A 273,226-nucleotide genomic window follows, 5' to 3' on the forward strand; every position below is an offset into this window, starting at 1 on the left:
GTCAGCTATAATAATAATTTCATCTCTGTTTTGATTATTATTGGAAGTCAAATGAATTTGTATTTCTTGTGGTAATTTACGAATCCACAATTTAAAGAGTAATTCTTGGCTAACTATGGAGTCAGAACCTATAAGTGATTTCCTAAATCTGAATAATTCAGATGGTGAACGATCACCAAGTTCAGTTTTTGAATATAATTGTTCTAATCGTTTTTCTTCGCTAAGAGAAAATCTTTCACATAGAATTTTTTTGATTGTATCATATTTATTAAAAAGAGGAGGAGGGTTAATAACATCTAAAATTTTAGATATAGTATCTCGTTGTAGAGTAATTAGAACATTTTGAAATTTTAAATTATCATCATTGATATTGTTAATTTCAAATTGTCCTTCAACAAGCAAAAACCAGGCATCAGGACAATCTTGCCAAAATTGTGGTAATTTAATAGATTTAGTAGAAGGAAAATTTGTAAAGTTATCTTGTGTTGAAGTATTTTGTGTTGTATTAGAGATGTTGTTTTGTGTTGTATTAATGTTAGAATTTTGAGTTGTATTGTGAATCATGATGTTATTTGTATGGTTGATATTTCGATTTTCTGAAAAAAATATTACGAGTTCGTATTGGTGAACGTAGAACCATATGAAAAGAAATTTAAATGAAAAATTTGTTAAATAAGAAAATATTTAAGAATTTTTTGGAAAGGGAGTTAACAATTTAAATACAATATTTAATTTTATATAAAAAACAAGTAAATTTAAATAACTTATATTAAAATTTTTAAGATATAAAAATAATCTTAAAATAAATTTGAAATTTTAATTTAATATTAAAATAAAAATTGTATTTAGAAAAAGTTAAAATTATTTAAAATTTATATTTACGATTTATTACTATGGAAGAGTTGATTGATAAATTTAAATATGCAATGGCTTTAAAATATAATGATGCTCTTATTTGTGTAGAGGACGTACAAGATCATGAATGGTTCCAATAAACGGTACACTATATGACGATGTTGCTTGTTGAATGTTAAAATACTTGGATATACGAATGAAATGTGGGGAGAGGTTAGTGACACTATTTTGTAGATGAACCTTCCTGAGTAATGCTGGATCAATTTTCCACAGCTGTGGTAGTATTTGAAACAGTGGCAGTATTGTTTTGATCTGGCATTTATTTTTAAAAATGAGTTTTAGCGTATTTACACTTCTCGTTTTAAGTGTTTTATATTGCGTAACTTAAAGATATGTTGCAATGTGTTGCGAAAAATCACTCAAAAATTTAATTTTTTTAATTATTTCACAATTTTTTTTGTTGCATTTTTAACTATTTTATTATTTCTATCAAAGTTTTAACAATTAATTAAGTTATTTTTGTTTAGTTCCAGCGGCTGTTGTTTTAACAAAATTAGGTGTACTGTTAAACACTCTGCGACAATGGTACATCCTTTATTGGTTGTCTTCTAATGTTTTATCACAATTAATTTAACAGGTTTTTTAAACTTTTGTTATGAGCTTTCGTATATATATATATATAATTAAGCGCGAAAGTTCGGTTTAATTATTCATTTCGCTCATGTATTAAATGTTCTAGTTCACAAACTACACTGGTTTGTCTTCATTTTTCTTCATATATTTTTAAATTCTGTTTAGCAATTCATAATGACTTGAACCAAATATGTCTTTTATATTTTAGTTTTGCATTTAATATTGACAAGGCGACTGTTGAAGATATATTGAAACTTCTTATTAGCTTCTTTTAGAAGCTACTTTCAGTTAGATGGGAAAAATTGGTTGCGCGGAAGAATTACACCAGTTTTGTCAAAAAAGATAAAATATATTGTTCATGAAATTATTGCTATTTAATTGGTTCGGTTGAGGATCGCCAATATATCAACATTCAAGTTGATATTTTAAAAAACTCTTTTATTTTGGTTTGCAATATAAAATTTATTTTTGTTTATTTTTGAGTTTAAATATTTTCCAACTAATTAGAATTTTCTTTTTTTGAAGTTATTCAAAATTTTAAGTTAACACGAAAACTCAATTAAAATTATTTTAAAAATTAAAGTAAAGAGTACAAAGTAGTTAACACTATAACCTCCATCCTTGCGCCAACTGGCGGCGATTTTTTTACATATGTCGTTTTCTTATCGGAATTTTTTCTTATTATTGCATTGTCACCGCGTTCTGAACTATATTCCAAGTTTCAAGCTTGTAGCTTATCGCGAAGTTACTTAAATTTCAATTACAAAATTCGTAACGCTCGCTACACAGAGTCAAGCTAAATAAAACCGTTTAAAAATAGGTAGGCAGTTTGTGTGAGGATGCAAAATTTTTTGTGGTCTGCATGAAGTAGCTATGACAATGAATCACTTATCTCAACAATGTATACCGAAAACGTAAGTATTTCATGTAATTTGAAGCTTCTAGTTGTTCGAATGGTGTAGAAATTGCGAAAAGTTTCTTATCTGAACAATCGGTTGTAGGGGACAATGCTATATATACAACCGATCTCTTCGCATTTTTCAGACAACAAAATTTGCTATACACGAAAGCATATGGTGAAAGTTCTAGCTGTTAAAAGGTGGCAGAAATTATGAAAAGTTTCTTATCTGAACAATCGGTTGTATGAGATATATACCACCGATCCATAAAATTTTTCCAGAGAACAATGAATGCTCTATACGTAAGCATTCGCTGAAATTAGAAGCCTCTAGCTGTTAGTTGAATTCAACCAGTTCGGACGTGTATCTAATTACCTCCATGTGATATTTGTAAATAAATTAAATTTAATGGTTTATGTCCAGTAGTAAAACAATATTTTAATTTTACTTGGACACTATAATACATGCGGGCAAGCAATGAATTGTTTTTTAATTCAAATAAACACGAAAGCTCAAAGATAAAAATGTCGTGTGATAAGTGCAAATTAGCAATTAACAGAGAAACTGGAATACGGTGCGATGGTGTTTGTGGGAAGATTTTTCACCTAGAAACGAAGTGTTGTGGCCTAGATGAACATGCATCAACTGTGCTAAACCAAAATAAATTCTTAAGATTTATGTGTGACGACTGCGTTACATATATATATATTAGGCCGGGTCGATTTGTGGGGAGGAAAAAAATCGCCCATTGCTCTGTGAAAATCATATTCTAGGGATCAAAATAAGAAACTTTGCCGAAGGAAACATACCTCTAAAACGAATTCTGATGTCCCCGAATTTGGGTCGAACTTTTGGGTAGGGGCAAATTTTGAAAAATTCCACTTTGACCCATTTAGAGTGCTCCAATCGAGTCCAAATGTATGACCGACCCCCACTAACTTTGGAGGCCCGACCCACCGATGCCAGTGGCACACCCCCTGGAACCCCCCTGGGGGTTCACCATACAAATGTCTCATAACCTTTTGATATCGAGGATGAACTTTAAAAATTCAGATGAAAAATAATAGAAATGTTAAAAAAAAAAAAAAAAAATACAAACAAATACAAAATACTTACATTGCGGATAGAAATCGGAACATTTTAAAACAGTGCGAGACAAAAAAGCTCAATGTAACATACTACAATTCAATAATCGAAGCAGATCCGGAAACGTTTCAAAAGACTATTGCCTCCGAAAAAGTAAATATAGGTTGGAAAAAATGTAGTTTTGATGGCCTTGAGGTACAACAGTGTTATAAATGTGGAGGATTCAACCACAAAGACGCACAACGATGAAGAAATTTGTGTGAAATGTTTAGAAAACATAGTTCAAGGGATTGCAACCGAGAATCAACAAATAAAAGTATTAACTGCATACGTGCGAAAGAAAGACTAAATATCGATGTGGACATTAATCATGTTACATCTAGTAAATGCTATCCACCATATGTGAATAAACTGGAAGCTAAAAGGAGAAAAAATGGTTACTAGCAATCAAAGTCAATAATACTTTTTTATGTAAATATACAAGGACTTATAAATAACAAAGCGGAGTTAGAGCACATTATAGAAGATTATTAATACGATAATTCTATCGGAAACTCATGTAACTGAAGACATAGAACTTAGTAAAATAAAACTACGAAATTTCAATAGTTTTCAGTGTGTATCAAGCTCTCGAAGAACAGAAGGCATGATTATATACACGCGTAAAGAAATTAAAGCAAATATTGTAGACTATCTAGTCAGTGATTTGAAAATATGGACATTAACAATAAAATGCATCGTTGATAACAATGAGCTGTACATTATGGGGCTTTATAGATCGCCAAATAGCTCGGAACGTGAATTTTGCAATACATTTCAAGATAAACTGGAAACAATAACGTAAATAAGTAAATATATTATAGTAGCAGGCGACTTTTAACATTGACTGGCCAAAATACGGTTTGTACAAGCGGGAATTAGAAAAAATAAAAAATGATAACGGTCTAATGCAGAAAATGAACGAGAGTACTAGAATAACAAGAAACTCTAAAACCTTGATCGATTATGTTTTAACGAATATACACAATCTAAATGTAACACTGCAAAATTCTCTAGAAATATAAGATCATGAGTCAATAGTTATAGAAAAACCTAGTCGCGAAAGTGTAATAAAATCTAAGAACGAAGTAATTGAGCAATTCCACTACAACCAGCGTGAATTTAATAGAATTGTTATAAATAATAACCTAAAACACAGTAACGTATATGATGTAAATCAAAACACTGTTATTCTAGAAAAGTTCATACAAGATTTGGTGGTAGCTAATACGAGAAGTAAACGATTATAAATGGCTCGTCGCAACAAATGGTTTAGCACAACGTTAAGGAAGCTAAAACTAAATAAAATTAGAGCATACCAAGCTGCAAGAGTAATGGACGAGAGCAATTCATGGCACATTTATAAAAGTACATGTAAAACTTACAAACAAGAGATAGTAAAGTCAAATAAATAAGTACTTTAAGCTAAAAATCAATAGCCCAACAAATCAAAGAGAAATGTGGATAATACTAAAAAAATTTAATACTTAGCAAAGATGTAAACGAAATAGGCTCTATAATTTATAAAAACGAAGAAATAAGTGATGAAAATGAAATAGCTGATAAGATCAATAAATACTTCATTGAAAGCATAGAACTAATAGATCATTCAATTGAAAAAGAAATATATATTAACAATATTGATCATCGTCATGAAACTTTTCATTTTAAATAAAATTAAAAAAAAAATTTAAGTTAAACGGTTTTACTGAAACAATACTTACATGAAGTAATAATAATAATAAAAGCTAGAAAATAATTAAGTAGGTCCTAGGTACTAGTCATCACACTCCTCATCAATCTAGGGCGTTGATCAGACAATTAAATTAAAGCGTTGGGCGCATTTCTAAAAATGTGAGGCGTAGCATAACCTGATTAAGGTTCAGTTGGTCCTACTTATGACTATCAATAGAAATTTTACGCGTTGAACGCTTTTATTTAATTGTCTGATAAACGCCCTAGGTTGATGGGGAGTGTGATGACTAGTACCTAGGACCTACGTAATTATTTTCTATCCGTCGTATCGCTAAACTGTTGAATAAATAACTCCAATATTGAATAATGGAAAAATGGCCTTTATTAAAGTACTTCACAATAACACTTATACCTTGCAACGAATAGCTTGCTTAATAACCAAACTGATTGATAGTTCAAATGAAACTCTACTATTGCCCGACAGATTGCGTGCTTAATCAATAACTGCTTGATAGCTCAAATCAAACTGAATTTCAGCGCCTCTACATTTGCTGCCTTTTATACTCTCTGATTTCAACGTTCGCATATTCTAGGCGCTTCCATTTCCAGAATCTACTAGTTGCCATCAGCTCTCAAATTTCTCAGCTGTAACTACAATTGCACGATTTTATAGCTTCTCTCATTGCATACTTTCAGGAGTATCTTAGATATATGCATGTGTTTGTGCATTGATTCTCCGCTGCTCGTATACGTACATATGTGTAGACGCAATTATTGTTTCGTTTATGTAATATTCGTAACACTGCCCTCCACCTAAGTCTGATCGTCCTGATCAGACAAATCTCCCGATCTAAACGCCGCTAGCATCTCCAAATGTACCACTCTTCTAATCCGTGGTTTCCCAGTGGTTTGTATGCGGTAGATGGTATCACTGATCTTCTTCACAACTTTGTACGGGCCTTCCCAACTGCACCGAAATTTGGCTGGAACATCTTTCCGCCGGTGAGGGTTGTTTAACAGTACTCCAAGAAACCTTCCGAATTTTTGTTCTCATTGTACCTGCGTTTCATCTTACTACTCATTAGTCTTGATCGTTCCCTCGCACTCTGTTGTTTGGCCAATGAACTTCTTCGCAGAGCTTGCACTTGATGGATTGACTTTGCATCATCATTATCGTCTGAAAGTTTCACAACAGTAGTGTGCGCTGGCTTGAAACCACCCTTGCATTCTTTCTGAAAAATTCTTTCAGTCATTTTAGTGCGTCCATTAGGGTGTGTCGATGCCGGTCTTTTTCTCGCAGGTACTTTTAAATTCGCTTTATTTGGCCCATTCGATCCATCAACCTTTTCTTTTGACTTTCGTGGCCTTTGTCGAGTCTTCTCCACCATTACTCGATTACTACTGAACCCTTTCTCCAACTTGAAGTTAAGTGGTATATCCTGGTTCTTATAACGCATCACCCTTCTCTTCCAATATGACTTCTTCAACGATCTTCGCCACAACGAATTTGTGTAGAACCGTGACCTTTCCAATTAAGAGTTCACATATCACTTCTCCCTGGACTTGGTTATACTCGCCTGTGACCGTACGCAACCTTGCTCCAGGTAACGGTTTTACTCTCCTGTTGACTAAATCAGATCGAATCAAGGCATGAGATGCGCCCGTATCTACAGTCAGTACACGCTCCTTGCCATCCACATTCCCTCTGACAGTAAGACTGCTTGATTTCCTTCCAATTTGCGACACAGGTATCACAGGACATTCAATATCTGGAGCTAGCTCTCGATTTTTCCATCTGGCACGCTCTTGCTCATCTCCTCCAGCTTTGCGTTTACGGCCACCGAAGTCGGAACTACCAGGACCAAGATCGCAATGACGTGCAATGTGACCGGGCTTTCCGCATTTGAAACATTTGATAATTTTTCACTCCGCTTTTGCGATCCTTTCAGCGCCTCCAATATTGCGTCTACCCACTCTGGCCTTTCTACCTCCACACGGCGTGCTTTGAAAACTGGCTAACACAGAGGCAATGCTGTTTCTTGAGTCAGTGCATGGGATACCGTTTCTGCGAATGTGGGTTTTGGGTTTGCATATGTCGCTCGCTTCGTTTCTACGTCCCGTATGCCATTCATAAAACTCTGGATTTTTACCCTCTCGGTATACTCCACGGGTGCGTCCGCATTTGCCAAATGTGCCAACCTTTCAACATCCGAGGCAAACTCCTGCAAAGTCTCATTCGCTCTTTGGTGACGGTTTTGCAACTCAATTGGGAATATCTGTTTTCTATGCTCGCTTCCATAACGTCTCTCGACAGCGGCCATCAATGCTTCATAGCTGTTCCGTTCGTACTCTGGAATAGTCTGTAAGATTTCGGCAGCTGGTCCTTTCAATGCTACGAAGAGTGCAGCAACTTTATCTTCAGCATTCCAGTTGTTCACTGTTGGGGTCGTCTCAAATTGTAGCTTAAAGACCTGGAAAGGAACAGAACCGTCAAAGAATGGTGTTTTTACCTTTGGATTACTCGCTGAAACTGCTGGACGATTTAGTTGTAACTGCTCGATACGTCCTCTCAAAGCATCCACCTCGGCCTCGATTTTATCCTGTCGACCACTGAAGCCTTCATGAAACTGGGTTAGTTTTTCTTCCATATGCGCTTCCAGTTTAGATGATATACGAACTTCCTGCTCTTCTAGTTGTGTGGAGATCTGAGATGATATCTGTGCTGAAATTTGTGCCGACATTTCCGAAATACGCGTTTCTTGTGCTTCAATCTTTGATGTTATACGTGTCTCTTGGGATTCCATCTGTGATGACATATACGTTTTCTGTTCTTCAAGTGGACTTTCCATCTTAGATGTAATCTGTGTCGACATTTCTGACATACGCGTTTCTTGTGCTTCAATCTTCGATGTTATTTCTGACGATTGTGCTTCAATCTTTGATGTTATACGTGTCTCTTGGGATTCCATCTGTGATGACATATACGTTTTGTTCTTCCAGCTGACTTTCCATCTTGGATGTAATCTGTGTCGACATTTCTGACATACGCGTTTCTTGTGCTTCAATCTTCGATGTTATTTCTGACGACATTTCTGACATTTGCGACGACATTGATGTTACTGTCGATGTTTGTGCAGATATTGCAGCCAAAATCATGTACAAGTCTGTGCTGGTAACTGTCTGCGATGTTTCGTTTTTCTCTTCAATTTTTGTTGTTGTTTCGTCGCCATCGAGATGAAAGTCATATTCTTCCACGTTAATTCCTTCTGCTTCCATTGCCTCTCGTAGTCTTGCCTGAAGTTCGAGTTTATTGCCACGGGCTTCCTTTTTCAGTTGCTGGATCCTTAATTCACTTAACTTCGCCATGTCCTCGTTGTGCTCTGCAACTTTGCAATTTATTCAACAACTCCTCTTCTGACACCAATTGTAACGATTTTACTGCAATTCCCCTTATTTGCAATCTTCTACTAAGGTTCGAATCACTAAACTGTTGAATAAATAACTCCAATATTGAATAATGGAAAAATGGCCCTTATTAAAGTACTTCACAATAACACTTATACTTTGCAACGAATAGCTTGCTTAATAACCAAACTGATTGATAGCTCAAATGAAACTCTACTATTGCCCGACAGATCGCGTGCTTAATCAATAACTGCTTGATAGCTCAAATCAAACTGAATTTCAGCGCCTCTACATTTGCTGCCTTTTATACTCTCTGATTTCAACGTTCGCATCTTCTAGGCGCTTCCATTTCCAGAATCTACTAGTTGCCATCAGCTCTCAAACTTCTCAGCTGTAAATACAATTGCACGATTTTATAGCTTCTCTCATTGCATACTTTTAGGAGTATCTCAGATATATGCATGTGTTTGTGCACTGATTCTCCGCTGGTCGTATACGTACATGGTACATATGTGTAGACGCAATTATTGTTTCGTTTATGTAGATACATAATGATTGATCTATGGATGTGCATGATATCACTGTTTAGCATCGGCTTAGAGATAGCAGCACCCCTTAGTTTTGCTAATATTCGTAACAGTATTATTATTACTTCATGTAAGTATTGTTTTCAGTAAAACTGTTTAACTAAATTTTTTTTTTTAATTATTTTATTTTCAAGTTTTTAGTCTTTATTTAATTGCCTATTATTTCTCATTCTATTTAGTTCATTTAGTGACTCATTATTACAAGGACTCTTTCCTGACAATTTGTTACAATCTAAGTCCTCAATACATAATCCTTCCAAAGACTTTACTCGACTCTGCGCCACGTATGCCTGTCCCTCCTCCAACTCCAAAATATTTTGATGTCACATCTACCGGACTGTATGTAATATTTGTTCCAAATATGAGCCAAATCTGACATGATAGGTTGCTTTCTATTCATGTATATATTACGTGTTCCAAATATGGACCAAATCGGACCACAAATACGACTTTTTTGAATATCTCGTTCTTTGTGCCACCTAGCGGCGATTTTTTCATAGGTCGCTTTCTATTCTTGTATATATCTTGTGTTCCAAATATGAGCCAAATCGGACCACAAATACGATTTTTGTGAATATCTCGATCCCCGCGCCACCTAGCACCGATTTTTTCATAGGACGCTTTCTATTCTTGTATGTATTATGTGTTCCAAATATGAGCAAAATCGGACCACAAATAAGATTTTTGTGAATAACTCGATCCTTGCGCCACCTAGCGGCGGATTTTTTTCATAGGTCGCTTTCTATTCTTATACGTACTATGTGTTTCAAATATGAGCCAAACCGGACTACAAATACGATTTTTGTAAATATCTCGATCCGTGCGCCACCTAGCGGAGATTTTTTTCATAGGTCGCTTTCTATTCTTGTATGTATTATGTATTCCAAATATGAGCCAAATCGGAAATCAAATACGATTTTTGTGAATGTTTCGATCCGGCGATTTTTTTCTTATTATTGCATTGTCGTTGGGTTCTGAACTATATTCCAAGTTTCAAGCTTGTAGCTTATCGGGAAGTTACTTAAATTTCAATTACAAAATTCGTTCACAACGGCCGTGCAGCCGTGTAGCTCCTCAAGTCAACCTAAATAAAACCGTTTAATAATAAATACAAATTTCCGAGATAAATGCAATTTGTAAACGACTTAAAAATAAAAAAGATTGGAATAATGTGAGCCCAAAGATTATTTTGTAGAACTGGAATGTGCTTGGGCCTTTCTTAACAAAGTTAATAAATCATTAATTAATGAGCGGAGCATTTCCCAAATGAATGGAAGGTCTCCATTAGTAGTGCCGGTTGAAAAAATCGCTAAAACAAAAAAATTTGAAGAGTTTCGTCCAATAAATACTCTTAAGATATTTGAAAAAATTATGGAAAGCGTTGTGAAAAATCAACTACAAACGTACCTTGAAACTAATAATATACTGTCTCTAAACCAGTCCGGATTTCGTAAAAATCATTCATGCGAAAGTTCAATAAATTTCGTTGTAAGTGAGTGGAAGAATCGTCCGCGAAAAACAATAATATTTCTTGATTTTAAAAGAGCATTTGAAACAATGGACAGCAATTGGAAAAAAGCTGTATATGTATGGTATAAGAGGAAAAGAGCTACTTTGGTTTAAAGACTACCTTACAAATCGTAGACAACAAACAAAAATAAAATCAACAAAATCAAGTTTTTCATATGTGAATACAGGGGTTCCACAAGGATCGATTCTGTTTATAATTTACATAAATGATATAGAAAAAGTGATATCAAAATCCAAAGTGGTAATGTATGCCGACGATACATTCGTATATACATAAGCAGAAACAGTGGAAGAATGTAAACAAAAGTTAGAATGTGATATAGATGAATTTATGAAATGACTTAAAATGAATAGGCTCAAATTGAATGAACAGAAAACAAAAGTTATGCTGATGAATACAAATAGCGAAATAAATTGAATGATAAATAATACTATTATTGAAGAAGTAACCAATATGAAATACTTAGGTGTAATAATAGATAGACAATGAGCTCAAATTTAACAATCACATGGATTTTTTGTGTAAAAAAGCTGCAAAAAAATTATTTCTTTAGAAGGATACGAAATAAATTAGACACTGTAACAGCAATAAAAATCTGCAATACAATCATAAATACAATTCTGTACACATCTTGTAACCAATCACAAATAGGAAGAATCCAGGGGATTCAAGGGGTTGTGTAGCGCAATATATAGCTTCTCCAACCCAATTGTCAACCTCACCTTCGAGCGGCGAATCCCGTTTCACTAACAGACGAGACTCTGGCGACCCCAAGCTCCTCATGGAACTTGGGGGTGGGGAGGGAGGGATGGCCTGAAGGTTCAATGTGGCCATATAAATCGTTCCCGAGATGGTCGGGCCAGCACCTTCATGGTGCTGTGTTACCGGAGCGTATCGGATCTGTATCCGACAAAGGACCATCACATCGATAACACTCCCCAAAGCCTTCGGGGAGTAACCTAATCGCTACAACAACAACAACAACAGGAAGAATCCAGAAATTACAAAACAAATGCATGAGATCCATAAGAAAATGCAACAATAAGTCTCATGCTTGAAACATTGAAATGGCTAAATATTGAGCAAAAACTGATGCTCAATACACTAATAATGATTTTTAAAATTAAACACAACATGGCGCCCAGGTATTTAACAAATTGCATTTAGTATGTTAGAGATACACACAAATATACGGCCGGAATGCGAATGACTTTCGACTAGGATTACAGCGGACTACTGCAGCCCAAAACACCGTATTATATAAGGGCCTTAACATATTTAACTCGTTACCTGATTTTATCAAATGAGAGAATAATATTTTGAATTTTAAACGGCTATGCATATATTTTATTCGAGCCAAAACTACTTTTTAATACTTTTTTATTACTTGATATATATATACATATTAGGGTGGATCGATTTGTTTGGACGAAAGTTAACCAATATTGCGCCATCGATTTTTCGATATGATTTGGGCTCGGGAAAAAAAGTTCCAATACGCTTACCCAAAAAAATAATTTTCTAGCCTAAGAAATTTCATTTTTTTTTTTACTTTTTTCCGACTTTGATTTTTAAGGTTTTTTTCATGACCTATTAAAAAATTTTCATTTGATTTTAAAATTTTCATGTATACCCTGTCCGACCCAAAAATGTCCGCTAAAAGCATTGTCGATAACAGTTTTTTGAAAAAAAATTTTTTAGCTGACATTTTTGAAAATTTTAAAATTATATGAAAATATTCATGTCATGTCATGAAAAAAACCTTAAAAATCAAAGTCGAAAAAAAGTAAAAAAAATGAAATTTCTTAGGCTAGAAAATTATTTTTTTTGGGTAAGCGTAGTGGAACTTTTTTTCCTGAGCCCAAATCATATCGAAAAATCGATGGCACGATATCGGTTAATAAATCGAACCAGTCTAATACATATACATATATATCATACACGTCTGCGAAATGAAAATGACTTTGTGATATTTTAAATTTATTGTGAAGTCAAAAAATATGTTGTCATCTTAGTAATAAATATGAATCTAATCTAATATATCTAATCTAAAATGGGGCAGTAATTACGAAAAGCTTCTTATCTGAACAATCGGTTGTGGGGGATATATGCTATATATACGACCGATCTATACAATTCAAAAGAACATGTGCAATATACGAAAGCATGTGGTGAAGTTTGAAGCTTCAATATGATAAATTGAGGAAGATATGAATGTCAAAAATATCGGCGCGGCGGCGTCCGGCGCGGTACTATATTTGCTACTCATTTAAGACTGTCTAGGCCATTTATTTTTCATGTCGAAAATTGGACGGATATGGTCGAAAAGTGTATCAACGGATGCGCATCACTGCCAGTTATAAGAATTCAAAACACTAAAAGAAAAATTACATATATAAAAAATTTAAATGCTCACTTTGCATAATTTAAAAAAAAAATTAAGAAGGAACAATGAATTCAAAGAAAATGACCCAAGTCGAACTTGTTTTCAAATTGTCCTTAAGTTGTTAAGAAAGCAAGTTACCCGAAAAAATGCTGATTTTTTCAAAAATTTTATATTCCGATTGGCGTAAATAATAAGCGAAATTAGTTATGCAAAATCTATTAGTAGGTTGACATTTCCTAAAGTTGGCGGCCCTATCCAAAACTAGTCCCTTGGAGTGAATCACAGTGATTATAGCCTATCCACCAAGTTTAAATATCACCTACACTTTTCGGCTCCTGTTACATATGTGAATACGTAGGCACATATATTTACCAGGTGAGGCTTTGTTCTTCGCAAGAACACTAAAAGTGGTGAAGCAAAAGTTTTGAACTGTTTGAACTGAGCGTATAACCTTAACATCTTAAAATCAGTCGATTTTCATTCTAAAATATCGTTTTGGTTTAGCGAAGACTATTGAAATCAATGTTTCGAACACAAACGTCTGCAAATTTTGGTCTACATTTAAAAAAAAGGTATCCAGGGTCCTTGTAAAATTTAAATTATGTAGGATTATACTATTTTCACCCATGAGTTCACAATAATATCCACTTGGACTGCTTATGATTTCGAGGGCGGCATCCTTGGCAGAACGTTTCAAGGTGTTTCTCTGGTAGTGCTCGGCAGTATATAGCGCGACAAAAAAATCAGTTAGAGAGTCTTCGGAGCTATACATAGAGCTTCTAGTGATGTTCACGAAGGTATGACTTCAAAGTCGCAGTCCTATAGCTTCTGTGCTGGCATGTTGTATGAGGGCCAGGAGGCGTGAGCGACTGGTAGTGGACAGGATTGCTACTACTCGCATTTCGGGAATATATCTCTTAAAACAACCGAAAAAACTATATGCCCCCTTCGGCGCGATTAACAATAGGCCAGCGTTGGTGCTCATCGTTAAAACTGTGCCATGAGTATTAAAAGACCATTAATAGCAACCGTAAGTCGCCTTTGTGCGTGACCAGCAAGGGGTCACAAATAATTTAAAGAAATTGTGTCGATAACAAGCATTAGAAGTTAGACCAGAACATCTCCTTCGGTGAAACTACGCTTTGTAAGAGACATACAGACAAAAGTGTGACCATTTTAAGTACCACTCGCCAAGACCGAGGTTAGGTTCGAAGCCTCCCTGGAGTAAGTGAATGAAGGACAGTCCCTCCGTAAGGAGCTGCTCTTGAAATTTTTTGAACGATCCGCGAGACTATGGGGCAAACACCTCGGATCTTTCCGAAGTCGCCAAAACGTTGATTCCCTTAAATACATACAAACAAAACCTTTCCTAAATAATATTTTTTAAATAGAAAAAAGCTTCTTAAAGCAAGAACACTGGCATACACCGGCGCGCCGCCCACGCCGCCGCCGCCGGTATATAATAGTGCCTACGCCGGCGTCGCCGATATAGTGATCGGCGTAAACCTCTAATATATGCTATAGTGGTCGATCCGGCCGTGTCCGACAAATGTCTAATCGGACACCTAATAATTACCGATGAAGTCGGTAGAGACCATCGAGAAAATCGATAGATTTTTTTGCCGATTGTTTTTTTTTTTTTTTGTTAGTCTCTATACTTAAAAGTTTTCTGATTTAAGAAAGGTATGCGGCGTTGCAATTTCGATAACAGTGCCCTACAATTTACTCTATGTTAATACTTTCATTTTCAACACTTGCTGGTTTAATTTAGCTTCTATTTCCATTAAGGCTTTGATATTTCGCTCACGCGTCTCTGGATCTTCGTCTTTATGCGTAGTTGAGTGTAACCGTAATTCCGAAGCAAAACGAAAAGCTAAAGGACAAAACTTACATCTATGTATATTATCACCCAGATGTACACGTAAATGCGTATTCAGATGGTGTTTTATCATAAAACACCGTTCGCAGTATTTGCATTTATATGGTTTTTCACCGGTATGAGTACGTATATGCCGGGTTAGGGTCTCAGAGCGCAAAAATCTATTTAATAGAGGCAGAAAATATGGTTAGAAAAAATTTGGTGAAATATATTAAGACGAGGATTTTTATGATAACTTACCGCTTTTCACAAAAATCACATTTATGGGGCTTTTCGCCGCTATGAATTCGTTTATGTCTTTTTAAGACCACTTTTGTTATAAAATGTTTGCCACAAACATCGCACGGGTATTGGTATTGTTCGTTCTTGTCACGTATGTTTTTGTATCTGAAAAAAAAAAACAACAGGTAATGAAGACAATCAAACAAACGAGTTTATTTTTTGATATTAAAAGGAAGTGAGAATTTGAATTTTGTAACTAAATTGAAATTCGGCTACTAAAAAGTCGAGTATGTTCAAATTTAAACACGGTCTTAAAACTTTTTAGTATTTTTAGGCCACTTAGAACTTAACTTGCCGTTCTGCAAAAGAGCCTTAAAGAACATCTTCGGCTCATATCCAAACCCTCTCTCAGCAAAAACACAGTTTTTCAAACCGTTTCGACAGCTATATTGTGAATTGCTAAAAATATGAAGTACAGCAGTGACTGATGAAAAATCGCTTTGTTTATACAAATAAGTTGTGTGGTTTATACAAACTTTAATATAGTTTATAAGTCAGATTGATCTTCTTAAATTGAGCTTTTTGTTATTTGAATTGAAATTATTTTCTTAAAAAAATATTGTTGATAAAAATTTTTGCAGAGCAAAGAAAACATTAGTTTTAGGACGTATCATTTATTTCCAATCATGTTTTGAACACGACGCCTTGTAAAACTGCGTAACGTTTCCTTTCCTTTCTTTTCTTTTCTTTTTTTCTTTTCACTTCCCGTCTTTTCTCTCTATTTTCTTTTCTTTCTTAATTTTCCTTCGTTTCGTTTCCTTTTCTTTTTCCTTCTCCTTCTCCTCTCTTCTCTCTATTTTCTTTTCCTCTCTTTTCTTTCTCAATTTTTCCTCCTTCCGTTTTCTTTCCGTCCTTTCCCTTCTCTCTTTTTCCTTTATTTTTTAAAATTTTATTTTACTTTATTTCATTTTGTTTTAGTTGTTGATGTTAGGAAAAAAAAATAATAAAAGGAATTGTGTAAAGCAAATGAGTCTGTCTCGCTAGTTAAAAACATATTATTTTATTTTACTTAATTTTATTTTATACATTTGTAAATTTTAGTGGATTATAGTTTTTTTTATTAAATTATTATGTTAAGTTGATTTCCCATCGGACATAAAATCGCTCTTAGCTAAGGGTCCAAAATTCGCGCTACCAATTGAAAACAAGAGTTTTCCTATATTTAAATATATCGCGGATGGGGAAGAGCTCATACAAACACACAAAACCAAAGAGCAGCAAGAAGAAGCTCGCACAAAGTTTTCCCTATTAATAAAAGAATATAGAGCAAAAAGCAAACCAAGTGCAATAGATCGTGCAATAGTGGACACAGTGGAACAAACACGTAAATTTCTTAGGCAAAATGACAATATTAGAATTCTAACATCTGACAAAGGCAATAAAACAGTAGCAATGGAAATTGACGATTACAACAATAAAATGAACGATATACTTAATAACTTGACCATGTACAGAGTACAAAGGCAAGATCCTACGTCTAGACTTCAAACTAAAAATAATCTTTTAGTTGACGGATTGTTTAAAATGGGACTTATTTCAAAGCCTGAGAGGAACAAGATGATCACAACAACGGCATTACCACCGAGGATTTACGGGCTACCTAAAATTCATAAAGAAGGTACACCTCTCAGGCCCATATGTTCAACTATAACATCGCCATCCTACGGCCTTTGTACATATATTTCAAACATTTTAAAGAAATTAACATTAAATTCGAACTACAACGTAAAAAATACTATTGATTTTAAAGAAAAGATAAACAATACATTTATTTGTGACGATGAAAAACTTATTTCTTTCGATGTTGTATCACTGTTCCCTAGCATACCCACACAACTTGCACTTGACGTAATAAGAGAAAAATGGACAATAATAGAAGAGTACACTAAAATACCTAGAAAAATGTTTATGGAAATAGTAAAGTTCTGCATTGAGGAAAATAGATATTTTAAATTTAATGACAAGATATATACTCAACTCCAAGGATTACCAATGGGATCACCGACCTCACCTATCATAGCAGACATATTAATGGAAAAGTTGTTCGAAAATAGCATTGAAAAACGAATACAAAAGCCAAGATCTGTAGCAAAATATGTTGATGACATTTTTGCGATAGTAAAAGAAACCGAGGTACAAAACACACTTGACGTATTAAACTCCTTTGATCGACATATAAAATTTACTACGGAATTCGAAGAAGATGGAAAATTACCCTACCCGGACTCACTTGTAATAAGAGAAGGCAATAAAATTAAATTGAAGTGGTATAAGAAATCAATATCATCAGGACGCATCATCAACTTTAACTCCAAACACCCAAAGACGATGATTATCAATACAGCAACGGGCTGTATAAGACGAATGCTACAAATATCGGACGACACTTACCACAAAGAAACTATAGAAGAATTAAATTACTATTAAGAGATAATGATTTTCCAGAGAATATTGTAAAAAGTTTAATAAGAAGAACGGGATCAACAAACCGAGATATTATACCAAAAACCCCAAAAACATTTAAATCTGTTATTTACGTACCTGGTTTATCAGAGCGACTTGCCAAATCAGATTGCTATAATAGCGAAGAAACAAAAATTGCCCATAAACCAATAAACACTCTAAAACATATTTTCAATAAAACAAAATCAAAAATACCAAACACCGAAAAAAGCGATGTTGTATATAAAATTCCTTGCAAAGGTAATGATAAAGAATCGTGCAATAAGATTTATGTGGGCACAACCAAAGCAAAATTAAAAACTCGACTGTCACAACACAAATCTGATTACAAACAATGTTATTCTACTAACAACCATAAAACAGCTCTCATGGCCCACTGTTCCAGCAGTTATCACAGTCCGAACTTCGACGACGCTTCAGTTATTGAGAAAGAAGAGAAATGGAAGAAGAGGTACACATTAGAAATGTTACATATCGTTAACACACCTTCAAACATACGAATTAACTACAAAACAGATATTGATAATACTGCACAGTCGTACAGACACTTGTTGACAAAAAATAAACAGTATAAACTCCACGTCAGACAGTGAAAAGTGAAATAAATGTATGCAATTAGAAAAATTATTGTTATTTGTGATATATTGTTTGATTATAATTTTCATGTTGTTTTTTATTGTTAATAGTTACCCTGAGGACGATTACCGAAGGTAATCGAAATATATCGGTTATACAAGAACTTCTTGTGTTTTATTACACCTGACCTCGAGCCAGCTTAACTCACAGATTAAATTATTATGCTTCATTATGACAAAAAAACTCAACAAAATTAAACATAGCAGCTGTCATTAGACCTATTCCTAAACCGCCAAAGATTTCATCAGGAAAGTGGGATGATCTACATAATTTATGTATACTGACAATCGCTTTACTGCCCTCCCTATCCCGACTGATGCCCGTCAAGGGGAGCGTGCTTTCCGCAAGGTCACTGAATCCGCTTCGGCTCGTTTTATTCCCGCCGGATGACCCCCGGATATCCGGCCACATTTTCCGGCGGAGGCCGTGACCTTATAAGACAGCACGACCCCGGCGACCCCAATAAGTAGCCAAGACACTTGAAACCATTCTGCTCCCCCATTTCAGTGCAAATTTGCGTCTTGCCAATCATCAGCATGGCTTTCCAAAATTACATAGCACTACCACCGCGCTAAACGCCATTAACATACACATAAATTGCGGAGTAAATCAAAACCCTCACCATAGGACAGTACTCGTTGCGTTATACCTGTCAAAAGCTTTTGACACGGTCAACCACGGCACGTTACTGCAAGACCTGGAAGGGTCCTCCCTACCACAAGTCCCAAAGGGTGGACCGAAAATTATCTGTCTGGTCGGCAAGCGTCGGTGAAGTTCAGGAAAATAATATCCAAACAAAGAAGAATTAAACAAGGGGTACCGCTACCTTCACCACCAGAAGGAGTCACTATCGTTTCCTACGCCGATGACTGCATAATAATGGCCACAGACCCAGGCCCACACATCGATGAGCTTTGTAATAAAATAAACAGCTATCTTCCTGATCTCTCCAGTTTCTTCGCCGCGCCAAACCTGACATTATCACCGACCAAATCATCGGAGACCTTATTTAGAACATGAACGCGCCAAATGTCAACCATATTGAACATCCACGTCGATGGCATTGATCAGGATCTACATTTCGGAGAGCATACAACCGCAATTGTTCCTAAAATCCAGAGCCGTAATAAAATCCTCAAATCTCTTGCCGGCAGCACTTGGGTAAGAAACGATTACTACTTACAAAGCAATTGGCCTGCCGATTGCATGCTGCCCGTCTCCGATATGGTCGCCAAGCCTAAAGGTTACTCATTGGAAGAAAATGCAGGCCCGCCAAAATACTGCCCTCAGAACCGCTACCGAATGTCTTATGTCCCCAGAACACAATGAGGCGAGAGTACTCTCAATTAGGGGGAGAAATGAAATACTGGACAAACAGTTTCTGTTGAATACCCAGAAATCTGGGCATCCCAACAGACACTTGATTGATGAGGCTACCCCTTCTAGGAGCTTAACTGATATCCCCAGTAATATCCACAAAAAGGCGTTGGACCTCTAGGTCGGGAATTGCCCAGTTTTTAAAGATAAATATAAACAACGCCAATAACACGGGAAAGTTATTTCAGTTTCTGATGGTTCACTTTTCCACTAAAAGGTTGATTTTGGTTGTGTTTTTATGCACAAAATTTTCAAACTAAAAACTGAATTTTTATTTGTCAGAAACAATAAAGAAAAAACGGCCGAAAGTCTAAAACCCCTATCGAAATACAAATTAGCTAGTTTGTTTTTAATGAACTAGATCCTGGTGGAATAACACATACACATATGTAGTCATCAGCTAAGAGCAGAAGTAGATAGTTACTCACACATACACACGCATATAGCTAGAAGAAAAACATAAACTACAGACAAAGCTAAATAACCAAGCATTAGATACAAATGTTCCAGAAGGCATGTTCATGAAAAGTCTAGACCTTAAGAGAAATAGGTGAACGAGGCTCACTGAGAGTAGAAAAGCAGCGCGGTGCAAGCCATAATCAGTCAGTTTGATTTTAACACGCTATTAGTGAGGTACGCGACTACAGTAAAGTTGTAAATAAAGGAGATTTATTCGACAGTTCAGCGATTCGAACGATAGAAGAAGGTGCAAAACAATCAGAATTTCCCAAAATTCGTTACAGTATTTAGAAGAATATTTTTTTTAGAAAATAGAGAAAAATAGTATATTGCTATTACAATTTGCAAAATCTACAAACCAGTATAGATACAGTATTCGGTCATATACCGCTAAGAAGAATGCATGAAGGAACTTGTACTAAGAGCTTTTATAATGAATTGCCTTTTCTTCAATTGTTTAATCACCAATTGAAGACGTACAAATGTAGGTTAGTACTTTTCCATGCAAGCATAAATGGTACATTGGCAACACTTATTTAGAACGATGACAATTTTCGGAACAAGGATGTTGAAATATTTGTTATTTGCTTTTTTTATTATTAAATTTTTCGAAAAATTTCAATAAAAATATTTTTCCAGTTAACTTCCTTGTACTTTATTACCATTTAAATAACGAAAAAACTGGTCAAAACGGCCAATAATTAAATTGGTATTGATATTTTAGAATGGCTTTAATTAAATGCAGCCGTGTGATATTTGAGCGGGTTTTGTGCATGTACATTTTTCATAATTGATTGGTACTAGAAAAGTGTGTGCACACTCAGCAAAGGCATAGTGGAATAACCAGGTGGAGTAAGCCGTCAATTGTCTCGCTCTAAATTCTTCTTTGTTCTGTCATTCGGCTATCTGAAAATTTTTCACTTGGGTATCTTTGGTGTTGACTTCCATAAGTAAGGCTGTGTTAAATATTTTTGATATTTCCATTATATATGTTTAATTTGTTCCCAAAAAAATGAAACAGGTCTTTGTTAAAACAAATTATTTGCATTCACGTCATATTCAACCAAGGATCTTTCCCTGTACAGTGCTTATGAAGACTTTCGAAGACTGCTCTTCTCATTTCTACAAGAACACCAAAATTTTCGTGTTACACCTTATTTATGAAAATACTTCGCTAAAATAATGACATTCTAAATATACAAAAAATTTTAACTCACTGTGGCTGTTTTGCCCTAAAAATCAGACCACTAAGATGAGAGGAATGTTGCACTAAAGAATTGTAATTTAGAATATATTGTAACGATTTTAGTGCAATTCCGCTTATTTGCAACCTTCTAATAACGTTGGAATTACTAAACTGTTGAATAAGTAACTCCACTATTCAATAATGCAAAAGGGCCTTTATTAAAGTACTTCACTTCTACTACACGACAGATAGCGTGCCTCAGTCAAACTGATTATGATTGCTCAGATTGCGCTCTTTTATACTCTTCGATTTCCTCGTTCCATACTTCTAGGCGTTTCCAGAATTTACTTCGTTACCAGCTATAAAATTATAACTACAGATGCACGTGTATAGCTTCTCATATGCGTGTGTATATGTGAGTGATACTTGCACAAATAATTGCCTACTTTTGGGAGTATCTCAGATATATGCATGCGATTGTGCGTTGCTCTCCGCTGCTTGTATGGACATATGTGTAAACATAATGATTAATTTGGTTATGTGCATACAAGTCACTGCTCAGTATCGGCTTAGAGATGATAGTATCCCTTAGTGTTGCTAATATTCATCACAATATGAATCCAGCTCTCTTCGGATCAACATCTTTTGGTTCTATGCCGACTGCCGCTAGGCTAGTCTATGCCCTGACATATTTTGGTAAATAATAACTTGGTAACATTGTAAATACATCACGAATTCGACTGTCAAGAGTTTTTGGGGGATATTCTGATTAACTTTGTTATTATATGTTAGTAGGGCATATGTTAAATGACCCTCAACCACAAATCAACAAAGCAAAGTGTATAACGATCCCTTCCAAGTATGACTGTAAAACTTTTCATCGAATCCGAACCCCATTTAAGTTCCGCAAAAGGCAGAAAAGTTCAAAAAATAATTGAAGTACATACGTACTATATATGAATAACACATCTTTCTTTTATGTCCGGGTTTTCAATGAAAGTTCCAACTGCAGTTGAAATTGAAGTCACTTTACTTTGGCCGCATCCATTGAATTTTACTGCTCATCACAGTTTAAGTGGCCAAATTGAATTTTTTTAATAAGGCTTTGAAGAGATTTACAAGGTATAATCGAAATAGCTGTCGCCTTGTCCGTCCTGTTGTCGCGTTGTTTAATTTTTTCCCAAATTATTAAATAAATTAAAAATTGCTTCAAATAAATGTTTTCATACATTTAAAGCAATAAGGGTAATCCCCGCTTAAAAACTCATATGCATTTTTTATTCGATCCTAAAAGTAATGTAAACTCGTACTGGTCCTTTATATTCCATTATTATTATTATTTTTCTATTTTTTGAAAGCGGGTAAAAACGTTATCCTCTTCTGACCGTCGAAAATACATCCCTACCGTATCAGATAGCGTACATCTTCTGTCTTTCCTTTTTTCCTTCACCTGGTGATTCCACCATGAGCAAAGGCTGCATTCATTTGAAAACATTTTTGTGTTTCATTCAATTACTTCATTCTTTCTTCGAATGAGTTCAGGAGTGCAGTCTTTTCTTCCACTACTGAACGAAGACTTGGTTAACTTTTAAGCCTAATTCCTTAACAAGGAATGAATGAATGAATGAAGAAACAGATTTTTAAATCAATGATTTAAAGTTTCAGATGATTGCACAGTTTTACAGCTCTGATATAATTTGAGTAAATCTAAAAACTAAAAACAAAGCTGGAAAAATTTAAAATTTTTTTTAAAATGTTGATATATGTATAAAGAGATTATTATTATTAGGCCTGGAAGCACTGCGACCTTTGTGCAGATCTATTGCGCATGACTTTTCAGCCTAAATTTGTATGTGGAGGCTTTTGCTGTATCTAAGTACCTCTCCAGGATTTTTACTCCATATCGCATAGGGATTAAGAGTCACACCACCTAGATGGGAGAGTCTCTGCCTTGCCAGAGCGACGCATTCGCAGAGAATGTGTACCAGTATTTCATCCTCCAGCTCCCAGAAACAACAAATTTGAGTATCGGATAGATTTAACTTACTTAGGTGATATGTTGTTGTTGTTGTAGCGATAAGGACACTCCCCGAAGGCCTTGGGGAGTGTTATCGATGTTGATGGTCCTTCGCCGGATGCAGATCCGACACGTTCCGTTACCAAGCCCGACCATCTCGGGAAAGATTTGTTATGACCCATGCGACCTTCTAGGCCATCCCGCCCTTCCACCCCTAGATTCATGAGGAGTTCGGGGTCGCCAAAGCCTCCGTTATTAATGAAGTAGGATTCGCCACGGATAAGCGAGGTTTGCAATTGGGTTGGAAAAGCTATATATTGCGCTGGCAACCCTTGAGAGGGTTGCGCTACACAACCCCTTGAATCCATTTGGTATTTTAGTCGCCTCTTACGACAGGCATACCTACCGCGGGTATATTCTAACCCCCTAACCCGCTGGGGTACTTAGGTGATATCGTAGACCCACAGTGTCCCGTATAGTACCCAGTGAGATGTCGTAGCAGGGAGAAATACTTAGATTAATCAGTTTGGCTGTTACTTTCGTTGCCGGAAGTATAAACAGTTTGGCCTGTCATTGCCCTGGGCAGTCAATCCAGTGACGTCTGAATTGTTTTGTTTCCCAGTTACTTATGGTTTCCCTGGTGTGTGCTTTTGTGAGTTCACAGAAGGGTTGTGGACCATATAATGCTGCTATAGCGCCCTGCTTTGCTAGCTAATCTGCATGTTCATTACCTTCATGTCCCTGATGTCCGGGAACCCACCCTAACAAAACCTTGTTTTTGGCTCCCTGGTCATTAAGGATTTCAGTGCAGTCATTCGCTAGTTTAGATGTAACTGTGTAGGATTGTAAGGAACGTAGGGCCGCCTGGCTGTCCGATATAATGTTTGTAAACTTTGCAATTTTTCTCTAATATCAATAACAAAACAATTGTGTAAAGCAATATGAGCATTAAATACCGATGATAAAATTGATATAATAGTGGACAGCGGAAGCACTGTTAATATGTATAAAGAGAGTCACGATTTGGTAATGTAGTCAATTTAAATTTGTTTTTTCCCTTTTATAAGTTCCGTTTACAGGTTGACCGCAAATTTCAGTACAAAAGTGCGCAATCTTGCAATCTGTTTTTGAGTAGCTCCCTGTGAAGCTAAAGTCTTGAAAGTTGGAACATACATAAAAAGTGCGAACGTCAAGCTGTGAAGTTGTGTTTTGATTTCTACTGTGCCTTATTTTATCTTGGATCAATAAATTTGTTTGTTTAAATAATTATTGTGCTAAAAATAAGTGTAAACACGTTGTGTACTGCATTCAGCAATTTAAAGTTCTGCTTTTCTTTACTAAAATAAATTGTATCTTAAAAATAATTGATAAAGTGTGTACATCCATACATACATACATATTTGCCGAGTCACTTTGCATATTTGTTGTTGCATTTGATTGGCATTTATTTATTTTCAGTTTTCAATTGTTATTTGCTCGTGCACATTTACTTCATTTTCTTTTCACTGCCACAGCTGTTTGCATTGTGTGTTGTTAAGCGTCAGTTAATAGCGATCTTAAACTGCTCATACAGTGATCTTCAAACTGCTCAAACAGTGATTTTCTTACTGTGATCTCCAAACTACTTTGACTGCCTCCGTCTGTTTAATCAATTTTATTTTAACTTACAATGTCTTGCAATTTTGTTAACTGCCAATTGAAAGGTGATACCGAGCGTTTCGTGTCGTGCTGGCTTTGTGATGAGCTTGCTCATATGAAGTGCGCTAGTTTGACAGCAAGGGTGTGTGATGCGATCAACGATAACAAGGGTGTGCGTTGGTCGTGCCTGAAATGCAGATCCACGGAAGTGGATCTTTTTAAGCTTTCAAACATACCCGAAACGCATTCTCCGAAATCGGTAAGGAACTTTCTACATTAGGGGATAAATTCAAGTATTATGAAAACTTGTTTAGAACTTTCAAATGTATTACCGATTCAGCTGCTAATGCTAACAGCGACAGTCGTGACAGCAAACGAAAACGAACTGATGTCTCGGGTGGCTTACTGACCCTACACCCCGTTCAAAACATCCAGAACCCAATCGTTCCTACACCCAGCACGATAGAATTAATAAACTTAGCATCTCCAAGTCCTCTTACAGTAGAGCCTTCAACATCAAAGGCACCTCCAACAAAACTAGCAGCTAGAAAAAATATTGAACCTGCAAACCGTTCTCAGGCAACTGAGCCTGGAACTAGGAAGTTGGTTGTAGTCCCTCCTAAAAAATCGATATTCGTGTCAAGATTCGAGAGGGATACTACTGAGGAGGATCTGAAATCGTATATCTTCTCAAAAAGGAAAACCCATGACGTAACAATTCGGAAATTTAATTTTAGTTATGAAAGAAACGTATCTTCCTTTAGATTAGATGTACCTATTGACCATTTTGACACTATCTTGAGTAACGATTTTTGGCCATCTGGGGCACTTGTGCGGGAATTTGAATATAGGCGGAATAAAAGTGTTCCAAACTTAGCAAAGATCCCTGTTAATAACACTGAGTCAAAAAACTGAATGAAAAAACTGCTTTAGATATACTTTACCAAAATGTTAGAGGCTTAAACACCAAGTTAACAGAACTGTTTTTAAAGTCATTTAACTCAAGCTACGATATAATTGCTTTAACCGAAACCTGGCTGAAACCTCACGTTTTTAACTCAGAGATCCTCTGTAATGACTACCAGATATATCGAAATGACCGCCTGAACAGGGTTGGAGGTGGAGTTCTGCTTGCTGTACACTCTTCAATACCATCTGAAGAGATTTGCGTAACCGCCACCGATACAACTGAGTTCTTGTGCATACGCACACAACTAGCAAATTTCCACATTTATTTGGCCATCTGTTATATCCCGCCATCTTCTGAACTGTCCGTTTATATGCATCACATTTCCTTGCTAAGAACTGTTAATTCGATGCTAAAGCCTTCCGATTCCATTATTGTCTTGGGTGACTTCAATATGCCACACATATCATGGTGCATCTCTGACTTTAAAATCGTACCAGTTTCGTCAAAGTCTTCCAACAATGAATTTCTAGACGGAATGTCTGAGCTGTGCCTTCAACAAATCAACATCCAATCGAATAAATTCGGAAGAGTGTTAGATTTAGCCTTTGTGGATGATGATTCTAAATATTCCATTAGTCGATGCGAACCCATTATTGAACCTGAAGATGCTTACCACCCTTCCCTCAAAATAGTTTACGAAGTTGTTAATTATGCTTGTAACAGCGGAAATAAACGATACAACTCCAGTTATCGATTCGACTTTGCGAAGGCCAATTTTAAAAAATTAAATCGTGATCTATCTCGAATAGTGTGGCCAATATTTAATGCTGATGTGGAGCAAAGCGTTTCTCACTTTTACAATACCATTTACTGTCTTTTTGAAAAATACGTACCTAAGCGGATTTGTGTACATTCCGATACAAGCCAAGTATGGTTCACTAAAGAGCTGAAAATTTTAAAGAATAAAGTCTCGATCTTTCAAGTTGTTCAAAAAGACGGGTTTACATAACCATTATTTACAGTACTCGATTCTACGCAGCAAGTATTTTCAATTGAAAAAAGTGTTACAAAGCTTATCTTTGTAAAATGAAAAGAAATATAACTTGCAACCCGAAGGCATTTTACGGATTCGTAAACTCTAAACGCAGGGTGAAAGGGTTTCCATCATCCATGAAATTCCAAGATAATATTTCCAGCGATGATCAAGAGATCGCCGACTTCTTTGCGGAATTTTTCAAATCAAATTACTCTATTGAGACCAACGTTTCACCTAATGAATACCCATACCATATTGATTCATGTTATTCAATCAGAGCTCCATTTATATCTTCAGAAGATGTATTATCTTATTTAAAAACTTTAAAAGTATCATATTCATACGGCCCCGACAGGATCCCGACACACTTTCTTAAAAAATGTGCTGCAAACATCTATGAGCCGCTAACAGATTTATTTAATTTCTCTTTAATTTATGGCGTTTTCCCAACAATATGGAAGGAATCTTTTCTTATTCCGCTTCATAAAAATGGAAGCAGGTCTTCAATAGAAAACTACCGGGGCATAGCAAAGTTATCCGCTATCCCAAAGTTATTTGAGGCTATTGTTACCCACCACCTAACATTCTCTATTTCCCCCATAATTGCAAGCTCGCAGCATGGGTTCTGTAAGGGCAAATCACCTATCACCAATTTACTAGAATTTACCACCCACGTTTCTAATGGATTTAGAAAAGGCCTTCACACTGATGTAATTTAAACCGATTTCAGTAAAGCTTTCGACAAAGTATCACACCCATTACTTATTCATAAGCTCAGTCAACTCGGTTTTCAACCCCGTCTTATATGTTTGATTTCTTCGTATCTTGGTTATCGTACGCAAAAAGTAATCTTTAAAAATACACTTTCTGGGGTCATCAATGTTTCTTCTGGTGTTCCTCAGGGCAGCCATCTTGGTCCGATTCTGTTCTTGTTGTTCATAAACGATATATCTGGTACAATTAAATACTCAAAAATCTTGATGTACGCAGACGATGTAAAACTTTTCAAATCATGTGCCTCGGTTGAGGAACATTCCTTGCTTCAAATGGATTTAAATCACTTGGTTACCTGGTGCAATGTAAATTATATGCCGCTCAATCTCAAAAAATGTAAATTCATGTGTTTTTCTCGGAGAGTTTCGCCACCAGCTTCATATACAATTAACAACTATAGTCTAGAAACTGTAAATAATTTTATTGACTTGGGAGTCATGATGGATTCCAAACTTAGTTTCAATCTTCATATTAATGCTACAGTGAATAAAGGCAAAGGTGTTTTTGCATTTGTTAAGTGGTGGTCAAAAGAATTTAACGACCCTTACATAACTAAAGCACTTTTTACAACATTAGTTAGGCCAATATTAGAATACGGCTCGATAATTTGGAATCCGCGTTATCAAGTCCATGCAGACAGTCTCGAATCAATACAAAAACAATTTTTACTATTTGCCTTAAGAAATTTCCAATGGGACTCTTTAACTAATCTTCCACCTTATACTAATCGATTAAAGCTTATCAATCTTCCAACTCTTGCTAGTCGAAGGGAAATGCTTGGTGTAATATTTATGACAAAACTTTTAAATGGATCAATTTCGAGCCCATTCCTTCTGAATGAAGTGAACTTTAGCGTTCCCTCTCGTACATCGAGACACTTTAAACCTCTTCTGCTGAAACAATGTAGAACGAATTTCGAACAAAATGAACCTTTTCGGCGTTTATGCCAAGATTATAACACTCACTCAAACACATTTGATATCTCGGACTCCCTTTTTTCTCACCTCTCTAAATTAATGTATAATACGTTTGCTTCTGTTCTCTTTAAGTATTACGCTTGGCTGAAGAAATTTCTTCTGTAGCTGAGCAGTCTCAGATCGTGACGCTTGACAAACCGCTGCCCATCAAATACTCGGCAAAATAAAAAAAAAAAAAAGTTATTATATATATATATAAATCGATCGCGTGAACAGGATTAGCCTGGTTTCATTGGGCCACTTGAGGGCAGCGCGCTGCCACAACGTCCATGCTACATTACTCAGGGGTTTTTTTTTTGCTTATGCTCCGGCTCTGAACATAAACAGAGCATAGAGCAGAGGCGTATCATAAAAAGCGATAGCATTTCTTATACTCTGATTCGAGCTAGAAAAAATTATAAATGCGTTTGTAACACTTCAACCATCGTAGGAGTGCGGGTTCAAATCCCACTCGCGGGAGAAAAGGCTTTGAAGAGATTTACAAGGTACAATCGAAACAGCTGACGCCTTGTCCGTCCTGATGTCACGTTGTTTAAAATTATTAAATAAATTATAAAATTAAAGGCTGCTTGAAATAAATGTTTTCATACATTTAAAGCAATAAGGGTAATCCCCGCTTAAACTCATACAAAATTATAACACTTTCACACAATAGTTGTGCACCAAAACGACAAATATTCATCTAAGAAAAAGCTTAACCGGAACATGGCGAGCATAAAAATTTAATTTTTGTGCACTTGACTAAAAATCGATTTAACTATAAATTCGTACCAGTATATCGCACAGCAAGTAGTTATTCAGTATATGTAAATATTTGGTATTTTTGGAAGGGAAAATAAAACATAAAATTCTTCACTCTATCACCGATATCTAATAATACGCTCACAAAAAGCGGTCATATTTGAAACTTGTTGACTACCACTACATTACGGTGATCAAATATTCAGTTAGTGCCACGTTATTTTCTTACCCTCCAGGTTTTCCCTCCAAAGGTTGCTGCTTTAACTTAGCCTCTTCTTCCTTTAAAGCTGTCATATTTCGTTCACGAGTCTCCGGATCTTCGTTTTTATGAGACGTTAAGTGTAATCGTAGGTCCGAAGCTAAAGGAAAAGCCAATGGACAAAACTTGCATCTATAAATATTTACACCACCCAGATGTATATAAGTGCGCATATGGGTGTGTACATATGAGGCGCGAGCAAAGCTATTTTAAAGACAGAATGAAAAGTTGTAATAATGACGATGTTTTTAATACTACATTTACACTAGCTCCAAATACGTACCAAAAATGAGTTGAGGTTACCCTCTTTATTACCAAAATCAAAATCCCTATAATCAGAATACCCAACACGAAATTCCTATTCCCTGTCTGAAATACATTCACATTCGCACAGAAAATTGGAAACTTTGATGGAGGCGACTAAATACCCAAATGAAGACAACTTAATAACCAAATGATTCATTGGGTTGCGGAGCGCAACCCTCTCAAGGGATGGCTACCCAACCCAATTATAAACCTCACTTACCCGTGGCGAATTGTGTTTCTTTAGCAGGCGAGGGCCTTGCGATCCCAAGTTCTTCATGGAACTCGGGGATGGGGGCGGGATGGCCTACAAGGGGCAATGTGGTCTTATTAAATCGTTCCCGAGATGGTCGGGCTTGTATCTTAATGGTACTTCTCACCGGAACGTACCGGGTCTAAATCCGGAAAGGACCATCAACATCGATTACAATCCCAAAACCCTTCGGGAAGTGTCGCTACAACAACATTATAGTGTGTAGTCTGTGCGCTCAGTAAAGGAGCGGTCTGCCAACTCGGAAACAGCACTAATGTTGGGACGAAGCGATACATGGAGTTTAGGAGAATTTTCTCACAATACCGGGCAGCATTAAGAATTATGCAGCGCTTGACTGCAGTGATCGACCCAACCGACCGCGAAATCGAGCGTGGATGAATGTCGAAGACAGTTCACTCACATCACTGACTCTGGCACTGAGCACTATACCAAAGGCACATGTTTGAATATCACGTGTGGTGAAGTCGGAGGATACGCTAAATATGTTGCAGCGTCAAAACCCGAATATACCAATACCTGAAAGTAGCGAAAAATGACGAAGGCCTGCTTATGCTTGTCTGGATAAACGGTTGTATTGGCAAGTGCCGGATATCGTCATAGTGCTTATGGAGATGTTGCCTTAACCCCCGTGGGGGAGGAGCTAGATCAAGCAGTTGTTTGCTAGGATGTCTTGATTTGTGGCAATTTAACAAAAACCGCCGGTTCAGCATTTCGTTGTGCTCTTTAATCTTGAGCTCTTTCGCCTCACTATACAGGTGGTGTTCGGGGGTCATAAAAAGACACCCGGTGGCAGTCATGATAGCAGCATTTTGACAGGCCTGCAGCCTTTTCCAGTATGTGTTTTTAAGACCAGGCGACAAAACTGGTGACGCGCAGCTCATGAGCGGCCGGCCAATTGCTTTGTACGTGGTTACCAACGTTTCTTTATCCCTTCCCCCGGTCCTGCCGGCAAGCGACTTGAGGATTTTGTTGCGGCTTTGTAGTTTAGATACAATTTCGGTGGCATGCGTCTTGAAGGTCAGAGTATTATCGAACGTTATCCCTAAAATCTTTGGGCGACTGACAGTGACTCTGAAATTATCGACGTCAACTACTAATATTTGCGACATCTGTTCCTTCCACGTCGTAAACAGGGGTTTTAAAAAAATTCAATAATCGAGAAGTATCAAAATTTGCAGGAAAGTCTCGAAGTATGCAGTTTTGTAGTCCACTTAATTTTAGTCTATCAAAGTAGAAGAATGAGTCTCCCAAAAGGAGCAACTTTTTCTTACATTTTCATAGAATATTTTCTACGTCGAATACACTCCAATTCGAGCATTTTCCGAGAGGCATTCAAGGGGTTGTGTAGCGCAATATATAGATTCTCCAACCCAATTGTCAACCTCACCTTCTAGCGGCGAATCCCGTTTCACTAACAGACGAGACTCTGGCGACCCCAAGCTCCTCATGGAACTTGAGGGTGGGGAGGGAGGGATGGCCTGAAGGTATAATGTGGCCATATATAAATCGTTCCCGAGATGGTCGGGATAGTACCTTAGTGGTGGTGTGTGACGGGAGCGTACCGGATCTGTATCCGGCAAAGGACCATCACATCGATAACACTCCCCAAAACCTTCGGGGAGTAACCTTATCGCTACAAACAACAACAACAACATTGTGACTCCTTCTGGTGGGAAAGGGAGTTTTGATATGTAAAAATTAAACAGAAGCGGGGACAGGACACCACCCCGTGGGACCTCCTGTTTAATTTTTCTTGTTTTAGAAATTTCGTTCCTAAATTCAACTGACGCCTGCCCACCACTCAGGTAATTAGCGGTTCATCTTTTTAGACAAGCAGGAAGGTGTGAGCGTTCTACGTCTTGGAGTAGCGTGCCGTGGTTGACTGTGTCAAAAGGTTTTTTTAGCTGGGAATTTCGTGTTTGGAGATTTAGTGTTAGTCCCCATTTCAAAGCTTTTACATTGGCGTCATTCGCATTTTCTTTAACCTTTCGCACTCGACTTCCAGGACATCAATGCATCGCAAGAAAATGCACTAGCTTACGCTTTTGGTCCAGTGTAAATGTTACATAAGAAAACTTACCGCTTTTCACAAATATCACATTTGTAAGGCTTTTCGCCGCTATGAAGTCGTTTATGATGCCTTAAATAACTTTTTTGACTAAAACATTTACCACAAATATCGCACTCGAATTCGTTGCCTTGATGTTTAAGTTGTTTGCCATTTTCAAGATTTTCTTTGCATCTGAATAAATAAAAAACAGAGATAATCAAAGAAACGAAGTTGTTTTAAGATATAAGAATAGGTTAGATGCATATTATCATGATAGAGTTTATTAAAATATGACGTCCAATACAAAAAAATAAAAATAAATATAAGGCGCCATAACCTCCGAAGAGATTTTAGGCCGAGCTTCCTTTTCCTACAAATTGGCGGGACAGGACCTACTTCTTTTATGCCCATTCCGAACGGCTTCTGCAAAGCAGATGAGTATTCACTGAGAGCTTTTCGTGGCAGAAATGCTCTCGGAGTGCTGGCCAAACATTGCCGATGGCGACCCCGCTCAGAAAAAAAATTTCTTCTAATTGAAAAAGCTTTTTTCTAAAATTTTGATGTTGCTTTTCCCGGGGTGTGAACCCAGGATCTTCGGTGTGGATGGCGGAGCACGCTACCATCACACCACGGTGACCAATAACGTCAATTCATAATTTAATTATTATATAATACTAGTAGACCCGCCAGACGTTGTCCTGCCCTAAATTTGGCCAATCTGCATACATTTTAATAAGCTTTTTCCATCTGACTCTGCCCTCCCCCCCCCCCCCCCCCCCTCTTCAATTTTTCCTAATCCTTTTATTCACTCCTCCTTTCGCCTTTTTCGCTTCATCTACCTCCATCTTCGTCTCATTCTATCTCTTTCTCAATCGCCTTCTCCTTCTCTCTTTTCTCTTTTCTCTTCTCTCAATTTCTTCTTATTCTTCTGCATCCCTTATTGCCTGTCCCAGAAGTTGGTATGTATTTTATTCCAGTCCCAGTCCCACTCCGAGTCTCAGTCCCAGTCCTAGTCCTAATCCCAGTCCGTCTCTGGATAATATATTACTCTGTACTAAAGCACTCATCAACAGCTTTCATTCGATATTCATATTGTATAAACACTGTCTAGGCATTCACTGGCCCACGTTTTGGCCTATATCTCGAGACCCTAGTCACCCAGGGGTATGAAAATTACCCTCTGCTAAAGCACTCATCCACAGCTTTCATTTCATATCCATATTCTATAAACAAATTCCAGGGGTACCCGGGTCCACGTTTTGGCCTATATCTCCAGACCCTAGTCACCCAGGGGTATGAAAATTACCCTCTACTAAAGCACTCATCAACAGCTTTCATTTGATATCAATATTCTATAAACACATTCTAGGGGTACCCAAGTCCACGTTTTGGCCTATATCTAGAGACCCTAGTCACCCAGGGGTATGAAAATTACCCTCTACTTAAGCACTCATCAACAGCTTTCATTTGATATCCATATTCTATACACACATTCTAGGGGTACCCAGGTCCACGTTTTGGCCTATATCTAGAGACCCTAGTCACCCAGGGGTATGAAAATTACCCTCTACTAAAGCACTCATCAACAGCTTTCATTTGATATCCATATTCTATACACACACTCTAGGGGTACCCAGGTCCACGTTTTGGCCTATATCTAGAGACCCTAGTCACCCAGGGGTATGAAAATTACCCTCTACTAAAGCACTCATCAACAGCTTTCATTTGATATCCATATTCTATAGACACACTCCAGGGGTACCCGGGTCCACGTTTTGGCCTATATCTCGAGACCCAGTCACCCAGGAGTATGAAAATTACCCTCCACTAAAGCACTCATCAACAGCTTTCATTTGATATCCATATTCTATAAACACACTCTAGGGGTACCCGGGTCCACGTTTTGGCCTATATCTCGAGACCCTAGTCACCCAGTCACTTATCCTATATTTCAAGTTAGATCAAACTACACACGGGGTGCAAAACAAATTCAAAATCGGTGCAGTAGTTAGGAGTCCATTGGCCTCAATTGTGTGACATGTGTTTTTTATATATTAAGATATAATTTTCTTTTAGCCATTAGTTCATAAATTAATGAGCAATATGAAATACCACCTGATGTTGCAACCCCCAGCGGTAGGTATGCCTGTCATAAGAGGCGACTAAAATACCAGATTCAAGGGGTTGTGTAGCGCAACCTTTTCAGGTTGCCAGCGCAATACATAACTTCTCCAAACCCAACTGTCAACTTCACCTATTCATGGCGAATCCTGTTTCATTAACAGCCGAGGCCCTGGCGACCCCGAACTCCTCATGGATCTAGGGGTTGGAGGGCGGGATGGCCTAGAAGGTTGTTATTGTTGTAGCAGTGCTTCGCCCTATCTAATAGGCGCGACCGATCAAAAATTGTCATCAATATTCTCTAACGGTAGTCCAAGGAAACTTGCTGTTTCAACAGGGGGGACCATAATGAGAGGGGTGTTAGAGGCGTTGGTTCCACATTACAAATGAAGAGATGGTTGGTGTAATGTGGGACACATTGCAAGCAGCGCATACATTTTGTATGTCGGATGTGATTCTGGATAGGTAAGAGTTTAACCTGTTACAGTATCCAGATCGCAGTTGAGCTAGAGTGACTCAAGTTTCCCTGGGGAGTGTGCGGTCCTCTTCTGCGTGTTTTGGGTATTATTCTTTGAGTACTGGATTCACCGGGCAATTCCTGGCATAAAGGTCCGAGGCCTGTTTGTGGAGTTCACTGCGGACCTGCTTATGTTTTTTGGCTTCATACGGCTGTGTTCTCAGATGGCGTATTTCCTCATAATGCTTACGGAGATTACTCCTTAAGCCCCTGGGCGAGCTCGAAAAAACGATAAAAAACAATGAGGAGGAAATGAAAAAAATGCCGGAAGCTATTGAGGCAAGGTATACCGAATGGGTAAAAGCAATGATAATTGCCCAAAACTCCTGTGAAAAAAGTGTGAACGAAATGAGAAGTCTATCCAAAATAACTGAAAGTTTCAAGCCACAAAGCGAAAAGATATGCGAAGAACTTACAAAGAATATTAAAGAAACTGAGAAAGTGTGTGGGGAAGTCAAAAAAATAGTGGGCAATAAACAATGCTGCCAAGTGTCTTTCTCAGAAGTCGTAAAAACCAAAGTCTTGCCAGATGTGAAAAAAACTGCACCAATTATTATAAGGCCAAAAGCGACCCAAAAAATTGACAAAACAAAAGTGGGTCTAAATAAAAGAATTGACCCAAAAAATTTAAAAATCTCAAACATAGAGAGCAAGCGAAACGGTATTGTGGTGATTGAAAGTGAAAATAGTGAAGAACAAAGCAAAATAAAAAAAAATTGGAAAACAAAATTGGCAACTACTATGAAATAAGAATGCCCAAGACGATTAATCCAAGCTTTTTTATATCGAGAATAAACTTCAAGCAAGAAGAAAAGGAGTTGTTGGAAAAACTAAGAATGCAGAAATTTTTGAAAAAAGGCACCTAAATTTATCTATAAATCTTATAAAATAAAGTCGCTAAATGCCATGTATGCACATAACTTCACACAGAAAGCTCCGATTTTAAAACGGTTTTTTGCATTTGAAAGCTTAGCTACGTGAGATGGTACAGTTAATATAATTTGAAGGTATATATAATAGGGGCGTGGCAAATTGCCAAAATGTAGTAAAAAATCATAAAATTTTTGTTTACACAGCTATAACTCATAAACGGATGGATGGATTTAAAAAATTCTACTTTTCAGTAAAACTTTGAAATATTTACCTTCGATCTGCATCAAAAAAATACTTGATTCCTTCCTTATATCAGCGAAATTGTTTAAACAAAAGTAACACTTTTATCAAAAAATGCGTATGTGCGTTTGTTCGCTGTGAACTGTCCGCGCTAATTGTTTTTGAGTGAGGCTTGATGCGACACATACATACGTACATATATGTAGCATTCGCTGCGTTATTTAACTTCGGACGTATGTTTATAGGTATGTATGGATGTAAATCACTACATAGTATAAAACAAAGTCACTTTTTCTGTCCCTATGTCCCTTTGAATGCTTAAACTTTTAAAAATACGCAACAGATTTTGATGCGCTTTTTTTTATTTAATAGATAAAGAGTGATTGAAGAGGAAGTAACGGATGAATATATTTGGCTGAAAATTGGTGAAGGGGGAGCTTAGAACCAGGAGACAGACATAGGCTAATTGTTATCCCGTTCTGGATAGGGTCTTGAGATCAAAACGTGGGCTTGGGTAATACTGGGATATGTTTATAAAATATGGGTATCGAATGTAAGCTGTTTATGAGTACTTTGATACGGGGTATTTTTCGTAACCGCGGATAACTAGGGTCTCGAGATATAAGCGAAAACGTGGACGCGGGTACCCCTAGAATGTGTTTATAGAATATGGATAACGAATGAAAGCTGTGTGGTAGTCGTTAAATATACCACTATTTAATTGTACACACACTATTTTATTTTTTATAAAAATATCTTTATTTAACAACTCCTAAATGTATGTTACAATACATTTATAAAATTCATAACAGAATGAAAATTTTTGAAAGAATAATTTCGAAAATTGAAATATAAAAAATTAACAAGACAAAAATTCAATTTATTTAAAGTAGGTAAATTTAAAGTTGAATATAAATATAACCCTACAATACTCCCCCTTCCGGAGATTTAACGTTAAATAAATTAAAAGTAACTTTCTTTTTTGTTTTTGTATTAGGTATCTGTATTTTATCAACCATTGCTGGTTTTAAACGATCAATAGGAGTAGATTTAACTTCATTATTTATCTAAATTTTAAAGTTTTTAATATCGTTTTCAACAACTCTATAAGGACCCTCATACGGATGCTGCAAGGAATGTTTGTTTATTACACGTACAAAAACAAAATGACAATCTTTTAAATCTTTTGGAACAAAAATACCGCTAGAATTTTGATGATGTTCCAAATTTGATTTAAAATTTTTAAAATGTTCACGCAAACTACTTAAAACATCCGCTGAAGTTACATTCTCTGTAGTTGAAACAAATAATTCACCAGGTAATCTTAAATTTTGGCCATAAACCATTTCAGCTGGTGTTGCCGAAATATCTTCCTTAAAAATCGATCGCAAACCCATAAGCACTATTGGTAACTCTTCATACCAATCTCTGGACCCATTCCTAGCCATTATTGAAGATTTAAGCTGTCTATGGAAACGTTCTATCGTTCCATTAGCTTGGGGATGATAGGAAGAAGTCGTTATTTGATGACTTCCAAGAAGTTTCGTTAATTCTGAAAACAAGTTCGAAGTAAACTGAGATCCCTGATCCGTTGTTATTTCCAATGGAACCCCAAACCGTGAAATACATTCCTTAAAAAATTTATTTACAACCGTAACTGCAGAAATATCTCTTAGTGCGAATGCCTCTGGCCAACGTGTAAATCTATCAATTATAGTTAATATGTAACGATATCCCTTTGAAACAGGCAAGGGTCCGACAATATCTAGGTGAATGTGTTCAAATCTAGCTTTTGGAATTGGAATTTTCACAACTGGAGATTTTGTATGACGATGTACTTTCGATTTTTGACAACTTTCTTCTTTCTTCTGTCTTTATTCATTATTGGCCAAAAATATTTCTTAACTATCAAACGACGTGTAGCTCTACTACCAGGATGTGAAATCCCATGTAACATATCAAATATTATTTTTCTTAAATTGTTTGGAATGAATGGTCTAGGATTTTCTCCTGACACTTCGCACCATATATTACAGTTAAGAACAGGAATTTTTATCAGTTTCAAATTTAAAAATGTTTGCTCTGAGGTAAGTTTGCCTAATTCACTATCTTGTTGTTCACTTTGTGAGCGACGGCAACTTTGCCAATACCACACCAACTGGCAACGCTACCCCAACTGTCAAACAGATGGATACATAAACGAAAGAAGAAGAAAAAAGTTAATACTTGGACAACGAACGTGTGATACACCACGCCTTCAATACATTTATTTTATTTTATTAAATTTATATCTATATTCATGTAAATTACAAAACCTTAATCAATAAACTTAATTTTTGATATCACACAAACAATTGTGTGCCTACAGTTTCAGAGTGGGATCAGAATCCACTTGCTTCGAATAACAAAATCAAAAGCGTATGATTTGATGTGGCAGCGCATGTGAGTACATGCAAAACGGCAAGTCACCTTTATTTTCTTGCAACGAAATACGAAATGTGCAGCGACTGCGCATAGTAACTGCGACGCAGCAGTGACGGAACGACGAATAAGTACCACTTAATAACGTAAAGCAGTGGACTTAAAACGAAATCGCTCAGCAGCAGCGACAACGAAAACGACTACAAGCAAGTAGGCAACGATACAACGGCTAGCAAGCATCGCTCAGCAACGTCAAAACGAACGAAAAGGAATTTGCAACGTAAAAACGAAAAATCATTGGTTTATACATAAAAATGGTGAAAATAAACGAACTTAAAGTAGAGCAATTGAAGAAATTGCTACGCGAACGAGATTTGGCAACGACGGGTACAAGGGATCAATTATTACAGCGTCTCGGTGCACACGAGGAATCCGATGAAGTGGACATAAAGGACGGGAATGTTCAGGAAGAATCATCTCAAATGTTAACGATATCCCAGCTACAGCAAGAAATGAAGCAACTTCGTGAAATGATGGCGCAGTTTTTGCAAACGCAGAACGCCAACGCTAGTGACAACACGTCAAAGGTAGCAGAGCAGCGCGCAGAAAAAGACAGCACGGTAGCAGGCGACGAAAATGCAAACGTAAAAAGTGTTGCATGTAAAAAAAAGGTATTTGTGGAGGAACACGAATGCTCCACGAGTCTATGGTCATAGACATAATCATCGATACAGCTGTCATAAGAGCTGAAGTTTACATCGCTGACGACGATCTACTGCAGGAAGAAATACTTTTAGGACAAGACGTCATTGTCAACGCCAACGTTACAATGAAGATTGAGGATGGTCGAACTATTTTCGGGAATAAACGAGCTACAGCAGATTTGGTAATATCCGAATGTAAAATTGTCAAACTTTTGTCTAATTTCAGAGTTCCAACTGAGCAAGTTAAAATGCAAAATCTTTTGACGAGTTATGAAGATGTTTTCTCTAACGGGTTAAGCGGCATCGGCAGAACCGATGTGGTCCAAGCGAGTATCGAACTGGAGAACGGTCAGATTGTATCCCAACCTCCATATCGCATTCCAGAGCCGAAAAGAGGCATCGTCAATAGTATGATCGACGAGCTATTAGAACATGACATCATCACGAAATCCACATCCGAGTATGCTAGCCCAGTCGCACTCGTGAAAAAGAAAAATGGAAGTGATCGATTATGTATCGATTACCGACGCATCAACAAGTTAACGAAAAAAGGAGAACTTTCCGGTCCCAAATATAGAAGAAAGGCTGCAAGAAGCCAAACGTTTTCGTTATTTTTCGTCGCTCGATCTGAATAGTGGCTACTACCAAATCGCAATGGCACCCGATAGTCAAAAATTCGCCGCATTTATTACCACCGACGGATTGTACGAGTTCAAACGTATGCCGTTTGGGCTTAAGAACGCACCAGCAGTTTTTAATCGACTCATGGCCGAAATACAAAAACGAGTGAAGAAAGGCGACATGCTTCACTACATGGACGACATTCTGATTGGCAGCAACTCTTTCGAAGAAATGTACGATAAACTTTCCCGAATATTATCGGCTAATTTAACTAATTCACTTATTTTAGTCGAATTCGAACTAGCAAGGATAATACTTAAATTTTTTGGCAACTTCCTTATCCAAAGCTTTTTAAGAATTTCCTTGCTAAAATTGTTTCCAGAGAGTAGCACTAGAGACCGATAAAATTCAGAAGGTTTACGATCTCCCATTTCTGAATCGGATAACACTCGATCTAACTTGGCATTCTCACTTAATGAATGCCGTTCAATTAAAATTTTCTTTAATGCAGAAAATTTGTCATCTTCAGGGGGATTTTGAATATAATCAAGAATTGTCATAATTACTTCCTGCGGAAGTGCAGTTATGACACATTCATATTTTGTCCCTTCCTGAGTAATGTTCTTTCGACTAAATTGCATTTCAGCATGGATGAACCATGCTTCAGGGCAATTAGTCCAAAATTGGGGAAGTTTTACCCATGTAGCAAAAATTTCGTTATTTTGATTCGCATATGGATTTGGTAAATCATTTTGATGATTTTCATTATTCAAATCAATAAGTGAAACGTTTACTTGATTTCGTGGTGTAGATGTACGCGTATTATTTGATGGTGAATGAAACATTGTTAATAAAAATAATTACAAAAATTATATTATAGGAAGAAATAAAAATGTCCGGAAAGGAGCGTTTACAAAACAAAAATGTTTAATCTATTTTGATACATATACATATAAATAATATAAATTTAAATAAACTAAATGTTAGATACAGCTCACCAAATCCCTTTATTTGTTGTTGATAGTTGTCGCAATTGTATATTTTTTACTGATTTTGAAATAAGGTGTTTGTCCAGAAGACCCAAAACTTCGTAATAAATTTCCTAAGTTCCTTCTCCACACGTTCTCTGTACTCACGGGCGAGCTGTTGTTTCTATTACATTTGTTGTTGTTGTTGTTGTGTGCTTTCTATTGTAGTTGTTGTAGTTCACCTCTTTATTTGAAATGAATTCTTTAGTTAAATTTAGATTGTAGTTTGGAGTTATTGTAATTGGATACAGGATGTTATAATAAAAATAAATCGCACTGCTTATTGCGTGTATCCAATACTTGTCTTTTAATACAATTTTGGCTTAAAATGCACAAGGATTACGCACTCTACTCAATATGTATTGTTCGGCTCCAACTATTTTGTTTTACTGTTATTTGATATCATATAAAAAATGCAAATTGTGTATGGACCAACGTTATAGCTATAGCTGAGATATTTTGTCTTCTTTTAATTGTTGCTCTAGCAATTTACATCAACGAGGAGCGTTTTTTTCTTCTTGCTATTGTTGTTAAAATTCAATTTATTTAAAGTAGGTACATTTAAAGTTGAATATAAATATAACCCTACAATGAGTGCTTTAGTACAGGGTAGATTTTATACCTATTGGCGAAGGGTCTCGAGATATAGGCCAAAACGTGCATCAGTGTAACACTAGGATATGTTTTTACATAATGGGTATCAAATTGAAGCTGTTGATGAGTGCTTTAGTACAGAGTAATTTTTATACCGCTGGGTGACACAAACTCCATGTAGTTTGTTTTTGTAATTCGTTGGTGGTAATCTCAAAAATACTCTCAGAAATGTTCGTACTGCCAAAATTCATGAGAAAAGTTGCAATCAGCTTGGCTAATGCTTTCACCTTTAATGACTCCGCCATCAATCAGCTTTGCCAGCATAGTATGAAATTAATAATCAACATAAACGAGTTAGACGGAAAAAGCTTATTAAAATGTATGGAGATAGACCAAATTTAAGGCAGAACAACGTCTGACGGTTCTGCTAGTTAAATATATATGAGGTGAACAGAAATGGCAGAAGTTTTTATAATGCTACTATTGAAACCGACGGTGAAACATTTCCAAAAGTACTAGCATGTGATAAAATAAATATTGGATGGGACAGATGCAAGGTGTACGACGGAGTAAGTGTGTTATGCTGCTATAGATGCAAAGGCTTTAACCACAAAGCGACCGAGTGTAAAAATGAAGAGGTCCGTGTAAATTGTCTGGGAAAACACTATAATGTAAGGGTACGGCTTCGCTAGCCAACCCATTCAATTCACCTAGGTTAGGTTACCTGCTTCTTCGCCCCGTTTTACCATGTGGCGTCACCTTGCTGTTCTTATACGGTTTTCCATTATCTTGGAGGGCGCCGCCTCCATATCGACGCCATGTCACGTTTATATTAATCACGTGGCGGTCTTCTCCGCCAGAAACTCATTGATTTAAAGAAAGGAAAAACTTTTAGATTTTAACAATACTTTATTTAAATGACCAATTCTAAAAACGTCCAATTCACTGAGGAGCCGAAATTATATTGATGGCGGTGAAACATGAAAAATGCCGATGTCACTCTTGGCACTCGTCATTTTCATGTTTTACCCCACATATATCGTATTCTCTCTTACATGCTATATTTCAATGCTCATGTCATATCATTGTGAGTAACAATGTTGAGATGTTGCCAGATGATTATTAAAAAGTTAATTTGGGGGATTTTATCCTTACATCACCCTTTTTTGGGAAAAGAAGAATTGACAAAGTGATCAATTTTGTCACATTCTTCTTTTGCCATAACATATAAAAATTGTTGCGAACAAACGAATATATATTTATATTAGGGTGTTCCTCCCCTTTTTAATTCGTTGGTTCGGAACCATTTTTATTAATAATTGAAAAAAGCTTTTATACATCGAATAGTTAAACTTTGTTTGTTGTTTTTTTTTTTTGCCTTCGTGGCTGCTTAAATGCTAATAAGTAAATTTTGGATTTGTTTTTTTTTTTCAAATTTAAGGTTTAGTGAGAGTATTAAAGTAATGTTAATTTACTTTACTTAGGCGATTTTTTTCTTTGTTTTTTACTTCATCGAAAATAGTTATGTTAGGTTCGTTAATTTTAGTAATGATGAACGGACCTTGATAAATATTTTCGTGTTTATGATGTGGTTCTTTTTGTAAAAGTAGTCTATCTCCGATTTTTACAATTAAAGGTCGTGCCGTTTTATCGTAAAGATTTTTACTTTGTAATTTATTTTTATTAATTAGATTTTGTGCCATTTTGTGCGTTTTCTGCATCCTAAACTTAACTTCTTTGGCATAGTTTTCGACATTATAGATCGGGTAAAATTTTTCTTTTGTTAATTCATTAGGCAAAGTTGCCTTTTTCCCAAAAACTAACTCGTAAGGCGAAAATTGATTGTTGAAAACTGTGCTACTCGTAGTGTTGTGTAGGAAGGTAAAATATTTTAGATAAACATCCCAATCAGAAAAATTGTCTTTTAAATATGCACGCAAGTATTCATTAAAAACTCCATGATTACGTTCAATCATGCCAACAGTTTCATGATGGTATGCAGTTGAAAAATTATGTTGGATATTTAAAAGTTTAGTTAATTCTTCAAATAATTCGTCTTTAAATTCAGTACCTAAATCTGATTTTATGGCATTCATTGTGCCGTATGTTAAAATGAATCCTTCAGAAATAGCTGAAGCGATTGTTTTTGCCGATTTGTCTGGTACAGCGACTGTTACCAGATATTTAGTCATGTCGCAAATCATGGTAAGTGCGAACTTGTTACCATATTTGGACTCAGGTCGGGGTCCTATTGTGTCAATTACTAATATATCAAATGGTTTACAAGGAGTTGGTGTTAAAACAAGTTTTTCTTTTGTTTTAGGTTTAACCTTGTTTAAAAGACAATCCTTACAATTTTTGATATATTTCGATATATCACGAGTCATGTTCTTCCAATAAAATTTTGTTCGCAATTTTGCGTAAAGCCTTTTCATTCCGCAATGTCCACCGGAAATGGGATCATTATGGTAAATTTTCATAAGTTTTAATTTTGTATCTTCGTCTGTTACTGTCTCCACTGGATCTGTTAGTATAATTTCTAAAGATTTTAAAATTTTATTTCCAATATTTTTGAAATTCGTAATAGTATAATGTTCGAACATAATATCGTTTTTAGGCCATTCAATCTGCTTAATTTTGCGTTTGCCGGCTTCTGATTCAAGCCTCGAAAGTAATTTCTCTAAAGTCATTATTTCGTTAACAAGCTCAAAACTAAGTAACTCGAGTTTCTTATGTTTAATATGCGCAAAGATTCTTAAATTTGTTGTTTTATTATTTTTATCGTACGTAATTGCAGATCTTATTCGTGGGACTTTTTTCGAAAAATTAAATGAAAATTTGTCATAGACATGTAAAGTAAGTTGTTTTTCGTCGGTTTTGTCTGTTTTTCTATGTAAATTTTTGTCGATTGCCTTTTTCGTCATTGCTCTTGTCTGTACTGCCAAAATTTGTTTGTTCGATTCTTTAATCTCATCGATTGTAATACGCGATAGTGCATCGGCACAAACGTTTGATTTACCTTTTATATATACAATAGTAAAGTTATATTCAGATAGTTCCAGTCTTATTCTTGAAAGTTTTGAAGATGGGTCTTTCATGTTGAATAAGTATACTAGAGGTCTATGGTCTGATTTTACAATGAAATGGGTACCATACACATATGGTCGAAATTGCTTGATTGCAAAGTAAATAGCTAAAAGCTCTAATTCTATAATGGGCTTTTTCTGTTCAGCTTTATTAAATGCTTTAGAAGCGAAACAAATTGGTAAATCACTACCTTGTTGTTCTTGACTCAAAATAGCGCCACATCCAGTTGTGGAAGCATCAACTGTAATAATGAATTGTTTAGTAAAATCTGGATATTGAAGTAATTTTGGTGAAAGTAACGCTGCTTTCAAAGATAAAAATGCTCTTTCGCACTCAACATCCCATACAAATTCAACTCTTTTTCTGCTTAATCGATTTAGAGGCGCTGCCAGAGACGCAAAATTAGGTTGTTGTTGTTGTTGTAGCAATGCTCGCCCCACCTAATAGCCGCGACCGATCACAAATTGTCATCAATATCCTCTAACAGGAGTCCAAGGAAACTTGCCGTTTCAATAGGGGTGGACCATAAGGAAAGGGGTGTTAGAGGCGTTGGTTCCACATTACAATTAAAGAGATGGTTGGTGTCATGTGGGGACACATTGCAAGCAGGGCATACATTTTGTATGTCGGGGTTGATTCTGGATAGGTAAGAGTTTAACCTGTTACAGTATCCAGAACGAAGTTGAGCAAGAGTGACACGCGTTTCCCTGGGGAGTATGCGTTCCTCTTCTGCGAGTTCTGGATATTTTTCTTCAAGTACTGGATTCACCGGGCAATTCCCGACATAAAGGTCCGACGCCTGTCTATGGAGTTCACCAAGGACCTGCTTGTGTTTTTCCGCTTCATACGACTGGGTTCTCAGGTGCCGTATTTCCTCAAAATGCTTACGGAGATGACCCCTTAGGCCCCTAGGCGGTGCTGGTTCGTCAATCAGATGTCTGTTGGGATGCCCAGGTTTCTGGGTATTCAACAGAAACTGTTTGGTCAGCATCTCATTTCTCTTCCTGATGGGTAGTATTCTCGCCTCATTATGCAGATGGTGTTCTGGGGACATAAGAAGACAGCCCGTGGCGATTCTGAGAGCAGTGGGTGGTTTTTAGGCTTGGCGACCATATGGGTGACGCGTAGCACGTAAATTAGGTATAAACCGTCTGTAATAGTTTGCAAACGCGACGAATCGTCGTACCGCGTCTTTGTCAGTCGGTTTTGTATATTTTTTAATTGCGTTTATCTTAGAGTCGTCTGGCAACAAACCTTTGGCTGAGCATTTATGACCTAAAAATGTAACTTCTGGTCGTAAAAAGTTGCATTTATTTGGGTTAAGTTTGAGATTAAAAGATCTACAAGTATCGAAGACTTTTGAAAGATTTTTAATGTGGTGTGCTTCGCTACACCCTATGACGATAATATCGTCGACGTACAAAAATGCGACATTGGGTGGCATACCCGAAAAAGCTATGGTCATCATTCGCGAGAATGAATTAGGTGCTATATTTAAGCCGAATGGAAGCACTTTCCATCTAAATGCGCCACGGTCAGTGCTGAAAGACGTAATGTCACGAGAATCAGGATGCAAGGGGTAGCACGAAAATTAGGTATAAACCGTCTGTAATAGTTTGCAAACGCGACGAATCGTCGTACCGCGTCTTTGTCAGTCGGTTTTGTATATTTTTTAATTGCGTTTATCTTAGAGTCGTCTGGCAACAAACCTTTGGCTGAGCATTTATGACCTAAAAATTTAACTTCTGGTCGTAAAAAGTTGCATTTATTTGGGTTAAGTTTGAGATTAAAAGATCTACAAGTATCGAAGACTTTTGAAAGATTTTTAATGTGGTGTGCTTCGCTACACCCTATGACGATAATATCGTCGACGTACAAAAATGCGACATTGGGTGGTATACCCGAAAAAGCTATGGCCATCATTCGCGAGAATGAATTAGGTGCTATATTTAAGCCGAATGGAAGCACTTTCCATCTAAATGCGCCACGGTCAGTGCTGAAAGACGTAATGTCACGAGAATCAGGATGCAAGGGGATTTGATGAAATCCTGAAAAAAGATCTAATGTGGAAAAATATTTTGCTCTACCGACATTGTCTAAAATATCGTCAACTATAGCTAGTGGGAATTTATCAGCAATGAGTTTTTTGTTTACCGCGCGAAAATCTACGCACATACGATATGCTTTTTGACCATTAGTATCTTTCTTTGGGACTACAATCAAAGGACTATTGTAATTCGAATAACTGGGTTCAATCAAATCATTGTCTAATAATTTATTTACTTGGCGATTTATTTCTTCGCGTTGAGAGTATGGCAATCTATAGTTTTTAACATATACCGGATCGTTGTCTGTCAATCTTAGTTTTTGCTCGTAAAAATTATTTAAAGTCATCTTGTCCGTGTCAAGAGCGAAAATGTTGGCATATCTATGCAAAGGTCAATTAATTTACTATGAGCATGTTGAGGTATTTGATTTTTTAAAATCGAAGTTAGTTTTTTCGTACGTTTGTCTTCTGTTTCTGTCTTGTTAATTGTATAAACATTGTAGTTTGAAAGTTTTTCTGTTCGAATACTTTTCCTTTTGACATACTTTATATCATCCGTGGTATTTATAACTTTAATAATTGGGTTACTGGAATTAACAATGCACCTAGCTGTGAAAACACCTTTTTCGATTTCCTGCGAGTCCACGAAAAGTGGCTCGGGTGAATCTCCTAAATCAAAAAGTCTGAATATTTCGCATCTTGGTGGAATGATACAACTGTCGCTTTCTGTTCCGTGCAGGATTGGTATCGCGACTTTTTCATTACCTACCCAAAAGGAAATACTATTTCTTTCATAATTAATTATGCATTTGTTAATTTTCAGAAAATCTTTAACCAGTATGCCATCGGATGGAATATTAAAGTCTTCATTTACTACGTGTAAAGTATGTTTAGTAGAAAAGTTTGAAAAATTTAAATTTGCTGTAATTTTACCTAAAGTGAAAACTGAATTAGAAGTGACACCGGTTATGTTAATAATGTCGTTCGTATTTAATGAAATGTTACTGTCTAGACATGATATTTTTATTAAGGAAATGTCGGCTTGAGTGTCTAATAGGAAAGAACAAAATTTTTGTGACTCGTTTAGTTGTAATTCTATAATATCAGAGTAATTTAAATTTAAACAATAGATGCCTATTGGTGAGGGAAGTTCGCTTACTGGCTTAGTTCGTCCTCCCTCAGTATTCGCTCCTGAGGGGCGCTGGCGTTTAAAGCGCGAACGTTTGCGTTTCGACCTCTACCGTTTGAGGATCTTGAATTGTTGTTTCTATTGTTACTATTGTTTGGATTAGGGTTGGTATTTGGACGCGTATTATTATTGTGATTATTCTGATATCTATTTCCGTTATAATTCCTATATCTTTGATTATTGTTACCGTTATAGTTAAATACATTACATTACATTACATTACATTGTATGAAAATGAATTATTGTTTCTATAACCAGTATAGCCACGGTTTGGGTAAAAACCTCGATAAATACCACGTGAATTTCTAAATGTACTGTTACCACGTGATCGAAAAGCTAAATTCTGACGCTCAGTTACTTCATTGTTTTGTTCTACAATTAATTTTGCTACTACGTCTTTCGGATCAGTGAATGCCGTTGAGGCTAAAATGGTTTTTACTAAATTGGATTTTGCGTTTAAACGACACACGTTAACAGTTTGTTCGACTGCCATTTCATGAGCTTTCGTTTGAGTGATCCCTTCAATAATAAGAGACCGCTCAAGTGAGTCAGCTAAATCTTCAACTTTTTTGGCAAAATCTGTTTAGTTGTTACCGCTAACATGCAACGCTGCAATTCTCCCTGCTACAACTTTCGAGTTGTCTGGTTTGATCCTATTACGTAGAGCTGTTTTAATTTCGTTGACTGAAGCTACTTGTGTTGGTATTGCTTCACGAGCTTTACCCTCTAATTTTGATTTTAAGAACGCTATAAAAGTATCGGTTAAATCTGCAGTGGCGAATTGTTCGAGTAAGGCAATTTTGTCTATAAAAAAATCAAGTGCTAGTGGATCACCACTGTAGTTTTCTCTAATAGAATTAGCACATGTGTTAATAAAAATTCTTTTATCCTCTGGTGTTGCCATGATTTGATCGTTAAGATCTGGAGCTGAATTAGAAGAAGATGAGGCCACGTTTGTACTATTTGGATCGTTATGATCTGATTTTAGAGTAGAAGTTAAAATTTCACTATTTGAATCGTTAAGATTTGAAACTAAATTAGAAGTTGAATTTTTAATGGAAGAATTTTCGAAGCCTGGAAAATCTGTTGATAAAGAGAATCTATTTTCCTGGTTTGTGACTTTTTCGGTCGAAGATGAAGCTAAACTTTCGTAGCTTGAGCCTGATTTATCTGAATCGGATTCTGAATCTGAAGTTTTTTGCACTTGTCTACCACTTCTAAGGTTGTACATAAGAAATTACTAAAGCACTTGTTTGAATGTTGAATTTATATTCGAAGTTAAATTGTTGAGGAAAAAGAGCGAAGGAAAAATTTAAAGAAATATTTAACGATTTATTATAAGAATTAATTGAAACTGCAGTAAATTTTTATGAAAAATTTGTAAAAAGTAACTGAATTCAAAATGGCTCAAGTGTAAGTTTTAATTGGTAAAAGTCTTAAAATGTACTCACGGACGCACCGCTTTATTCAAAAAAAATCTCAATTTGGTTTTTCACGGAACCACCGCATGTAATAAAAAAAAATTTGGTTTTTAACGGAACCACCGCATGCACCGAAAAATTGATTGGTTTTTCCGAAAACCGCCGTATCTATCAAAAAAAAAATTGATTTGTTTTTCTAACAAACCACCGTTTATCAAAATCCAAAATTTATATTGAATGCGAAATTAATTTAATTGGAATACGGAGACACCAAATTTAATATGAAATTTTAATTTTTAATATACATACATATATAATTTTAAAGAAAAAGTACCCGTGGGCAAAAGAAATGTTTAATACATATATGTATACTTATATTTGGTCACTGCTGCTGCTGCGCTGGCAGACCTGAATCGCTGCTGGTATTGTTGCTGCTGGTGTTGTTGCTGCTGCTGGTATGTGTCTTCGATGTTGTTGTTTTACGTCTTAAAGTTGGTGGTGGAAAATGTTGGGTGCCGTTAATTTCGCCGTTATGCGTGGCGTGGTGCGAGTGCCGTTATATAAAATTTATGGAATTTATAAAATTTTTCGTTAGATTTTATTTATTAAATTGTATTTTAGTTTTGTTGAATTTGATTAATAGAATTGTCTTTGCGGTTTATTAAACTCAATGTAGAAAATTTGTATTGTCGTTTTTAAATTTAATTTATGAAATTGAATTGTAGAATTGTTTAAAGTTGTATTTAGAAAAACATATTTTAGGTTTATTAAATTTTCCAAGAAATTATATCGTAGTTTAGTAGAATTTATGTAGAAAATTATGTATTGTACTTTTATTGTTAAATTTTAATGTAGGAAATTATATCGTAGTTTAGTAGAATTTTATTTTAGAAAATTGTATGTTGAGGTTTTGTTGAATTTTAATTAGAAAATTGTGTTGTAGTTTATTGAAAATTTATTTAGAAGAAATTTAGTTGAATTTATTTAGAAAATTACGCCATAGGTTAGAATTTTAATTAGCAATTTAAGTATTGAAATTTATTAGAAAATTGTATTGTTAAATTTTGCACATTTTCGCACCACACTCACTTTTCCTTTTTTTTTTTTGTCCACTTGAAAAAAATTTTCCCACTCACCGCTGTTACAAAAGACGTCCGGTTCGTTCCGATGCAAAAAATAAAAGCCAGCAAAGACCGGGCTCCAGCCTCACGGTCGCCATATAATGTAAGGGTACGGCTTCGCTAGCCAACCCATTCAATTCACCTAGGTTAGGTTACCTGCTTCTTCGCCCCGTTTTACCATGTGGCGTCACCTTGCTGTTCTTATACGGTTTTCCATTATCTTGGAGGGCGCCGCCTCCATATCGACGCCATGTCACGTTTATATTAATCACGTGGCGGTCTTCTCCGCCAGAAACTCATTGATTTAAAGAAAGGAAAAACTTTTAGATTTTAACAATACTTTATTTAAATGCCCAATTCTAAAAACGTCCAATTCACTGAGTAGCCGAAATTATATTGATGGCGGTGAAACATGAAAAATGCCGATGTCACTCTTGGCACTCGTCATTTTCATGTTTTACCCCACATATATCGTATTCTCTCTTACATGCTATATTTCAATGCTCATGTCATATCATTGTGTATTCGGTTCTTTCTATTTGTAATATTCACAATTAAATATCATTGTGAGTAACAATGTTGAGATGTTGCCAGATGATTATTAAAAAGTTAATTTGGGTGATTTTATCCTTACACCACAAAACAAAAGAATGTAACAAAGATTCCGTAAATAAGTGCATAAACTGTATTCGAGTGAACAATAAGTTAAAATTGGGTGTAGATGAAAACCACGCAACAACCAGTAAGGATTGTCCGGTATACCTACATAAATTAAGATTAAAAAAGAAAGACCCAGCAAAGGCATGGTGGAATAACCAGGTGAAGTAAGCCGTAAATTGTCTCGCTCTAAATTCTTCTTTGTTCTGTCGTTCGGCTATCTGAAAATTTTTCACTTGGGTATCTTTGATGTTGGCTTCCATAAGTAAGGCTGTGTTAAACTAATACGTCCATATTTTTGATATTTCCATTATATATTGTGACGAATATTAGCAATACTAAGGGATACTATCATCTCTAAGCCGATACTAAACAGTCACTTGTATATACATAAACAAATCAATCATTATGTCTACACATATGTACATACAAGCAGCGAAGAGATACGCACAAACACATGCATATATCTGAGATACTCACAAAAGTATGCAATTATCATTACTCACATATACACGCGCATATGGCTATGCCACAGACTATAAACTACAGATACACACGCGACGCGTATAGCTGGTAAACAAGTAGAAAATTCTAGCAGAAGAAACGCCTAGAAGTATGCGAACGAGACAGCAGAGAGTATAAAAGGAGCGAAAGCTGAGTAGGCAGTAATCAGTTTGATTTAAGCACGCTATTGGTTGTCAAGTTAAGTGTATTGTGAAGTACTTTCAAGTAGTCTAATAAAGACCATTTTTGCATTATTGAATAGTGGAGTTATTTAATCAACAGTTTAACGATTCGAACGTTATCAGAAGATTTGGAATAAGCGGAATTTCCCTTAAATTCGTTACAATATGTTTAATTTGTTCCCAAAAAAAAAATGAAACAGGTCTTTGTTAAAACAAATTATTTGCATTCACGTCATATTCAACCAAGGATCTTTCCCTGTACAGTGCTACTGAAGACTTTCGAAGAATGTTTTTCACATTCCTACAAGAACACCAAAATTTTCGTGTTACACCTTATTTATGAAAATACTTCGCTAAAATAATGGCATTCTAAATATACAAACAATTTTAACTCACTGCTGCTGTTTTGCGCTAAAAATCAGACCACTAAGATGAGAGGAATGTTACACTAAAGAATTCTAATTTAGAATATATGAAACAAGCTCTCTTCGGATCAACATCTTCTTGTTTTATGCCGACTGCCGCTAGGCTAGTCTATGCCCTGACATATTTTGGTAAATAATAACTTGGTAACATTAGAAATACATCATGAATTCGACTGTCAAGCGTTTCTGGGGATATTCTGATTAACTTTGTTATTTTAAATTAGAAGGACATATGTTGAATGACCCTCAACCACAAATCAACAAAGCAGATGAACATTTCAATGAAATTTTAGAGATGGAACCACATTTAAGAGTATAACGATCACTTCCAAGTGTGACTGTACAACTTTTCATCGAATCCGAAACCCATTTAAGTTCCGCAAAAGGCAGAAAAGTTAAAAAAAAATAATAATTGACGTACATACATACGTACTATATATGAATAACACAAATTTCTTTTATGTTCGGGTTTTCAATGAAAGTTTCAACTGCAGTTGAAATTGAGGTCACTTTAATTTGGCCGCATCCATTGAATTTTACTGCTCATCACAGTTTAAGTGGCCAAATTGAATTTTGTTTTTTAATAATTTGAGAAAAATTTTAACAACGTGACATCAGGATCCCACTCCCGGGAGAAAAGGTTTTGAAGAGATTTACAAGGTATATTCGAGACAGCTGTCGCCTTGTCCGTCCTGAAATATAAATTAAATAAATTATGAATTAAAAATTGCTTCAAATAAATATTTTCATACATTTAAAGCAACAAGGGTAATCCCCGCATAAAAACTGATATGAATTTTTTTTTTTTATCCGATCCTAAAAGTAGTGTAAACTCGCACTGGTCCTTTATATTCCTTTTTGAATATGCGTTAGGTGGCACTGATATGCTGCAAAAAGCAAATTTCTGTAATGGCTTTCTTATTTGCCACCTTCTGCTATCGTTCGTATCGCTAAACTGCTGAATAAAATAACTCCACTATTCACTAATGCAAAATGGTCTTTAATAAAGTACTTCACAATAACACTTATACTTCGCAACCAATAGCGTGCTTAAATCAAACTGATTGCTCATGCCTCAGCGGGTGTTGCTTTTATACTCCTAGGTTTCCTCGTTCGCATACTTCTAGGCGTTTCATCTTCTAGAATTTACTACTTGTTTACCAGCTATAAACTACAGATGCACGATTATAGCTTCTCGCATAGCCATATACGCGTGTATATGTGAGTGATACTCCCACCGATAATTGCATACTTTTGTGAGTAGCTCAGATATATGCATGTGTTTGTGCGTTTCTCTCCGCTTCTTGTACGTAGATATGTGTAGACATTATGATTGATTTGTTTATGTAGATACAAGTGACTGCTTAGTATCGGCTTAGAGATGATAGTATGCCTTAGTGTTGCTAATATTTGTCACACTGCCCTCCACCTAAGTCTGATTGTCCCTATCAGACAATCTCTCGATCTAAACGCTGCTAGCCTCTCCAAATGAACCACCCTTCTATTTCGTGGTTTCCCAATGGTTTGTATGCGGTAGATGGTATCACTGATCTTCTTCACAACTTTGTACGAGCCTTCCCAACTGCACCGAAATTTGGATGGAAAACCTTTCCGCCGGTGAGGATTGTATAACAGTACCAAATCTCCCTCCAAGAAGCCTTCCGAATTTTTGTTCTCATCGTACCTGTGTTTCATCTTACTACTCATTACCCTGGGCCGTTCCCTCAAAATCTGTTCTTTGGCCAGTGAAGAACTACTTCGCAGAGCTTGATCTTGACGGATTGACTTTGCATCATCAGTATCTTATTGACTTTTCATAACAGTAGTGCACGCTGGCTTGAAACGACCCTTGCATTCTTTCTGGGAAATTCTTTCGTTCGTTTTAGTGCATCCATTAGGGTTTGTCAATGCCAGTGTTTTTCTTGCGGGTACCTTGGGTTTTGATTTGCTTGGCCCATTCATTCCATCAACCTTTGCCCGCTTTACTTTCTTTGACTTTTGTGGTCTCTGTTGAATCTCCTCCACCAGCACTCACTTACTGCTGAACCCTTTCTCCAAACTGAAGTTAAGTGGTATATCCTGGTTCTTATAGCGCATAATCCTTCTCTGCATATCGATCCTGATATCATGGTTAACTAAGAAGTCCACTCCCAATATGACTTCCATCAACAATCTCCGCCACAACGAATTTGTGTAGAACCATGACCTTCCCAATTAACGCTTCACATATCACTTCTCCCTGGACTTGGTTATACTCGCCAGTAACCGTACGTACATAACCTTGCTCCAGGTAATGGCTTTACTCTCCTGTTGGCCAAATCAGACTGGATTAAGGAATGAGAAGCAGTCAGTACACGCTCCTTGCCATCCATATTTCCTTCGACGGTAAGACTGCTCGGGTTTCTTCCAATTTGCGAGATAGATATCACAGGACATTCAAAAGCTGGGGCAAGTTTTAGATCTTCACATCTGACTCGTTCTTACTTATCTCCTCCAGCTTTACGTTTATGACCAGCCAAGTTGGAACTACCAGGACCGGTGCTGCAATGACGTGCAATGTGCCCAGGCTTTCCACACTTAAAACATTTGATTGCATCATTATTCTTCTGTTGCGTTCCTTTTAAAGCTTTCAAAATTGCGTCTACCCACTCTGGCCTTTCTACTTCCACACGTCGTGCTTTGAAAACTGGCTTACACCGAAACGACGCTGTTTCCTGAATCAGAGCATGTGATACCGTTTCTGCGAATGTAAGTTTTGGGTTTGCGTATGTCGCTCGCTTCATTTCGACATCCCGTGTTCCATTAATAAAGCTCTGGATTTTTACCTTTTCGGTGTATTCCACGGGTGCGTCCGCATTCGCTAAATGTGCCAGCCTTTCAACATCCGACGCAAACTCTTGCAATGTTTCACCAGCCCTCTGGAAGCGGTTCAGTAACTCCATTTGGTATATCTGTCTCCTATGCTCGGTTCGGTATCGTCTCTCTAGAGCGCCCGTCAATGCTTCATAACAGTTCCGTTCGCCTTCTGGAATGGTTTGTAAGATCTCAGCTGCAGGCCCTTTCAATGCCATGAACAGTGCAGCAACTCTATCTTCAGCATTCCAGTGGTTCACTGTTGGATGTTTTCTCAAACTGTAGCTTAAATACCTGGAAAGGAACAGAACCATCAAACGTTGGGGATTTCACCTTCAGAGTAGACGTTGAAGTGATTGGACGGTTCAATTGTAACTCCTGAATACGATCTTTAAAAGCATCTATCTCGGCCTCCATTTTATCTTGTCGACCACTGAACCTTTCCTTAAACTGCGTTAGTTTCTCTTCCATACGCGCTTCCAGTTGTGCAAAGATCTGCGATGATACCTGTGCTGAAATTTGTGCCGACATTTCTGATATACGTGCCTCAATTTTAGATGTTATTTCTGACGACATCTCTGAGATACGTGTCTCTTGTGATTCCAGTTGGGATGATATTTGCGACGACATTTCTGAAATACGCGTTTCTTGTGCTTCAATCTTGGATGTTATACGGTTCTCCTGCGAGTCTAGTTGTGTTTCCATCTTGGATGTTATGCGTGTCTCCTGTGATTCCAGTTGGGATGCCATATATGTCTTCTGTTCTGCCAGTTGAAATGACACTGTCGATGTTTGAGCAGATATTGCAGCCAAAATCGTGTTCAAGTCTGTGCTCGTAACTGTCTGCGATGTTTCGTTTTTCTCTTCAATTTTTGTTGCTGTCTCGTCGCCATCAAGATGAAAGACATACTCTTCCAAGTTAATTCCTTCTGCTTCCATTGCCTCCCGTAGTCGTGCCTGAAGTACGAGTTTATTGCCGGTTGTATTCAATCCATGGCTCTCCAACTCCTTCTTCAGTTGCTGGATCTTCAATTCACTCCACTTTGCCATGTCCTTCTTGTACACGACATCTTCGGAATTTATTCAACAATTCCTCTTCTGACATCAATTGTAACGAATTTAGTGAACTCCGCTTATTTTACACCTTCTACTAACGTTCGTATCGCTAAACTGTTGAATAAAACAACTCCTCTATAATGCAAAATGGTCTTCTTCACAATAACACTTATACTTCGCAACCAATAGCGTGCTTAAATCAACCTGATTGCTCATGCCTCAGCTGGTGCTGCTTTTATACTCTTCACTTTCCTCGTTCGCATACTTCTAGGCGTTTCTTCTTCTAGAATTTACTACTTGTTTACCAGCTATAAACTCACCAGCTGTAAACTACAGATGCACGGTTATAGTTTCTCTAATAGCCATATACGCGTGTATATGAGAGTTATACTCCCACTTTTGTGAGTAGCTCAGATATATGCATGTGTTTGTGCGTTTCTCTCCGCTGATTGTACGTATATATGTGTAGACATAATGATTGATTTGTATATGTAGATATAAGTGACTGCTTAGTATCGGCTTAAAGATGATAGTATGCCTTATTGTTGCTAATATTCGTCACAGTATTTATTTTTCTACTCCTATTTTTTCAAAGCGGGAAAAACTTTATCCTCTTCTGACCGTCGAAAATACATCCCTACCGTTTCAGATAGCGTACATCTTCTGTCTTTTTTTATTTACTTCACCTGGTGATTCCACCATGAGCAAAGGCTGCATTCATTTGAAAACATTTTTGTGTTTCATTCAATTACTTCATTCTTTCTTCGAATGAGTCTTTTCTTCCACTACTGAATGAAGACTTTGTTAACTTTTAAGCCTAATTCCTTAACAAGGAATGAATGAATGAAGAAACAGCATTCTTAAATCAATGATTTAAAGTTTCAGCTGATTGCACAGTTTTACAGCTCTGCTATAATTTGAGTAAATCTAAAAACTAAAAACAAAACTGGAAAAATTTTATAAAATGTTGATATATGTATGTATAAAGAGATTATTATTATTAGGCCTGGAAGCACTGTGACGTTTGTGCAGATCTATTGCGTACATACATCATAAAGTTTAAATAAAAAGTACCTACGGCGAAAACTTTTATTAAACACATATTAGTGATATATTTCTCTATTGTTTGGTGGCTGCGGTGCTTCGAGTGGGTTTTTTGGAACAATTATAAGCATGAAGCAATTTGACAAAATTACAAAGAGACACTGTGGGTAATTATTACAATATACATAACCACATTGTTTCACAATTGCCATAGCGACGCATTCGCAGTGAATGTGTACCGGCGTTTCATCCTCCAGCTCCCAGAAACAACAAATTTGAGTATCGGATAGATTTAACTTACATGGTGATATGTTGTTGTTGTAGCGATAAGGACACTCCCCGAAGGCCTAGGGGAGTGTTATTGATGTTGATGGTCCTTCGCCGGATGCAGATCCGGCACGTTCCGGTACCAAGCCCGACCATCTTGGGAACGGTTTGTTATGACCCATGCGACTTTCTAGGCCATCCCGCTCTTCCACCCCCTAGATCCATGAGGAGTTCGGGGTCGGCAGAGCCTCCGTTGCTAATGAAACAGGATTCGTCATGGATAAGTGAGGTTGGCAATTGGGTTGGAGAAGCTATATATTGCGCTGGCAACCCTTGAGAGGGTTGCGCTACACAACCCCTTGAATCCATTTGGTATTTTAGTCGCCTCTTACGACAGGCATACCTACGGCGGGTATATTCTACCCCCTTAACCCGCTGGGGTACTTGGGGGATATCGTAGACCCACAGTGTCCCGTATAGTACCCAGTGAGAGTTCGTAGCAGGGAGGACTACTTAGATTAATGATTTTGGATATTACTTTCGTTGCCGTTGGCCTGTCATTGCCCTGGGCAGTCAATCCAGTGACGTCTGAATTGTTTTGTTTCCCAGTTACTTATGGCTTCCCTGGTGTGTGCTTTTGAGAGTTCACAGAAGGGTTGTGGACCATAGAATGCTGCTATAGCGCCCTGCTTTTCTAGCTTATCTGCATGTTCATTACCTTCATGTCCCTGATGTCCGGGAACCCATCCTAACAAAACCTTGTTTTTGGCTGCCTGGTCATTAAGGATTTAAGTGCAGTCATTCACCAGCTTAGATGTAACTGTGTAGGATTGTAAGGAATGTAAGGCCGCCTGGCTGTCCGATATAATGTTTGTAAACTTTGAAATTTTTCTCTAATATCAATAACAAAATTTCTCTAATATCAATAACAAAACAATTGTATAAAGCAATATGAGCATGCTCGCTACCCCCAGCGGGTAAGGGGGTCAGAATATACCCGCGGTAGGTATGCCTGTCGTAAGAGGCGACTAAAATACCAGATTCAAGGGGTGTGTAGCGCAACCCTTCAGGTTGCCAGCGCAATATATAGCTTCTCCAAACCCAATTGTCAACCTCACCTGTCCGGGGCGAATCCTGTTTCACTAACAGACGAGGCTCTGGCGACCCCAAGCTCCTCATGGAACTTGGGGGTGGGGAGGGAGGGGATGGCCTGAAGGTTTAATGTGGCCACATAAATCGTTCCCGAGATGGTCGGGCTAGCACCTTAATGGTGCTGTGGTACCGGAGCGTACCGGATCTGTATCCGGCAAAGGACCATCACACCGATAACACTCCCCAAAGCCTTCGGGGAGCAACCTTATCGCTACAACAACAACAACAACAACAACAGCATGCTCGCTAATTAAATACCGATGATAGAATTGATATAATAGTGAACAGCGGAAGTACTGTTAATATGTATAAAGAGAGTCACGATTTGGTAATGTAGTCAATTTAAAATCGTTTTTTCCCTTTTATAAGTTCCGTTTAAAGGTTGACCGCAAATTTCAGTACAAGAGTGCGCAATCTTGCAATCTGTTTTTGAGTAGCTCCCTGTGAAGCTAAAGTCTTGAAGGTTGGAACATACTTCAGAACCCGATGATAACGCGACGCAAGGAAAAGAAATTTCACTTGGTGACGCAGGAAATTAAGGAATTTTAAAATCTCCAATTTTGAATATTTTGTGGTCAAGTTATAAGTCAATTCCCGGTGAGCCAGGGACTTGAAATTTCGAACATAGTTTAAAGTTTTATTGAACTTAAATACTTGAGATGTACATATTTTTCAGGCAGTGATTGAACATGCTACATTACTCGGGGTTTTTTTTTTTTGCTAATGCTCCGACTCTGAACATAAACAGAGCATAGAGCAGAGGCGTATCATAAAAAGCGATGGCATTTCTTATACTCTGATTCGAGCTAGAAAAAATTATATATGCGTTTGTAACACTTCAACCATCGTAGGCGTGTGGGTTCAAATCCCACTCCCGGGAGAAAAGGCTTTGAAGAGATTTACAAGCTACAATCGAAACAGCTGTCGACTTGTCCGTCCTGATGTCACGTTGTTTAAAATTATTAAATAAATTATAAAATTAAAGTTTGCTTGAAATAAATGTTTTCATACATTTAAAGCAATAAGGGTAATCCCCGCTTAAACTCATGCAAAATTATAAAACTTTCACACAATGGTTGTGCACCAAAACGACAAATATTCATCTAGAAAAAGCTTAACCGGAACATTGCGAGCATAAAAATTTAATTTTTGTGCACTTAACTAAAAATCGATTTAACTATAAATTCGTACCAGTATATCGCACAGCAAGTAGTTATTCAGTATATGTAAATATTTGGTATTTTTGGAAGGGAGAATAAAACATAAAGTTCTTCACTCTATTTTTGTCCGATATCTAATAATACGCTCGCAAAAGCGGTCATATTTGAAACTGTTTGACTACCACTACATTGCGGTGATCAAATATTCTGTTAATGCCACATTATTTTCTTACCCTCCAAGTTTTGCCTCCAATATTTGCTGCTTTAATTTAGCCTCTTCTTCCTTTAAAGCTGTCATATTTCGTTCACGAGTCTCCGGATCTTCGTTTTTATGAGACGTTAAGTGTAATCGTAGCTCCGAAGCTACAGGAAACGCCAATGGACAAAACTTGCATCTATAAATATTTACACCCAGATGTATATGAGTGCGCATATGGGTGTGTACATATGAGACGCGAGCAAAGCTATTTTAAAGACAGAATGAAAAGTTATAATAATGACGATGTTTTTAATACTACATTTACACTAGCTCCAAATACGTACCAAAAATGAGTTGATGTTACCCTCTTTATCACTAAAATCAAAATCCCGATAATCAGTATACCCAACACGAAATCCCTATTCCCTGTCTGAAATACATTCACATTCACACAGAAAATTGGAAACTTTGATGGAGGCGACTAAATACCCAAATGAAGACGACTAAATAACCAAATGATTCCAACCTAATTATAAACCTCACTTACCCGTGGCGAATCGTCTTTCTTTAGCAGGCGAGGCCCTTGCGACCCCAAGTTCTTCATGGAACTCGGGGATGGGGCGGGATGGCCCACAAGGTGTAATGTGGTCATATTAAATCTTTCCCGAGATGGTCGGCCTTGTATCTTAATGGTACTTGTCATCGGAACGTACCGGGTCTATATCCGGAAAGGACCATCAACATCGATTACAATCGCAAAACCCTTCGAGAAGTGTCGCTACAACACCATGATAGTGTGTAGTCTGTGCGCTCGGTAAAGGAGCGGTCTGCCAACTCGGAAACAGCACTAATGTTGGGACGGAAGCGATACATGGAGTTTAGGAGAACCCTCTCACAATACCGGACAGCATTAAGAATTATGCAGCGCTTGACTGCAGTGATCGACCCAACCGACCGCGAAATCGAGCGTGGAAGAATGTCGAAGACAGTTCACTCACAGACTTTGCTATAAGCAATTCTCAACTTTGCAGCCTGATTTTAAGAGACAGAAGAGGAAGGGTAAACAGGAACCACACCTCCAAATCTGCAAAGCAGAGCGAAGCGGGAAGTCTAAGTACTTAAATACCACATACCTAAAAAGCTGCAATGCATAAATAGGAGGGCTGGCAATAAAGGTAAAGACGAAAATACTAGTTAGCTAACGGGTGATGCAGCTTAATCGGGATCCAACGCTGAGACATCGATTATCACCGAGAAGAAGATGAATGAAGGTGGTGAATACAGCACTGATACTGGCACTGAGCACTATACCAAAGGCCCATGTTTGAATATCACGTGTGGTGAAGTCGGAGGATACGCTAAATATGTTGCAGCGTCAAAACCCGAATATATCAATACCTGAAACTAGCGACAAATGACGAAGGCCTGCTTATGCTTGTCTGGTTCAAACGGTTGTGTTGGCAGATGCCGGATATCGTCATAGTGCTTATGGAGATGTTCCCTTAACCCCCGTGGAGGCGGGGCTAGATCAAGCAGTCGTTTGCTAGGATGTCTTGGTTTGTGGCAATTTAACAAAAACTGCCGGTTTAGCATTTCGTTGTGCTCTTTAATGTTGAGCTCTTTCGCCTCACTATACAGGTGGTGTTCGGGGGTCATAAGAAGACACCCGGTGGCAGTTCTGATAGCAGCATTTTGACAGGCATGCAGCCTTTTCCAGTGTGTGTTTTTAAGAACAGGCGACCAAACTGGTGACGCGCAGCTCATGAGCGGCCGGCCAATTGCTTTGTACGTGGTTACCAAAGTTTCATTATCCTTTCCCCAGGTGCTGCCGGTAAGCGACTTGAGGATTTTTTAGCGGCTTTGTAGTTTAGATACAATTTCGGTGGCATGCGTCTTGAAGGTCAGTGTATTATCGAACGTTATTCCTAAGATCTTTGGGTGACTGACAGTCGGTAGTGAGACAATAGTCTCACATGTACAAATTTATTAATAAACTTTGAAACTATCGACGTGAACTACAAATATTTACGACATCTGTTCCTTCCACGTCGTAAACAGGGTGGCCGCGGAGTTTGTCGGTGATAATGCCAGGTTGCGCGAGGTGAAGAAACTATAACTATCGGGGAGATAGCTGTTTACTTTAGAAAGTAATTCATCAATTTAGGGGCCAGGTCATGTTGCCATAAGCGTGCAGTCGTCAGCATAGGAAATGATCGTAACTCCTTTTGATGGGGGAGGGAGTTTTGACATGTAGAAATTAAATAGAAGCTGAGAAAGGACACCACCCTGTGGTACCCCCTGTTTGATTTTCCTAGGCTTTGAGATTTCGCTCCTAAATTGAACCGACGCTTGCCGACCATTCAGATAATTTGCGGTCCATATTTTTAGACAAGGGGGGAAGGTGTGAGCCTTCTATATCTTGCAGTAGCGTGCCGTGGTTGACTGTGTCAGAAGCTTTTGACAGGTCAAGTGCCACGAGCAATGTCCTATGATGGAGTCTTTCCTGATTTAGTCCGTAATTAATCTGGGTGTTTACGGCATTTAGCGCGGTGGTGGTGCTGTGCATTTTGCGGAAGCCATGTTGGTGCGTGGCTAGGGGAAGATTTGCCGTGAAATGAGGGAGCAAAACGGTTTCCAATGTCTTCGCTACTGGCGAAAGGAGTGATATCGGTCGACATGACTCGCCTTCGTTATTAAAAGGGTAAAAGAGAGCAGGGCTCGACTGTTTATACTCGTTGCGGGAGAGGAGCCAAAAGACGCGCATTGACCTCGACAACAATATTCTGAAGGCAGAAAAGAATGAGATATTTGCAGTTAAAGGTGGCTATTTTCATATGGTTTTTGTAATATTGTTGTACACAGAAAACAATTGTTTGTACAAAGGGGTTTTGCACCGAAGGCAGCCTATATATAAAATAATTTGAAACTCACCCCCCGGAGATACATACATATATATACTTGCACAATTCCTCATATGACAGGTAATTTTATTTATTTATATAACATTTTGTGGACTTTGTGGTTGCGAGTTTATGACATTGCCCAATAAATGTGCGCAGTTTTCGTGTTGGGGTTGATGATTTTAGGTTTTTTTAGCTGGGAATTTTGTGTTTGGGGATTTAGTGTTAGTCCCCCTTTTCAAAGCTTTTACATTGGCGTCATTCGCATTTTCTTTCACCTTTCGCACTCGACTGCCAGGACATCAATGCATCGCAAGAAAATGCACTAGCTTACGCTTTTGGTCCAGTGTAAATGTTACATAAGAAAACTTACCGCTTTTCACAAATATCACATTTATAAGGCTTTTCGCCGCTATGAAGCCGTTTATGATGCCTTAAATAACTTTTTTGACTAAAACATTTACCACAAATATCGCACTCGAGTTCGTTGCCTTGATGTTTAAGTTGTTTGCCATCTTCAAGATTTTCTTTGCATCTGAATAAATAAAAAAACACAGTTAATCAAAGAAGCGAAGTTGTTTTAAGATATAAGAATAGGTTAGATGCATATTATCATGATAGAGTTTATTAAAATATGACGTCCAATATAAAAAAATAAAAATAAATATAAGGCGCCATAACCTCGGAAGAGATTTTAGGCCGAGCTTCCTTTTCCTACAAATTGGCGTGACAGGACCTACTTGTGTTATGCCCATTCCGAACGGCTTCTGCAAAGCAGATGAATATTCACCGAGAGCTTTTCATGGCAGAAATGCTCTCGGAGTGCTGGCCAAACATTGCCGATGGCGACCCCGCTCAGAAAAAAAATTTCTTCTAATTGAAAAAGCTTTTTTCTAAAATTTTGATGTTTTTCCCGGGATGTGAACCCAAGATCTTCGGTGTGGATGGCGGAGCACGCTACCATCACACCACGGCGACCAATAACGTCAATTCATAATTAGTTACTATATAATATATAATTTTCTTGTAGCCATTAGTTCATAAATTAATGAGCAACATGAAATATCACCTGGTGTTGCAACCCCCAGCGGGTTAGGGGGTTAGAATATATAAGAGGCGACTAAAATACCAGATTCAAGCGAAACCTTTTCAGCTTGCCAGCGCAATGCATAGCTTCTCCAGACCGAGGCCCTGGCGACCCCGAACTCCTCATGGATCTAGGGGTTGGAGGGCGGGATGGCCTAGAAGGTTGTTGTTGTTGTAGCAGTGCTTCGCCCCATCCAATAGGTGCGACCGATCACAAATTGTCATCGCTCTCCAAAGTGTTCGAAAAGCTGTTGTCTGAGCAAATACTTGAGCATATTGGTAAACGGCAACTGCTGTCCCCGTTTCAGTCAGGCTTTAGAGCAAAACATAGCTGCTCCACTGCCGTATTAAAAATACTGGATGCCATTAGAATTTCTTTTGACAAAAACCAACTGACACTTTTGTGTCTCTTAGATTTTTCTAAAGCTTTGGACTCGGTAAACAATGACTTACTCTGCATGAAGCTAACAAGTTATTTTGGTTTTGGTGTTTCCGCAACGCATCCTATGCGGAGTTATTTAGGGGGTAGAACTCAACGTGTCAAAACTGGCTCACAATTGTTTAGCCTTAAACCACTGCTGACTGGTGTCCTACAGGGATCTATTCTAGGTCCTTTATTGTTTAGTCTTTTCATAAATGATATCTTCTATATCTGTCAGCATGCCAATATGCACGCTTACGCTGATGACATTCAATTATATCTATCTGGAAGGTATGAGGATACCAACCATCTTTGTGAAAGGTTCAATAATGACCTAGCATCCATTTCGGGTTGGGCCTCGAGAAATTATTTGTGCCTTAATACTGATAAGCCTTACATCCTCCCGATATCTAAAAAAGCTATACCTTTCTCTAATATTCCCCCTTTATATATTGCTGGTAACGTCCTAAAACTGGTGCCAAAAGTGACCAATCTTGGGTTTATCATCAACATCAGCTTGACACGCGATGATCATGTAAACTGTATTGTCTGCAAAGTGTACTATATATTAAGGAACCTTCGAACGTCAGCAGCGTTTACCCCTCTCCATGTTAGGAGAAAACTTGCAATACAGCTAATTTTGCCGGTTATATGCTACCCCGAACTGGTATACAGCAAGCTCAGCTCGCGTTCTGCCCATAAGATTGATGTAGCTTTCGACCACGTTACGCGCTATGTATTCGGGTTAGACAAATTTGACCATATTTCGAATTGGAGAACACGATTACTAGGGTGTGAAATAGCTGACTATCTGAAGGCCAGAAATTGTATTTTTCTCTGCAGGCTTATAACATGTAAGGAACCTAGGTATCTTTATGATAAGCTAATTTTCCCCGGTCATCTCGGACTCATGATCTGATTGTACCAATCTTATCTTTGTCAATGCCATTCGTACTTGGAACTCGATACCAATGTCCATTCGCAGTAGTATTACTAAAAGCAATTTTAAGGCAGCTTTATACGCTTACTACCGATGAAATACATGAATACTCTCAAGTTGATTTGTTCACAAGTTTCGCTATCTAAATAATGTTATCTGTGATTATTGACTTCATGATATAGAAAATATCTGTATTTTTTTTCTTTTGTTATGATCATACCTAGATTTAAGAATTATATGTATTTTTGCTGTCCATAATATGGAGGTCCTGAGGGCAGTATACTATACTGTTGTACTATAAGAGATCAAAGATCTCATTGTACTAATGTGACTTATCAATAAAATGAAATGAAATGAAAAATGAAAATATCCTCTAACGAGAGTCCAAGGAAACTTGCTGTTTCAACAGGGGTGGACCATAATGAGAGGGGTGTTAGAGGCGTTGGTTCCACATTACAATTGAAGAGATGGTTGGTGTCAAGTGAGGACACATTGCAAGCAGGGCATACATTTTGTATGTCGGGGTTGATTCTGGATAGGTAAGAGTTTAACCTGTTACAGTATCCAGATCGAAGTTGAGCTCGAGTGACTCACGTTTCCCTGGGGAGTGTGCGTTCCTCTTCTGCAAGTTTTGGGTATTGTTCTTTGAGTACTGGATTCACCGGGCAATTCCCGGCACAAAGGTCCGACGCCTGTTTGTGGAGTTCACCAAAGACCTGATTGTGTTTTTTGGCTTCATACGGCTGGGTTCTCAGGTGCCGTATTTCCTCAAAATGCTTACGGAGATGACTCCTTAGGCCCCTAGGCGGTGTTGGCTCATCAATCAGATGTCTGTTTGGATGCCCAGGTTTCTGGGTATTCAACAGGAACTGTTTGGTTAGCATCTCATTTCTCTTCCTGATGGGCAGTATTCTCGCCTCATTATGTAGATGGTTTTCTGGGGACATAAGAAGACAGCCCGTGGCGATTCTGAGAGAAGTATTTTGGCAGGCCTGTAGCTTCTTCCAGTGGGTAATTTTTAGGCTTTGCGACCATATGGGTGACGCGTAGCACGTAAACTGCTGGCCAATTGCTTTGTATGTGGTAATGAGCGTTTCTTTATCTTTTCCCCAGGTACTGCCAGCAAAGGATTTTAGGATTTTATTACGGCTCTGGATTTTCGGAACAATTGCGGCTGCGTGCTCACCAAAATGTAGATCCTGATCAAACGTCACATCCAAGATTTTGGGGTGTATGACAGTCGTAGCGTAGTGCCATCGACGTGGATGTTCAAAATGGTCGACATTTGGGACGTCCGTGTTGTAAATAAGGTCGCGGAAGATTTAGTCGGTGATAATGCCAGGTTTCGCGAGGCGAAAAAACTGGAGAGATCAGGGAGGTAGCCGTTTATTCTGTTGCAGAGCTCATCGATCTGTGGGCCTGGGCCTGTGGCCATTATTGTGCAGTCATCGGCGTATGAAACGATAGTGAGTCCTTCTGGTGGTGAAGGTAGCTTAGATATGTAGAAATTAAACAAAATTGGGGATAGGACACCACCCTGTGGCACCCCTTTTTTAATTCTTCTTGGTTTTGATGTTTCGTTTCTAAATTGCACCGATGCCTGCCGACCACCCAGATAATTTGCGGTCCACCTTTTAAGACATGGGGGAAGGGTAGACCCTTCCAGGTCTTGCAGTAACGTGCCATGGTTGACCGTATCAAAAGCTTTTGATAGGTCTAGCGCTACGAGTACTGTTCTATGGTGGGGGTTTTGACTTAAACCGCAATTTATCTGGGTGCTGATGGCATTTAGCGCGGTGGTGGTGCTATGGAGTTTTCTGAAGCCATGCAGATGACAGGCTAGCTGCAAATTTGCTTGGAAGTAGGGGAGCAAAATGGCTTCAAGCGTCTTTGCTACTGGCGATAGGAGAGATATCGGACGATACGACTCTCCTATGTTAGCTGGTTTCCCAGGATTTAGTAGCGGGACCACCTTGGCCATTTTCCATTTTTCGGGTATGACAAAGGTGGAAAGAGACAGGTTGAAGACACGTGCTAAGTATTTGAAACCCTTTTTCCCTAGGCTTTTAAGCATCGGCATGGCTATGCCGTCTGGGCCCACTGCTTTTGATGGTTTAGCGTGACCAATGGCATCTTCAACCTCTCTGGCGAATTTATGTTTATGTGCGTGTCTGTTGGCCCTCCGTCTATCTTTGTCGACCGTAGAATGCATTACATATTGAAGTATCGCCAAGGCGATGGAAACTTTGTCATTGTGCTTAGACGGATTCGATAGGGAATTTACGGTGGACCAAAGTTTACCCACACCGGCAGAGAGGTTACAACCTCTTAGATGCTCCTCCCATTTCGCCCGCTTGTGTTCATCCACAAGCAATCTGATGCTTTGGTTTATATCCCTTATTTGGGGGTCGCCTGGGTCGAGCTGTCTTATAAGGTCACGTCCTCTCGCTAAATTTGCGGCCTCCGCCGGGAAGTGGGGCCGAATTTCGGAAATTCTACCGGCGGGAATGAAACGTGCCGAGGCGGATTGAATGACCTTGCGGAAAGCACGCTCCCCTTGGCGGCCATCAGTCTGGATAGGGAGGGCAGCAAAGAGGTTGTCTGTAAAAGATTTCTATTCGTCCCACTTTCCTTTTTTAAAGTTTATGAAAAGGCGTTTTTCTGTAACCATGAAGTCGGCGGTACGCTCAAACGAAATAAGTATAGGCAGGTGGTCGGATGCCAATGTTACCATCGGCTGCCAGTTGACGCAGTTTACGAGTTCTGCGGTCACGATTGAGATATCCGGCGAACTGTGACAGTTTCCTACCATACGTGTGGGGGCGTCTCCGTTTATTGTGCAGAACGTCGTTTCTTCTATTTGATCCGCCAACATCTCACTGTCCGCCCGGAAGTTTGAATGCCATAGATCGTGATGGGCATTAAAGTCGCCTAAGATAATGCGATTGTTGACAGTGAGTAAGGTGCTAACATTAGGGCGGTATCCACTGGGGAAGCAGGTGGCAAGAGGGATGTAGATGTTGATGATTTCTAGGTTTGCATCGCCTGACCGGACAGATAGGCCTTGACGTTATAAGACATTGTCCCTGCGGTCGATGCCAGGATCAAATATATGATATTACACAGAGTGGTGTATGATAAACGCGAGGCCGCCTCCATTTCCGCTCATGCGATCTTTTCTGTGGACATTATACCCAGAACAGGTTTGCAGTGCAGATCTTGCTGTGAGTTTAGTCTCTTGAACCGCAGCAATGCGGATGTTGTGCCGCTTCATGAAATCGACTATCTCCGTGATCTTCCCAGTTAGTCCATTCCAGTTTAACTGCAGAATTCTGAAGTGCATAGGGAGAGACGTCGCCACTCTGGGAGTAAGTGACGGGTCACTACGCCTGGGTTGAGGAAGGCCAGGACGCAACTGCTGTTGTGGCCCTGGGACTGGGCGTCCTTGTGCAAGCATTGGGGTACCCGGTAGATTGGGGTTTTCGACCTGGCAACATGGCGCAATGAAACCCGTCGGGGGGGTTGCCGTCGCGGAGACCAGAACATCTAGGAAAGTGGCACCGCCCAAGGCAGGAGCTGCATTGGGCGGATGTCGCAAACATATATATTCTGTGCTGGCAAACGGTGCAAACGGGGTTAGGGACTAAGAGTCTGTTTCCCTGACCTACACGATTGCTGCCGGAAAAGAGGGGGGAGAAGACGGGGGCAGGGGCTGATGCTCAGCATTGCTACCGACTCTACTACGGAGATAGTAGCAGCTGGGCTGCTTAAAGGTAGTGGGGGGCGCTAAGGCGTCGACGCCTTTGGACGTGAAAGGCAAGGAGCCACAAAAGATTTATAAAAGTTACGTGGACGTCGGGTTTTGGGATCAAGCCCAGAACAACCTGTCCGATGCAACCATCCCTTACACGAGACACACTGAAGAGAGTATAAAAAAAAAAAAAAAATGTAAGGCGCGATAACCTCCGAAGAGATCTAAGGCCGAGCTTCTCTTCCAATTTGCGTCGTGCTCCTCTTGATTTTCCCTACAAATTGGCCGGACGGGACCTACATGTTTTATGCCGACTCCGAACGGCATCTGCAAGGCAGATGAGTTTTCACTGAGAGCTTTTCATGGCAGAAATACACCCGGAGCGCTTGCCAAACACTGCCGCTTAGAAAAATTTTCTTCTAATTGAAAAACCTTATTTCTAAAATTTTGATGTTGCTTTGCCCGGGAGTTGAACCCGATGCATACGGTGTGATAGGCGGAGCAGAGAGAAGAGAGTATGGCCGTCCTAAAAAGATTCTTTTCCGGCAGATGCAGCAAAACCATTTCTCAGGACCGGGGTCAGGAGACGGACCCGGATTGGATTCGATACCTTCCCGGAGCAAGAGAATATGGTGCAGTCCCGCTGCAAGGAGCTGCTGGGAGGATGACAATTTGTGGGAGGGACGCAACAAATTAAATGGGGTTACACTGAAATGACAGTCCTTGGTCGGGAAAAATCCCGTCGCTCCGGTACATAGAACCGACTGCCTTGGGAAGCCCAACTTTGTCGTTGTGTTTGGTAGGATTAGACAAGGATTTGACGGTTGACCACAATTTACCAACACCCGCAGAGAGGTTGCAGTTCTTTAGATACTCCTCCCATTTGGTACGTTTATGTTCGTTTACCAGTCGCATGATATCCAAATTAAGGCTCCTAATAAGGGGGTCTGAGGTGTCTCGCAAGGTCACGCTCTCTTGCTAAATGATTTCAGGTATTCTACCTGGCGGGATGAAGCGTGTTGAAGCTGAAGCGATGACCTTGCGGAACGCACGCTCGCCCTGGGAAGAGCAGCAAAAGATTGGTTTGTGAAGGTTGTGTAATCTTCCCAGTTGGCTTTTTTAAAATTAATGAAAGTCCGCTTTTCAGAGGTGATAGAATTGGCAGGTCGCTCAATTGAAAGGAGTATGTGCAGGTGATCAGAAGCTAGAGTAAGGATCGGTTGCCATTCAACGCAATTTATGAGCCCTGCGCTGACGATTGAGATGTCAAGTGAGCTGTGGCAATTACCTGCAATTTTGGTGTGGGCATCGCAGTTTATCGTGCAGAAAGTTGTATTTTTTATTTGTTCTGCTAACTGCCTGCCTCTGCTGTCGGCTGGCAAGCTGGAATGCCAGAGATCGTGGTGAGCGTTGAAATCGCCAAGGATAAGACGGTTTTCGCCACAGAGCAGCGTACTGATATCAGGGTGATAGCCACTTGGGACTGCAGGTGGCAGGGGGAATGTAGATGTTAATTATTTCAAGGTCAACATCGCCTGACCGGATGGTTATGCCTTAACTTTCCAGGTATTAGCCCTGCGGCTGATGTTAGGTTGAAATAGACTATATTGCACGGAGGGATGAAGGCAAGGCCACCACCATATCTCCTTGTGCGATATTGCCTATGAATGTTGTAGCCATCGCAAGTTCGGAGATCCGATCTGGCAGTTAGCTTTGTTTCTTGAATTGCGGCAATACAGATATTATTTTTATTCATGTAGTCAGATATTTCTGCGATCTTGCCAGTTAAACCATTTATACTAATTTCACACAGACGGCTTATTGAATAATAAAGGCAATTTTCTACATTAAGACGCTTATTGAGCTCAATCTTCCCTACAAAATTCGAATCTATTATTATTTCATTAGTAGCTAATCGAATGCCTAATGAAGTCAAAAGCACAATGCAACTCTGTTGGCAGCGTTCCGCTTCCGTTTCTTAGTTTTCAAAGCAAATGTCATTGTCTGCATGGCGGAACGATACAAGGTGGCCGCATCGAACAGCTGATTATATATAACCTTTTTTATTTGATTTGATACATCAACTACCGGCGCAGTACGATTTTGACATTTGTCCATCGAATTTACAAGTACATGGAATTTTTTTTGTTTGTAGGTATGTCACCATGCTCCCACCTTGTATCCTTCCGCCATGATTGTCTGTCTCATCCTTCATACTAATCGAGCAGTTACTTCTGTGTGAAAGCAAAAAATTTACGATTTCATTAGCAGGTGAAATGAGATCATTAAGTTTCTGTGTGAAAACAGTATAAAATTAAGTTGCAGAATTTTGAAGTGCATAGGGGGGCAGTCATCATTCTGGGAGTCAGAGATTGATGAGGGCGCCTTGAAAGATGTAGGCTTTGTCGAGTGTGCTGTTCGATTGATGCTGGTGTACCTGGTGTCGGTGAGTTGGTACTTATGGTTTTTTGGCAGCAAGGTGCAACGAATGTGTCGGTCGGACGATTTCCGTTTGTAAGCCCAGAGCATCTATGAAGGTGGCATAGGCCAAGGCCTGAACTGCAGTGGACCGATGCCGCCATTGTTAACACCCTGAGTTGGCATACGGAACACACGGTGTGAGGGACAAGGAGTTGATGACTCCTTCTTACACGAGTACGAATGTCGGAAATTGAGGGGAGGGACGGGGGTAAAAGCTGGTGCTCGGCATTGCTACTATCCACGCTACGTTGATTGTAGTGATGGGTTGTAGCGGGCGAATAAGCCGGAAGCGCCGTTTGGCGCAAGCAACAGCGGATGGTTGATGTGGATTGCTGAGCAGCGACGCTGCTAGAAGGTGGCGGAGATATGTTTGAGAGTGAACCGCGGGACGTCCTTGGACGTGAACAGCAGGGAGCCACAAAAGTTTCATAGACGTTTCGGGGGCGACGAACGTTGGGTTCTAACCCAGAGCAGCCCGAACGATGCAACCATCTTTTACACAAGACACACTGAAAAGAGTATGACCGTCAAAGGTAAATCCTTTTCCGACATATGCAGCAGAACCACAACCTGGGACCAGGGTTAGGGGGATTCAAGGGGTTGTGTAGCGCAATATATAGCTTCTCCAACCCAATTGTCAACCTCACCTTCTAGCGGCGAATCCCGTTTCACTAACAGACGAGGCTCTGGCGACCCCAAGCTCCTCATGGAACTTGGGAGTGGGGAGGGAGGGATGGCCTGAAGGTTCAATGTGGCCATATAAATCGTTCCCGAGATGGTCGGGCCAGCACCTTAATGGTGCTGTGTTACCAGAGCGTATCGGATCTGTATCCGACAAAGGACCATCACATCGATAACTCCCCAAAGCCTTCGGGGAGCAACCTAATCGCTACAACAACAACAACAACCAGGGTTAGGTTCAATACCTCCCCGGAGCTAGAGGCTATGGAGCAGTCCAGCTGCTAGGAGCTGCTCCAAGGATGACAATTTCTGGGAGGGACGCAACAAATTAAATGGGGTTACACTGAAATGACAGCCCTTGGTTGGGAAAAAAAATCCCGAGTCGCTCCGGTACGTAGAAAGGACAAATGTATAATCGGAAACCTAATAATTATCGATGAAGTCGGTGGAGGCTATCGAAAAATTGGGTAGATTTATTTGCGGTTTGTTTTTTTTGGTTAGTCTCTATACTTGGGTAGTCTCTATACTCGTAAGTTCAGACATTTAAGAAAGGTATGCGGCGTTGCAATTTCGATAACATTACCCTACAATTAACGCTATGTTAATACTTTCCTTTTCAACGTTTGTTGCTTTAATTTTGCTTCTATTTCCATTAAGGCCTTCATATTTCGCTCACGCATCTCTTGATCTTCGTCTTTATGCGTAGTTGAGTGTATTCGTAGCTCCGAAGCCACACGAAAAGCTAAGGGACAAAACTTACATCTATAAGTATTATCACCCATATGAATACGTAAATGCTTATGCAATAGTTTTTTTGTCGTAAAGCACCGGTCGCAGTATTTGCATTTATATGGTTTTTCACCGGTATGAGTACGCATATGCTGGTTTAGGTACGCAGCTTGTACAAATCTATTTAATACAGGCAGAAAATAAAGTTAGCAAAAATTTGGTCAAATATATAACGATGAGGATTTTTATAATAACTTACCGCATTTCACAAAAGTCACATTTATGGGGCTTTTCGTCGCTATGAATTCGTTTATGTCTTTTTAAGAGCAATTTTGTTTTAAAACGTTTGCCACAAATATCGCATCTGAAAAAAAAACACAGGTAATCAAGACAATTAAAAAAAAAAAAAGAATTTATTGTTTGATATTAAAAGGAAGCGGGGATTTGAATTTTCTAACTAGTCGAGTAACTCGTTTCTAACTAGTTTAGTATTTTACACCCACTTGCAGAACGGCTTTTTTGAAAGCTATATTGTGAATTGCTAAAAATATGAAGTACAGCAGTGACTGATGAAAAATCGCTTTGTTTATACAAATAAGTTGTGTGGTTTAAACTCAGTTTAATATAGTTTATAAGTCAGATATAGCTTTTTGTTATTAGAATTAAAATTATTTATTTTATTGTTCTGGTCTTAAGCTCGAATCGAACCTTGAATCCTTTATCAATAGGCCGATAGAACAAAAACAATTGTTGATAAACCATCAATCAATGTCAAACAAAGTAATTGACAATAAACAAATCCAGCATTATCAGTGATTTGCAACTGATGGCACAACGCTGATTAAATATAGTTGGTAAAGAGGAATAGAAATAGCAATTTATCAGTCAAACAAACACCTCTGTATAGCTAAATGGTTAGCGCAGCGTTCCTTAAGCGTACTGATGTGAATGCTTAGCACCATTCGAAAAGGATCTATCAGCGCAGCTATGGCAGGTTGTCCGGAAAATTGTCTACTTACTATTCCAAAAACTAAATATAATTTTTCAATTATAGAAAAATTAAAAAAAACAATAATTATCATTAATAAAAAAATGATTGTTCCGGCCTTCAGCTCGAATCGAACCTTGAATCCTAAAATTAGTTTCTTAAAAAATTATTGTTTATAAAAAGTTTTTGCAGAGCAAAGAAAATCTTGGATTTTTGGACGTATCGTTTATTTCCAATTTCTTTTCTTCCTTAATTTTCTTTCGTTTCGTTTCCTTTTCTTTTTCATTCTCCTTCTCTTCTCTCTATTTTCTTTTCTTTTTTTTCTTTCTTAAGTTCCCCTCTTTCGGTTTTCTTTCCGTCCTTTCCTTTCATTTCTTCCATTCATTTATTTTCAATGACATTCATTTCCTATCCTTTCTTTCTTTTTCCTTTATTTTTTTTTATTTTCTTTTAATTTATTTTCTTTTACTTTATTTCATTTTGTTTTAACTATTGATGTTAAAAAAAATAAATAAAAGGAATTGTGTAACGCAAATGAGTCTGTCTCGCTAGTTAAAAATATTTTATTTTATTTTACTTTGTTTTATTTTATACATTTGTAAATTTTAGTAAGTTTTAGTTTTTTTATTAAATTTATATGCTTTATTATGACAGAAAAACTCAACAAAATTAAACATACCAGTTGTCATTAGACCTATTCCTAAACCGCCAAAGATTTCATCAGATGTCTTTGTATTTTCAAAATTAGAAATTTGATTCTCCCCTTGCTGAGATTCGATTTCTAGTTGTATTTTTAATCCCGCAGCCCAGCCATTTAATAAAAAAAATTATTGCTAATGTATAAGATCCAAGATCTGTTTAAGTTTCATCAATATTCTCTAACGGGAAATCTTGCAGTTTCAACAGGGGGGACAAGAGTGAGAGGGGTGTTAGAGGCCTTGGTTCCACATTGCATACCACTCGTATGGTAGGAAGCTGTCACAGTTCGCCAGATTTATCTATCGTGAGCTCAGGTCTAGTAACCTGCGTCAACTGACAATCAATGGTAACAGTAGCATTTGACCACCTACCCATACTCCTTTCGTTCGAGCGATATGCCGACTTCATCACCACCGAAAAACGCACTTTCAACAATTTTAATAAAGGAAAGTGGGATGATTACACATTTTATACTGACAATCACTTTGCTTTCCTCCCTATCCCGACTGATGCCCGTCAAGGGGAGCGTTCTTTTCGCAAGGTCATTGAATCCGCTTCGGCTAGTTTTATTCCCGCCGGAATAATTCCGGAAATCCGACCACATTTTCCGGCGGAGAACTTGACCTTATAAGACAGCACGACCCCGGCAACCCCCAAATAAGGGATTTAAACCAACGCACCAGATTGCTTGTGGAGGAACACAAGCGGGCGAAATGGGAAGAGCACTTAAAGAATTGTAACATCTCTGCCGGTGTAGGTAAGTTATGGTCCACCTTAAAGTCCCTATCGAACACAATGACAAAATTTCCATCGCCTTTGGCGATAAAGTGCTGTCGGATGCGAAAAAATGCGTGGACGCTTTTTGCCGACAATATGTACCGAATTCTACGGTTGACAAAGTTAGACGGCGGGCCAACAGACGCAAACACAAGCATAAATACAGCGTGTGCAATTACCATCACCGCCAGAGGTTGAAGACGCATAGCCATGCCGATGCTTAAAAACCTAGGCAAAGAGGGATTTAATTATCTAACGCATGCCTTCAAGTTGTCCCTGCCCACCTTCGTCATCCCCGCAAACTGGAAAATGGCCCGGGTGGTTTCGGTATTAAAGTAGGGGAAACCAGCTAACATGGGAGATTCGTATCGGACGATATCGCTCCTATCGCCAGTAACCAAGACACTTGAAACCATTCTGCTTCCCTATTTCACTGCAAATTTGCGACTTTGCAATCATCATCCAAAATTACATAGCACTACCACCGCGCTAAACGCCATTAACACAGAAATAAATTGCGGATTAAATCAAACCCCCAACCATAGGACAGTACTCGATGCGTTAGACCTTTCAAAAGCTTCTGACACGGTCAAGCACGATACGTTACTGCAAGAACTGGAAGGGTCCTCCCTTCACCTTCACGTCTCAAAAGGAGGATCGCAAATTATCTGTCTGGTCGACAAGCATCGGTGAAATTCAGGGACATAACATCCAAACTAAGAAGAATTAAACAAGTGGTACCGCTACCTTCACCACCAGAAGGAGTCACTATCGTTTCCTACGCCGATGACTGCACAATAATGGCCACCGGCCTAGGCCCACACATCGATGAGATTTGTAATAAAATAAGCAGCTATCTCCTTGATCTCTCCAATTTCTTCGCCTCGTGAAACCTGACATTGTCACCGAACAAATCGTCAGCGACCTTATTTACAACATGGACGCGCCAAATGTCCATAAATAAATGTCGACCATGTTGAACATCCACGTCGATGGCATTACGCTACCGACTGTCTAACACCCAAAAATCTACTCCTTCCACTACTTTGGAACCATGTGTAGATGTATCGCCTCGTCCGCTTTGCACCAAACAAGATCTCCATAGTATAGAATAAGGCTTACAATCGCTTTAAAAAGCCCACGTACACCCCAGCATTCTTTTACATGCATAAAGTGCCGTTGAGGCCTTCTTCACCCTCTCCACGTTGAGCTTCCATGACAGTTTACTGTCTAGGATGATTCCTATTATTTTGTGCATGGTTTCTCCTGTAGGGTTACCCCTCCTAACTTAGGCCTGGTTCAATTTGGGACCTTGTATCTCTATGTAAACAAGACCATATCCGTCTTCTCCGCGTTGGCTGTCAACAAGAGATTAGATGCCCAGGCATGAATATCCCGAAGCGCCCGATCCATCAAAGAAGTTGGAAGGCACTTTCCACTTATGAAAATTGCAACGTCATCTGCGTAAGACGTGAGTATTACGGGTCCCTCATAGAATCGCCTGAGCAGTTGGTCGATGACCAGCATATAAATCCCTATTGTGATGTACTCTTCCTGCAATTTAACATGCAGCCGATCCATCTGGTTAAGGCTGGATGTACTATAATGTAATTAAGAGCATCCATAATCGCCCATTTAGAAATATTGTTGAAAGCCCCGGCAATGTCTAAGAAGACTGCTAGAGCATATTCCTTATATTCCAGGGCTTTCTCTATGCTTATTAGCACCAATGTCTACCGACTTGCCTTTGGTGTACGCATGTTATGTTGTGGAGAGCAACTCTTCATCCACGTTTTGTTAAGATTAAAACTGTAAGCCCTTTTTTTTAAGTAGTCGAGGTCTTTAATATCAGCTTAATTTCTAAGTTTAGATTCCTAGTGTAAAGGGTTATCTCGCTAACTCACGTTCTCTTTCTGGGTTTGAAGCTTCGGCCGGGAAGTGTGGTTTGATTTCAGGTATTCGGCCGGCCGGAATAAATAGTGTCGAAGCTGAATTGATGGCTTTCTTTAACAAGAACTTAGCATAGCATGATATACATATATATATACATAGGCTGCTAAATTGTATTTTTAAATTGGTTTACAAATCATAGCACGTTCGACGAAGACGACCTCGTGAATTGCCTAGACTTAAAAAATAAAATTTAAACTACCTCCAGTGCTTCTTCTTTATGATTTTTTTAATATAAAAAAATTATCCGTCAAATAAACTTCAATTGGATGCAGTGTAGGTCAAAGTTGAAATTAAATAAATCTCGAAATTTAAAGCTTGACATGGAGACGTAGTGAAAATGATATTGCATATTTGATTAGGTTTACCTAAATTTTGTCAGTATAAAGAGTTACCCACTTTAAATAAAAATACCAATAGGACAATAATTATTCTTGGGATTTTATAGTTAAGAGCGGCATCCAGATCATAATGCACAAAAACTCAATCTTTAACGAAATTTTGTGAAGAAAATGGTAAATAAAAAAAAACCAAATTGATATTTTTAAATAAAATTACTTCAAGCCATGCTGATCTTATGATCTGGGTCCGTATCGTGTAATACGATCACGTATCGAAAAACGCTTTCACTCAAACAAGCTTTTCGTAAAAATTAACATAAATTGTTATTAGTACACCTAGCCACTACCATTTAAGAGATATTGCTATGCAAAGAATTGTTTTCGATCACGGATCATATAACACAATATCGGCCCTGGATTCCGCGCTTTACGGAGAAATTAGCCTTAATATAAGATGACAGTCTACGGAGTTTATGAATGCCATTTTACCTGTTAACTTTTAATTTAGCCTCTTCTTCCCTTAAAGCTGCCATATTTCGCTCACGCGTATCTGGATCTTCGTCTTTATGCGTAGTAGAGTGGAACCGTAGCTCCGAAAACAAACGAAAAGCTAAGGGACAAAACTTACATCTGTGTATATTATCACCCAGATGATGTACACGTAAATGCGTATTCAATACACTTGTTGTAGTAAAGCACCGTTCGCAGTATTTGCATTTATATGGTTTTTCACCGGTATGAGTACGCATATGATAGTTTAAGAACGCAGCTTTTATAAATCTATTTAACACAGGCAGAAATAAAGTGAGAAAAAATTTGGCCGACGTTTTTATGATAACTTACCGCTTTTCACAAAGATCACATTTATGGGGCTTATCGTCGCTATGATATAGTTTATGTCTTTTTAAGTCCCGTGTTGTTTTAAAATTTTTGCCACAAACACCGCACGGGTATTGGTATTGTTCGTTCTTGTCACGTATGTTTTTGTATCTGAAAAAAAAAAATATCACACAGGTAATATGGGCAAACAAAAAAATAACAAGTTTATATTTTGATATTAGAAGGAAGCAAGGATTTGAATTTTGTAACTAAACTAACAATTTTTTCGCTACTAAAAAGTCGAGTATGATCAAATTTAAACACGGTCTTAAAACTTTTTAGTATTTTGAACCCACTTGCAGAACTTGTCGTTTTTTAGCTCAGAGCTAATTTCAAAAATGTGTCAAAAACGACCTCTCTGAAGTTGGCCTGACAACTTTTACGTGGAAAAAAATTACCTATTGGGAAAATTGCCGTGAATTTGCCGTAATTTATCCGTGAAACAAAAAAATTTGCCGCGGCCATATTTTGGAAAACATAGGGTGGCACGCCTACTTCACGTGAAGTTAGCGTGCCACCCTCAGAAAACCACTTTAGCGATCAGCGAGGAAAATAATTCTTGCACACGAATTTGCCGTAGATAAGTGGTATATTTTATAATTTCGAAACAAAAAAATATTACATGTTTTTCTACGTAAAAGTTTTCTTGCCAACTTCAGAGGGGTTCAAAAATGTATGAGTTTAACTCCTCTTGTTAGGTTAAGTCTGAGTTAAAAAACTTACCTTGCCGTTCTGCAAAAGAGCCTTAAAGAACACCTTCGGCTTATATTCTCTCTCTCAGCAAAAACAAAATTTTTCAAGAGCAAAAAAACTGTTTTGACAACTATATTGTGAATTGCTAAAAATATGAAGTACAGCAGTGAGTGATGAAAAATCGCTTTGTGTGTTCAAATAAGTTGTGTGGTTTAAACTCAGTTTAAAATAGTGTGGCGAAAGTTGACATCACTAGGCTGTTAGTAAATAATCACGCAACAACAAAAAAAGCATGAAGCAAGCCGCATTTGTGTACATGAATACATTAGTCATCATTTACACACATACATACATACAAGGCAACGAAGAGATATTTCACACACATACATGTGGTCATAAGCCGAAGTAGTTACTCACGCATATGGCTATGCGAGAGGCATGGACTACAGATATACATGTATATGTGGGATTGCAACTCTGACCTAAGCGACCCTGATAAAAAGTGACTCTGAGACTCAACGAAAACTTGACCAACGCTTAATAACTAACGGAGGAATGGCCGATCAAAAAATACCGAAAGGACAGTTGAATTAAAGCACTCGAAACAGACGGACGCGTTCAACATGCGCACGGCTACTTAGCCTTGAAAATAACTATTGTTTAATAACTAAAGTTGATTAAAATATTGAACGTTTGTCTAAAAATAAAACCTACAACTATGTTTGAACTTACATGCTATTCTGAAATCTAAGCAAGAATTACAACTATTACTATTCTAAAACTACACTTAATCTACAACTATGTGTAAAAACTAAACCTAATTAACAATTAATAAACATTCTTGATAAACACAATAAATATTGAACTACAAATTGAGGGCTCAACCAAAGTCAGATGCTCCGCTAGTTTGTGAAAAGGCTGGAAAAATTCGCCATCATGCGAAAATTGTGAAACAGCAAATTTTTTATGTCAACTCTACGCAGAGGAGAGACGCTAGCAATTTCAAGGCAAGTGCGTCAGCAGATCAAAGGAAGAATCCAACAACAACAACAAATTCGCAAAAATTCTTAAGTGGAAGAAGCATATCAAAGTAGAGCGGAGTACAAGAAGTTGCAGCTAAGTGAACGTTGTATTTTAGTAGAAATAGTAGTAGTAGAAATGAAATTTTTATAAATAAACGTTTAGATGAAATTGTTAAGTTTAAAAGATTTAAGTTGTGAGAAAAGAAGCTCATTAAAGCAGCGAATTAAAGTAGCGAGTTTCTAAATCAAAATTAAAAAGTGGAAAAGTTGAAAAGGGAAATATACAGGTATCAATTTGAGTAGAGAAACCGAGAAAAGTAAAAACAAAATTCTTATTAGAATTCAAACAGATATTTAACATTGCCTTAAATTTCGCTTAACCAAACACTGTAGTTTAGTAAGATCGATAAGATAGTAAAAAATAACAATAATTTAAGTATTTTTAAAAAATAATTTTTTTTTCTCCATTCACATCTATCTTGGGCGCAACTGACACTATGGACGTACAAACGATTACATCATTAACAGTGGACGGACTGAAGGAAAAGTTGACAGAGTTAGGGTTGAGTACAACGCGACGAAATGTTGAATTACAAACCAGGTTGCTCCAGCATTTCAATTTGTATAACGACGGGGCATCCGGCTCAGAAAATGGTTTTTTTATGGAGATACAACCGGTGTTCCCCAACAACTATCGACTGTTCAGCCATCACACTTTACATTGCGTGATATGGAGGACTCGATGGGCCATTTTACGGGGGTATATAATCCGAGTATAGGTCAATGGGTGAGGGATTTTGAAGATAATGCGTTCACTCTTGGTTGGAACGAACTGCAAAAATTTGTTTATGCAAGGCAGTTGTTAAAGGGAGATGCCAGAGCTTTTGTTAGAAGCCAGTCTAACATCGGCGACTGGAAATCGTTGAAAGAAGCACTAAATCTAGAATTCGGTAAAAAATTGTCAGCTGTCGAAGTCCATAAGATGTTGAAAAATCGGAGGAAGAAACCATCGGAAACCTTGCGAGAGTATTTGTATTGTCTAATGGAGATAGGGAATGCTATTAGCCTTGATGAGGAGAGTTTAGTCGAATATTTTGTTGAGGGTATCCCGGATTCTTGGCAGAGCAAGTCAATCCTGTATCAGGCACAGACAGTCGAAGGACTTAAGGTTAATTTAAAAGTGTACGAAAAAATGAAAAATTCTAAGACGCAGACTTATTCGAAGGCAGGCCATCAAACCTCTGTAGTGGGTGGTAAAGCACAGGAAACCAAGCAAACAAGCGACTCTTCATGTTTTAAATGTGGTGCAAAAGGGCATTTGGCTAAGACCTGCGAGTTGAAGGGTTTTAAGTGTTTTAAATGTAATCAGATTGGTCATCGCGCAGTCGATTGTAAGAATAAAAAACCAGAAGATACTAAAAAGGAAGCTTCACAGAAAGATAAGGATAGTTTGCACATGACTTCTGAATATGAAGTATTGACATTAACTCCATCGGGTAACCGAGATTTCAAGGAATTGACCATTAACAATGTTACCATATCTGCTATAATCGATACAGGAAGTGACATCAGTGCTATACGTTATGATACGCTATTGATGTTAGATGGTATCGAACTGACCAACGAGGTCAAAAAGTTTACAGGAATCGGTGGCGCAACAATAACCACAATAGGTAGCTTCGAAAGAAAAGTCAAAATCGACGGAATTGACCTTAAAATTAAGTTTCACGTCGCGAGAGAAAGAGATATTTTATATAGTGCAGTTCTCGGAAATGACATTATAAAACGGGTTAATGTGTTTATAGGGGATGAAGGAGCTAAATTCCAGCTGAAAGAGAATTTGAAACGCCAGTCTGGAGAACAAAAAACCACTTGCGAAAGCGGTGAAGTTAGAAAAGGCACGTCAGTTAGGAATTCCGCAGATAAAAAGTGTCAGGGCATCGGGGAACTAGTACAAGAGTTTGGTGAAATCTGTTTATCTAACATTATCGAAGAGGTGAATAAGAAGGACCATGACTTAGACCATTTGAATGTTGAATGCCAGTCAGAATTGAATAACCTCATCGAAGGATATAGGCCGAAGAAAACTCAGACTTCTCCCGTGGTAATGAAGATTGTTCTAAAGGATGAAGTTTCTGTATAGAGTCGTCCCAGACGACTACCTATTTCTGATCAGGCAATAGTAGATAGGCAGGTGAAAGACTGGCTAGATGAGGGGGTTATCCGTCCAAGCACTTCCGAATACGCGTCACCTATAGTATTAGCAGCGAAGAAAGACGGTTCGAAGAGACTATGCTGCGCCTATAGGAGATTAAATGAAAAAGTGGTAAGAGACAATTTTCCAATGATACTGATAGACGATGTCCTACAGAGGTTAGAAAAGGCTAAGGTTTTCACAGCCCTGGACCTAAAAGATGGCTTTTTCCACGTACCATTGGAATCGGAGTCCAAGAAATTTACGGCATTTGTCACTCATAACGGCCAATATGAATTCAATTTTACGAGAGGGTACTGTAGTTATCTACATGGATGACCTCATAGTCCCATCCAAAGACGAACGTGAAGGAATTGAAAATTTGAAAAGGGTCCTAACTGTAGCCGAATCATACGGTCTCAGAATAAAGTGGAACAAATGTCAATTTCTGAAAAGGGAAGTGAGTTTCTTAGGTGCCAAATGACAAGAAGTCACTTCAGCGCTATCTGGGGCTCACTTCTTACTTCCGCCGTTTCATCCCTAATTACGCAACAGTTGCAAGGCCATTATTGACGGATCTGCTGAAGAAAAATTCAAAGTTCGCAATGGGAAATGAGCAAGTAGCTGCGGTACAACAGCTAAAGAACGCTTTGACGAGTGCTCCCGTACTGAAAATTTATGATCCCACAGCATTAACTGAGGTTAACAACAAAAAATTCCATTCATACGAACTAGAAGTGCTCGCCATCATCGAAGCCTTAAAAAAGTGGCGAGTTTATATTTTGGGAACCAAATTCAGAATAGTGACAGACTGCAACGCTTTCGCAATGACGATGCGAAAAGATGATGTTCCCTTAAGGGTGTCTAGGTGGGCAATGTTTATGCAGGAATTTGATTATACCATAGAGCACCGTTCAGGGCCTAAGATGAAGCACGTTGACGCGTTAAGTCGAGTAATTTGCTTAACAGTTGGAGATACTTTACGGCATCGTATCAAAGAAGCGCAGTTGAAAGATGAGTGAACTCGTGCTGTTAGGGTTGCCTTAGGGGAAAATAGCTACGAAGATTATTATTTAAAGTATGACCTTTTATATAAAGATTCGACGAAAGAGTTACTAGTGGTACCAGCGATTATGGAGCAGGAAATAATCAAAATCGCGCATCAACAAGGTCACTTTGGCGCGAAACGCAAGATATAGTAGAAAAAGATTTTTATATCCCTGATTTAAGTGCAAAAGTAAAAAAGTGTAGTAAAAGGGTGCATTGAATGCATCATTATAGACGCAAAGGCAGGGAAAAAAGAAGGCATGCTTAACCCCATAGATAAGGCGGATATACCACTCAAAACCCTCCACATTGACCATGTAGAACCCATGGAGCAAACACAAAAGCGGTACAATCATATACTCGTTATAGTAGACGCATTCTCGAAATTCGTCTGGCTTTATCCAACGAAGAGTACAGGTGCAGCAGAAGTAGTGGATAGGTTGCAGAAACTCGCGTCTATTTTCGGGAACCCAGAGCGAATCATTACAGATAGGGGTACGGCATTTACGGCGAGAGTGTTCGAGGAGTATTGTAAACAAGAGATGATTCAACATCTTATTGCTACTTATACCGCGCGGTAACGGACAGGTCGAACGAATTCATAAAATTGTTGTCCCAATGCTAGCCAAGTTATGTACAGGGGATCCCAAGGTATGGTACAAGCACGTCGAACGGGTACAGCAAACGATAAATAACACACCCCCACGCAGCACAAAACACTCTCCGTTTAGGATATTAACAGGCGTAGAAATGCGCACAAACGATAATGCAGATATCCGAGCAGATATCCGAGCACATCTTGAAGAGGAAAATTTTCGGGTTTTAGATGAAGAACGGGATGAGATTCGAGAAGAGGCAAAACAAAATATAAAAAGGATTCAGGAGGAAAATAGGAAATCTTTCAACAAAAAGAGAGTACCTGAAACAGAATACGCACCAGGGGAACTAGTGGCCATGAAAAGGACACAATTCGGGTCGGGATTAAAACTCAAGCCTAAGTTCTTGGGGCCGTATAAGGTAGTCGAGAAACTCATCACGGACGGTATTCAGTCGAGAAAGTAGGGAACTCGGAGGGGCCAGCCAAAAGCTATTCTGTGGTGGAGAATATGAAGAAATGGGACCCAGCATTCGAGTCGAATGCCCTGTCAGTATAGCCGAATGTGGGATTGCAACTCTGACCTAAGCGACCCTGATAAAAAGTGACTCTGAGACTCAACGAAAACTTGACCAACGCTTAATAACTAACGGACGAATGGACGATCAAAAAATACCGAAAGGACAGTTGAATTAAAGCACTCGAAACGGACGAACGCGTTTAACAAGCGCACGGCTACTTAGCCTTGAAAATAACTATTGTTTAATAACTAAAGTTGATTAAAATATTGAACGTTTGTCTAAAAATAAAACCTACAACTATGTTTGAACTTACATGCGAAATTAAAATCTAAGCAACAATTACAACTAAAACTATGTTTGAACTTACATGCTATTCTAAAATCTAAGCAACAATTACAACTATTACTATTCTAAAACTACACTTAATCTACAACTATGTGTAAAAACTAAACCTAATTAACAATTAATAAACATTCTTAATAAACACAATAAATATTGAACTACATATATAGCTGTTAACCAAGAAGGAGATACAATTGTTCTGGAACACATTTGCGCGAAACCACTAGACCTTAGGAGAAATGGATGAATGAGAAACCCGAGAGATAAAAGCAGCGCAATCTGAGTAATAACTAATCAATTTGATTTAAACACGCGAAGTGCAGTATAATTGTACTACACCTAAAGTAGTCTAATAAAGACCATTTTACAAAAAGAATATTGCAGTTATTTATTCCGACAGTTCAGCGATTCGAACGTTAGCAGAGGGTTTCAAATAAGCGGAATTTCCCTAAATTCGTTACAATAGTTTATAAGTCAAATTTAGCCTTTTGTTATTCGAATTAAAATTATTTTCCTAAAAAATATTGTTGATAAAAGTTTTTGCAAGGCAAAGAAAATATTAGTTTTTGGACGTATCGTTTATTATCAATCGTGTTTTGAACATGGCGCCATGTAAAAGGGCGTAAAATTTCCTTTCCTTTCTTCCTTTTCTTTTCATTTTTTCTTTTCTCTCCCCTTCACCTCTAATTTCTTCTCTTCTCTCTATTCTCTTTGCTTTCTTAATTGTAGTAATAGTAATTGTGTAGACCTGGTAGCAAAGAACATAGCGTTAACAACTGCATCGAGGCTCAGTGCTTCGGGGCAGCTTGAGCGCCGACTATAGCCATAGTAGTATAACGTCATCAATTACAGGACGAACTGACTACCTGATTCCCTATCTGCGTTTCGAAGGGGCTCTTAAAGCCACAATAGATGTGGATGGTAGGCGAAAGGGTAGCCAAGTGGGACGAGGCAATACATGTGTACACTGATGGTTCCAAAGTAGAGGAAGGAGAAGGGTCTGCGGTATACTGTGCTGATTCGGAAATAAACAAATCCTACAAGCTGCCAGGTCACTGTAGTGTTTTTCAGGCGGAAGTATTAGCCGTAACCAAAGCAGTAGAAACACTGGAAGAAAATTGCTTAAACTGCAGCGGTGTCAACTTTTATAACCGTATAATTAAAAAAATTTCTAATTTTCATGTGATTGTTGTAATTTTGTTGATTTTTTGCACCCGCAAAAAAATATACGAAGAAGGGTTTTTCCGTATATAGTTTCGATCTCCAAACCTGCGTTGGACTCACTCAGGGTAATTTTTTATGTGTGGTCGAACACCGCCAATGCAGAATGGTGTTCCGCGCAAAAATACTTCGCATCCCACCCTCCCTTTCCGAGTGATACGGTCCATTTTTCGTTTTATTTGAAAGAAATACAATTTTTAATTTTCGCTTTCGGATTCGTGGTTTTAGCTTTCGCGGAGAAAAATGAATTGCTCCTACAGTTACCCTAAACCGGAAGTTGTCATTGTAAATAATTTCCCGCGGATATTTTTTTTTAATGTTTGGCAAAAAAGCAACACAAACAGAAACTGCAAAAACAGTATTGTAATAAATCCAACAAAAAACGAAATGACAAATAGCGAAAATAGTAAGAAAGATAATAGCCATTATCCCGCGCAAAGAGCCTGAGCCAGATAAACAATTTTGCATGTAAAAAAATTATTGGTTTGAAAATTTTTTCCAATGAAAATATCCGGACCAATAAAGCAACCACAAAAAGGCAGAAAAAAATCTCGACTTTTCAGAGGTATAAAGACACCCAATTTTTAAAATCTGAATCGGATTCAAGGAGTTGATAAGCGCAATACAAAGCTTTACAGCTTCAAAGCTTCCGCTACCCAATTGTCAACCTCACCTACGTGAGAGGAATCCTGTTAGAAATATGAATGTATCATACACATATTTAGCAGGCGAGGCTCTGGCGACCCCAAGTTCCTCATGGAACTAGGAGGTGGTGGCGATATGGCCTAGAAGGTTTAATGTGGTGAAATTAGTCGTTCCAGAGTTGGTCGGGCTAGCACCTAAATGGAGCTAACCGAATCTATATCCGGCAAAGGACCATCAACATCGATAACACTACCCAAAACCTTCGGGGAGTGTCTTTAACGTTAATACAACAACAATAACAACAAGTGGGTTAGGGAGTAAAGGAGTGGTATGACTCGCCTTCATTTGTAAAAGGGTAAAAGTCTAGAAAAGGAGTCGACTGCTAATACTCGTTTCGGGAAAGGAGTCAAACGACGCGTATTGACCTCGACAGCAATAATGTGAAGGCGGAAAAGAAATGAGATATTTGCAGTTAAAGTTGGCAATTTTCATGTGTTTTTGTAATATTGTTTGTACAAAGGGGTTTTGCACGGAAGGCCGCCAAAGAAGAAAAGTGTTCTGCACAAAAATACTATGAATCGCACCCCCCGTTTCAGAGGGACCCAGTTTTCGGTTTTTCGTTAATATCTTATGAAGCACTCAACATTTTCCGTTTTCGGATTACACTGTGCTACAGTGATTTTGTTTAAGTACGACGTTTATTATAAACAAGAAAATTAAACTCCCACCATGAAGTCGATGTCGTGCCACTTCAGGATCGTGGATATGATTTCAGTATAGAACTACCACAGAATTTATCATAATTATTGTTCGAGAGTGTCTTTGTATTATTTATTTTGTAAATAATTCGTCATAATAATTTATCTGAAATAGTTTTTCGTGATATTTTAAACCATGTTGGGAGTAGTTATATAAAGAAAAAGGAATAATTGACTTTGAATACAAATAGTGATAATATAGTTATATTTCAAGTTCTTATTACAGCCAAATTTTGATTGTTGTGAATTTTTAAAAATGTTTGCTTGATCTCCTACGGTTATAGACTGCATCTTCAGTTTCGCGTTTGAGCAACCAGCAGTAGGTAGCCAGCATTCTGATCTGATTCTTGCCAACAAAACGTGTTTGAATCGCTGATATTTCCTGGTGAAATCGTTCTCCTTGTTCATCACTGAGTTTTCCAAGATTTTCGGGGAAGAAATCCAGATGGATATGTAATAAATGGATTTTGATTAACATTCTGCATCCCATTTCTTCATAAGTCTTTAAAAACTCATTTACTACTTCAAAATAGTCATCATTCCTGTTGTTTCCAAGAAAGTTTTCACACAAAGAAATAAAGCTCTTTTACGATCTTTGTTCGATTGACTTAAATTTTTTGTCAGAAAAAAATTTTCGTATTTCCGGACCAACAAACACACCAAAATTTCTGTCTGCATCCAAGACAATCCTAAATCACGCACAAGGTCACGAAAATCTTCTTTTGAGACTGCACGACGTTCCGTTGTTAGAACCCCAGTTGGAAGAAATTCCGTGTCAATTTGTGAACCGTCAGAATTTTATTCTTCAGATTCCAATGCATGTTTCCATTCAAGATTTGCCCCAAGAATATTCGTTTTTTCTTCCTTTTTGGGCGAGATACGGTTACTACCTGAGCATATTTTATGCGGTCAGGGGTTTTATAGTGGCGACCAATGGTGTTTGTTTGGCAGAAATAGCAATCTTCTTCCTTATGGAAAATTTGACCATGCCAAACCATTGGGGTTGAAAATGGTAAAGGTCGCTTGTTGCATTTTTCAGTTTTCCATTTTTTGAGTGCACTGGAGTACGTTGCTGTTGTTGTTGTAGGAGTGCTTCGCCCCACCCAATAGGTGCGACCGATCACAAATTGTCACCAATATCCTCTAACGGGAGTCCTAGGAAACTTGCTGTTTCAACAGGGGTGGACCATAATGAAAGGGGTGTTAGAGGCGTTGGGTCCACATTACAATTAAAGAGATGGTTGGTGTCATGTGGGGACACATTGCAAGCGGGGCATACATTTTGTATGTCGTGGTTGATTCTGGATAGGTAAGAGTTTAGCCTGTTACAGTATCCAGAACGAAGTTGAGCTAGAGTGACTCGCGTTTCCCTGGGGAGTATGTGTTCCTCTTCCGCAAGTTTTGGGTACTGTTCTTTGAGTACTGCATTCACCGGGCAATTCCTGGCATAAAGGTCCGACGACTGTTTGTGGGGCTCACTGAGGACCTGCTTGTGTTTTTTGCTTCATACGGCTGAGTTCTCAGGTGCCGTATTTCCTCAAAATGCTTACGGAGATGACTAATTAAGCCCCTAGGCGGTGGAACGCGTATTCTGGTTCATAGCAAAACACTTTTGTCATACGCGCGGTCGAAGGAATTGTAAAAAGCTTCTTTAACGGCTTAATTCGTCTCTAATTTTACGCGCTGTTGCTTGTCAACGACTAATGTAATTGTGCTAAAACCGCACGACACGACATTGACTTCATGGTGGGAGTTCAATTTTCTTGATTACAATAAGCATCGTAACTTAACCATTTATCAACCGATTTTGATAAACCATTGCTTTTCTTACTCGGGATAAATAGTATTTTTTTAATGATATGTTACATAAAAAACTCAAAACTGTCTGGCATAGAAACCTTAAAATCGCCAACTGGCTTATCTACAGTGAGGAGCTTCAAAAGAGGCTGTTGTTGTTGTTGTAGCAATGCTCGCCCCACCTAATAGCCGCGACTGATCACAAATTGTCATCAATATCCTCTAACGGGAGTCCAAGGAAACTTGCCGTTTCAACAGGGGTGGACCATAAGGAAAGGGGTGTTAGAGGCGTTGGTTCCACATTACAATTCAAGAGATGGTTGGTGTCATGTGGGGACACATTGCAAGCGGGGCATACATTTTGTATGTCGGGGTTGATTCTGGATAGGTAAGAGTTTAACCTGTTACAGTATCCAGAACGAAGTTGAGCAAGAGTGACACGCGTTCCCCTGGGGAGTATGCGTTCCTCTTCCGCAAGTTTTGGATAATTTTCGTTAAGCACTGGATTCACCGGGCAATTCCCGGCATAAAGGTCCGACGCCTGTTTATGGAGTTCACCAAGGACCTGCTTGTGTTTTTTCACTTCATACGGCTGGGTTCTCAGGTGCCGTATTTCCTCAAAATGCCTACGGAGATGACTCCTTAAGCCCCTAGGCGGTGCTGGTTCATTAATCAGATGTCTGTTGGGATGCCCAGGTTTCTGGGTATTCAACAGGAACTGTTTGGTCAGCATCTCATTTCTCTCCCTGATGGGGAGTATTCTCGCCTCATTATGCAGATGGTGTTCTGGGGACATAAGAAGACAGCCCGTGGCGATTCTGAGAGCAGTATTTTGTCAGGCCTGTAGTTTCTGCCAGTGGGTGATTTTTAGGCTTGGCGACCATATGGGTGACGCGTAGCACGTAATCGGCTGGCTAATTGCTTTGTATGTAGTCATGAGCGTTTCTTTATCTTTTCCCCAAGTACTGCCAGCGAGGGATTTGAGGATTTTGTTACGGCTCTGAATTCTCGGAACAATTGCGGCTGCGTGCTCACCAAAATGTAGATCCTGATCAAACGTCACACCCAAGATTTTGGGGTGTAGGACAGTCGGTAGCGTAGTGCCATCGACGTGGATGTTCAAAATGGTCGACATTTGGGGCGTCCATGTTGTAAATAAGGTCGCCGAAGATTTAGTCGGTGATAATGCCAGGTCTCGCGAGGCGAAAAAACTGGAGAGATCAAGGAGGTAGCCGTTTATTTTATTGCATAGCGCATCGATCTTTGGGCCTGGGCCTGTGGCCATTATTGTGCAGTCATCGGCGTAGGAAACGATTGTGACTCCTTCCGGTGGTGAAGGTAGCTTAGATATGTAGAAATTAAACAAAAGTGGGGATAGGACACCACCCTGTGGCCTTCTCCTTGTTTAATTCTCCTTGGTTTTGATGTTTCGTTTCTAAATTGCACCGATGCCTGCCGACCACCCAGATAATTTGCGGTCCACCTTTTAAGACATGGGGGAAGGGTAGACCCTTCCAGGTCCTGCAGTAACGAGCCATGGTTGACCGTATCAAAAGCTTTTGATAGGTCTAGCGCTACGAGTACTGTTCTATGGTGGGGGTATTGATTTAAACCGCAATTTATCTGGGTGCTAATGGCATTTAGCGCGGTGGTAGTGCTATGGAGTTTTCTGAAGCCATGCTGATGAGTGGCTAGCTGCAAATTTGCTTGGAAATAAGGGAGCAAAATGGCTTCAAGCGTCTTTGCCACTGGCGATAGGAGAGATATCGGACGATACGACTCACCTATGTTAGCTGGTTTCCCAGGCTTTAGTAGCGGGACCACTTTGGCCATTTTCCATTTCTCAGGTATGACAAATGTGGAAAGAGACAGATTGAAGACATGCGCTAAATATTTGAAACCCTCTTTCCCTAGGCTTTTAAGCATCGGCATGGCTATGCCGTCTGGGCCCACTGCTTTGGATGGTTTAGCACGACCAATGGCGTCCTCAACCTCTTTAGCGGTGATGGTGATTGGTGACGCGCTGAATTTGTGTTTTTGTGCGTGTCTATTGGCTCTCTGTCTATCTTTGTCGACCGTAGGATGCATTATATATTGTCGGCAGAAAGCGCTCGCGCATTTCTTCGTGTCCGACAGCACTTTGTCGCCAAAGGCGATGGAAAATTTGTTGTTGTTGTTGTTGTTGTTGTAGCGATTAGGTTACTCCCCGAAGGCTTTGGGGAGTGTTATCGATGTGATGGTCCTTTGTCGGATACAGATCCGATACGCTCCGGTAACACAGCACCATTAAGGTGCTGGCCCGACCATCTCGGGAACGATTTATATGGCCACATTGAACCTTTAGGCCATCCCTCCCTCCCCACCCCCAAGTTCCATGAGGAGCTTGGGGTCGCCAGAGCCTCGTCTGTTAGTGAAACGGGATTCGCCGCTCGAAGGTGAGGTTGACAGTTGGGTTGGAGAAGCTATATATTGCGCTACACAACCCCTTGAATCCTTGGAAAATTTGTCTTTGTGCTTAGTCGGATTCGATAGGGACTTTACGGTGGACCAAAGTTTACCCACACCGGTAGAGAGGTTACAACCTCTTAGGTGCTCCTCCCATTTCGCCCGCTTGTGTTCATCCACAAGCAATCTGGTGCGTTGGTTTATATCCCTTATTTGGGGGTCGCCTGGATCAAGCTGTCTTATAAGGTCACGTTCTCTCGCTAAGTTTGCGCCTCCGCCGGGAAGTGGGGCCGGATTTCGGGAATTCTCCCGGCGGGAATGAAATGTGCCGAGGCGGATTTAATGACCTTACGGAAGGCACGCTCCCCTTGGCGGGCATCAGTCGGGATAGGGAGGGCAGCTAAGTGGCTGTCTGTAAAGGATTTATATTCTTCCCACTTTCCTTTTTTGAAGTTTATGAAAGTGCGTTTTTCAGTGACGATGAAGTCGGCGGTACGCTCAAGCGAAATAAGTATGGGCAGGTGGTCGGATGCCAATGTTACCATCGGCTGCCAGTTAACGCAGTTTACGAGTTCTGCGCTCACGATTGAGATATCTGGCGAGCTGTGACAGCTTCCTACCATACGTGTGGGAGCGTCTCCGTTTATTGTGCAGAACGTCGTTTCTTCTATTTGATCCGCCAACATCTCACCCCTACTGTCCGCCCGCAAGTTTGAATGCCATAGATCATGATGGGCATTGAAATCGCCTAAGATAATGCGATTATTGCCAGTGAGTAAGGCCCTGATATTAGGGCGGTATCCACTGGGGCAACAGGTGGCAGGAGGGATGTAGATGTTGATGATTTCTAGGTTTGCATCGCCTGACCGGACAGATAGGCCTTGACGTTCTAAGACATTGTCCCTGCGGTCGATGCCAGGATCAAATATATAATATTGCACAGAGTGGTGTATGATAAACGCGAGACCGCCTCCATTTCCGCTCTCGCGGTCTTTCCTGTGGACGTTATACCCAGAGCAGGTCTGCAATGCAGATCTTGCTGTGAGTTTAGTCTCTTGAATCGCAGCAATGCGGATGTTGTGCCGCTTCATGAAATCAACTATCTCCGTAATCTTCCCAGTTAGTCCATTACAGTTTAACTGCAGAATTCTGAAGTGCATAAGGAGAGACGTCGCCACTCTGGGGGTAAGTGACGGGTGACTACGCCTGGGTTGTGGAAGGCCAGGACGCAATTGCTGTTGTGGCCCTGGGACTGGGCGTCCTTGGGCAAGCATTGGGGTACCCGGATGATTTGGGTTTGCGACCTGACAACATAGCGCGATGAAACCCGTCGGGGGGTTGCCGTCGCGGAGACCAGAACATCTAGGAAAGTGGCACCACCCAAGGCAGGAGCTGCATTGGGCGGATGTCGCAAGCCTATATATTCTGTGCTGGCAGACGGTGCAAACGGAGGTAGGGACTAAGAGTCTGTTTCCCTGACCTGCACGATTGCTGCCGGAAAAGAGGGGGGAGAAGACGGGGGCAGGGGCTGATGCTCAGCATTGCTACCAACTCTACTACGAAGGTAGTAGTTATGAGTGGTATCAGCTGTTTGAGTTGTTGGCGCCGTGGGGCGCGAGCAGCAGCGGGTACTTGTTGTGGCTTGCTGAGCAGCGGGGCTGCTGGAAGGTAGTGTGGGGGGGGGGGGGGGGGGGCGCTTAGACGTAGACTACGGGACGCCCTTGGGCGTGAACAGCAAGGAGCCACAAAATATTTATAAAAGTTACGTGGACGTCGGGTTTTGGGATCAAGCCCAGAACAATCTGTCCGATGCAACCATCCCTTGCACGAGACACACTGAACAGAGTATGACCGTCCTAAAAAGATTCTTTTCCGGCAGATGCAGCAAAACCATTTCTCAGGACCGGGGTCAGGAGACGGACCCGGATTGGATTCGATGCCTTCCCGGAGTAAGAGAATATGGAGCAGTCCTGCTGCAAGGAGCTGCTGGGAGGATGACAATTTGTGGGAGGGACGAAACAAATTAGATGGGGTCACACTGAAATGACAGTCCTTGGTCGGGAAAAATCCCGAGTCGCTCCGATACATAGAACCGAATGCCTTGGGAAGCGAAAGAGGCTCTCAGGATTCAGTGTTCATATACCCTAGAACTCCGCAGAGCTGGATAATATGGTTCACTCGTTCAAGAAGGCATGCGGGGATGCTCTTGATAAGGCCTGTCCCAGGAAGAAATGTAGGGGTAAGACCAAACCACCATGGTGGAACAGGGACCTAGATAATCTACGCAAGGCATGTCGGAAAGCTTTCAATCTTGCTAAAGCTTTCAGGGAGGTTGAAAAATGGGATGCATACAAGATAATCATAGGGGATTATAAGAAACTGCTAAGGTCGTCAAAGAGAACCTCCTGGCTAAAGTTTTGTAGCGAAATGGAGACGGTGTCTGATTGAGCTAGGCTCAGAAAAGTGCTATCTGGTGCTCCAAAATGTGTCCCGGTATGCCTGCAAAGATCTGATGGGACATGGACGGATTCGGCAGAGAGCACCCTTTGCCTGCTCCTGAGTACGCACTTTCCGGGCGCTAGTGATGAAATAATGAACTGGAGGGATACTTACACTGATGAGCCGTATGAGGAGAAGTTCATTACTATGGGTAAAATTAAATGGGCTCTAACGTCGTTCGAGCCTTTCAAATCACCAGGGCTGGATGGGTTGGCTCCGGTACAACTCGAGCAAACAATTGAACTGAGATCTTGTGGTTGTAAAATATTTTCAAAGGAGTTTGTGCTCTTAGCCATATTCCACGGGGTTGGAACGATTCAAGAGTCACCTTTATACCAAAAGCTGGAAGGACGTGTCACGTGACCCCTAAAGACTTCAGACCGATTTGTCTGACATCTTTCCAGCTGAAGACACTCGAGAGGTTATTGGACTATTCACTAAGGGAGTCCTTGGAGGGGAAGTTATCGACATACCAGCATGCGTATATGAAAGGGAAGTCCACGGAGGCGCTGGACACTATTTTTAATGTGTTGCCAATAGATGTAATGGCCAAGCTATGTGCGGCCTTTTCTGCTCTGCGGCTGCGACAGTTATCCGGATGGAGAGACAATGTGGATGGCCATGCAGCCATCCTTAAGTATCTGTATTCGCCTTCGTCGGACTATTGTGCCCCGACTGTATTTTTCAATATGAAACACGAGGTTATCATCCCCGTTAGGGATTATTGGTTGAAGGAGCCGCCGGACCTGAGCGATAGGATGCAGATATATACTGACGGCTCCAAACTGGATAATAAGATGGGTAGCGGTGTCCTTGCACCTCAACTAGGGTGGAATCTATCATTTAGCCTACCCGGTCATTGCAGCGTATTTCAGGCGGAGGTGGCTGCTATAAATGAGGCCGCTGATCACCTGGGAAAAGCTGCTCATGGCTATAACCAAATTTGTATTTACTCTGGCCAGGCTTCACTAATAGCACTTGGGTCGGTCACACGTTAGTCCAGGACAGTAGAGAAGTGCCGCCAATCTATTAACGAGTTCGCTGAGCAATCATCCCTCAGTCTGGTGCCACTCGGATATACCGGGAAATGAGATGGCTGACAAACTTGCAAGAGGGGGCACAGCCGTTCCGTTTTCGTCGTCCTGGAAGGGATTAAGCATGCCGCTCCTTACCTGAAAGCTCACTTTGAAAGGCATTTTCCTACGGAAGCGGGTGTGAGATGGAAATTCTGCTACCACACCAAGCTCGTGTGGCCTGAATGGGATGCGAGACGCACAAAAAGTCTCCTTCTTCTTGGTAAGGGGGAGGGGGGGTGGGGGCATATCTCTGGTGGTTGGACTTATAACCGGCCACATAGCAATCGGGAGGCACACCAAACGACTGGGTGCTCCCTATAATGTCTACTGCCGGAGCTGCAAAGACGAAGAGGAGATAGAAAGAGTCAAACATTTTCTGTGCGATTGTTCCGCGCTTTGGCACAAGAGTAAGAAATCTCTGAGATCTCGCTTCATTGACGATCTTTGTGATCTGGCTAAGTTGGAACCTAAGAAACTCCTGACGTCTGCTTTATCGACCTGTTGCATTGAGTAGGGGAGAGATCCACGTGGTATCACAATGGTATTGTATAAAGTATAAAGAAATATGTATATATCACCTTAAAGCTTAAATATTCTTGTATTAACGCTAAAGACATTCCCCCAAGGCTTTGGAGAGTGTTATCCATGTTAATAGTCATTTGCCGAATATAGATCCCGTATGTTCCGGTAACCAAAAACCATTAACATAATAGTGCGACCATATCGGAAACGATTAACATGACCACATTAAACCTTCTAGGCGTATCATAAGCTTATATTTTAAAATTTTACAAATCTTTCAAACGAAATGGTAAAAAGGTTTGCCCCAAATCGACAAATTTTCCTTTGAATAAGGTTTAACGGATAAATTGTAAACAGATGTAATTCAAAATTTTATTTTGTTGGGAAAACGCAGTTTTATTTTTTCATAGACCTCCATTATAGAATTGAGATTCAAAGGCATATATGTATGTCCGCTATTTTGGTCTTTCTGAGTATTCTATAAATGTCAGCATAATCTTCTTAGTTGGTTTGGTTGGTATATCGAAAAATCTAAAAAAGGCAAAATTTTGAGTTTAATCAGTTTACAACTAATCGTACGATATAGTGGGGCTTCGATGGACTGTCGGTTTCTACCACAAACAGAAATTCAAACATAATATTGTCGAGCCCTTTTGGCGTTTATTGCTCAATTATTAGCCCAGACTACGCGAACCAAAAAAAAAGTTTTCGAAAAATTTCAATAATCGAGAAGTATCAATATTCTATCAAAGTATAAGTAACGAGTATCTCAAGAGTGAGCACTTTTTTCTTACATTTTCAAAGAATATTTTCTACGTCGAATACGCTCCAATTCGAGCATCTTCCGAGCCACCCTAAAATGACGCGTGCATTGAGCTGGGTATCCTAACGCTGCTCCTTATGGTATCCTATGTTAGCTGGAGACGCGCCAATAGGCGCGATATACATACATAAAACAAAAAGTTAGCAATATAATCCTTATTATACTTACGGCACAATGACTTTTTGCTCTTCCGTTGTAAATTCTTCTTTGGCCACAAAGGTTGTTGAATGAACTGTGTCGCTATATTCAGTATTTTCTTCATCATCTTCAACGGGCTCGTTTTTGATAAATTCGCTTAACTCGCCTTGCGCTTGAATTGTGTCGCTATATTCAGTATTTTCTTCATCTTCAATGGGATCGTTTTTGATAAATTCGTTTAACTCGCCTTGCGAATTTTCACAAAAATCCAGTAATTGATCGTTTTTTAGTAAATGCTCAGCTGTACTCCATTGCGCTGATTCCAACTCAATTGCTTCCTGTCTGCCTTCAAGAGCCGTTTCGGTTTCTGGAAGAAGTGAGTTTTGAGGAGTGCATTTGGGCTGGCAACTGCTCAACGGGTATGAATCTGCGTCGTTTGGTAATACTTCATCTTCAACTGCTGTCTCCATCATCGACATGTTTAAATCATCCCATTTTTTAGAAACCATTTCTCGCATCTTATGGTCGGATTGCACGCACAATTTTTGGAACCGATACAGAATTATCAATTGGTGCAAGCATTTACAACAAATTTTTTTTGGTAGTTCGTCACTTAGCTGCACTTCCACTATTTGGGGTATTGTGCTGGATAACAAGTCAGCTATTCGTAATTCGTCGCATTCCTCAATAGTTTCAAAGATAGATTGGTGTTGTGGTTCAGTGCTGCCTTCAGACGTTAAGGCGTCCAGTTTAATCATACAGGTCCGACACAGGTAATCTATATATAGACCACTTGTATCCATTTGAGCGAGTGTATCTGCTTCAGTCAAAATTATAAAAACACCAGAGTAAAACACAAAGGGCGACTTAGGGATGAAACTATGGATGAAACGATACTAGCAAATACAATTGAGTATTCAAATTTTTGACCCGATACCAAGAAAATTTGTAGTCCAAACTTTTGCATAGAGTACTCGGTACTTTTGGATCGACTACTCAATTATCGGAGAAAAGTAGTTATATCGACAAACACCCGATACGCTCGTATCAATTAATTTGATTATTACTTACTTTTTTGGAATTGTTGGCGCCCGCCTCTCTTCGAAGGTTATCGGGCCTACATTTATTTATTTATTTTAATATTTTTTTTCCCAAATTCCACCCGCTAAGGTGATATGATATTTTTTTAAACTAGAATCTCAAAATGCTATAAAAGGATGACGGGTTAGGATTTACAGGGCGGTGCACTGCAAATCTTTTAGTATCGGAAATTGTAAATGGTGGTTTAAAAAGATAAGTTTTATGTCAATATCAATATTCGAATGGCAGAAATAAAAAAAATTACCGCGGACTGCCTTAAAACCCCGGTCACCCTATAAAAGGTAACCCGTCTACACGATCCATAGAACACCTTTCTGAATATATGCATGTGTATTGTAGGATTAACATAGAACGTTTTGGGGAATTTCTATGCCTGCCAGGTGTGTTCAATGTATGGCCACAAATACAATGCAAAAATTGTTGGATTACGTGTCCCATTTTCTTCATGTTGTAGTACTCTAACAATACTCCTTTGCAATGCGTTTGCGGACCACCATCAGCCGATAATTGCTCGTTTTTAACAATCGTGATCACGACACGCTGGCGATCGAACAGAGTTGCCAAAAGTAAAATATTGCATGCAAATAACTGCCCTGCAAAAATTGTTGGATTACGTGTTCCATTTTCTTCTTGTTGGAGTACTCTAACAATACTCCTTTGCAATGCGTTTGCGGACCACCATCAGCCGATCATTGCTCGTTTTTTAACGACTGTGATCACAACACGATGACGATCGAACAGAGTTGCCAAAAGTAAAATATTGCATACAAATAACTGATAATAAAATTTTACTTTGGCAACTCTGATAAAATGCAACAGCGCACTGGTTTTATGTATAAATACTATAGTATAGAGAAATATTAGTTTCTTTATTCACGCAAATGCTAAATAACATAAGAATATTCGTAGTATAAAATATAAAAGTTGTATTGCCTCTCTTCATTTACTTTCATTTTAAATTAAATTCACTCCGATAATTCTTTCCGACAACACAATTCCTCTTTAGTACTTTGGCATATGATCCTCTGTGGGTGCTCCATGGAGTACTACAGTGAAAGTACTTTGGAATGTACTCTCACGTACATATGTAAATAAATAAAAAAATAAATGTAAGGCGCGATAACCTCCGAAGAGATCTAAGGCCGAGCTTCTCTTCCAATTTGCGTCGTGCTCCTCTTGAGTTTCCCTACAAATTGGCCGGACGGGACCTACATGCTTAATGCCGACTCCGAACGGCATCTGCAAGGCAGATGAGATTTCACTGAGAGCTTTTCATGGCAGAAATACACCCGGAGCGCTTGCCAAACACTGCCGAGGGGCGACCCCGCTTAGAAAAATTTTCTTCTAATTGAAAAACCTTATTTCTAAAATTTTGATGTTGCTTTGCCCAGGGGTGTGAACCCAGCGCATACGGTGTGGTAGGCGGAGCACGCTACCATCACACCACGGTGGCCGCTCTCACGTGTGTACTCTATGGAATACTCACAAACAAAGCGAGAGTGGGATCACCTACTACTCTCCTAGTACATCGCAATGTTAATTGGATCACATTTTGTGTATGAATACAGATTAGATTTGGACAGTCCTATACTCCCAAAGGAGTATTCCTTACATTATTTATAGAGTACTCGCGTTTTGAAGGGTGATAATAAAATTTTACTATGGCAACTCTGATAAAATGCAACCGCGCCCCTACAAGACGAAGGTAACCAGTTCACTCACACATTCAAAGCTTTTTTCGCTCTCCACTAACACCACATCAGTGACTAACACATCGACGTTGCATGCTGTCATCATTCTTGCCACCAATTGCAATTTTTTGTTTTTTTTTTTTTTGAAGATTCGATTTCCAAAACCAAAAAAGGTAACGTTTTACAAGACAGAGCACAACCTAATTTTTATCAAAGGTGGTAACAAAATACGCATTTCGAGCTCCGTTTTTAGAATCTGAAAACGGGAATTAAAAATTGTATTGCACAGGACATCTTTCTGCGTTGGCGGCCTTCGCTCATTAAAGAAAAACCGGCAAAACTTCTCGTTTATTATAAATTTCTCAAACAGTACGACCATCTTTGTCTTTAGCTGCAATTCAATAAAATTTTCGCAAGACGGTGGAAAAGCATCATCCAGTAACATGTAAGTAGTTTTACAAAAATTGATGCCTTAATAAAGCCAATATTTTCTTTGTTTTATTACAGCCAATTCAGTTCAATAATAAGACTGTGGAACAGCATCATCCTTCTCAGCAAATCAGCTAGTAGCAAGAAGCGAGTAACATGTAAGTTTTTTTTAACGTTGTTTACCCGTTCAAAAGATATTAACGAAAAACCGAAAAAAGACCCGGGGTGGGATCCATAGTATTTTTGCGCAGAACACCTTACTGCGTTGGCGGCCTTCGGCCGCGCTTATAGAAAATAACCCTGGGCTACGCCACGCCAAGTCCGGGTGTGTGGTATAACCGTGGCTACCGCCACGGTGATGCACAATTTTTTTTGTGGGTACGACACAACAACAACCACATGAAAATCGCCAATTTCAACTGCAAATATCTCCGGACAGAGTTATCATTTTTCTTTTCCGCCGTCAGATTATTGTTCTCGAGATTAATCCGCGTCTTTTGATACCTCACACGAAAATCTTGGCCCAACTTTAGGGTGGGGCCCATAAACTGCACTACTACCGCCTATTATTTTATTTATTTAGCAGAGGAAAAGAAGTGTTGGTAATAGTCTAGTTGAGGGGTCGACTGCTAATACGCTACCAAAAATATCGAGAGAGGTGTCAAACGACGCGTCTTGACATCAGTATTGATAATCCGAAGGCGGAAAATAAAAATTTTAACTCGTTCAAAATATATTGAGGAAAAACCGAAAAAAGACCCGCGGGTACCTCCGAAACCGGGGGTGGGATCCATAGTATTTTTGCGCAGAACACCTTTCTGCGTTGGCGGCCTTCGGCCGCGCTTATAGAAAATGATCCTGTGCTACGCCATGCCAAGTCCGGGTGTGTGGTATAACCGTGGCTACCGCCACGGTGATGCACAATTTTTTTGTGGGTACAAACACAACAACAACCACATGAAAATCGCCAACTTCAACTGCAAATATCTCCGGACAGAGATACAATTTTTCTTTTCCTCCTTGGGATTATTGCTCTCGAGATTATTACGCGTCTTTTGACACTTCTCTCGATATTTTTTGACGCGTATTAGCAGTCGACCCCTCAACTAGACTATTACCGAAGTGTTAATAATGATCTTCGGGTTGAGGGTGCGCGGGTTTGATCCAGGTAACAGCATTTTTGTGACCAAAGGGAAGTGGTCACTTCCATGGAGTTGGGATAGGGTTGAGCAATTTAGTTTTGGACGCATGTCAGCGGAGCATATGCATACATTAATGTGTGTAAATATGTATCTGGTGTGTTGTGAAATGGGTCGGTGGCATGTCGTTTAAAACTTTTAGGCTCTTGGATAGCAGAAAGTCTTCAACTATTTTACCTTTTTGATTGGTGGTTTCTGAACCCCATGCATTCAGATCTCCTATGAGTAACAAATCTGAGTTTGCACTAGCTTTTATGTCGAATATGTCGAATGTTTTTTGTCGTAAGTCCATTGTTGCTGGGGTGGACTACTTCAGCGAAGGAGAGTCGGGATGAAGCTGTAGGAAATAAGTTTTTCCTTCTGGAAGGAACCGGCCATTTATTCGAAATAGATGGGTGTTGTTTATCGGAGTTGGCGCATTTTGTACGCAAACATGGATTTTGGTGGGGTGGAAGGCTGCATGTTTGACACAGTGGGTAAAAAAAAAATATCAGCATTTCATTGTGCTCTTTAATATTGAGCTCTTTGGCCTCACTATGTAGGTGGTGTTCCGGGGTCATTAGGAGACATCCGGTGGCAGTTCTGATTGCAGAATTTTGGTAGTCCTGTAGCGTTTTCCAGTATGTGTTTTTAAGACCAGGCGACCAAAGTGGTGACGCGTAGCTCACGAGCAGCCAGCCAATTGCTTTTTACGTGGTTAGCAACTTTTCTTTATCTTTTCCCCAGGTACTGCCGGCAAGCGACTTGAGGATTTTGTTGCGACTTTGTACTTTAGATACAATTTTGGTGGCATTGGCCTTGAAGGTCAGTATTATCGAACGTTATCCCTAATATCTTTGGGTGACGGACAGTTGGTAGTGTGACACCATCGACATGAGCGTCCAATATTTGCGACATCTGTTCCTCCCACGTCGTAAACAGAGTGGCCGTTGTTGTTGTAGAAATGTTTCTGAGAGCAGTATTTTGGCAGGTCTGTAGCCAGTGAGTAGTTTTTAGGCTTGGCGACCATATAGGGGACGCGTGGCATGCAATCGGATGGCCAATTGCTTTGTAAGTGGTAATGAGCGTTTCTTTGTCTTTTCCCCAAGTACTGCCAGCAAGGGATTTGGGGATTTTATTACGGCTCTGGATTTTCGGTACAATTGCGGCTGCATGCTCACCAAAATGTAGATCCTGATCAAAAAAACGTCACACCCAAGATTTTGGGGTGTAGGACAGTCGGTAGCGTAGTGCCATCGACGTGGATGTTCAAAATGGTCGACATTTGGGACGCATTTAGTCGGTGATAATGCCAGGTATCGCGAGGCGAAAAAACTGGAGAGGTCAGGGAGGTAGCCGTTTATTTTGTTGCAAAGCTCATCGATCAGTGGGCCTGGGCCTGTGGCCATTATTGTGCAGTCATCGACGTAGGAAACGATAGTAATTCCTTCTGGTGGCGAAGGTAGCTTTGATATGTAGAAGTTAAACAAAAGTGGGAATAGGACACCACCCTGTGGCACCCCTTGCTAATTCTTCTTGGTTTTGATGTTTCGTTTCTAAATTGCACCGATTCCTGCCGACCACCCATATAATTTGCGGTCCACCTTTTAAGACATGGGGGAAGGGAAGACCCTTCCAGTTCTTGCAGTAACGTGCCATGGTTGACCGTATCAAAAGCTTTTGATAGGTCTAGCGCAACGAGTACTGTTCTATGGTGGGGCTTCTGATTTAAACCACAATTTATCTGGGTGCTAATGGCATTTAGCGCGGTGGTGGTGCTATGGAGTTTTCTAAAGCCATGCTGATGACAGGCTAGCTGCAAATTTGCTTTGAAGTAGGGGAGAAAAATGGCTTCAAGCGTCTTGGCTACTGGCGATAGGAGAGATATCGGGCTATATGACTCTCCTATGTTAGCTGGTTTCCCAGGCTTTAGTAGCGGGACCACCTTGGCCATTTTCCATTTTTGGGCTGTTAAAAGAGAATTTTGTTTCTATGTTACAATAAAATAGTATAATAGTAAATATTCTGTGTTAATTTTGTTGTCAGCTCTTAGTCCAGAAGTAATTTAGTTGATGTGGCAAACATTTTTTTTTTATGTAATCCATCAATAATGATTCATGAATGAGACGTCATTAATTCAAGTTAATCAAATGTGTTAGTGGATTTTTTATAGCGCGGCCCGTAAATTCTTTAGTCCCGGCCCGGAATTTCTGTCTACGGCGCTACCTGCTGCTTCTAAAGGCAGTCGGTTCTATGTACCGGAGCGACTCGGGATTTTTCCCGACCAAGGACTGTCATTTCAGTGTGACCCCATTTAATTTGTTTCGTCCCTCCCACAAATTGTCATCCTCCCAGCAGCTCCTTGCAGCAGGACTGCTACATATTCTCTTACTCCGGGAAGGTATCGAACCCAATCCGGGTCCGTCTCCTAACCCCGGTCCTGAGAAATGGTTTTGCTGCATTTGCCAGAAAAGAATCTTTTTAGGACGGTCATACTCTGTTCAGTGTGTCTCGTGCAAGGGATGGTTGCATCGGACAGGTTGTTCTGGGCTTGATCCCAAAACCCGACGTCCACGTAACTTTTATAAATCTTTTGTGGCTCCTTGCTGCTCACGCCCAAGGGCGTCCCGTAGTCTACGCCTAAGCGTATCCCCACTACCTTCCAGCAGCTTCGCTGCTCAGCAAGCCACAACAAGTACCCGCTGCTGCTCGCGCCCCACGGCGCCAACAACTCAAACAGCTGATACCACTCATAACTACTACCTTCGTAGTAGAGCTGGTAGCAATGCTGAGCATCAGCCCCTGCCCCCGTCTTCTTCTCCCCCCCTCTTTTCTGGCAGCAATCTTGCAGGTCAGGGAAACAGACTCTTAGTCCCTGCCTCCGTTTGCACCGTCTGCCAGCACAGAATATATAGGTTTGCGACATCCGCTCAATGCAGCTCCTGCCTTGGGTGGTGCCACTTTCCTAGATGTTCTGGTCTCCGCGACGGCAACCCCTCGACGGGTTTCATCGCGCCATGTTGCCAGGTCGCAAACCCAAATCATCCGGGTACCCCAATGCTTGCCCAAGGGCGCCCAGTCCCAAGGCCACAACAGCAATTGCGTCCTGGCCTTCCACAACCTAGGCGTAGTCACCCGTCACTTACCCCTAGAGTGGCGGCGTCACCCCTCATGCACTTCAGAATTCTGCAGTTCAACTGTAATGGACTAACTGGGAAGATTACGGAGATAGTTGATTTCATGAAGCGGCACAACATCCGCATTGCTGCGATTCAAGAGACTAAACTCACAGCAAGATCTGCATTGCAGACCTGCTCTGGTTATAATGTCCACAGGAAAGACCGCGAGTGCGGAAATGGAGGCGGCCTCGCGTTTATTATACACCACTCTGTGCAATATCATATATTTGATCCTGGCATCGACCGCAGGGACAATGTCTTAGAACGTCAAGGCCTATCTGTCCGGTCAGGCGATGCAAATCTAGAAATCATCAACATTTACATCCCTCCTGTCACCTGTTGTCCCAGTGGATACCGCCCTAATATCGAGGCCTTACTCACTGGCAACAATCGCATTATCTTAGGCGATTTCAATGCCCATCACGACCTATGGCATTCAAACTTGCGGGCGGACAGTAGGGGTGAGATGTTGGCGGATCAAATAGACGAAACGACGTTCTGCACAATAAACGGAGACGCCCCCACACGTATAGTAGGAAGCTGTCATAGCTCGGCAGATATCTCAATCGTGAGCGCAGAACTCGTAAACTGCGTCAACTGGCAGCCGATGGTAACATTGGCATCCGACCACCTGCCCATACTTATTTCGTTCGAGCGTACCGCCGACTTCATCGTCACCGAAAAACGCACTTTAATAAACTTCAAAAAAGGAAAGTGGGAAGAATATAAATCCGCAACAGACAGCAGCTTTGCTGCCCTCCCTATCCCGACTGATGCCCGCCAAGGGGAGCGTGCCTTCCGTAAGGTCATTGAATCCGCCTCGGCACATTTCATTCCCGCCGGGAGAATTCCCGAAATCCGGCTCCACTTCCCGGCGGAGGCCGCGAGCTTAGCGAGGGAACGCGACCTTATAAGACAGCTTGATCCAGGCGACCCCCAAATAAGGGATATAAACCAACGCATCAGATTGCTTGTGGACGAACACAAGCGGGCGAAATGGGAAGAGCACCTAAGAGGTTGTAACCTCTCTACCGGTGTAGGTAAACTTTGGTCCACCGTAAAGTCCCTATCCAATCCGACTAAGCACAAAGACAAAGTTTCCATCGCCTTTGGCGATAAGGTGCTGTCGGATGCGAAAAAATGCGCGAGAGCTTTCTGCCGACAATATATAATGCATCCTACGGTCGACAAAGATAGACGGAGAGCCAATAGACACGCACATAAACACAAACTCAGCGCGTCACCAATTACCATCACCGCCAGAGAGGTTGAGGACGCCATTGGTCGCGCTAAACCATCCAAAGCAGTGGGCCCAGACGGCATAGCCATGCCGATGCTTAAAAACCTAGGGAAAGAGGGTTTCAAATATTTAGCGCATGTCTTCAACCTGTCTCTTTCCACCTTTGTCATACCCGAGAAATGGAAAATGGCCAAGGTGGTCCCGCTACTAAAGCCTGGGAAACCAGCTAACGTAGGTGAGTCATATCGTCCGATATCTCTCCTATCGCCAGTGGCAAAGACGCTTGAAGCCATTTTGCTCCCTTATTTCCAAGCACATTTGCAGCTAGCCCCTCATCAGCATGGCTTCAGAAAACTCCATAGCACTACCTCCGCGCTAAATGTCATTAGCACCCAGATAAATTGCGGTTTGAATCAATATCCCCACCATAGAACAGTACTCGTAGCGTTAGACCTATCAAAAGCTTTTGATACGGTCAACCATGGCTCGTTACTGCAAGACCTGGAAGGGTCTACCCTTCCCCCATGTCTTAAAAGGTGGACCGCAAATTATCTGGGTGGTCGGCAGGCATCGGTGCAATTCAGAAACGAAACATCAAAACAAAGGAGAATTAAACAAGGGGTGCCACAGGGTGGTGTCCTATCCCCGCTTTTGTTTAATTTCTACATATCTAAGCTACCTTCACCACCGGAAGGAGTCACAATCGTTTCCTACGCTGATGACTGCACAATAATGGCCACAGGCCCAGGCCCAGAGATCGATGAGCTATGCAATAAAATAAACGGCTATCTTCCTGATCTCTCCAGTTTTTTCGCCTCGCGAAACCTGGCATTGTCACCGACTAAATCTTCCGCGACCTTATTTACAACATGGACGCCCCAAATGTCGACCATATTGAACATCCACGTCGATGGCACTACGCTACCGACTGTCCTACACCCCAAAATCTTGGGTGTGACGTTTGATCAGGATCTACATTTTGGTGCGCACGCAACCGCAATTGTTCCAAGAATTCAGAGCCGTAATAAAATCCTCAAATCCCTTGCTGGCAGTACCTGGGGAAAAGATAAAGAAACGCTCTTGACCACATACAAAGCAATTAGCCAGCCGATTACGTGCTACGCGTCACCCATATGGTCGCCAAGCCTAAAAACCACCCACTGGAACAAACTACAGGCCTGCCAAAATACTGCTCTCAGAATCGCCACGGGCTGTCTTCTTATGTCCCCAGAACACCATCTGCATAATGAGGCGAGAATACTCCCCATCAGGGAGAGAAATGAGATGCTGACCAGACAGTTTCTGTTGAATACCCAGAAACCTGGGCATCCCAACAGACATCTGATTGACGAACCAGCACCGCCTAGGGGCCTAAGGAGTCATCTCCGTAAGCATTTTGAGGAAATACGGCACCTGAGAACCCAGCCGTATGAAGCGGAAAAACACAAGCAGGTCCTTGGTGAACTCCATAGACAGGCGTCGGACCTTTATGTCGGGAATTGCCCGGTGAATCCAGTACTTGAAGAAAAATATCCAGAACTCGCAGAAGAGGAACGCATACTCCCCAGGGAAACGCGTGTCACTCTTGCTCAACTTCGTTCTGGATACTGTAACAGGTTAAACTCTTACCTATCCAGAATCAACCCCGACATACAAAATGTATGCCCTGCTTGCAATGTGTCCCCACATGACACCAACCATCTCTTTAATTGTAATGTGGAACCAACGCCTCTAACACCCCTTTCCTTATGGTCCACCCCTGTTGAAACGGCAAGTTTCCTTGGACTCCCGTTAGAGGATATTGATGACAATTTGTGATCGGTCGCGGCTATTAGGTGGGGCGAGCATTGCTACAACAACAACAACAACCTGCTGCTTCTATTTGAATCGTTTGTTTGCTGATTGCTTTTAAGTTCTTAAATTTTGAAGGTTTTACCCGGTAACTGTTTTACGTGGACGCTCTATGGCATTCATATCGCGCCTTACATTTATTTATTATTTTAATGGCGTTTTTTTTTGTCCCTTCAAGTATTTTGTATATGTGATCATAATCTCACTAGCAGACTATTTGCGGCATCTGCTTACATTAAAACATGCGATATATCTAAGTAAACTTCTTCTGTTTGGCAGATATATTAAATTGCAAACAAATCATAACCTTTTTATTTTAGTTTCTGCGGTGGAAAATAATTTTAATACCTGGTCCTTTATATAAAAAGATAAGTTTTAAAAATGAGTAAAAAAACAATGTCAAACCTCTTAAGTTTGGAAAAGGCGAAGTTTGAAGCATCCATAGCGAAATTCCGCAGATTAAATAATCCTCCTCAAGAAGATGAAAGAAATGAAATCCGTGGAGTGAATAGAGTAGATTTAAGTATTTCTTCGAAATTGATTATTTTTTCGAAGATTCAGATCATGATTGCGACGAGGACGAAATTGAGCCACAAAATATTGATAATTTCAAATGTACTGAAATGAAAAGGTGGGCAGTTGAACTTCATACCATGCGAAAAATTGGTTATGATGGGCTGCCATTGTGTGCAAAAACTCTCTTAGGTACAAATCGGGATAAAGTGGAACTTGATGTTTTAGGAGAGGGAACTTTTATGTATATAGGTATCGAAAATAATTTGTGTCGTAGAGATTTCGATTTCCTTCAAAGTAGTAATAATGTGACATTGGATGTTGGGATTGATGGCTTACAGCTTACAAGGTCCTCGAAAACTTGTCTTTGGCCCATTTTGGGGGCATTAGTTGATCATCCTAAAGTTGGCCCATTTTTGATTGCCTGTTTCCAAGGGAACAGTAAGCCACCAAACCCTGATGATTTTTTAATGAGTTTCTGCAACGAGGTAACTAACTTAAGAGAAAATGGTATTAAAGTTGGAAGTAATGAGGTAATTAAACAGTTTAGAGTCCGTTCGTTCAACTGAGATTCACCAGCACGTGCTTTTGTCTCATTCTGCAAAAAACGCTTGTCCAAAATGTATCTGCACAAGTGAAAAACATAGCTTCCCTGTTAGTGTTGGAATAGCACAAACCGATGAATCATTTAAGAATCGGCAAGATATAAGCCATCATAGATTAGAATATAAAAATAAGGAAACGGTGTTAGAGTCTGCAAATTTCGGCATGGTCTCTCAGTTTCCTTTGGATGCAATGCATTTGGTCGATTAGGGTGTAATGAAAAAATTATTAAATTTGCTAATTTCTAAAACTAATTTGTCTGTCATGAATAAAAATCTTCAGTTTCTATCCAAATTTGTACCTTCGGAGTTCAGCAGAGTGGCTCGCGATTTTAATGAATTAAGCAATTGGAAATCAACGGAATTTCGGCCATTTTTATTATATACCGGAATATTTGTATTAAAAGGCTGCAGCAGTGAAGATCGGTATTATCACTTTCTTTTACTTCATACCGGTATTCGGCTGCTTTGTATTGAGAGATCTAATAATATCGGAATAAATATAGCTGACCAAATTTTGCAAGAGTTTGTTAAACTCTTTTCTACACTATACATTAATGAACGAATTAATTTTAACCTGCATGGAATTTTGCACATTGCAGACTGTGTCAGACAATTCGGTCCTTTAGATAATTTTTCCGCAAAGTCGTGGGTTTGAGTTTACTAATAAATTACATCATATATTTCACTCTGTTTATTTGAATAATAAATTTTAATATTTAAATAATAAAGAAGAAAATATGGGCTTAGGTATGCACTTAATTTTTATTTGGTATAAAAACCCTTCTAAATGCGTGTTTTTGTCAAACTTACAGGCATTCATTTATCAAGTTTATCAGTGTTTCAAGCTGGTGCTTGGCCCTAGGTGGTTGCGGAAGTTTCGTACTTTATCTGTTTAAAACACAGCTAGTGCACAAAATAACAAATAGGCGAAAGAGGGCTCAACGTGGCCGTATTAAATTGTTTCCGATCTTATCCTAATCTTTCGGGGAGTGTCGTTAACTACAAGTGTAAGAAGATAATTATTATTAACCCAAAGTTAACGTATGTCTTAACAGAAGTCATCAAAAAAATATCGGTTGGTACCAAAGTAGTCTCTACACAGATGCATTCGGAAACATTGCAACAACTTGTTACTTCTCGAATTACCTTCAAGATGCTTTGTTGTCTGGCTATTTTCATTAACTTATCATTTTTTTTTTCGCGCATTCCTTTGTGATGACCTTTGTATTATTTGCGTCAAGATCACAATTGATGTACTTAATGAATCGAAACACTTTTGCTAAATACTTTGCGTCTTTTTTTATTTATTGTAGAAATCAAAATTCAAAGTGAAAATGACACCAACCTCCAAATGCAAACCCCGTCAAAGAGAATGAGCACACCAATCATGGCCATTGTTATACGCACTTATATACTCCATACACGAAGGAGAATACTAGTAGTAATGCTTCCAGTGTTGGCGGCGGTAAGAACTCCAGCGCAAAATCAAAAGGGTTGGAAATATTAGATTTTCAAGAATTATGGGTGGAGGAAGTTGAATTATATAAAGACAAGTTGTATGTGCAAACGAATATTTTACTCTCATATCATAATCACGCTCACACCCCGCATGGTTGTCAAATTGATGCACCCAGTCATTATGTCAGCACGAATAATAAAAATATAATGCAACACCTGGTCATCATAAGACAAATGAGCACACTAATAATGGTCCTAATTTGGTAGTGAAGCGGCAAAGCAGTGGTCCAATCATTGATTCCTCGATAAAAAAAAATCCATCACACAACAAATCAAATCGGGTTAGTATGCATTGCAATACTGCTGCGCCATTATTATCATCTCCTGAGGCAAATATAGCAATGACTGGAGTGCAAGTATGTTGTATGAATTATAATAATTAATTAATTGTTTTTAAAAATTTAATAATGAAATTTGATTCTAACAGTTTCTATGATTTTAATTAACTTGCCTTGAATCGATTTGGAAGTTAGGAGCTCCTCCGCTAGAACCTGGTGCAAATCAAGCTGGACCAATTTATGTAAATGATGGTACTGGTAATGTTAATCTGCACGGTTGAGCACATCCAGTACCTACGTTTATACAAGGTGGAACACCACACTACTTTCATAGGATGTAGCCGCCGATCACGTTGTTGTAAGAGCTTACTTTAAACATGTTATTCATAAACACTGATTCTAATATTTTGTTTTGGTTTTTACTTTAGAGTCAACCGGTTATGTAAGCGATGTCAACTATGCCTGTAACTTAAGGGCCTTCAAATGTAATACTTACCGCGGACGCGGCCGTGGGAGTAGTTCACTACGTGGAGATTACACTAATCAACGACTTTCAATATCGGAAGGCTTTCCAGAACCATAATAACAACATGTGCAAGCACCCGAATAAATTGTACAACAGACGTTAACACCACATCAGCAGCCAGCAGCAACAACAGGAATCGCAACAAGTTGAAACTTCTAATCAATTAACCCATTAGTGCATAAAGTTTATCCATATACTTATAATAAGTTTCAGTGAAAATTACGGGTTGTGGAGATCACATTTATCAAGTAGTGAGAGAAAAATTACACATTTGTCTGTAGTTTGTTGTGAACGAACCGTCCGATTTATCGAACGCTATGCACACCGACACCTTAAGCTACCTCATGAGAAATAAAAAAGTGTTAAGGCTTCTAGCAAAATTTATTTAAAATATTACTGAAAATAAGGAAATATAAATACAAGACTGTTATATAAACATATATTTATTTATTGGGCGCTACATGATACTCCATGAGACACTTCGGATGGAGACCTACTTCATATTGGAGGCACTTGTATTTCAACTTCCCTTCACACTTATTTGCACGCCGGCGTTCTGAATCTATTGGAACAATCCAATGGTTCAGGCAATCAAAACGTGTAGTGGATAATGGTGTAGCTGGTTTTCGTATTTGATGTGGTGCAGTTCCGCGCGTCACAAGCAGAGTTCGAGCTACATGCCTCCTAAATGCAAACAAGGAGTCCGTGTCTTTATTGCCTCGGTAGCCTCGGTCTTCTCCTTTAAGCATTTTTACGTATTTCAGAGGACAATTTTCTGTGCGATTAGCTCGTAAAGTACCAGTTGCATAAAATCCTATTTCTCGGAGGTGCTTCATCAAACTTAGAGATGTAAAGAAATTGTCAAAGTATATTTTTATCCCATTATCAGATGGTAACTTTACTTCTCAACACTTCTTCCCCTTATAAATTGTTTAGCGTAGTGCTTTCATCGAATCTGTAATGTTCCTCTATGCCGTGGGGCTTTTGGAAAGAATTCCCTAGGCTATCTAGTAATGGACGCAATTTATACAGTCTGTCAGAAGATGAGCCTATTTGGCTATTGTCATTGAGGTGTAAGTTTTGGAGTATTGATTCGAACCTGTTATATCTTATATTTTCGGAAAGCCGTTTTGGAACATCGTTGTCTCTGGAAAAATAAAGTCGTTTATTTGGTAACTTGGCGTATCCTGATAGTAGCATTCCTCCCAAAATGACACAAAATTTCATCTTCAGTAATCATTAGCTGTTTATTCCTCTGCCCGGCGTAAATATTGGTTTGCTCCACAATTTGTTTGATCAAATCCTCTTCTGATGATGTTTGTGGGCTGAATTCTGTATAAGTAAAATTTGGAATATCTTTGTTCCATAAGTCAACCCTTCTTTCCTTGGCTGGCTGTAGCCATTTCTTCAAGGTCGAGAGTGGTTCATCATACTCGCATTCGCTACTCGAGGAGGCCTCGTGCGAACGCTGATCTTGATTAGATCTGTTATTTGTACAAAAAGGACGGAGTTCGCAATAATTTATGTCCTAAGTGGTTCAAATTACCGTTGTGCTCTTCATCCGATTTGTCACTGTCTTCATCTGTGGCTTGACCTTCAAGTTCGATTGGTGGCTCTACATAAATAATGTTTCCATTTTCAGAATTTCATCATCGCTCCAAAAGGCTCAAAATTTCGTCTACTGTCAATCTAAAAAAAGCAACAGACCAATAAACTTAGAGCCTGCTATGCATAACGTTCGATATATCGGACGTCACAACTAAATACTTCAGAAAATGTTTCCTAATAACGCAAACTTCGTAATTTTTCATGTTTTGCTTAGTCACTAATAAAAACTTGTAACTAAAAAATTTTTCTGAAAATATACCAAAAAAATGTAACAAAATAGTTTACCCTTTGCGTGAAAATTTCTGCTTGCAATCCGCTAAACTGTAAAATGTAAAATAACGGAAACTTTTTATGACGGATCGATAAACGAAGGTTTGCCATTTTTGAAGAAATAATTTCCTTTCGACTACACCATTTAAGCCTCCACACATCACAAACTTGATGCATACAAATTTAATTTTATTAACGTCCGATATATCGAACGTTATGCTGTAATGGGTTAATGACTAGTGAACCACTATCCTGCACTCCAGGATGTAGCCGCCGATCACGTTTTTGTAAGAGCTTACTTTAAGGCCCGATTAATGGTGACTTATAACCATAAAACCATAACCAGATAAAACAGCTGATCGGACCTACCTTATGGAAATCAATGTAATCGATTAATGGTGCCATACCATAACGATAACGCCATAACCATACCATAGCCAACCAATTGCATTTTGGTTTTCTGCCATATCCACAAACAGCTGATTGTTCATTCGCCTATTTTTTTTTTTGCCATTTTGTGTATGTACGCTATGCACACCGACACCTTAAGCTACCTCATGAGAAATAAAAAAGTGTTAAGGCTTCTAGCAAAATTTATTCAAAATATTACTGAAAATAAGGAAATATAAATACAAGACTGTTATATAAACATATATTTATTTATTGGGCGCTACATGATACTCCATGAGACACTTCGGATGGAGACCTACTTCATATTGGAGGCACTTGTATTTCAATTTCCCTTCACACTTATTTGCACGCCGGCGTTCTGAATCTATTGGAACAATCCAATGGTTCAGGCAATCAAAACGTGTAGTGGATAATGGTGTAGCTGGTTTTCGTATTTGATGTGGTGCAGTTCCGCGCGTCACAAGCAGAGTTCGAGCTACATGCCTCCTAAATGCAAACAAGGAGTCCGTGTCTTTATTGCCTCGGTAGCCTCGGTCTTCTCCTTTAAGCATTTTTACATATTTCAGAGGACAATTTTCTGTGCGATTAGCTCGTAAAGTACCAGTTGCATAAAATCCTATTTCTCGGAGGTGCTTCATCAAACTTAGAGATGTAAAGAAATTGTCAAAGTATATTTTTATCCCATTATCAGATGGTAACTTTACTTCTCAACACTTCTTCCCCTTATAAATTGTTTAGCGTAGTGCTTTCATCGAATCTGTAATGTTCCTCTATGCCGTGGGGCTTTTGGAAAGAATTCCCTAGGCTATCTAGTAATGGACGCAATTTATACAGTCTGTCAGAAGATGAGCCTATTTGGCTATTGTCATTGAGGTGTAAGTTTTGGAGTATTGATTCGAACCTGTTATATCTTATATTTTCGGAAAGCCGTTTTGGAACATCGTTGTCTCTGGAAAAATAAAGTCGTTTATTTGGTAACTTGGCGTATCCTGATAGTAGCATTCCTCCCAAAATGACACAAAATTTCATCTTCAGTAATCATTAGCTGTTTATTCCTCTGCCCGGCGTAAATATTGGTTTGCTCCACAATTTGTTTGATCAAATCCTCTTCTGATGATGTTTGTGGGCTGAATTCTGTATAAGTAAAATTTGGAATATCTTTGTTCCATAAGTCAACCCTTCTTTCCTTGGCTGGCTGTAGCCATTTCTTCAAGGTCGAGAGTGGTTCATCATACTCGCATTCGCTACTCGAGGAGGCCTCGTGCGAACGCTGATCTTGATTAGATCTTTTATTTGTACAAAAAGGACGGAGTTCGCAATAATTTATGTCCTAAGTGGTTCAAATTACCGTTGTGCTCTTCATCCGATTTGTCACTGTCTTCATCTGTGGCTTGACCTTCAAGTTCGATTGGAGGCTCTACATAAATAATGTTTCCATTTTCAGAATTTCATCATCGCTCCAAAAGGCTCAAAATTTCGTCTACTGCCAATCTAAAAAAAGCAACAGACCAATAAACTTAGAGCCTGCTATGCATAACGTTCGATATATCGGACGTCACAACTAAATACTTCAGAAAATGTTTCCTAATAACGCAAACTTCGTAATTTTTCATGTTTTGCTTAGTCACTAATAAAAACTTGTAACTAAAAAATTTTTCTGAAAATATACCAAAAAAATGTAACAAAATAGTTTACCCTTTGCGTGAAAATTTCTGCTTGCAATCCGCTAAACTGTAAAATGTAAAATAACGGAAACTTTTTATGACGGATCGATAAACGAAGGTTTGCCATTTTTGAAGAAATAATTTCCTTTCGACTACACCATTTAAGCCTCCACACATCACAAACTTGATGCATACAAATTTAATTTTATTAACGTCCGATATATCGAACGTTATGCTGTAATGGGTTAATGACTAGTGAACCACTATCCTGCACTCCAGAATGTAGCCGCCGATCACGTTTTTGTAAGAGCTTACTTTATTAAGGCCCGATTAATGGTGACTTATAACCATAAAACCATAACCAGATAAAACAGCTGATCGGACCTACCTTATGGAAATCAATGTAATCGATTAATGGTGCCATACCATAACGATAACGCCATAACCATACCATAGCCAACCAATTGAATTTTGGTTTTCTGCCATATCCACAAACAGCTGATTGTTCATTCGCCTATTTTTTTTTGCCATTTTGTGTATGTGTGTATAATTTTTTTGTTTGTGTAATTAAAAATTCTATTGTTTCGTTTATTTGAAAGACAAATTAATTTCGTTTATTGTTTATGCAGATCATAATGGATGACTGCAAATTAATTGAATTTGTACGCGATTTCCCATGCCTTTATGACAAGGCAAACCGGGATTTTAAGGACGCAAATAAAAAAGTGCCGCTTGGAAGGATATAGCAGAGAATTTAGGTGTGGATTGTACGTAAAAATGAATAATCTTATAATATGTGCGTACATAGGTATGATTATTCCCAATAGTGGCAGTAGCAGTAAGGCGATGGGGGAATTTACGAGAGCGTTTTAGTAAAGAGATAAGGAGCAGTAAAAACACTTCAGGAAGTGGCGCGTCTGATGGAAGGCAGTGGGTTTTCTTAGAGAGTCTTCAGTTCTTAAGAGCCCACATTATACCCCGACCGTAAGTATAATGGAATTACTTAACATGTTTGATTATGAACAAATTTTCTATTACAACAGAATGCGGCATAGCTCTCAAAATATAACCAGAAGTGTTGAAGGTGGCAAAAATACACCCACTTTTAGGGATGAATGTGCGTGTAGAGCTCGCCGCGAGAATTACAGTGCTGATATAAGTCCGTCATATCAAGTTTGAAGAAGAAAAATCAGGCGGTGGTGACAACGGTGCACTGAGATAGTCATGCAAGCTCAGATTGAGGAGAACAACGAAGCAGATATTGTGGAATACTTGTATGACAACCAGTAGGGTGATTGCCATTTTTGTAATTTTAAAACTAAAAGGCTGGCACTACAAATGGGTAATTGTTTACTTTAGCTCACAATCACTAAAACACGTCCAAAATGTCGGGAGGGATGTCAAAAGGCGGGCCTTGACCGCGGGATCAATACGAAGGCGAAAAAAACATTTTGCTTCTATCAAAAGGTGTTCAGAAACAAACAAACAACCCCCCGGTTGAGCCAAAATCGAGAGTCTGATCCAACGCCGGGTACGCGATCTAAATTATTTCTGCGTAATTGTTGTCTACAACAAAATCATCAAAAATACAACCACATGAAAATTTGAAACCGGTTTTTGAAAATATCTATTGCCTGAAATAAACTTTTTATTTTCGCCTTGGATTATTTATACCGAGGTCAAAACCCGTCACCCGACACCTCTGCCAACATTTCTGGATGTGTTTTATCAGTTTGGAGCTAAAGTAAACAATTACCAAAAAAGGCAGGCATACAAATATATGTAAGTAAGAAGTTTTTGTGTATCCACTTTTTATACATATTTGTATGTCTGCCTCTTTACGCTTTTTAACGCCAGCCTTTCAATAGCAAAACCTATCTTCTTAGTTTATAAAGAAATTGACTGATTTTTCTATTTAATTTCCTTTTAAATTGTAATGAAATCTGAATACATCCCGTGATATATTTAATATGTCAATATGAATGCGACTGCAAATATGCCACGGGATGTTTAGTTGAGATTCCTAATGAAAGTACAAACTGTATGTATAAATGGATGTACAGTTTTGTTCAAAAAAGCAGTACTAAAAATTATTGCAACATTTTATTGGTTATTTGTTTCTTTAATTTAATTTTATTAATTTTAGAAAAAACTTGAATGTATTGTATAACGAAAACTAGATAAACCATTTTCAAAGACGTTTTCAAACAAATTAGAAAATTCCAGAAGTTTTTGTAAATCTTCATAAAAATTTCAAACTTTTTACTTGGATATTTTAGAACATTTTTTAGTATGGAGTTTTGTAGGTTGATGAATTTTAGTCTAACAAAGTGCAATTTTGAAGTCTTCCAAAATTCCCATTGACTTTTGACACACTTCAAAATTGCACTTTGTTGGACTAAAATTTATTAACCTACTAAACTCCATACTCAACATTTTTTTTAAATTCCAAGTAAAAATTTTTAATTTTTATGAAGATTTTCAAAAACTTATTGAATTTTCTAATTTGTTTGAAAACTTTTTTGAAATTGGTTTACATAGTTTTCGTTATACAATACATTCAAATTTTTTCTAAAATTAATAAAATTAAATAAAAGAAACAAATAACTGATAAAATGTTGCAATAATTTTTGTATGTAGATATATTTGAAATTCCTAAGAAAGTACAAAATGTAGATTGAAAATCGAATTGTGATACATTAATTTCTTTATTTATTAATATATTATATGTTGTGTTGCATGTAACATGAAAGTTGACCTATCCTAATATAATAATACGTTAATTCGAGTATAAAAAAATATGGTGACTATTGAATTGTGATAATGTAACAAAGAAACACACATAACTTAAATTTTTATAATAGTAGATATGTAAACACCTGCGCATATTAATAGTGAAAATAGTTTTATTCGTAACATATATTGATGTACAGTTGCGAGCACTAAAACAGCAGTGAAAATCACTGATGTATTTATCAGTTATTTTCTCCTTTTATTTATTTTCGTTAATGGTAGAAATAGCTTCAATGAATTGTATAACCAAACAAATGTAAATTTATTTCGCAAACATTTTCGGGAAAACGCGAAAATTCGAAATGTGTTAAAAAATCTTCATGCAAATTTCAAACTTTTATTTAGAGTTTTCAGATTTTTCTTTAGTATGAAGTTTTGTAGTCCAATCAATTTTAGTATAACAAAGTGCATGTTTGAAGTCTCTCAAAAATCGCATTGATTTTTCCCAATGTTTTTTTAATAGTGTTTTAGATTTGGTTCCAAACAAAGAGTAAATATTTATATGGAAGGAAATCTAAAACACTCTTTAAAAAAAAATTGGCAAAAATTAATGCGATTTTTGAGAGACCTACTAAAATTGATTGGATTACAAAAGTTCATACTAAAAAAAATTCTGAAAACTTTAATGAAATTTGCATGAAGATTTTTTAACACCTTTCGAATTTTCGCATTTTCCCGAAAATGTTTTCGAAATTAGTTTGCATGTGTTTGGTTATACAATTCATTGAAGTTATTTCTAAAATTAACGAAAATAAATAAAAGGAAAAAATAGCATTTATAATTCAGACTGCTATTGTCGTATTCACAGCTGTATATGTTATTATTGATATTCATTTAAAATATAGCATAATCTATAACAAAAATCTAATACGTATATAAAAGTTTAAAAGTTTACACATTGCCAGAATTGATTTTTAGGTAATCTTTGAGTATGCAGCTTTGTTGCCCATTGGTTAGTAATAGCTCAAACGTAAATTTTTGTTCATGCATTAGGGGATGAAAATTTAACACTTTCTAACTTGCACATTATTATAACAAAATTGAATAAGAAACAAAGTTGCATACAAGAGATTTTTTAAAAGTTCTGCTCAAAAAGTTTCAAAGTTCGTGACGGGTTTTTAAAGTTATTTATATGAACTAAATTTGCGTATTTATGAAAGTGCAGAAATTTTTTTCATTTTCCTTCAAAATTTTGAATTCAATTTTTCGTTTTCCGGCAAAATATTTAAATTGAATTTTGCACTTTCCATTTTATACTAAATATTAATATGCGTAAACACTAAAGTGCATAAATATAATAAGATTGCAAAATACAAACTTTGTGGTATTATATTATGCTCTATTAAATATACACGAAGCAGAATTGCAATTTTTACCAATTTTTTATTTAGTGAAATTATTTGAACTAACTTTATATATAAAAAACCATAATATATGTTTTAAAAATATATGAAGTATTGTTTCAATATCGTTCTTTACTGTATGTATACAGAAAAAAATGAAATAAATTATATTATTCTATGTTAAAATAATTTGAGAAGCTTGTGATTTTGTAGCAGCATTGTGTTTGTGCAGCAGCAATTGTTGTTGCTTTGTTTTGTTGTGTATCGCCTTCCGCCGAAATGATCTATAAGGAGGTAGTCAAAATGTGAAATAACTTCTAGACAAGTGTATATAAGTTGCGTTCTTACCTCCTGAAATATATTACTCGATGTGATTTTGAAATGCTACTGCACCATCGGTCATAAAGTAGTTGGTAAGGTATTCCCAATACTCGTATGTACTATTTCGGCCCCTTCTTCGAAATGAGTGTACTGCCCGCAGCGGACCTCCACAAGTTCTTAGTTCGTTCCTCCATTCTGCACCCGCCCCTTCTCCGCAAGTGTCGTTTTCTGGGCAATACCACCGACTAGTATCGTGGAACATAATGAAATTATGCAGCACTAAACATGCGAAACGATTTTTTCTGCATTTTCAGGATAAAACTCCATTTTGGCTTTCAATACTCTCCATCGCGCAGTCAAAATTCCAAATGCGTTTTCTATAACGCGGCGGGCCCGCGACAGTCTGTGATTAAAAACTCGCTGTTACCTTGTCGTATTCTTTCCCGGATATGGTTTCATTAGATTGTTTTTTAAGCGAAATGCACAATCTCCAACGAAGAAATGCGGAAAGGGTTGTGGCGATAATGGAAGAGGAGTATCTGGTGGAAGTGGTAATCGATTTTCCAACAGATCTTCTCCAAACCTTAATGCATGAAAAATGCCTCCATCTCTTTGACTTCCATAAGCTCCTACGCTTACAGCGGTAAACTGGTATTTAGCATCGCATGCTGCCAACAAGACGATGCTGAAAAACTTTTTATAATTGAAAAACAGTGATCCTGACTTCGGAGGGCATTTTATAGCAACGTGATTTCCATCAATAGCACCTACACGATTTGGCATATTCCACTTTTGGGAAAGTCAGTTGTTATATCTTTTTATTGCTGCTCTGTGGGTTCACTTAAATATATTGGGGAAAGCGTTTTCCACATAGCCTCGCAAGTCTCCAACACAATCATCCTCACAGTGCTCTTTCCAATTTTGTGGCTCAAAGCTATTTTTTGAAAGGAATACCATGTGCCAAGTACCTAAAAATCATACTAATTAATACAATATACGATGCTAATATCTGAAAATTTTTTACTGAAGTGTAATGGATAAACGTTCTTCCACACCAAGAAAATTAGGTAATAGTCTAGTTGAGGGGTCGACTGCTAATACGCTACCAAAAATATCGAGAGAGGTGTCAAACGACGCGTCTTGACATCAGTATTAATAATCCGAAGGCGGAAAAAATATTAACTCGTTCAAAAGATATTAACGAAAAACCGAAAAAAGACCCGCGGGTACCTCCGAAACCGGGGGTGGGATCCATATTATTTTGCGCAGAACACCTTTCTGCGTTGGCGGTCTTCGGCCACGCTTATAAAAAATAACCCTGGGCTACGCCATGCCAAGTCCGGGTGTGTGGTATAACCGTGGCTACCGCCACGGTGATGCACAATTTTTCTTGTGTGTACAAACACAACAACAAACACATGGAAATCGCCATCTTCAACTGCAAATATCTCCGGACAGAGATACAATTTTTCTTTTCCGCCTTCGGATTATTGTTCTCGAGATTAATACGCGTCTTTTGACACCTCACTCGAAATTTTTGGTAGCGTATTAGCAGTCGACCCCTCAACTAGACTTTTACCAAAAATCATTGCTCTCAATGCCGAGATCAAGCAATTGGTCGACCAACAGACCAAAAGGTAAGAGCACCTCAGGATATGCAACCGCTTTGCTGGTTTTGGTATATATGGTCAACCGTCAATCCCTAACAGACCCTACCAAATATAACGACAGAGTATTAATGCACTTCCCACGGCAGCCGGTTCTAAGCACCAAAAGGTTTTGTGTGTCAGTTTCCGTGTTTTATTTGAAGATAATTACTGTTAAGTTCACGTCCTTGCACTCAAATATATATAAATCTTCACCTATATGTAGTGCTATATTTAATTAAATCTGTAAGAATACCGAAATCCTTATTAATTTGTTTAACTTGTAATATGTGAACAGCTCACATTGAGATACGTGTAGATATGGGGCTTTATTCACCACCTAATTGTTTCACTATGTAGATATGCACCCAATTTGTTGCAATATTAATAAAAATACTATTAAAAATGTTTCTTTTACTTTATTTTGATTAAAAATTACCAAATTTTGCAATCACTTTGCACAATCACTTTTTATAAACAAAACATTCGCAGCTCGTGACAGCAATGGTCAGCTGTTTACGGTTATCGCACCATTAATCGATCACAATAGAGATGGTTATGGATATGGGTATGGTTACGACTATGGCGTTAGGGTTAAGGAAGTTTAATTTGGATTTTAAACATGGTATTCATAAACACTGATTCTAATATTCTGTTTTGGTTTTTACTTTAGAGTCAAAAGGTTATGTAAGCACCATAACAACACCAACAATAAATTTTGTACAACAGACGTTAACACCACATCAGCAGCCAGCAAAAACAAGAATCGCAACAAGTTGAAATTTCTAATCAATTAATGACTAGTGAACCACCAACATATTCGCAATATGCGCATCCATCAACAGCAACATATGTCGCCTACCTTGCAACACAAAATCCAATGCTTCATCCAGCGTCAGCTGCATAAAAAGCCACTGGTACATCGTTATATGTTTCACATATGCAACATATATATGCGAATGCACATTAGGTGTGCAATTATAAGTGGTCCATTTGTTTATTCGCCCGAATATCAATATATACCAGGTGAAGATAGCCAACGCCATTCTGCTTTATGCATCGTCTAGAGAAGCTAGAACATTTACAATTTAAAAGTTGTGGGATTTTCAAACAGCTACACCAAGCTTCAACAAATTATTGGACCATGAGATTTCTCATATGCCCAATAGTCATTATTTAAAATGTAAATTATGCCATTGGAAGACTAAAACACATTCAAGTATGAATTTTAATTTACATGCACAACACGCTGAAACAATTGATGTAACAACGAAAAGTCTAGAATTAACTGTGTGTCCATAATCAAGAACTTGCATCACAATGGTACCTACGCAAACACAGGAACAAGAGAAAACAATGGATGAAAGAACATCTTTTCTATGTTTCGAATGTGGTGAAGAATTTAGAACAAATACAAGTTTACGTGTGCATGTTTATGAAAAGTTTGCTCATTGTACACTACAAGATCTGAACGGAAAAATTCTCAGAGTATGGTTACACCTATGGGGCATCTACAAGTTATTTATAATGACGAAATGAATTACAATGCTTATTTGGATTCTGGTGATGCTCCTGACATGCTGCCTATATTCCGCTACGTCTGATCTTACTATACCTACCAAACTAATATGACTCTGGAAACTGATGGTGAGCAACACCACCACCGCATGAAAAATAAGAACTTCAAAACAAGGTTTCGGAAAGTGCACGCCTATGAATAGACGTTAATGTATTTCTATAGTTTATGAATATAAAAATGCACATATGTAAAAATTACTAGAATAATAGGACATGATTTTAACTGTAAAAACTATTTTAAACATGTATTATTTATGAATTAAATATTATTTAAACAAAAAGGACGCGTTTCATTCATATAAAAAGCGAATTGACAGAAGGTAACCGGTATGGGTAACCGATAGGCCAGGTACCCGTGTTGTTGTTGTTGCATATGTTTTGGTTAGCGATAACGAAAACATGCCTAATGAAGTAACTTAAAAATGTAAATAACATCGAGCGAGAAGGAATGGCGAAAACACAAAAGGTAAGAGCGAGAAAGCGAGTCACACGTACACTATTTTGAGAGAGCGCATGCGTTACCTTTTTCCCGACAGCAATGTAAAAGTCATTAAGACGATAATTGGTGACCAAGTTATTGGTAACGATTAAGTAATCGATTAGGTAACGGGTACCTGTCTTGTAGGGCACTGGTTTTATGTATACATACTATAGTATGTATAGAGAAATATTAGTTTCTTTATTCACGCAAATACTAAATAACAAGAATATATCGTAGTATTAAATATAAAAGCTGTATTGCCCCTCTTCATTTACTTTCATTTTAAATTAAATTCAGTTCGATTAGTCTTTCCGACACAAATCCCCTTTAGCACTTTGGCATATGATCCTCTGTGGATGCGCCATGGAGTACTAAAGTGAAAGTACTTTGGAAAGTACTCTCATGTATGTACTCTATGGAATACTCACAAACAAAGCGAGAATGGGATCAGCTACACCTCTCCTAGGGCATCGCAATGTTAATTGGAGCACATTTTTTGTATGAATACAGATTCGTTTTGGAACACTCCTAAAGGAGTATGCCTTACACTATTTATGGAGTATTCGCGTTTTTTGAAGGGTATATCTGAACATTGTGAAAGATCATTCACATCATTCACAATGTATCTGACTACACAAATTATGTAGGTTGTAAAGAGATCTTTGGTTGCTTTGCTGCGCTTTGACACTTCTCAGTGCTACAAGACAACAATGAAATACATTTCCGCTTCCTTCGCTTGAAATCGACCAATCGAGCTAGAGGTCTTTGTACTCCGTACCGCGTCGATTCACTTCGAAAGCGCCATAAATTAAGAATTTCTTACTTTAAGCATTGCTTAACAATTCGGAAACTTTGGATGGCAAGATATACGCGCCGCCATTTATTGAACTTTTCAGTATGGCGAAGCGACGCACAAAGCGTTCTAAGTAAATCCGGCACTAGTCCGCCTTCGTGGCGCTGTCAAAGAATCAAAGCGAAGCAATGCGGCAAGAATTCGATGTAAGTCCGCCCTATGTGTTTACAATAATCAGCCTTATTGTAAACTTCATGTGAATAAATCAATCCCATGAATTTTTTATTTCCCATGAACAAAAAATTCGTATCGTTAATTTCATGTGAAACAATCCTCATATTCGAATTTCGAATATGCTATTGTGAACATCACTCATGTTTTGTTTACAAATTTTTGCAGAAAAAATTGCTGTTGTGTTTGCGTTAAATATTAAAATTGTAATGATTAGTGCTTACTTGCGCCTTTGTTTAATTGAAGAAGAAACTAATACCAGTCAGCAATTGGTTGAACGAGTGTCCACGAGGATATTACGCGACAAGTGTAATCGCCTTGAATTACCCAATGCAAGGTGAACATGCAAATAATTATACTGGTAAACCAAATAAATAATCGCGTTTTAACTATTTATACATAGCTTTCACCAATTCTATAGAATAAATAAGCCGGCGTTCAAATATTTGTTGGATGTATTGCACAGTGGTCTGCCAGTGGCACGTAAACGTTTTGCAATAGACACAGTCGTAAAGCTTTCACCTGCTCTAAAATTTTTTGGTGAAGGAGCATGCCAAAAACGAGTAGTGAGGCAAGTGGATGTTGGCTTATCGCAGTCAAGTTTTAGCCACGTCTTGTCGGAAGTATTGAATGTTTTTGAGGAGTGCCTTTGCAATCAGTGGATAAAATGGCCTACTAAAGACGAAATGCGTGAAATTGCTTTGGACTTTCATCAACAATTTAATATCCCAGGCATTATTGGCTGCATAGATGGCACACACGTTAGAATTATAGGCCCTAGGAATAATAATCACTTATATTATAACAGAAAGGGTTACTATAGTATGAATGTTTTGCTGGTAGATTGGTAAAATTTGTGTATGCTTTTACGCATGTTAATAATTTTATCTGCAGGTATGTGATAACAAAATGGCAATAAGATACGTCGATGCTACACACGCTGGAGCCTGCCATGACTCATTAATTTGGAATACAAGTGAATTGAGGCTTTCAATGGAGCAGGATTACTTGCTAGGCACTAGAAATGTTTGGCTGCTAGGTAAAATTTTAATGAAATCTGTAAGTCCCAAAATCAAATTTTGTTCATAGGCGACACTGGATATCCACTGGAGCCTTGGTTGCTAACACCACACAGATCAGCGGAAGAGGGCTCCACAGAAAGCAAATTTAATGAGGCTCATGCACGTTGACGTAACATTGTGGAAAGGACCAATGGCGTCTTAAAAAATAGATGGAGGTGTGTACTAGGAGCCAGGGAGCTACATTATTCGCCTAAGAAAGCAGCTCAAATTACTAATGCCCGTTGCGTGTTGCACAATATATGCTTAAAGTATCGGTGCGATGACACACCTTTTATTTCAAATAGAGCTCAACCGGAAATTTCTGAACACGTGCAGTTTGAAGAATCTGAATCGCATTCATCATACCTCAATGAGGCTAAGCATATTAGAGCAAATATAGGCAATTGCATTATGTAAATTTATGACAAAATGTTTTTATCTAATATTATATTATAAATGGCAAAGTTTGGATGTTAAGATGTTTGGATGTTTGTCCAGACGTTTGTCTTTGTGACTCAATAACGCAAGAACGGCTGGACCGATTTGGATGAAATTTTGCACACATATAGCCAATATTCTAGAAGGATCTACTAGCTATATATTTTTCAAAAGGGGCGTGGTCCCCGCCCCTTAGGAACAGTTATAATTTAATTATTATATTTTTTCGTCTTTGCGACTGAATCACGCCAGAATGGCTACACGGATTTTGATGAAATTTGGGACACAGACAATAGTCTACTAGCGAAATTTTTTTCGAACATGGAGAGAGGGGTGGGGGTCCCAAGACCCCTTCGAGCAATTACTTTTTAATAATTTTTACACATTATAACTTTACGTATACTGGCCTTCACCAATATCACAGACTCAAGGGGTCAATTAAGTCGAGGGCTTGCAAAGTAAGCAGTGAAACACTCCGCCGCCCCCCCCCCCCCCCTTTATCTTCCCCTCTGGTGTAAAATCTATAAATTGTTGTAACTCAATATACATTTTCTCCTAAATCAATAGTTTTTGGTATCTGGCACATACAGATGGAGATCTAGACAATTTTGGAGGAACGATCAGTAGTCCTCTCCTTCTACACCCGCCATCCGCCCTCCTTCAATTGTTTTTATTAGCACGCTTTTATTAGCTTTACCTGTATGTTTCTATGTAACTTTTCATTCGCTCCAATGCGCCTGCTGACTTATTAACATCTAATCTTATATCTAATATATATATTATAAATGGCAAAGTTTGGATGTTAAGATGTTTGGATGTTTGTCCAGACGTTTGTCTTTGTGACTCAATAACGCAAGAACGGCTGGACCGATTTGGATGAAATTTTGCACACATATAGCCAATATTCTAGGAGGATCTACTAGCTATATATTTTTCAAAAGGGGCGTGGTCCCCTCTCTGGTGTAAAATCTATAAATTGTTGTAACTCAATATAAATTTTCTCCTAAATCAATAGTTTTTGGTATCTGGCACATACAGATCGAGATCTAGACAATTTTGGAGGAACGATCAGTAGTCCTCTCCTTCTACACCCGCCATCCGCCCTCCTTCAATTGTTTTTATTAGCACGCTTTTATTAGCTTTACCTGTATGTTTCTATGTAACTTTTCATTCGCTCCAATGCGCCTGCTGCCTTATTAACATGGTTTTATAATTAGCTTCACCTTATTTGTAATCCCATAAGGGTTATATCGAGGCCCTTCCAGGATCATTTCTGGATGGTTTTCGGGATCGTTCCGGGATCCCGCCGGGGTAATTTCGGGGCGTTTTCGGGACTATTTCGGGATCATTTTGGGACCCTTCCGGGATCATTTCTGTATAGTGTTCGGGATCCATCTGGGATCCCGTCGGGGTTATTTTGAGACATTTTCGGGACTATTCCGGAATCATTTGGGGACCCTTCCGGCATCATTTCTGGATGGTTTTCGGAATCCGTCCGGTATCCCGTCGGGGTACTTTCGGGATCATTTGCGTACCTTCGAGAGATAAATTCTTGATGGTTTCCGGGATCATTACGGGACTTTTTCGGGGTTATTTTGAGTCCCTTTAGGCATCATTTCTGGATGATCTTCGGGATTCGTCCGTCATCCCGTCGGGGTCATTTCGGGACTTTTTCGCGACTTTTTGGGGACCCTTTCGGCAACATTTCTGGATGGTTTTCGGGATCCGTCCGGGATCTCGTCAGGGTAATTTGGGGACTTTTTCGGGATCATTTGGGGGCTCTTCCGGCATCATTTCTGAATGGTTTTCGGGATCCGTCCGGAATCTCGTCGGGGTCATTTGGGGACTTTTTCGGGATCATTCGGGGGCTCTTCCGGCATCATTTCTGGATGGTTTTCGGGATCCGTCCGGGATCCCGTCGGGGTCATTTCGGGACTTTTTCGCGACTAATACGGGATCATTTGGGAACCCTTTCGGCATCAATTCTCGATGGTTTTCGGGATCCGTCCGGGATCTCGTCGGGGTCATTTGGGGACTTTTTCGGGATCATTTGGGGGCTCTTCCGGCAACATTTCTGGATGGTTTTCGGGATCCGTCCCGGATCTCGTCGGGGTAATTTGGGGACTTTTTCGGGATCATTTGGGGGCTCTTCCGGCATCATTTCTGGATGGTTTTCGGGATCCGTCCGGGATCCCGTCGGGTTCATTTCGGGACTTTTTCGCGACTAATACGGGAACATTTGGGAACCCTTTTGGCATCATTTCTGGCTGGTTTTCGGAATCCGTCCGGGATCCCGTCGGGGTCATTTCGGGACTTTTTCGCGACTAATACGGGATCATTTGGGAACCCTTTCGGCATCATTTCTGGATGGTTTTCGGGATCCGTCCGGAATCCCATCAGGGTAATTTCGTGACTATTAGGGGATCATTTGGGGACCTTTCCGGCATCATTTCTGGATAATTTTCGGGATCCGTCCGGGATGCCGACGAGGTCATTTCGGAACTATTTCGGGATCATTTGGGATGGTTTTTGGGATTCGTCCGGGATCCCGTCGGGGTCATTTCGGGACTTTTTCTCGACTAATACGGGATCATTTGGGGACCCTTTCGGCATCATTTCTGCATAGATGTCGGGATCCGTTCGGGATTCTGTCACGGTCATTTCGGGACTATTAGGGGATTATTTGAGGACCTTTCCGGCATCATTTCTGGATAGTTTTCGGAATCCGTTCGGGATCCCGTCAGGGTCACTTCGGGACTTTTTCGGGATCATTTAAGGATGGCTTTCAGGATTCGTCCGGGAACGCGTCAGGGTAATTTCTGGACTTTTCCGAGACTATTTCGGGATCATTTTGGGACCCTCCCAAGATCATTTCTGGATGGATTTCGGGATCTGTCCGGGATGCCGTCAGGGTAATTTTGGGACTATTAGGTGATCATTTGAGGACCTTTCCGGCATCACTTCTGCACGGTTTTCGGTATCCGTTCAGGATCCCGTCGGAATAATTGCGGGACTTTTTCGGGATCATTTGGGGTCCCTTCCGGCATCATTTCTGGATGGGTTTTGGGATTCGTCCGGCATCCCGTCGGGGTCATTTCGGGACTTTTTCTCGACTAATACGGGATCATTTGGGGGTCCCGTCAGGGTCATTTCGGGACTTTTTCGGGATCATTTAAGGATGGTTTTCAGGATTCGTCCGGGAACCCGTCAGGGTAATTTCTGGACTTTTCCGAGACTATTTCGGGATCATTTTGGGACCTTCCCAAGATCATTTCTGGATGGATTTCAGGATCAGTCCGGGATGCCGTCAGGGTCATTTTGGGACTATTAGGTGATCATTTGAAGACCTTTCCGGCATCACTTCTGGATGGTTTTCGGTATCCGTTCAGGATCCCGTCGGAATCATTGCCGGACTTTTTCGGAATCATTTGGGGTCCCTCCCAAGATCATTTCTGGATGGATTTCGGGATCTGTCCGGTATCCCGTCAGGGTCATTTAGGGATGCGTTCGAGATCTCGTTAGGGTCATTTCCGGACTTCTTCGGGACTATATCGGGATCATTTCTGGATGGTTTATGGGATCCGTTTAGGATCCCTTACGGGTCATTTCGGAACTATTAGGTGATCATTTGAGGACCTTTCCGGCATCACTTCTGGATGATTTTCGGTATCCGTTCGGGATCCCGTCGGAATCATTGCGGGACTTTTTCGGAATCATTTGGGATCCCTTCCGGCATCATTTCTGGATGGTTTTCGGGATTTGTCCGGGATCCTATCGGGGTTATTTCGGGACCTTTTCGGGGCTAATACGGGATCATTTGGGGATCCTCTAGGGGTCGTTTCGTGACTTTTTCTGTCTTATTTCGGGATCATTTGGGGACCCTTCCGGCATAATTTCTTGATGGTTTGCCGGATCCATCAGGGTCATTTCGGGACCATTTTGGGATCATTTGGGGACCCTTCCGAGATCATTTCTGTATGGTTTTCGCGATCCGTCGTGGATCCCCTCGGAGCAATTTCGGAACTTTCTCTGGAGTATGTCGGGGTCATTTGGGGACTTTTTCAGGATCATTTGGGGGCTCTTCCGGCATAATTTCTGGATGGTTTTCGGGATCCGTCCGGGATCCCGTCGGGGTCATTCCGGGACTTTTTCTCGACTAATACGGGATCATTTGGGGACCCTTTCGGCATCATTTCTGGATAGTTTTAGGGATCCGTCCGAGATCCGGACGGGGTCATTTCGGGATGGTTTGGGGGCTCTTCCGGCATCATTTCTGGATGGTTTTCGGGATCCGTCCGGGATCCCGTCGGGATCATTTCGGGACTTTTTCGCGACTAATACGGGATCATTTCGGAACCCTTTCGGCATCATTTCCGGATGGTTTTCGGGATCCGTCCGAGATCCTATCAGGGTAATTGCGGGACTATTAGGGGATCATTTGGGGACCTTTCCGGCATCATTTCTGGATAATTTTCGGGATCCGTCCAGGATGCCGACGAGGACATTTCGGGACTATTTCGGGATCATTTGGGATACCTACCGGCATCATTTCTGGATGGTTTTTGGGATTCGTCTTGGATCCCGTCGGGGTCATTTCGGGACTTTTTCTCGACTAATACGGGATCATTTGGGGGCTCTTCCGGCATAATTTCTGGATGGTTTTCGGGATCCGTCCGGGATCCCGTCGGGTCTTTCCGGAACTTTTTCTCGACTAATACGGGATCATTTGGGGACCCTTACGGCATCATTTCTGGAGAGTTTTCGGGATCCGTCCGGGATCCGGACGGGGTCATTTCGGGACTATTTCGGGATCATTTGGGGTACCTACCGGCATCATTTCTCGATGGTTTTCGGGATTCGTCGGGGTCATTTCAGGACTTTTTCGGGATCATTTAGGGTACCTTCCGGCATCATTTCTAGATGGTTTTCTGGATCAGTCCGGGATCCGGTCGGGGTCATTTCGGGACTTTTTCTCGACTAATACGGGATCATTTGGGGACCCTTTCGGCATCATTTCTGGATGGTTTTCGGGATCCGACCGGGATCCCGTCGGCGTCATTTCGGGACTTTTTCGGGATAATTTGGGTTCCCTTCCGGCATCATTTCTGGATGGTTTTCGAGATTCGCCCGGGATCCCGTCGGGGTCATTTCAGGACGTTTTCGCCACTAATACGGGAACGTTTGGGGGCCGTTTCGCCATCATTTCTGGATGGTTTTTGGGATCGGTCCGAGATCCCGTAATGGTCATTTCGGCACTATTTAGGGATCATTTGGGAACCTTTCCGGCATCATTTCTGGATAGTTTCCGGGATCCGTCGGGGATCCCTTCAGGGTCATTTCGGGACTATTAAGGGATCATTTGAAGACCTTTCCGGCATCATTTCTGGATTGTTTTCGGTATACGTTCGGGATCCCGTCGGGGTCATTTCGGGACATTTTCGGGATCATTTGGGTTTCCTTTCGACATCATTTCTGGATGGTTTTCGAAATTCGTCCGGCATCCCGTCGGGGTCATTTCAGGACTTTTTCGCCACTAATACGGGATCATTTGGGGCCCTTTCGCCTTCATTTCTGGATGGTTTTCGGGATCCGTCCGGGATCCCGTCAGGGCAATTTCGGCACTATTTGGGGATCATTTGGGAAACTTTCCGGCGTCATTTCTGGATAGTTTCCCGGATCCGTCGGGAATCCCTTCAGGGTGATTTCGGGACTATTAAGGGATCATTTGAGGACCTTTCCGACATTATTTCTGGATAATTTTCGGGATAAGTCCGGGATCCCGTTGGGGTCATTTCGGGACTATTTCGGGATCATTTGGTGTACCTTTCGGCTTCATTTCTGGATGGTTTTCGGGATCCGTAAGGGACCCCGTCGGGGTCATTTCGGCACTTTTTCTCGACTAATACGGGATCATTTGAGGACCTTTCCGGCATCAGTTCTGAATAGTTTCCGGGATCCCGACGGGGTCATTTCGGAACTATTTCGGGATAATTTTGGGTACCTACCGACATCATTTCTGGATGGTTTTCGGGATCCGTACGGGATCCCGTCAGGGTCATTTCAGGACTCTTTCGGGATCATTTGGGTCCCTTCCGCCATCATTTCTGCATGGTTTTCGGGATCCGTAAGGGATCCCGTCGGGATCATTTGGTGTACCTTTCGACATCATTTCTGGATGGTTTTCGGGATCCGTCCGGAATCAGGTCGGGGTTATTTCAGGACTTTTTCGGAATCATTTTGGGTACCTTCCATCATCATTACTAGATAGTTTTGGGGATCCGTCCGAGATCCCGTCGGGGTCATTTCGGGACTTTTTCGGGATCATTTAAGCATGGTTTTCAGGATTCGTCCGGGATCCCATCAGGGTAATTTGTGGACTTTTCCGAAACTATTTCAGAATCATTTTGGGCCCTAATGATTCCTGAATGGATTTCGGGATCTGTCCGGGATCCCGGCGGGGTCAGTTAGGCGGCCGTTTGAGATCCCGTCAGGGACATTTCGGGACTTCTTCGGGATCATTTCTGGATGGTTTTCGGGATCCGTCCGGAATTCCGTCGGGGTTATTTCACGACTTTTTCGGAATCATTTTGGGTACCTTCCTTCATCATTTCTAGATAGTTTTGGGGATCCGTCCGGGATCCCGTCGGGGTCATTTAGGGGCTTTTTCGGGGACAATACGGGATCATTTTTGGACCCTTCCGGCATCACTTCTGGATGGATTTCGGGATCTGTACGGGAACCCATCAGGGTAATTTCGGGACTTTTTCGGGACTATATCGGGATCATTTGGGGACCATTTAGGGGTCATTCCATGACTTTATCTGTATTATTTCGGGATCATTTGAGGACCCTGTCGGCATCAATTCTTGATCGTTTGCCGGATCCATCAGGGTCATTTCGGGACCATGTTGGGATCATTTCTGGATCCGTCCAGGATGCCGTGAGATTCATTTTGAGATTTTTTGTTAATTTTTCGGGATAGTTTTGAAACCCTTCCGGGATCACATTTGGATCCGTGCGGGATTCCATCGGGGTCATTTTCGGCCTATTTCGGAATCATTTTGGGACCCTTCCGGAATCATTTCTTTATGGTTTTCGCTATCCGTTGTGGATCCCTCGGGGTCATTTCGGAACTTTTTCGGAGCTTTTTCTGGACTATGTCGGGATAATTTAGGAACCCTTCCAGGATGGTTTTTGAGATCCGTCCGGGAGCCCGTCAGGGTAATTTCGGGACTATTTCGGGATCAATTTGGTACCCTTCAGGGATCATTTCTGTGTGGTTCTCTGTATAAGTCTAGAATCGTGTCGTTGTCATTTCAGGTTTTTTTGGGACTACTTCGGGAACTTTTGGAGACACTTACGGGGCGTTTCTGGATGGTTTTCGGGATCCGTTCGCGATAGCATGGGGGTCATTTCGTGGCTTTTTCTGGATAATTTCGTTATCATTTTGGGATCCTATCAGGTTATCAGCTCATAAAGTTCTTTTTTTTACTCAATTACAAAAATAAAATGCATTAGACAGAAAAAAAATGTTTAAACATATAACTATATAAGCAGGCTAACGTGAATAGCCCACATATTTCATTATCTCCTTGCGGACGGGGCCGCGGGTAAAGGCTAGTGTTTTTATAATTGAATGCCACTCTTCAAAGAAATGTCTGATTTGTATTAGCTCAAAAGCGGCTTTATTGTTAATCTTGCTTTACCAATTTGAAAAAATAAAGTACATAAAATTCATTTTTTTTACAAAAACGTTCGAAACATTCTAATTAATGCCTAAGCTTTTCTTTGCAGCTAGTATTTTCAAATTTTGAACCTCGATTTGGCTGTTTATAAGTATGAGTTTACGGTTAGCTTCAATTTTTCTGAGCCGTTCAATTTCCGAATTGTGGCGTTTTGTTTCCTTTAGTAAACTGTTTTGAATATTTTGAAAGTTTTCGAGGCCTTGGTTTAATTCCTTTAAGTGGCCTTCTATTTCAGTATAGTGATGGATCTGGATTTCCAAGCCCTTTCTGACGTTGTCATTCATTTCTTTTTGAACATCTAGTTCAATGTTTAATAGCTCCGAAGGGTTAATTTTTTTGCGAGTTTGCTGGCTGGTTTTTTGTGCAAGCAAAGCACTTTCCCTTTGCGTGTCGCTCGCAGTTTCGGTGCTATTTTCGTCCAAGCTATTGTCCATGCAACTAAGTTCCACTTCAGAGTCCTCACTAAAGCTCTTGTCTTCATCACTACTGTTATTTTCACGTTGCTTACCAGTTGATTTCGTTGCATTCAAACCAAAAGGCTTGCCATCTTCGACACCTTCCGCAGCTGCTACTGACGCAGTTATATCCAAAATTGACTGTTCTAATACAGAAAAAACATGTTGCTTGCAAGGTCCTCCACCGGTCTTTTTCCAATTTTTGGTATTTTCGACAGCCTTGTTTCGTACGTATCGTTTTTGATCAATCCAAACCTGTAAGCAATGGCTATATAAATTATGGCACATTCCATAGCCACATTGCATTGATAGTCACCTTTTTCCATCCGGAGATTGATTTTGATGGTGGGCCCATGCTACTGAGGGAATTGTTCAATTTCTTCCAAAAAGCCAGCACTTTATTTTTTTTTTTGGAAGCCCTTTCCTATTTCAGGATTTTCGGCCATAGTGCTTACCAAGAAAATCAACTGAGTTTTGTTTATAGACCTAATGTGATATAAAATAATTCTTAACTAAGTTTAATAAGCAATAAAAAATCCTTACATTTTATCGAGTGTTGTTCCCCACTTTCAGTTTTGCGAACAAATTCTATTTCACGTGGAAAATTTTTCACATGTGAAGCTCACAATGAGAACAGAACAAATGTGGGAATTTTTCCATTGGGAATTGCATTCACGCGAAGTTTACAATAAGGCTGAATATCAAAGTTGTTGTTTTCCGATTCCGTCTTTTAACACATCAATATTTTTTGACGTGCTGAGGAGTCAATCCCTTTAAAAATTATTACCCTGCAAAAATCGTGTGACCAAAAACGCACACAGCCACACGAATTTTTGACAGGGGTGACGATTTGGAATGAAAAATTGTGCAAATGAAATAGCATGCTGACAAATTTTGCTTTCCCACAATGTATCGTGCTCTCTCGCACCTATTATTTTCATAGCGATAGCAAAATACGTAATTTTTGCGTGCAAAAAATCCGCCATTTCTAATTCAGCAGAGACAGCAAGACAAATCGATTTTTGGGTTAATTTTTTCAACCTGTATTTACTACATTTTGCAGAAATTAATATACGCATTCTTTAATATTTTTTGGTCTACTAAAGTGTGTTTTAGCAAAAAAACTCATATCAATGTGTGCATGTTTATAAAGAAAGAAAGTGAAATATGTAATTGCATAGTATAAATAATCGTGAGCAATTCTAATGCAGAATAGTAAATTTTGATTTCCACATACATACAAGAAAAAAATTCTTGTTACAGTGCTTATATGGATCTACTCACAAAATACATACCATTAAGATTTATTATCCAAAATTGAAAACAAATGATTAGAAAATTCGGTGTAAAAACGGCTATGTGTGCAATAAAATAGCCTCTCTTGTTGAGATACCTATCCATGGTCTCCATTAATTATTGTGACGGGGGTGTATTTGCAGCAGCAAAGTGAACCCAAACAGTGTAGGTCGTGGTGGTTGTTGTTCGTGGCCCGCATCAACTGGACCAGGTGGGGCAATGACGCCACATCCAGTTATACCAAGGTATATACCACAACAGCAACCAGGTAATGCAATGCCACGATAGCAGCAGCAACAACCTCCCCAGGCTGGCTATCATCGTTGATTTATAAAAAAACAGTGTCATGCATCTGTAATACTTAAATATATTCGTCTGTTGAAACAGTTTCCACGATTCACTGTTCAACGAAAGCAGCAGCTCAGCGTATGCCACCACCGAACAGCTGATAACAAAAACGTGGATGCACAGCAGTTTAAGGCCAAAATGGAAGTTGGGGAAATAGCTGAAAATAAGGTAAATATATGTTTCGCGTTATTAACAAAATCGCCCTAAATTTTATGAATTAACAGATCGCTACGAACGACAAAGCACCCGAACGTGTGATCAAAGAAAGCACTACAGAAATTATTGCCGGAGGGGCCGTATTCTACAATCCAGTACAAGAATTTAATCGTGATTTAAGTATTTCAGTACTTAATGTATACTCAAAGCGGTTGATAAGAGAGCGGGAAGCGGCGGCGCATAAAAATGCACAAAATACAAACGAAAGCAATGCTAATGACAAGAAACCATAAACGGCTGGTGTAAAATACGACGATGGACTGCGAATATTGGAAGCGCTTGCTGCAACAGGTTGACGTAGCATACGTTATGCAAAAGAAGTAGCAGGCGTGCGTGAAATTGTTGCAAATGATCTATCTAAGGTGGCAGTAGATTCCATTAGCGTAAATATGCGACACAATGGAGTGGAACATTTAATTGTGCCAAGCGAAGGGTATGCAATGTAGGTTTGATATACGAATCAATAGCTAGGGATTTAACTGTAATAATAATAAAATTCGCAATAGGACTCTCATGTTCCTTTCAACTTCATATGAGAAGCGTTTCGAAGTTATATACCTAGATCCTTATGGTTGTCCGAATCGCTTTCTGGATGGCGCTATACAATCACTGACGAGTGGGGGTTTATTACTTGTAACTGCGACTGATATGGCTGTGCTGGCTGGCAATACGCCTGAAGCCTGCTATGCCAAATGTAGTTCTGTGCCTTTGCTGCCATGAGATGGGATTGCGTATACTATTGCATTGCATTGAAACGCACGCTAATCGTTATGGAAAATATATTGAGCCACTTTTTAGCATTTCTGCCGATGTTTATATACGCGTATTTGTGCGTGTGCATAGTAGTTAAGCGAAGTTTAAATATAGGATGAGGTTGGTATACAGCATTTTGGCCTTTTACCACAATCCAATTACGTACCATATCTTTATATTATGAACACAGCAAACAATCAATGATATTTCAATGCACCGGTTGTGATACCTATACGCTACAGCCTATGGGTATTGTTAAAAGCAAAATCTCAGATAAAGGAAATGCGGAAGTAAAATGCGGTATATATGCGGTAATATATACCTATTATTAAAAATTAATACAAACAATATTTTCAAAATTTTTTTCTCGATTTACGATTACATTTAGAAAGGCTACAACGCCTGCTAAAGAGCCGGTATCTTGCCAAACCTTTAGCTTAGCTTGGATTTAGAGGAGGATCTACAAACTTTGCCAGAAGCACGCGCAGCTCCTCGTGTAGCGAATATGGATCAACACGAAAGTAACGTTGCTGTTAGCGGAAATGCAATGAACAAAATATTTCAAATGGAGGATGATTAAAATAAATCCAACAATGCAAACACTATAAAGAGGATTCCTTATAATTTTTCAACGAAGGCATCTTGTGACGAAACTATATTCGAATGCCAACAGCAACGTACGTCTGATGAAAGTTTTATGGCTTTGGAAAAAATGTGTGATAAAACAGCATCCGATCCTGACAGCACACTATTTAAGTACATACATAGCGAGAACAAGGATATGGTTATAGAAGATGCTAAAAAGCGCAGCGCCGATGAAAACTATTTTAAAACCCCTTGTAAACAAGGTAAGTGAATATACAACATATTGAAAGTTGATAAGATTGTGTGGTTTAAATTTAATAATATAATTTTAGAACTACAAGAAATAGATGAAGAAGCACAATCATTGCAACGTCTATTGCATGACTTATGAGTACAGGAGCAGCATCAATTGGATAATGAAACTCCTTTAAAAAGTATTGATGTAACACTCCTAGAAGATATTGAAGCGCCATCTAAAATGTGGGACTCCACAATAGTGGGCGATACCACTTTACAAACTTCACCTTTGAAAATGGTGAGACTTCTCAGACCATCTACTATACTAGAGGAAAATTTCGAAGATCAGTCTAATAGTTCTTTGGGTGGTGATGATGTATCATCACACATAAGCTTTCAAAGCGCTCAAAAAGGCAGTGAAACTTCAGCGAAAACAAGCTGTTATGAAACAGGACATGACACCACAGGCGCAAGTGCACACAGGAAAGTTTCACATTATACCCAAAGCGAGTCCTCCGAAGAATCGCATGAACTGGAAAAAAGTATAATATTGATAAACCTAGATAACACACTAGAGCCGCCAGCAAATGAGCATGCAACTGTGACTGAACTTATCACCAATGATAATAAAAATATGCATGGCTGTGAAAAACTATCTTCCAGCGCGTCCTTTGATGATTCTTATGGAGTAATTGAGTTGACGGAAAAATCATTGCACGTCAATGATACCATGGAAGAAGTTGAGTACATGATGAAAAAATGTATGCATTATATGCAAGCCGCTGAACCTACAACAAAACTGGGTAATCTATCGCCAACCGTAAATGAAACCCAAATGGTGGTGAAACCATTACAGGAACGTGAAAAAACATTTACGTATTCGCCGAAAAAAGCAAAAAGCAACTGTGGCTCGCCAGCTAAAAAGTTTATCAATGGAAAACCTACAGCTGTTGTAACAGGCACTAAAGGTACGCAGGCAAGAGTTTTTATTTTTATAATAATTTGTTGGAATAATCTTAAAGACCTTGTGAAGTCATACCATATCTCATTAAAGATGTTGATGTTGTAGCGATAAAGACACTCGAAGGTTTTAGGGTGTGTTAACGATGTAGATAGTCCTTTTTCGGATATAGATGCGTACACTCCGGTAACAAGCACTATTATCCCAAGTGCATTAGGGGGCTTAGAATATAGACGCGGCAGGTGTGCCTGTTGGAGGAGGCGACTAAAATACCAAATTGATTCAAGGGGTTGCCAGCGCAATATATAGATACTACAACCCAATTGTCAACTTCCCCTAAGCATGGTGCATCCTGTTTCTTTAACAACTGGAGCTCTGGCGACCTCATAGCTTTTGGGGTGAGAGGACGGAATGGCCTTGAAGGTTTCATGCTGCTATAACATGTTTGCCTGTTACTTTTAGCTCATCTTGATTGGATTGGCATTTGGAGGCGATAGTTTTGAGTACAGTAGAGAATGAGGGCATACCCCAACTGCAAGTAATTAAAATAAAATCAACTTTAGCACTGGTTGTTGTTGTTGTTGTAACAGTGCTTCGCCCCATCCAATAGGTCTGACTTGTCATCAATATCCTCTAACGGGAGTCCAAGGAAACTTGCTGTTTCAACAGGGGTGGACCAAAATTTTAAGGTGTAAGACAGTCGGTAGGGTAATGTCATATGGTCGACATTTGGCGCGGCCATGTTTTAAGATCACCGATGATTTGGTTGGATACAATATCAGGTTTCGCGACGCGACAAAACTGAAGAGTATGGGGAGATAGCTGTTTATTTTATTACAAAGCTCATCGGTGTAGGAAACAATAGCATAAACGTAGAAGCAATAGTGACTCCTGGTGGTAAAGGTAGCTATTGATATGTAGAAGTTAAGCAGAAGTTTGAATATGAGTTTTTTCTAAGTTATTGCAAAAAAAAACGTTGAGGATTTTTAATATCTTATCAGGTACCTTCGTACATGTTTCTAAGAATGAAGAATAAAACCTATTCAAACTTCGCTATACTTCAACATACAATAATTTACCCCATTTTGACACAACTATTATTTTTTGATTTTATTAAATTTTATAAAATGTTTCTTCCTCTACAGTTCAATTTACTTATTAGATGGTAAAGATGGCTTCGCATTATCTCAATCAGTAACTGTGACAAGGTGGCCACAGCGTGACTCGGAGCGTCTCTTCAATAGCTCTCTAGTGGTGATGGTGACAGCAGAGAAACCCAACTGGTTATATATGTTACACTTCAAAAAGAATCAAAATATCTGCCATTGCGTCTACGGCTCAAATACCCACAGTATATGAATGAATCGAACGCACCTAATTGTCTGCCTAACGGATAGTATACATAATTAAATCGAAAATATTGCACCAAACGAACTAGGTCTGAATACTGACACAGTACACATATTCAAAATCGATGAGAAAGCTGTGATGATGGTAGAGGGTGAGTTGTTGAATACCATACGAAAACCACTTTAACCCATCTATATATTTGCATTACAGCTAACACCCCTAATATGAACTCATACGATACACGATAAACGCTTACAATCTGTTATACCGTATTATGAAATAAATTCTAGCGTGTAAAACTCGATCGTTAGTGTTTATCGTTTATCGTGGTATTGCCATACGCTAACTATCGCATCAACTGTTCGATTTTCTAGGCTAGCTATCGTTGATAAATTTTTGCACGATATGTTGGGAGCTATTTAAATAAAAGTAAATATAAAATTATTACAAAATCCAAAGGACCCATCTAAAGCCTCATTCCCAACACTCTGTTGCAACACCCTGGGCAAGAAGCCTTGAAGTGGCACAAACCTTCAAAATATTTGGGTGGATGCCCTATTTTTATGGGCGCGCAAACTGACTTCTACCACTGTTAAGACATACTCTGAAATCTATTTTGTTTATTAAACTTTTTTACTCTTAGTATGTCAAGTACTTACAGTGTAGAGTTTATTTCAAGAAGATTGGAAGCATCTCTCAATTTTCTTTTTTCTATGGCTTTATGCAAGTTTCGTCAATTTGTTCATTTGAGTTTATATAAAAGCAACATACATACATAGGTAGCAGAAAACATTTTATTATTACAGCTTTTAAAAACTTTTGCCACTTTTACGTACAAGGCAATTGATTTGTTAGTTTTTACGTTTTGTTTTGCTATCTGTTTCGTATAGATTCACAAAAATTTGTAAACAAAACTCTGCCGTCATTCACAATAGTACATCTATCGGGCGTGTGGAAATCGCAATATGAAAGCTGATTTTTTACGATACGCTAGCAAGCGTTTATCGTCTATCGTATGAAAATTCATAATAGGGGTGTAAAGCTTTACAAACAGCAAAAATTGCTGGCGCCAAGCAATTGGAAAAGGCAGTGAAGCATTCATCACACTGTACGGATGGTGCAAAGTTAGAAACTGCTGCCACCGACACAACGGTCATCTCTACATCGCCGAATAGCGGCTCGTCCGACTATCTATCGAAGACAGTATAATCATATCTTTTGCCAACAGAGGTTAGCGATGTGCTTGCACAGGAAAAGATTTCAATTGAACCCAATTAAGAGAGTTTATTTATTATTAAAGTACTTGCTTTTCTTTATATCAACAGTATTCATTTAAGTTGCAATTTCATATACATATATAATAAGGGATGTGATACGATTGCTGTTGGAATTAGATTTGAAACCAATCAATACTCTTGCTATGGGTTGCAGAATTATTGCTTGAATGGTTAGATTTAGAACAATAATAAGTCTGACTCAATTACTAGTCGTACATTTTTAAGTTCATCAATTACGACAGCAATCGGATTCCACGACACCTTTGAATATTCTTGATCTGAAAAAAGAGTAAACCTAATCTGAATTTCTACTAAGCTTTAAGTTGTAGATTGTTCAAATAATTGGAGTTTTTTTTAAAGCTTAAAATTATTTTCTGCTCGCTTAGAAAAGATTTCAATTGGAAAACAAAAACTAATTAAGAGAGTTTATTTATTATTAAAATACTTACTTTTCTTTATATCAACTGTATTAATTTAAGTTACAATTTCATGTACATATATAATAAGGTATGTCGTGATACGATTGCTGTTGGAATAAGATTTGAAACCAATCAATACTCCTGCTAAGGGTTGCAGAATTATTGCTTGAATGATTAGATTTAAAACAATAATAAGTCTGACTCAATCACTAGTCGTACATTTTTAAGTTCATCAATTACGACAGCAATCGGATTCCACGACACCTTTGAATATTCTTGATCTGAAAAAGAGTAAACAACCATGGAAACAACTCAAATTTTACATGAATATAACACACTTCTGAATTGTCCAAATATAAAGTTAGCTGCTGCAGCAATATAGCTCAAAGCAATTAATATATTTTTTATGTTATTATTAAAGTACTTACTTCTTTTTTATATAAAATGTATTAATTTAAGTTGCAATTTCATGTACATATGAGGCTCCAAGATGCAAAACCAGATAAATGCTTATATTATATGTTATGTTTGGTTGTTATAATTAAAAATAAATATTGAAAATTAAATTTTTTGGTTGATATTTTATTCATGTGGCTGCTCCAGGTAAAGTAAATAGGCAGGTAAAATTCAAGTTATATGGCGATTATATAAATGGTAAAACCGCAGTAAACTTTATTGTCAAAAGACTCGAAAATGTAGAGTGAAATGGCTGAAGAAATGAACGACATTTGACGAGCATTGTGCCGTGTGTGAGCAGAACAGTGATATGCTCACATCCTATAAGTGGGAGCGGAATGCACGATCACATTAATAGGAACGAAACGGAAAATTTGGTCCCAAAAGTTCATCACGCCCATGCAAACGTGATTATGAATATAACCGCTGCAGAAAGTCACAATGACCGTAAAATGACTAGTCAAATGACGTGGAGCGTTTTTGCAGGGTACAAGTACCGATAAAAAAATCGATACTTTCAGTCCGATACTTAATCGCCAAATTACATGTTCAGCAGCATCACAAATCAACCGAACAAGATTCCCTGCAAAAATTGTTGGATTACGTGTTCCATTTTCTTCATGTTGGAGTACTCTAACAATACTCCTTTGCAATGCGTTTGCGGACCACCATCAGCCGATCATTGCTCTTTTTTTAACGACCGTGATCACGACACGATGACGATCGAACAGAGTTGCCAAAAGTAAAATATTGCATACAAATAACTGATAATAAAATTTTACTATGGCAACTCTGATAAAAGCAACCGCGCTTTGGTTTTATGTACACATACAATGGTATAGAGATATATTAGTTTCTTTATTCACGCAAATGCTAAATAACATAAGAATATTCGTAGTAAAAAATATAAAAGTTGTATTGCCACTCTTCATTTACTTTCATTTTAAATTAAATTCACTCCGATAATTCTTTCCGACACAATTCCTCTTTAGTACTTTGGCATATGATCCTCTGTGGGAGCTCCATGGAGTACTACAGTGAAAGTACTTTGGAAAGTACTCTCACGTATGTACTCTATGGATTACTCACAAACAAAGCGAGAGTGGGATCACCTACTCCTCTCCTAGGACATCGTAATGTTAATTGGAGCACATTTTTTGGATGAATACAGATTAGTTTTGGAATACTCCTATACTCCCAAAGGAGTATTCCTTACATTATTTATGGAGTGCTCGCGTTTTTTGAAGGGTTGCGCATTGCGCATGTAAACAAAAGATCAGCTGTTTTTACGGGCAATTTTTACGTCATTTCCTTTAGCTCTTGTTTTTTCTCTTTCTTTCATTCGCTCAAGCAGTAAGTGTGACGTAGATGCGCAGAACGAAGCAATTTTGAACTCGTGAATGCGCATTGCGCATGTAAACAAAAGATCAGCTATTTTTTATGGGAAATTTTTACGTCATTTTCCTCTACCTCTGGTTTTTTTCTCTCTTTCTTTCATTCGCTCAAGCAGTCAAGTCTGAAGTAGATGCGCAGAACGAAGCAATTTCGAACTCGTGAATGCGTAATCTTGTGAGTGTGATTTGTGCAGCAGTATTGTGGATAAGTCAAGTGTGATATCTCCTGCATCAACGTCAAAATTCAAATAGAATGGATCACCTGATTTTTAAATAGACTATCGTGATCTCATCCTGTATCTCTTCCTATCACCCACTGAAGATAGCCGACCGTGTGCGTCACCATATTGAACATGCAGTCAAAATGCTTAAAAGTAGCCATCTTTAACATCCTTTCAGGCAGGTGACGGATAAGATATCACACTTGTTTTGTCCACAATGTTAGCAGTTTTACCTGCAGCGCTGCTAGTTTTGCTGTTGCAAAGACGTTTGACTATTCCATTGTACACGATTTGTAAAAATAACCCTGGGTGGGTCCAACGCCTTTCTGAATTAGTGTGTACAAAAAATCTGGCCAAATACAAAAACCACATGAAATTAGATTTTATTAGAAATTAAATTATTAATTTTTGTTTCGGATTCTTAAATGGGAGTTCGAAACGTGTCTTTTGATACCAACTTTGAAAATTTGTTTTCTTGCTTTTTTAACAACTTAAGAACAATTTCGAAACATGTTCAACTTTATTTGAATTCATTGTTCCTTATTAATTTTTTGAAAAAATTATGCAAAGTGAGCATTTAAATTTTTTATATAACTTTTATAATGCTTTGTTTTAATAACTTGGTCAATTGGGTGATGCAAAATCCATGTTAAGCTGACATTGAAGGCGACTGTTTTTTTTAAATTACTTTTGAATGGGTTAAAAGAGATAAGATAATACAAGATTTTTGTTACCGATCAGTTTGTTTGGCATGCAGATTTTTTAATTTTTATAAGCTTTTCTGATCTAATTGTTGATAGTGCGAATAAAAGAGACTTATTCCACCTTATAACTCAACGTTTCGCCAAATTTCCTTGGCATCATCAGGAGTTGAGATATCTATATTTATTTAATATAAAAAAGCGAACATTACAATAAGTTTTTATTTTTTTACATCCATATATATAGAGATATGTAAGGAGACGGTGAACATGATTACACATCAAACAAAAATTACACTTGACAATAATGTTAATTTTGCACTTACTTACATAAAAATGTGTTGCTTTAAATATTCAAATATGTTAAAACCATTAAACTATTAAAACTAAATCAAAAATCGATACCATCGTTTTTTGTGGTAAACTTGTCACTATAAATGCTATAAACATAATAAATATGAAGCGGCAATATTGTCAGTGTCTTCTCTTCTGTTAATCGTATGTTCTCTTTTTTGAAGTATTCGAAGGCTCTCTATGGTGTATCTCGTTTTTTCTCTTTTCTCTTTGTCCAATATTCTTGTATTTGCAAAGTCAGCTGTGTGGTTGTTTGTTACCGCGTGTTGAGATAAAGCTGTGCTTTGTTTTTGTTTGCGTATGTCGGCTTCGTGTTCAGCTTATCGCGTACCTAGTGTTCTTTTTGTTGTGCCAATGTACACTTTGTTGCAGTTTTCGCTGTCGTTACCTTTGCACTGTATTTCATATACTACATTACTTTGTTGTTGGATATCTATAGGGCTTTTTGTTTTAGTGAAACACGTCGCTAGAGTGCAATTCGATTTGAATGCCAATGTTGTGTGGGATGTTCTCTTATTATTATGATCATGTGCAAGACTTTCTGTCAGCCTGGGAATGTATGTGACACTGAAGTATCGCTTTGTTTGGTTATCTATATTTGGGGTTTGTTTTGTTGTATTTTTTATGTCCATTAGTTTTTTGTCGATTAGATTGGTTATTAAGTAATCAGGGTAGTTATTCTTTTTAAGCGTGTTTTTAATATTTCTTACATTGGTCTCATGAAACTGTTGATGGCTTATTGATAATACTTTATGTATAAAATTATTTGCTGTATTAATTTTATATTTAAAGGGCTGAGAAGAAAAATAGTTCATTAGGCGCCCAGAAGCCGTTGGTTTAGAGTACCAATCTAAAATCAAATTATTGTTGTTGTTGTGAATGCGGGTGTCCAAGAAAGGGATACTGCCATTTACTTCTTTCTCTATAGTAAATTTTAACTTGTTGTGGTATTTGTTGAGTGTATCTGAGAGATAAGATAAGATTTCGCAATTGGATTCCTATAACTGGCAGTGATGCGCATCCGTTGATACCCCTTTCAACCATATCGGATCAATTTTTGATACGAACAATAAATGGCCTAGACGGTCTTAAATGAGTAGAAAATATAGTAACGCGCCGAACGCTGCCGATGCGACGAATAAAGACGACGGCAGCTGGTTTCCAACGTGCACTATTGTCTGTTTATTTGCTATGAAAAAGCTAAGTACTTCGGCAATGGCCGAAAAGTATTCAGAGCTGTTTACTTCTTCATTACTTTTCAGCTAACTACGATTGAACTAATTTAAACCAAGAGTAAGTTAGCCTATTTCCATCTGTAATATATAACTGTTATAATAAAAATATTCTCGATCTTCAGTACGTCACATTCAGCTGAAAGCCAACCTCGAGTGGCTTTTATTCTGGTTGCGTGAAATCAGCCCGTCAGACGTTACATTTATTTGTTTTTTTTTTTTTGCAGTTTTTTTAGAAGCTGCTAGAGCCCAAAACATTATCTGAATTTTGTCGTCAGAAGATAAATTTTTTTGTCATATTTCAAAATTTTTGTTGACAAATTTTTTTTTGACTTCGAATTATTTCGGCTTGAGTTTTTTTAATTCCACAGCATTGCAAGCTGCATGACTTTACAACCGGTTATTAGCCAACTTTCAGAAGTCAACTAAAAGTGAGTCATACTCTGGTATCCCGTAGTCAACTATATTTAACTTTTGATAATTTATTGCTGCAGGTTATGGGCATGGTTCTGAGCCACACATCATATCATACTTTTGTTTAGTTATTTAGTAGTTAACCTAAATTCAAAATTTTGATGTTGATAGCTATGACATAATTCATTAACACTCCGTCATCCCTTTCTCATAGCAAGAGTTCTCAACGTTCATGCAAAAGCATACAAAATTAATAGTAAATCCGTTTTGTGTATCATTGAATATGTTATTACAATCTCTGAATTTTTCTTAACTGATTATATCAGTGCTGTCAGAATAGACGTGATTTCGAGCAGCTGCATTCCAACCAACTGTCCAAATTACTGTTTTCGATAATACAGCGCAATAAGTACGAGCTTCGTGTAATCCTTATAATAGTCCTTGTTTTTCTGTACTGTGTGGCATAAGGTTTATCTGAAAGATAACGTTATGTATAAGGCTTATAACTCATTTAAAATAAAGCTCACATAAGGAATTATTAGAAGTCATTAGTAAGAAAATAAGTACATTTTTATAAGGCTTATGATCAATTAAAATAAGGCTACATAAGGCCTTATAAAAAGATGCTACTTTTTGTATTACGGGCTGTATCATGTAAGGATATAACCCTTTAAAAATCAAGCTTACATAATTCGTTTTAATACGATTGAGTACAATAACCTGATTATAAGGTTTATAACGTTCCCGAGATGTTCGGGCTACTTTATGGTGCTTTGTTACGCGTACCGGACTGTATCGGGCAAAGGACCATTACACTTTCGAGGAGTGTCTTTATTGTTAATACAAAAAGAACAACATAACGGTAGTTTGTAGCGGCATAAACTAAACGAAATAAATATACGGCCCAATTCTAAACAAAAATTCCGTGCGAGTTTTTTCCCTTCTCCCATTCCTCGCATTCTAAATGAAAATTCCTTGTGTGAGTTTTTCACTTCTCCTTTTCCTCGTATTCTGAACAATGTTCGAAAAAGGTAAATCGTTAAATGGAGAAAAGTAGGTATTATGAATGTGAGTGAGGAGATTTCGCTGCCATTTCTTAGGACTTTTTTCACTTGTTGAATTAAAGGGAATGCATCAAAATAGTTCAAGTAAATTGGTTCTTTTAAGAAAGAACACTTAATTGTACAAATTTGTGCTATAATATGTACGTTCTCCACAATATTCTTTATTTTAACTAGAAAAGTATATCATAAGCAACGAAAGAGCTCTTGGTATATTTGATGCAGCCATCCAGAAATTGCGCAAGGATTTTTTAAGAAGGCTTAAATAGATTTTGGCATATGACCAAAGACGAATTCAACTTGACTTGGCCGCCAGAAAATTGCTTTGCTGAATGGAATCAGGCAACTCGAGCGGATTTGTGTTACCCCTGTCTTCTTCTTATGCTCCTCTGTTGATGTTGCTGTGGCACCAATTCATTACTCATTTCAGTGAATGAAATGCAATACTGCGCATTGTTTATACTTTATTTCAAAAAAATTCGCAACAATAATTAAACTTTTAAATTTTTTAAACAAAATAAGAAATGCGCAACGAATTTGCAATAGACAAAGCAGATGAGTTCGAAAATTGGAAATTCCAATTCCCCAATTATTGTTCTCCCTAGGAGAAAAGAACTGGAGGAATTTTTCCGCGAGAGCAAAATTTCGAGGAAATATTTAGAATTTGGCGGATAGATTTCTACATATCTAAATGATCCAGGTGAAAAATAAATTCTTTTATCCAGGTGAACCCAGTAGCTTGAGTAAATTTTAAAATATCTTGTTGACATTTGATATGTGAACTCCTTGGCACTCACCTCGCATAGTTAATTAAAATAAGCGACTTCAGATAATAGCCACGCCCAATTTTTATGTATATACATTAGGCCGGGTCGATTTGTGGGGAGGCAAAAAAATCGCCCATTGCTCTGTGAAAATCATATTCTAGGGATCAAAATAAGAAACTTTGCCGAAGGAAACATATCTCTAAAACGAATTCTGATGTCCCCCCCCCCCCCCCCCTTTGGGTCGTAGGGGCAAATTTTGAAAAATCCCACCTTGAAATGCCTATGTTTTTTCTTTTTGGAGTTTATTTTTCTCTTTAGAAATTTATTTAGTCAGAACATATGTAAATGAAAAAATGAATTTAACTTAGTAATAGAAAAGAAATAAAAAAAAATTATTAGAAATTAGCGTTTTTACAACCCCCTTTTAAAACCAAGGCATCACTGTGATGCATTTGCATGTCGTAAACATAGTTGTGTGGGTTTTTTATTCAACCGTTTTAAAAAATGAAGGTCTCACTGTGTTGTAAAATTGCTTGTGTTGTTTTTTTTAAGCCACCACAAGACACGGCAGCAGGTAGAATTGAAATTGCCCCTACCCAAAAGTTCGACCCAAAGGGGGGGACATCAGATTCGTTTTAGAGGTATGGTTCCTTCGGCAGTTTCTTATTTTGATCCCTGGAATACGATTTTCACAGAGCAATGAGCGATTTTTAAATCGACCCGCCCTTATATACATATATTAGGGCGGATCAGATTGTATGGGGAAAAAAGGGGAAAAAAACTTCAGGTGCACATCCAGTTTCTGAATCTATGGGTCATACTGAGTAATATTGTCCATGGGACCATAGGTCTGAACCGAATTTCGAGCCTCCCTAACTTTGTTAGCAATTTTTATATCCCAATCCGAACAGCGGCTCTCACAAATAAAATACATGAAAATAAATGTCGAATTCGGATTCGGATTGGGATATAAAATTTTCTAACAAAATTAGGGAGGCTCGAAATTCATTTCATTTCATTTGACCCATCCTTATATACATATATTTAAGAAAACATCAAAAACGTGATTATTCAGTAAATGATGCAGCTACAATAACCAAATTTCCCTTACCTCTAATTAACAGAATCAAGAAAGGGGTGTAGCCGCAATTTTTAAAATATTATTGGTCATAATTCAAAAACGATTTAAGTTGCCACTACAAAACTTGGTAAACTACTTCATTGTCTTAGGGAATGAGTCTGGAACAATTACCGAACTTGGTAAAGGGACACGCGCAGTTTTATATAGAACAGATTTAAAGAGAAAGAAAATAACAGGCTATACATCTGCAAAAAAATTACTATATCAAAGCCATTTTACTTTTACAGTGTATTTACTCCATGAAAATTAAAAAAATTAACAAATTTGAAAATGGAAGTGAAACCTCCCATTTTTTCCCCAAGCACTTTCCTCTAACGTTTGTAGTGCCATAAATAGAAGACCAGTTCAAGTCTCTTGACAAACTTCGGTGCACATATTTTCCTCATAACTAGTGATAGAACTTTTAAAAAAAGTATCGATACCGGTAATTATTTAAAATACTCGGATCAAAGTGTCGACTCTGGTCCTCATACTCACTAAAAGGTATCGAAAATAATCGATTCATGTGAGTTCTTCGGAATTTTTACCAAAAGTTAAGAAACTTTTTTCCTTTTTTCGTATGTTCCGAATTTAGCAGAAAACAAGTATGGAAGTTTACGGTTGGACAAAACCGAACATTATATACCCAGTTGTCTGCTCTTACATATATTTTAAGGATACGTTTAAAGAGAAACGTCACGAACGCAATGATTTAAAAAAAACTAGTTATACATATTCAAATATCGTGTTCCGATAGAGGCTATAAAACATTTGCTATCATAAAAATGACTTATGTATGTACCTTCAATAAAAATGGTCGGTTTTTGATCGACTTGTGGCATTTCAAAAAAATTATTTTAGTTAGAAAAGTTTTTCTAAACTCCGAGTGTATATCTGCCATGAAAAGGTTCTCGATAAAAGTTAATCCGAATTGCAGATGCCGTTCGGAGTCGGCATAAAATATGAAGGTCTTGTCCCCCAATTTGTAAGGAAAATTAAAAGTATCACGACGCCAATTGGAAGAGAAGTTCGGCCTTAATCTTCTCTGAGGTAAAACGAGTTAATTATTTTTTTTTATCGCACTAAACGTTTTGTGGAGGGAATAACTAAGATAAGATAGATAGGATAAGAACGATTTTTATTTCTTTAAACTTATGTACTTCGCACTACCATATCTCTACTGGTAGTGTTATTGCGTATCATGTATATATTGCAAATTTTGATAAGATTAAAACTGTAACTTTTTTTAAGTAGTCAGGGCCTTTACCAGCAGCATAATGTCCAAGTTGAGATTCCTAGTGTGAAGGTCGCTAGGGTCGGCTTATCTTGCTAGGTCACGTTCTCTTGCTAGGTTTGCAGCTTCGGCCGGGAAGTGTGGTTTGATTTTGAGGTATTCCACCGGCCGGAATGAATAGTGCCGAAGCTTAACTGATGGCTTTCTTTAACAATAACTTAGAACATGTGATATACACAGGCGGCTTAATTGTATTTTTAAATCCAACTTTTATGTGAGAAGCAACAGCAAATCATTCATTAGGGTTTTCAAATCATAGCACGTTCGACGAAGACGACCTTGTGAATTGCCTAGACTTAAAAAATAAAATTATACTACCTCCAGCGCGTCTTCTTTATGATTTTTTTAATATTGAAAAATTATCCGTCAAATAAACTTCAGTGGATGGAGTGTAGGTTAAAAATTGCGGTTAAATAAATCTCAACATTAAAAGCTTGGCATGGAGATGAAGTGAAAATGATATCGCATATTTGACTAGGTTAACCTAAATTTTGTCAGTATAAAGAGAGATAAATAGTATTACTACCGAATATCTTTTGGTTGAAGTTTTCATTGCATACGTATGGAAAGCTGACTGTTTACAAGTGACGATTAGATCAAATGACGCGAATTCATTGTTCGTGTCTGAAGACATGTTTGTTCACATTTTAGTCACAGTTTATGTATCTTTTTCGTACGGAATGAGAATAGAAGGAGTAAAATGTAAGCAAAGGATGTGTCCGGATACGATCTGTATATCCTGCCAAAATTCAACATACATCACTTCTTGAAGTTAATCCTGTTTTGTGATAACAGTCGCCAATTGGGAGCACCAAACGAGGTCAAAGCTTCCTCCAACTGTCCAACTCAGTTTCCCATGTTTACAAACTGCCGGAGCGTATTTGTTCATCCGTATAACATGACCTAGCTGGCGAAGCTTTCTGTTTTTATGCGCTGCATATCTGCGAAAAGTTCATATAGCTCATCATTATACCTCCTTCGGCACTCGCCGTCGACATCACGGATAGGACTGTAAATCTTCCGGAGAACTTTTCTCTCAAATACTCGAAGAACCTTTGCAATTGCCTACTCAGTCCAAGGTAGCCTTTTTCGCTAGAGTTATTTTCTGTGTGATTTCTAAGCTTATTGATTAAAGAAGCACTTGTTGTTAATGCTGCTTCCCAAATAGATGAAATCCTTCACAGTCGCGAATTTATATCCGTCAACAGTGACGTGGCTACAAAGACCACGATGCCAGCAACTACTTCATCTTGTCCACATTTACTGCAAGACCCACTTTTTTTGCTTCTTTATCTTATACCAACTCTTCGCCTCCATGTTTGAACAGTCCGCCGGGTATCCCGTCATTATTTGGCACCTTGTGATTTTTTAGCCGTGATATTGCCATTTTCACTTCGCCATAGTTGGATGTCGGAGCGTGTTTTTCATCATCGGCAATCGGGGTATGTGTGGTATGGTAAACCGAAAATAATATTTTTTCGCTATAAATATCCGGGGAGACAGCGCCCACCTTGCTTCCAGAATGTGCTTATGGGAGCATTAATTAGTCATCATGCACGTTTTAGGCCGACTCCATGTGCATTTGATAAGGCACATAACTTTTTTGCTGAGAAATATTTCATGGCAAAAACGCAATCGAAGCGATTGCCAAGCAACCAAATCAATATGATGTGAGTTGTTCCCCTGCTTTCAAAAAGGAGGAAAAAATATACTGCGAAAATTTAATTAGTACTCCAGCGTAGTCGTTTATTCAGGTAATAATTGTAAATACTCCGACTACTGGTAGCGAAATATGAGGGAAATGTAATAAATCGAAAAACTTCAAAAGCGCTACGTCATCACACTTTTTTTTTTGTCAAATTCGATTACAAATACAACAATTCCAGAATGCCAAATCTTGGCTCATTTGTTGCACTCAAACAATAAATATGATTTTGTCAACCCATGGTTCAATTATGTACAGGTTGGCTCAACTCATCAGCTGATTTTATTTATGTCATTGCATGGTCACAGGGATTGTCAAAAGGAGATGGCAAACTCAAAATGAAACCAACACATTGGCAACATTTTATTTACCCATAAAAAAACTGCTAAGTTTTATGTTTCCATTCCATACCATTCGCACCAACACCAATACACAGATTTTGACAATTTGAACAGACATATTTTGTTGCTTTACAGATGAGCCAACCTGTATATAGTTGAACCATGTGTCAACCTATTCGTAAAAATTGGAATTGGAAATTGGAACGTAGCCACTATTTAACATATTTCCTTAATCCGATTCACAATTTAAGAGATATTGCGATGTAAACAATTGTTTTCGATCACGGTTCGTATAACATACCGGCCCTGGATTCCACGCTTTACGGAGAAATTAACCTTAATATATGATCACAGTCTACGGAGTTTACGAATGCCATGTTACCTGTTAACTTTTAATTTAGCCTCCTCCCTTAAAGCGTCTCTGGATCTTCCTTTTTATGAGAAGTTGAGTGTAATCGTAACTTATATGGCCTATTGCCGGTATTAGTACGCATATGAAGGCTTAGGTTGCAAGTTTTTTCAAATCTATTAAATACAAAATGGGAAGTTGGAATAAATTTAGATCAATATATTAGGATGAGGTTTTTTATAACTTATTGGGCTTTTGGTCCCTATGAAGTAGTTTATGTTGAATTAAGGGCTTTGTTTGTCTAAAACGTTTACCACAAATATCGCACGTGTATTTTTTATTCTGTTAATCGAAAAAACATTTTTTTGGTTAGAAAAGTTTTCTGATTTATGAAATGTATGCGACGTTGCAATTTCGATAACAGTGCCCTACAATTTACGTTATGTTAATACTTTCCTTTTCAATGCTTGCTGCTTTAGTTTAGCTTCTATTTTCTTTAAGGCCTTCATATTCCGCTCACGCGTCTCTGGATCTTCGTCCTTATGCGTAGTTGAGTGGACCCGTAGCTCCGAAGCCAAACGAAAAGCTAAGGGACAAAACTTACATCTGTGTATATTATCACCCAGATGATGTGCACGTAAATGCGTATTCAGTGCACTTGTTGTAGTAAAGCACCGTTTGCAGTATTTGCATTTATATGGTTTTTCACCGGTATGAGTACGCATATGCTGGCTTAGTGTTGAATCTGTTATAAATCTATTCAACACAAGCAGAGCAAAGTTGGAATAAGTTTAGATAAATATATTAGGACGAGGATTTTTCTGATAACTTACCGCTTTTCACAAAACTCACATTTATGGGGCTTTTCGCCGCTATGAATTAGTTTATGTCTATTTAAGTGCCATGTTGTTTCATAATATTTGCCACAAATTTCGCACGGGAATTGTTTGTTCTTGTTACGTATGCTTTTGTATCTGAAAAAATAAAAAAAAAATCACACAGGCAATCAAGGCAATCAAAAAAAAAAAAGTTTATTTTTTGATATTACAGGGAAGCGAGGATTTGAATTTTGTAATTAAACTAACAATTATTTGACTACTTAAAAGTCGAGTAAGTTTCAACTTGAGCAGGGTTTTAAAACTTTTTAGCATTTTTAAAGAACATATTAATTAAAAAAACATATAATAATAACTATAAAGTTCACTGTGAAAGAATAAAATCGCCTACTTAATATTTCCCATTAAAATAGTTTTTAGAACATAATTGAAATATATCATTTCACTTTATGGTCCAGTCATATTGGGATTTGACCTTTAATTTAGTCTTTTACATTTTAAACACATTTACACTGCTCAAAGTCCTTTCTAATTGGGGCTTGTTAATTTACCAACTGGTAAAATTTAGACATTTTTTTCTTTGCATGGAAATTTTAATATCATAACAAGAGCTTTCTTGTGTTTGTTTCCCAGTAAAATTGTAGTAACATAAAAACTTATTGAAACACAAAGCACATTAAATTCTTGAGCAATAAACGTACTATAATTTGAGTAAATGTAAAAACTAAAAACAAAACTGGAAAAAATGTAAAAAATTTAAAACGATCAATAATAATTTAATAATGGTTTAATAATAGTTTAATGGTCGACCGCAAATGTCAGTACAAAAGTGCGGAATCTTACAATATGTTTTTGAGTAGCTCCATATGAAAATAGAGTCTGGAAACTTGGAACATATTTCAGAACCCGATGATAACACGACATGAGGAATCGTGATATTTTAAAAACTCCTCCGATTTTGAATATTTTGTGGTCAAGTTATAAGCCAATACCCGGTGAGCTAGGGACTTGAAATTTCGAACATAGTTTAAAATTGTATTAAACTTAAATACTTGAGATATACATATTTTCAGGCAGTGATTGGACATGCTACGTTACTCCGGAGTTTTTTTTTTGCTTATGCTCCAGCTCTGAACATAAACAGAGCATGGAGCAGAGGCGTAGCATAAAAAGTGATAGCGTTTCTTATACTCTTCTACGAGCTACACAAAATTATAAATCTTTCACATACATAAGTATTCATCTAAGAAAAAGCTTAACCGGAAAATTGCGAGCATAAAAATGTTTGTGCACTTGACTAAAAATTGATTTAACTATAACTTCGTACCGGTATATCGCACAGCAAGTAGTTATTCAGTATATATAAATATTTGGTATTTTTGGAAGGGAAAATAAAACATAAAATTCTTCACTCTATTTTTGTCCGATATCTAATAATACGCTAGCAAAAAGCGGTCATATTTGAAACTGTTTGACTACCACTACATTACGGTGATCAAATAATCTGTTAATGCCACGTTATTTTCTTACCCTCCAAGTTTTCCCTCCAATATTTGCTGCTTTAATTTAGCCTCTTCTTCCTTTAAAGCTGTCATATTTCGTTCACGAGTCTCCGGATCTTCGTTTTTATGAGACGTTAAGTGTAATCGTAGCTCCGAAATTACAGGAAACGCCAATGGACAAAACTTGCATCTATAAATATTTACACCCAGATGCATACGTAAATGCCTATGTAGTAGATTTATTTGCTTAAAGACGCTTCCGCAGTATTTGCACTTGCATGGTTTTTCACCGGTGTGAGTGCGCATATGGACGGGTACACGTGAGGGGTGAGCAAAGCTATTTTAATGAAAAGTTGTAAAAAAAGGCAAACGATGATTTTAATACTACATTTACACTAGCTCCAAATACGTACCTCCAAATGAGTTGAGGTTACCCTCTTTACCACCAAAATCAAAATCCCGAAAATCAGAATACCCAACACGAAACCCCTATTCCCTGTGTGAAATACATTCACATTCACACAATAGGAAACTTTTATGGAGGTGACTAAATACCCAAATGGAGACGACTAAATACCCAAATGATTCAGTGGATTGTGCAGAACCCTCACAACCCTTGTAGCTTATCCAACCCAATTTTAAACCACACTTCCCAGTGGCGAATCGTGTTTCTTTAGCAGGTGAGGCCCTGGCGACCCCAAGTTCTTCGTGGAACTAGGAGGTGGGGGAGGGATGGCCTACAAGGTGCAGTGTGATCATATTAAATCGTTTCCAAGATGTTCGGGCTTGTATCTTAATGGTACTTGTGTCCGTAATGTACCGGGTCTATATCCGGAAGGGGTGGATAAGCGCAATACAAAGCTTTACAGCTTCAAAGCTTCCGCTAGCCAATTGTCCACCTCACTTACATGAGGGGAATCCTGCTACAAATATGAATGTGTCATACACATATTTAGCAGTCGAGGCTCTGGCGACCCCAAGTTCCTCATGGAACTAGGGGGTGGTGGCGGTGTGGCCTAGAAGGTTTAATTGGTCATATTAATCGTTCCCGAGATGGCGGGTTAGCACCACCGGCAAAGGACCACCAACATCGATAACACTCCCCAAAACCTTCGGGGAGTCTCTTTATCGTTAATACAACAACAACAACCAGCGGGATAGGGGACCTAGAATATACCCGCGATAGGTATGCCTGGCGAAAAGAGTGCTATCGGTCGATATGACTCGCCTTAGCCGTTTGTAAAAGGGTAAACGTCTAGAAAAGGGGTCGACTGCTAATACTCTTTTCGGTTAAGAAGTCAAACGACGCGTATTGACCTCGACAGCAATAATCTGAAGGCGGAAAAGAAATGAGATATTTGCAGTTAAGGTTGGCAATTTTCATGTGGTTTTTGTAATATTGTTTGTACAAAGCGGTTTTGCACGGAAGGCCGCCAAAGAAGAAAAGTATTCTGCACAAAAATACTATGAATCGCACCACCCGTTTCAGAGGGACCCGGTTTTTGGGTTTTCGTTAATATCTTATGAAGAACTCAACATTTTCCGTCTTCGGATTACACGATGCTACAGTGATTTTGTTTAAGTACGACGTTTATTGTAAACAAGAAAATTAAACTCCCACCATGAAGTCGATGTCGTGCCACTTCAGGATCGTGGATATGATTTCAGTATAGAATCACTACAGCATTTATCATAATTATTGTTCGAGAGTGCCTTTGTATTATTATTTTGTAAATAATTCATCATAATAATTTATTTGAAATAGTTTTTCGCATATATGTAATACTCCTATATTGCTAACAGAAAATGCTCGAAATCAAAAGAAGACGGCCTATGAAATTTTTGTTTTTGAAGCAGCGTGACAAGAAAAAAAGGTTATTGAATACAAAAACAAAAACGTTTAAACATCAATATATCGGCACCTAGCCTTTTGTAGCAATATAGGAGTATTAGATATACACTGAAAGAAAAAGACTGGTAAAATCAACCGTAATTTCTGTCAAATTTGTATCCATCGCAACAAGATGTTGAATCAACTGCGCACAAATTGTTGATTCGTAATTGACCGTATTAGTAGCAAATAAACAAAAAAAAGTTGTTTCATTATCAATTCAACAATTATTACTGTCGCTCTAAGAATACCAATCAAAACTGTTAATATGAAAGGGATTTCTGTTCTTTTGAAATTACCAGTGCAAACTGTTAAATTAACAGATTTAAAGTTAAGCTGAGACTAACAGCGAAAGCCGTACATACAGAGATTTTCGAAATAACCAGCGCAAACTGTTAAATTAACAGAGTTTATTGTCGAAATGACACTACCAGTGAAATCTATTGAAATAACAGATATTTCTGTTTTTTACATCAGCAGAGTTTTCTGTTCATATGATATTAATACCTGTGGAAAAAATAAAAGCCAGATAAATATATATTTAAACTTACGTAGTTACGTAGTAAATTACACATAAGTAAATTTCATTTCTAATGATTTTATTGCTATATTTAGTAATATTAATTAAAATAATAATAACTTAAATCTGAATTCAAATAAACAAAACTCATTCCATCGACAGCTTTGTATGAAAGTATGTTGACATACATATATATACGTAAATATGTGAATACATAAATACGCATGCTACATATATATCTGCTACATACATATTCACACACGCGTTAGTACATGCTCTAGCGAAAATAATTGCACTACATCGTTTGTTACACCACATTGGCGTCGGTTTCAAGTACTTTAGTTCAACTTTTTCTTTACAAATTTTCTCCATATTGTTATATTATAATTATATTTATATTTGTGTATGCACATTTGATATAAAATGTTTCCTTTTTTTAATTTAAAATAAAAATCGGACAAATAAGTATATATGTACATACATATGTATGTACTTACTAAGCGACCTTCAATTGAGCGTACATCAAATATGCTGGCACACATTAAACATTATACACTTTACTTTGTTTTATTAAACGCACTTTCGCCAAATTAAATTTTTTATAATTTATTTAATTTATAGTTTTGAACTTCATAGTAGTCACGAAACTGATTCTCAATTCTTTCAGTTGCAGCTCATTCTCAATTTCTTCTCTCGCATGTAGAGTTGCCACACTTGATTTTTTCGAACAAAACTTGTAGTATACATGTTTGACATAACATTTTAAATAGAGAACTTGTAACTTATAGAAAAGTAAAGTATCATATCGCGGGAAGGTAATACACCACTGGAGTAACTTTACATGTAATTCGGCAAGTTTAATTCTCGTAACACTTTATTTTGAAACGATTCCAAAACAACTCAAACTTTTATGCTGTCGGAGACATTTAATGTTGATGTTTTTTATTATCTTACTAGATTCGTTGGCGTGAGTGAAAATTCGTAAAAGCTTGAACAAAATGTTACTAACTTTGGAAAAATCCTGTTCGTTCAAACAAAACTTTTGCAACAAGAGGTCGCAATTTTGCATTTCGCTTGGAGAAGAAGTTGCAAAATTGTACCCGATAAATAGGTGTCCCGGTATCGCATAATTTTTTGCAGTGTTATGCACAGTAAATTCAAAAAAGGGTTTTTCGTTTTGTATTGATAACTGAAAAACTAGTTTTTGTTGTTTTCCAAATTTGTGTGTTTTTTCGATTTGTTGGTTTTCTTATTTTGGTGTTTTTTTAACAAGTGGCGCCATCGTCATATGTACAAAGTAGAGAGCGCAGTGAGCGTAAAATTCTCTTTGAAATTTGCCCATACATTGACTGTTGTTCGCTGTTGAAATGACTAGTGAGATCAGTTGTGTTAACAGAAAAATCAGTTAGATTGATTAGGAATCTGTCAATTTTACAGAATTTTCTTAACTTAAGAGCAGCGACAATTTCTCTTCTGTTGAAATGAATAAACTAATTGGTTCGCTTAACAAAGAACTCCGTCGAATTAACCATAATTCGATCAATTTCACCGAATCTCCGTTAAGTCAAGAACAACAGAACCGATTTGTTGATTTTACTAGCACCATTTCTTTCAGTGTAATAAATGGATTTTGATTGACATTCTGCATCCCATTTCTTCATAAGTCTTTAAAAACTCATTTACTACTTCAACATAGTCATCACTCCTGTTGATTCCAAGAAAGTTTTCACACAAAGAATTAAAGCTCTTCCACGCTCTTTGTTCGATTGAGTTAAATTTAGCGAAAAATGTTTGTTAGAAAAAAATTTTCGTATTTCCGGACCAACAAACACACCAAAATTTCTGTCTGCATCAATCCTAAATCACGCACAAGGTCGCGAAAATCTTCTTTCGAGACTACACGACGTTCCGTTGTTAGAACCCCAGTTGGAAGAAATTCCTTGTCAATTTCCGAACAGTCAGAATTTTATTCTTCAGATTCCAATGCATGTTTCGATTCAGGACTTGCAACAAAAATATTCATTTTTTCTTCCTTTATTTGGTGAGATACGGTTACTACCTCAGCATATTTTATGCGGTCACGGGTTTATAGTGGCGACCAACGGTGTTTGTTTGGCAGAAATAGCAATCTTCTTCCTTATGGAAAATTTGACGATGCCAAACCATTGGGGTTGAAAATGGTAAAGGTCGCTTGTTGCATTTTTCAGTTTTGCATTTTTTGAGTGCACTGGAGTACGTTAGACAGGCGAATTCTGGTTCATACCAAAACACTTTTATCATACGCGCGGTCGAAGAAATTGTTAAAAGCTTCTTTCACGGCTTTATTCGTCTCTAATTTTACCCGATGTAGCTTTTCAATGAACAACCCACAGATATAACAAAACTTGTTACGATTATCACACATTGAATAAAAAATAAAACAGCGATAGACATTTACACCAACGACAACAACCACTGACTAATGTAATTGTGCTAAAACTGCACGGCACGACATCGATTTCATGGTGGCAGTTTAATTATCTTGTTTACAATAAGCGTCATAACATTTATCAGCCGATTTTGATAAACCATGACTTATGATATGTTACATAAAAAAGACGTCAAACTGTGAAAAACGGGTAAATCTTAAATAGCTTTTAGAAAATGTCCCAATTTTTTTGTATAAAGTATAAACAAATATAGATACATATATCGACTTAAGGCTTGAATCTTCTTGTATTAACGATAAAGACATTCCCCGAAGGCTTTGGGGGAGTGTTATCAATGTTAATAGTCCTTTGCCGAATATATATCCAGTACGTTCCGGTAACAACGCATCATTAAGATACTAGCCCGACCATCTCGAGAACGATCCCTTCTTCTAGGCTTTTTTCGAAAAAAATCAAAAATTGAAAACCTGGATCTGGCATTGCACCGACGGTCTTTGCATAGTAGTTGAAGACCCAAACCGCGGTGTCTGTTGTAAATAAAACTTACAATATAACATTAGCATTGTTATCGAATAGAAACAAGCCTCGAAAGCAAAATGCAATAAAACGTGTACGGTACGTTATTCGCAATTTTTTACTATGCACCCTTTATAATAAATACATATGTACGTATATGTGACCTGGAATCATGAAACGACCCTATTGTGCGAAAATACCGTTGGTCACTTTTTGAGTGATTCTTATAGGAAAATTAACGCTCTTTCCAATGGAACAAACCGCTGTTTTCTATCTTTCTTAGTTTTTTCACAAATCACATTTAAAGCCAAATCGGACCACAAATACGATTTTTTTGAAATATTTCGACCATGCGCCACCTATCGGAGATTTTTTTCTTATTATTGCATTGTCATCGGGTCCTGAACTATGTATATTCCAAGTTTCAAGCTTGTAGCTTATCGGGAAGTTACTTAAATTTTAATTACAAAATTTGTTCACAACGGCCGGCCGCTAAACAGTCAAGATAACAAAAACTTTATACGCGTTTTTCTCGAAAACTTGTTTTCGCACAATAGGGTCGTTTCATGATTCCAGGTCACATATATAATTGCACAATTCTTCATATGACAGGTAATTTTATTTATTTATATAACATTTTGCGGATTTTGTGTTTGCGAGTTTTTGACATTGTCCCAAAAATATGCGCAGATTTCGTGTTGGGAGTTGATGATTCTAGGGATATTTTTTTAGTTGGGAATTTTGTGTTTGGGGATTTAGTGTTAGTCTGTTAGTCCCGATTTCAAAGCGTTTACATTGGCATCATTCGCATTTTATTTAACCTTTCCCACTCGACTGCCACGACATCAATGCATCGCAAGAAAATGCACTAGCTTAAAATACGATAAAGAAATATATCGCATAGGTGGATCGTACGTTCAGGCCAAATGCGATGAAATGCGATCAAATTATTTCTTAAAAGCGTCGCATTTGGAAATTAGAACCCAAACTGACGCTTTTGGACCAGTGTAAATGTTATATAAAAAAACTTACCGCATTTCACAAATATCACATTTATAAGGCTTTTCGCCGCTATGAATCCGTTTATGATACCTTAAATAACTTTTTTGACTAAAACATTTTCCACAAATATCGCACTCGGGTTCGTTGCCTTGTTGTTTAAGTTGTTTGCCATCTTCAAGATTTTCTTTGCATCTGCATAAATAAAAAACACATGATATAAGAATAGGTTAGATGCATAATATCATGATAGAGTTTATTAAAATATGACGTCCAATATCTTAATATATAAAAAACACGTGTCACAACTTTTTTGGGCGGGATGGACTCCTAAACTACTGAACCAATTAACTTGAGAGATAGGATAGGTTATATCTCAGTTTATAGTCGCAATATTATTTTTTTGCATTTTTTTTATTTGTTTATACGTAATAATAAAATGTTACGTATACGCAGTGGCACTCATATTTTCAGGTGCTGCGGATATACTTCCGTGTAATTGCTTGGTGTTTAATTAGACAACCTGCTTATCAATAAAAAATATTATAGCGAATGATATCAAGTTTAGCACATCACCAGGCCCGCCGAGAGGGTGGGGGCGGGGGAGTTTCATGAGGGGGCCCGCGATTTAGAGGTACTATGACATCTTTTTTTTTAATTCAGGACAGTCTTTGTTGTTCCATGTGCAATTTTTAAGCCGAATTTCAAAAGCAACTGAAATCTGCATTTCGTTTTAATATTATAGTGAAGTGAGATATAGGTCGAAACGTGGACCCGAGTACCCCTAGAGTGTGTTTATAGAATATGGATAACAAATGAAAGCTGTAGATGAGTGCTTTAGTACAAGTAATATATTATCCAGAGACGGACTGGGACTGGGATTAGGACTAGGACTGGGACCGAGACTCGGAGTGGGACTGGGTCTGGGACTAAAATAAAATACATACCACCCCCTGGGACAGGCAATACGGGATGCAGAAGAATTGGCGGGACAGAACCTACTTGTTTTATGCCGATTCCGAACGGCATCTGCCATGCAGATCAGTTTTCACTGAAAGCTTTTCATGGCAGAAATGGTCTCGGAATGCTTGCCAAACACTGCCGAGGGCGACCCTGCTTAGAAAAATTTTCTTCTAATTGAAAAAGCTTTTTTCTAAAATTTTGATGTTGTTTTTCCCGGGGCGTGAAACCAGGATCTTCGGTGTGGAGGGCGGAGCACGTTACCATCACACCAGGACGACCAATAACGTCAATGGAATTAAAGTCAATTCATAATTTAATTATTATATAATATATAATTTTCTTTTAGCCATTAGTTTATAAATTAATGAGCAACATGAAATATCACCTGGTGTTGCAAAATACCTCTCTTTATGACCTAGGTGGCACAGTGCAATAAATTTCTATTTTAAGTGCTGATGGAAGAACTTTCTACTATCACTAAATATAGTATCTATACAGAATAATTTGGCATTTTAAGTTCTAAAAACCTAATATTTTTTTTATTTATTGTATCTAAAAAATAAAACGAGTAAAAATGTACGCGTGGTCTGCTTTCCCTTCGTATTTGAATACTTCCTAAGGAAACAAGATTCGCCACGGGTAGGTGAGGTTGACAGGGTTGCGCTTCACAATCCTTTGAATCATTTGGGTGTTTTAGTCGCCTCTTACGACAGTTACCTGCCGTTGTCATGGTTCACGCTTCTGCGCCATATATCAGGAAGGTTACTATAAGTCACTTGTAGAGCATGATTTTCGTTTCAGAGAGAGCACTTTGCTTTTCAATTGCCTACCTAGTCAAAAGTAGCATTTTTGGCAAGAGTTATTCGCAATAACACTTTAATTTTTCGGTTTTTCATGAAGATCTTTTGACACTGAGGTCAAAATATGTTTTTTGTTAACTTATCGGCTATTTTCAGACGCGAATTAGCATTCGGCCGTGGTTCTAGACTTTGCAATGCAATCCGTGTAATCCGAGTACTGTTTGCAAGAAAAATTTTCGTTTGAAAAAGGCTTAAGGGTACAAATTGCAAGCACCAAAAAAATATAAACAAACAGCCTTGTTGCGCACTTAACTCAAAATTGCAGTAGATATATGTATATAAATTCGTTCCAATATGTCGCCCATTTTATTATAAACAGATGTAATTCAAAATTTTATTTTGTTGGGAAAACGCAGTTTTATTTTTTCATAGACTTCCATTATAGAATTGTGATTCAAAGGCATATATGACCGCTAGCATGATTAAATCATGATCATGAATTGAATCATGGTCCGCTATTTTGGTCTTTCTGAGTATTCTAAATGTCAGCATAATGTTGTTGTTGTAGCAGTGCTTCGTCCCACCTGACAGGTGCGACCGATCACAAATATTCATCAATATTCTCTAACGGGAGTCCAAGGAAACTTGCTGTTTTAACAGGGTGGACCATAATGAGAGGGGTGTTAAGAGGCGTTGGTTCCACATTACAATTAAATAGATGATTGGAGTCAAGTGGGGACACATTGCAAGCAGGCCATACATTTTGTATGTCGGGGTTGATTCTGTATAGGTAAGAGTTTAACCTGTTACAGTATCCAGATCCAAGTTGAGCTAGAGTGACTCGCGTTTCCCTGGGGAGTGTGCGTTCCTCTTCTGCAAGTTTTGGGTATTGTTCTTTGAGTATTGGATTCAATGGGCAATTCGTTGCATAAAGGTCCGACGCCTGTTTGTGGAGTTCACTGCGGACCTGCTTGTGTTTTTTGGCTTCATACGGCTGTATTCTCAGGTGCCGTATTTCCTCATAATGCTTACGGAGATTACTCCTTACGTCCCTGGGCGGTTGGCTCATCAATGACTGTTGGGATGCCCAGGTTTCTGGGTATTCAACAGTAACTGTTTGGTTAGCATCTCATTTCTCTAACTGATGGGGAGTATTCTCGCCTCATTATGTAGATGGAGTTTTGGGGACATAAGAATGCAGCCCGTGGCGGTTCTGAGATCAGTATTTTGGCAGGCCTGTAGCTTCTTGCAGTGAGTATTCTTTAGGCTTGGCGACCATATAGCGGACACGTATCATGCAATCGGCTGGCCAATTGCTTTGTAAGTGGTAATGAGTGTCTTCCCCAAGTACTGCCAGCAAGAGATTTGAGGATTTTATTACGGCTCTGGATTTTCGGTACAATTGCGGCTGCATGCTCACCAAAATGTAGATCCTGATCAAACGTCATAACCGAAATTTTGGGGTGTAGGACAGTCGGCAGCTTAGTGCCATCGACGTGGATGTTCCAAATGGTCCACATTTGGGACGTCCATGTTGTAAATAAGGTCGCGGAGGATTTAGTCGGTGATAATGCCAGGTTTCGCGAGGCGAAAAAACTGGGAGATCAGGGTAGCCGTTTATTCTGTTACAAAGCTCATCGATCTGTGGGCCTGGGCCTGTGGCCATAATTGTGCAGTCATCGGCGTAGGAAACCATATTAACCCCTTCTGGTGGCGGAGGCCACAGATCGTCATGGGCATTGAAATCGCCTAAGATAATGCGATTATTGCCAGTGAGTAAGGCGCTGATATTAGGGCGGTATCCACTAGGGCAACAGGTGGCAGGAGGGATGTAGATGTTGATGATTTCTAGGTTTGCATCGCCTGACCGGACAGATAAGCCTTGACGTTCTAAGACACTGTCCCTGCGGCCGATGTCGGGATCAAATATATGATATTGCACAGAGTGGTGTATGATAAACGCGAGGCCGCCCCCATTTCCGCTCTCCGAGAGGCCCTTCCCAATTCTAACTGAGCTGATAGTGTTGCTCAGCGTCTTTTCCACAGCCGTATAAGTTTTGCGGGGAAACCAAATTCAGACATAGCAGCATATAGGCAGCTCCTCTTCGTGCTGTTGAAGGCGCCTTTAAAATCGACGAAGAGGTGATCGCTTCCCAAGGCAGTCGGTTCTATGTACCGGAGCGACTTGGACTTCCGTTAGAGGACATTGATAAGCGCTGCTACAACAATAAAAACAACAACCTCTCCGAGCCGTTCGAAACTAAACGAGGTTTCAGACAGGGCGACCCCCTATCGTGCGATTTCTTTAATTTGATGCTGGAGAAAATTATACTAGCTTCAGAACTTAACCGCTCTGGAACAATATTCTATAAAAGCGTGCAATTACTGGCGTATGCTCATGACATTAATATCATTGGCCTAAACACCTGCGCCGTTAGTTATGCTTACTCCAAACTGGAAAAAGAAGCGGTAATGGTGGGTTTGATGGTGAATGACGACAAAGCGAAGTACCTGCTGTCATCGAGCAAAGAGTCAGCGCATAAGCGCCTTGGCAACCTTGCTACAGTTGGCAGCCATAATTTCGAAATATTAAAAGACTTCGTTTATTTGGGAACCAGCATCAACATTAGCACCAACATCAGCTCCAAAATCAAGCGAAGAATCACTCTTGCCAATAAATGCTACTTTGGACTAGGTAGGCAATTGACAAGTAAAGTCCTCTCTCGGCAAACGAAAATCATACTCTAAAAGACACTTATCGTTCCCGTCCTGCTATATGGTACAGAAGCATGGACCATGACAACATCAGATGAAACGGCTCTGGGAGTGATCGAGAGAAAAGTTCTTCGAAAGATTTATGGACCTCTACACGTTGGCGATGGCGAGTGCCGAAGAAGATTTAACGATGAGCTGTACGAGCTATACGCAGACATCAACATAGTCCAGCGAATTAAAACACAGCGGCTACGCTGGCTAGGCCATGTTATGCGAATGAAAGATGACGCTCCGGCCAAGAAAGTGTTTCTATCGGAACCCGCCTAAGGAAGCAGAGGTAGAGGGCGGCCCCCACTCCATTGAAGAGACCAGGTGCAAAACGATTTAAACTCCCTTGGTGTGACCAATTAGCGCCGGTTGGCAGAGAGGAGCGACTGGTGCGCCTTTTTGGACGGCCATAACCGTTTAAGCGGTTAAGCGCCAATTAAGGAAGGAAGGAAGGACATATGTTTCAGGCAGTGATTGAACATGGTGTTGTTGTTGTTGTCGTAGTAATGCTTTGCCCCTTCTAATAGGTGCGACCGATCACAAATTGTCATAAATAGTGATTGAACATGCTACATTACTCCGGAGTTGTTTTTTTTTTTTGTTTGCTTATGCTCCGGTTCTGAACATAAACAGAAATTGAACTTTTGTGCACTTGACTAAAAATTCATTTAACTATAACTTCGTACCAGTATATCCCACAGCAAGTAGTTATCCAGTATATATAAATATTTGGTATTTTTGGAAGGGAAAATAATCCATTATAAAATTCTTCCCTCTATATTTGACCGATAGCTAATAATACGTTCGCAAAAAGCGGTCATATTATTTTTCAAAAACTGCTACAGGAGCTGAAAGCAGATACCATAGTTTCGAACTTGAAACTCTAGCAATAATTTATGCGTTGAAAAGATTTATTGTTCATCCATAAGCTCATTATTGGAGAAATTGATTCTGCGGACCTTCTCAGCCGATTGTTTTTTGCGGTTCCCCCTAGAGTATACAGACACTACGTTCCTTTTTATTTACCCCTTTGTCAAAGAAACTTTGCTAAAAATAGTCTCATGCCAAACTTTAGCGTATTCTTAAGGACGAGAGGTACAAATACTCAGTAAGAAGTGAAATTGCAGCCAAAATCAATACTTTTCAGCAGAAAATAACCAACAATGCCAAAGAAAAGTTCATACTAAAAACGTCTGCATACACCAAAAGTTGTCAAAACAAATACAGGGACGAAATTGTAATAACCAATGCGGACAAAGGAAACAAGACCGAATATGAACAAAAAATGAAAAAGCTGATAAATGACAAGAACACGTACAAAACTATTAGGAACGATCCCACACAAAAATTAGATACTGAAGAAGAACAACACCATTATAAATGACCTCTACAAACAGAATAGACTCGATACAAAACAAAAATACCAACTGGCTTCCTCGCTGCTAACGCACCAAGACTGTACGGACTTCCGAAAATACACAAACCGCATACACCACTTAGACCGATTTGATGCTTTACGAATGTGCCATGCTATAAGCTATCAAAGTTCATTGTAAGCATCTTAAAAAATATCATATCCGAAGATCTCAACATAAAAAACTCTCTGAAACTCAAAGAAAATATTAAACATCTTACAAGAGAAGATAAACTTTTGACCTCATTCGACGTAATATCCCTATTTACAAATATACCGATACATTTGGCAATACGAATTATAGTGCAAAAATTGGATAAGTTGGAGAAATATACCAAAATAGATAAGAAACAATTCCAGGCGATACTCGATTTCTGCTTGCGTGATAATAATTATTTCACATGCCATAAAATTTTATATCAACAAATTTAAGGAATGCCAATGGGCAACCCACTATCTCCAACCATTGCAAAAATCGTACTGGATAAAATTTTGGACGACAGTCTCGCTGAATTAAAAAGTAAAGACATATATGTCAAATACATAGCCAAATATGTAGATGACATATTCGCTATTGTAAAAACCAAAGACGTGGAAGACATATTGAAAATTTTTAACGCACAGCATACCAAAATACAATTTACAAAGGAAATAGAACAAAACAAAATTGCCTTCCTAGACGTGGAAATATGTACATCGAAGAAATAAAAACCAGATTCTTAACTGGTGCGCATAGACAGTAACCTCGGGTAGAATTTCAAATCACCCATGGAAACAAAAAATAAATACGGCAACCAGCCTAATAAGAAAAATATACCTTCTAAGCGATAATGAATTCACTGAAGAAAATAAGAAGTATTCTATTTAAAAATAGCTACCCCAACAATAGAAAATCGACTAAATAATACTACAGAAAAAATGAGCCACCCTAATATTGAAAATGAACCAACAGAAGCAAATATAAACAAAACATACATTGGCGTTACATATGTGCTTGGCCTAACCGGAAATCAAGCAAAAATGGCGACATAAATTTTTCCCCTAAAACCGCATAATACACTAAGTAGAATCTTTACAAAAACAAAACTCAGGATAGATAAGGAACAGCAAAGCAACGTAGTCTACGAAATCAAATGCAAAGGCAATGACAACAATAGCTGCAATAAGAGTTACATAGGCACAACGAAAAGGGCATTAGTATCGAAATTATACGAACATCAAATGGACGCCAAAAACAACAAAGCCACAACAGCGCTTCTCAACACCTGATCGACAACAAACACACAGCCGATTTTGCGAACGCTAAAATTTTGGATGTTAAGAGAAGAGAAAAAAGACGGATGACACTGGAAAGTCTCCGAATTCAACAACAGCTGACAAACGCAATGAACTTCAAAGAAGACGTGAAAAACACAAATAGCGCTTACACAGCTGTGATCAAATATACAAATAAACAATAATATAGAAACAATATGTGATGTTTTTGTAATTAAAAAAATTAATTAAATTAATATGAGTTAAGTTTGGAATGTTAATTTTCGTGTCCATTGATTATGTTATATCCTTACATGTCATTTTGTATTTTCATGTTTCTGCTTTAAAATAAATGTAGACCTTGCTGAAGATGACGCGAAAGCTCCGAAATGCATATGAGGAAAAAGTGAAAACTTTTGTTTTTTCTTTTTCAATCCATGGCTCCTACACAGCAAACATTTTATAAAGAGTTTGGACCAACTAACAAAAATCTGAAAAATATATTCAAAATTGTCTAAGTGTATTATTTATGCAGAGCCCGTTCGAGTAAATGAACGAAATTTGTTTAATATACCTCAAAAACCTGAACCATTTGACACAATTCATATTGATCATTTTGGTCCTCTAGCTTCATTCAAATTCAACAAGTACCAAAGAAGTTAATGTTGCTTTAGATAAATATTTTTTTAGTTATTATAGTCGTCCGTCTTATTGTAAGAGACAGAGGTACATGTTTTACGTCATTGGATTTTGACAACTTTTTATTAAAGCGAAACATATTACATACTAAAGTAGCTACCGCCTCTCCACAAGCAAATGGGCAAGTGGAACGAGTAAATAGAGTTTTGAAAACTATGTTAGGTAAACTTAGTCATCCACTTAACCATGCAGATTGGTCCACCAAACTTCTCTAAGTGGAATATGCTATTAATAATTCTCTTCACAGTACTACGGGAAATTCTCTTAGTAAATTTTTATTCGGCGTAGAACAGAGGGGTGAAATAGTGGATGAGTTTACAGAGTACTTAGATAATAGAATAAATGTTAATGAAACGTGTGATCTGGAACAAATTAGATTAAATGCATCTGAAGCTATTAAGAAAAAGCAGGAATATAATTTAAACTATTTCTTGAAAAAAGTGTGAGGGCAAGAGAATATGAAGTGGGAGATTTTGTAGTCATAAGATATGAGATTCGGTTGTGGGAACAAACAAAAAACTCATACCGAGGTTTAAAGGCCCTTACGTAATACGTAATATATTAGGAAATGATAGATATATGGTACGAGACGTAGAAAGCTGCCAGTTGACTCAATTACCATATAATGTCGTTGTTGAAGCTAATAAAATGAGAAAGTGGCTTGGATATAATAATAATGGGGTCGTTTCTGCTGAAGAATCAAATTATGAAATATTAGTTTTTATCGGATTTTTAGAATTGTTATCTTGATTATAATTAACTGTATATTAAAAATATGTAAACAATTTTAAAATATTTTTTTTAACTTGATTTAGTTTTTAAGTTATATGACCGTGGACGGTCTTAAGTCAGGTTGGCCGAGTTGTAAACGACAATATACACTTGTACATGTATCAACTTTTAAATAACTATGTTTGTAATTTATGTGAAATATGTTTTTATACCTTTCTTTGATTTTCATTTTTGATATAAAAAATATCATTCATTGAAAATATTTGTAATTGATAAACAAACTTTTAAATATTAAAAATAAAATATTAAACAGGCAAGGAAGAAAGTTTTAAATGAGGGAGGAAAGAGGATAGAGAGAAGGATGAAAAAACGGAGGGGGGGAATGAGAAGTAGAGGGAAAGTAGGTACAGACGAATGGTGAGGAAGAGTGTGGAAGAGGAGTGTAAAAGAAGGAAAAGGAGAAGAAAAGGAACAGGGGAAGGAAAAGGAGAGAGGAGAGGAGAGGGGGTAGACACTGCAGTAGACATATACATAAATATGTTGCGAGGTTAAGTACTCCGACCAAATGGTTTATTGTGCCCTCATTCTCTTCACAACACCTCATCCAAACCGAGTTCTCTGAGAAAATCCAGAATGGTTCTCGGCTTCAAAGATTGTATGTGACTACTTTCTAATTTTGGTGATCCTAGGATCCTAAGTCTTCCTCTCGCGACTGCATCGCATTCCATCAGAATGTGTTCTGCAGTCTCATCTTCGCGACCACAGAATCGACAGAGGCTACTAGACGATATACCTAGTTTATGCAAGTGGCTCTTTAGCCTGCAGTGACCTGTGAGTATGCCTGTTAAAATCTAAGACTGCTATTGGGAGGTTAATAATGGCTTTATATCGCTTTCAGTTGAGCCTCCTATCCTGGACTTTCGCGCCAGTGTTGTTCTCTGAGGCACGCTTCTTTTTGCCTGAACTCTTCCCTTATTGTGCGTGACCCTATCGGCATGATGGGCTCGGGTCCTATTGGCTTTTCAGCCGCCGCCAACCTGGCAAGCTCGTTACCATCCACTCCTCTGACTGTTTAACCTCTCGACGCACTCAATGACTGTTAATGACTTAATCTCAACTGAAGATAGTGCCTTGAGCGCAGCCTGACTGTCCTTAAGTATAGCGATTCTCTCGTTTGTATATCCGCGCTGTAAATTTATCCCTGAACACCGGCTTATGGCGAAAACTTCGGATTGGAAGATGCTCGGATATTTTCCGAGTGGTAGGAAGATTTGGTTCGGGGGTCGAAGATCCCCGCTCCTATGCCCTTCGGTGTCATCAAGCCATCGGTGTACCATATTATAGTGTGTTCCTTGTGAAGCGCTTCAATTCTGGAGGTGTCCCACGTACACTTGTTCCCCAGCTCTATTTTGAAGCGCTTCTCAAACTTAATTATCTTCTTAGTGTCATCACGGGGAAGTTGGATGAGCGCAATGTGCTCCTTCAGCTTCTCCATGTTCCTGTATCATTTTTCCTCTTCCACATCCCCCTTTAGCTATGTTTACTAGAGTACTCCTGGCTGCCTGCTCAATTATTATGTGTAGAGGAGTTAACTTAAGCAGCACCTCTATTGCCGCCGTCGGGCAAGTTCGCATGGCTCCCATAATGCAGACACATGCAAAGCGTTGAAACTTTGTGAGGGACTTTTGTACGGTCACCATGGTTGTCCTTGATGCCCACACAAGGTCTAACTATAGTAGTGTACATCCACCTTAGGATCTTTGGGATGCATCCCCAGGATCTTCCTACAATACGTCTGCACACCATTATTGCTCTTGTGGCCTTTGATTTGGTGTTTCCGACGTGCTTCCTTCATAAGACCTTAGAGTCGAACGTGACTCCGAAGTATTTCACCTCGGTCCATCCATTGCGATGTGCCTCATCCCTTCCACTTTTCTTCTCCTGGTGAAGAGCACAATGGCTGTCTTGTTAGGGTTGATACTTAGCCGTACCTCAGTACACCATTCTTTCGTTAAACTCAATGCCCTTTGCATTATCACCCGAGCACCCCTGACATCGGATTCTGTTTTCTAAGAGCCTCTGTAGAAGTTCATCTACTACCAGGCTCCAGCAGGGGTGACAGGACACCCCCTTGTGGACATCACTTCGTTGTCTTGATCTCTACTGTACCGTCCCCACTCGAGGTTTCGTTAATCCTCGTACGCAGTAGGGCGTTTATCTACATACGGATCGGACGTTGTATCTCTCTTCTCTCGAGTGCCCCATTCACACTTTCGTGTGCCGTGTTGTCGAATGCCCCCTCTATGTCCAAAAATGCGCATAGCGCAACTTCCCCGCATTCGAACGCACTTTGGATTTCTATGGACAGCTGATACAATGCAGTTTCTGTCCACCTGCCTGTCGTATATGCATGCTGATCTCGATGTAGTGGTATTCTATCGAGAGCCTTTGCTTTCAGAGAAAAGGATGTCAGATGCTGCAGTGAACAGCCAACATAAATTTGCGGCTTACATTTAGCTCTTGACAAAAGACCCCCCACCAACCTTTCCGTCCATATTTGACCCATCCGTGAACAAGCGAACCTGTCCCCTTCCCCGGATGAGTCCTCTTCCCCATTCCTCTCCCGGGGAATGACTGGGGTGAAGGTTGCACAGGGAGCAGTTATCGGCATAGTCCGCCCTGTCAGGGATAAAGTCGAAGGCTAGAGTGTCCGAAGTCAGAAAGCCCATAGCCCATATCAGTGGATCCTAGTAAATAATAAACAACTTTTATTGAATTTTGGCAATTAGTGCGTCTAATTTATTATTGGTTTCTTTTTGGGCATTTAGCATCTCTTTAGCCTCATTCTTATGGCTCTTCCTCTTCTCCATCTTTTTATTTCCCTTCCTCTCATTCCCCTTCCCCTCGGTTTCCCCCGCTCCCTCCGCATTTCCTCTCCTCTCCTTTCCTTTCCTTCTTCCTTCCCCTTCTTTTCGTTTCCTTTTTTCTTCCACTTTTCCTTTTCCTTTTCTTCTCCCTCTCCTTCTCAGCTTCTCTCTCATTCGCCCTCCCGATCTCTTACTCTTTTCCATTTCCTTTTCCCCATACTTTATAATTTTCGTTTCCTTTCCATTTTCCTTCTCCTATACATTCTTCCTCTCCCTATTCCTATGCTTTTTCTACCCTTATCAGTATTCTTGTATCTATTCTTATTAGTAGGATAGGAACCATTCCCAAGAAGTGGGTTTACCTCAAGTGGTATGCATAACTCTTTATCACTACTATATATGTATATTATATCAGCCTTTACCAGCGGCCTCGCCCGCAAGGAGAAAATAAAATACATGTGCTATTGTTGGTAAAACATTAATAGTAATTAAAATTTTCGTTACCTCGTTTTCAGGTTAAGTAAAAACACGTGCGTAAGTTTCAGTATCCAGAATCCAAGAGAGTTAATTTTATTACATGTATAAAAGTTTCGTATATGTTACAGGGTTGCAGAATAATAAAGTAAAGTGGTAGTATAATGAACAGAGTTGCATCAGAAGGAAAAAATTTTAAAAAATAATAAAAATATTGTACATTCTCCCACACGAAAACGAAAGTTTTTTTTGTTTAAGATGTCAACCGAAAGCAAGCTGTTTATGTTAGCAAAACATTGCTAGTAGTTTCATTGTTATCTTTGATAGGTAGCAAACAGACTTTGGAAATTGGCCTCTTCAGCATTTTTCCATTGCAGTACAGCGTCACGACCCTTACAAGACCATCTGCACCCGGATGCACCTCGTGCACTCTTGCCAAAGGCCAATGGCCTGGAGCACTTCGTTCATGGAATAGCAAAACGATATCGTTGACTCGAAGATTTCGATGAGGTTCCATCCACTTAGATCGAGTTTGCAGGGTATGCAAATATTCATTAGACCACCGATGCCAGAAATGTTGTTTTAGGCGCTCAACTAGTTTCCAGCGCGTAAGTCTCTCAATATTGGAGTCGAGTATACCTGCCTCCGAAATGCAGGTTGTGGGTTCCCCAACCAGAAAGTGTGCGGGCGTGAGCGCTCGTTGATCAGCGGGATGTGCTGGTAATGGACATAGCGGACGTGAGTTCAAGCAACTCTCAATTTGTGCAAGAAGAGTACTAAGCTCTTCGAATGTAAGTATTCTATCTCGCATTATTCTAGTCTTAAATGATGTTTAGTCGACTTGACTGCCGCTTCCCATAAGCCCCCAAAATTCGGCGAAGCTGGCGGAATGAAATGCCAGGTCGTACCTTCATTTGCCAAAGTAGCAGCCAAATGTTCAGGTACCGATGCCCTTTGACGCTCAAAATTAATGTTTAGTTCTTTGTTTGCTCCTACGAAGGTAGTACCGCAATCAGAGTACAAGTCGGAGCATCGACCTCTCCTTGATATAAATCGCCGGAATGCAGCTATAAAGGCGTCCGTGTTTAAACTAGAAACTAATTCAAGGTGTATGGCTTTCGTGCACATACAGATGAATAAACATATATAGCCTTTCGTTGTTAGTGCTTTCCGCAGTGTTGACAACTTTATAGTTATTGGGCCAGCGTAGTCGAGCCCACTGTGCTGAAACGGTTTAGAAGGTCGAAGACGAACTGCTGGTAAATTACCCATTTGCTGTTGCTGCGCCTTCGCTTTGTATTTAAAACAGATTACACATTTACGAAGCACTCTTTTCGCCAATATGCGGGCTGAAGAAATCCAATAATGTTGTGATATAAACGATAGCATCTGCTGAACGCCACCGTGTAGTGTTTGGTGATGAGCGTCTGTGAATATAAGAAACGATAAAGGTGATTCTTTTGACAATAAAAGTGGATGTTTCACATCAAATGTAGATTTTGCCTTCGAAATTCTTCCTCCTACTCGTATCAACTGTTGGTTATCCAGAATAGGAGCTAACTGAAGAATTTTACTGCCTTTGTTAATAACTTCTTTATTTTTCAGCGAATTTATTTCTTGAGCAAAGTCAACACCTTGCACTTGCTTTATTGTTACAATGAGCGCATTCCTAATCTCATGTGACTTTAAAAAACCTGTTTCGAGTAAATAATTTTCCTTGTTTTGTTGCTGCAGTTTTGCTCTTAAGCTATAATAAAATCGTAGAATATAAGCGACGACTCGCGTAAGCCGAGTGAGCGAAGAGAATTGATATAGAAAATCTGGGTATTTGTCTGCATCTTCTGCCAATGTAGTTAAGTGAGTAGCGACATATGACTTTCGTTCTTCCAAACACGTTTTGAGTGCAATGTTCTGAGTCGGCCAGTTAGATATGGACTCAGTAATAAATGTCGGACCGAACCACCACAATGAATGAGACTTAAGCTCTCTTGGAGTCAATCCACGCGTTAAGCAATCTGCCGGGTTATCACTAGTTGGCACATGCCTCCATTGACTTACATTAGATTGGCGTTGTATTTCCGCTACTCGATTGGCGACGAATATGGCCCAGCGTGCGGAATGGCATCGTATCCAGCTCAAGACAACAGTGCTGTCAGTCCAGTAGAAAATAAGGGAATCTTTGTGGAAATAGGTTTTCACTCTCGCCATTAGTTTCACCAGTAAAGCCGCCGCACATAACTCCAACCTAGGGATGGACACAGTCTTGAGAGGTGCTACCTTTGTTTTCGCTTGTATGAGTGACGTTACAATAGATGAGTTGTTGTAAACGACGGCATATATAACCGCACCATATGCAGCCTGTGAAGCGTCGCTGAAACCATGCAACTCAATTTTGTCAAACTTTTCGCATCCAAACCATCGTGAAATCTTTATACCTTCGAGTTCATGAAGAGAATCTCTGTACAGTAACCATTCAGCATTTAATTTAGTTGGAAGGGGGTCGTTCCAGTCTAATCCTTCATTCCACAAATTCTGAAACATGATCTTGGCGATAATAGTTGTAGGCGCCAGCCAACCAAGGGGATCGAACAATTTAGATGCATCAGACAGCATACTGCTTTTTGTTATAGAAGTGGAAAAACTAAAGTTGATTTTAAATGAGAATTCATCTTCTTTAGGACTCCAAAATAGACCCAATGCCTTTACAAAATTCTCGGATTTGAGTTCAATTCGATCTGTGTTCTCTTTACTCTCAGAGGGAATTGTTTGTAGCAGCACATCAGAATTTGAGTGCCACTTTCTGAGATTAAACCCACAACTATTTGAGAGCTTAATGAGTTGTTTTTGTAGCTCCATTGCTTCTATCTCTGTGTCTGCGCCTGAGATGATATCATCAACGTAAGTGTCGTTTAAGTGCACTTTACTCGCGAGAGGATATTTTGTTTGCTCGTCTATGGCCAATTGACGCAAAGTACGGATCGCCAAATATGGAGCCGATGTCGTTCCGTAAGTAACAGTGCAAAGTCTATATATCTTAATTCTCTGTGTAGAATTCTTTCTCCAGAGAATGCATTGATAATCTTGATGCTATTTACAGACATTGATTTGCCTAAACATTTTCTCTAAATCAGCTGTAAAATCTATTCTGTGTGATCTCCATCGAGAAATAATACTTGGCAAATCGTTTTGTAACGCCGGACCTGCGGCCAATTCCTCGTTTAGAGAGGTTTGTGGAGAACAACGATTCCCCCCATCGAATACAACACGTAATTTAGTTGTAGTGCTGTGCTGGCTAATGACTCCATGATGACAAAAAAAGTATGAATTATCTGGCAAATTTTCAGGGTAGCAGCCAATTTCTTGCATGTGGCCTAAATCTGCATATTCTTCCATAAAATTTTTATAAAGCTTTGCGAATTCAGGTTGCTTTTCGAACCGCACTTCTAGCTGTCTTAGTCGCTTAACAGCGTTGTAGTCAGTACCACTAAAGGTTGGCAACTTTCCGTGTGCGATTAGGCTTTTAAAAGGTAAACAAACAGTGTATCTTCCGGCTTCATCTCTTTTGTGAGATTGCAGAAAGTGATTTTCGCAAGCTATTTCATCTGCGGAGAAAAGTCGTTCCTCGCGCAACTCCTCCTGTTCCCAGAATAAACGCTGATCATCGAGTGTACATAAATTTGCTTGCCAATGGTGTTGGGAAGAACATGCAGCAGTTGGGCCGGAAATCATCCAACCAAAGTGTGTTTCTTGGAGGAAAATGCTACGTTCATATTTTTTCATACCCAAGAGTAATATATCGCCATAGACATCTCCACCTAAAACTAAGTCGATCTTGACAGGTAATGCAAATGTAGGGTCGGCAAGAAAGATGTCAGATAAATTTGGCATACCCCGCCATGTATGAGGTGATGGCTTGTAAGAAGTTAATTTTGGTAAAATAAACGTAGTACACTCCATTTTAAAATCTTTCTCGTAATTAGAGCGCAAGCTTAAGGATATGGACTTTCTGACTATAAAATCTTTAGCCCCACCAATTCCCGCTACCACAACGTCGGTGTGTCGTTTTGGCAAGTTGAGAAGTTGAGCGGCATCGTCAGTAATGAAGGAGGCTTGAGCGCCTTGATCAACTAGAGCTTTCAATTGATATCGTCGCTCAGGTAATTCCACAATCACCTGCACAGTAGCGAGAAGGATTTGTCCGTTGTTTGATGCAGAGTGTATTTCAGCACAAGTATTTTGGGTATTAATTGCAAGATTTACAGAGAGTTTTTCTTCATTAGTTTTGTTGTTGTGAATAGCGTATGCATTGTGTAGAACCGTATGATGAGGTTGTTTGCACACCTGGCAGCGTGAATTAATTTTGCACTCACCATAGGTATGACCCTTACCTAAACAATTTAGACATAGTTTATGTTGTAGAACAAAGTTTTGTTTTTCAGCAGCAGGTAGTGCAGAAAACTTAAAGCATTTATATAGAAGATGATGCTTTTGACAACAGGGACAGACAGAACTGGAAGGTGTGGAATTAGCGGCAGTAGCGGCGGCGTTAGCATGTACAGGTTTGCGAAAAGCTTGTTGCTGTTTTTGTTTGTCGCTATAGCAGCGGTGTACAACCTTTTTTGAGGTGTCCTCTTCTTCGATAAATTCAAGGGAACGGAAGGTAGTTTCGAGAAACTTGAGCAAAGTTTGTACTGAAGGAATGGCACTGGAACCGCCTAGAGATTTTTCCCATTCCTTTCTGGCTTGCTTTTCAAGCTTTTGGGTAAGTAAAAATATTGGAATCGGATCCCAATTAAGAGTGCATATATCTAAAATTTTCAAAAGTGCGAGGCTATTTCGAGTGAGATCGAGCAATAATTTTACGCTTTGCAAGCCCCCGTCAGTAGTTTGGCTATTGATAAGCCTTTTAAGAATTTGATCCACTAATTTCCTTTTATTGTGAAACCTACTTACCAGGGCTGCCCAGGCAGGTTCATAGCTAGCATCTGTTGCTGGATATTCATTCAGCATTTCCTTAGGTGTACCGGTGCAAGATCCCTTTAGGTAAAAATACTTTTGTACCGGGGTTAATGCGTCGTTATTATGTACCAGAGATATAAACAGATCGCGAAAAGGTATCCACTCCAAGTAGTCTCCAGAAAAAGTTGGTAGTTCTATTTTAGGCAAGCGTGCTGATGATGTGGTAGTGTCATTTCTTGTAGTGGCAGTGGCGAATGTACTGGCATGGACCCCTGGCGATGTCCATGGTGCGAGTTCATTTTGTCGATCAAGCAAGCTGGACTTGAAAGTTATGTATAAATCGTAGCAGGTATAGAAAACATCCTCCTTCAGATAGGGAATGTCGTCCTCTTGAAGCGAGGCGTTGCGTATATGTGCGTAAATTTGTTCGTGACCGCGCTTAAAGTCCTGGATTACATTGTCAATCTCTGTGAGCAGGCTCTGAACGTAGCCTCTCGTTATTTCAGACGACTGCTTTGTCTCGAACGTAGTCTTGATTCGAATTAGATGGGCTTGAGTTCTGCGCTGGTCCTCAATAGCGCCACTTAGAGAATCCACCATTTCTTTAGGTACCATTTCAAAAAGGGGCCTTCCTTCCCTGGAGCTAAGGGCGGTCGATTTGACAGATGTCAAAACTTATCTTGCCGTTCTGCAAAAGAGCCTTAAAGAACATCTTCGGCTTATATCCGAACCCTCTCTCAGCAAAAACACAGTTTTTCAAAAGCAAAAAAACCGTTTTGACAGCTATATTGTGAATTGCTAAAATAGGAAGTACAGCAGTGAGTGATGAAAAATCGCTTTGTGTATTCAAATAAGTTTTCTGGTTTAAACTCTGTTTAATATAGTTAATAAGTTAGATTGAGCTTTTTGTTATTCGAATTGAAATTATTTTCTTAAAAAAATATTGGTGATAAAAGTTTTTGCAGAGCAAAGAAAATATTAGTTTTTAGACGTATCGTTTATTTTCAATCGTGTTTTGAACATGACGCCCATGGTGGAATAACCAGGTGAAGTAAGCCGTCATTAGTTCACTTGGGTATGTTGTTGTTGTTGTTGTAGCGATAAGGTTGCTCCCGAAGGCTTTGGGGAGTGTTATCGATGTGATGGTCCTTTGCCGGATACAGATCCGGTACGCTCCGGCACCACAGCACCATTAAGGTGCTAGCCCGACTATCTCGGGAACGATTTATGTGGCCACATTAAACCTTCAGGCCATCCCCTCCCTCCCCACCCCCAAGTTCCATGAGGAGCTTGGGGTGCCAGAGCCTCGTCTGTTAGTGAAACAGGATTCGCCGCGGATAGGTGAGGTTGACATATATATGTTTAATTTGTTCCCAAAAAGAATGAAACAGGTCTTTGTTAAAACAAATTATTTGTATTCACGTCATATTCAACCAAGGATCTTTCGCTGTACAGTGCTACTGAAGACATTCGAAGAATGTTGTTCTCATTCCTACAAGAACACCAAAATTTTCGTGTTACACCTTATTTATGAAAATACTTCGCTAAAATAATGACATTCTAAATATACAAAAAATTTTAACTCACTGTTGCTGTTTTGCCCTAAAAATCATACCACTAAGATGAGAGGCATGTTACACTAAAGAATTCTAATTTAGAATATATGAATCCAGCTCTCTTCGGAGCAACATCTTCTGGTTCTATGCCGACTGCCGCTGGGCTAATCTATGACCTGACATATTTTGGTAAATAATAACTTGGTAAGAAAATACATCATGAATTCAACTGTCAAGAGTGTTTGGGGAATATTCAGATAACTTTGTTATTATAAAGTAGAAGGGCATATGTTGAATGACCCTCAACCACAAATCAACAAAGCAGATGAACATTTCAATGAAATTTTAGGGATGGAAAAATATTTGAGAGTATAACGATCACTTCCAAGTGTGACTGTAAAACTTTTCATCGAATCCGAAACCCATTTAAGTTCCGCAAAAGGTAGAAAAGTTCAAAAAAAAAAAAAGAATTAACGTACATACGTACTATATATGAATAAACGTATTTCTTTTATGTCCGGGTTTTCAATGAAAGTTTCAACTGCAGTTGAAATTGAGGCCACTTTACATTGGCCGCATACATTGAATTTTACTGCGCATCACAGTTTAAGTGGCCAAATTGAATTTTTTATTTTTATTCAATCCAAAAAGTAATGTAAACTCACACTGATATGCTGAAAAACGCAATTTCTGTAATGGCTTCCGTAGAAAGGTATTTATTTTTCTACTCCTATTTTCTCTCACCGTCGAAAATACATACCTACCGTTTCAGATAGCGTACATCTTCTGTCTTTTTTTATTTATTTTTATTATTATTATTATTTTTTTTTTCGAATGAGTTCAGGAGTGCAGTCTTATCTTCCACAACTGAATGAAGACTTTGTTAACTTTTAAGCCTAATTCCTTTACAAGGAATGAATGAATGGAGAAACAGCATTCTTAAATCAATGATTTAAAATTTCAGATGTTTGCACAGTTTTACAGCTCTGCTATAATTTGAGTAAATCTAAAAACTGAAAACAAAACTGAAAAAAAAAATGTAAAAATTTAAAACGGTCAATAATAAAAATAAAGAGATGCTCATTTGTTTATTTCCTTTTTATAAGTTCCGTTTAATGGTTGACCGCAAATTTTAGTACAAAAGTGCGGAATCTTGCAATCTGTTTTTGAGTAGCTCCCTATGAAGTTAGAGTCTTGAAAGTTGGAACATATTTCGGAATCCGATGATAACGCGACATGAGGAAAAGAAATTTCGCTGGTGGTTCGTGAAATTTTAAAAACTCCTCTGATTTTGAATATTTTGTGGTCAAGTTATAAGTTAATTCCCGGTGAGCTAGGGACTTGAAATTTCGAACATAGTTTAAAATTGTATTAAACTTAAATACTTGAGATATACATATTCTGACGAATATTACCATCACTAAGCCGATACTAAGCAGCCACTCAAAATGTTCATAAACACATTAATCATCATTTACCCACACACATACAAGGCAACAAAGAGATAACTCATACACAGTCACCAGTTTAAGTAGTACTCACATATACACGCGCACTTGGACTCAAAGTTTAATTTTAACACTCACGTCAGCTTCACAATTTCTAAGGCGCTTTCAATGCTTGCTTTTGTTAGACGCCATTCCGCAAACTTCTCTGACCCCTACACACTCAAAGTTTTATATACGTCCTTTGTGCGGTCCAAACTTGAGTATGCGGCTTTCATTTGGCGGCCTTACCCACGCAGTTCACATCAACCGCCTGGAGCGGGTTCAAAAAATCTTTATGCGCTTCGCGCTTACTTCATTACGATTCTCTGAACCGATCCCGTCCTATGAGTCTCGATGCCAACTAATATCCTTACTATCCCTAAACAATCGCAGAATTCTTTTGGCCTCGTTGTTCATTTTCGATCTTTTTACGGGCAAAATTAACTGCGCGTTGCTTCTTGAAAGACTATGCTAAAATACTCCCTGTAGAAACCTCCGCCACTTTGAAATCTTTTTCATAGGGCTGAGTAGAACTGTTTATAACTCAAAAGCGCCTATTAACAGAGCCCTATCAGAAATTATTGCTTCTCAAGTGTTTTGGATATTGATTTCTCGGACTAAAAATACGCTTTTCAACTTAAACTAAAAAATTACTTAATCTGTAATAATATAAATTCTTTTTGCTAGTGTTTTCCATAGCTTAATATAAGCTGGTTTCTGTAATTTAGTCATAAGTGTCTGTACTAAACATTTGTTACTAGACTAAATAAATAAATGGCTATGCGAGAGGCTATAAACTACAGATACACACGCGACGCGTATAGCTGGTAACCACGTACAAAATTCCAACAGAAGAAACGTCTAGACATTAGATGCGAACGAGGCAACAGAGTATAAAAGCAGCGAAAGCTGAGTAGTCAGGAATCAGTTTGTTTTGAAGTTTAATTGCGAAGTACTTTCAAAGTAGTCTAATAAAGACCATTTTGTAATACCGAATATTGGAGTGTTTTATTCAACAGTTTAGCGATACGAACGTTACCAGAAGGTTGCAAATAAGCGGAATTTCACTAAATTCGTTACAATATGTTTCAGGCAGTGACTGAACATGCTACATTACTCTGAGGTTTTTTTTTTTTTGCTTATGCTCCGGCTCTGAACATAAACAGAGCATGGAGCAGAGGCGTAGCATGAAAAGAATAGTTGTGCACCAAAACGACAAATATTCATCTAAGAAAAAGCTTAACCGGAACATCGCCAGCAAAAAAATTTAATTTGTATGCACTTGACTAAAAATTAATTTATCTATAATTTCGTACCAGTATATCGCACAGCAAGTAGTTATTCAGTACATACATATAAAAATTTGGTATTTTTGGAAGGGAAAATAATACATACATACAAATTCTTCACTATATTTTTGTCCAATATCTAATAATACGCTCGCAAAAAGCGGTCATATTTGAAACTGTTTGACTACCACTACATTGCGGTGATCAAATATTCTGTTAATGCCACGTTATTTTCTTACCTTCTAGGTTTACTCTCCAATATTTTCTGCTCTAATTTGGCCTCTTCTTCCTTTAAAGCTGTCATATTTCGTTCATGAGTCTCCGGATCTTCGTTTTCATGAGACGTTAAGTGTAATCGTAGCTCCGAAGCTAAAGGAAAAGCCAAGGGGCAAAACTTGCATCTATGGATATTTACACCCAGATGTACACGTAAATGCCTATGTAGCAGATTTATTTGCCCAAAGTCAGTTTCGCAGTACTTGCACTTGTATGGCTTTTCACCGGTATGAGTGCGCATATGGGCGGATATATGTCCGGCGCGAGCAAAGCTATTTTAAAGACAGAATGAAAAGTTATAATAAAAAACGACGTTATGACGATGATTTTAATACTACATTTACAATAGCTCCAAATACATACGTACCTTCAAATGAGTTGAGGTAACCCTCTTTATCACCAAAATCAAAATCCCTATAATCAGAATACCCAACACGAAATCCCTATTCCCTGTGTGAAATACATTCACATTCACACAGAAACTGGGGAAACTTTGATGGAGGCGACTAAACACCCAAATAATTCATTGGGTTGCGCAGCGCAACCCTCTCAAAGGATTGCTAGCGTAATTTATAGCTTATACAACCCAATTGTAAACCTTACTTACCCGTGGCGAATCGTGTTTCTTTAGCAGGTGAGGTCCTGGCGCCCTCAAATTCTTCATGGAACTCGGGGATGGGGGCGGGATGGCCTACAAGGTGCCATGTCATATTGAATCGTTTCCTAGATGGTCGGGCTTGTATCTTAATGGTACTTGTCACCGGAACGTACCGGTATATATCCCGAAAGGGCCATCAACATCGATTACAATGTCAAAAACCTTCTGGAAGTGTCGCTACAACAACATGATAGTGTGTAGTCGTTGCGCTCGGTAAAAGAGCGATCTGCCAACAGAACTAATGTTGGGATGAGAGCGATACAGCGAGTTTAGGAGAACCCTCTCGCAATACCGGGGAGCACTAAGAATTATGCAGCGATTGACTGCAGTGATCAACCCAACCGACCGCGAAATCGAGCGTTTGGCATGCACCCATGACACAGTGGAAGAATGTCGAAGACAGTTCAATCACAAAGACTTTGCTATGAGCAATTCTCAACTTTGCAGCCTGATTTTAAGAGACAGAAGAGGAAGGGTAAACAGGAACCACATCCCTAAATCTGCAAAGCAGAGCGAAGAGGGAAGTCTAAGTAGTGAAATACCACGTACCTCAAAAGCTGTAATCCATAAATAGTAGGGCAATGGTGGCATTAAAAGTAAAGATGAAAAGACTAGTAAGCTAACGGGTGATGCAGCTTACTCGGTGATACTAAAGGGATCCAACGCTGAGACAACGATTCTAGGGGTCGATAAGCACAATACAAAGCTTTATATCTTCAAAGCTTCCGCTACCAAATTGTCAACCTCACCTATGTGAGGGGAATCCTGTTACAAATATGAATGTATCATGCACATATTTAGCAGGCGAGGCTCTGGCGACCCCAAGTTCCTCATGGAACTAGCGGGTGGGGGCGGTACGGTCTAGAAGGTTTAATGTGGTCATATTAATTCCAGATATGGTCGGGCTAGCACCTTAATGGTGCTTTGTTACCGGAACTAACCGGATCTATATCTGGCAAAGGACCATCAACATCGATAACACTACCCAAAACCTTCGGAGAATGTCTTTATCGTTAATACAACAACAGCAACAACAACAACAACAACAAAAACAGGTATACCTGGCGAAAGGAATGATATCGGTCGATATGTCTTAACCGTTAGTAAAGGGGTACAAGGCTAAAACAGGGATTGAGTGCTAATACTCGTTTCGGGAGAGGAGTCAGAAGATGCGTACTGACATCGACAACAATAATCTGAAGGCGGAACATAAATGAGATATTTGCAGTTAAAGTTGAAAATTTTCATGTAGTTTTTGTAATATTGTTTGTACTATGGGGTTCTGCACGGAAGGCCGCCAAAGAAGAAAAGTGTTCTCCACAAAAATACTATGAATCTCGCCCCCCGTTTCGGAGGGACCCGGGTTAATTTTTCGGTTTTTCGTTAATATCTTTTGAACGACTCAACATTTTCCGTCTTCGGATTATTAATACTGAGGTCAAAACGCGTCTTTTGACATCTTTCCCCATATTTTTATACGCGTATTAGCAGTCGATCCCTGTTCTAGGCTTTTATCAAAAAAATCAAAAATTTAAAACCTAGATCTGGCATTGCACCCAAACCACTGTGTCTGCTGTGAATTAAACTTGCAATATAACATTAGCATTGTTATCGAATAGAAACGAGTCTCGAAAACAAAATGCAAATAGAACGTGTACGGTACCGTTATTCGCACTTTTTTACTATGTACGCGTTATAATACATACATATATGTATGTATATTAGACTGGGTCGATTTATTAACCTATATCGCGCCATCGATTTTTCGATAGGATTTGGGCTCAGGAAAAAAAGTTCCACTACGCATACCCAAAAAAATAATTTTTGAGCCTGCAAAATTTCAACGATTTTTTCGATTTTTTATGCATTTTTTCATTTTCAAGGCTCCAAATCATTTTTTATGTATTTTTTTTTTCGTGTCAATTGGCTAATGCAAAATTGGTAAATGCAGTTTTTTGAAAAAAAAAAATAAAAAATGTCTTCTATGGAGATTTAGAAGAATTTTGGTCGAAAAATCGACTTTTTTTTGCAGGCTCAAAATTATTTTTTTGGATATGCGTAGTGGAACTTTTTTTCCTGAGCCCAAATCCTATCGAAAAATCGATGGCGCGATATAGGTTAACTTTCGTCCATACAAATCGACCCAGGTTAATGTATATATACTTGCACAATTCCTCATATGACAGGTAATTTTTTTTATTTACATATATAACATTTTGTGGACTTTGTGTTTGCGAGTTTGTGACATTATCCCAAAAATGTGGGCAGATTGCGGAGTTGATGACTTTAGGGACGTTTTTTAGCTGTGGATTTTGTGTTTGGGGATTTAGTGTTACTCCCCATTTCAAAGCGTTTACGTTGGCGTCATTTGCACCTTCTTTACGATAAAGAAATATATCGCATAGGTCGCATGGATCGTACTTTCAGGGGCCAAATGCGATGAAGTACGATCAAATTATTTCTAAAAGGCATTGTATTTGGAATTTTGAACCCAAACCGATGCTTTTGGTCCAGTGTAAGTTACATAAGAAAACTTACCGCATTTCACAAATATCACATTTATAAGGCTTTTCGCCGCTATGAATCCGTTTATGAAACCTTAAATAACTTTTTCGACTAAAACATTTTCCACAAATATCGCACTCGAGTTCGTTGCCTTGATGTTTAAGTTGTTTGCCATCTTCAAGATTTTCTTTGCATCTGAATAAATAAAAAACACAGATAATCCAGTAAACGAAGTTGTTTTAAGATATAAGAATAGGTTAGATGCATAATATCATGATAGAGTTTATTAATTAAAATATTAATTTAATTATTACTTATCTAATTTAATCTAATATATATTATAAATGGGAAAGTTTGGAAGTTTGTATGTTTGTCCAGACGTTTCACTTTGTTTGTCAATCACGTAAGAACGGCTGGACGGATTTGGATGAAATATGGCACACATATAGCCAATAGTCTAGAAGGATCTACTAGCTATATTTTATTGAAAAGGGGGAAGCCCCGCCCCCTAGGGACAGTTATAATTTAATTATTGTATTTTTTCGTTTTTGTGACTGAATCACGCCAGAACGGCTACACGGATTATGTTGAAATTTCGGACAGAGACAATAGTCTACTGGTGAAAATTTTTTCGAACATGTAAACGGGGAAGGGGTCCACGACCCCTTCGAATAACTACTTTTTAATAATTTTTACACATTATAACTTTACGTATACTGACCTTCACCAATATTACAAACTCAAAATGGGTCAAATAAGTCGAGGGCTTAAAGTGAGCAGTGACACCCTCCTTCCAACCCCCCCCCCCCCCCCCCCCCCCCCCTCCTCTCCGCCTTTGGTGCACAATCTATAAATTGTTATAACTCCATGTACATTTTCTCCTAAATCAATAATTTTTGGTATCTGGCTCATGCAGATCGAGATCTAAACAATTTTGGAAAAACGATCAGTGGTGCTCTCCTTCTCCTCCCGCCATCCCCCTTCCATCAATTGTTTTTATTAGTTTTACATGTATGTTTGTTTGTTAGTCTCCATTCGCTTCAACGCGCCGGTTGCTTTATAAACATGCTTTTATCATTAATTACCTTCACCTTATCTGTAGTCCCGTCAGGGTCATATCGAGTCCCTTCCGGGATCATTTCTGGATGGTTTTCGATATCCGTCCGGGTCATTTCGGGACTTTTTTGTGACTATTTCGGGATTATTGTGGGATCCTTCCGGGATCATTTGTGTACAGTTTTCGGGATAAACCCGGGATCGGTTCGGGGTTATTTTGAGAGTTTTTCGGGACTATTCCGGGATCATTTGGGGATAATTTCAGCACTACTTCGGTATCATTTGGGGACCCTTCCGGCATCATTTCTGGATGGGTTTCGGTATCCCGCCGGGGTAATTTGGAGAATATTTATGGACTATTTCGGGATCATTTGCGTACCCTTCAGAGATCAATTCTGGATGGTCTTCGGGATCCGTCCGGGACCCCGTCGGTGTCATATCGGGGCTTTTCGGTATCTTTTTGGGACCCTTCCGAGATCATTTCTGGGTAGTTTTGGGGATCCGTCCGGCATCCCGTCGGGGTAATTTCGGGACTTTTTCTGGACTATGTCAGGGTAATTTCGGCACTTTTACGGGATCATTTCTGGATGGTTTTCGGGATCCGTCCGGCGTCTCGCCGGGATTATTTTGGGACCTTTACTGGACTATTTCGGGATCATTTTGGGACCCTTACGGTATAATTTCTGAATGATTTTCGGGATGCGTCCGGGATCCCGTCGGAGTTATATCGGGATCATCTGGGGATCCTTCGGGTATCAGTTCTGGAAGACTTTCGGGATTCCGTCAGGGTTATTTCGGGACTTTTTCGGGAACAATTGGGGATCCTTCCGGGATCATTTCTGGATGGTTTTCGGGACCCCGTTAGGGTAGTTTCGAGGCTTTTTCGGGACAATTTCGGGATGATTTTGGGACCCTTCCGGCATCATTTCTGGATGATTTTCCTGATCCGTCCGGGATCCCGTCAGGGTCATTTCGGGACTATTCCGGGATCATTTAGGGACTCTTGCGGTATAATTTCTAGATGATTTTCGGGATTCGTCCAGGTACCAGTCAGGGTAATTTCGGGATTATTTTGGGACCCTTACGGAACCATTTCTGATAGTTTTCGGGATCCGTCCGGGTCATTTCGGGACTGTTTCGGGATCATTTGGGGACCCTTCGGTAATACTTTCGTGACTGTTTACGAAATCCCGTCGGGGTCATTTCGTGACTTTTTCTGGATTATTTCGGGATCATTTGGAGAGTTTGCCGGCATCGGTTCTGCATGGCTTTCGGGATCTATGTGGGATCCCGTCATGGTCATTTCGGGATTATTTGGGGACTCTTTTATGATCATATCTGGATGGTTTCTGGGTTCCGTACGGGATTATTTCGGGATCATTTTTGGGTGGTTTTCGGAATCCGTCCGTGATCCCGACGGGGTAAATTCGTGACTTTCTGCACTATTTCATGATCATTTGGGGACCCTTCTGAGATCATTTCAGGGTCATTTCGGAAAATGTTTGGCACTATTCCGGGACCATTTGGGGATCCTTCCTGTATCATTTATGAATGGCTTTCGGGATCCCGTCAGGGTTATTTCGGCACTTTTTCTGGATAGTTTTTTGGAATCCGTCCGGGATCCCGTCAGTCATTTCATCATCATTTCTGGATGGTGCGGGATCCCGTCAGGGTAATTTCGGGACTATTTCGGAGTCTTATCGGGACCCTTCCGGGATCATTACTGTATGGTTTTCGGGACCCCGTCAGGGTAATTTCGGGACTTTTTCGGGATCATTACTGTATGGTTTTCGAGGCCCCGTCAGGGTAATTTTGGGACTTTTGCGGGGTCATTTGGGGACCATTCCGGCATCATTTCTGTATGGTTTTCCGGATCCGTCCTGGATTTCGTCAGGGTCATTTCGGGACTTTCTCGGGACTACTTCGGGATCATTTTTGGGACCGCATCATTTCTGGATAGTTTTCGGGATCATTCCGGTACCCCGTCATTGTAATTTCGGGATCATTTGGAGACCCCTCAGGGATCATTTCTGGATGGTTTTCGGAATTTGTTCGGGATCCCGTCGGTATCATTTAGGGACTATTTTGGTATCATTTTGGGACCCTTCCGGGATCATTTAAGGACTCTGCGAAACCGGTAGTTCAGCAGACATGACTTTTTAAATTATGAGTTTTCATGGCCATGGATCTGCTGCTAATTATTCGTGATTAAAATTCGGTATGTTCTATCTTTACTATCTAGCACAGCTTTTTCGTTCTATTTTTGATTTTTTAAATGAATCCTGTAACGAACTGTTATGGCTATAAATACACTTTTTGTAATATTTTAACCAACCCGAAAAAGCCTCACTATTTTCATCTAAAAAATTCTCTTTGGTTTTAGCTAATTGCAATTTCACTCCTTTGTTCTATGAATAGTAATTCCTTCACCCCTCTCATGCCAATTAATTAGCTCAGGAAGAAAATGTATTTTTTTAATTCGAAAAAACTGTATTGTTCTATTCACGTAAGCGTGCCTTTGGAAGGGAAAATAATACATACATACAAATTCTTCACTATATTTTTGTCCAATATCTAATAATACGCTCGCAAAAGGCGGTCATATTTGAAACTGTTTGATGCCACGTTATTTTCTTACCTTCTAGGTTTACTCTCCAATAGTTTCTGCTCTAATTTGGCCTCTTCTTCCTTTAAAGCTGTCATATTTCGTTCAAGAGTCTCCGCATCTTCGTTTTCATGAGACGTTAAGTGTAATCGTAGCTCCGAAGCTAAAGGAAAAGCCAAGGGGCAAAACTTGCATCTATGAATATTTACACCCAGATGTACACGTAAATGCCTATGTAATACATTTATTTGCTTAAAGACGCTTCCGCAGTATTTGCACTTGCATGGTTTTTCACCGGTATGAGTGCGCATATGGACGGGTACACGTGAGGGGTGAGCAAAGCTATTTTAATGAAAAGTTGTAAAAAAAAGACAAACGATGATTTTAATACTACATTTACACTAGCTCCAAATACGTACCTCCAAATGAGTTGAGGTAACCCTCTTTATCACCAAAATCAAAATCCCTATAATCAGAATACCCAACACGAAATCCCTATTCCCTGTGTGAAATACATTCACATTCACACAGAAACTGGGAAACTTTGATGGAGGCGACTAAACACCCAAATAATTCATTGTGTTGCGCAGCGCAACCCTCTCAAAGGATTGCTAGCGTAATTTATAGCTTATCCAACCCAATTGTAAACCTTACTTACCCGTGGCGAATCGTGTTTCTTTAGCAGGCGGGGTCCTGGCGCCCTCAAATTCTTCATGGAACTCGGGGATGGGGGCGGAATGGCCTACAAGGTGCAATGTGGTCATATTGAATCGTTTCCTAGATGGTCGGGCTTGTATCTTAATGGTACTTGTCACCGGAACGTACCGGTATATATCCCGAAAGGGCCATCAACATCGATTACAATGTCAAAAACCTTCTGGAAGTGTCGCTACAACAACATGATAGTGTGTAGTCATTGCGCTCGGTAAAGGAGCGATCTGCCAACAGAACTAATGTTGGGATGAGAGCGATACAGCGAGTTTAGGAGAACCCTCTCGCAATACCGGGGAGCACTAAGAATTATGCAGCGATTGACTGCAGTGATCAACCCAACCGACCGCGAAATCGAGCGTTTGGCATGCACGCATGACGCAGTGGAAGAATGTCGAAGACAGTTCAATCACAAAGACTTTGCTATGAGCAATTCTCAACTTTGCAGCCTGATTTTAAGAGACAGAAGAGGAAGGGTAAACAGGAACCACAGCCCTAAATCTGCAAAGCAGAGCGAAGAGGGAAGTCTAAGTAGTGAAATACCACGTACCTCAAAAGCTGTAATCCATAAATAGTAGGGCAATGGTGGCATTAAAAGTAAAGACGAAAGACTAGTAAGCTAACGGGTGATGCAGCTTACTCGGTGATACTAAAGGGATCCGACGCTGAGACAACGATTCTAGGGGTCGATAAGCACAATACAAAGCTTTATATCTTCAAAGCTTCCGCTACCAAATTGTCAACCTCACCTATGTGAGAGGAATCCTGTTACAAATATGAATGTATCATGCACATATTTAGCAGGCGAGGCTCTGGCGACCCCAAGTTCCTCATGGAACTAGCGGGTGGGGGCGGTATGGTCTAGAAGGTTTAATGTGGTCATATTAATCGTTCCAGATATGGTCGGGCTAGCACCTTAATGGTGCTTTGTTACCGGAACTAACCGGATCTATATCTGGCAAAGGACCATCAACATCGATAACACTACCAACAACAAGTGGGATAGGGGCCTAGAATATACCCGCGATAGGTATGCCTGGCGAAAGGAATGATATCGGTCGATATGTCTTAGCCGTTAGTAAAGGGGTACAAGGCTAAAACAGGGATTGAGTGCTAATACTCGTTTCGGGAGAGGAGTCAGAAGATGCGTACTGACATCGACAACAATAATCTGAAGGCGGAAAAGAAATGAGATATTTGCAGTTAAAGTTGGAAATTTTCATGTAGTTTTTGTAAATTTGTTTGTACTAAGGGGTTCTGCACGGAAGGCCGCCAAAGAAGAAAAGTGTTCTCCACAAAAATACTATGAATCTCGCCCCCCGTTTCGGAGGGACCCGGGTTAATTTTTCGGTTTTTCGTTAATATCTTTTGAACGACTCAACATTTTCCGTCTTCGGATTATTAATATTGAGGTCAAAACGCGTCTTTTGACACCTTTCCCCATATTTTTATACGCGTATTAGCAGTCGATCCCTGTTCTAGGCTTTTATCGAAAAAATCAAAAATTTAAAACCTAGATCTGGCATTGCACCCAAACCACTGTGTCTGCTGTGAATAAAACTTGCAATATAACAGGGATGCACCTTAACGTTAAGCTAATCGTTTATCAAAAAATTTCCACCGTTTCCGTTGAAACACTTCGAAATATTATCGATAAAGTAATTATCAAGATAATTTGTATCTCGTTTTTAACCGAAACGAAAGCTTTCGTTAACGTTAAAAACGTTAACAAAAACGTGATACTTTGTGTTTGAATTATGCTGGCAATGCTATAGCCATGGTGAAGCCGTAAGGTGGTAACAGCGAGCGGACATACACATACAATTATCGTAACGAAATGATATCGGTTCGTTGGTTAAGCATGCCTGCAATATAACATTAGCATTGTTATCGAATAGAAACAAGCCTCGAAAACAAAATGCAAACAGAACGTGTACGGTACCGTTATTCGCACTTTTTTACTATGTACGCTTTATAATACATACATATATGTATGTATATTAGACTGGGTCGATTTATTAACCTATATCGCGCCATCGATTTTTCGATAGGATTTGAGCTCAGGAAAAAAGTTCCACTACGCATACCCAAAAAAATAATTTTTGAGGTGCAAAATTTCAACGATTTTTTCGATTTTTTATGCATTTTTTCATTTTCAAGGCTCCAAATCATTTTTTATGTATTTTTTTTTCGTGTCAATTGGCTAATGCAAAATTGGTAAATGGAGTTTTTTGAAAAAAAAAAAAAATTTCTTCTATGGAGATTTAGGAGAATTTTGGTCGAAAAATCGACTTTTTTTTGCAGGCTCAAAATTATTTTTTTGGGTATGCGTAGTGGAACTTTTTTTCCTGAGCCCAAATCCTATCGAAAAATCGATGGCGCGATATAGGTTAACTTTCGTCCATACAAATCGACCCAGGTTAATGTATATATACTTGCACAATTCCTCATATGACAGGTAATTTTTTTTATTTACATATATAACATTTTGTGGACTTTGTGTTTGCGAGTTTGTGACATTATCCCAAAAATGTGCGCAGATTTCGTATTGGAGTTGATGACTTTAGGGATGTTTTTTAGCTGTGGATTTTGTGTTTGGGGATTTAGTGTTACTCCCCATTTCAAAGCGTTTACGTTGGCGTCATTTGCATCTTCTTTACGATAAAGAAATACATATATCGCATAGGTCGCATGGGTCGTACTTTCAGGGGCCAAATGCGATGAAGTACGTTCAAATTATTTCTAAAAGGCATTGTATTTGGAATTTTGAACCCAAACCGACGCTTTTGGTCCAGTGTAAATGTTACATAAGAAAACTTACCGCATTTCACAAATATCGCATTTATAAGGCTTTTCGCCGCTATGAATCCGTTTATGAAACCTTAAATAACTTTTTCGACTAAAACATTTTCCACAAATATCGCACTCGAGTTCGTTGCCTTGATGTTTAAGTTGTTTGCCATCTTCAAGATTTTCTTTGCATCTGAATAAATAAAAAACACAGATAATCCAGTAAACGAAGTTGTTTTAAGATATAAGAATAGGTTAGATGCATAATATCATAATAGAGTTTATTAATTAAAATATTAATTTAATTATTACTTATCTAATTTAATCTAATATATATTATAAATGGGAAAGTTTGGATGTTTGTATGTTTGTCCAGACGTTTGACTTTGTTTGTCAATCACGCAAGAACGCCTGGACGGATTTGGATGAAATATGGCACACATATAGCCAATAGTCTAGAAGGATCTACTAGCTATATTTTATTGAAAAAGGGGGAAGGCCCCGCCCCCTAGGGACAGTTATAATTTAATTATTGTATTTTTTCGTTTTTGTGACTGAATCACGCCAGAACGGCTACACGGATTATGTTGAAATTTGGGACAGAGACAATAGTCTACTGGTGAAAATTTTTTCGAACATGGAAACGGGGAAGGGGTCCACGACCCCTTAGAATAATTACTTTTTAATAATTTTTACACATTATAACTTTATGTATACTGACCTTCACCAATATTACAAACTCAAAATGGGTCAAAAAGGTCGAGGGCTTAAAGTGAGCAGTGACACCCTCCTTCCAACCCCCCCCCCCCCCTCCTTCCAACCCCCCCCCCTCCTCTCCGCCTCTGGTGCACAATCTATAAATTGTTATAACTCCATGTACATTTTCTCCTAAATCAATAATTTTTGGTATCTGGCTCATACAGATCGAGATCTAAACAATTTTGGAAAAACGATCAGTGGTGCTCTCCTTCTCTTCCCGCCATCCCCTTCCATCAATTGTTTTTATTAGTTTTACATGTATGTTTGTTTGTTACTCTTCATTCGCTTCAACGCGCCGGCTGCTTTATAAACATGCTTTTATCATTAATTACCTTCACCTTATTAGTAGTCCCGTCAAGGTCATATCTAGTCCCTTCCGGGATCATTTCTGGATGGTTTTCGGTATCCGTCCGGGTCATTTCGGGACTTTTTTGTGACTATTTCGGGATTATTGTGGGATCCTTCCGGGATCATTTGTGTACAGTTTTCGGGATAAACCCGGGATCGGGTCGGAGTTATTTTGAGAGTTTTTCGGGACTATTCCGAGATCATTTGGGGATAATTTCAACACTACTTCGGTATCATTTGGGGACTCTTCCGGCATCATTTCTGGATGGGTTTCGGGATCCCGCCGGGGTAATTTGGAGAATATTTATGGACTATTTCGGGATCATTTGCGTACCCTTCAGAGATCAATTCTGGATGGTTTTCGGGATCCGTCCGGACCCCGTCGGTGTCATATCGGGACTTTTCGGTATCTTTTTGGGACCCTTCCGAGATCATTTCTGGGTAGCTTTGGGGATCCGTCCGGCATCCCGTCGGGGTAATTTCGGGACTTTTTCTGGACTATGTCAGGGTAATTTCGGGACTTTTACGGGATCATTTCTGGATGGTTTTCGGGATCCGTCCGGCGTCTCGCCGGGATTATTTTGGGACCTTTACTGGACTTCCGGTATAATTTCTGAATGATTTTCGGGATGCGTCCGGGATCCCGTCGGAGTTATATCGGGATCATCTGGGGATCCTTCGGGTATCAGTTCTGGGAGACTTTCGGGACTCCGTCAGGGTTATTTCGGGACTTTTTCGGGAACAATTGGGGATCCTTCCGGGATCATTTCTGGATGGTTTTCGGGATCCCGCTAGGGTTGTTTCGAGGCTTTTTCGGGATGATTTTGGGACCCTTCCGGCATCATTTCTGGATGATTTTCCCGATCCGTCCGGGATCCCGTCAGGGTCATTTCGGGACTTTTTCGCGATCATTTCTGGATAGTTTTCGGGATACATCTGGGATCCCGTCGGAGTTATTTCGGGACATTTCCGGTATCCATCCGAGAACATTTCAGGATCCCTTCAGGGTCATTTCGGGACTATTCCGGGATCATTTGGGGACTCTTCCGGTATAATTTCTAGATGATTTTCGGGATTCGTCCAGGTACCAGTCAGGGTAATTTCGGGATTATTTTGGGACCCTTACGGAATCATTTCTGATAGTTTTCGGGATCCGTCCGGGTCATTTCGGGACTGTTTCGGGATCATTTGGGGACCCTTCGGTGATACTTTCATGACTGTTTACGAAATCCCGTCGGGGTAATTTCGTGACTTTTTCTGGATTATTTCGGGATCATTTGGAGAGTTTGCCGGCATCTGTTCTGCATGGCTTTCGGGATCAATCTGGGATCCCGTCATGGTCATTTCGGGATTATTTGGGGACTCTTTTATGATCATATCTGGATGGTTTCTGGGTTCCGTACGGGATTATTTCGGGATAATTTGGGGATCCTTTCGGGATCATTTCTGGGTGTTTTTCGGAATCCGTCCGTGATCCCGACGGGGTAAATTCGTGACTTTTTCTGCACTATTTCATGATCATTTGGGGACCCTTCTGAGATCATTTCAGGGTCATTTCGGAAAATTTTTGGCACTATTCCGGGACCATTTGGGGATCTTTCCTGTATCATATATGAATGGCTTTCGGGATCCCGTCAGGGTTATTTCGGCACTTTTTCGGGATCATTTGGGGTTCTTCCGGCATGATTTCTGGATAGTTTTTTGGAATCCGTCCGGGATCCCGTCAGGCATTTCATCATCATTTCTGGATGGTTTTCGAGATCAGTGCGGGATCCCGTCAGGGTAACTTCGGAACTTTTTCGGGACTATTTCGGAGTCTTTTCGGGACCCTTCCGGGATCATTACTGTATGGTTTTCGGGACCCTGTCAGGGTAATTTCGGGACTTTTTCGGGATCATTACTGTATGGTTTTCGAGGCCCCCTCAGGGTAATTTTGGGACTTTTGCGGGGTCATTTGGGGACCATTCCGGCATCATTTCTGTATGGTTTTCCGGATCCGTCCTGGATTTCGTCAGGGTCATTTCGGGACTTTCTCGGGACTACTTCGGGATCATTTTTGGGACCCGCATCATTTCTGGATAGTTTTCGGGATCATTCCGGGACCCCGTCATTGTAATTTCGGAATCATTTGGAGACCCCTCAGGGATCATTTCTGGATGGTTTTCGGGATTTGTTCGGGATCCCGTCGGTATCATTTAGGGACTATTTTGGTATCATTTTGGGACCCTTCCGGGATCATTTAAGGACTCTGCGAAACCGGTAGTTCAGCAGACATGACTTTTAAAATTATGTGCTTTCATGGCCATGGATCTGCTGCTAATTATTCGTGATTAAAATTCGGTATGTTCTATCTTTACTATCTTAGCACAGCTTTTTCGTTCTAGTTTTGATTTTTTTAAATGAATCCTGTAACGAACTGTTATGGCTATAAATACACTTTTTGTAATATTTTAACCATAATTGTAGTTTCACTCCTTTGTTCTATGAATAGTAATTCCTTCACCCCTCTCATGTAAATTAATTAGCTTAGGAACAAAATTTATTTTTTTAATTCGAAGAAACTGTATTGTTCTATTCACGTAAGCGTGCCTTTCAGGTTATCAGCTCATTTAGATATTTTTTTTAAATCTATTACATTGACAAAAATGATTTTTAAACAGATCCTTGCGGACGGGGCCGCGGGTAAAGGCTAGTATAATATATAATTTTCTTTTAGCCCTTAGTTCATTAATTAATTCACAACAAAATATCACCCAGCGTTGCAAAATACCTGTCATATGACCTAGGTGGCACAGTGCAATAAATTTCTATTTTTAGTGCTGATGGAAGAATTTTCTACTATCGCTAAATATTTAGTAGTATCTATACAGAATAATTTGGCATTCAAAGTTCTAAAAAACTAATAATTTTTTTTATTTATCTTAATATATAAAAAACACGTGTCACACAATCGAGGCCAATGGACTCCTAAGCTACTGAACCGATTTTGAATTTGTTTTGCACCCGGTGTGTATTTTGATCTAACTTGAAATATAGGATAGGTGACTGGGTGACTAGGGTCTCGAGATATAGGCAAAAACGTGGACCCGGGTACCCCTAGAGTTTGTTTATAGAATATGGATATCAAATGAAAGCTGTTGATGAGTGCTTTAGTAGAGGGTAATTTTCATACCCCTGGGTGAGTAGGGTCTCGAGCTATAGGCCAAAACGTGGACCTGGGTACCCCTCGGATGTGTTTATAGAATATTGATATCAAATGAAAGCTTTTGATGAGTGATTTAGTAGAGGGTGATTTTCATCCCCCTGGGTGACTAGGGTCTCGAGATATAGGCAAAAACGTGGACCCGGGTGTAGGGGTTGTTTATAATTTTAACTTTACAATATTTTACTTTGTAATTTTGTTATTATTTTTAAATGTATTCATGTATTTTTGGTTTTCAATTTTGAATTTACTTACTTCAAAAATTTTCATTCTTGTGAAAATTCAATTTTTGTACTAACGATTCAATTAAAAATATATTAATTATTACATAAAATAGTTCCTTTTTTTATTTCAGTATTGGAACTACAATTGGCGATCCCGCCTTTTGTCGAGTGCAGTAATTGTTTATTGCAGTGATAATCGTATCCATATCGGTCATCGTATATAATTGCTTGCCATTATAACGGTTTAACATAGAAGAACTAATATTACAGCAAAATTCTAGATGCAGTTGCAGATACATAGAAGAACTAATATTACAACAAAATTCTAGATGCAGTTGCAGATACATAGAAGAACTAATATTACAGCAAAATTTTAGATGCAGTTGCAGATACATTGAGGAGCTTATATTACAACAAATTTTATGGTGATATACAAACATTTCATTCACAATTAGTCACTACGATTATTGTTCTCAACGCTATTAGCTGTGTGCGTCTTCGTACATACCGTGTATGTTGCTGCGCCTAGAATTAAGATAGCGCTGGTTTCATAGCAATAACGACCATTGATTATATCAATCTTAACAACCTCTGAGGTTATCAATGACACTTTCGCTATCGTTATTGTTAATAAAGTAAGAATTAAACAACGTAAATGATACTTCTGATATACTACTGGCAATAATTTCATCTTCCTGCATCTCAAAAACAATTTCATATTGATACTAAATCTCGAGTAATTAAGCCAATTTATTTACATTCAATTGGTAACTTATTTAGGACTATTTACATTCCATAAGGTAGTAGCAAAATTAAAAAATTTTAAATTGTGAACTCTTCCTTCAATTCAGTATAGTATTTATTTTATATAAATTATATAACTGTTTTACTGATTTAGATTAATTTTGTTTTATTGATTTTCTAACAGGGAACGACTTTTTGTAATCCCTTGTCAAATTTGCTATTTTATTCTCTAACTTTCTTTTTCAAAACGGTTAATATGTTTCACTCCCCACACAACAATACACACAATATACAAACTACACTCACAAGCAATTTAAATGACTCACTAATTGATTTACCGAATGAGAATTTTTCTGATCATATCTCGAATCCTTACGAAAATATAAGATCAAATGAAATTTCCGCAACATCAATTAAACTTCCACAATTTTGGACTAGTTGTCCAGAAGCTTGGTTTATCCATGCAGAAACACAATTTAGTACTAAAAATATAACGCGAGAGAACACAAAATATGAACATATTATTACCGCGCTTCCACAGGAAGTAATTTTAACGGTTTTAGATTTTATTCAAAATCCCCCCCAAGTTAATAAGTTTTCTGAACTTAAGAAAATCTTAATAGAAAGGCATCCATTAAGTGAAAGTTCAAAACTAGATAAAATTTTTAGTGATTCTGAGATGGGAGATCGTAAACCCTCAGAATTTTATCGATCATTGATTTTACTTGCCGGTTCAAATTTCAGTGAAAATATTCTTAAAAAGATTTGGATAAGAAAACTTCCCAAAAATTTAAGTGCGATTTTAGCTAGTTCCAATTCAACTAATATAAATGAATTAACAAAACTCGCTGATAATATTTGGGAAGTCATAAATAAAAATGAAGTATATTCGGTTAACGCGGTTTCGAATTTAGTAGCGCAAAATTCTGTTGTTGAAAATTTGGTTAAAACTACTTCTTTGATGTTTGAAAATTTTCAAAAACTTTCTTTAGAATTATCTGAAATAAAAACTCAAGTTTATCAAAATCAATCTAGATCACGGTCGAATTCCAGCAATTATTTTAGAAATTCATTTAGACGTCGTTCCAATTCGCGTAATAATCCAAATTGGCTGTGTAGATTTCACTACAAGTTTAGAAGTAATGCCCGAAATTGTGAACAACCGTGTTCTTATAATAAAAATAAAGATTCAACAAGCTAAATTCAACCGTTGTTGCAGCGACGAACAATGGTAATTTGGAATTTTCAACTCGTCGCTTGTTCATTTTTGATAAAGATAATAAACTACATTTTTTGATCGATAGTGGAGCAGAAATTTCAGTGTTACCATTGTGTAAATTTCCACATACGAAACGTACAGATATAATTCTTACAGCAGCTAATGGTTCAACAATTTCCACATATGGGAAAAGGCTTTTAAACGTAAATTTAAGTTTAAGACGTGAATTTCCCTTTACATTTTTGATAGCGGATATAGCAAAGCTAATAATTGGAGCAGACTTTCTTTGTAAATATGGTCTTCTTATTGATATGAAACATAAGCGATTAGTGGATCCCTTAACAAATCTTTCGGTCAATACCATTTATTCTTTTTGTGACATTCATTTACCAAAGTTATTTGCGGTTGATAATAAATTTACGAAATTATTAAGAGAGTTTCCGTCACTTTTTGCAGAACCAGATTATACGAAACCTGTTAAACATACAACGGTACATCGACTTGTAACGGAAGGTAGTCTTCCATTTTCTAGACCCAGGCGCTTAGATCCGATAAAATACAAAGTCGCTAAAACGGAATTTGATTTTTTAGTTAAAACAGGCATTTGTCGGCCTTCAAATTCTTCAGTAGCATCTCCACTTCACTTAGTACCTAAAAAAGAGTTGAATGACTGGCGTCCTTGCGGTGATTTTAGGAGATTAAATATTGTAACTGTGCCGGATCGTTATCCTTTACCACACATCCAAGATTTTAATATGAATCTTCGTAATAAAAATATATTTTCGAAATTAGACTTAGAGCATATCACCAAATTCCTATGGCTGAGGAAGACATTTATAAAACTGCGATTACAACTTCTTTCGGTATGTTTGAATTCATGCGAATGCCCTTCGGACTTAGAAATTCTGCACAAACTTTCCAAAGATTCATTAACGAAATAGTCAGTGACTTAGATTTTGTATATTCTTATATCGACGACTTACTTATTGCAAGTAAAGACGAAGAACAACATTTAAAACATTTGCGTATACTTTTTCAACGCCTTTCAGAGTACGGTTTAAACATTAAACCAAGTAAATGTACTTTTGGCGTATCAAATAAAGACTTTTTAGGACATAATATTTCTGGTACAGGTATTCGACCTTCTGACGAAAAGGTAGCAGCTATTCGCAATTTCGAACGTCCGAAATCAGTTAAGCAAGCCCAAAAAATTATAGGCATGGTAAACTATTACCATAGATATATTCCAAAATTAGCAGAATTTACGAACAAAATTTATGATCTAATTAACAGAACAAGTAAGAAACGTGACAAAACTTTAAAATGGGACGATATATTGAGTGAAGCTTTTGAATGCATTAAGGATAAATTTGCATCTACGATATTGTTAAATCATTTTAACAAAGATGCCAAATTATCTTTAACAGTAGATGCATCTAATACGGCTATTGGTGGTGTTATACAACAAACATATAATAACAAAATTGAACCTCTTGCATTTTTTTCTAAAGAACTCTCCAACCGAAATTAAGTACAGCGCATTTGATAAGGAATTATTGGCAATTTGTTTAAATATAAAACATTTTCGATATCTTTTGGAAGGACGACAATTTACAGTTTTTACGGACCACAAACCTTTAACTACAGCTTTAAATTCAAAAACAGAACGGACAAACGAGACATTTGGAGTTTATACAATACATTAAAGGAGAATCCAATGTTGTAGCAGATACGCTATCTAGAGCTTTCGAGGTTAATGCAATACACAATACAGAGTTGAATTTCAAAATTTTACAAAGCGAACAACAAAATGACAGAGATTTAAACGAACTAATATCTAAAATACAATTTTTAAATTTGAAGTTAATTAATATACCTATATTAAATTTCAATATTTGGTGTGAAGTTTCTGGAGATACACCTAGACCATTCAATTTTGCATTTACTTACTTCAAACATTTTCATTCTTGTGAAAATTCAATTTTTGTACTAACGATTCAATTAAAAATATATTAATTATTACATAAAAATAGTTCCTTTTTTTTTTCAATATTGGAACTACACCGGGTACCCCTAGAATGTGTTTATAGAATATGGATATCAAATGAGAGCTGTTGATGAGTGCTTTAGCAGAGGGTAATTTTCATACCCCTGAGTGACTAGGGTCTCGAGATATAGGCCAAAACGTGGACCCGGGTACCCCTAGAGTGTGTTTATAGAATATGGATATCAAATGACAGCTGTCGATGAGTGCTTTAGCAGAGGGTAATTTTCATACCCCTGGGTGACTACGGTCTCGAGATATAGGCCAAAACGTGGGCCAGTGAATGCCTAGACAGTGTTTATACAATATGGATATCAAATGAAAGTTGTTGATGAGTTCTTTAGTACAGAGTAATATATTATCCCGAGACGGACTGGGACTGGAATAAAATACATACCACCCTCTGGGACAGGCAATAAGGGATGCAGAAGAATAAGAAGAAATTGAGGGACGAGAAAAGAGATAAGGAAAAGGAGATTGAGAAAGAGATAGATGAAGCGAAAAAGACTGAGGAAGGAGTGAATAAAAGAATTAGGAAAAAATGAAGAGGGGGGGGGGGGGGGGGGGGAGGGCAGATTCAGACGGAAAAGCTTATTAAAATGTATGCAGATAGGCCAAATTTAGGGCAGGACAACGTCTGCCGGGTCTTCTAGTTGTATCAAAAACACAAAACGAGTAAAAATGTACGTGTGGTCTGCTTTCCCTTCGTATTTGAATACTTCCTAAAGAAACAAGATTCGCCACGGGTAGGTGAGGTTGACAATTGGGCTGAGTAAGCTATAAATTGCGCTGGCAAACCCTTGAAAGGGTTGCGCTTCACAATCCTTTGAATCATTTGGGTGTTTTAGTCGCCTCTTAGGACAGTAATACCTGCGCTTCCCAAGGCAGTCGGTTCTATGTACCGGAGCGACACGGGATTTTTCCCGACCAAGGACTGTCATTTCAGTGTAACCCAAATGGGGTTGCGGTTTGTTGCGTCCCTCCCATAAATTGTCATCCTCCCAGCAGCTCCTTGCAGCGGGACTGCTCCATATTCTCTTGCTCCGGGAAGGTATCGAATCTATCGCCTCCGACTTACCCGATGTGGTACGCCATCTCTGCTGCTACCCCAAATGTGCAGTTTTATTGCCTTGGAGGGCGCCGCCTCCAGATACACGCCATTGCTTTTGGCTTTAATTCTACGTGGCGGTCTCCTACGCCACGTTTTATACTTCATTAAAAACTCTACTCACTTTTCGCGACAATATAAATTTTATTTAATAAATTTTAATTTTATAATATATACATATATGTGGGAATGCAACTCTGACCTAAGCGACCCTGATAAAAAGCGACTCTGAGACTCAACGAAAACATGACCAACGCTTAATAACTAACGGACGAATGGACGATCAAAAAATACCGAAAGGACAGTTCTGAAAAAATACTTGAGACGAATGGAAGTGATTTTATACGCGCAGCCTAAAATATCAAACTTAATAATTTAAATATTCAAAACTCAAAGCTAATGCCATAAACTTTTGTAAAATTGGTCATAAGCAAGAATGCTATTATTTAATAACTTTATTAAAATCGAAAAGTGTTTTGAACCACAAATTGGGGGCTCAGCCGAAATAAGACGCTCCGCTAGTGCAATATGTTGCAAACTATAAAGTAAAAGTGCCTGCAATAAACTTTAAAGGAAAAATTGTGTCCGTGCAAGAAATTTAGTCGACGGGATTCGCCTTTATGCTAAGAAAGAATTTAAATAGCAAAAGCCGAATAATCTAAGTGCCTTAGAACGCAATAGCAGAGAAGCCAGCAGAGCATATGCATTGGAGGAATAACAGAAGACGTACAGAGAAGAAGCCATCATACATCCATCCAACATACAACGAGATAATGCTATCAAAGGAGTAGAGCGGAGGAAAAAGTTGCAGCTAAGTGTTCACTTGTGTTCATAGTATTCTTAGAAGAAAATTTTTTTGTATCTGTACAAGCTAAATGTATAAACAAAACTAAAGATAAAATTATCACTTAAAAATGTTGAGTTTTTCTGTTAAATTGCAAAAGTTGAAAGTTAATTAAAGCTTTAAGTTGTAAGTAGCGAGTACTCATGTTAAAGTTGAGAAGTCAATAGGTGAAGTTGAAAAGCGAGTATGTTAAGTTGAAATTTAACGAGAAACATGAGTGTACCAATCTGAGTAGCGAGAAAAGTTGTTAATTTGAAAAGACGTTCTGATGTAAAGTAGCGAGTAAACTCGAACGTGCTGATACAAACCAGCGAAAATATATGTACGTTTGCTAAGTAAGAATTGATGAAATAAGAAACGGTTGAACGACAAAGCCGAAAAAAGTTCGGTTGAAGAAACCAAAACTACAAAAGCTTTAGAATTTGAAAGGAATAAGAAATTTGTTCATTTTTTTTCAACAATTCGAACGAGTTAAGAGCGAGTACGAATAATAAAAACAAAATTATCTTTAAAATTCAATTGAGTTGACATCGTCGCCCACTAGCCAGAAGCATGAATGTGCAATTTTTCCGGTTTTGTGTTAGAGGCCTCTTTGGATTACCCTTTATATTCCCTAGGTTCTACTTAAATCTTGAGCTTCCTACGTATATGGAAACCCCAATAATTTGCAATGCCATTTTCACGAATGTACAATTCAATCACACAAAGTTGTCCCAGAAAAATTAATGTGGCATATTGTATGACACATTCGTTGATATGGCTAAACAATTTTTTCAATTTTTGAAAAAAAAATAAGAACAGCACATTTTCGTATGTTCCATCGTTCGGGTATACGTGCCTGGTATTCTTCAAAAAAATTACACCGATGTAGAATTTTTAATAGCTTAATATCCTAAAAAAAATAGTTGTTTAAATGAAGGCAAACCGGTTTATTCGAAGCCGTTGCCTCTTCCCGAATCAAAACTAGAATACTTGGAAAAATTGTGTGAAAAACTGGTAATATCATTATTTTTATAGAAATCTTGGGGGCAACGCTTTTCCCGAACCCAACATTTCAGAAGATTCTGATTCTGATGAGAATAAGAACTAGTTCTATGTTTGCAATAATATCTAAAATAATAACACATTAGTGTATATTAAATTGAATTGGAGGTGTAACTTTTTTCATTTACATACATACTTTCGATAAGTCACATCCGCGGATATTTTCCCAAGTACTGTGATGATCCGAATCCCAATCCGCCCTAGCAGGTCTTGGCTTCGCCCTAACGTTTTTTAAAAATCAATCTGCAGTGATTTTTTTACGTGTTTTGAGGTTAAGGCCATACAATTACCAGTTTGGCAAATTCTTACCTATTCTAACCTAATCCGACTACTTTTAATTTTTTTGTATAGATGTGTTAACAAAAAATATATCAGATTTTTAAATGAATACGCTTAATCTCGGAGAATAGAAGGGATGCGAGCAGAACAATTATCTCAGTTAAAAGAGCATAGTATGTGTAATATATATATGTACATTTTTACACTAGAAACTAATTCCTCTAGTTTTGAGAGAGCAATATACTTTGAAACTCGATTTCCCAACATTTTCATTTCACATTCATGCTTCTGGCAAGCGGGCGACGACATATATATTTAATTACCCTAAAAATTTAAAGTTTAAATTTCGTAGTTTAGTTTGATAAAATTACAAAAGCTAATACTAATTTAAGTATTTTAATCCATGTTCGTTTTCATTCGTACTAATCATTTGCGCAACTAACACTATGGACGTAGCGACAATTACAGCATTAACGGTGAACGGACTGAACGAGAAGTTGGCAGCAGGACGAAAGGTTAACCTACAAACAAGGTTGCTCCAGCATTATGGTTTATATAACGATGATGGGACATCCGACTCAGATCATAACGTGTCCCTATACGGGGATGCCTCCGGTGTTCCCCAACAACCAGCGACTGTTCAGCCGTCACATTTCAGTTTGCGTGATATAGAGGACTCGATGGGCCATTTTACGGGAGTAGGGTACCCAAGTATAGGCCAGTGGGTTAGGGACTTCGACGACAACGCGTTCACTCTCGGGTGGAACGAATTGCAAAAATTCGTTTATGCAAGACAGCTTTTAAAGGGTGATGCCAGAGCATATGTTAGAAGCCAATCTAACATTTGTGACTGGAAATCTTTGAGAGAAACGCTTAACCAAGAGTTCGGTAAAAAGTTGTCAGTTGTCGAGGTTAGAGAATCGACGTAAAAAACCATCGGAGACCCTGCGAGAATATATGTACTGCTTGATGGAGATAGGGAGTGCTACCAACCTTGACGAGGAGAGTTTAAGTGAGTATTTTGCGAAAGGCATTCCGGACTCCTGGCAGAATAAGTCAATCTTGTTTCAGGCACAAACAGTTGAGGAACTTAAGATTAATTTAAAAGTATTTGAGAAAATGAAAAGTTCTAAAGGACAAACTTATTCAAAGATAAGCCAACAAGCCCCTGTAGCGGGGTGTAGAGCACAAGAAGCCAAGCAAACAACCGATCCTGCATGTTTTAAGTGCGGTGTAAAAGGGCATTTAGCCAAAAATTGCGATTTGAAGAGTTTCAAGTGCTTCAAGTGTAATCAGTTTGGTCATCGCGCGGTCGAGTGTAAAAATAAAAAACAAGAGGATAATAAGAAGGAAGTATCAAAGAAAGAGAAAGATAGTCGGCATATGACATCGGATTTTGAAATATTGACTTTGACTCCATCAGGTAATCGGGTTTTTAAGGAATTAAGCATCAATAATGTTACAATATCCGCTATTATCGATACGGGTAGTGACATCATCAGTACCATACGTTATGATACGCTCTTAATGTTAGATGGTATTGAATTAACCAACGAAGCAAGAAAGTTCACATGGATCGGTGGTGCGACGATAACCACCATAGGTAGTTTTGAAAATGAAGTCAAAATAGACGGAATTAATCTAACAATTAAATTTCATGTGGCCAGAGAGAAGGATATTTTATACAGCGCGGTCCTAGGGAATGACATTTTGAACCTAGTTAATGTGTTCATAGGGGACGAAGGAGCAAAGTTTCAGCCGAAATATGAGGAAAAACCACTCGAGCCTTGGGAACATAATGGCAAGTGTGATAGTGTCAAAGATAAAAAGGGCGTGAAAGGTGGAGATCCCGCGAATGGAAAAGATGGTGAGGGTATCAGGCAATTAGTAGTTGAGTTTGGTCAAATCTGTCTATCCAACATTTCCGAGGAGGGTAAGAAAAACGACCACGATTTGCAGCATTTGAGTAGTGAGTGTAAGTCAGAATTGACCAATCTCATCGAAGCTTATAGGACGAAGAAAACTAGAGTTTCCCCTGTAGTAATGAAAATCATATTAAAAGACGAAGTTCCTGTCTATAGTCGTCCTAGAAGACTACTCATTTCCGATCAGGCAATAGTCGACAAACAGGTAAAAGACTGGCTGGATGAAGGAATCATCTGCCCAAGCACTTCAGAATACGCGGCACCCATAGTATTGGCAGCGAAAAAATATGGTTCGAAAAGACTTTGCTGCGACTATAGGAGACTAAATGAGAAAGTAGTAAGGGACAACGCCCCTAGGGTTTTGATTGATGATGTCCTTCAGCGGTTGGAAAAGGCAAAGGTTTTCACAGCTTTAGACTTAAAAGACGGATTTTTCCACGTGCCGTTGGACTCGGGTTCAAAGGAATTCACGGCATTTGTCACCCACAACGGCCAATTTGAGTTTAATTTCGTGCCGTTCGGTATATCAAACTCATCCGCAGTTTTCTGTAGATTTATCTCTTCTATTTTTTATGAGTTGGTGCAAGAGGGTACTGTAGTTATCTATATGGATGACCTCATAGTCCCATCCAAAGACGAACGTGAAGGAATCGGAAAGTTCAAAAAGGTTCTGGCAGCAGCGGAATCACACGGCCTTAGGATAAAGTGGAATAAATGCCAATTTCTGAAAAGTGCAGTGAATTTTCTGGGTTATATCATTGAAGATTCAACCATAAAAGTTTCAAATGGAAAGACGAGAGCAGTTAGAGATTTTCCGGTACCGAAAGACAAGAAGTCACTCCAGCGTTATCTGGGGCTCACATCGTACTTTCGTCGTTTCATCCCTAAGTACGCAACAGTTGCAAGGCCATTGACAGATTTGCTGAAGAAAAACGTTAAATTTATAATGGGAAATGAGCAAGTAGCTGCAGTACAACAGCTGAAACATGCCTTGACGAGTGCACCCGTACTCAAAATATATGATCCCGCAGCGTTAACTGAGGTTCATACGGACGCCAGTAAGTACGGTTATGGAGCAGTTCTTTTACAGAAAAACAGTGATGACGGACAACTACATCCTGCCCAGTACATGAGTAGGAAAACGACACCAGCAGAACAAAAGTTCATCGAAGCCTTAAAAAGTGACGAGTTTATATTTTGGGAACCAAATTCAAAATAGTAACAGACTGCAACGCTTTCGCAATGACGATGCGAAAAGATGATGTTCCTTTAAGGGTGTCTAGGTGGGCAATGTTTACGCAGGAATTTGATTATACCTTAGAGCACCGTTCAGGGCCGAAGATGAAGCACGTTGACGCGTTAAGTCGAGTAGTTTGCTTAACAGTTGGAGATACTTTACGGCATCGTATCAAGGAAGCACAGTTGAAAGATGAGTGGACTCGTGCTGTCAGAATTGCCCTGGGGAATAACAGTTATGAAGATTATTACTTAAAATACGACCTATTATATAAAGATTCATCTAAAGAGCTACTTGTAGTACCAGCGATGATGGAACAGGAAATAATAAAAATCGCGCACCAGCAAGGCCACTTCGGCGCAAAAAAGACGCAAGATCTGGTAGAAAAAAATTTCTGTATTCCGAACTTAGGTGCAAAGGTAAAAGCTGTAGTAAAAGCGTATGTTGAGCGTATCATCATAGACGCAAAGGCAGGGAAGAAAGAGGGACTTCTTAGCCCTATAGATAAGGCGGACAGACCCCTCAAGACCCTCCACATAGATCACGTAGGACCCATGGAGCAAACACAGAAACGCTATAATCACATCCTTGTTATTGTAGATGCTTTCTCAAAATTCGTGTGGCTTTATCCAACGAAGAGTACAGGTGCTGCAGAAGTGGTGGACAAGTTGCAAAAGTTAGCGTTTACTTTCGGGAACCCAGAGCGCATCATTACAGACAGAGGAACAGCCTTTACGGCAAAGGTATTTGAGGAATATTGTACAAAAGAGATGATTAAGCATCTCCTCATTGCTACAGGTGTATCGCGCGGTAACGGGCAGGTCGAACGCATTCATAAAATTGTCGTTCCAATGTTAGCCAAGTTATGTGCGGGAGACCCAAAGGTGTAGTATAAACATGTCGAACGGGTGCAACGAACAATCAATAACACACCCCCACGTAGCACGAAACATACTCCGTTTAAGGTATTGGCAGGCGTAGAAATGCGCACAAGCCACATCGCAGATATTGGAGCACTTATCGAGGAAGAAAATTTTCAGGCTTTAGATGAGGAACGGGGCGAGATTCGAGAGGAGGCAAGGGAAAATATAAAAAAAAGATTCAGGAAGAGAATAGAAAATATTTTAACAAAAAGAGAGTACTTGAATCAACATACTCACCAGGGGAGCTAGTAGCCATTAAAAGAACCCAGTTCGGTTCGGGATTGAAACTCAAAGCTAGGTTTTTGGGGCCCTATAAGGTCATCGAGAAACTCAATCACAGACGGTATTCAGTCGAGAAAGTAGGGAACTCGGAGGGGCCAGCCAAAAGCTATTCTGTGGTGGAGAATGCGAAGAAATGAGACCCATCATTCGCGTCGAATGCCGTCAGGATAGCCGAATGTGGGAATGCAACTCTGACCTAAGCGACGCTGATAAAAAGCGACTCTGAGACTTAACGAAAACTTGACCAACGCTTAATAACTAACGGACGAATGGACGATCAAAAAATACCGAAAGTACAGTTCTGAAAAAAACACTTGAGACGAACGGACGTGATTTTATACGCGCATCCTAAAATATCAAACTTAATAATTTAAATATTCAAAACTCAAAGCTAATTCCATAAACTTTTGTAAAATTAGTCATAAGCAAGAATGCTATTATTTAAACTATTATACTAAATATATTATAATAATTTTAATTTAAAAGAATGGATACGTCCGAAGTCTGTGCCGAAAAAATAATAATGGCGGTGAAACATGAAAATGCCGATGCCACTGTTGCCAATCGTCATTTTCATGTTTCGCCTCACATATATCTTATTCTTTCTTACACGGTAAGCCACAATAGCTGAGATAATATTGCCATGTGTTTTATTCTTTTTGTTTATGTTATTCACAATTAAATATGTCATTGTGAGCAACGATGTTGCCAGATGTTACTGTGGCAAGGTGATATGGGGAATTTTACCCTTACATCATCCTTTTTGGGGAAAAGAAGAATTGACAAACTGATCAGTTTTGACACATTTTCTGGCCCATAAACTTGTAAAAATTGTTGTGAACAAACGATTATATTTACATTAGGGTGCTCCTCCCCTTTTGAATTCGTTGGTTCGGAACCATTTTTGCTACTGATTACAAATGAACTTAGAGGTAAAATACTCAAATTTTATTTACATTTATGTTAGTTTACTGGTACGAACTAGAAAGTTATTGGTAGGAATATTAATTACATTTTAAATTAGTAAAATACTTTGTATGTTCTTTGTTTTTTTTTTTTTTTTAATTTTCTTTTGTAAATATTAACATTATATATATTCAACTTCAGTTTTGTTGAATTTTTGCAGTTTTAATTTTTGTTACTTGTGAAATATGTTTTTTTTTGTGTAACTTACGAAATACAATTTTGTTTCAATTTTTAAGCTTTTAATGAACATGAATTTTTGTTTACTTTTGTTATGATTTTAATACCATACTGGTGTATGAATAATTTTTATAAAATACATTTCTCATTTGAATATACAAATTTTTTGTATTTTTTTTTTTTTTATTTTTTTTATAGTTTTTGTGCCTTCATGGCTATTTAAAACGCCGAAAATAAAACTAAACTAAATTTTTGATTATTTTTGTATTGAATTTTAAAAGTTTAATCATGCTATTAAAGCAATGTTAATTTACTTTACTAAGGCGATTTTTGTGTACAACGTTTTCTTTATTTTTGATTTCATCGAAAATAGTTACATTAGGTTCGATAATTTTAGTTATAATAAACGGACCTTGATAAATATTTTCGTGTTTATGATGTGGTTCTTTCTGTAAAAGTACTTTTATCTCCGATTTTGACAATTAACGGACGAGCCGTTTTATCATAAAGATTTTTGCTTTGTAACTTACTTTTATTTATTAGGTCTTGTGCCATTTTGTGTACTTTCTGCATCCTAAACTTAACTTCTTTGGCATAGTTTTCGACATTATAGATCGGGTAAATTTTTTCTTTACTTTGTTCATTCGGCAAAGTTGCTTTTTTCCCAAAAATTAACTCGAAAGGAGAAAACTGATTGTCGAAAACTATGCTACTGGTAGTATTGTGTAGGAAAGTAAAGTATTTTAAATAAACATCCCAAGCAGAAAAAGTATCTTTCAAATATGCACGTAAGTATTCATTAAAAACTCTATGTTACATTCGATTTTACCAACAGTTTCGTGATGGTATGCAGTTGAAAAATTATGTTTAATATTTAGAAGTTTAGTTAATTCTTCAAATAACTCATTTTTAAATTCTGTACCTAAATCTGATTTTATGGCATTCATTGTGCCGTATGTCAAAATGAATCCTTCAAAAATTTGCTGAAGCAATTGTTTTTGCTGATTTGTCTGGCACAGCGACTGTTACCAGGTATTTAGTCATGTCGCAAATCATGGTAAGAAAACTTGTTACCATATTGCTGAAGCAATTGTTTTTGCTGATTTGTCTGGCACAGCGACTGTTACCAGGTATTTAGTCATGTCGCAAATCATGGTAGTGAAAACTTGTTACCATATTTGGACTCGGGTAGGGGTCCTATTTTGTGAATTACTAGTATATCGAATGGTTTACAAGGAGTTGGTGTTAAAACAAGTTTTTCTTTTGTTTTAGGTTTAACCTTGTCTAAAAGACAATCTTTACAATTTTTAATATATTTCGATATATCACGAGTCATATCTTTCCAATAAATTTTGTTCGTAGTTTTGCGTAAAGTCTTTTCATTCCATAATATATTGTTAAATTTTTGAGCTGAAGGCCAATTTAAATAAAAACACAACTTTTTGTATTATAGTTGTATAATTTATTATTGTCGATATTTCGGCTTTATTCTAAAGACATCTTCGGGATCATATAAATATGTTCGATCGATGGTAATTTTGAACCTTCATCTGTTACTGTCTCCACTGGATCTGTTAAAATAATTTTTAATGATATTAAAATTTTATTTCCAATATTTTTGAAATTTGTAATAGTATAATGTTCGAACAAAATATTGTTTTCAGGCCATTCAATCTGCTTAATTTTGCGTTTGCCGGCTTCTGATTCAAGCCTCGAAAGTAATTTCTCTAAGTCATTATTTCGTTAACAAGCTCAAAACTAAGTAACTCGAGTTTTTTATGTTTAATATGCGCAAAAATTCTTAAACTTGTTGTTTTATTATTTTTATCGTACGTAATTTTAGATCTTATTCGTTAGGTTATTGTTCGAAGGTTATTGTCGTTTTGCCGTTTTGTCATTGATCTTGTCTGTACTGCTAAAATTTTTTTGTTCGATTCCTTAATCTCATCGATTGTAATACGCGATAGTGCATCAGCACCAACGTTTGATTTACCCTTTATATAAACTATAGTAAAGTTATATTCCGTTAATTCTAGCCTAATTCTCGAAAGTTTTGAAGAGGGATTTTCATGTTGAATAGGTATACTAGAGGTCTATGGTCTGACTTTACGATGAAATTTGTGCCATAAACGTATGGGAAACTGCTTTATTGCGAAATAGATAGCTAAGAGCACCAATTCTATAATTGGTTTTTTCTGCTCTGCTTTATTAAATGCTTTAGAAGCGAAACAAATTGGTAAATCACTACCTTGCTGTTCTTGACTTAAAATAGTGCCACATCCAGTTGTGGAAGCATCAACTGTAATAATGAATTGTTTAGTAAAATCAGAATGAAAGTAATGCTGCTTTCAAAGTTAAAAATGCCCTTTCGCACTCTACATCCCATACAAATTCAACTCTTTTTCTACTTAATCGATTTAGAGGCGCTGCCAGAGACGCAAAATTTGGTATAAACCTTCTGTAATAGTTTGCAAACGCGAGGAATCGTCGTACCGCGTCTTTATCAGTCGGTTTTGTATACTTTTTAACTGCGTTTATTTTGGAGTCGTCTGGCAACAAACCTTTGGCTGAACATTTATGACCTAAAGATGTAACTTCTGGTCGTAAAAAGTGGCATTTATTTGGGTTAAGTTTGAGATTGAAAGACCTAAAAGTATTGAAAACTTTTGAAAGATTTTTAATGTGCTGTGCTTCACTACAACCTATGACGATAATATCGTCGACGTACAAAAATGCGACGTTGGGCGGTATACCCGAAAAAGCTATAGTCATCATTCGTGAGAATGAATTAGGTGCTATATTTAAACCGAATGGAAGCACTTTCCATCTAAATGCACCTCGGTCAGTGCTGAAAGAAGTAATGTTACGTGAGTCAGGATGCAAGGCGATTTGATAAAATCCTGAAAAATGATCGAATGTCGAGAAATACTTTGCTCTACCGAGATTGTTTATAATATCGTCAACTCTAGCTAGTGGAAATTTATCAGCAATGAATTTTTTGTTTACCGCGCGGAAATCTATGCACATATCGCTTTTTGGCCATTAGTATCTTTCTTTGGGACTGCAATCAAAGGACTATTGTAATTAGAATAACGGGGTTCAATCAAATTTTTGTCTAACAGTTTATTTACTTGGCGATTTATTTCTTCGCGTTGAGAGTATGGCAATCGATAGTTTTTAACATATACCGGCTCGTTGTCTGTCAGTCTTAATTTTTGCTCGTAGAAGTTGTTTAAAGTCATTTTGTCCGTGTCAAGAGCGAAAATGTCGGCATTATCTATGCAAAGGTCAATTAATTTACTATGAGCATGTTGAGGTATTTGATTTTTTTAAATTGAAATCAGTTTTTTCGTACGTCTGTCTTCTGTTTCTGTCTTGTTAATTGTATAAACATTATAATTTGAAAGTTTTTCTGTCCGAATACTGTTTCTTTTTACATACTTTATATCACCCGTGGTATTTATGACTTTAATTATTGGCTTACTGGAATTAACAATGCACCTAGCTGTGAAAACGCCTTTTTAAATTTCCTGCGAGTCCACGAAAAGTGGCTCGGATGAATCTCCTAAATCAAAAAGTCTGAATATTTCACATCTGGGAGGAATGATACAACTGTCGCTTTCTGTTCCGTGCAGGATTGGTATCGCGAATTTTTCATTACTTACCCAAAAGGTAATACTATGTCTTTCATAATTAATAATGCATTTCTTAATTTTCAGAAAATCTTTACCCAGTATGCCATCGGATGGAAAATTAAAGTCTTCATTTACTACATGTAAAGTGTGTTTAATAGAAAAGTTTAAAAAATTTAAATTTGCGGTAATTTTACCTAAAGTGGAAACTGAACTGGAAGTAACACCGGTAATGTTGATAATGTCGTTTGTATTTAAGGAAATATTACTGTCTAAACATGACATCTTTACTAAAGAAATGTCTGCTTGAGTGTCTACTAGGAAAGAACAAAATTTTTGTGACTCGTTAAGTTGTAATTCTATGAAATCTGAATAATTTAAGTTTAAACAATAGATGCCTATTGGTGAGGGAAATTCGCTTACTCGATTAGTTCGTCCTCCCCCAGTGTTTGCTCCTGAGGGGCACTCGCGTTTAAAGCGCAGACGTTTGTATTTCTACCTCTACCGTTGGATTATCTTGAATTGTTACTTCTATTGTTACTGCTATTTGTATTTGAATTAGAATTTGGGCGTGTATTACTATTGTTGTTATTTTGGTATCTATTTCTATTATAATATCGATATCTCTGATTATTGTTACCGTTATGATTGCTGTTGTATGCAAATGAACTATTGTTTCTATAACCAGTATAGCCGCGGTTTGGGTAAAAGCCTCGATAACTACCACGTGAATTTCTGAATATATCGTTACCGCGCGATCGAAAAGCTAAAACCTGACGCTCTGTTACCTCGTTGTCTTGTTCTGCAATTAATTTCGCTACTACGTCTTTCGGATCAGTAAATGCCGTTGAGGCTAAAATGGTTTTGACTAAATTTGATTTGCATTTAAACGACACTCGTTTACAGTTTGTTCGACTGCCATTTCATGAGATTTCGCTTGAGTGATCCCTTCAATAATAAGAGACCGCTCAAGTGAGTCAGCTAAATCTTCAACTTTTTTGGCAAAATCTGTATAATTGTTATTGTTAACGTGCAATTTTCCCTACAATTTTTCCTGCTACAACTTTTGAGTTGTCCGGTTTGATCCTACTACGTACAGCTACTTTAATTTCCTTGACTGAAGTTACTTTTGTTGATATTGCTTCACGGGCTTTAACCTCAAGTTTTGATTTTAAAAACGCTATGAAGGTATCAGTTAAATCTGCAGTGGCGAACTGTTCAAGTAATTAAATTTTGTCTGTAAAAGTTTCAAGTGCTAGAGGATCACCACTGTAGTTTTCTCTAATAGAATTAGCACATGTGTTAATGAAAATTTTCTTTTCCTCAAGTGTTGTCATGATTTGATCGTTAAGATCTGAAACTGAATTAGAAGAAGGTGAGGCCACGTTTGTACTAATTGGATCTTTAAGATCTGGGTTTACGTTAGAAGAAGGGGTAACTAAGGTTGTACTATTTGAGTCGTTAAGATCTGATTTTAAAGTAAAAGAAGTTGAAGTTAATTTTGCACTATTTGAATCGTTAAGATTTGAAGCTAAATTAGAAGTTAAATTTTTACTGGAAGAATCTTCGAAGCCTGGAAAATCTGTTGACATAGATAATCTATTTTCCTGGTTTGTGACTTCTTCGGTCGAAGGTGAAGCTAAACTTTCGTAGCTTGAGGCTGAATTATCGTAATCGGATTCTGAGTCTGATTTTTTTTTGTATTTGCTTACAACTTCTAAGGTACATATGTAGTTATCAGGAAAGCAAAAAGAATTCGGTTCAAACTATGAAATTAATGAAGCACTTGTTTGAATGTCTGAATTTATATTTGAAGCTGAAGTGTTGAGGAAAAAGAGAAAAAAAAATTTTATAAAAGGGAACTGATTTACAGGTAAATAGTCGCTAAAGAAATATTTAACAATTTATTAAAAGAATTAATTGAAACTGCAGTATACTTGTATGAAAAATCTGTAAAAAGTAATTGAATTTAAAATGGCTCAAAAGTATGTAAGTATGAAGTGGTAAAAATCTCAAAATGTGGTAATCAGGGACGCACCGCTTTATTCAAAAAAGTTAATTGGTTTTTAACGGAACCACCGCATATATCAAAAAAATCTTAGTTGGTTTTTCACGGAACCACCGCATATGTCAAAAAAAATGTTAGTCGGTTTTTAACGGAACCAACGCATATATCAAAAAAGTTAATTGGTTTTTAACGGAACCACCGCATATATCAAACAAGTTAATTGGTTTTTAACAAACCAACGTTTATAAAAAAGAATTCAATTGGTTTTTCACAAACCACCGTTATATCAAAAATCCAAAATTTATATGAAATGCGAAATTATTTTAATTGAAATGCAAAATGTTAAATACATATATATATATATATACTTATTTTATCTTCTTCTGGTCACTGCTGCTGGCGTTCGCTGCTGCTGCTGCGCTGGCAGACTTAATTCGCTGCTGGTGTTGTTACTGCTGCTGATTTTCTCTTTGCGTGTTAATGTTGGTGGTGGTGGAAAATTGCGTTGAATTGTGTGTATTTGTTTTTGGGTGCCGTTATGCGTGGCGTGGTGCGAGTGCCGTTATGTACAGGCTCGTTGGCTTACCAAAGTTAATAGTTTGTAGCATTTGTTAAATTTTGATTATTAAATTGGATTGTAATTTTGTTGAATTTTGCTTTAGAAGAATATATCGTAGTTTTTTTGAATTTTATTTAGAAAATTATATTGAAGTTTTGTTGAATTTTAGTTAGAAAATTGCATGGTAGTTTAGTAAAATTTTATTTAGAAAATTATGTATTGAATTTTAGTTAGAAAATTGCATGGTAGTTTAGTAAAATTTTATTTAGAAAATTTTGTATTGATAGAAAATTGTTGATTTGTTAGAAAATTGCATGGTAGTTTAGTAAAATTTTATTTAGAAAATTTCGTATTGAATTTTAGTTAGAAAATTGCATGGTACTTTAGTAAAATTTTATTTAGAAAATTATGTATTGAAGTTTTATTGAATTTTATTTAGAAAATTACATTGTAGATTAGTAAAATTTTATTTGGAAAATTATGCATTGAAAATTTATTGAATTTATTTAGAAAATTATATCGCAGAATATTATTTAGAAAATTATGTATTGAAGATTTATTGAATTTATTTAGAAATTTATATCGTTAAATTTTCCGCACATTTCCCGCACCACACTCACTTTTCCTTTTTCACCCCTATTGTCCAAAAAATGTGCTCTTCCAAAAAAATTTTCCACTCACCACTGCTGCCGAGAAAAAAGACGTCCGGTTCGTCACACTCCCAAAATTGAAAAAGAACGAGTCTCCAGCAGTGTTGCCAGGTTAGCCTTTTCGAGGCTAGATTTAGCCTTTTTTTTTGCCTTTAGCCTCGAAATTTTGGGTTTAGCTTCGTAACTTTTTTCTAGCCTTTTTTACTCCGAATTTATTTTTAATAATTTCTAAAATAAAATAATTTCAATAGTTCCTGTGAACACCTAATACCTAATAATATGAGTTCTCTACAAAATATTAATTCCTTTTCTGCTGAAAATTCTTTGAAAGTTTCAAAGCCAGATGTATTTTCTTACTTTGAAAAAGAGAAGTATAGTTATTCTTCAAGTCAAATAGCATTAATAGAGCTGCAGCGGCGAAAACTTATAACAATACAATGGAAAAATGTACACTCCACCATGGAATTTTGGTCGGAAGTCCGAGAACATAAAAATGCATTAAACGAACCTCCTTTTTTAGAATTTGTCGAAATCATATTTAATTTTTTAGTATTACCACTCAGTAACGCGGAGGTTGAAAGAATTTTTAGTGGCATGAAAATTCTGAAAACTAAATTAAGGAACAAACTAAAAATTAAAATGCTTAATGCGCTGCTTAATATTAGATGCTCGTTAAAACGCTTATCTAAATGTTGTAAGGATTTTGAAATTACCGATGATCTCATATTTATGGTAAATAGCCAAACTTTATACGCAGACTTAAGCTCTTCTGATTCTTCAGACGGGGAATATTTTATATAAATAATTAGTTTGTAATATTTTTTTTATGTATATACACATATGCAATCATTTAAAGTAATTCCATGTGCTAGTGAAGGAAAATGTGCCTGATATGTTTTGAAACAAGAAGTTAAGCTTATAAGTTTTTATTTACAAATGTGTAAACTAAAATATAAAAAAAAATTTATGAATTAACCAAAAAAATTTCTGGCCGTTTTTTAGCTTCTTTTTTTTTCTAAATTTAGCTTTTTCTAACCTTTTTTTTTGGCAATCTAGCTTCTTGTTTTGTCATCACCTGGGGGCCTACTCTGTATTGCGATGCGAAAGAAAAAATACGCGAAATCGCAAAATCGGTACTCTGTATCTTGACATTCGCATGTATATTTTGACTTTCGCATTCACATTTTGCCCATTCGCAATTTTTCTCCCTTTTTGCATTGCCAGCACTCTGTATAGCGAAAGCGAATGTCAAACAGCATTCATTTTCGCATTTTTATTGCTACAAGTAATAGGCATTCGCATTGTTCAAATATGTAAGTATTAATTGATGATTTTATAAATCGTAGTATGTCTGGAAGCTGCTTGGATCACGTTTTCTGTCGTGTTAGTAATCATTTTCTCAGTAGTTTGCGTAGCCTAAATCTTGATGTCGGAATAACAGATCACACTATGACTGGTGTACTACTAAGCAAGGCCTGTGCAAAAAACAATAATAAAAAGGTTAGTTCTTGTTTAACGCAAATAAATTTTGACGCTCTAAACGAACTATTGCGATTTGAGTCATGGGATGAATGTTACTCTGAAAAAGACGTATCCAAGGCATTTAATATTTTTCTGAACATTTTTAACAGACACATTAAGTCTGCTAGCTTTTCTTTTATCCCTCGCAGATCTGATTATAAGTTAAAACCATGGATTAGCAAAAAGTTGCTCAAAAAAATTCATCTAAAAAACAAGCTTGGAAAAAAGTGTAAAAACCACCCATCAAACGCAAATCTTCGCAGCAGGTATATGAAATTATGTAGAGAACTGAAAAAAGAAGTACACGTGGAGCGTGATAATTTCTATCGAAATAAGTTTAGGTCTTCCTATGGCAATCCAAAGAAGGAATGGAATATTATTAACGGTCTTCTGAATCGCAGTTGTAAAGCTAATAATACATCAATTGTTTTATGTGATGGTAGCGTGAGCTTTTCTGATCCTCCAATAGTGGCAAACCTTTTCAATGATCACTTTCTATCAATAGGGCAATCACCTGTTTTCGAATCCTCCGCTCTGATACCTGAGTTATCGAATTCGGGAAATAGTTTTTTTTTCGAGCCATTTACTGGCATTGAAGTTTTAAAAACAATTAATTCTCTGAATAACTCTAGATCATGTGGTTGTGATGGAATTTCGAATCAGACTCTTAAATATGTGGCACTAAATTTAGTTGATATCCTAACGCATTTGTTTAATATGAGTATTTTAGGTGGATCATTTCCTTTAGAGTTAAAATGCGCTATTGCCATTCCTTTATTTAAAAAGGGTGACAAAACGGATATAAATAACTACAGGCCTATTTCATTACTGTCTTCAATTTCAAAAATTTTTGAAAAACTGGTTAAAGGTCGAATCCTATCATTTCTTGACAATAATAACTATTTCAGCTCAATGCAATTCGGGTTCAGATATGGGCGGTCAACAGAAGATGCCCTGCTGGACTTTTGTTCTCACATATATAGGGAACTAGACAATAAAAAGAATTGTGCTGGACTGTTCGTTGATATCACTAAAGCATTTGACATGGTTGATCATCAAATTTTATTAGACAAATTGTATTTTGCGGGCTTCCGTGGTTTTATATATAATTGGTTTAAATCTTATTTGTCAGGAAGAATTCAAAAAGTAAAAGTTGGAAGTAGTATAAGTAACCCAGTTACAATTAGCTTAGGTGTACCTCAAGGATCTGTCTTAGGTCCTATTCTATTTTTGATTTACCTTAATTCAATATTCTCGCTGCCATTGTATGGAAAAGTAACAGCCTTCGCTGACGACCTTGCTATCGCCTATGGCTCATCGACCTATCTGGATTTAGTAGCAGGAATCAATAACGATGTGCATTTGCTAAGAGTGTGGTTTGCAGCACATAAGCTCTGTGTCAGCAAGAAAACGAAGTTGATGTATTTCAATTTGCATCCAAAATCCTCACCTGACATAGCCATTGTATTCCATGCTACTGACTGCAAACGTTTTGTACTAAATAATTTTCTGTTCTGTGCATCGTTTAAAGCTGAAGTAAATTGTTCCGATAAGTGCTTCACTATTGAAAAAGTAAGCGACTTCCAATATCTTGGTGTTATTGTTGACCAAAACTTGAGTTGGTCTACGCATATTTCTCGTTTGAAGTCCTACTTGCGATCTTCCGTTCGTTATTTTTACAATTTAAGAAAAGTTTGTTCAAACGAAACACTTAAAACTATTTACTACGCTTTAGTCCACTCCAAGCTCCAATATGGTATAACCTGTTGGGGTGGCGCTGCAGGTAATAAAATCCAGCAGCTTCTAACTATTCAAAAATGGGTCATAAGAAAAATATGTAATGTTGATCGTTTTCACCACTCTATGGAGTTGTTTAGGGATCTGAAAGTTCTTCCTGTTAAGCATATGTACTACTATAAAACGTTAAAGATATTTTTCATTCGCTGTGGGTATTTACATAGCCTGGTATCGGATAGTTATAACTTGAGGCAAAACTCATATGGACTTGTGTATGTCCCGACCTCTCGAACAACCAGCTTCAACAACTTCTTTACTATCGTTTCTTGTAAAGCTTTTAATGCGTTGCCTGCATGTATACGTGTCACTAGAAATCTGAATGAGTTTTTGGGAAAGGTTAAATCTTTTCTACTAGAGAAATCACACGAAGACATCAAAATTTTGCTGAACCATAGCACTTAAAAAAGTATATGTACATATTGTATTAATATATTTTATTACTCATTATTTTTAATCAAACTTCACCCCACGCACTATTTTACATGTTTTTGAATTCAATTTTATTCGGAGATGGCATTCGATACTAAAATACATATATTTTTACAGAATGCCGTACTTTTCTTTCTGTAATTATGGTTAATTTAATTTAAGTCGCTATTTTAACATATATGCTGTTTTGAAAGAAAATGAATAAAAAATGAAATGAAATGAAAATGAAAATTTATATTCATTGTACATTCTTTTAAAAATATATAGGACAACTCAAAAAACAAAACAAACACAAAAGCAACAATTTGAAATCCTAGTGGACTTCATGGCAATACACCCAGATTTGGCCAAAGGGTTACTTAAAACACTCAACGCGAAAACAACTTCAACGTTGTAGAAACTTTTATTATTTCAGGAACTGCCGTTGCTCTCCGTGGATTTTTCAACTCACTTTTTATGCTATTTAGCACATACAAAAAGGCTTCCTTATTAAGCCGAAAATTCTGCAGAAAACTAATGAATAAAACATAAAGCAATAGTATATGAATGAGTAATTTTGTAACGTTTAAATTACCTTTGATCGCTGAGACTCATAATTTTGGAGTTGTCTCTTATAATCCTATCAATCCTTTCTTCTTTTAAATCGTCCCATAATGCTACAGAATCCATTTTTTAATTTGTTCAACAAAAATTAATCGTTTGCCGAAATTGTAATCGCCTTGTTTCTTTTGTTCTCTTTCTTTGCGTTTGGTCAGTGATGCATACTCAATCAAAAAATTAGCGGAAAATAAAAAAGCGACATTTTTAGCGATGCGATAGCGCTACAGAGTTCCAATTACCTTTCGCATCGCACTGCCTTTCGCATCGCAATACAGAGTAGGCCCCCAGGCCTTAACCCAGACTGCAATGGAGAAAGCAAATTATTCCTATGAATATGCACCGCAATTTGGTCAGCCATCAAATTTTCACACACTTTGGAAAATTATGGAAGGATACTAATTGGTTTTATAGTCACTCGTGTTGGACGCAAGAGGTTTTTTTGGAGTCGGAAAAATAATTGCCTTTTTCCAAGCATCCGGAAAACAGCCACTTGTGAAGATATGGTTAATAATGTGAGTGAGAGCACCTACTATATACGGAAGTAAAATTTTAACAAATTTCAAGTATATACCATCATTTCCAACTGCGTAAGACTTGATCGCCATGACAGCTTTTTACACTTCATTTTTGCTGACGCAGATGAATTCAAAGGGGTTTTGGATTAAATGTTGTGAGGACAACTCTGTGTCGACACTAATACTGACGGGGCTTACATTCTCAGTGAAATAATCGTTTATAACATCAGGGTCAATTTCACATTGCACATTATTCTTTCCATGGGTGTGCAGACTTTTTAGATTGTTCCACAGCTTCTTAGATGGGAGAGCGGGATTCAATTTTAGTTGCCAGTACCATATTTTTGCTTGCCTAGTAACAACTGTCGCCGTGTTGCGGGCAACTTTATACTCACACCATGATGCATTTGTCTTTAGCCTTCTCCACTTTGCATGCAACTTATTTCGTTTTTGGATTGCAGCACTAACTCTCTTGTTAAACTATGGGCAAGATTTATTTATGACTTTAGCATTACGTAGGGGTACGTGCCGATCAAAAAGGGATGTCAATTGATTATTAAGAAACTCGAGCTTTGAGTCTACCGACTCGTAATTCCAACATTGATTCCAATGAATGGTGTTACAATCAGAGAACAAAGCACTGGTATCTACACAACGAAAATCACGGTACGAGAAAGTAACACCAGCAGCAGGACGTTCTAACACTACATCAACAGTACAGAAAAGCAAATCATGGTCCGATATGAAAAATAGTTGGTCAAATTTAAGAATTAAGGCCAGATCAGTGGTAATAAAAAAATCTAGAAGGCTTGGCCTAGCGTTATTATCGTTTCTTGTAGGTATTTTCTCATTAACAATAGTTAGTCCAGCTGCTGATATTTGATCACGCAGTTTGATACTAATCGAATCTTTCACAAGTAAGTTTACATTAAAATCACCACATATAACATACTCAATAACATGAACAGACAAAACAGAAAAGTAACCATCTAATAATATACATTTATTCGGGTTGTATACGCATTAAACAAGTATTTTGGTGATACCATCTGTAACCTCTGAAATAATATATTCAGTGCCACAACCTTCAGATTTAGCAAGAGTTTTGATTTTATGCGATTTTCTGCAATATATAGCTACCGAGTGGGGTGCTTTCGATCATTTCGCACAACATTATAGTTGCTAATGCAGCAATGTAGGTCAGTGACATGTTCACCGAACAAGGTCTCAGATATACAAATAATATCTACCAACGAATTATTAAAAATATATCTAACATAGTCCATCTTCTCAGGCTCCGTGCATTAAAGTGAACTACGTTAAGACCATTCGATTGTTTACACAGTATATCCAACATCACCTTGTGTTTATCATTAGAGCCGAATATTTGTTGAACGGTCACGTTAAATGATACACAACTTCAATGAAAACATTAATGAAAACATTTCTAATCAGCAGTAAAACAAATGCAAATTTGCCTAGTAATACAAGTAAGGTAAAGATAAGCCAACAGAGGGCAAGTAAATAGTACAGGAAAAACAAGTGTAAGAAGAACTGAAGAAGTAAACAGGAAAAAGGGGAAGTGTAAGCAAAAATTAGAGCAAATAAGAATATAGAAAAAAGCAACACCAGAGATTGAAAAAGAAATAAGAGATGTGAGAGAAAAATGCTTATCGAAAATTAAATTAAAGATAACAAATAAATCACTGCATGAGAAAATCATTCTTCCTATTCTATGATTTCATCAATTTCTTGTTTACCATTTACACGAGTCGCCTTCTCCCCGTCTCTTTTACGTACAAACACTTCCCGCGTATCGAGAAAGCAGCTACCAGATGTTTTTCTCGTTTGAGCTGGGCTGCATAATGCATAAGCTCACGTTTTGCTCTCGACAAACTTTCGTGCAGTTAAATGTTCGCTGCACCTTCAACAGCAATATCATGTAAAGTAAGAGCTCTCTTATTGGCTTTGCAGTAGCCAGCTACCGACATGAAGAGTCTACTGCGGGCATATGACGAGTGAAGTTTCACAATGATGGGTGACGAAGTCGACGTCGAAGTGTGTGGGGAGCTGCTGCCGCGGTTTGGTTTCGTATCAGGTACGCGGAAAATTTCGCTTACTGCTGGCATCTCATGTTTCACTGCTTTGCAAATATAGAGAAGATCTCCAAGCAACTCTTATTGGCACAATTCGGTACGCCGTTAATTATATGGTCAGTAGCAGCAGCTGCGTTCTCTTGCTTTTCCGACTAATTTTTCAGCAAAACCAACTGCCTTAAGCGCGGCAAAGTCAGCCTCACATCAAATAGTTTTACAGTGGTCTTAATACTTTGCAACTCTACTACAATGTCATTGAATCGCTGCATAAGTCGCTCTTCGCTGCTCTTTATGTTCCCACTTAAATTCGCCACCATGCTCTCCAGTTTACTCTCCATTTGTTTCAGCCATTGCGCCGTTTGTGGGCTCTCACCATCACTTTACCATGAAGCGGGGTATTACCCTTCGGCGGGGACAACTTTGTGCTTCTTGTCACTTTTTTATCAACCGTAGACATTAGACGGCCATCGTGGTGTGATGGTAGCGTGCTCCGCCTGCCACACCGTATGCCCTGGGTTCGCACCCCGGGCAAAGCAACATCAAAATTTTAGAAATAAGGTTTTTCAATTAGAAGAAAATTTTTTCTAAGCGGGGTCGCCCCTCGGCAGTGTTCGGCAAGCGCTCCGAGTGTATTTCTGCCATGAAAAGCTTTCAGTGAAAACTCATCTGCCTTGCAGATGCCGTTCGGAGTCGGCATAAAACATGTAGGTCCCGTCCGGCCAATTTGTAGGGAAAATCAAGAGGAGCACGACGTAAATTGGAAGAGAGCTCGGCCTTAGATCTCTTCGGAGGTTATCGCGCCTTACATTTATTTTTTTTTTTAGACATTAGACAAATTTATGGAAATCAATATTTACGCGCGAAAAAGTTAACTATAATATAATATTTTAAGACAAGCAACAGATTAGCACTCAGTTTTTGGATACTTTACGTGCGTGTACAAATTATTATTACAGGAAAAAGTGACCAAACCAGCAGCACGACACAAACACGTCTACACTTGCATATTATACTTTATGAATGTCCTCAAAAAAGATCGCGAGAGCGGAAATGGAGGCGGCCTCGCGTTTATCATACACCACTCTGTCCAATATCATATATTTGATCCCGACATCGGCCGCAGGGAAAGTGTCTTAGAACGTCAAGGCTTATCTGTCCGGTCCTCCTGCGAAGGCAGTCACCTTGAAGTGGTGCAGGGGCTTATACCGATCGCAGGCGATACTAGTTGGTCACATGGGAGCGGTGCAACCGCGCTCACCTGACAGATGTGGTCGAATGCGATCGGTAACCAGGAACTGTCACCTCCTAATCCAGGGTGTCATGCGTCACCGTGCCCATTGGACTGGTTTGCAACCAGGAGGTTCACAACACCGGCTGTATTATAACGGCGCCTCCCCAACACCGGGCCACCTTGGAGAGTAAACAACCGAGTTCCCCAGTATATATTTTTGACAACCACACTTGCCATGTCAAGCAAGTTGTCGTAAGAACAAGATAAGTAACAACAACAACAATAACAATACAAACAACAATAACAGCAACACAACAGGTAGAACGGGCTCTAGGAAGAAAAGCAAGCAGAGCCGCAGCAGGCCACGTAGGTACTCCAGGCAATTCCTGGAGAGTCTCACGAGGGAGGAGGCAATGCTGTTCCTAAAGCATCAGGGGGATGATGAATCCCCCTCCACCAGCGCTGGAGTGCGCAGAGAGCCGGCTCTTAAACCCGCAAACACCAAGGGCAATACCAACGCCCAAGGAGAGCAGCGCGGGCCAAAATAGCATGTTAACAAAACAGCAGCAAAACCCGCGATCCCCAGCGGCTTCTCGGCCACTGGTGAGCAGCGCGGGCAATACAAGAAAGGGGAGCAAGAAGAATCGGGGAAGAAACCCGCGAACCATGAAGGACCGAGCACCACCAATGTGCATCGCGGGGCCACGGAGAAAACAATGGAACCGGCCGCCGAGGAAAGAGGTATAGCATCCAAACGGAGCTACGACGTTACCTCTACGCGCATGAGCGAGAGGGACAACAGCCACCCTAGCACGTCCTCTAGAGGGACGAATAAATCCAGGCGCTCATCGTCGGAGCATGAGTCTGGAAGCAGCTCACAAGGGAACAACCGTGACAGGGACCCGGAAGAGTAGAAGCGGCCCAACAGAAGGCATAATAGAGGCAGGCAACCTGCACTACCACCACCGGGCAGACCAGGATCGCTTACCGATAAATGGCGCCTGGGACTAAGTGGGTCTGGGGTGAAATGGTATCTCCAATACCTCGAGGAAGGCCTGTCGCTCAGGGAGGCAAGAGCCCGGGCAGACGAGCACAGGCATAAACCAGCCTACGAGCAGAAAACAGCGACCGCCGAACGAGGAAACAAAGGAATGCGGAAATAGAGGACAGCCTGCGGCAGCTGGCCAGTATACATCCGCTCCCGCTGGAAAGCGTAGGATCGGGCAGATTACGCCGGAGGAAACTCCCAGTTCCAAGAGGCAACGGGCCTATGCTACGCAGAACACTGCAACCATGCGCAGTGTGAATTTGGCCAGGGCGACTGGGCAACCAGCTGAAGCAGCACCAAGGCAGCAGGGCTTCTCGGACGCCCTCAGGGGTACCCGAGTGGTTGTGCTACCCAGGATTTACCCAGCGGATGCCCTAAGTCAAGAAGACCTGACAAACCTCCAGGAGCGGATTATGGATGGAGTGTTCAGGGGGTGTGGGCATGCCCTAATATTTTGTGGGGTGTACTTCCGAGCAGGGCTCCTCCTCGTTGACTGCGAGGACGAGAGAACCGCAAAGTGGCTCGAGGAAGTTGTGCCAACACTCGAAGGGTGGACAGGGCCACCATTATGCACGAGGCGCGGGGATGACATACCGCCCACGCACAACGTGACAATGTTCCTCCCCAGAAGTGCAGATCGCCCCAGAGAACTTGCGATCGGGCTCCTCGCGAACCAGAACGAGGGCCTCAAGACGCAGAGGTGGCGTGTCATCAACTGCAGCGCGGAGGAAATGGGCCTACGTCTAGACGTGGGATTGACCAAGAATCCTACCAGCTCACACGTAGGAATGGTTTCAAGCTGCACTACAGGTACGGCTTGTTCCAAGTAAGACCCTGGAGGCTGAAGCAACCAGGGAATAGTGAGCGGCAGGAAGATAAGGCGGTAGAGGGCGTAGACAATGACAAGTTTTCGGACGAGGACATGTCGGACGCGAGCACCGACACCTCTGAGCTCGTGAGACTACAAATCCTCTCACCGCAGCAAGTAGCAGCGACGAAATTCCGCAACCAAGGGACGAAGTAATACCCACCGGACCTGAGCTCATTGAGGGCCTGAACCTCCAAGAGCTGGCACTGGATAGGCGGGACGATAGTGAAAGCGGGCTGTCGGACTACGACGACCCGATGAGGCCGGAAGGGCCAAAATGACCGGCATAAGCATTCAGATAGCCCAGATCAACCTCCACCACGCCATTGCAAATTCGGCTGCGCTGGCGAGGAGGTTTTCCTCGGATGATCTGGGCATCGCCCTCATACAGGAACCTTGGGCATACAAGGGACAGGTGGGGGCCTTAATGTAAGTAAGAGTAAAGTAATTTGGGATCTCTCCCAGCAGATACCTAGAGCATGTGTAATGCTTAAAGCAAATATTAAATATTTTTGCATTACAGACTTTTTAAGTCGAGACCGGGTGGCGGTACAAATCGATGCGGAGGTCAATGGAGAGGACTCCAGCATTGCGCTACCCGCTGCCTACTTCCCGGGGGACGACAACACGGTCACCCCAGATAACGTACAGAAGCTGGTAGCTCACTGCAGAAGAGCCAAACTTCCGCTAATCATAGGAAGCGATGCTAACTCCCACAACACGGAGTGGGGCAGCAGTGATACCAACCAAATGGGTGAGTGTTTGCTAGAATATATAGCCAGCAATGACTTAAGTATATACAACGTCAGGAGTAAACCGACGTTTGTTACGAGAGCTAGGGCAGAAGTCCTTGATATAACACTCGGCAACAACCTAACTGAGAATATGATCTCGGAATGGAGGGTCTCAGAAGAACCCTCCCTTTCAGACCACAGAATCATAAGGTTTGAGCTGGACGCTATATCGGGTAAACCAACCCTAAAAGAAATCCCAGGAAAACGGACTGGGGCAGCTACAAAAGTATTATAGAAGCTAACATATATAGAATTACGAATAAAGGCAGAAGTACCAATTGTACCGAGTTAGCGAGCAGAGTGGATAGGGCAAATCAAATAATGATAGATGCCTGTAACTCCAGTTGCCGGGTCTCCATGGTTAAGGGTAAGAAGACAACCCCCTGGTGGTCGCATGACCTGACGTTCCTAAGAAGGAAGTCAGGAAACTCTTTAACGTGGCAAGGAGAACCGGCAACTGGGAGGAATGCACACAAAATCTAACTAAGTACAATAAAGACATAAGGAAAGCAAAAAGGGAAAGCTTTAGGAATTTCTGTGAGGGAATTTCCAGCACGCCTGCGGCGGCAAGGCTCCACAAGGCCCTAGCCAAAGAAGGGGGACAGATTAACCTAGCAATTAAGCTCCCAGACGGTACCTATACCGGAACGGTGGAAGAGCGAGCAAAGGCCTTGCTGCAAGAGCATTTTCCTGATGCCTCCCCGCAATTACCGAAACCTGTATTCCCCAAAGTGAGACCAACCCCATCAGACTGGCAATTAGCCAACTCCCTGTTTTGTGAGGCCAGAGTCAGATGGGCAGTGGAATATTTTGAGAAATACAAATCTCCGGGGGGATGACATCTACCCGGCGCTAATGCAGCAAGGGACACAGATTATCCCACATCTCGCCAGGATCATGATAGATAGCCTGGCACTGGGATATATACCCATGATGTGGAGAACAGCAAAAGTAGTTTTCATACCAAAAGTAGGAAAAAAGGACTATTCACAAGCAAAGTCCGTCAGACCAATAAGTCTAACCTCCTTCATCTTGAAGGCAATGGAGAAAATAATAGACCAGCATGCCTACAGAGCGGGTAGGTCCACGGACACAACTCTGTACCAGTTAACATCTGAAATACAAAGGGCGTTCGAAACAGAGGAAACAGTGCTTTGCGGTTTCCTTGATAGTGCGTTTGACAACACATCTCACGAAAGCGTAAACTTAGCACTGCAGAGAAGAGGAGTTCAGATGCCTATCCAGAGATGGATTGACAATCTACTTCGTACAAGAATCGCTGAAGCCCAGGTAGGCAACAGCGCAGTTAAGGTTAACACCACGAGGGGGTGTCCCCAGGGAGGTGTCCTGTCACCCGTTCTGTGGAGCTTAGTAGTCGATGAACTCTTGCAAAAAATATCACAGTGGCATAAGATGCCAAGGATATGCTGACGACATCGTCATAATTGCAAGGGGTAAATTGGAGAGTACGCTCTGTGACATAATACAAAGAGCATTGAACATTACAAGGGGATGATGTGCCAATGTGGGGCTTAACATCAACCCATCTAAGACAACCATCATCCCCTTCACCAGAAGAAGGGTCCTACAAGCCCTGAGAGCAATAGCGATAGATGGCATGCCACTAGAATATGGAACCGCAGTAAAATACTTGGGAGTCATTTTTGACACCAAGCTCCTATGGAAACAGCACTTGTTGTTGTTGTTGTTGTTGTAGCGATAAGGTTGCTCCCCGAAGACTTTGGGAAGTGTTATCGATGTGATGGTCCTTTTCCGGATACATATCCGGTACGCTCCGGTACCATAGCACCATTAAGGTGCTAGCCCGACCATCTCGGGAACGATTTATGTGGCCCCATTAAACCTTCATGCCATTCCCTCCCTCCCCACCCCCAAGTTCCATGAGGAGCACTTCGACTCCATGAATACTAGGGCCACGAGGTCCATCATGGTATGCAAACGTCTAGCAGGCAAATCATGGGGATGTAGCCCACATGTGCTAAGATGGATGTATACCATGATAGTAAAACCTATGATAACATATGGCTCGATAGCCTGAGCATCGAGAAAAACTCGGGCGACGACGAGGCAAGCACTGACAAAACTTCAGCGACTGGCATGCGTGTGCATCACGGGAGCTATGAGAACATGCCCTACAGCAGCGCTGAAAGCTATCCTCGATGTTGTTGTTGTTGTTGTTGTAGCAAATCTCGCCCCACCTAATAGCCGCGACCGATCACAAATTGTCATCAATATCCTCTAACGGGAGTCCAAGGAAACTTGCCGTTTCAACAGGGGTGGACCATAGGGAAAGGGGTGTTAGAGGCGTTGGTTCCACATTACAATTAAAGAGATGGTTGGTGTCATGTGGGGACACATTGCAAGCGGGGCATACATTTTGTATGTCGGGGTTGATTCTGGATAGGTAAGAGTTTAACCTGTTACAGTATCCAGAACGAAGTTGAGCAAGAGTGACACGCGTTTCCCTGGGGAGTATATGTTCCTCTTCCGCGAGTTTTGGATAATTTTCTTTAAGTACTGTATTCACTGGGCAATTCCCGGCATAAAGTTCCGACGCATGTTTGTGGAGTTCACCAATGACCTGCTTGTGTTTTTTATGCTTCATACGGCTGGGTTCTCAGGTGCCGTATTTCCTCAAAATGCTTACGGAGATGACTCCTTAGCCCCTAGGCGGTGCTGGTTCATCAATCAGATGTCTGTTGGGATGCCCAGGTTTCTGAGTATTAAACAGGAACTGTTTGGTCAGCACCTCATTGCTCTCCCTGATGGGGAGTATTCTCGCCTCATTATCCATATGGTGTTCTGGAGACATAAGAAGACAGCCCGTGGTGATTCTGAGAGCAGTATTTTGGCAGGCCTGTAGTTTCTTCCAGTGGGTAATTTTTAGGCTTGGCGACCATATGGGTGACGCGTAGCACGTAATCGGCTGGCTAATTGCTTTGTATGTAGTCATGAGCGTTTCTTTATCTTTTCCCCAGGTACTGCCAGCGAGGGATTTGAGGATTTTGTTACGGCTCTGAATTCTCGGAACAATTTCGGCTGCGTGCTCACCAAAATGTAGATCCTGATCAAACGTCACACCCAAGATTTTGGGGTGTAGGACAGTCGGTAGCGTAGTGACATCGACGTGGATGTTCAAAATGGTCGACATTTGGGACGTCCAGGTTGTAAATAAGGTCGCGGAGAATTAGTCGGTGATAGTGCCAGGTTTCGCGAGGCGAAAAACTGGAGAGATCAGGGAGGTAGCCGTTTATTTTATTGCATAGCGCATCGATCTTTGGGCCTGGGCCTGTGGCCATTATTGTGCAGTCATCGGCGTAGGAAACGATTGTGACTCCTTCCGGTGCTGAAGGTAGCTTAGATATGTAGAAATTAAACAAAAGTTGGGATAGCACACCACCCTGTGGCATCCCTTGTTTAATTCTCCTTGGTTTTGATGTTTAGTTTCTAAATTGCACCGATGCCTGCCGACCACCCAGATAATTTGCGGTCCACCTTTTAAGACATGGGGCAAGGGTAGACCCTTCCAGGTCTTGCAGTAACGAGCCATGGTTGACCGTATCAAAAGCTTTTGATAGATCTAGCGCTACGAGTACTATTCTATGGTGGGGGTATTGATTTAAACCGCAATTTATCTGGGTGCTAATGGCATTTAGCGCGGTGGTAGTGCTATGGAGTTTTCTGAAGCCATGCTGATAAGGGGCTAGCTGCAAATTTGCTTGGAAATAAGGGAGCAAAATGGCTTCAAGCGTCTTTGCCACTGGCGACAGGAGAGATATCGGACGATACGACTCACCTATGTAAGCTGGTTTCCCAGGCTTTAGTAGCGGGACCACCTTGGCCATTTTCCATTTCTCGAGTATGACAAAGGTGGAAAGAGACAGGTTGAAGACATGCGCTAAATATTTGAAACCCTCTTTCCCTAGGCTTTTAAGCATCGGCATGGCTATGCCGTCTGGGCCCACTGCTTTGGGTGGTTTCGCACGACCAATGGCGTCCTCAACCTCTTTAGCGGTGATGGTGATTGGTGACGCGCTGAATTTGTGTTTATGTGAGTGTCTATTGGCTCTCCGTCTATCTTTGTCGACCGTAGGATGCATTATATATTGTCGGCAGAAAGCGCTCGCGCATTTTTTCGCATCCGACAGCACTTTGTCGCCAAAGGCGATGGAAACTTTGTTGTTGTTGTTGTTGTTGTAGCGATAAGGTTGCTCCCCGAAGGCTTTGGGGAGTGTTATCGATGTGATGGTCCTTTGCCGGATACAGATCCGGTACCACAGCACCATTAAGGTGCTAGCCCGACCATTTATGTGGCCACATCAAACCTTCAGGCCGTCCCCGCCCTCCCCACCCCGAAGTTCCATGGGGAGCTTGGGGTCGCCAGAGCCTCGTCTGTTAATGAAACAAGATTCGCCGCGGATAGGTGAGGTTGACAATTAGGTTTGGAGAAGCTATATATTGCGCTGGCAACCTGAAGGGTTGCGCTACACACGCCTTGAATCTGGTATTTTAGTCGCCTCTTACGACAGGCGTACCTACCGCGGGTATATTCTTACCCCCTTACCCGCTGGGGGGATGGAAACTTTGTCTTTGTGCTTAGTCGGATTCGATAGGGACTTTACGGTGGACCAAAGTTTACCCACACCGGTAGAGAGGTTACAACCTCTTAGGTGCTCCTCCCATTTCGCCAGCTTGTGTTCATCCACAAGCAATCTGATGCGTTGGTTTATATCCTTTATTTGGGGGTCGCCTGGATCAAGCTGTCTTATAAGGTCACGTTCTCTCGCTAAGTTTGCGGCCTCCGCCGGGAAGTGGGGCCGGATTTCGGGAATTCTACAGGCGGGAATGAAACGTGCCGAGGCGGATTCAATGACCTTACTGAAGGCACGCTCCCCTTGGCGGGCATCAGTCGGGATAGGGAGGGCAGCAAAGCGGTTGTCTGTAAAGGATTTATGTTCTTCCCACTTTCCTTTTTTGAAATTTATGAAAGTGCGTTTTTCAGTGATGATGAAGTCGGCGGTACGCTCGAGCGAAATAAGTATGGGCAGGTGGTCGGATGCCAATGTTACCATCGGCTGCCAGTTGACGCAGTTTACGAGTTCTGCACTCACGATTGATATATCTGGCGAGCTGTGACAGCTTCCTACCATACGTGTGGGGGCGTCTCCGTTTATTGTGCAGAACGTCGTTTCTTCTATTTGATCCGCCATCATCTCACCCCTACTGTCCGCCCGCAAGTTTGAATGCCATAGATCATGATGGGCATTGAAATCGCCTAAGATAATGCGAATGTTGCCAGTGAGTAAGGCCCTGATATTAGGGCGGTATCCACTGGGGCAACAGGTGGCAGGAGGATGCAGATGTTAATGATTTCTAAGTTCCCATCGCCTGACCGGACAGATAGGCCTTGACGTTCTAAGACATTGTCCCTGCGGTCGATGCCAGGATCAAATATATAATATTGCACAGAGTGGTGTATGATAAACGCGAGGCCGCCTCCATTTTCGCTCTCGCGATCCTTCCTGTGAACATTATACCCAGAGCAGGTCTGCAATGCAGATCTTGCTGTGAGTTTAGTCTCTGGAATCGCAGCAATGCGGATGTTGTGCCGCTTCATGAAATCGACTATCTCCGTAATCTTCCCAGTTAGTCCATTACAGTTTAACTGCAGAATTCTGAAGTGCATAAGGGGAGACGCCGCCACTCTCGGGGTAAGTGACGGGTGACTACGCCTGGGTTGTGGAAGGCCAGGACGCAATTGCTGTTGTGGCCCTGGGACTGGGCGTCCTTGGGCAAGCATTGGGGTAGCCGGCTGATTTGGGTTTGCGACCTGGCAACATGGCGCGATGAAACCCGTCGGGGGTTGCCGTCGCGGAGACCAGAACATCTAGGAAAGTGGCACCGCCCAAGGCAGGAGCTGCATTGGGCGGATGTCGCAAACCTATATATTCTGTGCTGGCAGACGGTGGGGGGGAGGGCGTCGGGTTTTGGGATCTAGCCCAGAACAACCTGTACGACGCAACCATCCCTTGTACGAGACACAATGAAAAGAGTCTGACCGTCCTAAAAAGATTCTTTTCCGGCAGACGCAGCAAAACCATTTCTCAAGACCGGGGTCAGGAGACGGACCCGAATTGGGTTCGATACCTTCCCGGAGCAAGAGAATATGGAGCAGACCCGCTGCAAGGAGCTGCTGGGAGGATGACAATTTGTGGGAGGGACGAAACAAATTAAATGGGGTCACACTGAAATGACAGTCCTTGGTCGGGAAAAATCCCGAGTCGCTCCGGTACATAGAACCGACTGTCTTGGGAAGTGAGCTATCCTCGATCTAACCCCGTTGCATATATCGATAGTGCAGTCAGCCAAGCGAATCCTCCTAAATATCGCCAAGGAGGGCTCGGGCAAAGGTAAAGTCATATCGTCCCGAAGCATGGAAGAATTGAGAGAGGAGATCCCAATCTCTCAATTCCCGAGAGATGATATTCTTAGGCAGATAGTTTTTGAGAAAAGGTACAAAGTAGAATTGGGAGACAAGGGTACATGGAAGGAAAGTAGAATTGGGAGACAAGGGTACATGGAAGGAAAGCAGAATTGAAAGCATTCAGCAGCGACATAAAATAGTATGGTACACCGATGGCTCGAATACGCCAGAGGGGATTGGATCTGAAGTCTTTGGACCCAGAGCCAAGATATCGGTACCTCTGGGAGCATACCCGAGCATTTTTCAAGCGGAAGTATTCGCCATAATCCAGTGCGCTGATTTGAACCTTCAGCGCGAATACTCCAATGAAACAATTGCCATACTCAGTGACAGTCAGACTGCCCTCAAGGCAATCTCAGCGTTCGAAATAAAATCAGCACTGGTCCTTTAGTGCGTTGAAAAGCTAAATCAACTTCGAGCACACAACGAACTTTTGCTGGCCTGGGTTCCTGGCCACAGGGGGGGTTGAAGGTAACGAGCAGGCGGACAGCCTGGCCAGAGAGGCAGCAACGACACGACCTATTGGTCCCGAGCCGTTCCTGCCAGTAGGCCCGCAGGAATTTGGGGGGCATCTATTAGTAGAAGAAAGAGGAAAGAGGGAAGAACACTGGCGCGTTATGCCAGGCCTGAGACAATCTAAGTTACTGTTAGGGGGTTACAGCAGAACTCGATATAGGGCGTTGATAGGCCTCTAGAAATATAACCTAGGAATCCTAACAGCTATTCTTACAGGACATTGTAGACTGAACACACAATCACATGTAAAAGTTGGGTATAGTATCGGACAGCACATGTCGATTTTGTGATCGATCAGCGGAGACAGCGGACCATATCCTCCTGCAGTGTGACGCAATCTCAAGACGTAGGGCTAAGTTTATGGGCTCACCATGGCCAGAGCATTCTCACATCAAATTCCTCAAGCCAGGTGAACTGCTAGGGTTCATCAGAGATGTCGGCTTGGATGAGGTGCTGTGAAGTAGCTGAAGGCACAATAGACTAATGGTCGCAGTGCGATCCTCAATTAATTATCTATCTATCTATTTGTCCGGTCAGTCGATGAAAACCTAGAAATCATCAACATCTACATCCCTCCTGCCACTTACTGGCAATAATCGCATTATCTTAGGAGATTTCAATGCCCATCACGATCTATGGCATTCAAACTTGCAGGCAGACAGTAGGGATGAGATGTTGGCGGATCAAATAGAAGAAACGACGTTCTGCACAATAAACGGAGACGCGCCCACACGTATGGTAGGAAGCTGTCACAATTCGCCGGATATATGCATCGTGAGCGCAGGACTCGTAAACTACTGCGTCAACTGGCAGCCCATGGTAACATTAGCATCTGACTACCTGCCTATACTTATTTCGCTCGAGCGTACCGCCGACTTTATCGTCACAGAAAAAAGCCCTTCATAAACTTTAAAAAAGGAAAGTGTGACGAATACAAATCCTTTACAGACCCGCTTTGCCGCCCTCCCTATCCCGACTGATGCTCGCCAAGGGGAGCGTGCTTTCCGCAAGGTCATTGTATCCGCCTCAGCTCGCTTCATTCCCGCCGGTATAATTCCCGAAATTCGGCCTCATTTTGCGGCGGAGGCCGCAAATTTAGCGAGAGAACGTGACCTTATAAGACAGCTCGATCCCGGCGACCCCCAAATAAGGGATATAAACCAACGCATCAGATTGCTTGTGGATGAACACAAGTGGGCGAAATGGGAGGAGCACCTAAGCGGTTGTAACCTCTCTGCCGGTGTAGGTAAGCTTTGGTCCACCGTAAAGTCCCTATCGAATACGTCTAAGCACAATGACAAAATTTCCATCGCATTTGGCGATAAAGTGCTCTCGGAAGCGAACAAATGCCCGAGAGCTTTCTGCCGACAATATATAATGCATTCTACGGTCGACTAATCGCTTCCCAAGGCCGTCGGTTCTATGTACCGGAGCGACTCGGGATTTTTCCCGACCAAGGACTGCCATTTCAGTGTAACCCCATTTAATTTGTTGCGTCCCTCCCACAAATTGTCATCCTCCCAGCAGCTCCTTGCAGCGGGACTGCTCCATATTCCCTTGCTCCGGGAAGGTATCGAATCCAATCCGGGTCCGTCTCCTGACCCCGGTCCTGAGAAATGGTTTTGCTGCATCTGCCGGAAAAGAATCTTTTTAGGACGGTCATACTCTTGTCAGTGTGTCGCGTGTAAGGGATGGTTGCATCGGACAGGTTGTTCTGGACTAGATCCCAAAACCAGACGTCCACGTAACTTCTGTAAATCTTTTGTGGCTCCTTGCTGTTCACGCCCTAGGGCGTCCAGTAGTGTGCGCCTTAGCGCCACTCCACTACCTTCCAGCAGCCCCGCTGCTCAGCAAGCCACAACAAGTACCCGCTGTTGCTCGCGCCCACGGCGCCACCAACTCTTAAGGCTGCTCCCACTCATACCTACAATCTCCGTAGTAGAGTCGGGAATAATGCCGAGCATCAGCCCCTGCCCCCGTCTTCTCCCCCCGCCCCCTCTTTTCCGGCAGCAATTGTGTAGGTCAGGGAAACAGTCCCTACCTCCCTTTGCACCATTTTCCAGCACAGAATATATATGTTTGCGACAACCGCCCAGTGCAGCTCCTGCCATGGACGGTGCCACTTTCCTAGATGTTCTGTTCTCCGCGACGGCAACGCCTCGACGGGTTTAATTGCGCCATGTTGGCAGGCCGCATACCCAAATACACCGGGTACCCCAATGCTTACCCAAGGACGTCCAGTCCCAGGGCCACAACAGCAGTTGCGTCCTAGCCTTCCACGACCCAGGCGTAGTCACCCGTCACTTACTCCCAGAGTGGCGGCGACTCCCCCTATGCATTTCAGACTTCTGCAGTTAAACTGTAATGGATTAACTGGGAAGATCACGGAGATAGTCGATTTTATGAAGCGGCACAACATCCGCAATGCTGCGATTCAAGAGACTAAACTCACAGCAAGATCTGCACTGCAGACCTGTTCTGGGTATAATGTCCGCAGAAAAGATCGCGAGAGCGGAAATGGAGGCGGCCTCGCGTTTATTATACACCACTCTGTGCAATATCATATATTTGATACCGGCATCGACCGCAGGGACAGTATCTTAGAGCGTCAAGGCTTATCTGTCCGGTCAGGCGATACAAACCTAGAAATCATCAACATCTACATCCCTCCTGCCATCTGTTGCCCCAGTGGATACCGCCCTAATATTAGCGCCTTACTCACTGGCAACAATCGCATTATCTTAGGCGATTTCAATGTCCATCACGATGTATAGCATTCAAACTTGCGGGAAAACAGCAGGAGTGAGATGTTGGCGGATCAAATAGAAGAAACGACGTTCTGTACAATAAACGGAGACGCCCCCACACGTATGGTAGGAAGCTGTCACAGTTCGCCGGATATTTCAATCGTGAGCACAGAACTCGTAAACTATGTCAGCTTGCAGCTGATGGTAACATTGGCATCCGACCACTTGCCTATACTTATTTCGCTCGATCGTTCCGCCGACTTCATCGTCGCAGAAAAACGCACTTTCATTAACTTTAAAAAAGGAAAGTGGGACGAATACAAATCCTTTACAGACAACCGCTTTGCTGCCCTCTCAATCCCGACTGATGCCCGCCAAGGGGAGCGTGCTTTCTGCAAGGTCATTGAATCCGCCTCGGCTCGTTTCATTCCCGCTGGTTGTAACCTCTCTGCCGGTGTAGGTAAACTTTCATCATCATCATCATCCTCTTCAACTCCTATTGGAGCATAGGGCCTCGACCACCGACTTAAATCTTATTCTGTTAGGTGCAGTTCTTGTGATGTCATTCCACGTATATCCTGCGTCGTCGAGTTCATTATCCACAGTTCTGCGCCAAGTTTTCGCAGGTGCACCAGGTCGTCGGCTTCCTTGAGGATTCCATCGCAATGCTTGTCTGGCTATATTTACTGGAGGTCTTCTGAGAGTGTGTCCAATCCACGACCATTTACGCTTGGTTATTTCTGTGGTAGCCTTAGGTTGATTTATTCTAGACCATAAGTCGTCATTTGAAATTCTTTCCGGCCATCGAATTTTCAGGATTCGGCGCAGACATTTATTAATAAAAACTTGTAGACGTTTCTGAATTGAAGTTGAGCTTTTCCACGTCTCGCAAGCATAAAACAGTACTGATTTAACATTCGAATTAAACAGTCGAAGCTTCGTTTTTAAAGATATTTGGCTGGACCTCCACACGTTTGCCAGTTGCCCAAAAACCATTCTTGCTTTGTTTATGCGAGACTGAACGTCCTCATCTGCACCGCTCTTATTTGAGACAATACTACCAAGATAAACAACGGACTCTACACCTTCGATTTCATTTTCGTCAACCGTAAGCGTCAATGGCCTTGATGAAATACTATAGCCGCATCTTATGACTTTGGTTTTCGCTGTATTGTTGCTTAGTCCGGCCTCCTTTGCATGTGCGTTGACAGCTTCTAAATTGTGTTGAAGGTCAGTACTTCTGTGGCTTAGCAGACAGACATCGTCTGCATATTCTAAATCCCCTAGCTGAGTGAAAGGCGTCCACTGTACACCGTGTCCACCATTTTCTGCGTTCCTCATAATCTCGTCTAATGCCAAGATAAACAAGAGCGGCGAGAGTATGCATCCCTGTCGCACCCCGCTTTTAATTTCGAAGGGTTCTGAGAGGCGCCCATCGTGACTGACCCGGCACTTAAATTCGGCATACATTGCCTTTATAATGTTGATTATTTTATTGGGCATCCCTCGTTTTCGTAGTATTTCCCAAATATATTTCCTGTCGAGACTATCAAAAGCCTTTTTAAAGTCGATAAAAAGTAAATAAGCTGATGTTCTGTATTCACAGCATTGTTCAACAATGATTCGGACGGTAGTTATTAGATCAACTCAGGATCGGTTTTGTCTAAAGCCAAACTGAGGTAAACTTTGGTCGACCGTAAAATCCCTATCGAATCCGTCTAGGCACAATGACAAAGTTTTCATCGCTTTGGCGATAAAGTGCTGTCGGATGTGAAAAAATGCGCGAGCGCATTCTACCGACAATATATAATGCATTCTACGGTCGACAAAGATAGACGGAGGGCCAATAGACACGCACATAAACATAAATTCAGCGCGTCACCAATTACCATCACCGCCAAAGAGGTTGAGAATGCCAACGGTCATAAAACATCCAAAGCAGTGGGCCCAGACAGCATAGCCATGCCGATGCTTAAAAGCCTAGAGAAAGAGGGTTTCAAATAATTAGCGCATGGCTTCAACCTGTCTCTTTCCACCTTTGTCATACCCGAAAAATGGAAAATGGCCAAGGTGGTCCCGCTACTAAAGCCTGGGAAACCAGCTAACATAGGAGAGTCGGCAGTAGCCAAGACGCTTGAAGCCATTTTGCTCCCCTACTTCAAAGCAAATTTGCAGCTAGGCTGTCATCAGCATGGCTTCAGAAAACTCCATAGCACCACCACCGCGCTAAATGCCATCAACACCCAGATAAATTGCGGTTTAAATCAAAACCCCCACCATAGAACAGTACTCGATGCGCTAGACCTATCAAAAGCTTTTGATACGGTCAAGCATGGCACGTTACTGCAAGACCTGGAAGGGTCTACCCTTCCACCATATCTTAAAAGGTGGACCGCAAATTATCTGGGTGGTCGGCAGGCATCGGTGCAATTTAGAAACGAAACATCAAAACCAAGAAGAATTAAACAAGGGGTGCCAAAGAGTGGTGTCCTATCCCCACTTTTGTTTAATTTCTACATATCTAAGCTACATTCGCCACCAGAATGAGTTACTATCGTTTCCTACGCCGATGACTGCACAATAATGGCCACAGGCCCAGGCCCACAGATCGATGAGCTTTGCAACAGAATAAACGGCTACCTCCCTGATCTCTCCAGTTTTTTCGCCTCGCGAAACCTGGCATTATTACCGACTAAATACATACAAAGCAATTGGCCAGCCGATTGCGTGCTACGCGTCTCCTATATGGTCGCCAAACCTAAAGAATACTCACTGGAAGAAGCTACAGGCCTGCCAAAATACTGCTCACAGAACCGCCACGGGCTGTCTACGGCACCTGAGAACTCAGCCGTATGAAGCCAAAAAACACAAGCAGGTCCTCTGTGAACTCCACAAACAGGCGTCGGACCTTTATGCCAGGAATTGGCCAGTGAATCCAGTACTCAAAGAACAGCACCCTAAACTCGCGGAAGAGGAACGCACACTCCCCAGGAAAACGCGAGTCACTCTAGCTCAACTTCGACCTGGATACTGTAACAAGTTAAACTCTTACCTATCCAGAATCAACCACGACATAGAAAATGTATGCCCTGCTTGCAATGTGTCCCCACATGACACCAACCATCTCTTTAATTGTAATGTGGAACCAACGCCTCTCAACACCCCCCTCATTATGGGCCACCCCTGTTGAAACAGCAAGTTTCCTTGGACTCCCGTTAGAGGATGCTGATTGCAATTTGTGATCGGTCACACCTATTGGATGGAGCGAAACACTGCTACAACAACACCACCACCAACAACACCAACAACAACAACAACAACTACTACTACAACAACTACTACTACAACAACAACAACAACCTTTTTGGCCGGGATTCAAGGGCTTATGCAGCCCAATATATAGCTTCTCCAACCAAATTGTCTTGGCCATACCGCCCTCCCGATCCCTAGATCCATGAGAAGTTCGGGGTCGACAGAGCCTCGGCTGTTAATGAAACGGGACTCGCCACGGACAGGTTAGGTTGACAATTGGGTTTCGAGAACCTATATATTACGCTGGCAACCTGAAAGGGTTGCGCTACACAACCCCTTGAATCTGGTATTTTAGTCGCCTCTTACGACAGCAGCAAAATGGTTGCAATTGTCAAAAAAATTTTCAGCCGAGCAAACCTCGAATCATGGGTCTTTCTGAGTATTCTATAAATGTCAGCATAATCTTCTTAGTTGGTTTTGTTGGTATATCGAAAGATCTAAAAAAAGAAAATTTTGAGTTTAATCAATTTACAATTAAACGTGCGATGTAGTAGGGCTTCGATATTTGGACTGTCGGTTTCTATCACAAACAGAAATTCAAACATAATATTGTCCAGCCCTTTTGGCGGTTATTGCTCAATTATTAGCCGAAACTACGCAAAAAAAAAAAAAAAGTTTTCGAAAAATTTCAATAATCGAGAAGTATCAAAATTTGCAGGAAAGTCTCGAAATATGCAGTTTTGTAGTCCACTCAATTTTACTATATCAAAGTAGAAGGAATGATGCTCTCTAAAAAACAGGAGCACTTTTTTCATACATTTTCAAAAACTAATTTCCACGTCGAATACGCTCCAACTTGAGCATTTTCCGAGACACCCTAAGATGATGCGATCATTGCGCGGGGTATTTTAACGCAGCTAATAGGCGCGATATACATACATAAAACAGAAAGTTAGCAATATAATCGTTATCATACTTACGGCACAGTGACTTTTTGCTCTTCCGTTGTAAATTCTTCTTTGGCCACAAAGGTTGTTGAATGAACTGTGTCGCTATATTCAGTATTTTCTTCATCATCTTCAACGGGCTCGTTTTTGATAAATTCGCTTAACTCGCCTTGCGCTTGGATTGTGTCGCTATATTCAGTATTTTCTTCATCTTCAATGGGATCGTTTTTGATAAATTCGTTTAACTCGTCTTGCGAATTTTCACAATAATCCAGCAATTGGTCGTTTTTTAGTAAATGCTCAGCAGTACTCCGTTGCGCTGATTCCGACTCATTTGCTTGCTGTCTGTCTTCAAGAGCCGTTTGGGTTTCTGGAAGAAGCGAGCTTTGAGCAGTGCATTTGGGCTGGCAACTGCTCAACGGGTATGAATCTGTGTCGTTTGGTAATACTTCAACTTCAATTGCTGCCTCCATCATCGACATGTTTAAATCATCCAATTTTTTAGAAACAATTTCTCGCATCTTGTGGTCGGATTGCACGCACAATTTTTGGAACCGATACACACTTATCAATTGGTGCAAGCATTTACAACAAATTTCTTTTGGTAGCTCGTCACTTAGCTGCACTTCCACTATTTGGGGTATTGTGCTCGATAACAAGTCAGCTATTCGTAATTCGTCGCATTCCTCCATAGTTTCAAAGACAGATTGGTGTTGTGGTTCAGTGCTACCTTCAGACGTGAAGGCTTCCAGCCTAATCATACAGGTCCGACACAGGTAATCGATATATCGACCACTTGTATCCATTTGTGCGAGTGTATCTGCTTCAGTCAAAATTATAAAAACACCAGAGTAAAACACAAAGGGCGAATTAGGGTTGAAACGATACTAGAAAATACAATTAGGTATTCACATTGTCGACCCGATACCAAGAAAATTTGTATTCGATACTTTTACATCGAGTACTCAGGTATCGGAGAAAAGTAGTTGTATCGACATACACCCGATACGCGCATATCAATTAATTTTTGATTATTAAGGTACGCGCACATTACGCTGCGCGACACGTAGTGGCAACCCCAACGGGTTAGGGGATCAGAATATACCCGCGGTAGGTATGCCTGTCGTAAGAGGCGACTAAAATACCAGATTCAAGGGGATGTGTAGCGCAACCTTTCAGGTTGCCAGCGCAATATATAGCTTCTCCAAACCCAATTGTCAACCTCACCTATCCGCGGCGAATCCTGTTTCACTAACAGACGAGGCTCTGGCGACCCCAAGCTCCCATGGAACTTGGGGATAGGGAGGGAGGGAATGGCCTGAAGGTTTAATGTGGCCAACTAAATCGTTCCCGAGATGGCCGGGCTAGCGCCTTAATGGTGCTATGGTACCGGAGCGTACCGGATTTGTATCCGGCAAAGGACCATCACATCGATAACACTCCCCAAAGCCTTCGGGGAGCAACCTTATCGCTACAACAATAACAACAACAACAACAACAACAACACGTAGCGGCAGCGGCGCCTCACAGAGCGACATATTTTGGCAATTCACATTAAGCGGCAATCGAGCGACACATTGCGGCAAAAGTTTGTGTTTATTTTTGTTTGCAAAATGGACGACACAGCTTTTGAAGCTGTAATTATTTCATTTTTGTGCGAAGAAGAGGAAAGGAAAAGAAAAAGGTCGTGACTATGGGTCCAAGACATCTCATCCTCAAGATACGAGGAAGGAGAGTTCCACACACTTTTGCCCAGATTGAGAAAAGATGGTGCAAAATTCTTTGCATGTATTCTTATGAGGCAATTCACACCTAGCGGCAGCAGCACTGCGCGACACTTTCCAACGCGGCTTTTTTGCCTAGTTGATCAAATTTGCCGCGCTGTGCCGGGCCGCGCAGTGCCGCTGACGCTAGGTGTGAATTGCCTCATAAGAATACATGCAAAGAATATTTTGTAGTGTAGTGCAGTGCTGCGTAGTGCAGCCTAATGTGGCCTTACCTTTACCCTGCAAAATAGAGTTGTGCTTTTTCGTTCATTTCAGAGATTCGAATCTTTCGTTCATTTTCTGATGAACGAACAAGTTGTTCTTTTTGTTCATTTGTTCTTTTTTTTTCAAGCAAATTTGTTCACTGCTGCTCGCCCCGCGGAAAAAGCCTACAAGTATAGATTGGGGTGTGTATGCAGCAATGCTTTGTGTAGGTATATTTAAATGTGTTATGAATAAATAAGTTAATATATGTATAATTAACTTCAAAAAAAAAGTTACAAATTTCGGAAGATCCAGGAAAATGAAAGAGTACAGACACAAATTGTAAATATGAACTTTTCAAGTTTCTTAAATGTAATAATTAGTTTCTTACAAAACATGTTTTTCATAAATAGTCCATACATATATTGTTGTAGCAGTGCCACACACAAAGATGACCACACATATCTTTAGTGGAAGAGGCATCATCGACATTCGTGCTCACTGTGAATTTCTGCGTATGTATGTATGAATTTACGTATGTATGTTCGCGAACGAGATGAGAGAAAGAATAGCATTAGATAAAACGAACTAAAAGAACAAATGAACTAAAAGAACAAATAGAACCCAAGTCGGAGATCTAGTTCACTTGTTCAGTTGAGAAACCCGGTCAATTGAACAAGTTCAGAATGAAATGACCCAACTCTACTGCAAAATTTGTTGGATTACGTGTTCCATTTTCTTCATGTTGGAGTACTCTAACAATACTCCATGGCGGAACGATACAAGGTGGCAGCATGGGACAGCTGATTATAAACTTTTTTTTATTTGTTTTGATACTTCAACTTCCGGCGCATTTGACGATTTTGACATTTGTCCATCGAACAAATACAATATTTATTTATGTATTTCACCATGCTACCACCTTGTATCTTTCCGCCGTGCAATACTCCTTTGCAATGCGTTTGCGGACCACCATCAGCCGATCATTGCTCGTTTTTAACGAACGTGATCACGACACGATGACGATCGAACAGAGTTGCCAAAAGTAAAATATTGCATACAAATAACTGATAATAAAATTTTACTATCGCAACTCTGATAAAATGCAACCGCGCATTGGTTTTATGTATACATACTATAGTATAGAGAAATATTAGTTTCTTTATTCACACAAATGCTAAATAATGTAAGAATATTCGTAGTATAAAATATAAAAGTTTATTGCCCCTCTTCATTTACTCTCATTTTAAATTAAATTCAATCCGATAATTCTTTCCGACACAATTCCTCTTTAGTACTTTGACACTTGATCCTCTGTGGGTGCTCCATGGAGTACTACAGTGAAAGTACTTTGGAAATTACTCTCACGTATGTACTCTATGGAATACTCAGAAACAAAGCGAGAGTGGGATCACCTACTCCTCTCCTAGGACATCGCAATGTTAATTGGAGCACATTTTTTGTACGAATTCAGATTAGTTTTGGAACACTCCTACACTCCTAAAGGAGTATTCCTTACACTATTTATGGAGTACTCGCGTTTTTTGAAGGGACTTCACTAAGTATGTGGGTTGTAAAGCGATTTTTGGTTGCTTTGCTACGCCTTGACACTTCTCAGTGCCATACAACAACAATGAAATATTGTTGTAAGTGTAATTTAATGTTTTCATGTTAATTTCTATGTGTTGTGATATTTTGTTTCTTTATTTATTTGAAAATAAAAATAGTGTAGCCCCTGAAGAGGCTGAAATATTCAGCGAAACGTCGGGCGAAAGGTAAAATAAATCTATATTTGTACCAGGAAATATTAGATCAGACTAGCCTACTCAAAAATACATGAACAATGAAATACAGTCCCCTTCCTTTTTGTTGTCCGTTTGCGGATTTTTGATACCGCCGCCGACACTCGTTTTTGAACAAAAATAGTTTGCCGTGTTTAGCAGTCAACCCCTGTACAAATTATGTATTACAAAAGAAGTGCCGATAAGACAATGTTCAGCAGTTTGTCTGCAGCGCTGCTAGTTTTGCTGTTGCAAAGACGTTGGACTATTCTAACGTCTTTGACTGCTACTTGATTGCTTGTTCAGTTATATTTACCTGGCAGCTCTATGCAGTAGAGGTTTACGCCGATCACTATATCGGCGGCGGCGGCGTGAGCGGCGTGGTGGTGTTCTTATATTAAAAAGCTAGATTTATCTATTTAAGCGAAATTTAAGTAACTTTTTTTTTGTATGTAAATAAGGAAATCTTCGTTTTGGCCATTTCGGAAAGATGCGGGCTTTTCCCTCAAAGTCTCGCGGATCGTTCAAAAATATTCAGGAACAGTTCCTTGCGGAGGGACTGTCTTTCATTCCCTTAATCTAGGTAGGCTTCGAACCTAACCCCGGTCTAAGGGACTGGTACTGCTGGGTCTGACCCGTTGTTTTAAGAGCTATAGTTCCCGACGTGCAAACAGTAGTAATCCTATCCACCACCAGTCACTAGCACGCCCCCTAGCCCTCATACCACATGCCAGCACAGAAGCTATAGAACCGCGATTTCAAACTCACACCTTCGTCGACGTCACTTTTCTAGAAGCTCTATGTGTAACTCCGAAAACTTTCAAACTGATTTTTGTCGTACTATGCTGCCGCGAAGGAGAGATGGTAGCGTGCTCTACCTACCATACCGAAAATCCCGGGTTCACGCACCAGCAACATCAAAATTTTAGAAAAAAGCTCTTTCTATTAGAATAAATTTGTCTAACGGGGTCGCCCCTCGGCAGTGTTTGGCAAGCACTGCGAGTGTACCTCTGCCATGAAAAGTTCTCAGTAAAAACTCATCTGCCTTGCACATATCATTCGGAGTCGGCCTAAAACAAGTGCGTCCCGTCCCGTCCCTCCAATTTGTAAAAAAGTAAAAGGGGCACGACGCAAAGTGGCATAAAATCTCTTCGGAGGTTATCGCGCCTTACATTTATTAATGTCAGGGAGTAACTATTCGGCCAAGGATACCGCTCCCGAAATTATAAGCTGTCCAGGTATATAGATATTTGTATACATCCACAAAATGTATACAATAATAAAAAAATGCAATATTTTTTAAAAAATTATTAATTTATTTTAAGTTGAAAATATTAATAATGAAAAACTTTCTTTTTTTTTTGAAGTAAACAAAAATTTTCATAGTAAAAAGAAAACTCAATTAAAAAATCTTAATATATAAAAATCACGTGTCACAATCTTTGGCCGCGATGGACTCCTAAACTTCATAGTTTCAAAGACAGATTGGTGTTGTGGTTCAGTGCCACCTTCAGACGTGAAGGCTTCCAGCTTAAGCGGCAGTTACCCACCGACGTGTGCCGTACGCACGGACGTTTGTCGTACGAAACACGTTTGACCGAACCCTCAAGCCCGTAGGAATCAATGTGTGCGTCTGTGTCCATGTACATAACATATTTGTATGTGTATTGTTTAGAACAAAGCACTGTTGCCATTTACCAGTTTGCATGCATGCTTATGGAATTATCAACTTTTTCCATTTTAATTTTTGATGTTGTAAAAGGCTGGAATTAATATTAAATAAATATAAATAGATTGAATATTTATAATCTGCACTTTTACATAATTCAGCCCTATTCTTGAATCCATCGTAGAAAATCTACGAATACAACCCTCCGCTACGAATACGAAGAATTTGGTATCACTGAACTCATGTGAAACCGAAAAAAGTGCTGCCAACATAAAATGTCAAATTTTGGTTATTCGAAGTCAGCTGAGCGATTGTAAATAACAAATTTCAACTTAAATTTTAGTTTAAAATTGCATTATATCATTTAAAATAAAAGTTTAGTGCTTAAAAAGGATTACATATCATTTGCAGCTTTGTTAGAAGAAAATGAGCAAGAAAGGCGTGATTTAAAAATTGCGAGGAGTCTTGAAATTAGAAGAGGCTATGTATGTGAAAGGATCCGTAATTTAATGAACTTATAAAGGTTTTAAAAAATTGTGTTTTATAAAAACTTTCCACCTAAACAAGGCTGCGTTTTCCTACGTGCTCGGTGTTATAAATGAAGGAAGTACACCGTTCGGTGGGTCATCTTCAAATACTCCTATAATACGCTTAGCATCGGTATTACGTGTTTTTTTTTTTTTTTGGGAAGGTAGCTATCAGCACGGAGTTGGAAAAGATTTTGACTCTCCGATGTGTCAGACCACATTTTCCAAAGTTTTGAAAGATGCCTTACTAATTTTCCAAACGCGGCTATGTCCACAACTGATACACTTAGATATGACCAACGAAGAGAAACGTAGCGTAAAAAGGGATTTCTACGAAAAATATAGGTTTCAATGTGTAATCATGTTTTATAGTTTTTGTAATAATTGTCATTATTATAAGACCCTTAAAAATTTAAATAAATATTTTAGTAATTTAATTTTAATTTAATTCTTTTAAGCTTTCTTCCAAATCTGTGAAGCTCTGTTGCCGATATGCATACATGCATACATATTACAAAACCATTACTTTTTTCTAGGTAGTTGCATCTTTGGTTGGTGGCGCAATACTATTTGCAATGTTTTTCCAAAATTTGTTAACCTCCTCCTTTGGGCACTTTGTAAAGCCTAGCACCATTTCAGGGTGCTGCTGCAATAGGTCAAGTAAGCGGGAACATTGTTGGCGAGTTGTGACTATTTTGGACCTATTATAACAATATATTGCAATTTAATTAGTATAAATATCACTTTTAATAATATACTTACATTTTATTTGTTTAATATTCCTTTTTATTCTGAATTTGAGATAATTTCATTTTTTTCCGCAAGCTGATACGCGTCGTAGAAATTTGTACGAAACTCTACGATTTGACAGTTCGAGTGAGTTCAGTGAAGGCTTTCTACGAATTTCGAACTTACGATGGATTCAGTGAACGGACTTTAGTAGAATCTACGAAAATCGAACATACAATGGATTCAAGAATAGGGTTGATTATTTCGAATTATTTTCACAATTTTTCAAACTTTAATTAGGTTTTTTTGCATAAAACTGCAAACGGTCAAAAATTAGCGCACAAAAGTTTACTAGGCAACTATGTCTAGTGAGAGAGCGATCAGCTGACACGTTCTTACGAAAAAAATCAAAATTGTTTTGATTTCTACGTTCCGCGCTACGTACGTACGGGCGTTGCACGTCGGTGAGTTTTCGTTTACATTGCACACTCATAAGATAAGTCGTGTCAACTGACACGTTTTTGGTACGTACGTTCGTAACTGCCGCATTAATCATACAGGTCCGACACAGGTAATCGATATATCGACCACTTTTATCCATTTGTGCGAGTGTATCTGCTTCAGGCAAAATTATAAAAACACCAGAGTAAAGCTGGAGTCATTGGTGCCGTATGTCGTATCGCTGTATCCGTATCCCTAACGTAATCAGCTGTTTATCGTTACGACGGTAAACCAAAACCCAATTGGTTGGCTACGATACGATTACGACTTTAGCGGCACCAATAATCGATTGCATTGATTCTCATAAGGTTGGTCGAATCAGCTGTTAAAAGGTTACCGATACGGTTACCGATAAAGCACCAATGTCTCCAGCTTAAAACACTAAGGGCGACTTACGGATGAAACGATACTAGAAAATACAATTACGTATTCACACTGTTGACCCGATACCAAGAAAATTTGTAGTCGATACTTTTACACCGAGTACTTGGTACTTTTGCATCGACTACTCAGGTATCGGAAAAAGGAAGTAGTTGTATCGACAAACACTCAATACGCTCGTATCAATTAACTTGCACCCCTATTATGAATTTTCATACGATAGAAGATAAACGCTTCCTAGCGTATCGTAAAAAATCAACTTTCATATTGCGATTTCCACACGCCCGATAGATGTACTATTGTGAATGACAGCAGAGTTTTGTTTACAAATTTTTGTGAATCTATACGAAACAGATAGCAAAACAAAACGTAAATCCTAACAATTCATTTGTCTTGTACAGGCATGCTTAACGAACGAAACGATATCATTTCGTTACGATAATCAACGCTAATAAACGGAACGAAGTCACTTCGTTTCGTTTATTAACGTTAAGATCGTCAAATTAACGTTAATTTGACGATCTTAACGTTAATAAACGAAACGAAGTGACTTCGTTCCGTTTATTAGCGTTGATTATCGTAACGAAATGATATCGTTTCGTTCGTTAAGCATGCCTGGTCTTGTACGTAAAAGTGGCAAAAGTTTTTAAAAGCTGTTATAATAAAATGTTTTATGCAACCTCTGTTACCTTTTATATAAACTCAAATGAACAAATTGACGGAACTTGCATAGATTCCACAGAAAGAAGAAAATTGAGAGATCATTCCAATCTTCTTGAAATGAACTCTACACTGTAATTACTTGACATACTAAAAGTAAAAAAAGTTTAATAAACAAAATTGATGTCAGAGTATGTCTTAACAGAAATAGAAGGCAGTTTGCGCGCCCGTAAAAATAGGCCATCCATCCCAAATATTTTGAAGGTTTGTGCCACTTTAAGGCTTCTTGCCCAGGGTGTTGCAACAGAGTGTTGGGAATGAGGCTGTAGTTGGATTATTTTGGATTATGTAATAATTGTATATTTACTTTTATTTAAATAGTTCCCAACGTATCGTGGAAAAATTTATCAGCGATAGCTAGCGTAGAAAATTGAACAGTGTATGCGATAGTTAGCGTATGGCAATACCACGATAAACGATAAACGCTAACGATCGAGTTTCACACGCTAGAATTTATTTCATAATACGGTAGAACAGATTGCAAGCGTTTATCGTGTATCGTACGAGTTCATAATAGGGGTGTTGGTTTTTACTTAAGCGCCAAATACACGACACGAACATTTCCGCGAACATTCCGCAATCTTGTTCGCAGCTTTGGCCATACACCATACGAACTTTTGGCCGAACATTAGTTCTCTTTCACATTGTGAATGATGACAAAGTGTGATCTCTTATCTGTCAACAGCCTGTTCAATATGGCTACTTTTCAGCGTTTTGACAGGCTGTTCAATATGGCGGCGCCTATCTTCAGCGGGTGATAGAAAGAGATACAGAATGAGACAGCGATAGTCAAATACGAATCAGGTGATCCAATCACTTTTTTTGACGTTTATGCAGAAGAGATCACACTTTGTCATCATTCACAATACTCTTTCAGACAGCGATGAATACGGACAACAATTGTGCTGCAGCAATATTGCTCGCTGTGGCAATTAAGCGTAATACTGTTTTCACACAAAAACTTAATGATCTCATTTCACCTGCTAATGAAATCGTAAATTTTTTGCTTTCACACAGAAGTAACTGCTCGATTAATATGAAGGATGAGACAGACAATCATGGCGGAACGATACAAGGTGGGAGCATGGTGACATACCTACAAACAAAAAAAATTCCATGTACTTGTAAATTCGATGGACAAATGTCAAAATCGTACTGCGCCGGTACCCTGCAAAAACGCTCCACGTCATTTTACTAGTCATTTTATGGTCATTGTGACTTTCTGCAGCGGTTATATTCATAGTCACGTTTGCATGGGCGTGATGAACTTTTGTGACCAAATTTTCCGTTTCGTTCCTATTAATGTGATCGTGCATTCCGCTCCCACTTATAGGATGTGAGCATAGCACTGTGCTGCTCACACACATCACAATGCTCGTCAAATGGCGGTCATTTTTCCGTCATTTCACTCTACATTTTCGAGCCATTTAACAATTAATTTTACTGCGGTTTTACCATTTATATAACCGCCATATAACGTGAATTTTACCTGCAGATTTACTTTACCTGGAGCAGCCATATGAATAAAATATAAACCAAAAAAATTGAATTTTCAATATTTATTATTTTAATATTTATTATTTTATATTAATCCAGTTCATATAAAACACAATTTTGCACAATTTTTCATTCCAAATCGTCACCTCTGTCAAAAATTCGTGTGGCTGTGTGCGTTTTTGGTCACACGATTTTTGCAGGGTAGTTGATGTATCAAATCAAATAAAAAAGGTTATAATCAGCTGTTCGATGCGGCCACCTTGTATCGTTCCGCCATGCAGACAATGACATTTGCTTTGAAAACTAAGAAGCGGAAACGGAAGCGGAACGCTGCCAACAGAGTTGCATTGTGCTTTTGACTTCATTATACTGTTTTCACACAGAAACTTAATGATCTCATTTCACCTGCTAATGAAATCGTAAATTTTTTGCTTTCACACAGAAGTAACTGCTCGATTAGTATGAAGGATGAGACAGACAATCATGGCGGAACGATACAAGGAGGAATCATGGTGACATACCTACAAACAAAAAAAATTCCATGTACTTGTAAATTCGATGGACAAATGTCAAAATCGTACTGCGCCGGTAGTTGATGTATCAAATCAAATAAAAAAGGTTATAATCAGCTGTTCGATGCGGCCACCTTGTACCGTTGCGCTATGCAGACAATGACATTTGCTTTGACAAATGACATTTTTAAGCACTGACCACACCAAAAACTAAGCAGCGGAAACGGAAGCGGAACGCTACCAACAGAGTTGCATTGTGATTTTGACTTCATTAGGCATTCGATTAGCTACTAATGAAATAATAATAGATTCGAATTTTGTAGGGAAGATTGAGCTCAATAAGCGTCTTAATGTAGAAAATTGCCTTTATTATTCAATAAGCCGTCTGTGTGAAAATAGTATTAAGCATTCGATTAGCTACTAATGAAATAATAATAGATTCGAATTTTGTAGGGAAGATTGAGCTCAATAAGCGTCTTAATGTAGAAAACTGCCTTTATTATTCAATAAGCCGTCTGTGTGAAAACAGTATTAATGTAGAAAATTGCCTTTATTATTCAATAAGCCGTCTGTGTGAAAATAGTATAAAAAAAGAGAGAAGATCGCAAAAAAAGAATTTGGTGCAAAGAATGGTTTAAAAAACGAGCAGTTCTTGGACAAAGTGAGCTTATTAAAGAACTGGAATTCACGTCACAAAATGATTTTAAAAATTGCGTTCGTATGAGAAACTTTTTTGATTCACGCCGGTATTGCGCCCGCAAACTACTTATTTTTTTTTATAACTGTATCCTTTGTGGCATCAGGATCTACTTCTTTTAATTTTTCGATTAAAGTCGCATAATCATTATTCTTTTTAATTCTATTACAATAATCTTTGCTTTTTACTTGCCACAATGATGGCAAAGATTTATACATTTCAATAAATTCACTCAGAAATTTTTTATTGTCCATTTTACTTTTCCGTGCACATCTGTTCCGTTCAGAAATTACTACGATTATGAGCTATTTCGCCATACACGCGCGAACTGGCAAACACCACCATACACGACAGAAAAGGTCGCAGAAACATGACATAACGGGAATGTTCGCGGAAATGTTCGTGTCGTGTTTTTGGCGCTTTACTATATTGGAAATATTGGCAGCCGCTGTGGTGTAATGGTAGAATTAGAAGGGTAACGTTTTACAAGAGGGTGCACCACCTAATTTTTATCGAAAATTATCAAAGGTGGTATTAAAAGACGCGTCTCGACCACCGTTTTAAGAATCCGAAAGCAGAATTTTATTCCTGTCGAAAGTTATTTACAATAAAACGTAAAATGACCCCTAGAGGTTCCGAAATATGGGGCCCGATCCATAGATTTTTTGCATAGAAGACTTTTATGCGTTGGCGGCCTTTGGCCGCGCTTATAAAAAATGAACATGGGTGGGTCCGACACCGGTTTGGGATCAAAACTAAATGCGCGCAGAACACCTTTCTGCATTAGTATGTGTGTGTGTACAACAAATCTGCCAAAAAACAACAACCACATGAAAATTTCAACCGAGTCGAGACGCGTCTTTTGATACCACCTTTGATAATTTTCGATAAAAATTAGGTGGTACACCGTCTTGTAAAACGTTACCGAAATTTTTTCTAAGCGGAGTCGACCCTTGGAAGTTTTTGGCAAGCACTCCGAGTGTATTTCTGCCATGAAAACCTCTCAGTGAAAACTGATCTGCCTTGCAGATGCCGCTCGGAGGCAGCATAAGACACGTAGGTTCTGTCCCGCCAATTTGTAGGGAAACAATTAAAAGGATCACGACGCAAATTGGAAGAGAAGCTCGGCCTAAAATCTCTTCGGACCTTACATTTATTTATTTATTTTAAAATTGTTTTTCTCAAATTATTCCAGCTAAGGTGATACGATACTTTTGTAAATTAGAATCTTGTAGATGGTGGTTTAAAAACATGAGTTTTACGTCAATATCAATTTTCGAATGGCAGAAATAAAAAAAAATACCGCGGACTGCTTTAGAACCCCGGCCTCCTATAAAAAGTAATCCGTCTACACGATCCACAGAACACCTTTCTGAATACATGTATGCGTATTATACGATTAACATAGAACGTTTTGGTGCGTTTCTGCGCCTACCAGGTGTGTTCAATGTATGGCCGCAAATATATCGGGCTACACAAAGTATGTGGGTTGTAAAGCGATCTTTGGTTGCTTTGCTGCGCCTTGACACTTCTCAGCGCCATAAGACAACAATGAAATACATTTCCGCTTCCTTTTTGCTTTCCGTTTCCAGATTTTTGATACAGCGGCCGACACACATTTTTGAACACTTATCCCAAAATTGTTTGAAGTGTTTAGCAGTCAACCCCTGTAAAAATTATGTATTCCAATAAAAGTACCGATAAAAAAGATATACTTTCAGTCCGATATTTAGTGGCCAAATTACATGTTCAGCAGCATAAGACAAGTGCGATGTCTTCTGCATAAACGTCAAAATTCAAATAGAATGGATCACCTGATTTTTAAATTGACTATCGTGATCTAATCCTGTATCTCTTTCTATCACCCACTGAAGATAGCCGACCGTGTGCGTCGCCATATTGAGCATCCTGTCAAAGTGCTAAAAAGTAACCATCTTGAACATCCTTTCAGGCAGTTGACGGATAAGATATCACACTTCTTTTGTCCCCAATGTTGAGCAGTTTTGCCTGCAGCGCTGCTAGTTTTGCTGTTGCAAAAACGTTGGACCAAAGTATTTTGAAAAATAAAGATGTTGCGTGCGCGAACTTCAGTGGAAAGCAGCGGAACTTCACAAAATTCTAGTACGTCACTTCCACCACACCATAAACTTTAACACAATTTTTAACATAATTTAAGCACACAAAATACACTGATTGGAGTTTTAGTGAGTAATGCCCGGTTTTTCCGTGCGAGTTTAAACTTTAGTTAACGTTGACTAGAGTTTAACCTTGCCACTTTGATTGATAACATAAAATGTTGCTGCTCATCTCAGCTTAAGCGGCCAAAGTGGCAAGGTTAAACTCTAGTCAACTTTAACTGTAGTTTAAACTCGCACTGAAAAACCAGGTCTAAATGTTAAAATTCTGGACAGATTAGCTGAATAAAAAACGTACAAATAATTGTTAAATAATAAATACAGACAGTGGTAGTTTAACAAATTCTGCTGTGATGAGTGGTGAATGTGACCTCCTAGAGTTTTGTGAAGCTTGCTTAACACTATTTTTCGCTCATGCAATATCTTTACTTTTCAAAAACCTTTGGTTGGACTATTCTAACGTCTTTGACTGCTGCTTGATTGCTTGTTCAGTTATATTTACCTGGCAGCTCTATGCAATAGAGGTTTACGCCGATCACTATATCGGCAGCGGCGGCGGCGTAGGCACTATTATACATCGGCGGCTGCGGCGTGGGCGGCGCGCCGGTGTTCTTACATTAAAAAGCTTGATTTTTCTATTAAAGCAAATTATATTTATGAAAGGTTTTTTTTTTTTGGTATGTATGTATGTAAGGAAAACAACGTTGTGGTCATTTCGGAAAGATCCGGGCTTTTTGCATCAAAGCCTCTGGGATCGTTCAAAAAATTTCAGGAGCACCTCCTTGCGGAGGGATTGTCTTTCAATCCTTTACTCTAGGGAGGCTTCGAACCTAACACCGGTTTAAGGGACTGGTACTGCTGGGTCTGACGAAAAAAAAATTAAGTACTTAATACTACTACTAACTTACGTAAGTAAAGGTCACACTTTTGTCTGTATGTCTCGTACAAAGCGTAGTTTCACCGAAGGAGATGTTCTGGCCTAACTCCTAATACTCGTTGTCGATACGATTTCTTTCAATAATTTGTGACCCCTTGCTGGTCACGCACAACTTGTTATTAATGGTCTTTTAATAATCATGGCTCTCGTGGCACAGTTTTAACGATTATACCAACGCTGGCCTATTGTTGATAGCGGCAAAGGGTGCCTCTAGTTTTTTCGGCTGTTTAAGGGCTATAATTCACGATGTGTGAACAGTAGTAATAGCCCTCACACCACATGCCAGCACAAAAGCTATAGGACTGCGATTTCGAACTCGCACCTTCGTCGACGTCACTTTGAAGTTCGAGGTGTAGGTTAGGTTAGGTGGTAGCTGCCCTGATAAGGATAGCTCACTTGGACAACACGAAGGTCCGTTGTGATACCACATACACCAAAAATAACGGTGACTTAGAGAATCGTTGGGTAGCAATGATAAAGCTCCGAATGATACCGATCTCAACTTTAGATAAATCCTCGGGAGATCCAAGTGAGTCGCGACCGAAGTACTTTCGCCTAGTTCTGGCAAAAGCTGGGCAATCAAACATAAAGTGATTTGGTGATTCCACGTCATCAGCTCGATACAGCTGCAGAAGGATTGACTTTCAAATATATTGAGACGTACCGCATGGATACCCATGGGACAGTGCCCTATCAAAACCCCAATGACCATTGATGGTGAGCCTTAGTGAACCCAATTATTTCAGCAGACCTCCTGCCATCCACTTTCGGCCAGAAATATCTTGCTACCCTGCAAGACGTGGTGTCCGCCCACCGTTTGCTGAGCTGACTCGAGGCCCAGCTATGGAGGATCAATTCACAGGTGGCCAGCGGAATGCCGAAATCCCTACAGCCATCTTCATCCGGTTCAGTTGTACCGATGCGGGCTAAGAGATCCGCTTGACAGTTAACCGGGATATCACTATGGCCCGGGACCCAGTTCTAGGTGTAACTCCGAAGACTTTCTAACTGATTTTTTTTTCGCGCTATGCTGCCGCGGTGGTGTGATGGTAGCGTGCTCCGCCTATCATACCGAAGATCCCGGATTAACGCCCCGGGCAAAGCAACATCAAAATTTTACAAAAAACACGATGGCTTCGACCAATTTTAACCTCCGATTTTCTTTCTGACATTATTAAGGAACACTTCAGGAAACTGTTCCTATAGCTCATAAAATCGAGCATTTGGCCCTTTTTTTAATGCATTTTTTCCCAAAAGTGCATTTGCTGGGTATGCATGGGCATATATTCAGAGCTAAATAAGTTTTGACTATCATTATTATTTGTGTTTTTTTGTACGCTGATCGCGAAAATGATATTCATTTTACGACAAAATAGTGCTATCAAAAGTTATTACCCCCTTTAGGCCCAAATTTCAATTGGAGGAAAAAATGTTTGTATCAGATTTATGTAGGTCCTATTAAAACTCAAATAAAAAGCAAAAAAAAGAACTTGATGTACTAGTTAACTAATAATAAACTCAAAGTAAGACAAATGATGATTACGACATTAAAAATTAATTAATATCTCATATTTCCAATGTTTGAAAATCGCAGCGTAAAAAAAAAGTATGGCTAAATACTATAAAAATTGCATAAGACCACCTGTTATTGAAACTAGTGAGGACAAAGTAATTTTAAATATAATTACTCCGCCAGAACTACATTTGCTGCTAGGGGTCGTAAATACAATATTCTTCCATATGTTGAAGGATTTTCCGAAAGAAGTGAAGTGAGTGAATAGTACCTACATAAATGTGATACAAACATTTTTTCCTCCAATTGAAATTTGGGCATAAAGGGGTTAATTACTTTTGATAGCACTATTTTGTCGTAAAATGAATATCATTTTAGTGATCAGCGTACATAATGAATAAATAATGATGGTCAAAATTTATTTTTCTCAGAATATATGCCCATGCATACCCAGCAATGCACTTTTGGGAAAAAATTCATTTAAAAATAAAATTAAAGAAACAAATTTTTTTTTAAAATAAGCTTTTATTATTGGTTAATAAAATTAACTAAAAAGTAAAAAATAAATTGACTGTAAAGAAATATAACACTTTATAAGTTCATTGTAACCTTTAACGATAATTAGGCTTTTTCGTCTGCGACAAAAAAATTCTATATTGTACATAAATATATATTTTTAACATTAAAACTTTACACCTAAATTATTAAATCTTACAGTTTATATCACAGCCCTAATTGTTCTAATAAAAGCGTGTAAAATTTTGATGGTATAATTAAGAACATTTAGGATCTCCTTTTCTGATGAAATAAGATTATTATGTAGTATCCTATTTTGAATGAGATATGAAGAATAAATGCATTATAATGGCATTCAAAAATCTCAACCAAAACGATTGAAATATATTCACGAATATGATCAGAAAATGACTGTGAAAAGCAGTCAAATATTACTCTCAAACTCAAACGAAACGTATACGCGTGTATAAAAAAACACGGCTAATATTCCAACTTTCGCTTAGCTAAAATTCCATCGCCAAAAATCTGTAAAACAAAATCAAGTGCGCAGAAAAGTATGCAACACTTACCGATAACAGCCTAACCGCGTTAGCGTTCGTTGTATGACAGAATTTTTACACTTTGAAAATGACGGCTGTTGTTTGCAAGGTTGCATTCCTTTGAGTTTATCGCGTTTACACCATGAAATGTTGTAAATGATTTTTCATACACAATTTGATAGTTCGTTTACGCACTACACCTTTTCCAGTTTATAATGAGAATACGGGGACTCATGTAACTGTATAAATGCCTTATAAAGTGTGTAAACGTATAAATTTATCTAGTGCGTAAACGAGCTGTCAAATTTTGTATGAAAAATCATTTACACAATTTGTATAAATTTACGCGCACATTTCATTGTGTAAACGCGGTAAACTCAAAGGAATGCAACCTTGCAGGCATTACAGCAGGCATTTTCATCAGAAATCTCCAACATCAGCAAGTATAGGCGTTTTAGTTTTGATTTTTCACTTAATCTTGGCATTTTTTAATTTGTATAACAATCATAAAAATTTTGTTTGGCAATAATACAGCTGATAAACAATCAAGTTTATCAAGAGTATTACTAGGTGCGTTCATATAACAGCGTGTGTAAATGGATATAATTTTACACCTTATAAGTTTATACGCTTTCATGAGTCCCCCTAATATGTAACTTTGTATTGAGAAATATAAGTTTATGTTAGCTGTGTTTTTTTTCTCATCTATGTATATACGTTTACGCTTAAACTTTATATGGACTCCTAAGCGACAAACTTTAAATACACCTCTGAAATTGCTACGTATAAAATTAGTACTACTAAATTTCAATACGCTTTATACTCAGATGTAAGTGAAATATGTGTCTATGTATCACCCTCTGCACTAATTCTGTGTATTCTATGCGCGTCCACTATTTATCACAACTGATTCAGCTATATGTTATACACAGAAATACAACAGAGGTGTTGTGTCGCCGCTTTTCGCGACACCCTGTTGCTGTAGCTAGCTGTTTAACCACAGCCGCTAGATGGATCTCCTAAGCATTTTCTAAGCGAGGATAGGCGTTTTTTTTTCACGCGCAAACGAAACGTATACGCGTGTAAAAAAACACGGCTATTGAGAAAACGCAAATCGATAATGGGAAATCCAACTTTATAATGAGAAAATAAAATATTTTAATGAGAAGCGTATCTTCCTATTGAGAAAATATAAATTGATAGTGAAAAATTTTACTTGGTTTTCACCATCTGGATTAACAAAGTCATGAGCCTGGGCATTCGCCTAATTTTAGTGATGTAAATTGCATGGCGTCAGCGAAAATACGGTGCCAGCTCAATGGTAGCTCATTGACGAAATGACTTCAAGCGAATTTTTGACGCTACTTAGTAGTGAGTGCGTAGTACATTTCACTTGCTCTATTGAGTGAAACGACTTTTGTGTGTCAGGCACGAGTTTGATGTTATTGGCGCTACTGGCAATGATGACACTGAGCTGATGACGGTAGCGCTGGTAGTTCAGCTTTTGAATCAGAGAAAGAGTTGATGACCCGTGTAAATTATTATGGCTTTGGCCGTGTAAATTATTATGGTGTATTTGCACCAAATAAATGCTGCGGACATAACAACCGGAGTCATTTTTGAGTTGTATATTTTAGATTTAATGCACAATTAATATGGGTGTGTTTGAGCGGCCAAATAATAACAGTAGTATTGCTAAAGTACTGCTTAGTTGATGGAATGTCGCTAATTTCCTAGCGATGATAAATAGATTGTCAATATTTCGTTCAACGGACGATTTTGCTTGACGATTTGTCAAAAGTGAGTTAGTTTTCCTTTTTATTTCTTTTTTCTTTTTCCTTTTTATTAATACTAAATTAAATGGTCTCTTTCGATTTTTTAAATAATAACAGCCACTCCGTAATCAGCCCAATCAAAGATTTAAATTTATTATGTGAATCTTTTGTTGTTGTCCATCAAAACATACGCAGTCTTCGGCAAAATTTTGATTTGTTGCTCTGTAATTTGGTATTATTTAAAATGAAACCGGATTTAATTTTTGTTTCCGAAATATGGATATACTGTCTCGAAATACGTGACTTTACTATACCTGGCTATACTTTCTTTGCAAATACAAATGACCAATATTCAGCGGGTGGTGTTGGAGTTTTTGTACGAAGTAATTACGAATGTGGATACTTAGAATATGATATTACGAGCGCTGACATTTGGAAGATATCTTTAAGGTTGGATTCCAAAGTTTTCAGTTCCATGTGTGTCTACAACAGGGTACACTCGGTCGCTGTTCAGACATTTTTGGATGAGTTTTCAAATCTTCTTTGAAATGAACATTCTGGTAACTTTTTTATTCTAGGTGACCTTAATTTAGATATCCTCAACCTAAGTGCTATAACTGATAGCTACTTAATGCTTATGACTAATCATGGGCTAACATCCTTTTTAAATGAACCTACTTGTAGTGTTTCTGGGAGCTGTCTCGACCATGTATTTGTTCGCAGCAGCAGTTATATATTTAATATTGTTACTGGCATAAATCTCAATCTCAACATTACAGACCATTCTGACAGGCTTAGTAATAAACATTACCCGCAGAAAAAAAACCAGAATGGCAGTAATGCTAATTCTAAATTCACCAAGATTAATTTCGGTTCCCTCAACCAAAGCCTACGGTTTGAGTCCTGGGACTTAGTTTATGCTGAGGATAACGTTTCTGTTGCATACCAAATCTTCTTAAATATTTTTATTAGCCATATACAGGCAGCAAGCTTTTCTTTCACTCCACCTAGGTCCGAAATAAAGCTGAAACCTTGGATCAACAAGCGGTTGGTTAAAACCATCCACCTTAAAAATAAGCTTGGGAGAAAGTGCGCTCAATATCCGTCCAATACGAGGATTCGTAATCGGTATCGAGGCTTATGTAAAAAGTTAAGGAAAGAAGTCCGTTTTGAACGCGACAGTTTCTATAGAAACGAGTTCAGAGCATCGCATGGGAACCCAAAAGAATGTAAGGTTGTAAACAATCTTTTAAATCGGGGTTCTAAATATCCAAAAGTGGTGTAAACATTTCTGATCCCAAAATTGTAGCAAATATCTTTAACTGTCACTTTTCTTCAGTCGGTCTAACTCACACAATTGCAGGCCCATGCGAAACTTCGATGATTAACCCTATATTTTCGACCTCAGGTAGCAGTTTTTTCTTTGTACCTTTTACCGGCGCTGAAATATTAAAGGCAGTTAATTCTTTAGATAACTCCAGATCTTGTGGCTCTGATGAAATTTCCAATCAGGTTTTGAAAAATGTCACTTTAAATTTAGTCGATATTTTAGTTTATTTGTTTAACAAAAGCATCTTTTCTGAAAATTTTCCTACTGACTTGAAATGTGCTGTAGTCATTCCCTTATTTGAAAAGGGTAACAAAAAAGATATAAACAATTACCGACCAATTTCTTTACTCTCTTCCATCTCGAAAGCTTTTGAAAAGCTTGTTAAGCGTAGAATTCTTGAATTTCTTAACAACAAACATTTTTTCAGCCCGATGCAATTTGGCTTTCGATGTGGACGTTCCACCGAAGATGCCCTCTTGAACTTTTGTTCCTTTATATATAGCGAGTTAGACAAAAAAAGAACTGTGCTGGCCTATTCGTAGTGCTTCTCACAATAATATCCAGCAACTTCTTATTACTCAAAAATCGTTCATAAGGAAGACATGCAACGTTAACCGTTTTCACCACAGCATAGACTTATTCAGGGAGTTGCAAATTCTTCCGGTAAAACACATGTACTATTATAAAACGTTAAAAATATTTTTTATTCGCAGTGGGTATTTACACAGCCTCGTCTCTGATAATTATAACTTGAGGCAAAACTCACTGGGACTTGTTGTTGTTCCCACTTCTCGTACTACTCATTTTAATAACTTCTTTACTATCGTTTCTTGTAAAGTCTTCAATAAGATACCTGCGACTATGCGTGTCATTAGGAATTTGCGAGAATTTTTAAAAAATGTTAAATCATTTTTATTAGAGCTGTCACACGACGACATCAAAACTTTGCTGAACCCTGTCACTTAGTGAACTGAAACCAAAATTCTTATTTTTAATGTGTTATCATTTTCATTATTTAACTCATTGAACTTGTGGATTATTTCTACCTTCACTCCACACATATCGTACATGTTCATTAATCTTAATTTGTGACGGCATTCAACACTAAAATTGCATACCATTTTACTGATTGCCCTACCTTTGTTTCATTTATTACTAATTTTTTAAGTTAAGTTCCTATTGTATACATATATGTATGTAAAAAACTTATTGAAAGAAAATGAATAAATCTAATCTAAAATCTAACGGCTCTGGGAGTGATCGAGAGAGAAGTTCTTCGAAAGATTTATGGACCTCTACGCGTTGGCGATGGGGGGGCCGAAGAAGATTTAACGTTGAGCTGTACGAGCTATACGCAGACATCAACATAGTCCAGCGAATTAAAACACAGCGGCTACGCTGGCTAGGCCATGTTATGCGAATGAAAGATTACGCTCCGGCCAAGAAAGTGTTTCTATCGGAACCCGCCTATGGAAGCAGAGGTGGAGGGCGGCCCCCACTCCGTTGGAGAGACCAGGTGGAAAACGATTTAAACTCCCTTGGTGTGACCAATTAGCGCCGGTTAGCAGAGAGGAGCGACTGGCGCGCCTTTTTGGACGGCCATAACCGTTTAAGCGGTTAAGCGCCAATTAAGGAAGGAAGGAAGGACATATGTTTCATGCAGTGATTGAACATGGTGTTGTTGTTGTTGTCGTAGCAGTGCTTTGCCCCTTCCAATAGGTGCGACCGATCACAAATTGTCATAAATAGTGATTGAACATGCTACATTACTCCGGATTTTTTTTTTTTTTTTTTTTTGCTTATGCTCCGGTTCTGAACATAAACAGAGCATAGAGCATAGGCGTATTTTAAAAAGTGATAGCATTTCTTATACTCTGCTTCGAGCTACAAAAAATTATAAATCTTTCACACAATCCATGGGACATGTTGATAGTTTAAGTCGATGTCAAGTTGCCAGCATAGATATTAGTGAAGCTGAATTTCAAATACAGCTAGCCCAAGAACGTGACAATGAAATAAGAGCTTTAAAAAAACGCATGGAAAAAGAGGAAGTAATAGACTTTATTTTTCCAAATGGTTTAATTTATAGAGACAAAGGAGAAGAAAAAGTAGATCTTTATATGCCTAAAGAAATGGAGGATAATATTATAAAGCTTATACATGAAAAAATAGGGCATCAATCTGTTCAAAAAACCGTGATGACGTTATTTTACATTATTGGTTTCCGAAAATGAAACAAAAAGTTGGAAAATTTGTACACAACTGTCTCAAGTGTATTATTTATGCAGAGCCCATTCGAGTAATGTATGTTTACATTATTGGTTTCCGAAAATGAAACAAAAAGTTGAAAAATTTGTACACAACTGTCTCAAGTGTATTATTTATGCAGAGCCCGTTCGAGTAAATGAACGAAATATGTTTAATATACCTAAAAGACGTGAACCATTTGACACAATTCATATTGACCATTTTGGTCCTCTAGCTTCATTCAAATTCAACAAGTACCAAAGAAGTTAATGCTGCTTTAGATAAATATTTTTTAGTTATTATAGTCGTCCGTCTTATTGTAAGTGACAGAGGTACATGTTTTACGTCATTGGATTTTGAAAACTTTTTATTAAAGCTAAAGTAGCTACCGCCTCTCCACAAACAAATGGGCAAGTGGAACGAGTAAATAGAGTTTTGAAAACTATGTTAGGTAAACTTAGTCATCCACTTAACCATGCAGATTGGTCCAACAAACTTCTCTAAGTGGAAATTTTCCTAGTAAACTTTTATTCGGCTTAGAACAACAGAGGGGTGAAATAGTGGATGAGTTTACAGAGTACTTTGATAATAGAATAAATGTTAATGAAACGCGTGATATGGAACAAATTAGATTAAATGCATCTGAAGCTATTAAGAAAAAGCAGGAATATAATTTAAACTATTTCTTGAAAAAAAGTGTTAGGGCAAAAGAATATGAAGTGCGAGATTTTGTAGTCATAAGATATGTAGATTCGGTTGTGGGAACAAACAAAAAACTCATACCGAAGTTTAAAGGCCCTTACGTAATACATAATATATTAGAAAATGATAGATATATGGTGCGAGACGTAGAAAGCTGCCAGTTGACTCAATTACCATATAATGTCGTTGTTGAAGCTAATAAAATGAGAAAGTGGCTTGGATATAATAATAATGGGGTCGTTTCTGCTGAAGAATCAAATTATGAAATATTAGTTTTTACCGAATTTTTAGGATTGTTATCTTGATTATAATTAACTGTATATTAAAAATATGTAAACAATTTTAAAATATTTTTTTTTAACTTAATTTAGTTTTTAAGTTATATGACCGTGGACGGTCGTAAGTCAGGTTGGCCGAGTTGTAAACCACAATATACACTTGTACATGTATGAACTTTTAAATAACTATGGAAGGAAGGACATATGTTTCATGCAGTGATTGAACATGGTGTTGTTGTTGTTGTCGTAGCAGTGCTTTGCCCCTTCCAATAGGTGCGACCGATCACAAATTGTCATAAATAGTGATTGAACATGCTACATTACTCCGGAGTTTTTTTTTTTTTTTTTGCTTATGCTCCGGTTCTGAACATAAACAGAGCATAGAGCATAGGCGTATCTTAAAAAGTGATAGCATTTCTTATACTCTGCTTCGAGCTACAAAAAATTATAAATCTTTCACACAATCCATGGGACATGTTGATAGTTTAAGTCGATGTCAAGTTGCCAGCATAGATATTAGTGAAGCTGAATTTCAAATACAGCTAGCCCAAGAACGTGACAATGAAATAAGAGCTTTAAAAAAACGCATGGAAAAAGAGGAAGTAATAGACTTTATTTTTCCAAATGGTTTAATTTATAGAGACAAAAGAGAAGAAAAAGTAGATCTTTATATGCCTAAAGAAATGGAGGATAATATTATAAAGCTTATACATGAAAAAATAGGGCATCAATCTGTTCAAAAAACCGTGATGACGTTATTTTACATTATTGGTTTCCGAAAATGAAACAAAAAGTTGGAAAATTTGTACACAACTGTCTCAAGTGTATTATTTATGCAGAGCCCATTCGAGTAATGTATGTTTACATTATTGGTTTCCGAAAATGAAACAAAAAGTTGAAAAATTTGTACACAACTGTCTCAAGTGTATTATTTATGCAGAGCCCGTTCGAGTAAATGAACGAAATATGTTTAATATACCTAAAAGACGTGAACCATTTAACACAATTCATATTGACCATTTTGGTCCTCTAGCTTCATTCAAATTCAACAAGTACCAAAGAAGTTAATGCTGCTGTAAATGCTTTAGATCAGGCATGCTTAACGAACGAAACGATATCATTTCGTTACGATAATCAACGCTAATAAACGAAACGAAGTCACTTCGTTTCGTTTATTAACGTTAAGATCGTCAAATTAACGTTAATTTGTCGTTCTTAACGTTAATAAACGAAACGAAATGACTTCGTTTCGTTTATTAGCGTTGATTATCGTAACGAAATGATATCGTTTCGTTCGTTAAGCATGCCTGCTTTAGATAAATATTTTTTAGTTATTATAGTCGTCCGTCTTATTGTAAGTGACAGAGGTACATGTTTTACGTCATTGGATTTTGAAAACTTTTTATTAAAGCTAAAGTAGCTACCGCCTCTCCACAAACAAATGGGCAAGTGGAACGAGTAAATAGAGTTTTGAAAACTATGTTAGGTAAACTTAGTCATCCACTTAACCATGCAGATTGGTCCAACAAACTTCTCTAAGTGGAAAATTTCCTAGTAAACTTTTATTCGGCTTAGAACAACAGAGGGGTGAAATAGTGGATGAGTTTACAGAGTATTTTGATAATAGAATAAATGTTAATGAAACGCGTGATATGGAACAAATTAGATTAAATGCATCTGAAGCTATTAAGAAAAAGCAGGAATATAATTTAAACTATTTCTTGAAAAAAAGTGTTAGGGCAAAAGAATATGAAGTGGGAAATTTTGTAGTCATAAGATATGTAGATTCGGTTGTGGGAACAAACAAAAAACTCATACCGAAGTTTAAAGGCCCTTACGTAATACATAATATATTAGAAAATGATAGATATATGGTGCGAGACGTAGAAAGCTGCCAGTTGACTCAATTACCATATAATGTCGTTGTTGAAGCTAATAAAATGAGAAAGTGGCTTAAAATAAAATAAATGTAAGGCGCGATAACCTCCGAAGAGATCTAAGGCCGAGCTTCTCTTCCAATTTGCGTCGTGCTCCTCTTGATTTTTCCCTACAAATTGGCCGGACGGGACCTACATGTTTTATGCCGACTCCGAACGGCATCTGCAAGGCAGATGAGTTTTCACTGAGAGCTTTTCATGGCAGAGAAAGTGGCTTGGATATAATAATAATGGGGTCGTTTCTGCTGAAGAATCAAATTATGAAATATTAGTTTTTATCGAATTTTTAGGATTGTTATCTTGATTATAATTAACTGTATATTAAAAATATGTAAACAATTTTAAAATATTTTTTTTTAACTTAATTTAGTTTTTAAGTTATATGACCGTGGACGGTCTTAAGTCAGGTTGGCCGAGTTGTAAACCACAATATACACTTGTACATGTATGAACTTTTAAATAACTATGTACCCAGCCAGCATTTTTTTAAAATATTGATCAAAAAATATTTAAATATCAAGAAGATTAAAAACGTTCAAATTTAAAAGCATTTTCTGTTCGAAAATTAACGTATCGTCGGGAGATAAATGTACCATAAATGTGATTATTCTTGAATAATCATTTATGATTCCTTTTTGAATCATTTTTGAATGCGATTATGATGCATTTATTCTTCATATCTCATTCTAAATAAAGAAAGTATGCGAAAGTGAGCTATTCGAACCACAGCTAACTCGCAAACAAACTTGACCGATATACACCTGCGACTACAACATCTAACATCAGCATTATCATCTGCATCTTAAAATACGGATACGATACGGGATGTTGAAGCCGTATCCAGGTATGTCAAGATAGTTTCACTTACCTGGGTTCAAATAGCTCACAACCTATGTATTGTCCAATCATTACATTATATATATTATATATCATATTTTCTGGGAAACTGAACGGGAGAAATGGTTGGGGAAATCTTCGTTCGCGAGCAGCATTACATTATTTTTGTCTTGCATAAATAATAAAATTTTTATATATGTATTTTTTCTTAGCTTCGTGATTGAAAAATTATGTGTATGTGAAAAAAATAAAATTTTTAATGAAAAGTAAAATTTCAACAAGTATAAAATTCATTATTCAGTCAACAAATATATTCATAAAAGATTCAGAAAGCTGAATGAAAAATGATTATAAATTTTTGATCACCTAAAGTAAACACATTTGATCCAATATGATTCCAAAATGTGATTGAAAAACTATATTCAGTTTTTATCATCAAAGGTAAGCATATTTGATTATTCTTTTTGTTCGTTTTTATGAAATATTAAAATTTAGTCATTAAAGGACTTAAAAAATTATTCCAAAAAGTGATCGAAAAATGCTTTTTAGTTTTTTATCATCAAAAGTATTCATATTTGATTATTTCTTTTGTTCAATTGTATGATAACTCATTATTTAGTCAGAAAGAGTAATCAAATTGTATTGATATGTAGGAAAATTCAAAATTGAATCACCTAAATGCTGAGTGGGTAATTTAATTTATGTGAAATATGTTTTTATACTTTTCTTTGATTTTCATTTTTGATATAAAAAATATCATTCATTGAAAATATTTGTAATTTATAAACAAACTTTTAAATATTAGAAATAAAATATGAAATAAGCAAGGAAGAAAGTTTTAAATGAGGGAGGAAAGAGGATAGAGAGAAGGATGAAAATAGGGAGGGGGAGAATGAGAAGTAGAGGGAAAGTAGGGACAGACGAATGGTGCGGAAGAGTGTGGAAGGAGATGGTCGGCGTGTGGGAGAGGAGTGTAAAAGAAGGAAAAGGAGAAGGAAAAGGAGAGAGGAGAGGAGAGGGGGTAGACACTGCAGTAGACATATACATAAATATGTTGCGAGGTTAAGTACTCCGACCAAATGGTTTATTGTGCCCTCATTCTCTTCACAACACCTCATCCAAGCCGAGTTCTCTGAGAAAATTCAGAATGGTTCTCGGCTTCAAAGATTGTGTGTGACTACTTTCTAATTTTGGTGGTCCTAGGATCCTAAGTCTTCCTCTCGCGACTGCATCGCATTCCATCAGAATGTGTTCTGCAGTCTCATCTTCGCGATCACAGAATCTACTAGACGATATACCTAGTTTATGCAAGTGGCTCTTTAGCCTGCAGTGACCTGTGAGTATGCTGTTAAAATCTAAGACTACTATTGGGAGGTTAATAATGGCTTTATATCGCTTTCAGTTGAGCCTCCTATCCTGGACTTTCGCGCCAGTGTTGTTCTCTGAGGCACGCTTCTTTTTGCCTGAACTCTTCCCTTATTGTGTGTGACCCTATCGGCATGATGGGCTCGGATCCTATTGGCTTTTCAGCCGCCGCCAACCTGGCAAGCTTGTTACCATCCACTCCTCTGTGTCCAGGTACCCAGGCTAAACGGATGGTGTTATTGGCCCCTAGACTGTTTAACCTCTCCATGCACTCCAGGACTGGTGATGATTTAATCTCAACTGAAGATAGTGCCTTGAGCGCAGCCTGACTGTCCTTGAGTATAGCGATTCTCTCGTTTGTATATCCGCGCTGTAAATTTATCCCTGAACACCGGCTTATGGCGAAAACTTCGGCTTGGAAGATGCTCGGACATTTTCCGAGTGGTAGGAAGATTTGGTTCGGGGTCGAATATCCCCGCTCCTATGCCCTTCGGTGTCATCAAGCCATCGGTGTACCATATTAGAGTGTGTTCCTTGTGAAGCGCTTCAGTTCTGGAGGTGTCCCACGCACACTTGTTCTCCAGCTCTATTTTGAAGCGCTTCTCAAACTTAATTATCTTCTTAGTGTCATCACGGGGAAGTTGGATGAGCGGAATCTACTCTTTCAGCTTCTCCGTGTTCCTGTATCATTTTCCTCTTCCACATCCCCCTTTAGCTATGTTTACTAGAGTACTCCTGGCTGCCTGCTCAATTATTATATGTAGAGGAGTTAACTTAAGCAGCACCTCTATTGCCGCCGTCCGGCAAGTTCGCATGGCTCCCATAATGCAGACACATGCCAAGCGTTGAAACTTCGTGACTTTTGTACGGTCACCATGGTTGTCCTTGATGGCCACACAAGGTCTAACTATAGTAGTGAACATCCACCTTAGGATCTTTGGGATGCATCCCCAGGATCTTCCTACAATACGTCTGCACACCATTATTGCTCTTGTGGCCTTTGATTTGGTGTTGTCGACGTGGTTCCTTCATAAGACCTTAGAGTCGAACGTGACTCCGAAGTATTTCACCTCGGTCCTGTGCTCCATCCGTTGCGATGTGCCTCATCCCTTCCACTTTTCTTCTCCTGGTGAAGAGCACAATGGCTGTCTTGTTAGGGTTGATACTTAGCCGTACCTCAGTACACCATTCTTTCGTTAAACTCAATGGCCTTTGTGTTATGTCGCAAGGGGTACTCTCAAATCTGCCTCTTACAATTATAACAATATCACCCGAGCACCCCTAACATCGGATTCTGTTTTCTAAGAGCCTCTGTAGAAGTTCATCTACTACCAGGCTCCACAGCAGGGGTGACAAGACACCCCCTTGTGGACATCCCCTCGTTGTCTTGATCTCTACTGTACCGTCCCTACTCGAGGTTTCGTTAATCCTCGAACGCAGTAGGGCGTTTATCCACATACGGATGGGACGTTGTATCTCTCTTCTCTCGAGTGCCCCATTCACACTCTCGTGTGCCGTGTTGTCGAATGCCCCTCTATGTCCAAAAATGCGCATAGCGCAACCTCCCCGCATTCGAACGCACTTTGGATTTCTATGGACAGCTGATACAATGCAGTTTCTGTCCACCTGCCTGTCGTATATGCATGCTGATCTCGATGTAGTGGTATTCTATCGAGAGCCTTTGCTTTCAGAGTAAAGGATGTCAGATGCTGCAGTGAGCAGCCAACATAAATTTGCGGCTTATATTTAGCTCTTGACAAAAGACCCCCACCAACCTTTCCGTCCATATTTGGCCCATTGGAGCAGTTATCGGCATAGTCCGCCCTGTCAGGGATAAAGTCGAAGGCTAGAGTGTCCGAAGTCAGAAAGCCCATAGCCCATATCAGTGGATCCCCTAGTAAATAATAAACAACTTTTATTGAATTTTGGCAATTAGTGCGTCTAATTTATTATTGGTTTCTTTTTGGGCATTTAGCATCTCTTTAGCCTCATTCTTATGCCTCTTCCTCTTCTCCATCTTTTTATTTCCCTCCCTCTCATTCTCATTCCCCTCGGTTTTCCCCGCTCCCTCCGCATTTCCTCTCCTCTCCTTTCCTTTCCTTCTTTCTTCCCCTTCTTTTCGTTTCCTTTTTTCTTCCCCTTTTCCTTTTCTTCTCCTTTACCTCTCCATCCCCCTCTCCTTCTCTTCCACCTTTTCATCCCTCTCATTTTCAGCTTCTCTCTCATTCGCCCTCCCGATCTCTTACTCTTTTCCATTTCCTTTTCCCCATACTTTATAATTTTCGTTTCCGTTCCATTTTCCTTCTCCTATACATTCTTCCTCTCCCTATTCCTATGCTTTTTCTACCCTTATCAGTATTCTTGTATCTATTCTTATTAGTAGGATATGAACCATTCCCAAGAAGTGGGTTTACCTCAAGTGGTATGCATAACTCTTTATCACTACTATATATATTATAGCAACCTTTAACAGCGGCCTCGTCCGCAAGGAGAAAATAAAATATATGTTCACGTTAACCTGCTTATAAAGTTATTTGTCTAAAAAAATTGTCTGTCTAATATATTTCATATTTGTAATAGAGTAAAAAACTAAATGAGCTGATAACATGATAGAATCCACGAATGATCGAAATTATCCAGAAAAAGTCACGAAATGGCCCCGACGGGATCCCGAAAATCATCCAGAAATAATCCCGGAGGGATCCCTGAAGGATCCCCAAATGATCCCGGAGTACTCCCGAAAAAGTCCCAAAATAACCCTCACGGGATCCCGAAAACTATCCAGAAATGATCCCGGAAGGGTCCCCAGATATGATCCCGGAAGGATACCGAGAATGTCCCGAAATAACCCCGACGGGATCCCAGATGGGTCCTGAAAACCATCCAGAAATGTTCCCGTAGGGATCCCGGAAGGATACCCAAATGGCCCTGACATAGTCCCGAAAAAGTCCCAAAATAACCCCGACGGGATCCCGAAAACTATCCAGAATTGATACCGGATGAGTCCCAAAATGATACCGAAATAGGCCCGAAATGAACCCGACGGGATGCCGGACGGATCCCGAAAAGCATCCAGACGGGATAAAAAGTATCCTATGTCCGTCTCCTGGCCTGGTCTAAGCTACCTCTCGCACCAATTTTCAGCCAAATCGGTTCATCCGGTCTTGAGTTATAAATAGTGAAACTAACTCCACTTTTTATATATGTATGTACATATATAGATTTTTCACGGGCAAATTCAACGGTGAAAAAATATTCGTTAAATAAAAAAAATTTTACAGTATATAACACTTTTTTTCAAACTGAATCGTATATCAGCTGAAGTTGTGAAAAATGCTTTCACTTCACCACTTCATAGAACGTGAATTGACCCCCTGGAAGCACTGCGACCGTTGTGAAGATCTTATGTGTATGACCTTTCAGCCTAATTTTGTATGTGGAGGCTTTTGATGTATCTAAGTACCTCTTAAGGATTTTTACTCCATATCAGGATTAATAGTCACACCGCCTAGATGGGAGAGCCTCTGCCTTGCCGGAGCGACGCATTCGCAGAGAATGTGAACCGCCATTTCATCCTCCAGCTCACAGAAATTACGTATTTGAGTATCGGATAGATTTACCTTACTTAGGTGATATGTTGTTGTTGTTGCAGCGATAAGGACACTCCCCGAAGGCCTTGGGGAGTGTTGTCGATCCGGTACGTACCGGTACCAAGCCCGACCATTCCGGGAACGATTTGTTATGACCCATGCGACCTTCTAAGCCATCCCGCCCTCTCATCCCCTAGATCCATGAGGAGTTCGGGGACGCCAGAGCCTCCGTTGTTAATGAAACAGGATTCGCCACGGATAGGCGAGGTTGGTAATTGGGTTGGAGAAGCTATATATTGCGCTGTCAACCCCTTGAGAGGGTTGCTCTACA

General features: G+C 39.0%; 4 protein-coding genes, 2 long non-coding RNA genes and 1 pseudogene across 13 annotated transcripts; 4 read left to right on the forward strand and 3 right to left on the reverse strand.

Moving 5' to 3' along the window:
* Positions 1 to 12,689: 12,689 nt before the first annotated feature.
* On the reverse strand, positions 12,690 to 243,115 carry LOC137248424 (zinc finger protein 208-like). Its single transcript, XM_067779362.1, has 22 exons — positions 242,244 to 243,115; positions 193,202 to 193,363; positions 189,703 to 190,011; positions 186,042 to 186,203; positions 182,809 to 183,117; positions 161,346 to 161,507; positions 154,986 to 155,294; positions 153,453 to 153,593; positions 153,072 to 153,375; positions 136,850 to 136,911; positions 113,519 to 113,861; positions 96,852 to 97,717; positions 78,448 to 78,594; positions 78,094 to 78,384; positions 73,109 to 73,213; positions 72,733 to 73,029; positions 63,134 to 63,295; positions 59,895 to 60,125; positions 32,408 to 32,569; positions 29,721 to 29,954; positions 15,236 to 15,382; positions 12,690 to 15,156 (listed from the first exon to the last, which is right to left on the reverse strand). The coding sequence occupies exons 1-22, from the start codon at positions 243,014 to 243,016 to the stop codon at positions 14,844 to 14,846; spliced, it is 5,991 nt and encodes a 1,996-aa protein (XP_067635463.1). The 5' UTR covers positions 243,017 to 243,115; the 3' UTR covers positions 12,690 to 14,843.
* LOC137249264 (uncharacterized) lies at positions 99,664 to 117,247 on the forward strand. 3 transcript variants are annotated; one of them, XR_010952306.1, is made up of 6 exons: positions 99,685 to 99,786; positions 99,867 to 100,058; positions 100,121 to 100,200; positions 115,513 to 115,650; positions 115,711 to 115,867; positions 115,927 to 117,247. It is a non-coding gene; the product is annotated as an uncharacterized lncRNA (long non-coding RNA). The 3 variants fall into 3 exon arrangements; XR_010952305.1 differs by lacking the exons at positions 115,513 to 115,650; positions 115,711 to 115,867; positions 115,927 to 117,247 and adding exons at positions 109,922 to 110,482; positions 110,554 to 110,762; positions 110,833 to 111,366 and having other exon boundaries at positions 99,664 to 100,058; XR_010952304.1 differs by having other exon boundaries at positions 99,665 to 100,058.
* On the forward strand, positions 108,170 to 109,898 carry LOC137249255 (uncharacterized; annotated as a pseudogene).
* On the reverse strand, positions 117,550 to 121,476 carry LOC137249265 (uncharacterized). Of its 3 annotated transcripts, none has more exons than XR_010952309.1 (4): positions 121,290 to 121,476; positions 120,365 to 121,230; positions 119,368 to 120,308; positions 117,550 to 119,303 (listed from the first exon to the last, which is right to left on the reverse strand). It is a non-coding gene; the product is annotated as an uncharacterized lncRNA (long non-coding RNA). The 3 variants fall into 3 exon arrangements; XR_010952308.1 differs by having other exon boundaries at positions 117,558 to 119,303; positions 121,057 to 121,230; XR_010952307.1 differs by having other exon boundaries at positions 119,368 to 121,230.
* LOC137249257 (putative nuclease HARBI1) lies at positions 124,211 to 125,570 on the forward strand. Of its 2 annotated transcripts, none has more exons than XR_010952303.1 (4): positions 124,211 to 124,430; positions 124,491 to 124,908; positions 124,964 to 125,108; positions 125,159 to 125,570. XR_010952303.1 is itself a non-coding variant. In XM_067780584.1 (4 exons), the coding sequence occupies exons 1-4, from the start codon at positions 124,213 to 124,215 to the stop codon at positions 125,257 to 125,259; spliced, it is 876 nt and encodes a 291-aa protein (XP_067636685.1). In that variant the 5' UTR covers positions 124,211 to 124,212; the 3' UTR covers positions 125,260 to 125,570. The 2 variants fall into 2 exon arrangements, 1 of the variants encoding a protein (XP_067636685.1); XM_067780584.1 differs by having other exon boundaries at positions 124,211 to 124,406; positions 124,473 to 124,908.
* LOC137249260 (uncharacterized) lies at positions 133,228 to 134,569 on the reverse strand. Its single transcript, XM_067780589.1, has 3 exons — positions 134,312 to 134,569; positions 134,085 to 134,254; positions 133,228 to 134,023 (listed from the first exon to the last, which is right to left on the reverse strand). The coding sequence occupies exons 2-3, from the start codon at positions 134,121 to 134,123 to the stop codon at positions 133,334 to 133,336; spliced, it is 729 nt and encodes a 242-aa protein (XP_067636690.1). The 5' UTR covers positions 134,124 to 134,254; positions 134,312 to 134,569; the 3' UTR covers positions 133,228 to 133,333.
* Positions 134,760 to 141,776, forward strand: LOC137249259 (uncharacterized). Of its 3 annotated transcripts, XM_067780587.1 has the most exons (8): positions 134,765 to 134,794; positions 134,875 to 135,580; positions 135,637 to 136,070; positions 136,135 to 136,501; positions 136,572 to 136,692; positions 136,770 to 137,229; positions 137,299 to 138,171; positions 139,310 to 141,776. In XM_067780587.1, the coding sequence occupies exons 7-8, from the start codon at positions 137,445 to 137,447 to the stop codon at positions 139,324 to 139,326; spliced, it is 744 nt and encodes a 247-aa protein (XP_067636688.1). In that variant the 5' UTR covers positions 134,765 to 134,794; positions 134,875 to 135,580; positions 135,637 to 136,070; positions 136,135 to 136,501; positions 136,572 to 136,692; positions 136,770 to 137,229; positions 137,299 to 137,444; the 3' UTR covers positions 139,327 to 141,776. The 3 variants fall into 3 exon arrangements, with proteins under 3 accessions (XP_067636687.1, XP_067636689.1, XP_067636688.1); XM_067780586.1 differs by having other exon boundaries at positions 134,760 to 135,580; XM_067780588.1 differs by having other exon boundaries at positions 134,760 to 135,580; positions 136,774 to 137,229.
* Positions 243,116 to 273,226: the final 30,111 nt, after the last annotated feature.

The sequence above is a fragment of the Eurosta solidaginis genome, chromosome 4 (genome assembly GCF_040869045.1).
Source record: "Eurosta solidaginis isolate ZX-2024a chromosome 4, ASM4086904v1, whole genome shotgun sequence".
Lineage (NCBI taxonomy): Eukaryota > Metazoa > Arthropoda > Insecta > Diptera > Tephritidae > Eurosta > Eurosta solidaginis.

Excerpts from the sequence above, each read along its gene's own strand:
- LOC137249257 (XM_067780584.1), top strand. The coding sequence starts at position 124,213 with ATGTTTTGTTTACAAATTTTTGCAGAAAAAATTGCTGTTGTGTTTGCG. Across the intron at positions 124,407-124,472 it reads CTTGAATTACCCAATGCAAG|CTTTCACCAATTCTATAGAA; the intron begins GTGAACATGCAA and ends ATTTATACATAG. Across the intron at positions 125,109-125,158 it reads TAGAAATGTTTGGCTGCTAG|GCGACACTGGATATCCACTG; the intron begins GTAAAATTTTAA and ends TTTTGTTCATAG.
- LOC137249260 (XM_067780589.1), bottom strand. The coding sequence starts at position 134,123 with ATGGGCCCACCATCAAAATCAATCTCCGGATGGAAAAAG. Across the intron at positions 134,024-134,084 it reads CAATCTCCGGATGGAAAAAG|GTTTGGATTGATCAAAAACG; the intron begins GTGACTATCAAT and ends CATTGCTTACAG.
- LOC137249259 (XM_067780586.1), top strand. The coding sequence starts at position 137,445 with ATGTGGGACTCCACAATAGTGGGCGATACCACTTTACAAACTTCACCT.
- LOC137248424 (XM_067779362.1), bottom strand. The coding sequence starts at position 243,016 with ATGGATACAAGTGGTCGATATATCGATTACCTGTGTCGGACCTGTATG. Across the intron at positions 193,364-242,243 it reads GAGCAAAAAGTCACTGTGCC|ATGCAAAGAAAATCTTGAAG; the intron begins GTAAGTATGATA and ends TTATTTATTCAG. Across the intron at positions 32,570-59,894 it reads TTGGAGGCAAAACTTGGAGG|ATGCAAAGAAAATCTTGAAA; the intron begins GTAAGAAAATAA and ends TTATTTATTCAG.